This window comes from Vidua macroura, chromosome Z, assembly GCF_024509145.1.
Source record: "Vidua macroura isolate BioBank_ID:100142 chromosome Z, ASM2450914v1, whole genome shotgun sequence".
Classification (NCBI taxonomy): domain Eukaryota; kingdom Metazoa; phylum Chordata; class Aves; order Passeriformes; family Viduidae; genus Vidua; species Vidua macroura.
Genome location: NC_071611.1, coordinates 78581828 through 78840641, shown reverse-complemented (window position 1 = coordinate 78840641; position 258814 = coordinate 78581828). Strand labels below are relative to the sequence as shown.

General features: G+C 47.5%; 7 protein-coding genes and 4 long non-coding RNA genes across 11 annotated transcripts; 5 read left to right on the top strand and 6 right to left on the bottom strand.

Moving 5' to 3' along the window:
* The first annotated feature begins 8100 nt into the window (after positions 1-8100).
* Positions 8101-9226, top strand: LOC128822411 (3'-5' RNA helicase YTHDC2-like). The gene is made up of 2 exons (XM_054004111.1): positions 8101-8483; positions 9132-9226. Exons 1-2 carry the CDS (start codon positions 8309-8311, stop codon positions 9224-9226), a joined length of 270 nt encoding a protein of 89 aa, XP_053860086.1. The 5' UTR covers positions 8101-8308.
* Positions 9227-44975: 35749 nt separating this feature from the next.
* LOC128822410 (serine/threonine-protein kinase PAK 2-like) lies at positions 44976-55636 on the bottom strand (the record flags this gene model as incomplete). Its single annotated transcript, XM_054004109.1, has 9 exons — positions 55590-55636; positions 53911-53915; positions 53573-53658; positions 52867-52941; positions 51397-51480; positions 47115-47224; positions 46571-46688; positions 45646-45745; positions 44976-45217 (listed from the first exon to the last, which is right to left on the bottom strand). Coding segments are annotated over exons 1-9 (867 nt in total), but the record flags the coding sequence as incomplete, so codon positions are not given.
* A 5277-nt stretch (positions 55637-60913) lies between these two features.
* Positions 60914-62713, top strand: LOC128822503 (uncharacterized). The gene is made up of 3 exons (XR_008441460.1): positions 60914-60973; positions 61120-61313; positions 62672-62713. It is a non-coding gene; the product is annotated as an uncharacterized LOC128822503 (long non-coding RNA).
* Positions 62714-68725: 6012 nt separating this feature from the next.
* On the top strand, positions 68726-71397 carry LOC128822409 (serine/threonine-protein kinase PAK 3-like). Its single transcript, XM_054004108.1, has 5 exons — positions 68726-68761; positions 69100-69209; positions 69636-69753; positions 70582-70681; positions 71113-71397. Exons 1-5 carry the CDS (start codon positions 68726-68728, stop codon positions 71385-71387), a joined length of 639 nt encoding a protein of 212 aa, XP_053860083.1. The 3' UTR covers positions 71388-71397.
* A 10322-nt stretch (positions 71398-81719) lies between these two features.
* Positions 81720-106006, bottom strand: LOC128822408 (3'-5' RNA helicase YTHDC2-like). The gene is made up of 27 exons (XM_054004107.1): positions 105661-106006; positions 104926-105016; positions 104363-104556; positions 102547-102746; positions 101802-101968; positions 99956-100058; positions 98599-98755; positions 96312-96419; positions 95070-95218; positions 94553-94688; positions 94070-94196; positions 93042-93107; positions 92094-92272; positions 91846-91942; positions 91682-91769; positions 91501-91581; positions 90463-90545; positions 89473-89578; positions 89218-89337; positions 88591-88863; positions 87965-88091; positions 87312-87517; positions 86431-86626; positions 85215-85324; positions 83472-83761; positions 82895-83072; positions 81720-81758 (listed from the first exon to the last, which is right to left on the bottom strand). Exons 1-27 carry the CDS (start codon positions 105833-105835, stop codon positions 81720-81722), a joined length of 3846 nt encoding a protein of 1281 aa, XP_053860082.1. The 5' UTR covers positions 105836-106006.
* Positions 106007-114974: 8968 nt separating this feature from the next.
* On the bottom strand, positions 114975-158208 carry LOC128822406 (serine/threonine-protein kinase PAK 3-like). Its single transcript, XM_054004106.1, has 11 exons — positions 158193-158208; positions 156991-157028; positions 155513-155644; positions 124969-125100; positions 124357-124692; positions 121316-121428; positions 120569-120686; positions 119625-119724; positions 118982-119178; positions 116298-116435; positions 114975-115194 (listed from the first exon to the last, which is right to left on the bottom strand). The coding sequence occupies exons 1-11, from the start codon at positions 158206-158208 to the stop codon at positions 115087-115089; spliced, it is 1428 nt and encodes a 475-aa protein (XP_053860081.1). The 3' UTR covers positions 114975-115086.
* A 4697-nt stretch (positions 158209-162905) lies between these two features.
* On the bottom strand, positions 162906-167564 carry LOC128822498 (uncharacterized). The gene is made up of 5 exons (XR_008441456.1): positions 167418-167564; positions 167151-167243; positions 166847-166927; positions 165852-165934; positions 162906-163084 (listed from the first exon to the last, which is right to left on the bottom strand). It is a non-coding gene; the product is annotated as an uncharacterized LOC128822498 (long non-coding RNA).
* Positions 167565-179574: 12010 nt separating this feature from the next.
* LOC128822488 (serine/threonine-protein kinase PAK 3-like) lies at positions 179575-184279 on the bottom strand. Its single transcript, XM_054004214.1, has 4 exons — positions 184061-184279; positions 181918-181981; positions 181077-181125; positions 179575-179789 (listed from the first exon to the last, which is right to left on the bottom strand). Exons 1-4 carry the CDS (start codon positions 184200-184202, stop codon positions 179676-179678), a joined length of 369 nt encoding a protein of 122 aa, XP_053860189.1. The 5' UTR covers positions 184203-184279; the 3' UTR covers positions 179575-179675.
* Positions 184280-189813: 5534 nt separating this feature from the next.
* LOC128822491 (uncharacterized) lies at positions 189814-192410 on the bottom strand. The gene is made up of 3 exons (XR_008441450.1): positions 192062-192410; positions 191235-191272; positions 189814-189857 (listed from the first exon to the last, which is right to left on the bottom strand). It is a non-coding gene; the product is annotated as an uncharacterized LOC128822491 (long non-coding RNA).
* Positions 192411-214972: 22562 nt separating this feature from the next.
* Positions 214973-219267, top strand: LOC128822500 (uncharacterized). Its single transcript, XR_008441458.1, has 4 exons — positions 214973-215060; positions 215283-215363; positions 216272-216354; positions 219122-219267. It is a non-coding gene; the product is annotated as an uncharacterized LOC128822500 (long non-coding RNA).
* Positions 219268-227077: 7810 nt separating this feature from the next.
* LOC128822405 (uncharacterized) lies at positions 227078-255286 on the top strand. Its single transcript, XM_054004105.1, is given in 18 exon segments — positions 227078-227229; positions 227448-227649; positions 227914-228333; positions 228486-228893; positions 229418-230420; positions 232399-232446; positions 233750-233860; positions 233863-233976; positions 234894-234931; positions 236276-236407; positions 245972-246103; positions 246382-246717; positions 249668-249780; positions 250409-250526; positions 251371-251470; positions 251915-252111; positions 253735-253872; positions 255126-255286. Coding segments are annotated over 18 exon segments (3849 nt in total). The 3' UTR covers positions 255213-255286.
* Positions 255287-258814: the final 3528 nt, after the last annotated feature.

Here is a 258814-nt window from a genome sequence, read left to right as displayed (position 1 = left end):
CCAGTCTCAGCCATGTAGATGAGACTTAACCCAACAGTTAGTTATCTCTCTGCCCTGCTGTATTTACAGGATTGCAAACTGAGAGCAGAATTGAACCTGAGGAATCATTTTTCAGAATCATGGAGCTTTTTGTCTATAGGAAGGCAAGATGATGCTGTTAAGAGGCAAAAACTGTTAAGAGATCTGGGTTCATAATTAAAGATTTCTGATGTGACTCTTTCAAATTAGTTATGAGCTCTCATTTTTTACTCTTGATACCAAGGATGATAAGAGGAATGCTCATCTTATTCCGCTGAAGTGTTTAATTTTCCATAATAACTGTGATCTGCTTTGCGGTGGCAGTACTGAATGTCACAAAAACAGCTATGAGGACCTAGCATTATGTACTTTGATTGAAGATACATAGCCAGATAGCTGAACTGAAAACTGAAAAAAAATTTAAAAATAACCTTAGAACAGATCAATTGTTCCGCTCCAGTGTGATCTCTCAGTGCAGAATTATGCTGAAGTTAGTCTTGTAAAAGCTTTGGTAGAGGTCGCTTAAGAGCTGTTTTTCAGTCAGCTGCATCAGACAGTGAGTGTTTATCTTCTATTTATTTAATTGCTCACTTCAGTTTGTAATAAAAAGGTCTTTGTTCATCAAAACGAACATTGAAAGAAAATAAGAATTTAAACTGAATAGAGAATTTCAGACTGTGAGAAGAGAAAGAGGAGAAAAAAAAAAAGGGGGGGGTTTGATAAACAACAAGTATTCTGCTTAAGAATTGTGCAAATGCAGCTAACACAGAAGACTGTGTAACTAACTATATACAAGCTAACTTTTAGGCCAAGGACAACCGGCAAAGAAGATAAGGAGCCTTCATCCCTATGATCACCAAGGGCAGAGAGAAAAAAGACCCCCTAGCAACCAATTGCACCGGCGCAGAGTGCATCGAGAGAAAATACGTCAACCGAAAAAGAGGGGGGACTATAAAAACAAAAAGGTCAAAGGGGGAAGGTGCGCCGTGGCAGAGTGGAAACTCCCCGGCCGCCCAGCGCTGTTTTTTACTTAATACCGCTTGCTTAATAAATTCTTGTTAATTGATTTATCTATAATTAGCCTCCCCAATTGACTTTGTCCATAACAAATTTGGTGCCGTGACTCGGATAAGGGCAAACGAGCAGGAATTCCTAATCAGGGAGGCGCCCCACTGCCTTTTCAGCGGCCCTGGTGCAGGCTTTTCCTTCTCGGGCCCTTACCGACGAACCTAAATTCGGTATTAAGCAAAAGGGATACCGGTAACCCCGTAATCTTTGTGCACGAAGCCCGGGCGAAGACGCAGAACAGCGTGAGTATAAAAGTGGGATCCGCTCGGTTGGGGTTGGGATCCCAGGACATAACCTATGAGACGTCCTTTTAGGACAAGGCAAGTGTGGACCTCTAAGTAGTGCGGTTTCCAGACCCCGAGAGGGGCTGGGCCACGAACAGGGGGCCGCGAGTGTGTGTGTGTGTGAAGGTGTCCTGGAAGATGGGACAGAGGAAAAGCAAGCCCTCTGATTCCATGGGGACGGGGACCCCAGTAAAGTTTCCTCAGATACCACCTGACAGTCCGTTAAGTTTAATAATAAAATCTTGGGATAAATACCCTTCAAGAAAAGGGAAGGATAGGGCAAAAATGATACATTATTGTATAGAAGTATGGGGAGGGAAACAAATCTGTGGTGATAATTTATTTTGGCCAGTGTTTAGAAGATTCGAGGACTGGATTTGCCAGTCATTAAACATTTATGTAAATTCTAAAGAACCTTTTGATATGGAAGAGCGCAAGTACGCTGCTCTCTAGATAGTGGGGGAAACAAGAGCAAAACTTTTTGCCTTAAGCACCCAGGGAGAAAAAAAAAAAAAAAAGAAGAAAAATAAAAAGCCTGAAGAGGTTCCAACTGCACCCCCTCTACCATACATACCTCCCCCTCCTCCACCTCCACCAGCACCACCAGTAGTCTACCCCAATTTAGATCAAGGCGGGGATCTTGAAAACCAGGAAGTAGAAGTCCTGGAACCGGTCCCTGAGGAAAATCGTCGTGTTACTCGTAGCCTAACAAGGGGGAAAAGCGAGAGGGAAAGGCAAGCTCTATATCCATTAAGGGAAGTAACTTTGGGAATGATCCCTAATCCTAATGCTGGTCAGCAGGGACAACCAGCCCAAATTCCGGGAATAGGTTATGTGGAGGTACCTCTTAATTCAGGAGATGTGAGGGAGCTCAAGAAAGAAATGGGACATCTATTAGAAGACCCCCTCAGAGTTGCAGAGCGGGTAGATCAGTTTCTGGGGCCCAATGTGTATACGTAGGATGAAATGCAGTCAATACTAAGGATTTTATTCACATCTGAGAAGCGAAGGATGATCAGGACAGCCGGTCTGAAGATTTGGGATAGAGACCATCAGGCAGGACCCCAAGCAGATACTAAATAGCCTTTACAGCGTCCTAATTGGGATAAACAGGATCCCCTGCATAGGACACATATGGCAGACTTAAGAACAATTCTTATCCAGGGGATCAAAGAATCAGTCCCTAAAGGGCAGAATGTGAATAAAGCTTTTTGTGAGAGTCAAAAGAAAGATGAAGACCCCACGGAATGGTTAAGATGGCTCCGGAGATCTTTTCAGCTGTACTCCGGAGCAAACCCTGACACTCCGGAAGGACAGATGTTGTTAAAGACCCAGTTCGTGGCCAGAGCCTGGCCTGATATTAGGAGAAAATTGGAAAAGATTGAGGATTGGCATGGTAGAGGCCTGGATGAATTGTTGCGGGAAGCTCAGAAAGTGTATGTATGGAGAGAGGAGGAAGGACATAAGAAACAAGCAAGAGTGATAATAGCTGTGGTACGTGAAAGGCAGAGGAGAACGTTTAGTCAGTTCCAGAGAAGTAAGCTGAAAGGCCAAAAAGTAGAAGAAGGGAAAAGAGAAAAGGAGAGTAGACAAAGAAGCTGCTTTTATTGTAGTAAGAGAGGGCATTTTCAGCGGGAATGCAGAAAAAGGTTGGCAAATGAAAAGCAATTCAAGGAAGATTGAGGGGGTCAGGGGCTCTATTTGCTGGGGACCCAAGAAAAAACAGAGCCCCTGGTAAAACTAAAAATTGGTCCCCAGCAGCAAGAATATGAGTTTCTTGTGGACTCAGGAGCTGAGAGATCAACGGTTCAAACCCTTCCCTCAAAGTGTAAATTATCAAGAGAAACAATACAGGTAGTTGAGGCAAAAGGGGAAGCCTTTAAAGTGCCTGTAATCAAAGACGTAATTTTTGAAACCAGCTCCAAAATAGGTATAGGGTCACTGTTGTTAGTTCCAGAGGCTGACTATAACTTACTGAGACGAGATTTGATGATTGAATTAGGAATTAGAATCGACATAAATGACAAGAAGCTAAATATTAAATTATGTCCTCTTCGGGTAGAGGACGAACAGAAAATTAACCCTGAAGTGTGGTATACCCCAGAAAAAGCTAGCCGATTAGACATAAAACCTTTTGAGATAATATTAAAAAATCCTGAAGTCCCAGTTAGAGTTAAGCAGTACCCAATTCCAAATGAAGGAAAGAAAGGGGTCAAACCTGAAATTGAAAGATTAAAAGCACAAGGGTTATTAGAACCCTGCATGTCCCCTTTTAATACTCCTATCCTTCCTGTTAAAAAACCCGATAAGAAATACCGTTTGGTACATGACTTACAAAAAATTAACAAAAGGACTGTAGAAAGATTCCCTGTAGTAACTAACCCTCATACTTTATTAAGTCAGTTAGGCCCCGAAAATCAGTGGTATAGTGTTATAGATTTAAAAGATGCATTTTAGGCATGTCCCCTTAAAGAAAGTTGTAGGGACTATTTTGCCTTTGAATAAGAAGACCCAGACACCCACAGGAAACAACAACTCCGTTAGACGGTACTCCCACAAGGGTTTACAGAGTCCCCTAATTTATTTGGCCAAGCACTGGAGCAGCTGCTTACAGATTTTCAGTTGAGAGAAGGGGCTGTCCTGATTCAGTATGTAGATGACTTGTTAGTAGCTAGGAAAAAAGAAGAAATTGTCAGGGAAAAGAGTAAAAGATTACTCAATTTTCTAAGCCTGAAAAGACTCAAAGTGTCAAAATCCAAATTACAATTTGTGGAAAAAAAGGTGAAGTATCTCAGACATAGACTGAATCAAAGAACGAAGAAACTAGACCCAGAAAGAGTTAAGAGAATCTTAGCTATGCCAAGGCCAAGGACAAAGCGGAAGGTTAGACAGCTGTTAAGACTGCTTAGGTACTGTAGACAATAGATAGAGAGATTTAGCGAGAAAGTAAAATTCCTATATAAAAAACTAACAAAAGAAGGCTTACTTAAGTAGACTTAGAAAGATGAGGAAAAACTACAAGACCTCAAGGCAGAATTAGTAAATACACCAGTTCTCAGTCTTCCTGATTTAAAAAAGCCCTTTTATAATATAAAACCAGGTGATAAGGTGTTAATAAAAAAACCTAGAAAGAAACCTCACTAATCCCAAACTAGGAAGGCCCCTATGTTGTTTTACTTACTACAAAAACTGCAGTCAGAACCGCCGAGAAGAGATAGACACATGCGAGCCAAATAAAGGGACCGATTACTACTGCTGCTGCCGAAGACCCCTAGAGAATAACCAGCCAACCCAGAGATCTTAAAGTCACATTTAAACAGACTTAATGGACTCAGTAAAAATTGTACAAACCAGCTGGTATAGTGAGATATTAGATTATGGATATCCTGTAACTGATGATTTTAGAGTCTATTGTACAAATAAGGATTGTGATTGTTACCCTTTTGTATGCTATATTTGTAAAATCTGCCAGGAACAGTGGTGGGTCCATAGTTATAGAGGTACCCCTCCTAGGGGTATTTGTAAAGGGTGTTATCAATTAGAAAGAGAACTGACAAAGTCAGTCCTAAAGATTGGAGAAGAGAACGAGACCCTACCAAAGAAATCCCAAGAGTAGTGGGAAGTGTTTACTAAGAGGGCTAGGCCTGAAAATTGTTGTTACCACTCTAATAAACCAATTCCCCTAATTGTTCAAATTATAAAAGGGAATTGCCTGAAGACTTTACCTGGAATTCAGTGTAATTCACCGCAAGTGAAAAATAAGAATTGGGAATCATTCAAAAAGAGGCAGCAAAAAACAGAGTAAGGGTCCTCCTAAAGAATATCCTTGCTGCCGAGAAGATAGTACACCTCGCAGCTCGAAGCAACCGGGTCAGCGAGCGAAGCAGAGAGATAAGAAGCAGTAGAAGAAAAAGCCCTCAAACTGGGACAATTCAAAAGTATTTCAAGAACTGCCTCAAGGGTACTGATCTCCCAAGGGTAAAGGTAAGCCCAGCAATAACATGTCAAACCAAACAGCAAGAAGAGAGAAATAATGATAATCAAGTTCTGGGGCGGTTTAGACTCCACCCTTGCTAGCAAATTCTGTACATATTAGTTATATGTTGTACCTAGCCTGTACAAAGAGACTATACACACCAGCCATTTAATTAGACTCTGACCAAAATAAACCAAGGGAAAGTTGTTAAGCAAAATGCCACCACTGTAGCTCCTACTTTTTTAGTTACTAATGAAGACTTGGTGAACTCTGTGTAGGGATAGAGTAAACATGACTTCCACGCTATCTATTGGTGTCCTAGCTCCAATCCTAGGAGGGGATATTGTAATTACCCTGAGGAATATCTATGTAGATATTAGGGCTGTGAAACCATAGCAACTGCCTGGGCTGTCACCCATCCAGATAAATTTTTACAGGTCTCATGGTATCCTAAAGGATGCAAAGTTCCATAGTATAGCACTCAAAGAGAAATTCTATATATGAGGAATTGTAAGTCCTTGAAAAATACAAGTGCTCAACCCCCTAGACCCAAAATAGCTAGTAAGAAAAACTTGGGGAGTAAGGTGTTGGAAACCAGGTAAGGATCGTAAAAGGTACATTCAAATAAAAAAGGAAATCCTACCACATGATCCTCTACCCATAAGCCCTAACTCTGTAATTGCTGAAGAGAAGTTAACCGAGACAGCTATAAGGACCAGTGACACCACAATGCCCAAAAACAGGACCCTCATACTCCCAACCCCAGATCCCCAGCAAAGTACCCTTTAGAAACTTATGCAGACAGCATACCAAGTCCTCAATGTAACACGACCTAACATTACTGAACAATGCTAGCTGTGCTTTGATATTAAACCTCCTTTCTATGAAGCAGTAAGGCTCAATGAGAAACCCAAGCGAGTTAATGGGAGCAATCCGCCACAATGTAACTGGAAAAACCCCCAAACCCAAGGGATAACGTTAGCAGCAGTAACTAGAAAGGGACGATACATAGGGAGAGTCCCGTGACAAAAGAAACATTTGTGTAAAACAATCAGTAAAGCACAGCATAAAAGTAACCCAGCAAAATAGTTGATTCCAGCCAAAAATACTAAATGGATATGCTCCAGAGGGGGGCTTACACCCTGTATTGCTCTTGACCTATTCAACGAAGTCTCTGAGTTTTGCATACAAGTGGTAATAGTCCCTAAAATCATTTATCATCCTGAGGAATATGTGTTTAATGCTCAAGTCACTTCTGAACATCACTTATCAAAAAGGGAACCCTTCACAGCCTTGACAGTAGCTACCCTAATGATTGTAGGTAGAACAGGTGTTAGCACCGGAGTGGCATCATTAGTAAAACAGAATCAAGAATTTAATTCCTTGAAGATTGCTGTAGATGAAGACTTAGCCCGCATTAAACAGTCGATCTCAACCCTTAAAAAGTCTGTAAGATCCCTATCAGAAGTAGTATTATAAAATCGTAGAGGATTAGACTTAATATTCTTACAACAGGGAGGATTATGTGCTGCCCTTAAGGAAGAATGCTGTGTGTATGCAGACCACACGAGAATTGTAAGAGATACAATGACTAAACTAAAAGAAGGCCTCGAACAGAAAAAGAAAGAGAGAGAGTCACAGCAAAGCTGGTATGAGACTTGGTTCAACAGCTCCCCTTGGCTTACCACGCTACTATCAACACTTGCAGGTCCTGTAATATTATTGTTACTAAGTTTAACTTTCAAACCTTGCATTTTTAATAAAATCATAAACATTGTAAAAAGAAGACTAGAGGCAGCTCATCTAATGCTTATTAGGGAGAGGTACGAAGCATTGCCCAAGAACTCAGAAGTAGATAAAACCCTAGTCTTAAGCCACCAAGAGTTAAAGCATTTTAATGAACAAATTAGTAAAGAGAAAGAGGAGGGATTGTAATAAAAAGGTCTTTGTTCATCAAAACGAACATTGAAAGAAAATAAGAATTTAAACTGAATAGAGAATTTCAGACTGTGAGAAGAGAAAGAGGAGAAAAAAAAAAAGGGGGGGGTTTGATAAACAACAAGTATTCTGCTTAAGAATTGTGCAAATGCAGCTAACACAGAAGACTGTGTAACTAACTATATACAAGCTAACTTTTAGACCAAAGACAACCGGCAAAGAAGATAAAGAGCCTTCATCCCTATGATCACCAAAGGCAGAGAGAAAAAAGACCCCCTAGCAACCAATTGCACCAGCGCAGAGTGCATCGAGAGAAAATACGTCAACCGAAAAAGAGGGGGGACTATAAAAACAAAAAAGTCAAAGGGGGAAGGTGCGCCGTGGCAGAGTGGAAACTCCCCGGCCGCCCAGCGCTGTTTTTTACTTAATACCGCTTGCTTAATAAATTCTTGTTAATTGATTTATCTATAATTAACCTCCCCAATTGACTTTGTCCATAACAAGTTCACAACTGAGGATGTTTGTTCAAACGGAGGAGTAGTTTGTTCTTCTTCCAAGTACTCTCCTTCTGACCGATGATGTTTCCAAAGCAGCAGCCTTCAATCCCGAGCCCTGTGTCAAGCCCAAGAGGATTGGGTTTAGTTTCTACCTCGTGTCCTCAGCGTGGAGTCAAAGGACAGCAGGAAAAGACGATCCAAAACCAAGGGCAAGTAACACTTTACAGAGTGAGGAGGCTGAGGGCCGAGATGACCCTCGCCACAGCTACGTTTAATACCATGAATTAAAGCACGTAATTTATGACCGGACAGGGCACCAGTGCCACGTTTTGGCCACAGCCATACACATACCTCGGTACTAGGCAGGCTTGGCCCTACCGTCGGGAAAAGAGCCAATTTCCTTCCCTTCGGGCCGACGGGGCTGTGGGTGACTCCACGCAGGCCCCGCCCGCCGCCAGCGCCGCCCCTCGGGCCGAGCAGCTGCGGCCCCCGATCCGTGTGGGGCCGTGTGGGGCCGTGTCGGGGCCATGTCGCGACACAGGCGGGTTCTGCGGCGGCAGCCCGGCGGGGCTGCGGGGGACTGGGCTGCCGGCGCCGCGGGGCGCGCCCGGGCCGAGGCCCTCAGGGAGGTCGGCGTGGACGAGGTGGTGGAAATGGCGGTGCAGCTCGCCCTGGAGCGGTTCCGGAGCGGGGACGAGGCGGGTGCGCGGCACAGCCCGGCCCGGGGGCAGCCTGCGGCTGTTGGGAGGGCGCTGGCAGCGGGTCAGGGAGGGGATCCTGCCCCTCTGCCCGGCCCTAGTGAGGCACGGCTGGGGTGCTGTGTCCGGCTCTGGGCTCCCCAGCACAGAGACAGGGAGCCACTGCAGGGGTCCGGCAGAGACCACCGAGATGAGATGAGAGGTCTGGAGCATCTCTTATCAGGAGAGGTGTGGGAGTTGGTCCTGTTAAGCCTAGAGGAGACCGAGAGGGGATCTCACTAATGCATATGAAGATCTTCAAGATGAGTCCCAGGAAGGCGGTGCAGACTTTTTGGTGACAGGACAAGGAGCAGTGGCCATAACTTAAAACACAAGAAGTTCCACCTGAACATGAGGGAGAACTTCTTTCCTTTGCGAGTGGCAGAGCACTGAAACTGCTGCCCAGGGAAAGTGCTGAGTTTGCCCCTCTGGAGACATCCCAAACCCTAGATGTGTTCCTCTGTCAGCTGCTCCAGGTGACCCTGCAGGGGGTTGCACTGGCTGGTCTCCCTTCCAATCCTAGCAATTCTGTGGTTCTGTAAACGCTGAGTTGTCAAGATTAGTGCCTGTTGCATTGTTACTGTTTTCTCATTATTATTTATCATTCTTCTAGAGATGGAATTTCCTTCTAGTTTCACTAGTACTGAAAGAGCATTTGTTCACCGTCTCTGTCAGTCTCTTGGACTGGTATCTAAAAGCAAAGGGTGAGTCAGGGTACAATTTTCAGTTTTTTGATGCAGACCAATAGAATTTCAAGACTAATGATAACCTGATGATGTTTTCAACATACTCAACGGTGTTGCAAGGAATAGTATTAGAGAAAAAAGTGTAAAAGAGAAATGAGCATCTGTGTTCATTGCTGTATGCATGCTTGGAAAAGCTTGTGACATGCCTTTTGGGACAGCTTGCTTTTATACTTTGTGGATTTAATGGCTCCATTAAAAAAGCTTCTCACTGTGATTTCTGTTTTTTTTTTCCCAAAGATTTTGCATAGCATCTCCTACCTTGACAGATCAAAGTCAACCTAGAGTAGGTTCCTTTTTCCTAAAGTATGTTTTCTTCTCCCGCCGACAGAAAAGGAGCCAATCGCTACCTGACTGTAAGGAAGAAGGATGTATCAGAGGCACACGCAGGCATGACTTGTGGCTTGGCTCTCCGTACGAAACACGCTGTTCGGAGTCTGATTCAGCGCTTTCCCGTCACAAATAAGGAAGGCACGGAACTCCTGCCAAGGACAGAGCGAGGAAATGCCTGTGCTGTTGAATCTGGTACGTTGGGCGTGTGTTCTGCTTTGGGCTTGTCCATCGCCACCACTTGGAAAAACCACCTGCAGCCCAAAGACAAAAGAAACCTCTTTCTGTTCTGTCCCCTCTCGTGTCCTAACAGACACCTTCTTGCAAACGCATTAACTTTCCTTACTTTTAAGGTCTTTTGGAACTGGTGCTGTGAGGAACTTGGGAAGTCATATCATGCACATGGTGATGTCCACCTTGTGTTGTGTTACTTTAGAATCTTTGAGGCAGTTCCAGCCAAATCTTTTTGGAAGCACATTTTGAAATGTGGCTCCATAAAAGTTCTGTGAGGTGGGATTGAAGAGTCAGTGTTCCCCTGCTGCTGTAAGAGCACCCATATGAGAAAATGAAGTTGTCTGTTCTGCTTGTAGAAATTAATGTCCTTGATAAATGAAGAATTTTAATTTTTATTTCTTCATCTCTACAAAATAGATTTGGTCCTTAAGAGACTACTGTCCAGACTTCTTGATTTCTTGAATATGGAAGAGTTCACTGAAAGACAAACTTCTGATAAAATGTTGGGTTTTTTTTTTTAAAAAAAGCAAGGTTTTAATCTAGATTATTGCTTTAGCAGCTACAAGTGGAAGAGTTACAGTGTGTTTCTGTGTGCAGAGATGGGTGTAGTGAACAGAAAACACTTGTACCAATATGCCTTGTTTAATGGCATGGTTCTGATAGGTGGTGTCTGTTCCTGAAGTGTTTCCTTTGCTGTTATTTCCAATTGTTTCAGTTGTTTAATAGGATTGTTTAATGAACAGAGGGAAGCTATAATGCAAGGACTGAAATGCAATGTCTTAGGAATGTAAGGGAGAAGTTAATGAGCAGTCTAATATTTGCCTTTCTCCGCATCTCAAGAATGTATTTTTAGTTCTCCCGATCTCTTAGTCTGTGTTTGTCCTGGTACAACAGAGCTTGAAATTTAGTATATGAATCTGTTACTGACATTAAATATGTATCATTGACTTTACAGCAAGCTTTTCATTCTTCTGGAAGATAATTCTCAAGGAATTAGAGAGTAGCACTTGCAATGATGGATGTGAAGTAGCTGCCTCAGAAGATGTGCCCGTTTGTTGGCTACTTATGCACTGCTTTGTAACACATCACACTGCTGTGTGGGGGCCAGGACTCTTGATACAGCATGCTTGCATTAGTATGATTTCAGGCAAAGGCGTGGAATAGCTTCAAGGCTTACCCCTGGAAGTGTGTATTTCTAGGGAGAACTGCAGGTGTGAAATGTGGGCGCAGATACAAGGGCCACCAAAATCCACCGGGCTGTGTTCTCTGGTTTAGTTTCTGTTTCTCCTTTTGCTCTTTGTGGGCTTTTTTGACTTGGAGCAATGCTCTGGAAGAGTCTGGTTTTGTTCAAAATACCTATGAAAGTAATAACTGTTTTGAAAGATATTTATTTCAAGCACTGCAGGAGGACATGTTGCTATAAATATGACTTCTAAATGTGTGATGGGTTTGTCACTCTACCCACAGGGATGCATCAAAAGTCAGCAATGTTAATTTTTCAGTACAGTTTTTGAGCAGTGTTTTTCTGTGACCTTCCTCTGTACCTGCATAAATAAACTTTTACCTTGTCTTCACAGAAAACAAAGAAGTAAACAAGATAACTTTTCGACTTAATGATGGTATCCCCCAGGTCCCAGTGGAAAGAGGGGAATCAGAGTTTGATTCCTTCAGGCAGTCACTACCAGTTCTTGAAAAACAGGAAGAAATTGTCCAAATAATAAAGGACAATAAAATTGTTCTGATCATAGGAGAGACTGGATCAGGAAAAACTACGCAAGTATGTTTCTTTAATTAAATAAAAACTAGAACAGTATTTATGACAATTGTGTAATATTTGTGATATGGGATATTTTGATGCTATTTTAAGGCTTTTCTTTTCCTGTATGATTGAAAATCTTGTTCCAATTCACTTTCTTGCTTTTGAAACACTAAGCCAGTAGATAGGTACTAAAAGCAAAAATGATTCCTCACAATTTTCTGGTTGATACAATTTTTTCATTAAAACAATACAAAATATTGAAGGGAAAGTGATGTTTGTATAGGCCTTTTTCTTCTAAGGTAGTTCTGTTCTTAGTACCCAGAATATTTCTTGTGTTAAAATGAGAGATTATCTACAGGAGTTTTTTTTTAGATTTCTCTGAAGCAGGAGGGAGACACTGCAAGTTTTTTCTTTAAAAAAAGCCTAAAGAGTTTATACGTAGAAATTTATTTTCCACTACTTCAGGTATGCTTGCCATGATAATCCTAATGAAAAGTCTTTTGCAATGTGTAATACTGAGATGCAGTTAAATTGTTTCCCTGTGCTCACAAAGCTGTGACTGTCTCAAAAAGTAAATTTGAACCACTTCTTTACAGATTCCTCAATTTATCCTTGATGACTGCTACAAGAATGGAACTGCCTGTCGTGTGTTCTGTACTCAGCCCAGACGTTTAGCAGCTGTTGCTGTGGCTGAAAGAGTGGCAGCAGAAAGAAGAGAGAAGATTGGCCAGACAATTGGTTACCAGATCCGGTTAGAAAGCAGGTCCTAATGGTATTTCTGAGTGCCAGTTGATCTTGTGTTGGTCTTGTGCATCTTGTGCACAGGTAAACTGCAGTGTGTTTGGGTTGCAGCCTCCCAGGTGGGATATGTTACTGCAGGTAAGGAATACGTAAGAGGGAAAAGGATGGCTTTCTTGCTGTGTTTTGCAGTTTCATGTAGTAGGTTGTCTTATAGAACTGAATCTCAGGTATTTTCTGTTGACTTCTTCTGCGGAGTGTATGCAAGGAAATCTTTGTCTGATTTTCAGATCAAGTCTACACTTTCTTTTTTATTTTTTTTTCTTCCCCCCTCTCTACTTGTAACAAGTGTGGATCCAAAAGTTCCGCAAGCTTTGAAGGTAGGTGTGAAGACCAGCATGCTGTAAGAAATGTTATGTAGTGTGAGTTGATAGGAGTCATAAAAGGGAAAACAACAAAATTGGAAAGCAACTGATGAAGATGAGCATTATTGATCAGTCTAGTTTGGGCTAAATTTACTCTTCTTCAGCTTCTGTGTTTAAAACATGAAGTGAAGTAAAAGTAGAGATTTCAGTATCACTTGATGAATTTGTCTGTAAAGCAGAGCATGAATGGATTGTGTGGGGTTTTTACATCTTTGCACTGTGTAGCCAAATGACATTTCAGGGAAGGGCCAGCAGTTGGGATATGAGTGACCAGAAGATGGCAAAAGGTTGTGTTGCTTGAGTGAACAAAGATAACACACAGCTGATGAAAATGAATGCGCTTGAACAACAAAGCCGCAGTAAGAATTCAAATGTGTGTACGAAAGCTCACAAGGATATAAAGAGATTAGAAGAGCTGGTGAAGATGTATCACAAATAAGCTGGATAATTAATATATGGAAGTACTATGCTGGCAGAAGAAGAGCAAAGTCAGGTGAAAATGGAAGAATTGCTGGAAGCAGTGCAGGAAATCCAGCTTGAGAGGAATCAATACAATTGCTGCAGAGAAACACTAAAAGGGAGAAATAACAATATTTTGAGCTGTGGACAAAAAAAAAATCTGGAATGGAGATGTTTAGAGGTGTTTATAGTAAGACAGAAGTATAATTTTTAAGGTTTTCTTTTAGGATGGCAGTACCAGAGGGAGTAGTGACAATTGCTGTTTTTATTGGGACAGCTTCTCTCAGTATAGAATTGTAACATTTCAGTAGTTTGACCTTCTGAAGGAGCAGAGGATGAAGCAGATGACTTTGTGATTTAGTCAGCTGTACTGTATTGTGTCCTCAAGGCAAGGCTTTGGGAGCTGTGGGGAGGCTTCTGTGAGGAGGTGCCAGAAGCCTCTCCCGTGTGTGACAGAGCCAGTGCCAGCCAAGACAGACCTGCCTGTGGCCGAGGCTGAGCCCATCTGTGATGGTGGCAGTGCCTCTGGGACAGTGGGGAACAGGGGAGGAAAAGCTGCACAACAGAGGCAGCAGTTCAAGAAGAGCAGTGAGAGCAAGCAGAATTTCTTCACGCTTCTCTTTTACTTCCTTATTTATTAAAATCTGAATCTTATTTTTTCAATTAATCCGTTGTCCAAAGTTTTGGGGCGCAAGCACTACAAATTGTTAGGAAATGTGTGGGAAAAGGCACCGGTTAAAAACAAGTGGAGTGCAGGAGTCTTTTGGGGAGAGAACTGTAATTCCTCTTGTGGTCAGCAGCTGCTTTAATTTTTGATCCCTGGAAAGCTAGCTGCCTTTAAATGGTGCAAAGCCCCTGAGCTGTCTGTGTGATGTGTTCCATAGGGTTTCTCCAAAGACACTGGTAACATTCTGCACTAATGACATGCTCCTTGGCACGCTGATGGCAGGAGACAGCACCCTCTCCACCGTGACCCATGTTATTGTGGTGAGCATCCTGTGGTCTTTCATGTGGGGTGGGGCAATATGTATTGCCTTGGAAAATGAGGTCCTCATTTGTTTTATTTAGATTTGCTGAGCACTTCAGGTGTTTTTGTTTGGTAGAAGATGAATCAGCTTTAGAGACTTTCTGAGTCCTTAGAGTAGCATGATTGTTTTGTGGAGTTTGGTGTTTTTCTGCGTGTTTGTGTTTTTTCCTGTAAGCAATCCTGTAAGCAATAAAAGTATTTTATTTTCATGGCAATGATTAATTGTGGAATCAGGAGGAGTGGAGAAAGACAGAAGTGTAAATTTTTCGGAACTTCCCCTGTCAGCAGCAAATCCTTAGGGAGGCTTACATGGATGTGGTTCAATGTGATTGTCTCAGAATTTCTGTTATCATTTGTTTTAGCAATAGCAGGTTTTCAGTCCATTTGTTTGCCCAGAGTTTTCTAGATAATGTGGAGTCTAATGGCTAACAAATGATTCAGATGTGTTCATTTATGAGTATGCTAATATTCCTATTGTGGAACTTAATAAGGAAGGGGAACTAGAATGCTTATGGCAAGATTGAAGTCCTGAAGATTAAAAGGTAAGTTTAGGTGCCTGCCTGTTTATCAAAGTCAAAAAGGCATGAGAATGATCTATACATTCTTGATGTCAGCCTACAAACCTTGTATTTTGAGTCCTTGTTTCCTTCATTCATAATAGAAATCAAAACAGAAGAATGACAAAGATGATGAATCAGTTAGGTGCCTTAATTTATAGGCTTTGTGTGGCTTTGACTTGTCTAAGCAATCTGTCTGTTTTTCTGATTATGTGGTGTCATCCATTTCTTTAAATGCTCATCAGTGGTGAAGTGAGAATTTATGAAAATAAGATTTGTAGGATTTGTGGTTTGTGGCGTTTTCTTGAAATTTGGCTTCAAATACAAAATCAGAGAGGTCTCAGATATTCACTTTAGCCTCTAAAGTTAAGGTGCGTACAGCTTCAGCATGGCAACGCACTCAGCGCTGATAAAAACTTTTTGAAGTGGTTTTTTTTTTGCTTATGGATAGTTTTTAAATAAAACCCTATTACTTAAACTAGACTTACACATTTTAAAGCCTCTGTAATGTGCCACCAAATCATGTATTTAATTTTTTTAGAAAAGTTTGTTTTTGTCAGAAGTTGTGATCCTGAATCTATGATGGCTTTTTATCTCTTTTTTTTTCCTTTTGTTACAGGATGAAGTACATGAGAGGGATAGGTTCAGCGACTTCTTGCTAATAAAACTGAGAGATGTGCTGCAAAACCAGCATCATTTAAAACTAATTCTTTCTGGTGCTGCTGTAGATACAAATCTCTTTATTAGGTATTTTGGAATCTGCCCAGTAATACATAGTAAGTCTTGATCTTAACTCTTAAATCTGAGTATACCTGCCCTGAGACTCACAGATCTTACAAACTATTCTGAGTAAAGGCAGGTGCTGAATACACTGAGAGTTCCAGGAATCCTTGTTCTTTGTGTATTCAGGTTTCTTGTTTCTTGACTATTTGCACCTCGTTCAGAGTGAAGTGTTTTAGTCACTGGGAGTTCTGTACATGCAGGTACATCCTGCCCCCCTCCACTGTTAACTGAAGAAGTAGGAAGAGGTTATTGAAGTGCTGTCTTCATGCTGATACAGGACTTAGGAGCTACATGAGTGTGATACATATTAATACATTCCAGTAGAATCTCACTCTTCAGGCTTGGTGAAGGTTGTTACTGGTTACTGGATGAAACACAGCTAACTGTAGCTGTTCAGTTCAGAAATACAGGCTCAGGCAGATTGGGTTTCACATGAAAAAAGAATGACATGATTCTTTGATTTAAAGAAAATTAGTAGCCCTTCATCTAGGTGAATATTCAGAAAAGGCATCCAGTTTCTCTTCGTTTGTGTTCAGACTCAGTTACCTGCAGTTAGATTACATTCAAATGCAAAGAAAAGTTACCATTATTGCTGTTTTAACTTCATGCGACTGATCTTTAGTAGAGGCAAAATATAAATGTGTGGGAGATGGGGGTTTTTGTGGGTTTGCGTTTTTTTCCCCACGCTCCTGGCTTGAAGGTTGTTCTGCATGGGTGACCTTCTCTGGCACCTTGCAATCCTCTTACTTTTTCAACAATAATGTCCAAGTTTAATGTAAGCTGTTAAGCTTACATTACTTTACTTAATGTAAAGTAGCTTTTAAGAGAAATGCTTTATTTGACAATCAGGTAGACTCTCTGCATGTCAGCCTTTTTAAAAAAAATCTCAACAATTTTAGGAAGTGGGATTGCTTACTGGTTTATTTTATCAAATGTTTGTGAGAGGAAACCTCTTTTTCCTAATTTTTTTTTACAGATGGAAGTGTTTAGTTCCCAGTTTTGAATTTCTGCCTAGTAAAATAAGACTTGCAACTTGTTGGAGACAGGAATCTGGAAATTACACATGCTTTCATGTTTTCTGAATTTTTTTTGCAAGCGAGAGCCTCAGTTGTGATTGTTGTGTGGCTTTCCAGTTTACTCATTTTGCAGCTTCCTGTTCTTTCAGATCAGTCAATTTGTGTTGGAAATTCTGATGGCAATCTCTCCAGTTTGCCACAGTGCTTGTGCTGGTTATGTAACAGGCCAATAACAATTGAAAAGATGGTTTCCCCCCACTTTTTTTTTTTTTTCTTTTTTTGAGAATTTAAGAACTAAAAGAAGCATCTTTGTCTGTTCATGTAATGTAAAAGGTTTGATTCTCCTTCAGCATTATGGCTGACAAAATCCTGACCACAGAAACCAACATTTTGTAGCTGTGGATTGCTGTAGTACACAGAGCTTGTGCTCAGTGTTGGAAGGCTTCCTCTGTGACAGCTTCTAAAAGTGTGTGAATTGTGGATTGTTCCTTCTGAAGGAAAATCCGGAGTGATCCTGAGTCAGCTTAAGGGACAAGAAATCAAAATGCAGAGATTTGAATTCTTCATGCAAAAAAGCATCCTTTAATGTCCACAGATAAGGTCTAGAAAACAGTCTTGTTGAAAAAGAAATCAGGATAAATTATGAGAAGGGAGAGGCCACTGGGATGTCTCATGTGTCAAGAAGTATTCAGTAAAGAAAGCTCAGCTTTGCTGAATAAGTTGAGGACATGGAGATAAGAATCTCTTCTCACATACTTCTGATGAAAAGAAAGTAGTTCAGTACAAAGATGTACTGTCTCCGTGTGGAACCTTGCAAAAAGCTGTATTAATTGCTTATTAATTCATGAAATTTAAAATCCAGGTGGCAGGCTTACATGGCGAGTTCTTGTTTGTAACCCTAAACAAAAACGGCTGTTCTCTTTTTCTCAATAAAAACAAATGAATAACTGTCAGTCTTATGAACATCTCCTGCTGTAACACTTGATAAAATTGAAGAGGTTGAGGAGAAACAAGGTGGCATTTTACTTTGGAAATGTTTTGTTTTGTATAATTCTGAGAAAAATAAACTCCAGTGAAGATAGTTTTTGAAAAAATGAATGCTGTAAGTGAAGCTAGTGAATATATAACCTTTTATGGATTTTTTTCTATTTTAGTCCAAGGGAGGCCTTTTGAAGTTAAAGAGTTGTTTCTGGAGGACATTTTACGAAGCACTGGGTATACAAACAAAGAGATGGTGAAGTACAAAGAAGAGAAGCAGCAAGGTCGGTGGACTTGTTAATTGTAAGGGTTGGCCATGAGAATCATTGGTTGATTGAACAAACAATTAACAGGATTCTTTTCGGTTAAAATTCCAAAGTCAGGAGATTAAATGAGATGTGATTAGATGACAGCAAGTATTTTTAAGCTCTCAGTATTTACATTACTGAAATAGTTTATGCAATTAATGAAAAAAATCACTTTGATTTGGTGGTTGCATTCTTTTTTCTTTCAGTTGATAAATGTCATCTGTTTTGTAATTATTACACTGTAGAGTTATAGAGAACTGGGGGCTGTGCCCACATGAATACTAAAGAAGCATAGGATGCTCTGTACCTTTTGGTGCAAACTAAAGTGCAGCTATTAAAGCAGGCAGGATTTTGTACAATCTTGCACTAAATGGACAAGTTGTTGCCTTCAGTAACATTTTTCACTGCTTTCTTCAGGCATGGATGTATTTTTTGTGTTAACACTCTTGAGCTAAACATCATTGGTTTTCAGTTGATTAAGTAGATACTGCTTCAGAAGTTTTCCTGGCACCTGAAAGTAATGATCCCAGTGATTATTTAAAGAAATTAAAAAAAAAAAAAAAAAAATGCAAACCCCAAAGCTATAACATACAGTCCTAACTGGATATTTATCACAGTGCTCATCTCTGATCACTGGGGGCAGAAAAGTTCAGTTAGGAGACTGGTGTTTTCGAATGTTTCTTCCACTTGTGTAGAAAAATAAGTTGTTACGTGCAGGGACTGTCTCGCTTGTCTTCAGCATTCCATTTCTGGAAAAAGATCTGGGCTGAGATTGTGTGGAAGGTGATTACTTAAGGAAGACCCTTTGAATGCAGTAGTTTGAAATAATGGAGGCTTGGGGGGTTCAACACCAAAGTGGTGGGTTTTACCTCGTTCTTATAGCCCTTGTTTGCAGTGTGCACTTTGGGTACCCTTAAACATGTCATTTATGTTGGACTGGTAGTAGCATTCTAGATTAAATAAGAGAGGTTGAATAGGTAAAACTTGGACCTGCTGGAACTGTCTTTTTTAGTAGAAAACAATGGATAATAAAGATGACTCAAACTTTCTTGGGGAATATTTTGCATTCTAGAAGAGAAACAGAAGTACACTCTTGCTGAGTGGTGTTCAGCTCAAGACAACAGTAACAAAAGGACATCTCAGAGACAAAAATCGGTTCCAAGGGCAAATGAGGAGTACAAATGGTTGGGTGATGGTGGTGACACAGTATTTAATCAAGTGGTAAGTTTTTTCTTTAGTTGGAAGAGACATTTATATTTGTGTTGTATTACTAGCCATTTAAAATCTGTTTTCTACAGGTAGTTCTGTAGAGTCTTTGGGGATATTAACCTATTTTAAAGATTACTTGATTGGGGTGAACTGCTGTAGCTGAAGTGTGCTCTTCAGTTAGGGTGGTTGTACACAGCTTTTCCTCAGATCAAATGGCTCGACTGCCATTGTGTTAGTACTTGCATCTGACAAAATCAATGCATTGATACCTGAGTGCTGGATTTCTGGTTGCTGCTGGGAAAAATTACCATTCAAATTCTTTGTGGGTAATGTATGAGAATGAAGACAACTCTTGGAAGAGATTAATCTTTCAGTATTGTTTTTTATCTTCAGACTGAAAAAGATGTGAATTGCCTTGAACCGTGGATAGTAAAAGAAATGGATTCCTGTCTTTCTGACATCTGGTTGCATAAAGATACTGATTTGTTTGCTCAGGTGTTAAATCTTATTTTAACTGAAAATGTCAGTGGTAAGTTTCATGTGCTATTACATAAGAAAAAAGCAACCTCAACTTTACTTTGATTTTTATGGCTACTTTTCTCTCCAGTTTCAAATGTTGTTACCTTTACATTCTGATGCCTACTGAAAAAATGGATAGGGCTAGCAGAATTAATGAGTTGTTTAGTTAGTTGATGATGTTGTTTTCAAGTATTGACAGAAGTGTGTTTCTAAAAGAGTGTGGAATTGACATGAAGTGACTGCAGAGATAAAGTGAGGAAACAAATTCTCTTTGGGCTGGAATTTGAAAGCAATATTTGTACTATATTTAGATGAAGAAATAAGATTTCTATGGGGTTTGCTGGATTTTTTTGTTTTACTTCTCAGTTGATTATAGGCACAGTGAAACTGGTGCGACTGCTCTGATGATTTCTTCAGGGAGAGGCTTTTTGAGTCAAGTAGAAGAGTTGATCAGCATGGGAGCAAGTATCCACTGCAAATCATCTAATGGCTGGTAAAAACAGAGAAACCAAAAGATAGATTTATTTGTCAATACAGGAGAAAGAAAGAAAATTCTTTAACATCTAAATTAATTTGCTAACTTATCACACTGCTGTAAGAACTGTAGATTTTGACAGCCTAAACAGTTTCTAACTCCTGTTAATCACATTGTTTTCTGTAAATTCTAAATGGAATTCTTAATTACATGGTCTTGATTATGAGCTATAAACTTTGTTTCAGTAGGTCTTATTTAAGACACTGCTTAGCAGAACAACTGTAATCTACTGAATTGGACCAAAATGTTTGGCAGTTTGTATTTTCATGGAGTTACCTATATCAGAAGATCTTTCTGTTATGTTTCTAAATATGTTGTAGCATGTAAAAATATTTGTGAATCTGTAGAAGCTCAAGTTCTGTGGTCATGGAGTATGTCTTCATCTAAGCAGGGAAGTACAGTTTGTAACTGTAGTATGGAATGATAAGAATTAGGATTCCAGGGGTCTGATATCTGGTACTAACATTTGAAAAACTTGGGAAGAAATGCAGTTTAAAGGTGTAAAACAGTGAAGTGCATTGTGAGGAGGACAGCTTCTGAAAGACCTGAAATAGCCAAATGTTAAGCCTGGGGTGTGACTTTTGGAGATGACTTCAAGGGTACTGCAAACAGGCAGGTCTGATCTCTGCACGTTGTTGTGGGCTTTTTAAAGGAATGGCACCTCCTTCCTCCTCATTTCCTTGTGCATGTTTGCCGGTGCTCCTGTGTACAAGGACATTCTTTTGTGGTAAAGAACTGTAGTTACCTAAAAGTCAGATAGCTGTTAACACCTATTTCAAATGGGAAGTCGAAGATCCAGCAATAACTGAGAGATAACTGAGAGAAATGGGTACAAAAGTCTGGTGTCAATTGCCTCACCTGATGTGCTCTTCATCTTCATCTTTTGAAGTGAAAAATCTAATGAAACGACTTGTGCAACTCTTTCAGGATGGCTGTGGACTGGGCTAGGCACTTTGGACAGACAGAGGTTGTTGATCTGTTGGAATCCTACAGGTAAGCTGTAGCTATTTTGCAGAAGGAGTTGTATATGATAGTGGTGGGGAATTTGAGGTTTGTGTTCTTTTAATCAGAACAGGTTTTAGCTTTTCATGCTGTAAAATCTGGACTGAATAGCAATACCTATTTTTTTAAGAATAAGAATTTCAAAACCAAACAACTTTGTACTCAGTATCGTATTGTTTATGTTTGCACAACTTGCTAATTGTATGCTATGTGCCATTTTCTTTTCACATGCTTACTTTGCAAACAAATCTGACATGTGTTTTTATCTGTATATTTTTTATACGCAATAGGCATGTTAAAGAAAATTGACAGAAGTAATGTGTACACTAGGCCATTCAAGAATGCTTTTCTGATTAACTTACAGTTATCATAGTTGGGGTAGTGTTTTGTAAAGATTATATTTATTATAATTTCTCTTAGTGCAGTTTCTGCTAGTGGGAAATTTTTGGAGAATACGTATCTCTTAAATATTTTTCCTTGAACAGATAAATGAGAAGTATCTTTACACTTTCATTTGCTTATGGTTCTGTTTCAATGAAGTTGAAGAAACCTAAAGTTAGCACTAATAAATGAAGGGGCATCCTTTGTTGGGTTAACATTGAAATCAGTGAACAGCAATAGTATGGTGATTCCCTTCTGCTACACTTCAGCATTAGAATTCAAGACCAATAGTCGTGTTGGTCTTGATCTAAGTTTGAGCTGATGGCTCAATGCAAACCCGAAGGGGCAGCCTTGACTCTGGTGTATTTTTCTGTTACAGCGCTTCATTTGCATTTGGAAATCTGGATGAAAGTTCCCTGGTCCAAAATAGTGGTAGTGACCTTAGTGCAGAGGACAGAGAACTACTGGCAGCTTATCATCACAGTTTTGATGATGAAAAAGTGGATCTGGATCTGATAATGCACTTACTTCACAGCATCTGTCATAGTTGTGATGCAGGTAGGTAAATACCCAACCAGCTGTTGTGGCTTTGGCTTCTGATGAATCGTGCTCTTTTTTCAGCAATCCCCAAACGTTAAAACCTTCTGAGTGCTAGTCAACATGTATTTGAATTTTCTGTTTAACTTTGCAAACCCACTTCCTTTTTTAGGAGCAGTTTTAATATTTCTTCCTGGGTATGATGAGATAGTGAGCCTCAGGGACCGCATTCTTTTGGATGACAAGAGATTTGCTGCTAATGCTCACAGGTAAAACCTTTAGTTGCTGTGGCTTTTCATGGATTCTTTTAAGGAGCCTTAGAATGTTCCTTTTGTCTTGCATTAGATACCAAGTTTTCATGCTTCATTCAAGTGTGCAGACTTTGGATCAGAAGAAAGTGCTTGAAACTCCACCTTTTGGCATCCGCAAAATTGCAAGTATTAGAGGACTTTGTCCGATGCTACAATGATCTGTTTTGCCTTTGCTTTTACAGTGACTCTAGTTTTGGTGGTTTTGGTTTTTTTGCTTTGCAGATTCTTTCTACTAATATTGCAGAAACCAGCATAACAGTCAATGATGTGGTGTTTGTCATTGACTCAGGCAAGGTGAAAGAGGTAGGATTGCCTTAAATTTTCCTAGTGCAATTCTAAAACACACAGTGCATAAACTTTGGGGAACTTGGTTTTTTTTTCCTTTTTACTTTACATGAAAATGAAAAAAAGCTTTTACTAGCTGAGAGCTACTGCCTGTTAGTCAACAGTCCTCGCTGAAAAGTTTCAACATCCATTTGTTTGAAGACAAATACTGTAAATAGCTAGCTGTCTAAAAAAACCTTGTAAAAGCTAATCTAGGTTGATGTATTAATGGATCTTTCTCTTTTGCAATTTAGTATTTCTGCTGGATTTTTAAAACAAGTCCTCAGTTTAGACCACCACCTTCCTGAGACTTAGAGAGCACTGGGAGTTCCTTTTGTCCTACTATTGTATCAAGTCCAAAAATAATCCATGAAGTTTTTAAGCAGTTTTTTTTGCTGTGTTCAGTGCCCATTCCTAATTACTTGTTCAAGAAAAGTGAGAACACACAATGAGGCAATTTAAGACCTAGTGTACAGCTTTGAAAATGAAATTGGATTTCATAGGTGATATGCACACCAAATTTCTGAGGTTCTCATAAAGTGGTTTTTTTGGAATTGTACATCAGTCTTAAGAAAACAAGTAGGTAATTTCCAAGTGAGATAAAAAGGAAAACTTTATTTGGTATAATAATGTAGTTTTACCTGCTTTGTGATATCTCAGAACACAGATTTGACATAGCTTTTACTGACTTGCAATTACCTATTGACTAGAAAATGGTGACTTTCACAAACTGTGGAGCATTAAGGTACTACAAAGGAGATACCATCATAAATTCACTTGAAACTGAGAAGGTACCTTTGTTGCAGAAGCTACTGTATATCTATTAGTGCTTCATACTTTTTAGAAAACTTCTGTTGGTAATCTAAATAACTAGTAACTTTTATTTCATGTACCCTATTGAGTTTTCAGTTTATATTCCTTTCTTTGTTTTTCTAGAAGTCTTTTGATGTGCAGAGTCGTGTTCCAGTGCTAAAAATGGGGTGGATTTCAAAAGCCAGTGCTGTCCAGAGAAAAGGCAGGTAATAAATGCCTCATACTGGTTTCCATTTTGCAGATATCCACAATCTGTGTTTCGAATAAAGCACACAATGTAGTAACTGTTTCTAGCCTAGTCCAGTGTGTAGGGTCAGTATGTATTTCCTTGGAATAATTTCCCAAGTTGTAGAAGAGTGATGCTCAGGCATTTCCCAAAGGTCTGGGTTGTTTTCCCCCCATTAATTTGTTCTCCTTCCTCTTTCTCCCATGTAGCACCAGCAGTCACAGTGTCCAGTGGGGTGTTTTCACATCTTGTCTGTGGGCAGAGGACTGCCTGTTTCACTTTCTCCAAGCTATCCATGACTTAACAGGCCATGATTATATTCTTCCCAACACTGTGGGTGAGGGCTCAGAAGTTTATGTAGCAACAAATGCCTGTTTAATCAGTCATACTGGCATTAAGCTGCACATTTGCACATAGATGTATATCAATGAGAGAGCTGGCTGTCTCTCATTCACTCACAAGTTATTTAATCTTTATTCTGCCTTTTACTCCAAGCATCACTTCTGTTTGGGGGATGTGAGAGGAAACAATAAAGTTTGCAACTGATTCCTTACAACAAAGGATGATTGAGATTTGGACTGGTCTTAAGTTAGCAAAAACCCCACAGCACTTTACATTAGATAAGCCTTGTTTTTCTTTCTCCAGATTTCTCAGTGTTGGGTTAAAATTACCATAAAAAATTGCCACACTCTCAAAGATAACTCACGATTGGAACACTCTCACTTTGCGTGTGACTGACAACACTGTCTTCATAGAACTGCTTCTTCTTTTCCATTCTGAGTTTCTGTGTCTGTCTGTTGGCTTTAGGTTTTGTTTTTAGAAAGAAATCCTCATTTTCACCACTTCCCATATTTTATTTTCAAGGGCTGGGCGCTGTCAGCCTGGAGTCTGCTTTCGTCTCTTCAGCAGGCTGCGATTTCAGAATATGTTGGAATTTCAGTCTCCAGAACTTCTAAGAATGCCGCTTCAGGTGCATGTTCAGTTAGAAACTGTAACTTTAAAAAATACAATGTCCTCAAACCATACTATTAATTGCAACAAATCATGGGTTTGGGGTTGTTTCCAAATCTTGGTAATCTTTTTTGTTCTGCCTTTTACCTTGCAGGAGATTTGTTTGTACACAAAACTTCTGACTCCAATTAATTGTCCAGTTGTAGACTTTCTTATGAAAGCTCCTGATCCTCCGCCTGCTGTAACTGTGAGAAATGCTGTGCATATGCTTAAGGTCAGAGAAGGAATAGGTTTAGATGTTAATTGTGTTTGAGCCCAAATTTGTGGTGTAGCAGTCTGTCTTACGGACTTCAGTTTGTACTGAAGCCGTTTTTAATTACCTAAGGATGTTCTGAGTTTTTGTTTATTGTCTGTTTTCATTTTGTGTGTGGGGATGTGGTTTTCCATGTCAAGGGAAGAGAGTGTTTTGAAATCTTGTCTCTGTTAATAGTTTCACTTGCTTTTTTAGTGTTTGGAAACAAGTCTAGTTAATGTCCAGTATTCACATCCTTTCTGCTTTCTCTGTAAAGTGATTTTGTCCACCCTACCCGTCCCCCTCTCCTTTGTTTGTTCATTTGTTTATAAACAGACCATAGATGCCATGGACCCTTGGGAAGATCTCACTGAGCTTGGTTATCACCTCACTGAATTGCCTGTAGAGCCACACCTCGGTAAAATGGTGTTGTATGCTGTAGTTCTGAAGTGCCTGGACCCCGTTCTGACCATTGCCTGTGCTCTTGCCTGCCAAGACCCTTTTGTGCTGCCCACGCTGGCCTCCCAAAAGCGAGCAGCCGTGCTGTGCAGGAAGCGTTTTGCTGCCGGGACGTTCAGTGACCACATGGCCCTGCTCAGGGCTTTCCAGGTAGAATTTCATTTCAGAGAGTTCTGATCACAGCACACCAGCCAAGCAATGCAAATGTACCAAGCCACTTGGACGTAGAGTGGTGGACTGTGCTTAAGTCCTCGGAGAAGACTTTCTTTTTCCCTAGTGGCTTTCCTGGGTATTGGACTCATAAATTTGTGAGGGAACCCTTTTTGTAGTATGTTTTGTTGATATTTTCAAACCTTATAAAATTCTAAATGTTCTAACCATGTGCCTCTTTATATCCTACTACACTGAACTTCAAATCATGATCTTAATGTAATGATCTTTATTTCTTGTTTTAACTTGACATAATCATCATTCTAGGGAAAACATAAAGAGAATCTAATTCTTGAGCAGAAAAAGGTATCTCGTTTGATACATTAACTTTTGGAGTGGGTTTTGCATTTTATTGACATAAATGTAATCTTTTTGAAAAAATGCAGTTTTAGTTTAAGCCCTTCAAATTAATAGGCAAATGTAAAAACGTTGTCAGGCATGGCAGAAGGCCCGCAGTGACGGCTGGGAGAGAGCCTTCTGTGAAAAGAACTTCGTATCCCAAGCCACAATGGAAATCATTGCAGGAATGAGAACACAGTTGCTTGGCCAGCTTAGAGCCTCAGGTAAAGAAGTTGGAAACAATTTTAACCTTGTTTTAAAGTCAGGCATTTAGAAATTGTAACAAAAGTCATGTTCACTGGTGTAATTTTCCTTACTTAATTTGAAATGCACCTCCATGTACACATTCATGCAGGGTATGGAGTAGATGAGGAAGTGTGGCTGATCTAACTGAAAGCACCCTCATCTCCACATGCCACTGCATTTCATGTTTTAATAAATTATTCCCATCGGAAATGTCTTTAAATTGTAGAAAATAGCGATATTCTGTGTTAGTATGAAACCCCTTATCAGGAAGGATTTCAGTGTAATGGTTTCTTCTTGCTGCTGTTAAGGTTGGCAGTGGTGAAAAATGAAACAAATAAGTCGTTTATTTCACCTTTAGTTTCTAACTCCTTTTGAGAACCAAAGAGAAGCTAACGTGGTGCTGTTTTGTCTTTTTCATTTGTCAGGTTTTGTGAGAGCCAGAGGAGGAGCTGATATTAGAGATGTTAATGCTAACTCTGAGAACTGGGCTGTGATTAAAGCTGCCTTAGTGGCCGGGATGTATCCCAATCTGGTGCATGTAGACAGAGAAAGCCTGCTGTTGACTGAACCAAAGGAGAAGAAAGTGCGATTTCATCCTACCTCTGTTCTTGGCCAGTCTCAGTGTAAAAAGGTAAAATCACTTGGAATTCATAGTTCAAAAAACACAGCACTAAAATCTCTCCCATGTTTTAGAAATGTCTTTTCCTAGTTTTCAGTACGTTAAAAGCACTATGGGCATTTAACACTACAGCTTTAGAAAATAGTGTTCTACTCAGCTGAGAGAGAATTGAAATTGTTTCATTTTTCCATTGTTTCAATTAGTCCTTTCTCTAGATGGAACAAGGCAAAATGGCAAAAAAAAGGTCCCAATTATAAAATTGTTTTAAAGATATAATGATCCCTACTCTTAAAAGCAAGTTTTTCTCTGAAACTTTTTTTTTAACATTTCTTTTTAAAGCAAAATATTTTGTTTTTTGATGGTAGGATAATTTGTGAATCTGGTTGAATTCTCTCACGCTTTTTTATTTGCATGTATATTTTTATATGTATCTAATTATACATGTATTTATTTCTCAAAGTACAGAATCATAGAATGCTTTGGGTTGGAAGGGACCGTAAAGCTCATCTCATTCCAACCCCTGCCACGGGCAGGGACACCTTCCACTAGTCCAGGTTGCTCAGAGCCCCCCCAGCGTGGCCGTGAACACTGCCAGGTTGAGGCATGCACAATGTCTGTGGATAAAATGAGAGATACGTTCAAATTTACATTCATTACAGGTAGAGGGTATAATAGCCTGGTCTTACCTGCTCTTGCACAGATTGCCCCAGCAAATGGACAAGCTGCAGCCATCCAGGCCCTCCCTACAGACTGGCTTATATACGATGAAATGACGGCAGCTCACAGGACAGCAAACATCAGGTGCTGCTCTGTTGTGACACCTGTCACCGTGTCCCTCTTCTGTGGACCAGCCAGACTGCCAAGTAATGCCTTGCAGGCATCTTCATCCTTTCGAGGTACACCGGAGTCTGGATTTGGAATGTTTCCGTTGGTGTCCATCAGTGTGTGACATGGAAAGCTTACTTTTCAGTAATATTTAATACATATATTGGCTGATTCTGGAAACAGCGCTGTTATAATTCCTGTAGTTATTCAGGAAGAGTTTGTCGGTCCTGTAAGAAATCTCTCCGTTTTGGGATTCCTTACATATTCAAGTGCATAAATGACACAGTTCCAGGGTATCAGAAACTGCAGTATAGTTCATAAGGAAAGAATGCAGCCACAATGTCTAATGATCATACTGGTTTCATGCTGATTGAATTGCATTTTAGAAAAATCAGGAATCCTAATTAATAGCCATATCTGTATATATATATTTCCTTACTAGGTCTTTAAATCTGCTGCTTTACTAGGAAATAGAGCCACGTGTGGTTTTGCAAACAGCTTTAGGCAAAAGTTGGATAGTGGCCTGTGAATACTGGGGAAGGTACATGAGTTGAGTCACATCATATCAGTACAGGTTTTTACATAGCAGGACTTTCAGCAGGTCTGGCTACTTGATTGCTGCTATCTGGAGCAAAGACTTTCCAGTGTATTTGCAGAAAAGAAGAGGTAGTTTTACAAATGGTTACATTTAAAAGTCAATTTTAGAAGGAAAAATATTATTGCTGGTAACACAGTAGTATGCAGGTTTTTGTGTGTAAGCAGAAATAATATAGAGATGCTAATGCACCTTTTGTCTTTAATTCAGGGGGATGGGTATCTAATGATAGCAGTGACAGTGAGATGGAGGACAAAACAGCTGCTGATCTGCCACTGCTGAAGCTGGATGAATGGCTCCATCTCAAACTGGACCCTGAAGTAAGAAAGAAATTAGTCCTGGGCTTGCTTCATGTAGAAGAATTGTAAAAAGATGTGAAAAGGTGTTTGTAACATTTGAGTAGCCCAGAATTTTCTCCAAGAACGTCATGGTCCATTTGGGTCTCTCAAACCATGTACTCTGTGATTTAACCTTTGCTTGACGAGCTCGTCAGGAATTGAAGGGCTTCAATCCCCTTTGGCACAGAGTTGTCTGTCACGTGAATTCGTGTATTCAACATCCGGGCTGCAATGCTTCATCACCTATCACCCATACCTTTCTGTTCTTTTACCTGTGAGCAAAAAGAAAGAAAATAATTAGTCACCTAAGTCAACAGTGAGAGTGCTCACCCCTCTTCCTCCCTCTTGGTGTGGGTGTCCTGTCTCTCACACAAGGGAGCAGGAAAGCCTCTGCAGTCCAGATGCTGTTGGATCTGCTTCACAAACTTTCTGGGCAGTGCGCTGTTTTAAATGTCTGAGCTTGGCAGATTTGTCCCTTTCCACAGGTCAGCAGATTCTGAAGAGATTCTGCCAGACAAAAGATAATGGCTGCAAGGGACAGCAAGCTGCAGGTGGCAGTGGCTGCGTAAGGGCCCTTCTGCTCCTTCTGGCCTCCTGTCCTGCCTGCATGGTGCTCCATCAGGCCATAGCATGAGCTGGGATAGCCAAAATCTGAACAAGAGCTGAGAGAACAGCCACATTGGCATATTGTGCTCTTCTTTCTCTGAGAGAATAACCAAAATCAGATCAAAAAAGGAGCACTTGAAGCTGGAGTTGCTGAAAGAAAGTTGCTGTCAGATTTTGGAAGGAGAAATTTCAAAACCTCTTTGAAATAGAAGTCTTTATGTCATTGAGGAGCTGTGGCGATGGTAGGAGGTAGTTTATGGGTCATGAAACATACAGCTTTACCAGCTCTAATAATAACACTGTCTCTCCTAGACGTGTCCAAAAGAGTAATTTTTAAAAACTGATTTCAATGGAAGCATTTCGGATAACATGGGAATTAGACTACAGTCTTCTGAACTTAGTCATCACACTTGAGCAGGTGTCTCTTTAAGAAAAATGTCACTTAGAGCTCTTTTCCCTCAAGTATGACTGAAGAGTGCATGAGTAGAGACTGATTGGAGAGGAAGGGCATAAAGCATGAAAGGATTGGGTTTTCTCAGAAGATAAAAAGGAAAAAAAAAGTCTGTGGGTTTACAGTACAAAGCTAAGATTAATACAGAGCTAAATGAAATGTTTCAAAAATTACCTTGCACCCAAGGAAAAGAAAGTAAATCAGCATCTTAGTTTAAATATGGATTATTCCCCTTCCCCAAGACCTTAGTCTTGCCTTTCATTGTGGGCCCTGTTTATATTAGAATGCCAGGTGCTGCCTGCTGTGAAAAAGACAGGGTCCTCTTACCTGTGTGATCTAATTTTCATCAGTATTTAACAGAACTGGAATTCACTGCAGGCTGCTGGTATGCTGCTGCAACTCAGGCAGAAGTGGCACAGCTTGTTCCTGCGTCGTATGCGAGCTCCTTCTAAGCCATGGTCTCAGGTTGATGAAACAACTGTAAGAGCAATTACAGCTGTTCTGAGTGCTGAAGAACAGTCTGCAGGTCTGCAGCAGCCTTCAGGAATTGGCCAGAGACCAAGACCTGTGACTTGTGAAGAGCTTCCTTTGGCATCTACATGGAAGTCAACCAACAGCAGAAAAAGCTCAACAGAAACTGAATTGTCTGCCTCCTCTCATGCTGAAAAGTAAGATGTTGAGGTCTTCCGCTCACTGTAGGTTGCAATTGATGTATACAAGCTTCACTTAAATTTCTGCTAGTCATAGGAGGTGGAAACCATGGAAATACAGTTGAAAGGTGTTATACTGTTGTGTGCTGCTTTGTAATCCCATAAAGAAGTGTTTCATACCTGGGCCTGCTGTTTGAGAGAGCAGTCAGGAATATTGTCCGTGAATTGTGATGCTTGAGAAGTAGCAGAAGAGGTTTAACAGTAGCATTAAAAAGCAATGCATGATCAGTATGGGATTTTTAGTTAGGGTTTAATAGATTTTGTAGTTGCTGCAATACGTGTGGTCATGCAGTAGCTGACAGGTCGATGTAAAATGTTCAGTGACTGCTTGTGAAACTCAAGGTATGTCCTTTTTAGGGTTTCAGTGAAATCTGCTTCTCCTGCACTCCGCCAGCCAAAGAAGTACAAAGAAAAAGACATTTTGCTCTCCAGACGATCCTCAGCTGACAAACCAGCTCAGTCCTCAGTGAAGCCTGCAGAGAGCAGTAGCTGTTCCAGCCCCTGTGCTAGTCCTCCTTCTCCAGTGTCTGGAAAGGTAGAGTTCTCTAACATATCACCCTGCTCTTCCAAAGTAATAGAATTTCTTGCTGATCTCATTCTGCAATTAGGTATTTTACTGATAAATTAGGAACCTAACTTAACTTTCCATTTATAACAGCTGCATAATACTTCCTTCTGGAACTTAAAATCTAGACTAAATATCCTTGTTTCACTAGTTTAATACAGCAAAAATAATTTGTGGACTGCTGAGGTAAAGCTATGCAAAGTAGAAAAAATGAGATTTTAAAACAAAACTTGTTCTAATAAACGTGTATTAGTTTTTTCCAACTACATGAGTATATTATACGCACACCTGAAGTTTTTGGATTCTGCCTTTCTCGGCTTCTCTAATAGATATTCAGTATCAATACTGATTCTGTCTTATCTGCCTTACTATGACTGATTGGGGTTTTGGTGATGGTTATTTTAACAAAGCACGCATTTTTAATGAGAGTATTGTGGTAGTTGTCCCTGTATACTTGAATAGTAGACTGCAGTAGTACTAACGAGATCATTGAGAGGAAACTTCATGGACTCGTTGGAGGATTTAGTAATTCCTCTTGAATCTTTCAGCTTTTCAATAAAGACAGTGTAAAAGGAAGAAACTATGTTTCCTGAATGCAGAAATGCGGGTAGTGGGCTGTAGGCTGCACTCTAGGATGATTAATTTTGGTGTCATCTCAAGGTGTGTCAGACTTAAACCAAGTCTAATTAATCACCAGACTTTTTAATCCTATTCTGTTCTACTTGTTTTCTGCCCCTCATGGATGAATTACTGCGGAAGGGGCTAACGGCGGGCCTGTCAGCTAAAGGAGCGAGGAGAAGCTGAGAAGCAAGAAGCTGATAAGGAGCTCTCTCCAAGGCTGTTACCAAGGAGACCGAGAGAAGAGAGGAATTGAGGAAAGATAAGGAGAGAACTTCGTAGCTGGACAACGTAGTTTTAGAAAGTTAGCTGAAGTCACTGTTACTTTTCACCAGTGGTGTTATGTTGATTTATTGATGCCAATAGTTGGGGCAGAAGAAGTATAAACAATTAGAAAGTATATAAAAGGTCAGCCACTGTCGATAATAAAGAGTTGCCATCAGAGACTGCGTGTGGTCTCTGCTTTGTGTCGCGACCACCTCGACAGCGATGTGTGGTGATCAGCGAGTGGAACAGCCCAGTGTGAGTGCTCAGTCGAATCCATTTACAAGCAGTGCTTGAAATAATGTCAAATCAAACTCTGACCATGGATCTCTTAAACAGCAGCAACAGCAAACACGATCAGTAATTTACCAGATTCGATTGGCAGTAGACTACCTCCTCGCAGAGGAAGGAGGGATCTGTGGAAAATTTAATACTTCAGAATGCTGCCTAGAGATCGATGACCACAGTCATGTAATTAAAAACGTTACTCAAAATATTAGAAAACTAACCTGTGTTGGAACGCTTGTTTGGAGAATCTGATTAGTGGGACAACTCGTTCACCTGGAATGGCAAATTGTGGAAGAAATTGGTCTTCTTTGTGGTGTGTGCACTAGCAAGTGTAATATTTCTACCACGTGTAATTCCATGTCTAGTCCAGATAGTAACCAGCATTGTCCAAAGCAGCATCATGCTGCAAGGTAACGTGGAAGGGAAAAATGGTGAAAAAGTAACCGTAATAAAAGAACAGAGTGATCAGAATGCCAGAGATATGCTTGAACATCTCATTTTCCACAAGCAACTGAGAAAAGTCGAAGTGGAACTTTAAAAGGTTGATGCAGGCTAGAAGCCTGATCAAAGAGTTAGAGGAGGGAATTGTTAACAATAGGTTAGAAAGGGTTGTAAAATAGTTGATAATTGTTAAACAGGTGCTGTTAGTTTGGTTATGGTAAAAGGGGTTAAAAGGGTATTTATAAGAAACGCGGTACTCAACATACTGTATTACACCTGTGAAAAACGCCAGTCACTTGTGTTAAAATTTTAGAAGTTTAATAGTAAAGAATAGTAATAAAAACAGGACAATAAGAATTTGGAGAATCAAAGTTAGGACAACAAAAGACAATAAAAAGCAAAGAATAACAGACATCCGTATGCTCTTGGGCACTAAGCCACAAAAGCATACCTCGCTAACAAAGGATTAACCCTTCAAACCCAATATGCCTGTTGCATATTCAGCTATCTCATACATGATTCACAAATTCTTTCCAAACAAAGGGTATTTTCTGGTTATTGTCAACTTCCCCCCTCATCTTGTAAATCAGTGTTTTGGCTCCAAGAAGTCTGGAAGAAGTCTGGTTCTTCCTGATAAGGAGGCAATAATTCTTCTTTTGAAATTTTGGTGTCTTGTTGCTGTTATTTCTGTGCAAAGAATTTCTTGATGATCTTATCCATTCCTTGAGCTAGTTAAAAAAAGTATCTTACATCGCATAGTTTCTATTTTAATATTATCTTAGAGCCTAAAACTATATTTACCACACTACTTAAAAGGATTAATACAGCACTACAAAAATTAATACAAAATTAATAAGTTAATTAACATAACTTTCCAGCATAACATGTATAGTATTCATTTTGATATTTGTGAAAAGACAATCACATAATATGCATTTTTCACACACCTAAGTAAAGTGCACCACCCCCCAAGTGAAACCAGCCAGCCTGGACAGAACTGTAATGGGCCAATGAAGCCCCTTAAACTTTCATGCAAATGAAGGATCCAAAAAGAAACAAATCCAAAGGGACAAGAAACAGGATAAAAAGGGGCATCTGACCCACTGAATTCGTGCCGCTCCACCTGGAACATTGAGGACGTGGCTGTTCAAGAAGACCCAGTGCCAGCACCGCGGCATCCTCAACGGGAACGCTCCTGCCCGGCCTGCGGGCCCCCTTGCTTTAGGCCTTTTCATTATAATAAATGCTGAAATCACTTTTAGTACCGGGAGTGTGGTCCCATTTTTAACTGTACTATATCAGAAGAATTTACTAAAGCAAATAATAGTGGAAGTCAATAACTACATCAATTATTCATAACAATCAGTTAACAAATGTTTTCTGAATATGGGACTGGGAAGGCAGTGGACTTGGATGGGCGTCCTGGTTGGGAATGGGAGGAAATTCAGGGAAGTGATGCAAAGCTTTTTTGTAAGTGACAGTCTGTTGAACCACTGAGAAGCTGGACATGGCTCTGTGAAACACGCATGTTAAAGACAAAAAAACCCGGGAACTGTCTCTTGCGATGGGTGAGGAGGTGGAGGGCCCTGGCCCCCGTCTCGGCCAGGCCGGGCCGGGCGGTCCTGCCGCGAGCCAGGCCCCTTTCCCCCTCCCCGGCCACCCGCCGGTCGCCTCATCGGCTCCGCCCTGGCCAGGCCAGTTTTTGATTGTTTTATGGGACTTTTTCTATGTTTGTCCCCATTTATGAAGGGATTAAAGCAAAGCGTAAACATAAATGTTAAAAACAGGCAAAATGAGGCTAGGATCTTTTAAAAAGCTCCGGCCTGTTTATTAAAAATCAAAGCAACTGAAGACGGGAGCCCAGGGTAAGCCTGTGGCCTACGCAGCAAGTCAGAGATACAAGTGTCAGCCTGTAGGCAGCACAGGGTGCTTCCTTGGACACTGGCTGCGCAGAAAGACCCAGGCGCTCAGCACCCGGGGGTTTTAAAGTCTCTTAAAGCTGCCGGATTGGTGCGCTCTTGATCCTTTCATAGATTGGCCTTTTTCCGGTCACTGGTGTGTCCAATTTGCGGTGCGTTCCTGGCCACTCATTCTGGGATGCTTCGATGTCACTGGCTGGCTCGTTGTCCGATTACAGTCCGGGCTGCTGTCATCAGGCCGTGAGGTAACCTTCTGGAAAGTTCTTACCACCCTCCTCTAGCGGGCACATGCTCATGCTACAGTACATTTAACTTCAGAACTTACTGCATTAATTAGGCATAACAATTCATTACATTCATTAACAATTCATAACAACATGACATCATTAACAATTTATAACCCCACCTACGAAAGCCAATTTTATTTATAACAATAACGTTGAAAGAAATGGGGGAAAAAGGTTCTCTAGACCAGACTGCAGTCCTACAAGGGGATATTGTGAAAAACACCAATCACTTGTTTTTTAAAATCTTAGAAGTTTAATAGTAATAAAATATTTATAAATAAATATTAATAAAATTAGAGTAATAAAAATTTGGACAATGAGGATTAGGACACTACGAGAAAATAAAATGAAATGAAATATTAAAAATTAAATTAAATTAAAATTTAAAAATAAAAATAAAAATACAAATAAAAATAAATAAAAAATAAAAAGCAAAGAACTATGGACGTCTGGATCTTTTTGGACACTAAACTGCCAAAAACATGTCTTGCAAACAAAGGAATAGCCCTTAAAAGCAACAGCCTGTTGCATATTCATATATCTCATACATGATGCAGAAATTCCTTGCAGATTAAGAATTTTTCTGGGTTTTGTCAACTCCTTCCCCTTAATCCTGGTGGCTCCATAAAGATGGAGAGAAGGTGGAAGAATGTTTGTCTTTTCCCATAAGGAGGCAGTAACTCATTAGGTGTCCTGTTGCTGTTATCTCTGTGCGAAGAGCTTCTTGATTATCTTATCCCTTTCTTGAGCTAGTAAAAAATATCTTACATCGCAGAGTTTCTATTTTACCATTATGTTGTAACCTAAGACTATATTTAACACACTACTTAGAAAGGATTAATACAGTATTACAAAATAACCCTCCATAATACATATAGCATTCAATTCAATATTTGCCAAGAGCCAATTATAAAATACGCATTTTTCACAGATATTTACTCTGTGACCACTGAGCTCTGTATAATGGAAGTCTCTACGGCACTATATGGGATCTTGCACGTTTGCCTGATTATCAGCACAAGAGACAAATTGTGTAACTCAGCAGACAAACTCTTAAACAGAGGAAGACAGGCAAGGAAGTCCTACCAGTGTAGAAAACATACCAGACTCAAAAAAGTGTCATCCCTCATGCATAGGTGTCTAAGCTACTTTTTAAGAATGCTACAACCTCCACGTGTGCTCTGTCCTAGCACTTCACTGTTCTCTTCTGCAAGTTTCCTAATTTCAATTTTCCCAGATACAATTTGGATTGCTACTTCAAAAAGGAAGTTAACACACTGATTTCTGCCATTAGAGTGGGTAAGAAAAACAGTCTTTACATATTTAAAGCCCAGAATGAGATGTTCCACCTACTTTTGAGTAAAGAACCCCATGTTTTGTATCTCCAATCATCATAAGCTGCTCTTGTCTTTCTCTAAATGATCCACCAACTGAATGGATGACAGCACACAGAACTAGACACCAGCTTAAAGCATCACTGAAAAGAGACTGGAAGGCAAAAGCAGAAGTCCCGCTCTGCAACAGCACAATTCTGTTAATTCAAGTTTAACTTGAGAACCACGATAAATCTCATAAAGTTTTTCATCCAGCTCACATCCTGTATGTCTACCACCAAATGTGCTAATTGATTTTTTTCAAGCAATAGCTTCATCTGTCAGCACCAATTGTGACTCTTATCCCACAGCAAGCCTCCAATTTTCCCTAGCTTGATGTCATCTCAGATTTAAGAAAGTTTCCCCCTTATTATGTCATCCAGATCATGAATCCTTTGGTGGTTGCATTCTTTTTTCTTTCAGTTGATAAATGTCATCTGTTTTCTAATTATTACGCTGTAGAGTTATAGAGAACTGGGGGCTGTGCCCACATGAATACTAAAGAAGCATAGGATGCTCTGTACCTTTGGGTGCAAATTAAAGTGCAGCTATTAAAGCAGGCAGGATTTTGTACAATCTTGCACTAAATGGACAAGTTGTTGCCTTCAGTAACATTTTTCACTGCTTTCTTCAGGCATGGATGTATTTTTTGTGTTAACACTCTTGAGCTAAACATCATTGGTTTTCAGTTGATTAAGTAGAGAGGTGCCACTTGTGTCAAGGTTCAGTAACAACTAGAAGTCATGACTGGCCATGCCTCCACAGACGTGTCTCTGGGGTTTGCAGGATAGCAGTGACATCAGAAAATTATAAAAAGGGTCCACCAGAAACTGCTGCAGCCTGCAAATGCCTCAGGCATCTGTCTGGGACAAAGCTGTAGCATCCCATCAACTCTCCTCTCTCAGTCAATTCCCAAGTCTTCTGCCCTGGCCATGGCAGTGACTAGCTAGCATAGAGTAGTCCTCCTGGGAGTAAAAGACAGATTCCCCCATGGACTTCTGGCTCTTTGACCCCTGGTTTCTCCTTTCCCTCTTCCCTCATGGGTTGGATATATTGTTGCCCGTCTACTAATTGTAAAATATCAAAGATGATATTTTTACTAATTTCTTTACTTACATTCATACCAATACCTTACTTTGCCTGATCTCCTTTTCCCTTTTCTCCTAGTTTCACTCAGTTTTAGCCTTCCATATGTTTTCCCCTGACCCCTTCCTTGTTTTCTTAAACTAATAAAATGGGGAAAGCGGAGTGGAGGAAGGGGGAACAGGGGAACGTGGAATAGAGGCATGCACATAGAAAAGGGGAGAGAGAGGGATTCATGTAATTGTTACAATAAATAAGGTGCCTTATTTATTGTAACAATTTTTAGGTTACAGCCCAGTACCCAGACAAACATCAAGATGCTCTCCAGCATGATTGTGAGGCTGCCCTGGATCATTGTCGGCACCAGCACTGCCTGGATCATCCAACAGCCCAAGCAAAATATATGGGTCACTCTTGTGAAGTCTTTACAACAGGACAGTTTCTGCATGGCCATGGGCAGCGTGGAAGAGCCTTTATCCCCATGCCTGCTGGGAATCCCTTTGGCATCCAAAGATTATCCCTATACAGGTAAGAGGCCCAACCTTGTGGGCACCTGGGATGAGTGGACAAAGATTTTACCACATGCACCACAAGAAGCCCAAGAACTGGGGTCTTCCAAAGCAACATTGTGTGTTCACTTTTACTATAAGCAATCTAATCAGCTATGGTCTGAAGCCACGCAGGCCCAATTAATTCCTAGAAGAGATGTGACACCAATTTGAAAAGAACATAATTCGGCCAACTGGTGCAATTACACCATTCCCATATTGTCTACGTCCTCTCCATACCCCAGAGTGCTCCCCAGGGGAGTGTTTCTTATCTGTGGGGATGGAGTGTGGGCAGGGTTCCCCTCACGACTCCAAGGGCAGCAGTGCCCACCATCCACCTCCCCCATTTTTAGTGGTTCCCTTATGAAATCAGGTATTTATTGCCTTCGATGGGTTTGTATTTTTCCCAAAGCTGTTTGTATTTGTTTGGGAAGCAGGAGTGCCTGTATGTGATCCTGTTTACTCCATTGAGACAGCTTTGACTTTGCTTCCCAAAATGAAAAAGCAGGAGACTGTGGCAGGAACTAAGTATAGATAACTTTTAATATATTGCTGTTGGTCTTTGCTATACCCATGCCAAAATTGTGTGAAAATGTCAGTGTGTTCTCTTCTCTTCATTTTCACTTCCTGCTTTCCTGACCTATACAGTGTTTTTTCATCTTGTATACCACTTTTATGCTCCCTGAATATGTTCTTTCCACTCTAGTCTGAGAATCTTATCTTGATCTCTGACTGTACTGATACGGTGGTTTACATACTTTGTCCTCATGGCAATTGAGAAGCAGCTTTCTATTAGCTTAATCAAAGTTTCTAAGTCACTTGTATGTTCTAAAATTAGGAAGAATTGAATTTCTACTGCATGCTGTTGTAGCTGAAATTTATTTATAACCTGAATCCATTTATTCTGCCACTGATTTAAATCACTGTAAAGCAATGAGGCATGGCTTGTGGAGTTTGACTGATGGAGCTGTAGGCCTGTTTTGGCCAGCTATTTAATCGTATATAATCCATGCAAAACCAATTTTTAAACAAATTCAGAGTGTGTTGTGCTGCCCAGCCAACTGGACCGTTTTCTGTGTGCTGTGCAGTTGTGTGGGGGCACAGTTGGAATGCACCTCACAGTATTAACAAGGGAGAATGAATTGCATCCACTAAGAGCACGGAAATTTTTATCTGTGCCAGGTCACGGCTGTGGCCCCGACAGCACTGGGATTTATCCACATACTTTATAGACATACTGTGTCTAATTAGATAAATTTTGTGAAATCTCTTTTCTTACTCTGCTGTAAGATTATGCAATGTTATGGCTGCAATCATTAGAAATGAACTGAGGAATTTTGTAAAGCTGTGAGAATGAACTTTGAGGGCTTGTTTTCAGCTGCACGCAGCACCACTACTGCACATATAATGCATCTCTTTTGATTTTAACATTGCCCAGCTACAGCAATTAATTTTTCTTTGTGTTCCAGAGGGAGCTGTCCATCCTCCTAAACTTATACCAGAGCGTGGCAAACGCCCATGTGCCTGCCAAACATTCAGACGTCGCCCTGGAAGAGTTACCTTGGACAGGGCTTTGTGCACTCTTGCGTGAGAATGTTGAAGCCCTGATCTTGAACTTCCACAAGGCTAACGGGAGGCTGAGTGTCCCCAGGCATCAGCTGCCTCTGCTGAGCTCAGGGACATTTGTGCACACTGCAGTCTCGTTACAAAGGAGAAGAAGGAGTGGTATTCATCCCCCCAAGAGGATTTGGACATTAACAAATGAACACCATTAATTATGGCTGGTCCACTGCTCAGTTTGATGCTGTTGCTGTGAGCATTTAGATGGGACTGGAGTGTGCATCAAGTCTCTCAGCTCCACTTTCTGTGCAGGACATTCTGAAAGGACTGTCTGATACCCGCCACAGGCACCTAATTCAAGGATAATAAATTCATCTTACTGATGAAGAAACTCACAGAATGTAGTCATTTCCAGTCATAAAGCAAGTCTTTATTTTACCATAATCCATAGGCAAAATACACTTTCTCCAGGAATACCATCTTTAAATGATGTGTTTACGACTCAGATGCACTATTTGAAAGATTGCCAGTCTGGGGTTTTCTGTTTAATTGCAACTTTCGGATTATGGCATTTTTATTCAGAAACACAATAGAAATACCTATTCTAAAACATGTCAGTATTTGTGTGAAGGAGGAGCTGTACTTTTCTGAGTGATATTAATGCAAGTGAGCTTACGTGGCCTTTCTTCCCAGAAAACCTTGTATTTTTAGGAAAAAAAAGAAAAAAAAAACAACCCTTTCTAAATAGATCAGCTGGGTCCTGAGACTAAGCTAAGAGTGGCTAAGCCACTCTTCAGGGTTCCACTTTGTTTTCTGGTTTATTTCTCTTTTGAAGTAAAAGAGGAAAGGGAGAAGGAAAGACATGGGAAGGGAAGGAGATGGATATTGTTGGCAGTGTTTGTGGGGTTTGTGTCTTACTGTTCTTGTTTTTTGATTAAGCCTTGTTACTGAGACTGATTGTGAGGTCTCTAGGGATCTTCTCATGTACTTAGCAGCTTTTCTGGGATTTTAGACTGTGTTGCACCAAACGTTTTTCCTACAGCTCAGCGTGATCTATCTGGAAGTGTCTTGCTGATATTTTCTAGTAGCAAAGTGCAGGTGTGTGCATTTGGAGATCATTGTTGGCTTGGTTCATTCCTCCATTTAATTTGCATGGGAGGTGCAGTGTTAAACCACAAGAGTGAATCCCTTCATGCTTGTTGAAAACACATCGTAAACTTAGGAGCTACTTGTAAGGAAAACATTCTCTATGCTAGAATTCCCTGAAATTGTTTCAAAACTTAATAATAATCTGGAATGTCTTGACTTTTCAACAAAACAAACAAAACAAAAAACAAACAAAAAACAAACAAACAAAAACCAAACAAAGACAAACAAAAACCACAAATAAAACAAAAAATTAAATGCTGTTTTTTAATTATTGCTTGCAATCATCACAAATTTCTAAAGGATATACTTGATTATTAATTTACGAATATACTAAATTTTAATACAGTTGTTTAAAAAAATGTTCGAAGTGTCTGGCTTAGGTTTCCTACAAAGAAGGTGACAAATATCTGCAAGGTGGTAAAAGGATGGCAGAACCCAAACCAAATAAAATATTTTGTTTCAAAATATATTTCAGTTTTGTTTTGAGAACCAAGTAATTCATCTGCTGTGCAAGGGTTTTACTTAGTTTTAATGATAATCTTGAAGAAATTACAGTTTAGATTTTATGCTGGAATAGTCTGTGCTTGACTCAAAGTGAAAAATTTCTTCTTAAATTCTTGTCACACAGATATCCCACCCAGAATACATTTGCAAGCACAAGACTGACACTATGAACAACCTTCAGCAGAAGCAGGAGGAGGCTTTTGAGAAAATGTCTGAACAGTTAAAAGCACAGGAACATTGCAGGCAGAAAGAAAAGCAATATCTTGAAGAGCAGGACTCAAATATCCTTGTAGAAGTTCATGCAAGAGCACAGGTATGGTGCTGGGAACTTCTAATTTTTTTTCTTGTACCATTTAATGGATTCTTTCAGTAGTTTAACACCCTTAGCAGTTGAAGGTCATTTGGGAATGTTAGTATATTTTTAAAGTAAAAAAAAAACCCAAACAGCAAACCAAGCCATCACTGTGCTGATATTAACATCATTTAAAATAAGGCCTGAGGGTGTATAGGACTTTTATTGTGAGTCCAGCTCCAAGCTGCCTTTGAAGGAAGTAATCCTGAAGTGGTCCTGGTCATCTCTTCTGCTTCCTCGATTGCTTCGCTGCAAGTTTCCTTCCTTTTCATTTGAAAAGCCCTTAGAGTTGGGATTTAGATGGCAGGGGCCCATGTGATCTGGAGAAGGAATAATAGAAGTACAAACAGTCATAGAAACAACAGCAGTATGAAACCAGCCCTACAGCCAATCAATTTGTCTGAAGTATTTTGTCTCCAAAGACTGGTGACAAGTCTGGAGTCTAAAGGGAATCCAGGAAGCCAACTGTTCTGATCAGTGTGGCCAGACTAGCACACACACCTTCTCTGAGTCATTGGCTAGGTCACAGCCATCTGCTGCTCCCAAAACAATCCCTGCTTTTGTCTTTACTGTAGAGGGAAGCTCAGGCAAAGCCCACCCACTGCCAGCTGCCCTCAAAGGCAAAAGGAATGCCCCAAGTGCTCCCTGCCTGCATCCAAGTGCCACAGTGGCTTCTGTAGGGAGTCCAAAATGTCTCTCCCAACACCAAAGGAGGAGGAACGTGTGTTACAGCCCGTGCTGAGGCACACACACTATAATACACTGCTCGATTGGACAAGGAATGCACAGGACGTACTCAGCAGCTTCAGGCACCTCCTCAGCAGCCTGACAGCCAGCCCTCTCCCACAGCTCCAGCCTGGCTCTGCAGGGGCTTCCCGTGGCACCTCCCTCCTTCTGAGGGGAAGCTCTGGGCTTCCCTTTCTCTTTGGGCCTGCAGCGCCATTCCTGCCTTCCTCAAACCTGCGCTCTGGTAGCCTCTCACCAGACCGCTCCCTGAAGACACAAAAATCTCTCCAGCACTGTTTACCAAGGGCCAGCTAAGAGACAATGCCACCCAGACAGACAGTGTCCAGAGAAACAGTGCCCATAAGGGGCCCAGAGGAGTCCAAAACAACACACAAACTCTCTTTTCACACTCTGTGCCTCTTGACTCTCTCTGGTTCTTATCTTTTCTCGCCCAGGCTGCATGATGGCAATTTACTGCGTCATCTCAAGCAGCCTGTTCTCCTGCTCCTTCTGTACCTCTGCCAGGAAATTTTCCCCTTGTGCCAGCAGCTGCTGTGCCTCCAGACGCTGCCCTTCCGACTCCTGGTGAGGGGAGGAAGACACTTCCACATGAAGTGCCAGCCAAACTCCCCAAATAATCAGTGGAAGCTTCATGCCTCACACCACCCCCCACCTGAAAAGTGCACGTCAGTAGTGACTTTGTGCCCTCCAGCAATGCTGTCCCAAGCAGAAATTCAAAAGCAGGATCAGCAGGTGCGAGGAAAAGGAGATGCCACCTTCCTTTCCTGCTCTGATGGCTGCCTGTTTCCTGGCCCCTCTCCCCTCAGGATTTCTACCTGTTCTCACAGGTTCAGTTCTCCAAGTGCTGAAGTGCTCCTTGTCATCTCCTTTGCTTCCTGCATGACTTGGCTGCAGGGATGACAGCGATCAGGCTGTCAGAAGAGGCTTAAGAGAGGCTCCGCTGACTGGAGAAATGGATGCTGCCCAAAGGGGAAAAGGAACAAACCAAACCAAATTAAAAGAGACAAAGGAAAAAGGAACCATTCTTTTCCAAACTGACTTCCTAACAGGGTCAAGCTGGATTCCTCTAGCCCCCCAGAAATACACAAACATAGGCGGCCTGAGGTCACCATCAGCACATGAGCCTTCATGTCCAGGATGCTGCTAGCACAGGCAAACATGGCCCAGAACTGCACTAGTCCGTTCCTCAAGGTGTCATCACTTGCTGGCATTTTTGTCCTGACAGCACTGTGGGATTGCTGCTTGCTGTGCAAAGGTTTTGTTCCTTTCAGGAAACTCAACACACTTATTCCAGCTCCTCTTTTCTACAGACATGGGCTATTTGAGTGTCCAAAAGAGATGTGGGGCATTGGGCAGTCCTCAAGAGACTCCCAAGGGCTCTGAAATTATTGACCGCACATGTTGTTCTCAGGAGCGCTGGACACGCAGGTTTTCAGCAGCAAGCCAGGAGCAAGGACACAAGCAGCAGGGCACAGATGGGCTGAGCTCTGGCTTGCAGGAAGAGCAGTGTCTGCCTTGGCATGCCCCCCGCTCCTGTGCTGGCTGCCATCTTCCTTCTCAGCAGGAACAGCCAAGGAAATGGCCTGGTCACCTGCTCCTTGTCTGCCACAAAACCTGGCAGCAAAGCCGCAGCAATTCTCATCTACTTGAGCGGGCCAGGCAGCACATGGGGCTGGCACAACTCCTGCTCAGCTGTCCCCGTCTGGCTGGCAGAAACCTCTAAGGCTGGGGCAGGAGGGACAAGCTGAGTGGCCTCGGATGCTCACAGTGAGCTCCCCCACAGCCCCTGCCTTCCCACGGACCAATCTAGAACCGCTTGGTTCTAGACTGCTTTTGTTGTGCTCTTCAAGCCCCCGTCCCTGGCATTGCAATACTTCAGTTCCTTTGCTACCAGGTAAACATGAATACACCACCTGAGAACAAAAGAGGGTCACAGAAATGACCAGAAGCTGGGAGCTCTCCTCTGAGGAACGGCTGGGAGAGTTGTGCTTGTTTAGCCTGGAGAAGAGCAAGCCCCAAGGAGACCTTTCAATATTCGTAGGGCCTTCTAAGAAGAATGGGGACAAATCTTTTAGTAGGGCCAATTGTAAGAGGACAAGTGTAAATGATTTTAAGCTACAAGACACTCGATTGGCTCTAAGGAAGAAAGTGTTTACGAGGAGAGTGCTGAAACACTGGCACAGGCTGCCCAGAGAGCTGGGAGGAGCCCCAGACCTGGCAACATTCAAGGTCAGCTTGAATGGGACCCTGAGCAACCTGATCCACTTGAAGATGTCTTTGCCAGTGACTGGGGTTTTGGACTAGATGACCTTCACTGGTCCCTTCTAATCTCAATCAGTCTTGGATCCTACTTGGTTTTCATTGGAAAAGCACCCAGAGTGGATATTGCTATGTGGGGGGGCCCATCGGAAGCCCTGGAGTTTGGCCGAGGAACAAACCCTGACAGGGAACAGCTCTTTGGGCTGCAGCCGCTTTGCCTTGCACCTGCAGAAGTTCCTTGGCAGAGCCTCGCCTGTCCACATCCATCTGCAGGCAGCAGCCCAGAAATTCACACAAGCCAGAGGGCAGCCTGAGCTTGTGCAGGTCTGGTACCCCTTGCTTGCCTATCAGGTACTTAGCCTGAAGCCAAAGGAAACATGAGACTCTACGTGATTCTTCCATCTCCTTCAGTGCTCACCTAGACCCCATCTTTTAAGCTCCAGGCTGCAGTGGCAATTTCTTGCCTAGCAGATGGTTAGAGATGAGCCTTCCCTCCCAAAGGAAAAAAGGCTCCAGTGCAGCCCCAGCTCTTCCAAGCTGCAACAGGTCTTGCCTTGACAGCTGATGCGAGCCCCAAGGATGTTTTTACAAGTGGGCCTTGGTGGAAGCACTTTAAGCTGTGGGCATGGGATTTTGTCTAATGGACACAGAGGAGAAGGACACCGCTCTCTGAGCGTATTTGCACCTTACCCTCTCACTGGTTTCCCGAATATAAGGAGCCTCTCCTTTGGCCATTTCTATTCCCACGATGCCAAGGGACCAGATGTCCACTTTGGGGCCGTATGGCTCTCTTCTCACCACCTCGGGTGCCATCCAGCAAGTGGTCCCGGCCATCGACCTCCGTTTACTCTGCTCAGGGCTGAGCGGAGCACAGAGGCCAAAATCAGCTGAGGAGAAAAACAAACACTGCTTCAAGTAGGGAACCAAGGAAAAGGCTCCCTCACTCTACGTCTCAGAATGCAGTGCTGAATCGAGCTGGAAAAGCAGCTGGGCTCTCATTCCTCAGGGCTGCAGCCAAGGACATGGGCAATTGTCCACTTAGCAACCCCCCTCCAGGATTCCCACCCTGGCTTTTCCTCAGGCACCGGAACGTTTACACTGTAACTCTCTCCCTTTGGAAGGAACACACACACAAACCAAAGTTACTCTTGCTACCTTCTTGCTCTCTAGACCACTCAGCCCCTTACAGCTGCGCCCTGGGCTCGCAGATTGCTCCCTGCCCTCTCACCAGCACCGCTGCTGGGCACCCGGCAGCCGCTCAAAAGCAGCCCCACACCGCCTGCCCGGAGCGCTGCGCCTGACCCAGAACACCCACCCAGCTTGACGGAGCCATCCTGGCCCAGAAGGATGTTGTCACTTTTGATGTCTCTGTGGATCACCTGGTTGGCATGAAGGAAAGCCAGGCATTGCAGGCTCTGGGAGAGAAAAAAGAAACAGGAGGCCAAAAGTTAGCCTGATCTGATTTCATCACACCCAAAAGGACACTGCTCCTGAAGATTCACAGATCTCAAAGGAGCAGTGAGCGCTGGCAAGAGGAAGTGCTTGCTGCTGCAACACTAGGAGGAGAGCAGGATCTTTCCAAGGCAAGATATTAGCGCTTGAGAGGGAAACATCAGTCCTTGCTCAAGACTGTCCCCTGCAAAGCCAGTCAGAGTGATCCCTGCTGCACTGGATGCGCTCTCCCTGTCTGGAGGATAAGCAATGGTTTGCCAAAAGAGAAAAAGTTCCTGCCTTGGGTACCAAGGGGATCACTGTCGGGTGGGAGGCTGGAGGACAAGGGTTATAGGGCTTCGACAGCAGACTTGGAAGGAGCTCATTTGTCAGTTTTCAGGAGCAAGCAGCATGGTGGGTGCTGTGCCATCCTTTGAAGTTGGGACTGTGACAGATGAGTCTCTTTTTGGCTTTGCCGCTGGTTTAAAACTTGGACACCAGCACCTTTGCACTTACAGGCAAAGAAGGCAATGCAGAAAGGTTTTGGGCAAAGGCTTGCAGAGGCAAAGTGCAGAACAGAAAATACAAATGAAAACGAGACAGGGAGTTCAACAATGGTCTAGAAGAGTAAAGAACAGACTATAGTAAGGGCAGGGACACTGGCAGGCAGTTCACTCCCAATGCTCTTTCTTCTCCAAAGCATGAGAGGAACACAGAAAGAAAGCTCTAAACATGGAATCACTCGCTTTGCAGCGCTTTTGAGGGACGAGCCTGTCCAAGCCATCCCAAGCACAAGCAGGACCCCTTACCTCCCGACACACTGTTGCTATGTGTCCTACAGCCATCCTTTTCATGCTGACCACATCAGCTAAGGAGCCTCCATCCATATACTCCAACACCACCAGGACATCCTCATTGACAAGGTAGCTGCAAGATGAAAGCAACAGCGTGGAGCTGAATGTGCGCAGCAGAATTGCCGGATGAAGGAAAGACTGCAACTGAGTTTTGTTTCCAGGTCACTGGTAAATGAAGACAGAATCAAATGAAGACACACTCCACCCAGGCTATCCAGTGCTTGCCATCTGTGCCGTCTGAATGAGGAAGGCACATCCGTGGAAAAGCAGGCTGTGGGTATTCTCAGCTCAGTCAGAGAGAAAGAGAAAGGTTTTCTAATCAGGCAAGAGCCTGGGAAACATGCTGCTGGCTTAGTAAGAGAGCCAGGTTTCTGAGATCGATCTCCAAGCTATTTCTGCCAGGAAGCATTCATGGGGACAAAATGCAATCTCCTCCCATGTCTTGTGCAGGACTAGATTGATGTTAATTGAAAGATCCATTTTCTGCCAGAATATTTACCTTTCTAGGTAGGTGACAATATTGGGGTTCTTATATTCCTTCATGACCAGGATTTCCTTCAACACATCCTCGCAGCCCTGGTGCTGGAGATTAACTTGCTTTACGGCCACCTACAATGACATTGAAAAGCCATCAGGAGCGGACATTACGAGAGCCTCTTTCTCCATGCACTCACGGGCCTGGATGCCTTGTCACCTCGGTAGAAATGGACACTAAACCATCAACCACAAAGTGCTAACAGCACTCTCTGCACCTGCAGACTTCTCAAACAGACTTTGTTTATCACTACTATTATCATTCACACATGTTTTGCAAGCCAAAAGTAATCTCGCTCCTGTGAAGGTAAATTGAAACCACTGGAAATACGTTAGCATTTCTAGGGGCTTTTACCAGCCTTTTGGAGATGGCTGCCATTCTTGACTGGGTGCCAAAGGAAACACACACCTACATGACAGGGACCATGCTGTCCAAAAAAGAACTCCAAGGCGACTCAAAGTTACAATCCTAGCACATCCTAACTTCTTCAGTTTGGGTTTCACAACTCTGAAGAACAATCTTGAACATGGTTTACACTGTGGAATTATTGTCATTTGTAATTCTTTAGTGGCTTTAAGAATGAATAACCCTTTATGTGGTACCCTATGGATGCACGGCAGGTCATAAGCAGGGCTTCGGGCTTTCGGACGCCTCCTCCACCTCCCTCCAAGTGCAGTTCCTGAGCGCAGCACTGCAGGTGGATAATGAACTACCAGAAAGATGAAGTTGTATTTGCCGAGAGCCAAAAACAAGAATCAAGGACTATGAACTTATTGTCCCAAAGAGCAGCAGGACTCTCCAAGACACCATGTCTTCAACACAGGATCAACACAAGGTTGTATTATTTAAGGCTCTTCATCAATTTCTTCTCATTGATCTGTGCGTGCATATGTGTGTGTGTGTGTGTGTGTGTCTGTGTGTGTGTGAACTAGGTTCCCTAGGACTGAAAGGCAAAACTGTGCTCCAAACAAGATCTCTCCTTCTTTAGGACTTGCATTATATTTTTAAACTGAACCACGTGATGGAAAACAATGGGAAATCCTATCTGTGTCTGAACCTGGGCTTAAGAGGAATTGGGCTGGAATGATGGCTCTTGCCATCTGCTAATCTATGCATGTTTATCCAGGAAGTCCAAGCCAGCGTGTCCTTCTCTGAAAGGCACCACCGCCATCCTTGCATTCATTCATTCAGGTAGGGAGGGAGGACAAAGTCTGTCCCAAATGCATTTTGCAGCCTGCCTCTGGACAGGCTGCTTCTGTGGGACAGCCTTTGCAGCAAAGAGTCAGGCGGCCCAAAGCTTTGGCCACGGATCACATCACAAGGGAAAGCACTCAAGGGCTGCAAAATCTGAATGGGCTGTTGGCACTTACTGCTCGTCCTGTGGCAGCGTTGAAGGCCTTATAAACGGTTCCAAACCCCCTGGAAACAGAACAGTGGCAAGAACAGAGAAGTTGGTCAGTGCTGAGAAGCAAAAGGCAGCCCAGGCAGGAGCTCTCTGCTGCCTGCAGTGTCTCAAAACCACCAGGCTTTGTCTACTCTTCAGCCAAAGGCACAGCAGCCCAGCAGCCCTCTGCCACGCAGAGTGTCCAAGGGAAAAGCTGGGTGCAACCAGAAGGAAAAGAGCTGCTACAAATCGCAAATGTACACACTAGACTGTGCATGCGGGTGTTTTCTTCGCCTTTTCCTTCTGGCATCTGTGCCTGTGGCATGCCTTTCCAGGCAATGAAACATACAGTCCTGCTGGGCCTTCTCACCACTCTCTTTTCATCCTACCTGCCAAACTCAGGCAACACCACACAGCCTTCCTTATTTTCCTGACCACGGAATGTTGTTTTCAGCAAAATACTACTAAGAAATGCTACTGACAGCTGCTATCTGACAGCTATCAGGTGGGACATTGCTCTCTCAGGTTCTTCTTCCTTCATGAGTGTGGCCAAATTACTTGGAATCATTAAAAACCATGTCTCCTGGGAAAATAGGCAAACTGGCGCCACATGTTTGAGGGACAGGAAGGCTTCCAGGTCCTGCTCCTTGAGGCAGGCAAGATGTCGTCAGCATCCAGTGATCTTTCATGATGCCTTGTACTGCCTCAGCACTGAGACAGGGACAGACTAAAGCCAGGGGCTGAAGATGCTTGCAGCTTGCCTGACTTCCCATGTGATATTGCAGCACCAAAATACCTGGCCCATGGTTCTGTAGAAGTAAGCGTGGCTGCACTCACCCACTGCCAATAGGTTTCCATCCAGTGTACTTCTTCTCTGGATCTCCCACACTCACCACACGCCCTGAAAAAAAAAAATGCAAGAAGCACACTTCAAAACAGAGATCCTGACTTCTGGGAGATCTGAAACCCAGCTCCACTCACATCAACAAGAACAACAACAGCAGCCCCAGCAAGACAGGCAGCTCTGTAGCACACCTGGCCTGCACAGAGCCTGATTCTCCACACTCCATTGAAGGGTTGCCTTGAGAGGAAACTAAGCCTATGGAAAAAGCATCAGAGCAGACAGAGACCAGAAAAGAACAGGCACCAAGGCAGAAAGAATATTGCAAAGTGAATTCTGGCAGAGGAGGGCACCTTATCTACCTCTCAGCAGTTTGCCTAAAGAATGCCTTGACATTTTTAGAGAGCAGCAGCTCATGCTATAACCAAGAACAATGGCTCTAAGAATTAGGACCCTCTTCATTGATGAGCAGGCTAAGTTCTGAAGATGACTTTGCCCATTCCCCATGTAGTGAAGAACTACAAGTCCTTGTCTTCAGCCTGGCGTGCAGCAGTCACTGACACTGGACTCAGCCCCTTGAACACCACCCACGTGCCCCATCTTCCCAAATGGGCACAGCCCAGACGGGGAACAAGGACAGCGCTGCTCCTCAGGCGCTGCCGTGACACAGACACCTGCACAAATGAGATGCTGATCCTTTCATCAGTCCAGGCAAAGCTGCAGCAACGGGACGGCAGCTGCAACCTCACAGCTAAGGAAGGCTCCAGCCTCTGCAGTCACACCAGCTGTCAGTGGCAGGGCAGGTATGACAAAAAGCTCGGCAAAGCCCACAAATGGCCACTGACAGCCACTGTGAAGAAGACAGAGCCAGACTGAGCCCCGTTACAAGCTGCTGACCTCACTCAAGACAGAACATGATTGTCTTTGACTTCAGACCCACGGAGCAGTAGATCAATCCACCTTTTGTCCCAACAGCTGGTGGCAGACGCTGAGTAAACCGGGCTCTGTTCTGTACCTGACCGCTTATTCTCTGACAGCACTGCACTGGCAGCTATTACCAGTGGCAAGAAGCAACTCAGTTGTACTGCAGAATCAGCAAGGCCTTGGTGTGCTTTCCTAGAGTACGATCTGTGCAGGGATTGAGGCCAATGCTTAGTATTCCAGGAGTATTTACCAGCGGGCAGTAGCAGTACAGCGTGCCTGGTACCAGAGGAACATGCAGCAGAGGCTTCCTTCTTTGATGCATCTTCCTAAGCATACAACTAAGATATCAAAGAGGGACTGTAAAAAGAGTATCCTGTTTTGCTTCTTTTGGGGCACTTTGAAAAGAACTCTTCCTCTCTGATTCCTCAAGATTCTTCTAAGAATATCATTTTTTAACTTTTAGGGGGTACTGAAAAGACCTCTTCCTCTCTTAATTGTGCTGTCACCTGATGTTCATTTCAAGGAGGTCAGGCTAACCAAAATGGAGGATTCTTATCAAAACCAACTGTGGAAGGAATAGGAGACATACTAAGAGTCATAAAAACAACACCAGCACTAAACAAGCTGCACAGCCAATCAAATTCACTGATGTATTCTGTCTCCAATGACTGGTGACAAGTCAGGAGTCTAAAGGGAATCTAGGAAGCCAACTGTTCTGATCCGTTTGGCCAGACTAGCACACACATGTTCACTCGGTCACTGCATAGGTTGCAGGCTACTGCGGCTCAGGACACAATCCCTGCTTTTGTCTTTATTGCACAGGGAAGCTCAGGCAAAGCCCACCCACGCCCAGCTGCCCTCAAAGGCAAAAGGAACGCCCCAAATGCTCCCTGGCTGCCTCCGAGCACAACAATGGCTTCTGTAGGGAGTCCAAAAGGTCTGTCTGACACCAAAGCGAGGAAGAACATGTGCTACAGCTCATGCTGAGGCACACACTATAATGCGCTGCTCGATGGCACAAGAAATCCCCAGGACGTACTCAGCAGCCTCAGGAACTGCTTCTCTTTCTCCCGGCTTGAGAGGGCCGAACTGCTCACACTCGGGTTTTCGGGCTGCGGAGAGGAGGCTTCTTCGGAGGATGCTGCTGCAGCGGCAGCTTTGATGGCAGATCCTGCATCCATCTGAGACAAGAAATTTGTGTGTGTCAGAAAGGTGCCTGGCAGAGATGCCCCAGACAGAGCATTTCAAAGGCAAGCCCTTAGGAACAGCACTGGTGCTGTTAGGCTGCAAGCTGAGCTGCCAACTCTTCCACCTCCAGTCAAACCCAAACGAGCAGTCAGAGACCACAGCTTGTCACAGTCAGCCGTAGTAGAGATTGCAAAAGGGAAAGAACAACTTCACACTTCACCCCGTTCTGAGGACTGCATTCACCATGGACAGGGACAACTTGCTCAGAATCTGTGTGGGTCACCATGCTCGCCTGAGCAAACCCCTCAAAAAACAAAGCGAGCACTAAGAGGCCAGCAGAAATACATTCAGAGGATTGCTGGCCCACCGGCCAAAGCACTAGCCCTGCTGCCCAGGGCAGCAGCTGAGATTCAGCGGCCCAGTAAGTGTCCTTCTGACCAGCTGCCATGGAGACCACAGAGCATGGCGGTCAGAGACATTGCCCCCATCCACCTGCTGCTCTGCAGGGGAAAGGCAGCAAGGGCAGAGACCACTTGTTGCACCACTGCAGTGCCTCCTGCTCTTTCACTCACCTGCTTTTCTTCAGCTGGGCTGTACTGCAGCAGGACCTTATGCATCCTTTCCATTTCTTCTTTGTGCCTCTTCTCCATGGCCTTCATCTTCCTCTGAGCGTCCTGCAGCTCTGCCTGCAGCTTGATATTCTGTCAAGAGGAATCTTACTGGCATCTGCAATCTCGCTCAGGTTTCCTCTTTTGCACTCTCAAAAGCACTTGTGTTCAGCCACTTCCTTCTGCTTCTCTACCCAGCTCTAACCCTTCCATCCTAGCTCTTCTGCCTGCTGCTCAGCACTGGAGCCTGCCAGGCTCTGTGCTTCCAGTGCCTGCAGTAGTCCTTGCTTCCCCTTTCCTGACATCTCCAGTTCATGCCCCCATCCCTGTCCTTCCCTCTGCTACCTGGCTAGTCAGGCTCACCTGCCCTTTCTTCAGCTTGTTCAGCTCCTGCCTCAGCTGGCACATGTTATCACACAGAGCAGCATTCTGGCACTGGAGCTGCACAGAAACAAAGAGAAGACGGCTTTAAACGTCCCACACATCACTTGTGTGGCAACCAAGATTGACGTGCTGACGCTTTCCAAAAGCAGTTTGTTCTCTTTCTTCTATTTACCAAGGGCCAGCTAAGAGACAATGCCACCCAGACAGACAGTGTCCAGAGAAACAGTGCCCAGAAGGAGCCCAGAGGAGTCCAAAACAACACACAAACTCTCTTTTCACACTCTGTGCCTCTTGACTGTCTCTGGTTCTTATCTTTTCTCGCCCAGGCTGCATGATGGCAATTTACTGCTTCATCTCAAGCAGCCTGTTCTCCTGTCCCCTCTGTACCTCTGTCAGGGCTTTTGCCAGCTGCTCCATCTTCTTCTGCGCCTCCAACCTCTGTTGTTCCAGCTGTTGTCTCGCCTGATGAGGGGAAGACACACTTCCAGATGAAGTCCCAGCAATGCTCCCCAAAGAAAAAAAATAGAAGCTTCATCCCTCCAACAACCCCCGTACCTGAAGAGTGCACACTAGTGACTTTGTGCCCTCCAGCACTCCTGCCCTAACAAGAAACCTAGGAGGAGGCCCAACATGTGTAAGGAAAGGAGAGGTCACCTGCCTTCCCTGCTCTGATGGCTGCCTCTTTCCTGGCCCCCCTCTCTTCAGGATTTCTGTCTGTTCTCAGAGACTCTGGTCTCAAATTCCCCCTGCCCTTTAATCAAGGAAAAGCTGCAGATGGACTGCAGGACGAGGACGAGGCCAGCACCTCGATGACCCAGTCACAAGACAGGCCACCAGCTGAAATACCAGCAACACGGGGCCTGTTGCAACTGCTTCAGGCTCAAAGGGAAGACTTCTGTCCACTGTGGAAGGACAGAAAGCAAGGGAGCCAGTTGCTGGCACTGCACTTGGCAGCAAGGTCAGCAGCAGTCTGCTGCATGGCACGAGGCTGTGGGGAAGACACTGCCCCTTCGCTGCCATGCTTTGGGTGGCGACCACCCAGCCTCCTGGGGAACTTGGCTTATGCCCATGCTCAACCTGTGGCTGCATATACTGTCCCAGCATTGTCCTCTGGGTCTTCACAGGCCTTCAAGTAGGAGCCCTTGAAGCCCTCTGCTGCCCGGCCCAGCAACGTGTAGCCTACAGCAGATGCTTGCGACCATGTCACAGACTCAGGCTGCTCTTCTGCTAAGCCAGCCCTCCAAACTTGCCTGAAAACTTCAGGGATGTATTGTTTCTTACCAGTTCTTCCTTCGCTTCCTCAGCAGATTGCCAGAGTCTCAGAGCCTTGCTGCACTGCTCTTCTGCCCAGCGGAGCTGTTGAGCCATGTCTTCACATTGCTGCTTGCTGAGAGATCTTACAGCCAGCAGCTCACGACGAAGGCCCCTCACATGCTCTGCAAACATGACACACGGCAACAGTCAGAGACTACACAAGCAGAGGAATCTGCTGACCTTAAGCCCTTTCAGTTTCAGGCCAGGAGGAACCTGCCCTCAGCTCCTTCACTCCTCAGAAGCCCTGCAGACAGAGCTGGCTTCGCAGCAGCTGCACTAGGCAGGGCGATCCCCAGAAACAAAGCGCACGAGCCTCTCACCCAGTATCGCCTCCTTGGCCTGCGTGGCTGTGCGCACTTGGGCTTCCACACGGCTCCTGGCTATCTCCAGCTCTGATACGTGCTGCTGAGCCTCCAGCAGGCTGCTTTGCAGGCTCTCCTTCTCTGACCTACAAGTTGTGAAGATGAAGAGCAATTGTTCCTGGCACACAGGGGCAGTTTCTCCAGTATGATGTGCCTTAAGAACCCTACACCTTAGTATGGAAAACAGCTTGCATGGAAACTCAGCTACAGCAGGACAATTTTACCACTTCAAATAGCAAAGCAAGCCCCTCCAGGTGACTGGGCAGCCTTTCCTCATGATCTAGCCCAGCACAGAAAGCCCAGCTGCGTTTGAGCTCAGCGGACAAAGCTCAGATTGCCGTTGCCTGACTTATCACACACGGGTGGCTGTGCCCACAAAGTCTCTGCCAACGAGCAAAAGCCCAGCCTCTGCTCACAGCCCTCAGCTCATCAGCACTTCCAAGTCCCTCTGCAGGGGGACAGAACAGTGTTCTCCTGGCCGACCCGTCAATGTTTCATGCTATCCACGGTGTACCTATAGGTACTTTGTTTGCCAGGCACTCTCTAAGTAAAAGGGACTGAAGGAATTCACCAAACGATATTATTGGAGTGAAACCTCCAGCTTCTAGCAACATGAGTACGAAACCAGAACCAGGTTTTTATCTGAACAAGAACTGTGTAGGAAAGGGAGAGACAGACAGGTATCCTGCCATTTAAATCACTGGAAATTTGTGAACAAGAACACTTCGTACCTTGGCAAGCCTGGAGAGGAGGCACCGGTGCTCGGGGCGGCTTTGTGCCCAGCCAGCTCATGGCAGGGCTGTGGAATCAAAACGCCTAAATCCTGCAGTGCATGGGAAGATTGCCTTCCCGGTCAGCCTGCGCTTAAGCTGTGCTGTGCCCGGGCGCTGTCCATTGCCCTGGCGCTGTCCTTGCGGACGGTCAGTCCCGTTTGTGGCTCCGCGCTGCTTCGCAGCTGCCCGAGGCTCTCCCCCCTCACAGAGGGGCCCCGCCCCGCCCCAGGCGCCCCCTGGCGGCTGCCCCGCCCCGCCCGGCCCGCGCAGGGGCGCTCCCTTCCCATGGCGCCCCCCAGCGGCAGCCGCCCCTCACTGCAGGCACGGGGGCGGGATCGGGCCCTGCTGCTCGTCCTGGCGCTCGGCTCCCTTTTCCAAGAGCGAGCGCGGCTTGAAAGGAAGCCTTTTCCAACTGTGTCCCTCTGCTTTCCTTTGAGGGGGCCGAAAGTCTCCCCTGAAGGTGGGCCTAGTGCGTCCATAAGTGCTGACGCAGGAAAAGGCCCATTTGTTCTCCCACCAGCTGCCACTACTGGCTCAAAAGCAGCGCCCAGCTCTGGAAGGAGAAACAGCCCGCGGCACAGTGGTGCCATCCCTGCCCAGCCGGAGCTCTCTGGCAGAGCAGCAGCAGCAGCAGCAGCAGCAGGGCTTGCCTTGGCTTCACCTGGGAAGCCAGAAGCCTCCATAAATCAGCAGGTTCCCAGGCTGCATCGGCTCCTGATGCTGGGTGAATCCTGCTAGCTCTGACTGCTTCCAAAAGGTTATAAAGGCAGCAGTATAGACATACATGCAGAGCAACCAGCGTCCAATACATGTGTAAAACTATGGGGGTTTGTGTGCTATTATGAGGGCTGTCATGCTGATAGTGAGTGCCTCCTCCACAGCTTGTGTGCAGTACCATTGCTGGGCCACTTTCCTCCCCAAGCAGTCACCGCCAGCTTCGTTCTCTGGCTCTGTTGCATCTCAAAGCTCAGTTGCCCAAGCTCCTGTGTTCCAGCTCTCAGGCTGGAGCACCAACCCGTGCTGTTGCACATGAACAAATGGTCTGTCTCCAGTTCACTGTGCAGGCAGAAAGCACTTTTGCTAAGATGTAGGATGTAGAAAGTAGAGGAAAAAATTGGTTGGAAACTCTTGGGGTGGGGGCAGGCTGCCAGAGCTTTCTGTTGCTTTCATTTGAGGAAACAGCAGTGTTTTGTGACTGGGGGGCAGAAAACGGTATGCATAGCTCTGTGGACTGTTCTGTAAGAAGTGCATGCTTGAAACTACTCCCTGATCTCTAGCCCTGAGGAAATGAGGGTCACCCACCAACATTTTAAAGCTTTGGGATTAGGACACTAGGACGGTGCAAATGTGGTGTCTGTAGATGCAAAGGCATTCGTCATCTAATCAGTCATTTCTTGAGAATTGTCCTGACTTCCAGTCTGACACACAGAGGAAATTTGCATCAGGACAATATGCAGCCTGGAAGGAAGCTTCTGAACTTTGGAAGGCTTGTGGTTGCTCTGTTTTCCTGAGCCTGCCTTCCTAAGGTGTGCCCACCAGCTGAGCTATTTGGTCTCTGCCTCAGGGTCTCCTCCTTTTTCGGTGGGACTTGCCCATTTTGCCACATTGGTTTCCTCCCCCCACCAGCTTCTCCGGTGTCCCGCACTGGGATTTGATTTCCTGTTCCTTCTTTCTGTGTGTCCATTAGAGTCAGATCTCTGTGACTCCCAGATGTGTGCCCAAGAAAGCTGCCAGAAGTGAGTCACAGGCCCCAAAGGCTTCTTTGAGGTGCTGTGATTGTGCAGCAGCAGTGTGCTGTGTGTGCAGCAGGTTGGTTACTTGGCTTTTTCTCCCCACTTAGGTGTCATTCTTCCTTCAGCGAGCCCTACAATTTGCTGGTTGATGTCAGCCATGCAGTAAATGGGCAGGAATGGCAGGCATTCCAATGTAGGGAACTCTCTGGGATATTAGCAAAGCACGATTTCACTCACAGAATTTAAAAGCAAATTTAAAACTGGCTTTAGTCAGAAGCACTGCTGGCCAAAAGGGCACGTGGCCTTTGGTTTCCTCACATCCTGGTTGTCTCTCAGTGTTCAGCTTGGTGTACAGGGTGGGTGTATGGGCTTGGTGCCTGTTTTGTGTTACTCTTGGTTCCTTTGAGCTGTGGGTTTTGGACTGCAAGGGGGTTTTGTGCTGCTTTGGGGCAGAGGAGAACTTTCCGGGCTTTTCTTCTGTCTTAGCTGCTGAGAAGGTTGGGTTGCCATGCATGAATTCACAGACCAACCCAGAGCAGCTGCTATTGTGATGTCAGCAGAGGGCTGCCACGTCACAGCGCTGTCAGCAGGAGGTTTCCTGGTGCCCGCAAGGCCTCAGCGTCCAGAGCAGCCCTTGGCACGCTCGTGGCAGGAGGATCACCTCGACTGTGCTGTTCTCAGATTACAGCGGGTGTCCTTTTGCTTCTGTATTTTCTTGCACAGTCCGTAGAGTCGTGCAAGCGTCCTGTTGCTCCCCTTTATCCTTGCACAGTCTGGGGACTTGTGCAAGAGGGGGGTTTTTTCTATTTTTTTTCCTGGCCTACGGACTCGAGCAGCACTGCTCAAACGATGGAGCGAGTCCGTAGAGCAGTCAGCAGCGCCTTTTCATTGGCGGCTTCTCGGAAAGCTTTTCATCGTTTGACTGGTAAATAGAAGTTTTTCCTTGGGGCAGCACGTTGAAACAAAAAATGGCATAAAGATGCCATGTGTTTGGTAAAGCTCCTGTCAACAGCTTCACCTAAAAAGGGGGTGTCTCTTGCCCAGCAGGGTGTGGGAACCTCCCAAACGCAGACTGCGGGAGCTTTGCAGGTGTCCTTCTAGAAACTGTTTGGTTCTCTCCAGAGCTGAGGAAAAGCATCTTTTTTCTGCATACCATCCTTCAAGGACGTGCCTGTCTAAGTGGACCCCCTGTGTGTGCTACCAGAGCCACTGGCTTTGCGCTGAAGGGCAAAGTGCCGAGCAGTTTGTGTGTGCTCCTGAACCCCGGAGCTGGGCCTGTGCTGTGTCCCAACAGAAGTGCAAGCGCTAAGAGGGGCTTGGTGGGAGCTTTTGTGGGGAATTGTTTACAGCAAGCGTGTGGGACATGCTGCATGCAGTTTACAAAAAGAAAGAGCAAATCCAGAAAAGAGAGGAGAAAAAAGCTGCTTTAGCTGCAGGCTGCACAATGAGCTTCAATGTAGGCACTGACTGCTAAGGAACAATTTGCATCTTCTCAGCCAAGTTTCTAGGTCCTTAGTGGCAAAGCCGAGCAAAAGGTAGACACAGCCTTGGGTTTTGGCCTGCAGTCTCGCTTGCTGTGCTAAAGAAGTGTTGCTCCTGGAGGGATTGGTTGTGAAAGGAAAATGCTCTCTGCTTGGGTGGACTTGTTCTGTGGGATTCCTCAGCACAAACAGATTTCTAACAGCACCTGGTTCATTTTCCCTTGTCCCCGGCAGGTCGCCTCAGACGTGGAAGGAATCAAGGGCACGTTTCGGTGAGTGGGACGGGCACCCTTGACATTCCTGGTGTCTGAGGATTGTGGAGAAAGCTGTGGCCTTGGCCTGTTGCAGTAGAGTGCCAGCCTGGCAGGCCGAAAGAAAGTCCACTAAGTCGATGTGTGCATGAACACTACCAAAAGGATTCCATCCGTTTCCTCCTTTTCCACTGAAGAGGTTATAATTAATGAAAGTCAAGCTTTGCAGACAGGAGGCTGCATGCTGATTGTAGGCAGGCTGAAACATCTCCTTCAGAAGCATATGCAATCCCGTCCAAACATTAGTCTCATTAGTGCACTTGAATTGAGTTTGAATGACTGAGCATCCCACTTGTCTCCAAATTCATGACTTCTGCTGAAGAGAGCTGAGGATAGAGCTCAGGAGACATAAGGTTCTAAATGACAGGTTACTCCCTGTCCCTCACGCTGCTGCCTGTCTGCAGAGCACCTCCTCTGTCTCACTCTCTTCCTCTGGAGGCTAAAGGGGAGGTGTCCTGTCAAAGGACAACAAACCTCCACGTGTCGTCAGTGCAGGGCCTGAGCATCCTGCACCAAGGAGTGGCAGCTTTGGTTGGGTCAGTGCAAAGCTTTGGTGCAGTGCAGAGCTGCAAGGTTGTGAGCAGGCAGCACTTGCCCTTTGTGGCTGAAGATGCTGTGGGCTGGAGTCCTGCCATGACCTAGCTCTTCAGCCCAGCCACTGACCCGTGGGAAATGGGATCTGAACTTTCCCATGCAGGCACCATTTTCCTGGCATTCTCACAGGGACTGGGAACTTCCCTTGCTGTGAGATAAGCGCTAGCATGATGTCCCTTAGTGCTACTGGTGCAAAAGTCAGCCCCTTTGTGCACAGAGCCTGTGCAGGCTCCCTGTTGTCAGCAGAGGGAGAGGTCCCAAGGCGCAGTTCACCGCCTTGTGGGCTACGGAGGAGCCACTGCTGCCTGCAGGGACCTACCCCTCTCCATGCCCTGTCTAGGTAGCTACAGTCACTGCTTCGACTACACCCTTAACTGTGACATGAGCCAAGTTTGTTGAGAAGAATCCTGAGCTGCTCTGCATGGCAGAGACAAGGTCTGTCTGTGAAGGGCTGGAATGCAGTTCCTATTGGCTGCTCTCCAAGGCCTGAAATCCTGAGGGGAAGCCAGCTGACCAGAGCTGAGCAGGGAAGTATTCCCTGCTTCTACTCAGACACTTCCAGAGCAACTCAAGGGTTAGTTGGGACATAAACACCACCTAAACACCACCTCAACAGCCCCACACACAACAGATTTTGCCTTCACATGAGCTGTGTCTCTGCTTGCTGCTTCTGCCAGCTCTCAGGAGCCAACTTCCCTGCTCCTTATTGCTGCTTTGTGGTTTTTCCCTGCCCATTCCTTGCAGGTCCCTCAAGGAGAGGTCCTCGCCAGTCAGGACTCCTCGGTCCAGGCAGGAGAGGCGGAGCGGCAGGAGAGCACGGATAGAGTGCGCGGCGCTCAGGAGTTCAGGTATGTGTTAAGCTTTCTCGCTTCCTCTGAGCAGGGGTGGGCGTTGCTGGGCTTTCGGAGGCCCAGGGTCGAAGAACAAATTTGGCTTTCTCATAGTTTGACTTGCTCAGCACAGCCAGGAGAAGGCAGCCCAGGGCAGGTCTGGCTGCCGACTGACCTAGAGCATAGCTGCCTCCTGGGACTCACTTCTTGAACCTTGACTAAAAGCATTCTGAACTAGACAAGAGTAAAAACAAGGGAGGTTCAGGCTGAGCTTAAGGAAAGCAAAGCATTGACCTGGAAAGACAATCATGCAGCAGAACAAGTGCCTCAGAGAGCATGTACAGATTCCACCCCTTGAAATTTGGAAGCCCCAGGTGCATAGAGCCTTGAGCAGCCTGTCCAGATGCTGACCCAAATTGCTTGGAGCTGAAGACTAGGCTAGAGGCTTCCTGGGGTCTCTGCCAGCCTAAACCATCTTGGGATCCTGTGATTATTGAATTGGAAAATCGTACCCACCACCTCCCCAAGCTGCAACTTGCAGGCTCTTTCCTTGTTTCACTAGGGAAAGCAAGAGTAATTGTGGGACTACTCATTTGGACTTACCAAGAGGGTCTTAGCCAAAGAAAAGCTTTTGCAAGTCCGGTATCCACTGTATGGGAAAGGAGCGTTAGACCTAGCAAGCAGGAAGCTGTTACGCTGAGAGTACCTGAGCTTTCTGCAAATGTTCCGTGGCTTCTGGAAGCTTGTTTGACTTCCTCAGTGGCGACTCTTTCACCTGCACGAATGACAAAGAGAGATGCTGGTCTAGAGAGGGAATTGCAACATTCTCTTGAGGTGGAAGTAGAGGGCTGTTGGAAAGCCCCGAGACTGCCTTATGTGGGGCATGGTACGTAGTGCTGGTTTTGCAAGGAGACTGTGTTGCAATTAAAGGCTTGTTTGTCCGTCCCCTTGTTGTAGATGGAAGCAGTTGTCTGCATTTGAGGGAAAGCACCACTCCTCACTAGAGAGGGTGTTTGAAGTGGCGGCACAGACAACAGAGGAATCACAGCCTCAGAGGGATCTGCTGAAGGAAGCAGTTCCTCTGGCAGCGCCAAAGGTACACTCACCTTAATCCTAGGCAGCACCTGTGGGAGAGGGATTGGTCCTAGCCAGGCCCCCCTGAATGCTGCTTCTGGCAGCAAGCTAAGAGCGAGACTGTGTTGTTGTTGTTCCTCTTGAAAAATGGTGCCCCCCCACTTGCAGGTTTGCCGCCCGCAGCGGCCAGCCCACAGGGGTCTGGAGAAGCTGCTCCAGGAGTTCTCTCGCCAAGGGCACGCACTGTCCCAGGTGTGCAGAGAGAAGGCGGTGCTGGTGCAAGAGAACGCTGCCCTGGAAGCCCGACTGGCAGCCACGGAGCGGGACCTACGAGGCGTTTCAGAGCAGCTGGCAGAGGCCAGGTAAAGGCAGGGAGGGGACATGATTGAAGGTCTGGAATTACAAAGGTGGTGAGCATTATGTCAGGATTTACTGCCTCCTGTGTGCTCTCTTGATGTTTCTCAGACAGGGAGGCAAAGAGACATGAGAAAAAAGTAAAGGATACTGTGATCTGAATGTTATTTTTCTGCCAACTCAAGCTCTCCAAGCTCTTTTGGGTGCCTGCTTGGGACCTCTTGCACATTCCTGTGAAAAGTGCAAAGCAAACCAACTTGGCACTGAATTGAGTACCACGGAAACCGTGCAGATGTTTCCTGAAACCAGAAGTTTCCCTCTGGTTTTGCTTTCTCCTTCGGTGCATCTAAACATTATTTTTTCTTTGCCAAGTAGTTTGACATGGGATTTTCAGAATTCAAGGCTCTTACATGGGAATGTTGTGAGTAGGGTGCTGATGCTTCAGCTGAAGATGGAAGGAAAAAAATCTTGAGACTCTTCAGAGCTCACTCTTGTGGAGTATGATGCAGGACCTAGAGTAGCTTAATAGCAGCAGCAGCAGCAGCAGCAGGGAAAGGTCTTGTGACTTCTCAACAGTCTCTAGGGATTCTTGCTGAGCACTGAGCCCACTAGTCCACCCACCTCTGTAACCTCTGTCAAGGTCCCTTTGGCTGGTCCCTCTTCCTTTTTAAAGAGTGCCAAGTCATTTGGGCACTACTGGCTTAATTAGCCATAAATAAAGGTAGCAAGTGTTCTTGTTCACAAACTTCCAATGATTTAAATGGCAGGATACCTGTCCATCTCTCCCTTTCCTACACAGTTCTTGTTCAGATAAAAACCTGGTTCTGGTTTCCTACTCATGTTGCTAGAAGCTGGAGGTTTCACTCCAATAATATTGTTTGATGAATTCCTTCAGTCCCTTTTACTTAGAGAGTGCCTGGCAAACAAAGTACCTATACGTACACCGTGGATAGCATGAAACATTGACGGGTCAGCCAGGAGAACACTGTTCTGTCCCCCTGCAGAGGGACTTGGAAGTGCTGATGAGCTGAGGGCTGTGAGCAGAGGCTGGGCTTTTGCTCGTTGGCAGAGACTTTGTGGGCACAGCCACCCGTGTGTGATAAGTCAGGCAACGGCAATCTGAGCTTTGTCCGCTGAGCTCAAACTCAGCTGGGCTTTCTGTGCTGGGCTAGATCATGAGGAAAGGCTGCCCAGTCACCTGGAGGGGCTTGCTTTGCTATTTGAAGTGGTAAAATTGTCCTGCTGTACCTGAGTTTCCATGCAAGCTGTTTTCCATACTAAGGTGTAGGGTTCTTAAGGCACATCATACTGGAGAAACTGCCCCTGTGTGCCAGGAACAATTGCTCTTCGTCTTCACAACTTGTAGGTCAGAGAAGGAGAGCCTGCAAAGCAGCCTGCTGGAGGCTCAGCAGCACGTATCAGAGCTGGAGATAGCCAGGAGCCGTGTGGAAGCCCAAGTGCGCACAGCCACGCAGGCCAAGGAGGCGATACTGGGTGAGAGGCTGGTGCGCTTTGTTTCTGGGGATCGCCCTGCCTAGTGCAGCTGCTGCGAAGCCAGCTCTGTCTGCAGGGCTTCTGAGGAGTGAAGGAGCTGAGGGCAGGTTCCTCCTGGCCTGAAACTGAAAGGGCTTAAGGTCAGCAGATTCCTCTGCTTGTGTAGTCTCTGACTGTTGCCGTGTGTCATGTTTGCAGAGGATGTGAGGGGCCTTCGTCGTGAGCTGCTGGCTGTAAGATCTCTCAGCAAGCAGCAATGTGAAGACATGGCTCAACAGCTCCGCTGGGCAGAAGAGCAGTGCAGCAAGGCTCTGAGACTCTGGCAATCTGCTGAGAAAGCGAAGGAAGAACTGGTAAGAACAATACATCCCTGAAGTTTTCAGGCAAGTTTGGAGGGCTGGCTTAGCAGAAGAGCAGCCTGAGTCTGTGACATGGTCGGAAGCATCTGCTGTAGGCTACACGTTGCTGGGCCGGGCAGCAGAGGGCTTCAAGGGCTCCTACTTGAAGGCCTGTGAAGACCCAGAGGACAATGCTGGGACAGTATATGCAGCCACAGGTTGAGCATGGGCATAAGCCAAGTTCCCCAGGAGGCTGGGTGGTCGCCACCCAAAGCATGGCAGCGAAGGGGCAGCGTCTTCCCCACAGCCTCGTGCCATGCAGCAGACTGCTGCTGACCTTGCTGCCAAGTGCAGTGCCAGCAACTGGCTTCCTTGCTTTCTGTCCTTCCACAGTGGACAGAAGTCTTCCCTTTGAGCCTGAAGCAGTTGCAACAGGCCCCGTGTTGCTGGTATTTCAGCTGGTGGCCTGTCTTGTGACTGGGTCATCGAGGTGCTGGCCTCGTCCTCGTCCTGCAGTCCATCTGCAGCTTTTCCTTGATCAAAGGGCAGGGGGAATTTGAGAACAGAGTCTCTGAGAACAGACAGAAATCCTGAAGAGAGGGGGGCCAGGAAACAGGCAGCCATCAGAGCAGGGAAGGAAGGTGACCTCTCCTTTCCTTACACGTGTTGGGCCTCCTCCTAGGTTTCTTGTTAGGGCAGGAGTGCTGGAGGGCACAAAGTCACTAGTGTGCACTCTTCAGGTACGGGGGTTGTTGCAGGGATGAAGCTTCCATTTTTTTCTTTGGGGAGCATTGCTGGGACTTCATCTGGAAGTGTGTCTTCCCTCATCAGGCACTGGAAGCACAGAGCCTGGCAGGCTCCAGTGCTGAGCAGCAGGCAGAAGAGCTAGGATGGAAGGGTTAGAGCTGGGTAGAGAAGCAGAAGGAAGTGGCTGAACACAAGTGCTTTTGAGAGTGCAAAAGAGGAAACCTGAGCGAGATTGCAGATGCCAGTAAGATTCCTCTTGACAGAATATCAAGCTGCAGGCAGAGCTGCAGGAAGCTCAGGGGAAGATGAAGGCCATGGAGAAGAGGCACAAAGAAGAAATGGAAAGGATGCATAAGGTCCTGCTGCAGTACAGCCCAGCTGAAGAAAAGCAGGTGAGTGAAAGAGCAGGAGGCACTGCAGTGGTGCAACAAGTGGTCTCTGCCCTTGCTGCCTTTCCCCTGCAGAGCAGCAGGTGGATGGGGGCAATGTCTCTGACCGCCATGCTCTGTGGTCTCCATGGCAGCTGGTCAGAAGGACACTTACTGGGCCGCTGAATCTCAGCTGCTGCCCTGGGCAGCAGGGCTAGTGCTTTGGCCGGTGGGCCAGCAATCCTCTGAATGTATTTCTGCTGGCCTCTTAGTGCTCGCTTTGTTTTTTGAGGGGTTTGCTCAGGCGAGCATGGTGACCCACACAGATTCTGAGCAAGTTGTCCCTGTCCATGGTGAATGCAGTCCTCAGAACGGGGTGAAGTGTGAAGTTGTTCTTTCCCTTTTGCACTCTCTACTACGGCTGACTGTGACAAGCTGTGGTCTCTGACTGCTCGTTTGGGTTTGACTGGAGGTGGAAGAGTTGGCAGCTCAGCTTGCAGCCTAACAGCACCAGTGCTGTTCCTAAGGGCTTGCCTTTGAAATGCTCTGTCTGGGGCATCTCTGCCAGGCACCTTTCTGACACACACAAATTTCTTGTCCCAGATGGACGCAGGATCTGCCATCAAAGCTGCCGCTGCAGCAGCATCCTCCGAAGAAGCCTCCTCTCCGCAGCCCGAAAACCCGAGCGTGAGCAGTTCGGCCCTCTCAAGCCGGGAGAAAGAGAAGCAGTTCCTGAAGCTGCTGAGTACGTCCTGGGGATTTCTTGTGCCATCGAGCAGCGCATTATAGTGTGTGCCTCAGCATGAGCTGTAGCACATGTTCTTCCACGCTTTGGTGTCAGACAGACCTTTTGGACTCCCTACAGAAGCCATTGTTGTGCTCGGAGGCAGCCAGGGAGCATTTGGGGCGTTCCTTTTGCCTTTGAGGGCAGCTGGGCGTGGGTGGGCTTTGCCTGAGCTTCCCTGTGCAATAAAGACAAAAGCAGGGATTGTGTCCTGAGCCGCAGTAGCCTGCAACCTATGCAGTGACCGAGTGAACATGTGTGTGCTAGTCTGGCCAAACTGATCAGAACAGTTGGCTTCCTAGATTCCCTTTAGACTCCTGACTTGTCACCAGTCATTGGAGACAGAATACATCAGTGAATTTGATTGGCTGTGCGGCTTGTTTAATGCTGGTGTTGTTTTTATGACTCCTAGTACTTCTCCTATTCCTTCTACAGTTGTTTTTGATAAGAATCCTCCATTTTGGTTAGCCTGACCTCCTTGAAATGAACATCAGGCACAATTAAGTGGGGAAGAGGTCTTTTCCCTAAAAGTTAAAAAATGATATTCTTAGAAGAATCTTGAGGAATCAGAGAGGAAGAGTTCTTTTCAAAGTGCCCCAAAAGAAACAAAACAGGATACTCTTTTTACAGTCCCTCTTTGATATCTTAGTTGTATGCTTAGGAAGATGCATCAAAGAAGGAAGCCTCTGCTGCATGTTCCTCTGGTACCAGGCACGCTGTACTGCTACTGCCTGCTGGTAAATACTCCTGGAATACTAAGCATTGGCCTCAATCCCTGCACAGATCGTACTCTAGGAAAGCACACCAAGGCCTTGCTGATTCTGCAGTACAACTGAGTTGCTTCTTGCCACTGGTAATAGCTGCCAGTGCAGTGCTGTCAGAGAATAAGCGGTCAGGTACAGAACAGAGCCCGGTTTACTCAGCGTCTGCCACCAGCTGTTGGGACAAAAGGTGGATTGATCTACTGCTCCAGGGTCTGAAGTCAAAGACAATCATGTTCTGTCTTGAGTGAGGTCAGCAGCTTGTAACGGGGCTCAGTCTGGCTCTGTCTTCTTCACAGTGGCTGTCAGTGGCCATTTGTGGGCTTTGCCGAGCTTTTTGTCATACCTGCCCTGCCACTGACAGCTGGTGTGACTGCAGAGGCTGGAGCCTTCCTTAGCTGTGAGGTTGCAGCTGCCGTCCTGTTGCTGCAGCTTTGCCTGGACTGATGAAAGGATCAGCATCTCATTTGTGCAGGTGTCTGTGTCACGGCAGCGCCTGAGGAGCGGCGCTGTCCTTGTTCCCCGTCTGGGCTGTGCCCATTTGGGAAGATGGGGCACGTGGGTGGTGTTCAAGGGGCTGAGTCCAGTGCCAGTGACTGCTGCACGCCAGGCTGAAGACAAGGACTTGTAGTTCTTCACTAAAGGGGGAATGGGCAAAGTCATCTTCAGAACTTAGCCTGCTCATCAATGAAGAGGGTCCTAATTCTTAGAGCCACTGTTCTCGGTTATAGCATGAGCTGCTGCTCTCTAAAAATGTCAAGGCATTCTTTAGGCAAAATGCCGAGAGGTCGAGAAGGTGCCCTCCTCTCCCGGAATTCACTTTGCAATATTCTTTCTGCCTTGGTGCCTGTCCTTTTCTGGTCTCTGTCTGCTCTGATGCTTTTTCCATGGGCTTAGTTTCCTCTCAAGGCAACCCTTCAATGGAGTGTGGAGAATCAGGCTCTGTACAGGCCAGGTGTGCTACAGAGCTGCCTGTCTTGCTGGGGCTGCTGTTGTTGTTCTTGTTGATGTGAGTGGAGGTGGGTTTCAGATCTCCTGGAAGTCAGGATCTCTGTTTTGAAGTGTGCTTCTTGCATTTTGTTTTTCAGGGCGTGTGGTGAGTGTGGGAGATCCAGAGAAGAAGTACACTGGATGGAGACCTATTGGCAGTGGGTGAGTGCAGCCACGCTTACTTCTACAGAACCATGGGCCAGGTATTTTGGTGCTGCAATATCACATGGGAAGTCAGGCAAGCTGCAAGCATCTTCAGCCCCTGTCTTTAGTCTGTCCCTGTCTCAGTGCTGAGGCAGTTCAAGGCATCATGAAAGATCACTGGATGCTGACGACATCTTGCCTGCCTCAAGGAGCAGGACCTGGAAGCCTTCCTGTCCCTCAAACATGTGGCGCCAGTTTGCCTATTTTCCCAGGAGACATGGTTTTGTATGATTCAAAGTAATTTGGCCACACTCATGAAGGAAGAAGAACCTGAGAGAGCAATGTCCCACCTGATAGCTGTCAGATAGCAGCTGTCAGTAGCATTTCTTAGTAGTATTTGGCTGAAAACAAAATTCCGTGGTCAGGAAAATAAGAAAGGCTGTGTGGTGTTGCCTGAGTTTGGCAGGTAGGATGAAAAGAGAGTGGTGAGAAGGCCCAGCAGGACTGTATGTTTCATTGCCTGGAAAGGCATGCCACAGGCACAGATGCCAGAAGGAAAAGGCGAAGAAAACACCCGCATGCACAGTCTAGTGTGTACATTTGAGATTTGTAGCAGCCCTTTCTCTTCCGGTTGCACCCAGCTTTTCCCTTGGACACTCTGCGTGGCAGAGGGCTGCTGGGCTGCTGTGCCTTTGGCTGAAGAGTAGACAAAGCCCAGTGGTTTTGAGACACTGCAGGCAGCAGAGAGCTCCTGCCTGGGCTGCCTTTTGCTTCTCAGCACTGACCAACTTCTCTGTTCTTGCCACTGTTCTGTTTCCAGGGGGTTTGGAACCGTTTATAAGGCCTTCAACGCTGCCACAGGACGAGCAGTAAGTGCCAACAGCCCATTCAGATTTTGCAGCCCTTGAGTGCTTTCCCTTGTGATGTGATCCGTGGCCAAAGCTTTGGGCCACCTGACTCTTTGCTGCAAAGGCTGTCCCACAGAAGCAGCCTGTCCAGAGGCAGGCTGCAAAATGCATTTGGGACAGACTCTGTCCTCCCTCCCTACCTGAATGAATGCAAGGATGGCGGTGGTGCCTTTCAGAGAAGGACACGCTGGCTTGGACTTCCTGGATAAACATGCATAGATTAGCAGATGGCAAGAGCCGTCATTCCAGCCCAACTCCTCTTAAGCCCAGGTTCAGACACAGATAGGATTTCCCATTGTTTTCCATCACGTGGTTCAGTTTGAAAATATAATGCAAGTCGTAAAGAAGGAGAGATCTTGCCTGGAGCACAGTTTTGCCTTTCAGTCCTAGGGAACCTAGTTCACACACACACACACACACACACACACACACACACACACACAGAGGCACAGATCAATGAGAAGAAATTGATGAAGAGCCTTAAATAATACAACCTTGTGTTGATCCTGTGTTGAAGACATGGTGTCTTGGAGAGTGCCGCTGCTCTTTGGGACGATAAGTTCATAGTCCTTGATTCTTGTTTTTGGCTCTCGGCAAATACAACTGCATCTTTCTGGTAGTTCATTATCCACCTGCAGTGCTGCGCTCAGGAACTGCACTTGGAGGGAGGTGGAGGAGGCGTCCGAAAGCCCAAAGCCCTGCTTATGACCTGCCGTGCATCCATAGGGTACCACATAAAGGGTTATTCATTCTTAAAGCCACTAAAGAATTACAAATGACAATAATTCCACGGTGTAAACCATGTTCAAGATTGTTCTTCAGAGTTGCGAAACCCAAACTGAAGAAGTTAGGATGTGCTAGGATTGTAACTTTACTCTGAGTCGCCATGGAGTTCTTTTTTGGACAGCATGGTCCCCGTCATGTAGGTGTGTGTTTCCTTTGGCACCCAGTCAAGAATGGCAGCCATCTCCAAAAGGCTGGTGAAAGCCCCTAGAAATGCTAACGTATTTCCAGTGGTTTCAATTTACCTTCACAGGAGCAAAATTACTTTTGGCTTGCAAAACATGTGTGAATGATAATAGTAGTGATAAGCAAAGCCTGTTTGAGAAGTCTGCAGGTGCAGAGAGTGCTGTTAGCGCTTTGTGGTTGATGGTTTAGTGTCCATTTCTACCGAGGTGACAAGGCATCCAGGCCCGTGAGTGCATGGAGTAAGAGGCTGTCGTAATGTCCACTCCTGATGGCTTTTCAATGTCATTGTAGGTGGCCGTAAAGCAAGTTAATCTCCAGCACCAGGGCTGCGAGGATGTGTTGAAGGAAATCTTGGTCATGAAGGAATATAAGAACCCCAATATTGTCACCTACCTAGAAAGGTAAATATTCTGGCAGAAAATGGATCTTTCAATTAACATCAATCTAGTCCTGCACAAGGCATGGGAGGAGATTGCATTTTGTCCCCATGAATGCTTCCTGGCAGAAATAGCTTGGAGATCGATCTCAGAAACCTGGCTCTCTTACTAAGCCATCAGCATGTTTCCCAGGCTCTTGCCTGATTAGAAAACCTTTCTCTTTCTCTCTGACTGAGCTGAGAATACCCACAGCCTGCTTTTCCACGGATGTGCCTTCCTCATTCAGACGGCACAGATGGCATGCACTGGATAGCCTGGGTGGAGTGTGTCTTCATTTGATTCCGTCTTCATTTACCAGTGACCTGGAAACAAAACTCAGCTGCAGTCTTTCCTTCATCCGGCAATTCTGCTGCGCACATTCAGCTCCACGCTGTTGCTTTCATCTTGCAGCTACCTTGTCAATGAGGATGTCCTGGTGGTGTTGGAGTATATGGATGGAGGCTCCTTAGCTGATGTGGTCAGCATGAAAAGGATGGCTGTAGGACACATAGCAACAGTGTGTCGGGAGGTAAGGGGTCCTGCTTGTGCTTGGGATGGCTTGGACAGGCTCGTCCCTCAAAAGCGCTGCAAAGCGAGTGATTCCATGTTCAGAGCTTTCTTTCTGTGTTGCTCTCATGCTTTGGAGAAGAAAGAGCATTGGGAGTGAACTGCCTGCCAGTGTCCCTGCCCTTACTATAGTCTGTTCTTTACTCTTCTAGACCATTGTTGAACTCCCTGTCTCGATTTCATTTGTATTTTCTGTTCTGCACTTTGCCTCTCCAAGCCTTTGCCCAAACCCTTTCTGCATTGCCTTCTTTGCCTGTAAGTGCAAAGGTGCTGGTGTCCAAGTTTTAAACCAGCGGCAAAGCCAAAGAGAGACTCATCTGTCACAGTCCCAACTTCAAAGGATGGCACGGCACCCACCATGCTGCTTGCTACTGAAAACTGACAAATGAGCTCCTTCCAAGTCTGCTGTCGAGGAAGCCCTATAACCCTTGTCCTCCAGCCTCCCACCCGACAGTGATCCCCTTGTACCCAAGGCAGGAACTTTTTCTCCTTTGGCAAACCATTGCTTGTCCTCCAGACAGGGAGAGTGCATCCAGTGCAGCAGGGATCATTCTGACTGGCTTTGCAGGGGACAGTCTTGAGCAAGGACTGATGTTTCCCTCTCAAGCGCTAATATGCCTTCCCTTGGAAAGATCCTGCTCTCCTCCTCGTGTTGCAGCAGCAAGCACTTCCTCTTGCCAGCGCTCACTGCTCCTTTGAGATCTGTGAATCTTCAGGAGCAGTGTCCTTTTGTGTGTGATGAAATCAGATCAGGCTAACATTTGGCCTCCTGTTTCTTTTTCTCTCCCAGTGCCTGCAAGGCCTGGCTTTCCTTCATGCCAACCAGGTGATCCACAGAGACCTCAAAAGTGACAACATCCTTCTGGGCCAGGATGGCTCCGTCAAGCTGGGTGGGTGTTCTGGGTCAGGCGCAGCGCTCCGGGGAGGCGGTGTGGGGATGCTTTTGAGTGGCTGCCGGGTGCCCAGCAGTGGCGCTGGTGAGAGGGCAGGGAGCACTCTGGGAGCCCAGGGCGCAGCTGTAAGGGGCTGAGTGGTCTAGAGAGCAAGAAGGTAGCAAGAGTAACTTTGGTTTGTGTGTGTGTTCCTTCCAAAGGGAGACAGTTACAGTGTAAACGTTCCAGTGCCTGAGGAAAAGCCAGGGTGGGAATCCTGGGGTGGGGGGGTTGCTAAGTGGACAATTGCCCATGTCCTTGGCTGCAGCCCTGAGGAATGAGAGCCCAGCTGCTTTTCCAGCTCGATTCAGCACTTCATTCTGAGACGTAGAGTGAGGAAGCCTTTTCCTTGGTTCCCTACTTGAAGCAGTGTTTGTTTTTCTCCTCAGCCGATTTTGGCCTCTGTGCTCCGCTCAGCCCTGAGCAGAGTAAACGGAGGTCAATGGTCGGGACCACTTGCTGGATGGCACCCGAGGTGGTGAGAAGAGAGCCATACGGCCCCAAAGTGGACATCTGGTCCCTTGGCATCGTGGGAATAGAAATGGCCAAAGGAGAGGCTCCTTATATTCGGGAAACCAGTGAGAGGGTAAGGTGCAAATACGCTCAGAGAGCGGTGTCCTTCTCCTGTGTGTCCATTAGACAAAATCCCATGCCCACAGCTTAAAGTGCTTCCACCAAGGCCCACTTTTGAAAACGTCCTTGGGGCTCGCATCAGCTGTCAAGGCAAGACCTGTTGCAGCTTGGAAGAGCTGGGGCTGCACTGGAGCCTTTTTTCCTTTGGGAGGGAAGGCTCATCTCTAAGCATCTGCTAGGCAAGAAATTGCCACTGCAGGCTGGAGCTTAAAAGATGGGGTCTAGGTGAGCACTGAAGGATATGGAAGAATCACGTAGAGTCTCATGTTTCCTTTGGCTTCAGGCTAACTACCTGATAGGCAAGCAAGGCGTACCAGACCTGCACAAGCTCAGGCTGCCCTCTGGCTTGTGTGAATTTCTGGGCTGCTGCCTGCAGATGGATGTGGACAGGCGAGGCTCTGCCAAGGAACTTCTGCAGGTACAAGGCAAAGCGGCTGCCGCCCAAAGAGCTGTTCCCTGTCAGGGTTTGTTCCTCGGCCAAACTCCAGGGCTTCCGATGGGCCCCCCCACATAGCAATATCCACTCTGGGTGCTTTTCCAATGAAAACCAAGCAGGATCCAAGACTGGTTGAGATTAGAAGGGTCCGGTGAAGGTCATCTAGTCCAAAACCCCAGTCACTGGCAAAGACATCTTCAAGTGGATCAGGTTGCTCAGGGTCCCATCCAAGCTGACCTTGAATGTTGCCGGGCTTGGGGCTCCTCCCAACTCTCTGGGCAGCCTGTGCCAGTGTTTCAGCACTCTCCTCGTAAACGCTTTCTTCCTTAGAGCCAATCGAGTGTCTTGTAGCTTAAAACCATTTACACTTGTCCTCTTACAATTGGCCCTACGAAAAGATTTGTCCCCATTCTTCTTAGAAGGCCCTACAAATATTGAAAGGTCTCCTTGGGGCTTGCTCTTCTCCAGGCTAAACAAGCACAACTCTCCCAGCCGTTCCTCAGAGGAGAGCTCCCAGCTTCTGGTCATTTCTGTGACCCTCTTTTGTTCTCAGGTGGTGTATTCATGTTTACCTGGTAGCAAAGGAACTGAAGTATTGCAATGCCAGGGACGGGGGCTTGAAGAACACAACAAAAGCAGTCTAGAACCAAGCGGTTCTAGATTGGTCCGTGGGAAGGCAGGGGCTGTGGGGGAGCTCACTGTGAGCATCCGAGGGCACTCAGCTTGTCCCTCCTGCCCCAGCCTTAGAGGTTTCTGCCAGGCAGACGGGGACAGCTGAGCAGGAGTTGTGCCAGCCCCATGTGCTGCCTGGCCCGCTCAAGTAGATGAGAATTGCTGTGGCTTTGCTGCCAGGTTTTGTGGCAGACAAGGAGCTGGTGACCAGGCCATTTCCTTGGCTGTTCCTGCTGAGAAGGAAGATGGCAGCCAGCACAGGAGCGGGGGGCATGCCAAGGCAGACACTGCTCTTCCTGCAAGCCAGAGCTCAGCCCATCTGTGCCCTGCTGCTTGTGTCCTTGCTCCTGGCTTGCTGCTGAAAACCTGCGTGTCCAGCGCTCCTGAGAACAACACGTGCGGTCAATAATTTCAGAGCCCTTGGGAGTCTCTTGAGGACTGCCCAATGCCCCACATCTCTTTTGGACACTCAAATAGCCCATGTCTGTAGAAAAGAGGAGCTGGAATAAGTCTGTTGAGTTTCCTGAAAGGAACAAAACCTTTGGACAGCAAGCAGCAATCCCACAGTGCTGTCAGGACAAAAATGCCAGCAAGTGATGACACCTTGAGGAATGGACTAGTGCAGTTCTGGGCCATGTTTGCCTGTGCTAGCAGCATCCTGGACATGAAGGCTCATGTGCTGATGGTGACCTCAGGCCGCCTATGTTTGTGTATTTCTGGGGGCTAGAGGAATCCAGCTTGACCCTGTTAGGAAGTCAGTTTGGAAAAGAATGGTTCCTTTTTCCTTTCTCTCTTTTAATTTGGTTTGTTCCTTTTCCCCTTTGGGCAGCATCCATTTCTCCAGTCAGCGGAGCCTCTCTTAAGCCTCTTCTGACAGCCTGATCGCTGTCATCCCTGCAGCCAAGTCATGCAGGAAGCAAAGGAGATGACAAGGACCACTTCAGCACTTGGAGAACTGAACCTGTGAGAACAGGTAGAAATCCTGAGTGGAGAGGGGCCAGGAAACAGGCAGCCATCAGAGCAGGAAAGGAAGGTGGCATCTCCTTTTCCTCACACCTGCTGGTCCTGCTTTTGAATTTCTGCTTGGGACAGCATTGCTGGAGGGCACAAAGTCACTACTGACGTGCACTTTTCAGGTGGGGGGTGGTGTGAGGCATGAAGTGTCCACTGATTATTTGGGGAGCTTGGCTGGCACTTCATGTGGAAGTGTCTTCCTCACCAGGAGTCAGAAGGGCAGCGTCTGGAGGCACAGCAGCTGCTGGCACAAGGGGAAAATTTCCTGGCAGAGGTACAGAAGGAGCAAGAGAAAAGGCTGCTTGAGATGATGCAGTAAATTGCCATCATGCAGCCTGGGCAAGAAAAGATAAGAACCAGAGAGAGTCAAGAGGCACAGAGTGTGAAAAGAGAGTTTGTGTGTTGTTTTGGACTCCTCTGGGCTCCTTATGGGCACTGTTTCTCTGGACACTGTCTGTCTGGGTGGCATTGTCTCTTAGCTGGCCCTTGGCAAACAGTGCTGGAGAGATTTTTGTGTCTTCAGGGAGCGGTCTGGTGAGAGGCTACCAGAGCGCAGGTTTGAGGAAGGCAGGAATGGCGCTGCAGGCCCAAAGAGAAAGGGAAGCCCAGAGCTTCCCCTCAGAAGGAGGGAGGTGCCACGGGAAGCCCCTGCAGAGCCAGGCTGGAGCTGTGGGAGAGGGCTGGCTGTCAGGCTGCTGAGGAGGTGCCTGAAGCTGCTGAGTACGTCCTGTGCATTCCTTGTCCAGTTGAGCAGTGTATTATAGTGTGTGTGCCTCAGCATGGGCTGTAACACACGTTCCTCCTCGTTTGGTGTTGGGAGAGACATTTTGGACTCCCTACAGAAGCCACTGTGGCACTTGGATGCAGGCAGGGAGCACTTGGGGCATTCCTTTTGCCTTTGAGGGCAGCTGGCAGTGGGTGGGCTTTGCCTGAGCTTCCCTCTACAGTAAAGACAAAAGCAGGGATTGTTTTGGGAGCAGCAGATGGCTGTGACCTAGCCAATGACTCAGAGAAGGTGTGTGTGCTACTCTGGCCACACTGATCAGAACACTTGGCTTCCTGGATTCCCTTTAGACTCCAGACTTGTCACCAGTCTTTGGAGACAAAATACTTCAGAGAAATTGATTGGCTGTAGGGCTGGTTTCATACTGCTGTTGTTTCTATGACTGTTTGTACTTCTATTATTCCTTCTCCAGATCACATGGGCCCCTGCCATCTAAATCCCAACTCTAAGGGCTTTTCAAATGAAAAGGAAGGAAACTTGCAGCGAAGCAATCGAGGAAGCAGAAGAGATGACCAGGACCACTTCAGGATTACTTCCTCCAAAGGCAGCTCGGAGCTGGACTCACAATAAAAGTCCTATACACCCTCAGGCCTTATTTTAAATGATGTTAATATCAGCACAGTGATGGCTTGGTTTGCTGTTTGGGTTTTTTTTTTACTTTAAAAATATACTACCATTCCCAAATGACCTTAAACTGCTAAGGGTGTTAAACTACTGAAAGAATCCATTAAATGGTACAAGAAAAAAAATTAGAAGTTCCCAGCAGCATACCTGTGCTCTTGCATGAACTTCTACAAGGATATTTGAGTCCTGCTCTTCAAGATATTGCTTTTCTTTCTGCCTGCAATGTTCCTGTGCTTTTAACTGTTCAGGCATTTTCTCAAAAGCCTCCTCCTGCTTCTGCTGAAGGTTTTTTATAGTGTCAGTCTTGTGCTTGCAAATGTATTCTAGGTGAGATATCTGTGTGACAAGAATTTAAGAAGAAATTATTATTTACCTTTTCACTTTGAGTCAAGCACAGACTATTCCAGCATAAAATCTAAACTGTAATTTCTTCAAAATTTTCATTAAAACTAAGTAAAACCCTTGCACAGCAGATGAATTACTTGGTTCTCAAAACAAAACTGAAATATATTTTGAAACAAAATATTTTATTTGGTTTGGGTTCTGCCATCCTTTTACCACCTTGCAGATATTTGTCACCTTCTTTGTAGGAAACCTAAGCCAGACACTTCGAACATTTTTTTAAACAACTGTATTAAAATTTAGTATATTCGTAAATTAATAATCAAGTATATCCTTTAGAAATTTGTGATGATTGCAAGCAATAATTAAAAAACAGCGTTTAATTTTTTGTTTTATTTGTGGTTTTTGTTTGTCTTTGTTTGGTTTTTGTTTGTTTGTTTTTTCTTTTGTTTGTTTTGTTGAAAAGCCAAGACATTCCAGATTATTATTAAGTTTTGAAACAATTTCAGGGAATTCTAGCATAGAGAATGTTTTCCTTACAAGTAGCTCCTAAGTTTACGATGTGTTTTCAACAAGCATGAAGGGATTCACTCTTGTGGTTTAACACTGCACCTCCCATGCAAATTACATGGAGGAATGAACCAAGCCAACAATGATCTCCAAATGCACACACCTGCACTTTGTTACTAGAAAATATCAGCAAGACACTTCCAGATAGATCACGCTGAGCTGTAGGAAAAACGTTTGGTGCAACACAGTCTAAAATCCCAGAAAAGCTGCTAAGTACATGAGAAGATCCCTAGAGACCTCACAATCAGTCTCAGTAACAAGGCTTAATCAAAAAGCAAGAACAGTAAGACACAAACCCCACAAACACTGCCAACAATATCCATCTCCTTCCCTTCCCATGTCTTTCCTTCTCCCTTTCCTCTTTTACTTCAAAAGAGAAATAAACCAGAAAACAAAGTGGAACCCTGAAGAGTGGCTTAGCCACTCTTAGCTTAGTCTCAGGACCCAGCTGATCTATTTAGAAAGGGTTGTTTGTTTTTTTTTTTTTTTTTCCTAAAAATACAAGGTTTTCTGGGAAGAAAGGCCACGTAAGCTCACTTGCATTAATATCACTCAGAAAAGTACAGCTCCTCCTTCACACAAATACTGACATGTTTTAGATGTCAGGTATTTCTATTGTGTTTCTGAATAAAAATGCCATAATCCGAAAGTTGCAATTAAACAGAAAACCCCAGACTAGCAATCTTTCAAATAGTGCATCTGAGTCGTAAACACATAATTTAAAGATGGTATTCCTGGAGAAAGTGTATTTTGCCTATGGATTATGGTAAAATAAAGACTTGCTTTATGACTGGAAATGACTACATTCTGTGAGTTTCTTCATCAGTAAGATGAATTTATTATCCTTGAATTAGGTGCCTGTGGCGGGTATCAGACAGTCCTTTCAGAATGTCCTGCACAGAAAGTGGAGCTGAGAGACTTGATGCACACTCCAGTCCCATCTAAATGCTCACAGCAACAGCATCAAACTGAGCAGTGGACCAGCCATAATTAATGGTGTTCATTTGTTAATGTCCAAATCCTCTTGGGGGGATGAATACCACTCCTTCTTCTCCTTTGTAACGAGACTGCAGTGTGCACAAATGTCCCTGAGCTCAGCAGAGGCAGCTGATGCCTGGGGACACTCAGCCTCTCGTTAGCCTTGTGGAAGTTCAAGATCAGGGCTTCAACATTCTCACGCAAGAGTGCACAAAGCCCTGTCCAAGGTAACTCTTCCAGGGCGACGTCTGAATGTTTGGCAGGCACATGGGCGTTTGCCACGCTCTGGTATAAGTTTAGGAGGATGGACAGCACCCTCTGGAACACAAAGAAAAATTAATTGCTGTAGCTGGGCAATGCTAAAATCAAAAGAGATGCATCATATGTGCAGTAGCGGTGCTGCATGCAGCTGAAAACAAGCCCTCAAAGTTCATTCTCACAGCTTTACAAAATTCCTCAGTTCATTTCTAATGATTGCAGCCATAACATTGCATAATCTTACAGCAGAGTAAGAAAAGAGATTTCACAAAATTTATCTAATTAGACACAGTATGTCTATAAAGTATGTGGATAAATCCCAGTGCTGTCGGGGCCACAGCCGTGACCTGGCACAGATAAAAATTTCCGTGCTCTTAGTGGATGCAATTCATTCTCCCTTGTTAATACTGTGAGGTGCATTCCAACTGTGCCCCCACACAACTGCACAGCACACAGAAAACGGTCCAGTTGGCTGGGCAGCACAACACACTCTGAATTTGTTTAAAAATTGGTTTTGCATGGATTATATACGATTAAATAGCTGGCCAAAACAGGCCTACAGCTCCATCAGTCAAACTCCACAAGCCATGCCTCATTGCTTTACAGTGATTTTAATCAGTGGCAGAATAAATGGATTCAGGTTATAAATAAATTTCAGCTACAACAGCATGCAGTAGAAATTCAATTCTTCCTAATTTTAGAACATACAACTGACATAGAAACTTTGATTAAGCTAATAGAAAGCTGTTTCTCAAATGCCATGAGGACAAAGTATGTAAACCACCGTATCAGTACAGTCAGAGATCAAGATAAGATTCTCAGACTAGAGTGGAAAGAACATATTCAGGGAGCATAAAAGTGGTATACAAGATGAAAAAACACTGTATAGGTCAGGAAAGCAGGAAGTGAACATGAAGGGAAGAGAACACACTGACATTTTCACACAATTTTGGCACGGGTATAGCAAAGACCAACAGCAATATATTATATGTTATCTATACTTAGTTCCTGCTACAGTCTTCTGCTTTTTCATTTTGGGAAGCAAAGTCAAAGCTGTCTCAATGGAGTAAACAGGATCACATACAGGCACTCCTGCTTCCCAAACAAATACAAACAGCTTTGGGAAAAATACAAACCCATTGAAGGCAATAAATACCTGATTTCATAAGGGAACCACTAAAAATGGGGGAGGTGGATGGTGGGCACTGCTGCCCTTGGAGTCGTGAGGGGAACCCTGCCCACACTCCATCCCCACAGATAAGAAACACTCCCCTGGGGAGCACTCTGGGGTATGGAGAGGACGTAGACAATATGGGACTGGTGTAATTGCACCAGTTGGCCGAATTATGTTCTTTTCAAATTGGTGTCACATCTCTTCTAGGAATTAATTGGGCCTGCGTGGCTTTAGACCATAGCTGATTAGATTGCTTATAGTAAAACTGAACACACAATGTTGCTTTGGAAGACCCCAGTTCTTGGGCTTCTTGTGGTGCATGTGGTAAAATCTTTGTCCACTCATCCCAGGTGCCCACAGGGTTGGGCCTCTTACCTGTATAGGGATAATCTTTGGATGCCAAAGGGATTCCCAGCAGGCATGGGGATAAAGGCTCTTCCACGCTGCCCATGGCCATGCAGAAACTGTCCTGTTGTAAAGACTTCACAAGAGTGACCCATATATTTTGCTTGGGCTGTTGGATGATCCAGGCAGTGCTGGTGCCGACAATGATCCAGGGCAGCCTCACAATCATGCTGGAGAGCATCTTGATGTTTGTCTGGGTACTGGGCTGTAACCTAAAAATTGTTACAATAAATAAGGCACCTTATTTATTGTAACAATTACATGAATCCCTCTCTCTCCCCTTTTCTATGTGCATGCCTCTATTCCACGTTCCCCTGTTCCCCCTTCCTCCACTCTGCTTTCCCCATTTTATTAGTTTAACAAAACAAGGAAGGGGTCAGGGGAAAACATATGGAAGGCTAAAACTGAGTGAAACTAGGAGAAAAGGGAAAAGGAGATCAGGCAAAGTAAGGTATTGGTATGAATGTAAGTAAAGAAATTAGTAAAAATATCATCTTTGATATTTTACAATTAGTAGACGGGCAACAATATATCCAACCCATGAGGGAAGAGGGAAAGGAGAAACCAGGGGTCAAAGAGCCAGAAGTCCATGGGCGAATCTGTCTTTTACTCCCAGGAGGACTACTCTATGCTAGCTAGTCACTGCCATGGCCAGGGCAGAAGACTTGGGAATTGACTGAGAGAGGACACTCTCTCAGTGTCCAAGGAAGCACCCTGTGCTGCCTACAGGCTGACACTTGTATCTCTGACTTGCTGCGTAGGCCACAGGCTTACCCTGGGCTCTTGTCTTCAGTTGCTTTGATTTTTCATAAACAGGCCGGAGCTTTTTAAAAGATCCTAGCCTCATTTTGCCTGTTTTTAACATTTATGTTTACGCTTTGGTTTAATCCCTTCATAAATGGGGACAAACATAGAAAAAGTCCCATAAAACAATCCAAAACTGGCCTGGCCAGGGCGGAGCCGATGAGGCGACCGGCGGGTGGCCGGGGAGGGGGAAAGGGGCCTGGCTCGCGGCAGGACCGCCCGGCCCGGCCTGGCCGAGACGGGGGCCAGGGCCCTCCACCTCCTCACCCATCGCAAGAGACAGTTCCCGGGTTTTTTTGTCTTTAACATGCGTGTTTCACACAGCCGTGTCCAGCTTCTCAGTGGTTCAACAGACTGTCACTTACAAAAAAGCTTTGCATCACTTCCCTGAATTTCCTCCCATTCCCAACCAGGACGCCCATCCAAGTCCACTGCCTTCCCAGTCCCATATTCAGAAAACATTTGTTAACTGATTGTTATGAATAATTGATGTAGTTATTGACTTCCACTATTATTGGCTTTAGTAAATTCTTCTGATATAGTACAGTTAAAAATGGGACCACACTCCCGGTACTAAAAGTGATTTCAGCATTTATTATAATAAAAAGGCCTAAAGCAAGGGGGCCCGCAGGCCGAGCAGGAGCGTTCCCGTTGAGGATGCCGCGGTGCTGGCACTGGGTCTTCTTGAACAGCCATGTCCTCAATGTTCCAGGTGGAGCGGCACGAATTCAGTGGGTCAGATGCCCCTTTTTATCCTGTTTTTTGTCCCTTTGGATTTGTTTCTTTTTGGATCCTTCATTTGCATGAAAGTTTAAGGGGCTTCATTGGCCCATTACAGTTCTGTCCAGGCTGGCTGGTTTCACTTGGGGGGTGGTGCACTTTACTCAGGTGTGTGAAAAATGCATATTATGTGATTGTCTTTTCACAAATATCAAAATGAATACTATACGTGTTATGTTGGAAAGTTATGTTAATTAACTTATTAATTTTGTATTAATTTTTTTAGTGCTGTATTAATCCTTTTAAGTAGTGTGGTAAATATAGTTTTAGGCTCTAAGATAATATTAAAATAGAAACGATGCGATGTAAGATACTTTTTTTAACTAGCTCAAGGAATGGATAAGATCATCATGAAATTCTTTGCACAGAAATAACAGCAACAAGACACCAACATTTCAAAAGAAGAATTATTGCCTCCTTATCAGGAAGAACCAGACTTCTTCCAGACTTCTTGGAGCCAAAACACTGATTTACAAGATGAGGGGGGAAGTTGACAATAACCAGAAAATACCCTTTGTTTGGAAAGAATTTGTGAATCATGTATGAGATAGATAAATATGCAACAGGCATATTGGGTTTGAAGGGTTAATCCTTTGTTAGCGAGGTATGCTTTTGTGGCTTAGTGCCCAAGAGCATACGGATGTCTGTTATTCTTTGCTTTTTATTGTCTTTTGTTGTCCTAACTTTGATTCTCCAAATTCTTATTGTCCTGTTTTTATTACTATTCTTTACTATTAAACTTCTAAAATTTTAACACAAGTGATTGGCGTTTTTCACAGGTGTAATACAGTATGCTGAGTACCGAGTTTCTTATAAATACCCTTTTAACCCCTTTTACCATAACCAAACTAACAGCACCTGCTTAACAATTATCAACTATTTTACAACCCTTTCTAACCTATTGTTAACAATTCCCCCCTCTAACTATTTGATCAGGCTTCTAGCCTGCATCAACCTTTTAAAGTTCCACTTCTACTTTTCTCAGTTGCTTGTGGAAAATGAAATGTTCAAGCATATCTCTGGCATTCTGATCACTCTGTTCTTTTATTACGGTTACTTTTTCACCATTTTTCCCTTCCACGTTACCTTGCAGCATGATGCTGCTTTGGACAATGCTGGTTACTATCTGGACTAGACATGGAATTACACATGGTAGAAATATTACACTTGCTAGTGCACACACCACAAAGAAGACCAATTTCTTCCACAATTTGCCATTCCAGGTGAACGAGTTGTCCCACTAATCAGATTCTCCAAACAAGTGTTCCAACACAGGTTAGTTTTCTAATATTTTGAGTAACGTTTTTAATTACATGACTGTGGTCATCGATCTCTAGGCAGCATTCTGAAGTATTAAATTTTCCACAGATCCCTCCTTCCTCTGCGAGGAGGTAGTCTACTGCCAATCGAATCTGGTAAATTACTGATCGCGTTTGCTGTTGCTGCTGTTTAAGAGATCCATGGTCAGAGTTTGATTTGACATTATTTCAAGCACTGCTTGTAAATGGATTCGACTGAGCACTCACACTGGGCTGTTCCACTCGCTGATCACCACATGTCGCTGTCGAGGTGGTCGCGACACAAAGCAGAGACCACACGCAGTCTCTGATGGCAACTCTTTATTATCGACAGTGGCTGACCTTTTATATACTTTCTAATTGTTTATACTTCTTCTGCCCCAACTATTGGCATCAATAAATCAACATAACACCACTGGTGAAAAGTAACAGTGACTTCAGCTAACTTTCTAAAACTACGTTGTCCAGCTACGAAGTTCTCTCCTTATCTTTCTTCAATTCCTCTCTTCTCTCGGTCTCCTTGGTAACAGCCTTGGAGAGAGCTCCTTATCAGCTTCTTGCTTCTCAGCTTCTCCTCGCTCCTTTAGCTGACAGGCCTGCCGTTAGCCCCTTCCGCAGTAATTCATCCATGAGGGGCAGAAAACAAGTAGAACAGAATAGGATTTAAAAGTCTGGTGATTAATTAGACTTGGTTTAAGTCTGACACACCTTGAGATGACACCAAAATTAATCATCCTAGAGTGCAGCCTACAGCCCACTACCCGCATTTCTGCATTCAGGAAACATAGTTTCTTCCTTTTACACTGTCTTTATTGAAAAGCTGAAAGATTCAAGAGGAATTACTAAATCCTCCAATGAGTCCATGAAGTTTCCTCTCAATGATCTCTTTAGTGCTACTGCAGTCTACTATTCAATTATACAGGGACAACTACCACAATACTCTCATTAAAAATGTGTGCTTTGTTAAAATAACCATCAAAAAACCCTAATCAGTCATAGTAAGGCAGAATCCAAAAACTTCAAAGTGTGCGTATAATATACTCATGTAGTTGGAAAAAACGAATACACGTTTATTAGAACAAGTTTTGTTTTAAAATCTCATTTTTTCTACTTTGCATAGCTTTACCTCAGCAGTCCACAAATTATTTTTGCTGTATTAAACTAGTGAAACAAGGATATTTAGTCTAGATTTTAAGTTCCAGAAGGAAGTATTATGCAGCTGTTATAAATGGAAAGTTTTATCAGTAAAATACCGAATTGCAGAATGAGATCAGCAAGAAATTCTATTACTTTGTATCAGTAAAATTTAATTTATCAGTAAAATACCGAATTGCAGAATGAGATCAGCAAGAAATTCTATTACTTTGGAAGAGCAGGGTGATATGTTAGAGAACTCTACCTTTCCAGACACTGGAGAAGGAGGACCAGCACAGGGGCTGGAACAGCTACTGCTCTCTGCAGGCTTCACTGAGGACTGAGCTGGTTTGTCAGCTGAGGATCGTCTGGAGAGCAAAATGTCTTTTTCTTTGTACTTCTTTGGCTGGCGGAGTGCAGGAGAAGCAGATTTCACTGAAACCCTAAAAAGGACATACCTTGAGTTTCACAAGCAGTCACTGAATATTTTACATCGACCTGTCAGCTACTGCATGACCACACGTATTACAGCAACTACAAAATCTATTAAACCCTAACTAAAAATCCCATACTGATCATGCATTGCTTTTTAATGCTACTGGTAAACCTCTTCTGCTACTTCTCAAGCATCACAATTCATGGACAATATTCCTGACTGCTCTCTCAAACAGCAGGCCCAGGTATGAAACACTTCTTTATGGGATTACAAAGCAGCACACAACAGTATAACACCTTTCAACTGTATTTCCATGGTTTCCACCTCCTATGACTAGCAGAAATTTAAGTGAAGCTTGTATACATCAATTGCAACCTACAGTGAGCGGAAGACCTCAACATCTTACTTTTCAGCATGAGAGGAGGCAGACAATTCAGTTTCTGTTGAGCTTTTTCTGCTGTTGGTTGACTTCCATGTAGATGCCAAAGGAAGCTCTTCACAAGTCACAGGTCTTGGTCTCTGGCCAATTCCTGAAGGCTGCTGCAGACCTGCAGACTGTTCTTCAGCACTCAGAACAGCTGTAATTGCTCTTACAGTTGTTTCATCAGCCTGAGACCACGGCTTAGAAGGAGCTCGCATACGACGCAGGAACAAGCTGTGCCACTTCTGCCTGAGTTGCAGCAGCATACCAGCAGCCTGCAGTGAATTCCAGTTCTGTTAAATACTGATGAAAATTAGATCACACAGGTAAGAGGACCCTGTCTTTTTCACAGCAGGCAGCACCTGGCATTCTAATATAAACAGGGCCCACAATGAAAGGCAAGACTAAGGTCTTGGGGAAGGGGAATAATCCATATTTAAACTAAGATGCTGATTTACTTTCTTTGCCTTGGGTGCAAGGTAATTTTTGAAACATTTCATTTAGCTCTGTACTAAACTTAGCTTTGTACTGTAAACCCACAGACTTTTTTTTTCCTTTTTATCTTCTGAGAAAACCCAATCCTTTCATGCTTTATGCCCTTCCTCTCAAATCAGTCTCTACTCATGCACTCTTCAGTCATACTTGAGGGAAAAGAGCTCTAAGTGACATTTTTCTTAAAGAGACACCTGCTCAAGTGTGATGACTAAGTTCAGAAGACTGTAGTCTAATTCCCATGTTATCAGAAATGCTTCCATTGTAATCAGTTTTTAAAAATTACTCTTTTGGACACGTCTAGGAGAGACAGTGTTATTATTAGAGCTGGTAAAGCTGTATGTTTCATGACCCATAAACTACCTCCTACCATCGCCACAGCTCCTCAATGACATAAAGACTTCTATTTCAAAGAGGTTTTGAAATTTCTCCTTCCAAAATCTGACAGCAACTTTCTTTCAGCAACTCCAGCTTCAAGTGCTCCTTTTTTGATCTGATTTTGGTTATTCTCTCAGAGAAAGAAGAGCACAATATGCCAATGTGGCTGTTCTCTCAGCTCTTGTTCAGATTTTGGCTATCCCAGCTCATGCTATGGCCTGATGGAGCACCATGCAGGCAGGACAGGAGGCCAGAAGGAGCAGAAGGGCCCTTACGCAGCCACTGTCACCTGCAGCTTGCTGTCCCTTGCAGCCATTATCTTTTGTCTGGCAGAATCTCTTCAGAATCTGCTGACCTGTGGAAAGGGACAAATCTGCCAAGCTCAGACATTTAAAACAGCGCACTGCCCAGAAAGTTTGTGAAGCAGATCCAACAGCATCTGGACTGCAGAGGCTTTCCTGCTCCCTTGTGTGAGAGACAGGACACCCACACCAAGAGGGAGGAAGAGGGGTGAGCACTCTCACTGTTGACTTAGGTGACTAATTATTTTCTTTCTTTTTGCTCACAGGTAAAAGAACAGAAAGGTATGGGTGGTAGGTGATGAAGCATTGCAGCCCGGATGTTGAATACACGAATTCACGTGACAGACAACTCTGTGCCAAAGGGGATTGAAGCCCTTCAATTCCTGACGAGCTCGTCAAGTAAAGGTTAAATCACAGAGTACATGGTTTGAGAGACCCAAATGGACCATGACGTTCTTGGAGAAAATTCTGGGCTACTCAAATGTTACAAACACCTTTTCATATCTTTTTACAATTCTTCTACATGAAGCAAGCCCAGGACTAATTTCTTTCTTACTTCAGGGTCCAGTTTGAGATGGAGCCATTCATCCAGCTTCAGCAGTGGCAGATCAGCAGCTGTTTTGTCCTCCATCTCACTGTCACTGCTATCATTAGATACCCATCCCCCTGAATTAAAGACAAAAGGTGCATTAGCATCTCTATATTATTTCTGCTTACACACAAAAACCTGCATACTACTGTGTTACAAGCAATAATATTTTTCCTTCTAAAATTGACTTTTAAATGTAACCATTTGTAAAACTACCTCTTCTTTTCTGCAAATACACTGGAAAGTCTTTGCTCCAGATAGCAGCAATCAAGTAGCCAGACCTGCTGAAAGTCCTGCTATGTAAAAACCTGTACTGATATGATGTGACTCAACTCATGTACCTTCCCCAGTATTCAGAGGCCACTATCCAACTTTTGCCTAAAGCTGTTTGCAAAACCACACGTGGCTCTATTTCCTCGTAAAACAGCAGATTTAAAGACCTAGTAAGGAAATATATATATACAGACATGGCTATTAATTAGAATTCCTGATTTTTCTAAAATGCAATTCAATCAGCATAAACACTACTCTAAGGTTCACAGTTTAAAAGCAAGACAGGAAAGCTTCAGAAATAAGTTGGACTTTTAGTTTGATTCAAACTATGACAACTAGCTGCAGTTATTTTTGCTTCCATTCCAGCAGGACTCAATTGAAATGAGGAAAAAAAGGGAAATTTCTATATCTTCTCTATTACTTAGAGTTAATAGCGCAGTTACCTGACATTAAAAATTATCAATAGAACCTATCTTGAAAATGTATGTGTCAGCTAGAAGCAACATGACTTGTTTGCCATATTGATTGTTTCTAAATTATTCTTGCCGTTTCAATAATCTGGGTCAATGTATCAAATAAAGTAGTCTGTAGAAAAAGAACACACATACTACACTTCTCAGTGCCAGTATGATCATTAGACATTGTGGCTGCATTCTTTCCTTATGAACTATACTGCAGTTTCTGATACCCTGGAACTGTGTCATTTATGGACTTGAATATGTAAGGAATCCCAAAACGGAGAGATTTCTTACAGGACCGACAAACTCTTCCTGAATAACTACAGGAATTATAACAGTGCTGTTTCCAGAATCAGCCAATATATGTATTAAATATTACTGAAAAGTAAGCTTTCCTTGTCACACACTGATGGACAGCAACGGAAACATTCCAAATCCAGACTCCGGTGTACCTCGAAAGGATGAAGATGCCTGCAAGGCATTACTTGGCAGTCTGGCTGGTCCACAGAAGAGGGACACGGTGACAGGTGTCACAACAGAGCAGCACCTGATGTTTGCTGTCCTGTGAGCTGCCGTCATTTCATCGTATATAAGCCAGTCTGTAGGGAGGGCCTGGATGGCTGCAGCTTGTCCATTTGCTGGGGCAATCTGTGCAAGAGCAGGTAAGACCAGGCTATTATACCCTCTACCTGTAATGAATGTAAATTTGAACGTATCTCTCATTTTATCCACAGACATTGTGCATGCCTCAACCTGGCAGTGTTCACGGCCACGCTGGGGGGGCTCTGAGCAACCTGGACTAGTGGAAGGTGTCCCTGCCCGTGGCAGGGGTTGGAATGAGATGAGCTTTACGGTCCCTTCCAACCCAAACCATTCTATGATTCTGTATTTTGAGAAATAAATACATGTATAATTAGATACATATAAAAATATACATGCAATTAAAAAAGCGTGAGAGAATTCAACCAGATTCACAAATTATCCTACCATGATAAAACAAAATATTTTGCTTTAAAAAGAAATGTTAAAAAAAAGTTTCAGAGAAAAACTTGCTTTTAAGAGTAGGGATCATTATATCTTTAAAACAATTTTATAACTGGGGCGGTTTTTTTACCATTTTGCCTTGTTCCATCTAGAGAAAGGACTAATTGAAACAATGGAAAAATGAAACAACTCCAATTCTCTCAGCTGAGTAGAACAGTATTTTCTAAAGCTGTAGTGTTAAATGCCCATCGTGCTTTTAACGTACTGACAACTAGGAAAAGACATTTCTAAAACATGGGAGAGATTTTAGTGCCGTGTTTTTTGAACTATGAATTCCAAGTGATTTTACCTTTTTACACTGAGACTGGCCAAGAACAGAGGTAGGATGAAATCGCACTTTCTTCTCCTTTGGTTCAGTCAACAGCAGGCTTTCTCTGTCTACATGCACCAGATTGGGATACATCCCAGCCACTAAGGCAGCTTTAATCACAGCCCAGTTCTCAGAGTTAGCATTAACATCTCTAATATCAGCTCCTCCTCTGGCTCTCACAAAACCTGACAAATGAAAAAGACAAAACAGCGCCACGTTAGCTTCTCTTTGGTTCTCAAAAGGAGTTAGAAACTAAAGGTGAAATAAACGACTTAATTGTTTCATTTTTCACCACTGCCAACCTTAACAGCAGCAAGAAGAAACCATTACACTGAAATCCTTCCTGATAAGGGGTTTCATACTAACACAGAATATTGCTGTTTTCTACAATTTAAAGACATTTCCTGTGGGAATAATTTATTAAAACATGAAATGCAGTGGCATGTGGAGATGAGGGTGCTTTCAGTTAGATCAGCCACACTTCCTCATCTACACCATACCCTGCATGAATGTGTACATGGAGGTGTATTTCAAATTAAGTAAGGAAAATTACACCAGTGAACATGACTTTTGTTACAATTTCTAAATGCCTGACTTTAAAACAAGGTTAAAATTGTTTCCAACTTCTTTACCTGAGGCTCTAAGCTGGCCAAGCAACTGTGTTCTCATTCCTGCAATGATTTCCATTGTGGCTTGGGATACGAAGTTCTTTTCACAGAAGGCTCTCTCCCAGCCGTCACTGGGGGCCTTCTGCCATGCCTGACAACGTTTTTACATTTGCCTATTAATTTGAAGGGCTTAAACTAAAACTGCATTTTTTAAAAAAGATTACATTTATGTCAATAAAATGCAAAACCTACTCCAAAAGTTAATGTATCAAACCAGATACTTTTTTCTGTTCAAGAATTAGATTCTCTTTACGTGTTCACTAGAATGATGATTATGTCAAGTTAAAACAAGAAATAAAGATCATTACATTAAGATCATGATTTGAAGTTCAGTGTAGTAAGATATAAAGAGGCACATGGTTAGAACATTTAGAATTTTATAAGGTTTGAAAATATCAACAAAACATACTACAAAAAGGGTTCCCTCAATAAAATTTATTGAGTCCAATACCCAGGAAAGCCACTAGGCAAAAAGAAAGTCTTCTCCGAGTACTTAAGCACAGTCCACCACTCTACATCCAAGTGGCTTGGTACATTTGCATTGCTTGGCTGGTGTGCTGTGATCAGAACTCTCTGAAATGAAATTCTACCTGGAAAGCCCTGAGCAGGGCCATGTGGTCACTGAACGTCCCGGCAGCAAAACGCTTCCTGCACAGCACGGCTGCTCGCTTTTGGGAGGCCAGCGTGGGCAGCACAAAAGGGTCTTGGCAGGCAAGAGCACAGGCAATGGTCAGAACGGGGTCCAGGCACTTCAGAACTACAGCATACAACACCATTTTACCGAGGTGTGGCTCTACAGGCAATTCAGTGAGGTGATAACCAAGCTCAGTGAGATCTTCCCAAGGGTCCATGGCATCTATGGTCTGTTTATAAACAAACAAACAGACAAAGGAGAGGGGGACGGGTAGGGTGGACAAAATCACTTTACAGAGAAAGCAGAAAGGATGTGAATACTGGACATTAACTAGACTTGTTTCCAAACACTAAAAAAGCAAGTGAAACTATTAACAGAGACAAGACTTCAAAGCACTCTCTTCCCTTGACATGGAAAACCACATCCCCACACACAAAATGAAAACAGACAATAAACAAAAACTCAGAACATCCTTAGGTAATTAAAAACGGCTTCAGTACAAACTGAAGTCAGTAAGACAGACTGCTACACCACAAATTTGGGATCAAACACAATTACCATCTAAACCTATTCCTTCTCTGACCTTAAGCATATGCACAGCATTTCTCACAGTTACAGCAGGCGGAGGATCTGGAGCTTTCATAAGAAAGTCTACAACTGGACAATTAATTGGAGTCAGAAGTTTTGTGTACAAACAAATCTCCTGCAAGGTAAAAGGCAGAACAAAAAAGATTACCAAGATTTGGAAACAACCCCAAACCCATGATTTGTTGCAATTAATAGTATGGTTTGAGGACATTGTATTTTTTAAAGTTACAGTTTCTAACTGAACATGCACCTGAAGCGGCATTCTTAGAAGTTCTGGAGACTGAAATTCCAACATATTCTGAAATCGCAGCCTGCTGAAGAGACGAAAGCAGACTCCAGGCTGACAGCGCCCAGCCCTTGAAAATAAAATATGGGAAGTGGTGAAAATGAGGATTTCTTTCTAAAAACAAAACCTAAAGCCAACAAAGAGACACAGAAACTCAGAATGGAAAAGAAGAAGCAGTTCTATGAAGACAGTGTTGTCAGTCACATGCAAAGTGAGAGTGTTCCAATCGTGAGTTATCTTTGAGAGTGTGGCAATTTTTTATGGTAATTTTAACCCAACACTGAGAAATCTGGAGAAAGAAAAACAAGGCTTATCTAATGTAAAGTGCTGTGGGGTTTTTGCTAACTTAAGACCAGTCCAAATCTCAATCATCCTTTGTTGTAAGGAATCAGTTGCAAACTTTATTTCTTCCTCTCACATCCCCCAAACAGAAGTGATGCTTGGAGTAAAAGGCAGAATAAAGATTAAATAACTTGTGAGTGAATGAGAGACAGCCAGCTCTCTCATTGATATACATCTATGTGCAAATGTGCAGCTTAATGCCAGTATGACTGATTAAACAGGCATTTGTTGCTACACAAACTTCTGAGCCCTCACCCACAGTGTTGGGAAGAATATAATCATGGCCTGTTAAGTCATGGATAGCTTGGAGAAAGTGAAACAGGCAGTCCTCTGCCCACAGACAAGATGTGAAAACACCCCACTGGACACTGTGACTGCTGGTGCTACATGGGAGAAAGAGGAAGGAGAACAAATTAATGGGGGGAAAACAACCCAGACCTTTGGGAAATGCTTGAGCATCACTCTTCTACAACTTGGGAAATTATTCCAAGGAAATACATACTGACCCTACACACTGGACTAGGCTAGAAACAGTTACTACATTGTGTGCTTTATTCGAAACACAGATTGTGGATATCTGCAAAATGGAAACCAGTATGAGGCATTTATTACCTGCCTTTTCTCTGGACAGCACTGGCTTTTGAAATCCAGCCCATTTTTAGCACTGGAACACAACTCTGCACATCAAAAGACTTCTAGAAAAACAAAGAAAGGAATATAAACTGAAAACTCAATAGGGTACATGAAATAAAAGTTACTAGTTATTTAGATTACCAACAGAAGTTTCCTAAAAAGTATGAAACACTAAGAGATATACAGTAGCTTCTGCAACAAAGGTACCTTCTCAGTTTCAAGTGAATTTATGATGGTATCTCCTTTGTAGTATCTTAATGCTCCACAGTTTGTGAAAGTCACCATTTTCTAGTCAATAGGTAATTGCAAGTCAGTAAAAGCTATGTCAAATCTGTGTTCTGAGATATCACAAAGCAGGTAAAACTACATTATTATACCAAATAAAGTTTTCCTTTTTATCTCTCTTGGAAATTACCTACTTGTTTTCTTAAGACTGATGTACAATTACAAAAAAAACACTTTATGAGAACCTCAGAAATTTGGTGTGCATATCACCTATGAAATCCAATTTCATTTTCAAAGCTGTACACTAGGTCTTAAATTGCCTCATTGTGTGTTCTCACTTTTCTTGAACAAGTAATTAGGAATGGGCACTGAACACAGCAAAAAAAACTGCTTAAAAACTTCATGGATTATTTTTGGACTTGATACAATAGTAGGACAAAAGGAACTCCCAGTGCTCTCTAAGTCTCAGGAAGGTGGTGGTCTAAACTGAGGACTTGTTTTAAAAATCCAGCAGAAATACTAAATTGCAAAAGAGAGAGATCCATTAATACATCAACCTAGATTAGCTTTTACAAGGTTTTTTAGACAGCTAGCTATTTACAGTATTTGTCTTCAAACAAATGGATGTTGAAACTTTTCAGCGAGGACTGTTGCCTGACAGGCAGTAGATCTCAGCATGTAAAAGCTTTTTTTCATTTTCATGTAAAGTAAAAAGAAAAAAAAACCAAGTTCCCCAAAGTTTATGCACTGTGTGTTTTAGAATTGCACTAGGAAAATTTAAGGCAATCCTACCTCTTTCACCTTGCCTGAGTCAATGACAAACACCACATCATTGACTGTTATGCTGGTTTCTGCAATATTAGTAGAAAGAATCTGCAAAGCAAAAAAACCAAAACCACCAAAACTAGAGTCACTGTAAAAGCAAAGGCAAAACAGATCATTGTAGCATCGGACAAAGTCCTCTAATACTTGCAATTTTGCGGATGCCAAAAGGTGGAGTTTCAAGCACTTTCTTCTGATCCAAAGTCTGCACACTTGAATGAAGCATGAAAACTTGGTATCTAATGCAAGACAAAAGGAACATTTTAAGGCTCCTTAAAAGAAGCAATGAAAAGCCACAGCAACTAAAGGTTTTACCTGTGAGCATTAGCAGCAAATCTCTTGTCATCCAAAAGAATGCGGTCCCTGAGGCTCACTATCTCATCATACCCAGGAAGAAATATTAAAATTGCTCCTAAAAAAGGAAGTGGGTTTGCAAAGTTAAACAGAAAATTCAAATACATGTCGACTAGCACTCAGAAGGTTTTAATGTTTGGGGATTGCTGAAAAAAGAGCACGATTCATCAGAAGCCAAAGCCACAACAGCTGGTTAGGTATTTACCTACCTGCATCACAACTATGACAGATGCTGTGAAGTAAGTGCATTATCAGATCCAGATCCACTTTTTCATCATCAAAACTGTGATGATAAGCTGCCAGTAGTTCTCTGTCCTCTGCACTAAGGTCACTACCACTATTTTGGACCAGGGAACTTTCATCCAGATTTCCAAATGCAAATGAAGCGCTGTAACAGAAAAATACACCAGAGTCAAGGCTGCCCCTTCGGGTTTGCATTGAGCCATCAGCTCAAACTTAGATCAGGACCAACACGACTATTGGTCTTGAATTCTAATGCTGAAGTGTAGCAGAAGGGAACCACCATACTATTGCTGTTCACTGATTTCAATGTTAACCCAACAAAGGATGCCCCTTCATTTATTAGTGCTAACTTTAGGTTTCTTCAACTTCATTGAAACAGAACCATAAGCAAATGAAAGTGTAAAGATACTTCTCGTTCATCTGTTCAAGGAAAAATATTTAAGAGATACGTATTCTCCAAAAATTTCCCACTAGCAGAAACTGCACTAAGAGAAATTATAATAAATATAATCTTTACAAAACACTACCTCAACTATGATAACTGTCAGTTAATCAGAAAAGCATTCTTGAATGGCCTAGTGTACACATTACTTCTGTCAATTTTCTTTAACATGCCTATTGCATATAAAAAATATACAGATAAAAACACATGACAGATTTGTTTGCAAAGTAAGCATGTGAAAAGAAAATGGCACATAGCATACAATTAGCAAGTTGTGCAAACATAAACAATACAATACTGAGTACAAACTTGTTTGGTTTTGAAATTCTTATTCTTAAAAAAAAAGGTATTGCTATTCAGTCCAGATTTTACAGCATGAAAAGCTAAAACCTGTTCTGATTAAAAGAACACAAACCTCAGATTCCCCATCACTATCATATACAACTCCTTCTGCAAAATAGCTACAGCTTACCTGTAGGATTCCAACAGATCAACAACCTCTGTCTGTCCAAAGTGCCTAGCCCAGTCCACAGCCATCCTGAAAGAGTTGCACAAGTCGTTTCATTAGATTTTTCACTTCAAAAGATGAAGAGCACATCAGGTGAGGCAATTGACACCAGACTTTTGTACCCATTTCTCTCAGTTATCTCTCAGTTATTGCTGGATCTTCAACTTCCCATTTGAAATAGGTGTTAACAGCTATCTGACTTTTAGGTAACTACAGTTCTTTACCACAAAAGAATGTCCTTGTACACAGGAGCACCGGCAAACATGCACAAGGAAATGAGGAGGAAGGAGGTGCCATTCCTTTAAAAAGCCCACAACAACGTGCAGAGATCAGACCTGCCTGTTTGCAGTACCCTTGAAGTCATCTCCAAAAGTCACACCCCAGGCTTAACATTTGGCTATTTCAGGTCTTTCAGAAGCTGTCCTCCTCACAATGCACTTCACTGTTTTACACCTTTAAACTGCATTTCTTCCCAAGTTTTTCAAATGTTAGTACCAGATATCGGACCCCTGGAATCCTAATTCTTATCATTCCATACTACAGTTACAAACTGTACTTCCCTGCTTAGATGAAGACATACTCCATGACCACAGAACTTGAGCTTCTACAGATTCACAAATATTTTTACATGCTACAACATATTTAGAAACGTAACAGAAAGATCTTCTGATATAGATACTCCATGAAAATACAAACTGCCAAACATTTTGGTCCAATTCAGTAGATTACAGTTGTTCTGCTAAGCAGTGTCTTAAATAAGACCTACTGAAACAAAGTTTATAGCTCATAATCAAGACCATGTAATTAAGAATTCAATTCAGAATTTACAGAAAACAATGTGATTAACAGGAGTTAGAAACTGTTTAGGCTGTCAAAATCTACAGTTCTTACAGCAGTGTCATAAGTTAGTAAATTAATTTAGATGTTAAAGAATTTTCTTTCTTTCTCCTGTATTGACAAGTAAATCTATCTTTTGGTTTCTCTGTTTTTACCAGCCATTAGATGATTTGCAGTGGATACTTGCTCCCATGCTGATCAACTGTTCTACTTGACTCAAAAAGCCTCTCCCTGAAGAAATCATCAGAGCAGTCGCACCAGTTTCACTGTGCCTATAATCAACTGAGAAGTAAAACAAAAAAATCCAGCAAACCCCGTAGAAATGTTATTTCTTCATCTAAATATAGTACAAATATTGCTTTCAAATTCCAGCCCAAAGAGAATTTGTTTCCTCACTTTATCTCTGCAGTCACTTCATGTGAATTCCACACTCTTTTAGAAACACACTTCTGTCAATACTTGAAAACAACATCATCAACTAACTAAACAACTCATTAATTCTGCTAGCCCTATCCATTTTTTCAGTAGGCATCAGAATGTAAAGGTAACAACATTTGAAACTGGAGATAAAAGCAGCCATAAAAATCAAAGTAAATTTGAGGTTGCTTTTTTCTTATGTAATAGCACATGAAACTTACCACTGACATTTTCAGTTAAAATAAGATTTAACACCTGAGCAAACAAATCAGTATCTTTATGCAACCAGATGTCAGAAAGACAGGAATCCATTTCTTTTACTATCCACGGTTCAAGGCAATTCACATCTTTTTCAGTCTGAAGATAAAAAACAATACTGAAAGATTAGTCTCTTCCAAGAGTTGTCTTCATTCTCATACATTACCCACAAAGAATTTGAATGGTAATTTTTCCCAGCAGCAACCAGAAATCCAGCACTCAGGTATCAATGCATTGATTTTGTCAGATGCAAGTACTAACACAATGGCAGTCGAGCCATTTGATCTGAGGAAAAGCTGTGTACAACCACCCTAACTGAAGAGCACACTTCAGCTACAGCAGTTCACCCCAATCAAGTAATCTTTAAAATAGGTTAATATCCCCAAAGACTCTACAGAACTACCTGTAGAAAACAGATTTTAAATGGCTAGTAATACAACACAAATATAAATGTCTCTTCCAACTAAAGAAAAAACTTACCAGTTGATTAAATACTGTGTCACCACCATCATCCAACCATTTGTACTCCTCATTTGCCCTTGGAACCGATTTTTGTCTCCGAGATGTCCTTTTGTTACTGTTGCCTTGAGCTGAACACCACTCAGCAAGAGTGTACTTCTGTTTCTCTTCTAGAATGCAAAATATTCCCCAAGAAAGTTTGAGTCATCTTTATTATCCATTGTTTTCTACTAAAAAAGACAGTTCCAGCAGGTCCAAGTTTTACCTATTCAACCTCTCTTATTTAATCTAGAATGCTACTACCAGTCCAACATAAATGACATGTTTAAGGGTACCCAAAGTGCACACTGCAAACAAGGGCTATAAGAACGAGGTAAAACCCACCACTTTGGTGTTGAACCCCCCCAAGCCTCCATTATTTCAAACTACTGCATTCAAAGGGTCTTCCTTAAGTAATCACCTTCCACACAATCTCAGCCCAGATCTTTTTCCAGAAATGGAATGCTGAAGACAAGCGAGACAGTCCCTGCACATAACAACTTATTTTTCTACACAAGTGGAAGAAACATTAGAAAACACCAGTGTCTTAACTGAACTTTTCTGCCCCCAGTGATCAGAGATGAGCACTGTGATAAATATCCAGTTAGGACTGTATGTTATAGCTTTGGGGTTTGCATTTTTTTTTTTTTTTTATTTCTTTAAATAATCACTGGGATCATTACTTTCAGGTGCCAGGAAAACTTCTGAAGCAGTATCTACTTAATCAACTGAAAACCAATGATGTTTAGCTCAAGAGTGTTAACACAAAAAATACATCCATGCCTGAAGAAAGCAGTGAAAAATGTTACTGAAGGGAACAACTTGTCCATTTAGTGCAAGATTGTACAAAATCCTGCCTGCTTTAATAGCTGCACTTTAATTTGCACCCAAAGGTACAGAGCATCCTATGCTTCTTTAGTATTCATGTGGGCACAGCCCCCAGTTCTCTATAACTCTACAGCGTAATAATTAGAAAACAGATGACATTTATCAACTGAAAGAAAAAAGAATGCAACCACCAAATCAAAGTGATTTTTTTCATTAATTGCATAAACTATTTCAGTAATGTAAATACTGAGAGCTTAAAAATACTTGCTGTCATCTAATCACATCTCATTTAATCTCCTGACTTTGGAATTTTAACCGAAAAGAATCCTGTTAATTGTTTGTTCAATCAACCAATGATTCTCATGGCCAACCCTTACAATTAACAAGTCCACCGACCTTGCTGCTTCTCTTCTTTGTACTTCACCATCTCTTTGTTTGTATACCCAGTGCTTCGTAAAATGTCCTCCAGAAACAACTCTTTAACTTCAAAAGGCCTCCCTTGGACTAAAATAGAAAAAAATCCATAAAAGGTTATATATTCACTAGCTTCACTTACAGCATTCATTTTTTCAAAAACTATCTTCACTGGAGTTTATTTTTCTCAGAATTATACAAAACAAAACATTTCCAAAGTAAAATGCCACCTTGTTTCTCCTCAACCTCTTCAATTTTATCAAGTGTTACAGCAGGAGATGTTCATAAGACTGACAGTTATTAATTTGTTTTTAATGAGAAAAAGAGAACAGCCGTTTTTGTTTAGGGTTACAAACAAGAACTCGCCATGTAAGTCTGCCACCTGGATTTAAAATTTCATGAATTAATAAGCAATTAATACAGCTTTTTGCAAGGTTCCACACGGAGACAGTACATCTTTGTACTGAACTACTTTCTTTTCATCAGAAGTATGTGAGAAGAGATTCTTATCTCCATGTCCTCAACTTATTCAGCAAAGCTGAGCTTTCTTTACTGAATACTTCTTGACAGATGAGACATCCCAGTGGCCTCTCCCTTCTCATAATTTATCCTGATTTCTTTTTCAACAAGACTGTTTTCTAGACCTTATCTGTGGACATTAAAGGATGCTTTTTTGCATGAAGAATTCAAATCTCTGCATTTTGATTTCTTGTCCCTTAAGCTGACTCAGGATCACTCCGGATTTTCCTTCAGAAGGAACAATCCACAATTCACACACTTTTAGAAGCTGTCACAGAGGAAGCCTTCCAACACTGAGCACAAGCTCTGTGTACTACAGCAATCCACAGCTACAAAATGTTGGTTTCTGTGGTCAGGATTTTGTCAGCCATAATGCTGAAGGAGAATCAAACCTTTTACATTACATGAACAGACAAAGATGCTTCTTTTAGTTCTTAAATTCTCAAAAAAAGAAAAAAAAAAAAAAGTGGGGGGAAACCATCTTTTCAATTGTTATTGGCCTGTTACATAACCAGCACAAGCACTGTGGCAAACTGGAGAGATTGCCATCAGAATTTCCAACACAAATTGACTGATCTGAAAGAACAGGAAGCTGCAAAATGAGTAAACTGGAAAGCCACACAACAATCACAACTGAGGCTCTCGCTTGCAAAAAAAATTCAGAAAACATGAAAGCATGTGTAATTTCCAGATTCCTGTCTCCAACAAGTTGCAAGTCTTATTTTACTAGGCAGAAATTCAAAACTGGGAACTAAACACTTCCATCTGTAAAAAAAAAATTAGGAAAAAGAGGTTTCCTCTCACAAACATTTGATAAAATAAACCAGTAAGCAATCCCACTTCCTAAAATTGTTGAGATTTTTTTTAAAAAGGCTGACATGCAGAGAGTCTACCTGATTGTCAAATAAAGCATTTCTCTTAAAAGCTACTTTACATTAAGTAAAGTAATGTAAGCTTAACAGCTTACATTAAACTTGGACATTATTGTTGAAAAAGTAAGAGGATTGCAAGGTGCCAGAGCAGGTCGCCCATGCAGAACAACCTTCAAGCCAAGAGCGTGGGGAAAAAAACGCAAACCCACAAAAACCCCCCATCTCCCACACATTTATATTTTGCCTCTACTAAAGATCAGTCACATGAAGTTAAAACAGCAATAATGGTAACTTTTCTTTGCATTTGAATGTAATCTAACTGCAGGTAACTGAGTCTGAACACAAACGAAGAGAAACTGGATGCCTTTTCGGAATATTCACCTAGATGAAGGGCTACTAATTTTCTTTAAATCAAAGAATCATGTCATTCTTTTTTCATGTGAAACCCAATCTGCCTGAGCCTGTATTTCTGAACTGAACAGCTACAGTTAGCTGTGTTTCATCCAGCAACCAGTAACAACCTTCACCAAGCCTGAAGAGTGAGATTCTACGGGAATGTATTAATATGTATCACACTCATGTAGCTCCTAAGTCCTGTATCAGCATGAAGACAGCACTTCAATAACCTCTTCCTACTTCTTCAATTAACAGTGGAGGGGGGCAGGATGTACCTGCATGTACAGAACTCCCAGTGACTAAAACACTTCACTCTGAACGAGGTGCAAATAGTCAAGAAACAAGAAACCTGAATACACAAAGAACAAGGATTCCTGGAACTCTCAGTGTATTCACCATGTGCTTTTACTCAGAATAGTTTGTAAGATCTGTGAGTCTCAGGGCAGGTATACTCAGATTTAAGAGTTAAGATCAAGACTTACTATGTATTACTGGGCAGCTTCCAAAATACCTAATAAAGAGATTTGTATCTACAGCAGCACCAGAAAGAATTAGTTTTAAATTATGCTGGTTTTGCAGCACATCTCTCAGTTTTATTAGCAAGAAGTCGCTGAACCTATCCCTCTCATGTACTTCATCCTGTAACAAAAGGAAAAAAAAAGAGATAAAAAACCATCATAGATTCAGGATCACAACTTCTGACAAAAACAAACTTTTCTAAAAAAATAAAATACATGATTTGGTGGCACATTACAGAGGCCTTAAAATGTGTAAGTCTAGTTTAAGTAATAGGGTTTTATTTAAAAACTATCCATAAGCAAAAAAAAAAAAACACTTCAAAAAGTTTTTATCAGCGCTGAGTGCCTTGCCATGCTGAAGCTGTACACACCTTAACTTTAGAGGCTAAAGTGAATATCTGAGACCTCTCTGATTTTGTATTTAAAGCCAAATTTCAAGAAAACGCCACAAACCACAAATCCTACAAATCTTATTTTCATAAATTCTCACTTCACCACTGATGAGCATTTAAAGAAATGGATGACACCACATAATCAGAAAAAACAGACAGATTGCTTAGACAAGTCAAAGCCACACAAAGCCTATAAATTAAGGCACCTAACTGATTCATCATCTTTGTCATTCTTCTGTTTTGATTTCTATTATGAATGAAGGAAACAAGGACTCAAAATACAAGGCTTGTAGGCTGACATCAAGAATGTATAGATCATTCTCATGCCTTTTTAACTTTGATAAACAGGCAGGCACCTAAACTTATCTTTTAATCTTCAGGACTTCAATCTTGCCATAAGCATTCTAGTTCCCCTTCCTTATTAAATTCCACAATAGGAATATTAGCATACTCATAAATGAACACATCTGAATAATTTGTTAGCCATTAGACTCCACATTATCTAGAAAACTCTGGGCAAACAAATGGACTGAAAACCTGGTAATGCTAAAACAAATGATAACAGAAATTCTGAGACAATCACATTGAACCACATCCATGTAAGCCTCCCTAAGGATTTGCTGCTGACAGGGGAAGTTCAGAAAAATTTACACTTCTGTCTTTCTCCACTCCTCCTGATTCCACAATTAATCATTGCCATGAAAATAAACTATTTTTACAGGAAAAAACACAAACACGCAGAAAAACACCAAACTCCACAAAACAATCATGCTACTCTAAGGACTCAGAAAGTCTCTGAAGCTGATTCATCTTCTACCAAACAAAAACACCTAAAGTGCTCAGCAAATCTAAATAAAACAAATGAGGACCTCATTTTCCAAGGCTATACATATTGCCCCACCCCACATGAAAGACCACAGGATGCTCACCACAATAACATGGGTCACGGTGGAGAGGGTGCTGTCTCCTGCCATCAGCGTGCCAAGGAGCATGTCATTAGTGCAGAATGTTACCAGTGTCTTTGGAGAAACCCTATGGAACACATCACACAGACAGCTCAGGGGCTTTGCACCATTTAAAGGCAGCTAGCTTTCCAGGGATCAAAAATTAAAGCAGCTGCTGACCACAAGAGGAATTACAGTTCTCTCCCCAAAAGACTCCTGCACACCACTTGTTTTTAACCGGTGCCTTTTCCCACACATTTCCTAACAATTTGTAGTGCTTGCGCCCCAAAACTTTGGACAACGGATTAATTGAAAAAATAAGATTCAGATTTTAATAAATAAGGAAGTAAAAGAGAAGCATGAAGAAATTCTGCATGCTCTCACTGCTCTTCTTGAACTGCTGCCTCTGTTGTGCAGGTTTTCCTCCCCTGTTCCCCACTGTCCCAGAGGCACTGCCACCATCACAGATGGGCTCAGCCTCGGCCACAGGCAGGTCTGTCTTGGCTGGCACCGGCTCTGTCACACACGGGAGAGGCTTCTGGCACCTCCTCACAGAAGCCTCCCCACAGCTCCCAAAGCCTTGCCTTGAGGACACAATACAGTACAGCTGACTAAATCACAAAGTCATCTGCTTCATCCTCTGCTCCTTCAGAAGCTCAAACTACTGAAATGTTACAATTCTATACCTGGGGAAGCTGTCCCAATAAAAACAGCAATTGTCACTACTCCCTCTGGTACTGCCATCCTAAAAGAAAACCTTAAAAATTATACTTCTGTCTTACTATAAACACCTCTAAACATCTCCATTCCAGATTTTTTTTTTGTCCACAGCTCAAAATATTGTTATTTCTCCCTTTTAGTGTTTCTCTGCAGCAATTGTATTGATTCCTCTCAAGCTGGATTTCCTGCACTGCTTCCAGCAATTCTTCCATTTTCACCTGACTTTGCTCTTCTTCTGCCAGCATAGTACTTCCATATATTAATTATCCAGCTTATTTGTGATACATCTTCACCAGCTCTTCTAATCTCTTTATATCCTTGTGAGCTTTCGTACACACATTTGAATTCTTACTGCGGCTTTGTTGTTCAAGCGCATTCATTTTCATCAGCTGTGTGTTATCTTTGTTCACTCAAGCAACACAACCTTTTGCCATCTTCTGGTCACTCATATCCCAACTGCTGGCCCTTCCCTGAAATGTCATTTGGCTACACAGTGCAAAGATGTAAAAACCCCACACAATCCATTCATGCTCTGCTTTACAGACAAATTCATCAAGTGATACTGAAATCTCTACTTTTACTTCACTTCATGTTTTAAACACAGAAGCTGAAGAAGAGTAAATTTAGCCCAAACTAGACTGATCAATAATGCTCATCTTCATCAGTTGCTTTCCAATTTTGTTGTTTTCCCTTTTATGACTCCTATCAACTCACACTACATAACATTTCTTACAGCATGCTGGTCTTCACACCTACCTTCAAAGCTTGCGGAACTTTTGGATCCACACTTGTTACAAGTAGAGAGGGGGGAAGAAAAAAAAATAAAAAAGAAAGTGTAGACTTGATCTGAAAATCAGACAAAGATTTCCTTGCATACACTCCGCAGAAGAAGTCAACAGAAAATACCTGAGATTCAGTTCTATAAGACAACCTACTACATGAAACTGCAAAACACAGCAAGAAAGCCATCCTTTTCCCTCTTACGTATTCCTTACCTGCAGTAACATATCCCACCTGGGAGGCTGCAACCCAAACACACTGCAGTTTACCTGTGCACAAGATGCACAAGACCAACACAAGATCAACTGGCACTCAGAAATACCATTAGTACCTGCTTTCTAACCGGATCTGGTAACCAATTGTCTGGCCAATCTTCTCTCTTCTTTCTGCTGCCACTCTTTCAGCCACAGCAACAGCTGCTAAACGTCTGGGCTGAGTACAGAACACACGACAGGCAGTTCCATTCTTGTAGCAGTCATCAAGGATAAATTGAGGAATCTGTAAAGAAGTGGTTCAAATTTACTTTTTGAGACAGTCACAGCTTTGTTAGCACAGGGAAACAATTTAACTGCATCTCAGTATTACACATTGCAAAAGACTTTTCATTAGGATTATCATGGCAAGCATACCTGAAGTAGTGGAAAATAAATTTCTACGTATAAACTCTTTAGGCTTTTTTTAAAGAAAAAACTTGCAGTGTCTCCCTCCTGCTTCAGAGAAATCTAAAAAAAAACTCCTATAGATAATCTCTCATTTTAACACAAGAAATATTCTGGGTACTAAGAACAGAACTACCTTAGAAGAAAAAGGCCTATACAAACATCACTTTCCCTTCAATATTTTGTATTGTTTTAATGAAAAAATTGTATCAACCAGAAAATTGTGAGGAATCATTTTTGCTTTTAGTACCTATCTACTGGCTTAGTGTTTTAAAAGCAAGAAAGTGAATTGGAACAAGATTTTCAATCATACAGGAAAAGAAAAGCCTTAAAATAGCATCAAAATATCCCATATCACAAATATTACACAATTGTCATAAATACTGTTCTAGTTTTTATTTAATTAAAGAAACATACTTGCGTAGTTTTTCCTGATCCAGTCTCTCCTATGATCAGAACAATTTTATTGTCCTTTATTATTTGGACAATTTCTTCCTGTTTTTCAAGAACTGGTAGTGACTGCCTGAAGGAATCAAACTCTGATTCCCCTCTTTCCACTGGGACCTGGGGGATACCATCATTAAGTCGAAAAGTTATCTTGTTTACTTCTTTGTTTTCTGTGAAGACAAGGTAAAAGTTTATTTATGCAGGTACAGAGGAAGGTCACAGAAAAACACTGCTCAAAAACTGTACTGAAAAATTAACATTGCTGACTTTTGATGCATCCCTGTGGGTAGAGTGACAAACCCATCACACATTTAGAAGTCATATTTATAGCAACATGTCCTCCTGCAGTGCTTGAAATAAATATCTTTCAAAACAGTTATTACTTTCATAGGTATTTTGAACAAAACCAGACTCTTCCAGAGCATTGCTCCAAGTCAAAAAAGCCCACAAAGAGCAAAAGGAGAAACAGAAACTAAACCAGAGAACACAGCCCGGTGTATTTTGGTGGCCCTTGTATCTGCGCCCACATTTCACACCTGCAGTTCTCCCTAGAAATACACACTTCCAGGGGTAAGCCTTGAAGCTATTCCACGCCTTTGCCTGAAATCATACTAATGCAAGCATGCTGTATCAAGAGTCCTGGCCCCCACACAGCAGTGTGATGTGTTACAAAGCAGTGCATAAGTAGCCAACAAACGGGCACATCTTCTGAGGCAGCTACTTCACATCCATCATTGCAAGTGCTACTCTCTAATTCCTTGAGAATTATCTTCCAGAAGAATGAAAAGCTTGCTGTAAAGTCAATGATACATATTTAATGTCAGTAACAGATTCATATACTAAATTTCAAGCTCTGTTGTACCAAGACAAACACAGACTAAGAGATCGGGAGAACTAAAAATACATTCTTGAGATGCGGAGAAAGGCAAATATTAGACTGCTCATTAACTTCTCCCTTACATTCCTAAGACATTGCATTTCAGTCCTTGCATTATAGCTTCCCTCTGTTCATTAAACAATCCTATTAAACAACTGAAACAATTGGAAATAACAGCAAAGGAAACACTTCAGGAACAGACACCACCTATCAGAACCATGCCATTAAACAAGGCATATTGGTACAAGTGTTTTCTGTTCACTACACCCATCTCTGCACACAGAAACACACTGTAACTCTTCCACTTGTAGCTGCTAAAGCAATAATCTAGATTAAAACCTTGCTTTTTTTAAAAAAAAAAACCCAACATTTTATCAGAAGTTTGTCTTTCAGTGAACTCTTCCATATTCAAGAAATCAAGAAGTCTGGACAGTAGTCTCTTAAGGACCAAATCTATTTTGTAGAGATGAAGAAATAAAAATTAAAATTCTTCATTTATCAAGGACATTAATTTCTACAAGCAGAACAGACAACTTCATTTTCTCATATGGGTGCTCTTACAGCAGCAGGGGAACACTGACTCTTCAATCCCACCTCACAGAACTTTTATGGAGCCACATTTCAAAATGTGCTTCCAAAAAGGTTTGGCTGGAACTGCCTCAAAGATTCTAAAGTAACACAACACAAGGTGGACATCACCATGTGCATGATATGACTTCCCAAGTTCCTCACAGCACCAGTTCCAAAAGACCTTAAAAGTAAGGAAAATTAATGCGTTTGCAAGAAGGTGTCTGTTAGGACACGAGAGGGGACAGAACAGAAAGAGGTTTCTTTTGTCTTTGGGCTGCAGGTGGTTTTTCCAAGTGGTGGCGATGGACAAGTCCAAAGCAGAACACACGCCCAACGTACCAGATTCAACAGCACAGGCATTTCCTCGCTCTGTCCTTGGCAGGAGTTCCGTGCCTTCCTTATTTGTGACGGGAAAGCGCTGAATCAGACTCCGAACAGCGTGTTTCGTACGGAGAGCCAAGCCACAAGTCATGCCTGCGTGTGCCTCTGATACATCCTTCTTCCTTACAGTCAGGTAGCGATTGGCTCCTTTTCTGTCGGCGGGAGAAGAAAACATACTTTAGGAAAAAGGAACCTACTCTAGGTTGACTTTGATCTGTCAAGGTAGGAGATGCTATGCAAAATCTTTGGGAAAAAAAACAGAAATCACAGTGAGAAGCTTTTTTAATGGAGCCATTAAATCCACAAAGTATAAAAGCAAGCTGTCCCAAAAGGCATGTCACAAGCTTTTCCAAGCATGCATACAGCAACGAACACAGATGCTCATTTCTCTTTTACACTTTTTTCTCTAATACTATTCCTTGCAACACAGTTGAGTATGTTGAAAACATCAGTCAGGTTATCATTAGTCTTGAAATTCTATTGGTCTGCACCAAAAAACTGAAAATTGTACCCTGACTCACCCTTTGCTTTTAGATACCAGTCCAAGAGACTGACAGAGACGGTGAACAAATGCTCTTTCAGTACTAGTGAAACTAGAAGGAAATTCCATCTCTAGAATGATAAATAATAATGAGAAAACAGTAACAATGCAACAGGCACTAATCTTGACAACTCAGTGTTACAGAACCACAGAATTGCTAGGATTGGAAGGGAGACCAGCCAGTGCAACCCCCTGCAGGGTCACCTGGAGCAGCTGACAGAGGAACACATCTAGGGTTTGGGATGTCTCCAGAGGGGCAAACTCAGCGCTTTCCCTGGGCAGCAGTTTCAGTGCTCTGCCACTCTCAAAGGAAAGAAGTTCTCCCTCATGTTCAGGTGGAACTTCTTGTGTTTTAAGTTATGGCCACTGCTCCTTGTCCTGTCACCAAAAAGTCTGCACCGCCTTCCTGGGACTCATCTTGAAGATCTTCATATGCATTAGTGAGATCCCCTCTCGGTCTCCTCTAGGCTTAACAGGACCAACTCCCACACCTCTCCTGATAAGAGATGCTCCAGACCTCTCATCTCATCTCGGTGGTCTCTGCCGGACCCCTGCAGTGGCTCCCTGTCTCTGTGCTGGGGAGCCCAGAGCCGGACACAGCACCCCAGCCGTGCCTCACTAGGGCCGGGCAGAGGGGCAGGATCCCCTCCCTGACCCGCTGCCAGCGCCCTCCCAACAGCCGCAGGCTGCCCCCGGGCCGGGCTGTGCCGCGCACCCGCCTCGTCCCCGCTCCGGAACCGCTCCAGGGCGAGCTGCACCGCCATTTCCACCACCTCGTCCACGCCGACCTCCCTGAGGGCCTCGGCCCGGGCGCGCCCCGCGGCGCCGGCAGCCCAGTCCCCCGCAGCCCCGCCGGGCTGCCGCCGCAGAACCCGCCTGTGTCGCGACATGGCCCCGACACGGCCCCACACGGCCCCACACGGATCGGGGGCCGCAGCTGCTCGGCCCGAGGGGCGGCGCTGGCGGCGGGCGGGGCCTGCGTGGAGTCACCCACAGCCCCGTCGGCCCGAAGGGAAGGAAATTGGCTCTTTTCCCGACGGTAGGGCCAAGCCTGCCTAGTACCGAGGTATGTGTATGGCTGTGCCCAAAACGTGGCACTGGTGCCCTGTCCGGTCATAAATTACGTGCTTTAATTCATGGTATTAAACGTAGCTGTGGCGAGGGTCATCTCGGCCCTCAGCCTCCTCACTCTGTAAAGTGTTACTTGCCCTTGGTTTTGGATCGTCTTTTCCTGCTGTCCTTTGACTCCACGCTGAGGACACGAGGTAGAAACTAAACCCAATCCTCTTGGGCTTGACACAGGGCTCGGGATTGAAGGCTGCTGCTTTGGAAACATCATCGGTCAGAAGGAGAGTACTTGGAAGAAGAACAAACTACTCCTCCGTTTGAACAAACATCCTCAGTTGTGAACTGAAGTGAGCAATTAAATAAATAGAAGATAAACACTCACTGTCTGATGCAGCTGACTGAAAAACAGCTCTTAAGCCACCTCTACCAAAGCTTTTACAAGACTAACTTCAGCATAATTCTGCGCTGAGAGATCACACTGGAGTGGAACAATTGATCTGTTCTAAGGTTATTTTTAAATTTTTTTCAGTTTTCAGTTCAGCTATCTGACTATGTATCTTCAATCAAAGTACATAATGCTAGGTCCTCATAGCTGTTTCTGTGACATTCAGTACTGCCACCACAAAGCACATCACAGTTATTATGGAAAATTAAACACTTCAGCTGAATAAGATGAGCATTCATCTTATCATCCTTGGTATCAAGAGTAAAAAATGAGAGCTCATAACTATTTTGAAAGAGTCACATCAGAAATCTTTAATTATGAACCCAGATCTCTTAACAGTTTTTGCCTCTTAACAGCATCATCTTGCCTTTCTATAGACAAAAAGCCCCATGATTCTGAAAAATGATTCCTCAGGTTCAATTCTGCTCTCAGTTTGCAATCCTGTAAATACAGCAGGGCACAGAGATAACTAACTGTTGGGTTAAGTCTCATCTACATGGCTGAGACTGGCGTCAAGCCTGAGTGCATCCTGCATAACAAATTCCTTAATACATGCCTTTCTTCTTTCGCTGCTTTTTTGACTGTCCAATGCTATTAGAAGGGTGAAAAAAGAGGAGAGTGTGGTCAGGCATGCACTGCCTGCTGCAGCTCTGCTAAATACTGAGTTGCAGTCTGCACTCAGAATATGAATAAGCAAAGAATTGTGCTTACCCAGGCTCTTAGACATGGAGGTTTTATTCTTTATACGTATTCTCTTAATAAAAATCACTAGCTGTGGTTTTTCATATTAAAAATAACAATCTGTAAGGATTTAAAAATTCCGTTTTCATGATTGGCCTCAGAAATACCTTCTGGCTAATGTTGACTCGAAACAAATAACCCCTGGAATAAGAATGATTTCCTTGTATTAACATATGTCCAAATACCCATGTATTTTTTATAAGAAGAATTAAGAAGCAGCACAGTTTTATGCAAAAATACATCTGCATGTTTAAATACAATTAGGTATTCTTATTTTACCTTCCCTAGAGGCACTTTTGCTGACTTCTTTTCAGTTTGCAGAACATTTTCTCTCTTGTAAACACTCTTATGTTCCACAAAAGATGCCAGTTCTATGAGAAAAAGAACTGCAAAGGAAGTGAGTGAAACAGTATTATCAATTCTGTACTGTGTTCAATTGTGTCAGGTTTGGCTGCAAAATAATTAGTCTTTCTGGTTTTTGTTTGTTTGGGATTTTTTAAAGATTTTAAGTGCTGTAAGACTTCGTAGCTGTTGAAATATGATGCAAGGATCACTGGTGAGCCAATTCTTCAAGACCATGTTAATGAAAGAGCACAAGATTTAGTTCTCTTTTCAGTTCCTTGATTATTAAAAAAAGAAAAAAAAAAAAAAAGGAATTCCAGTATGTAGGGGTTTAAGCATTATAGTAAATTTGTAAGCAATCAGCTGTTGGCTGCTGTGATCATTAATGTTGCCATGAAGTAAGTTATGTATTTATACACATTTAGGGAAGTAAGACTGATGTCAAATTCTATTGAGAGATATTTGTTTAATAAATTAACTGCAGTGAAAATGGGCATTTCTTGCTCTACTGCACACTCCTGGATACACTGATCCATTGATAGTTCCCCAGACCTTTGGCTGCTGATGCGGGTGATTGCCTCTGCCCCATTTCTGGAACCTCTCCTATCATCTACTGACACATCATTCCTTACTTCTTTGTCTTTTCCACTTCCCTTACTTCAGTTCTTATTGATTTTTGAGACATCAAGGAAAAAGCCTTTTGATCAGTTCTGTCCTTGTAAAACAACCTCTCTCAGGTGCTCACTTGCCACAGTGCAGAACTTGGTCTTTGTCTCTACAAATCCATTTCCCACATCACTGCTGAACTGAACTGAGCCGCAACCCTTCAGTGCCCTCAAGGCATCCAGAGAGTTCAGCAACGACTCCAGGACGAAGGCTGGGAAGAGCGTGATTCCCAACAGGGTCAGATATGCCCCAGGTCTTCCCACAGCTTTCTCCACTACTCCTCACTCCTAAATTGAGAAACTCTAGTTTCCAGGGTGAGCAAATGACAGAGGACAGGAGGGAGAGTTGAATGATCCTGTGCTAGCAGATCTTTCTGTGTCTACAACATGTTATCAAGGCAGCATGAAAACTGCAGGGATCCCATGTCTTGTGAGCTTAGGAGTAGACTGAAGGCAGAAGGATTTCATCCCCATCATTCATGTGCTTGTGTCTTTGCTGAAACGGGAACTGATGTGCTCCCTAGGGAGATTAATTTATCCAGAATGTAATTTCCTACTAGAATACTGTTTCACTGAAATATTTTGATGAAAATAAAACCTATGTTGCAGAAATTTTCTGGAGCACAGAACAGATTTACCTATCGCAGTCATCAGTAGCTTGCAGCAAAAGGTTTTGAGGTTACCTCCTAGTCACAGTCTACAAAAAGACCATTTATCTTGACATGTGCCCCCACTTTTTTTGACCAAAGTGGTATTTTGTTAACAGAAATACAGCTTCAAATAACATACTTTGGCAAAAAAAATAGTGGGACTATTCAATATCTTTGTTTACATGTATATACAAGAAATGAGGAAATGAACTTCTAACTTTCTGTATCCAAAATGTGGATCCTTATGTAAGATCCAGGAATAGGAACCTGTCTGATTAGGAGAGCAGTTTAGGATATTTTTGGAAAAAGGGGCAAATCTGTTCTCATTTCTATTAATCATCATCATCACAAAAAAGTACACTTTTCAGAACAGTTTTACAAGGTGGTTGAGCATTTATAAAGGTGAAAAATTATTAGGAAGCTTCTCAAAAGAGGCATTAATATTCTATCTAAACATTAATATTCTCTCTAAAGTATTTTTAATCCTAGATTGAAAAAAAAATATTTTGAATATACTGTTGTAAGAGTTTTCAAACAGCTCTACTTGCTAAGAATTCCACAGCAAAGGCTGCACAAGACTTATATTTCTAGATGGAGCTTTAAATCATAGATCTGTGATGAGAAGTGGATCTAAACAAACTAATGTGAAGAGGGTAATACACTGACTTCAGACACAAGATTTTGATGAGAATTTAACTTAGCAATTTCCTAGCTAAACCATTACTCTGTTGGCAGCAGATGCAGTTTGCTGTACACAGTGATGTTTTCTATAACATTAATTTGAACTCACATTATATGTCTGTTACTTAAAATCTTTTTACAGTGAAGGTCAGCTTTATCTGAAGCAGCAGTGGCAGCAATTAGAATACCTAACTCTCCCATCTATCTTACAGCAACATCAACAATATGTGTTTTGTAAGTTGCATTATAGACAATAAATTATGTTTTTAATTTCAATTCCCTAAAAAAAAATAAAAAAAAAAAAAAGAAAGGAAAAGTATGTTTACATAGGAAATTACTTCTATTTAGCCCTTATATTACCTGGGCATGCTTTATATAGGCTAGGCACAGATTCAGATCTGAGCATACCTGCATCTTAGTAGCTTGGTATACGTGTGCAGAGTCACGTTATGTGAGTGCCTGGTGGCCAAGCCAGCTCCACCCTGGTCCCGTGTCCCAGCCTGCCCTTTGTTGTCCCAGGGAAGTGTCTGATACCCTGGGCTGATCTGGCTGCCATGGCTGGGTGGTCCTGGCTGCCAGGCCCTGCTCTGACTTCCCAGGCAGCCCCTGCAAGTTCTGGCTCCCCAGCCCCTCGAGATTGTCATTGTAATACTGATACAAAAACCATGGATTGGGATTTGACCTGAGCTGCAGAGATTCAGGTGATGAGAAATTATAAGTTAAATTGTATTATAAATTCCCTACCGTGCTAGTTACAGATTGTACTATGTTGACTCTGCTTGTAGAAATCCTGTGCCATTCTAATAATAAATTCTCTTCTGTATCAATCATAACATCCTGTTAAGAAAACAAAGTTTGAATTGTACCTATGGTTTAGTGCTATCCTCACTCTGCCAATATCCCCAAGAGAACCCATCTGTGCTGGGTGACAGTGTCACTCGGATAACCCTGACATGTCTATTAACCGAGAACCTCTTGGAGCAACAGGGAACTTTTTAGCAAGTGTGTGAAAAGGGCTGGATGTAGTATTTAGGAAATTGAAAGAGATGGTATTCTGGACAGTTGGGCTCTGGATGCTGAGAAAGTTCTGCATTGCACACCCTGGCTACCTTGCTCAAAGGAATATTACTAAATTAAAACTTCTGCTTGCAAATTAACTTACTGTTTTGTTAGTGGGTTTTGAAAGAGATTAATTGAAAATGCTCGGGCTGAATGTTATCTAGAAGGAAGTTCTTCCATTTTTTTGGTCAGTTGATTTTGGTCATTTGGCATCTTTTTATGCAGTGACTTAAGCAGTTTTCTACTGCAAAACCACTTCTAGGTAAATTTGGAGAGGTTTACAGTGCTTTTCTTTTTCTATTGTTCAACATCTGATTTGAGGTAGACTTGACTTTCAGAGATCACAAGAACTTAGGTGTCCTGTTGATTTGGTGAAAACTCTGAAAAGTGCGGCATCTCTGGAAATCAGGTGTCTCCTGCTCATCTTTCAGAGATGTCTGATTTTGGGTATATCAATGTTGGAGATTAAGTGCAGCTAGTAGTGCTACAGCATTGTTATTAACGTTGGCATTGACTGTCTTGTATATGCTTATTTGAATTTAGAAATCAGGGCATTATGGAAAAATTTATATTGTGCATTATAAATTATATTGAAAAACGAAAGATTTATTTAACTTGCATAAGAAGAGAAATACCCAACGGATTGACAGTTAAAACCCCCAGTCTTAAACAGAAAATATACAAACTTTTTTAAAATTTCTTTTGAGAAATATCAAATCTATTTTGGTACTCACAGCAGTACAGAACTCTCACTCCTTGCCCTCCTTCCTTGTTCTCTTCACAACTTTCTAGGCACCACATACCCCTCACACCAGGGATGCTTCAAGTGGAATTGTACTTTCTGCTGCACAGCATAGTTTGTCTTTTAAATGTGGGGGTTTTGCCATCTGCAATTCACATTCTTTGCTTTGTTATCAGGGAAAGTCAGAAACCACTGCACCAGGTTTTCTTGGGACTGGTACAAATACAAAAAAGTTAACTACAGCTGATGCCCAGAAGGAAAAGATAGCAGGAAAAATTCAATTCAACCAAACCAAAAATTGTTCACAATGAGCAGGGAGAAGATAAGGAATGGGTGAATTTCTGATCCAGAAAGAAAGCTAGTGTGTGAAGCATGCATCTAAGATGAGAACAAAAGATAAAGTGTTATCTAGATTAGACGAGAAGTGGGAGATTAGTTTAAAAATTGTGAGAACTGGCCAACTGTGAGGCTTAGTTTAAAAATTGTGAGAACTGGCCAACTGTGAGGCTTAGTTTAAGAATTGTGAGAACTGGCCAACTGTGAGGCTTAGCAGACAGCATCTGAAAGGATAGGTGCAATATTTTCTGCTTTAAATGCCTTGGAAGAGTATGGAAGTGTGTTGGCTCCATACTACAGTGCCCTGGTCATCCAGCAAGAACTAATGTGAGCGATGTAATTTGGAAATCTGCAGAGACTGAGACCATATGAGACCAGTGAGTGTATGCATGCTTAACTTGCAAGCAGTTTCAGTTAATAAAATGCCAGAGGAACTCTTTACCTTGTAATGACTTACGTAATCAAGGTACAATAAATATTAACAATTAGAACTGTTGCCATCAGTTAATGTACTTTAAAGGCACTGTGCAACAAGTGTGATAACTTTGCTGGATTTATATATTCATTAATCCCTGACAGCAACAAGGAAGATCAAGATGTTTTGTGGCATGAACTGGATATCTTCAAAGACTTCATTAATAGGAAAGGAGTAATACCTGATGCTATGAGGGAAACTCATATGTCCTTAATATCAAGGTCTTTTTTTTTCAAACACAGAAATAGGTTAGGAAAAAACTTAGTTCACCCAAATTAATCATGTGACATGATGGAGTAAGAAACATAATGTGTTATGTAAACTGAAATGCTGTTGTAGACTGTTTCAGAATAGCTGTTTCCAGTTAGAGATAACACAGATTGGTGCTGGTGCTGTATCACTTCTTTTCACAGGGGACATGAGGCCATAATGAGCCAAGCAAGATCCTGCACAGCATGGCAGCAAAGACATTTCCTCACCGTGGCCTTGGCACTCCAGGGCAGCCCAAAAAGGGCCGAGGAGTCCTGTGTGTAACCAGGAGGGATGGCTGACATCACTGTGGGTCCCAGCATTCCCCAGTCCCTTGCTGGCCATTCAGTGCACACTGGGGATGCTGGGCATGGGTGGAACATGGGGATGGGGTGCACACAATTAAAGGGGGGCCCCAAAGTGGAAGGAGTGGAAGCCAAAGTCGCTGGGTGGAGACCCCCAAAACGGAGGTGCGATATCCCAAAATGGAGGGAGGAACCCACAAAATTGGAGCAACGCCCCAAAAAACCACATGAAGCTGTTCTCTCCCTCCATTGTTTACCAACAAGAACTATCTACCAACTCTAATTTCAGCAAATAATTTCAAGTGTTTTAGCTGAAAGTCATTCTGAGCAAACTTTGTAGAAGTGATCACAGAATCACAGAGTGTTCTGTGTTGGAAGGGATCCACCGAGTCCAATTCTGAAGGGAATGGCTTGCTGGCAGGGTCAGCACCAAAGACACCCACACCAACTTAAGGAAGAAGTGTCATTTCCTGTAGGGCAAAGCAGCAAAGAAGTACAGAAGGATAAGCTAAGCAATGCACCCGATTATTGCTACAAAAGATTGCCTGTAGGGATGAAGAAAGACACATCACCAGTTACCCTAATACTTGACCATTGTCCTGACACACACGTCAGCTGGGGATGCCCTGTCACACCAAAGGATTGGAGAAGCACTCCCAGTAACGGGGAATTCCTATGTGGTTCGCCCACCCTCAGGCCAGGCTGCCAACTTTGCTGTGAGAGGGCCCAGATTTTATACTGTTGAATAAACAAGCTACCATAACTTCTAGTGCAGGCACATCTGGTTTCATCCTCCTCTTGGGCAGGGCTCAGGGAGGAACCAAGGGAGTTTGCTTTGACCCTCTACCTTCAAACACAGCCAGATGGAGATGTGATAAATGAAGATGATTTGTGCTAATAATTGTAACTATATTGATATTTTAGAAAATATTTGTTAAAAAGTAATAGGGGAAAGTGATATGTCATTAGCATCACAAAACAGATGTTCGCAGATGTTCATAAGATCCAGGATGGAGTATTGAGATATTTTAGCACAAACGGCCTTGGGAAGGACAAAGTTGGGAAAACCTCCAAGAGTGGAATCGACATTGAGACAAATAATAGTCCAGGCAACTTCTTCTTAGGCAAGAACAGCCTTGAAGACAAAGAAGCTGATATAATTCCAGATAGAGAACCCAAAACAGGAACATAATGCTTACTTATGTAACACCAAGCTCCATGTGCATGCGCAACCTGCCAGGTTATTCAGAGGACAGCCAGGAAGACCATCGGCCTTCATCCAAGAAGACCCCTGAAGAGTCCAGAAGACCCCCAGCAACCACAGGAACATGCGCTGTGTAATATGGTGACGTAGACTTCAAGAATCAAAACTGGGAGGAGATTTACAGGAACTATTGATGAATATGTATTAGCATACAGTATAAAAGTTGTCCTTGGATTCTTTTGCCTTTTGTACGTGCGGCAGGGTGAGAGGTCCTCCCCCGTCCCCCGGTTGGTTTTGTTTATGCTTTATCAGAACCACTGCCAAATTTCTCTTAGTAACTACTTCATTATATTTGACGTTATTATTATTTTATATTTTTTTATACCTCCATTAAAATTGCTGCTAAAGTTTAAATCTTGCAGTTTATTGAACTTGACATATGGCACCTCATTCATGACGCCAGGAAGAGGCACGCAGGGCCGGGCTGCTGCCTCCTGCAGCTACAAGGGCCTCCTGGCAGCCTGCCTCTGCCGAGGCTCAGGCTGCTCCGGGCTCTGCCGGGGCTCTGCTGCGGCTCCAGCCCGGGCAAGGCCGGGCCCGCTCTCACCTCACAGTCGCTGACAGCTCTGCACCGCTGGAGACCTTTCAGAGCACCCTCTCTGATCTTGCTGCTTTCTCAGCTGAGCAAGGCTCTCCTCCAGCCAAAGACATTGCACTTAGGGATACAAATCCAAGTGGCAGGTGCCCAAATGCTCTGGAGTCACAGCTGAAGGCCTGCATCAGCACAGGATGGTTTGGCTTCCCCTCTTCCCCTTTGGTTTTTCCTGCTAATGCCATTGCCATTTCTGCCTCAACTAGAAGTGCCCCAGATGTGCCAAAAGGGACCAGTGGGCTGTATTCCAAAGGCAGTGTGGTCTGGGGAGAATGAATGAAGAAGAGCCTTCTCCACTTACAAACCATACCAAAGAAGCCATAAGCGTGTCTTAGCACCAATAAAAAACACCTGGCAATTCAGAAGGAAATGTTGAGTTTTCTGAAGGGGTCAGGAGGGGAATCTTCCAAATGAGTTGATGCTTCAGAAACTTTATTTAATTCCAATCCTACTCTATAAACCTATACTACAAAACTACTCAACAATCCTACTCTAGAGTCCTACTCTACAATCCTACTCTAACTTGGTTATGGAGATAATATCTTGACTCTTCTTGTCTTCTTCTTCTCCTTCTTCACTGAGTTGATGAGTGGTACCAGGGTGGACGCTGGCTTGGCTGATGTTACAAATGGATGCTGTCCACAGGATAAAAAAAAAAAAACAAAGAGCAGTGAACCATGACTTTCCAAGCTCAGTGCTTCAGGATTCCTTTGGTACTTAGAAAGACCCAGAAAGAGGAGTGACGGGGACATCTGCTCCCCTGTCATCCTTTGCTGGACCTTGCCATCACAGGCAAACCTGGCCCAGAATCCCATTCATCTCTGTATTGTGTTGTCTTCATCTAGCTGGGATTTTTGCCCTGCCAGTGCTCTAGAAATGGTGCTTTCTGTCCCTGGGGTTTCTTCCTTTCAGGAAACTCCAATGACTCACATAGGTCCCTGTCTTTGAGAGACAGGCACCGTGCTAATTTCCACAGGGAGACAGAGCAGTGTCTACCTTTCCATGCCCTGCCCCTCCTGTGCTGGATGGCACCTTCCTTCCCAGCAGGGCCAGCCGAGTGGCGCTGGCTGCTGCAGTTCCATGGCACTGTACCCTCCATTGCTCTACTTCAGTTCTTTTGCCATTAGATAAAATGGAACACACCACCAAATTACAAAACAGGGTGACAGAAACAGCCAGAAAACAGTGCACCTGTCCTCTCAGGAAATGCGGAGAGAGGTGGAGTTATTCAGCTTTGTGAAGAACAGGCCCCAGGGAGACTTTATTGCCACTTTCCAAGACTTCAGAGTGGCTTTGAAGAAAATGGGGGACATCTTTTTTATCAGGGCCAGTTAACAATTGAATGCAGGCAAATATTTTTAATAACAAAATGGGGATCAAGTTAGAGTAAGTCTGAGGAAGAACTTGTTTACTCGGAGCATGGTGCAACACCGGCACAGGTTGTCCCAAGAGCTTGTAGGTGCCCCATTCCTGCAGGTATTCCAGGTCAGGTGGGAAAGGGCTCTGAGCAACCTGATCTCTTTGAAGATGTCCCTGCTCATTGCAGGACACTTGGACCAGATGACCTTCACAGGGCCCTGCCAGCCCAGCCCAGTCTAGGATTCTTCACCGTTTTCATTTGAACAGCACCAAGAGTGGAGGTGAGGAGGAACGGGGGCTCATCTGATGCCTTGGACCTCACTGGAGGAGGAGCCCATCCCTCAGACACTCTTTCACCTGCAGCCCCTTTGCATTTTACCTGCAGGAGCTTCTTGGCAGACCAGCGCCGTGCCTCGTCTGTCTGCAGGCAGCAGCTCAAGAAGTCACGCAGGCAAGGCGAGAATCGGTTGGGCTGCCGCAGCTTTGGTCTCCCTCCTCTGGCTATCAGGAGTTGAGCCTGCAGGAAAAGGAAACATAAGGCTCCAGCTGCTTCTTTCCCATCTGTAAGTGCTCTCTCAGATCCCATTGTTTAAGCTCCACTCTGCAGGGCAGTTTCTGCCCTGGCAGAGACCCAGAGATGACTTTCCTTAACCAACCAAAAACCCAAACCCCAGTGCAGCCACAGCTTTTCCAGCATTCAGCAGATCTTGCCTTGGCAGCTGATTTCATTGACTGACCTAGTTAGTGGGAACTACATCAGCAAAGCATGTTTCCTTTTCAGAGGATTTGCACCAGCTTGACAGGCTTTTGAGAAGACAGACTCTGCTACACTAACTAACTCTACTATTTCCAAGGATTAGTACATGAAAGGCATCTCTGCAGTGCTTGTTGGTCCCTTAAGCACAGTGGTCATAAACCAAAACTCATCGAGCTTCTTGTCCTCTTCTAGAAAACAGCGGTACGTGGAAGGCAAAAAAGGAAATCCGCCAGGTAAGGAAACAAACATTTGGAATCTCATATTCAACACAGACAGTTTAAGATGCCTGCACAAATGTATTGGGATGAAAATGCCTGCTTGGGCACACAGGAGCCACCTGCAGCTCTGTCTCTCAGCTGCAAGTTTCAGCTTCTTTAAGTGGCAAAAGGAAAACTTTTCAAGGTCAAATCAGAAGAAGTGCCATCCCTATGGTCACCCTCTGCTCATTTGGATACTCAATCAATGCATTAATGGTGTCCCCATCGCAGAAAGTGTTGGGTAAGAAATGGGAGGTTTTGGCTAGCTCTCCATGGCACCAGGCTGTGGCCTGGTCTCCATAAAAATGCCCATCACAATACTAACAGCTCTGTGCTGGTGGCACTGAAATAGATGGTGACCAAAAAGACTTTGTTATTATCCTCTTCAAGCCAGAGGAAAATTTCCAAGCCTAAAACAGCAAACACACTCCCCTTGAGTATAAATAATTATGGCAGCTTTCTTTCCTTTTCCCACAGCCCCAGATGTCACAAAGAGGGTTTTATCCTGTCTCTCTGCAACTGGGCTCAGCCACTGGACATGGTGGGGAGCTGGAGTCCTCACTGTCCTTAGAGCTGTGCAAGCCAGGGATGGCCCTGCTCCTGTGGTAAAGGAACACAGCACCGGCGTCAACCGCCCACGTTGGATCCCAGCCCCAGGCACCTGGCTGCAAGCTCATCAACTTGTTAAAGTACCCAGAAACAGCCAAGAGTTTAGTGTACAATTCTAACTGCAGTCGGAGAAAAACACATCCTAAACTTATCCAGGCCACCCACACGCAAGACTGAACAATGTACAGATGATTTGAAAGCCTGAAAGTTTTGAAGGCCAACAGGGTTGGGAAAAGATGCTACAGTTTGGAGGAAAATTGATGTGCTGTGGTTAAAAAAAGAACAAGAAAGCAAAACTGTTGGGGAAGATGAAACAGGGAAACCTTCTAAATATGATTGCCTGTCAAAAGATTTTTAGAATATGGAAACTATAAGCGAGATTGAAATGAAAGTAAGCTTTGAGATAGTTACTAGCCTTAGTTACTGAGCAACTGGAAAACAATGGTATGGCTGGCTGAAGGTAATCCCCTTTTGATTAAACAATACCCTCTGGTTGCAGACAGGTCCAAGGGTCAGAGCAGACCCTACTAGCTTGGCAGAAGGGGTGCAAAGAGTAGTTTTTAGGGTTTAAAATGTAACACAGTATGGTAATGTAATGATTCCTATAGGCTGTAGCTAAATGCTATAGGATCTGTATCTTGTACTAGATTGGTTAGTGACAATTAGAATATTCAGCACAGAAGAAGATTTAGTGGGCTGTAACCAGAACTTCCTCGCTCTTTCAGGTCTCTCTTTTGGGCTCCTCTTTTGGGCCTGCTCCGAGCTGTGGCTGGCAGCTCCAAACAGGGCCCCTGCAGCCACGCCCTTTGCAATAAACCGAAAGTTCCAAGACCTGGCTTCAAAGTGCTCTCGTCTCTGTCCACCCTGACTGTCCTACCCACCATCGCTCCTACACAAAACTACTTGGGCATAGCTTTGGTGGTTGTTTCGTTTTTTCTTTTTCTTTTTCTTTTTCTTTTTCTTTTTCTTTTTCTTTTTCTTTTTCTTTTTCTTTTTCTTTTTCTTTTTCTTTTTCTTTTTCTTTTTTTCTTTTTCTATTTCTTTTTTGCTTTTTGTTTTTCTATAAAATTGAAACTGGGAAGGTCTAACCTCCATTTCTCAGGCTATTTACCACATGTCTAATCTCTCCACTGAAAAAATTCTTGTCCTTCAGAGACCGAGCTCCAGCAGGGTTCAAAAAGCAAATGAGAAATGTCAGGCATGGCTGGAGGCCAAAATGGCAGGTTTCTGAACTGGTTAGGTTTCTGAACTGGTTACCTTCCTCTTCCCTTCTGATGCAACCAAATCGACAGCAGATGCTGATGTGCTGCAGGGACATTTTCAGAAGGGGACCTTGGTGGAAGTGGTGCCAGCAGATGGCAATGGGATTTTGTCCAATGGCACACTGACCATGGGACAGGTGAGAAAGACAAGCAGGATCAGTGAGTATTTGCACCTTACCGAAACAGGAGTTTCATACTGGTAAGGAACTTCTCGTTCCACCATTTCGATGCCCACGATTCCAAGAGACCATATGTCCACTTTGGGGCCACATGGTTGACCTGTCACCACTTCAGGCGCCATCCACCCAGAAGTGCTGGCCACTGAGCTCCGTCGACTCTGCTCAGGGGTGAGCTGAGCAAAGAGGCCAGAGTCAGCTGGGGAGAAAAAAACATACCATGAAAGCCAGCTCAAGTTAGGAAATCAAGCAAAAGAATTCCCCACTCTCAGTCTAAGAATGTGCTGTTGAGTCTCCTGGAGAACTGTCCACGCTTGGTTTCCTTGGGGCTTTAGCCAAGGAAGTATGGTATTGACCACTTCCAAAAAACCCCAGGTGTTTTAAGGCTGCTCACAGCAGTGGCCTTCATTCCCCTGAAGCTTTACATTGTAGCTCCCTCCCTCTGGAAGAGACACACACAGAGCAACGCCACTCTTGAATTCTCGTGGTTCCTTATATCTCTGTGCACATTGCAACTGTGTCATCAGCTCCCAGTGGGGGGCCCTGCACTGCCACCAGCACCATTTTTGGGGAGCTGGCAGTCACTCAAAGCAGCCCCACAGCCCACGTCCCTGGAATGCTGCACCTGACCAAGAATACACTGACCCAGCTTGACAGAGCCGTTGGTTCTGAGAAGGATGTTGCTGCTCTTCACATATCGGTGGATCACATGGTTCGAGTGAAGAAAATCCAGGCCTTGCAGGCACTGAGAGAGAAAACAGAAACAGGAGGGCAAAAATTAGTGATGTCATTTCATTACACAAGAAAGGAAAGAGCTCTAAAAGATTCCCTCTGCAGGGGAATGGTGAGTAATGGCAGAACAGAGTGCCATTGCGAGGAAGAGCTTGCTGCTCCACCACTTGCAGAGCAGGATCTTTCTGAGGAAAGGCATGTCAGCTTTTGAAAGAGCAACAGCACCTGCTGTTGTTGTAGACTGTCCCCTGCAAACCAGCCAGCATGGCTGCTGCTGCTGTGGATGTGCTTTCTCCATGCAGAGGACAAGTGAGGGGTTTTGCCAAGGAAGAAAAAGTCCCTCCCTTTGGTGTGAAGTGGATCACTTTGGGGTGGGAGGCTGCATGACAAAGGTTTTGTTGCTGGCCTCAGCACAGACTTGGAAGTATCACAACAGTCACCTTCCTGAAGCAAAGAGCATTTTGGCTGCACTAGTGTCCTTTTCAGTTGAGGACTGTGAGAAATGAGTCTTTTTTCTTTGCTGATCATTTCAAATGCTGCCACCAGCACCTTTGCTTTTACAGGCAAGGAATGCAGTGCAGACAGGCTGGAGATAAAAGTTTAGGGAGGGAAGGTGGAGAGCAGCAAATACAGATACAAGGGACAGTGAGAATACAACAGTAGGAGATATGAGTACAAGAACTGAGTACTGTGAGTGCAGGGGCACTGGCAGGCATTTCACTTGAGATGCTTTTGCTTGCCCATAGCATACCAGCAACATAGAAACAAAGCTTGGCACATGAAATCACTCCAGGTCGGAGCCCTGTTTCCCAGACAATCCTGCCCAAGCCCTGGGCAGCACAGGTGGGATTGCTGACCTCCCGACTGATGGCTGCCATCTCGTCTTCAGACAGGTGGGTCTCGCTGATGACATTGCTCAGAGTGCCTCCGTCCATGTACTCCATGACCAGCCAGAGCTGCCCATCCACAAGGTAGCTGAAAGAAGGAAACAAGAGCATGGAGATAAACATGCATGGCTAGGTTGTTTTCTTGATTGATTCTTGTTTCCAAGTCCCTTTGTGACAAGGACAGAATGAAAGGAATAGACATTCCCTCTAGGCTGTGCATTGTTTACAATCTGTCTCAAGAAGAAAGGCACAGCTGTGAAAAAAGGAGATGTCTTCAATTGCCAGCAAGTAAAAACTGCAGGTTAGGAACAGATCAAAAACCTGTCAAACTGCGTGTTTCTGGAAATAAGCAACTAGTCTTCCTGGCATGCAAAGTAATGGAAAAGAGGGGACACAATCCAAGGGAAATCCATGTCAGTTTATCTGGATGTAAGAGGACCCTTGAAAAAAAATCAATCCCCAAAACAATGTGGTGGCTGTGAACTTACAGGCTATTGATTTAGTAAGATATGAGTGATGCAGGTTTTTGAATAATTTTCAAACTCTGTGTACCAGGGAAGACTCATGCAGACAAGATGCACTCTCTTCCCATCCACTGGAGATGAGCAGAGCAATAATAATTAACCAATAATTACAGCTCTATTTTCTGCCAGTGAACAAAGTGGAATTTTACCATGCATGTTTGCAATATGTAAACAAACATTCACAACAACTCACCTGTCTAAATAGTTGACCAAGTTGGGATTCTTATTTGTCTTCATGAGCATGAATTCATTGACTTTTAGTTCCTTCTTCCTCGGTCCTTGGAGATTTATTTTCTTTATGGCCACCTAAAATGACATTGAAAATCAGTAACTTGAGAAGTTGGCGGCACAAGACCACAAGGCACATGGAGCGAGTGCTTTTGCAATGCCACAGCCGAGCTGTGCCAAACTGCCTTGTGATTGGGCATTGCAGTAATTAGGAACTGACATTGCAACAGCCCATTTCTCTGCTCCCTTGAAGGCCACTTACAGGACACGTGGCCACTGAGGTTTTGCCTTGTCCACTTGGTAACTGTGGTGTCTCAACTATCACCCACAAAGCTCTGAGCACACTCCCTGCTGCTTTGTATGGGATTCAGAAGAAGTAATCCCTGCCTTAATACTCTGTGGATACATCTCGGGCTATGGGCAGGGCTTAGGGCTTTTAGGGACACCGTGCAGATCTCTCCCTACGTGCAGTTCCCCAGTGCAGCACTGCAGGTGGCTAAGGAACTACCAGTAACTTTCAGATGCATTTCCTGGCAGCCAGAAGTGAGAATTCAGGACTCTGAAGCCGTAGCCCCAAAGAGCAGTGAGATGCTCAAAGGCACCACCTTTGTTTTAGCAATGGAGAGCGAATGAGCACATCCTTCTCTGAAAGGAACTGCTGCCCTCCTTGCCTTCCTTCTGGCAGCTGAGAAGGACAAAGACTGTCCCAAATGTATTTTGCAGGCTGGTAGCAGTCTGTGCTTCTTGTGCCTTTTCAGCACAGCTCTACTCAAAGCTCCAGCCACAGCTGCTCACACCAGAGGACCTGCGGGAGATGTTGACATTTACCTGCCCTCCTGTGGCATTGTCAAGTGCTCTGCAAACATCTCCAAAAGTCCTAGAAACAAAAAAGCAGCAAAGAAAGGAGAAGACATTCAGATCTTGCAGTGAAAGCCAGCCCACAGAGGAGATCTCTGCTGCAAATGCCTAAAACCTGCCGGATGCAGGCGGCTCTGCCCGAAGGCAGATGATGCATTTTCCTCTCAAGTGCATGGGCACTGGGCCTGTCCCTGAAGCGTTGCTGTTTACTGCCTCAGCTCCTAAGGAGAGCTCCTTCTTTCATCTTGGGTTTCAGGTTCTAAACTGTGCAGTTTTTATCCTGACCATGGAGTATTTCCTTCAGCAATCTTTTGGAAAGAAATGTTCCTGAGAACTGTTATCTGACAGCTATCAGGGAGTAGGTTGCTCTTTCAGGCAAGCACGTTTCTTCCCCTTTTATTAGTGTGGCTGTATGATTTGGAGATATACAAAAATGCTCAGGAAATTAACACAGAACTGTCCCACACTTGTGAGACAAGGAGATCTTCCAGGTCCTGTTCCTTGCTGCAGGCAAGAACTTGGCAGCATGGAGGTGTCTCTGCCAATGCCTTCTGGGCACACTCACGAATTCGGAGCAGCACTGAGAGATGGGACAATCTATCCCCAGTGTCTGAACATGGGGAGAGATGTCTGTTTGCAGCTGTTCTGACTTCACACTGCATAGATATTCCACCAGAAAAACACCTGGCCCGTGGTTATGTAGAAGTAACTGTGGTTGGACTCACCCTCTGCCAATATATTCCAGTTCCGTGTATTTCATCACAGGATTTTCCATGTTCACTATTTTCCCTGAGGGAAACAAAATGCAAGATGCTCACTTTAAAGCAGAGATCCCAGCTTCCAGGAGATTCAAAAGGCAGACCCAGAGCCTGGAGTTTTGAACCCTTTGTGGTTGGCTGGGTAACAACAACAACCAGGCAGACAGCTCTGCGGCACAGGTGGCCAGCACAGAGACTGCTTTTCTACAGCAGTTCCTGTGGGGAAATGTCTCTAAATGTCCCTGGGACACCAAACTCAGGAAAAACATTTGGTACAGCTATGCTGGCACCTGCACACAATAGACTGTCCCTCAGACAAGAAATACAGCAGACGTACTCAGTAGCTCCAGGGAGTCATCCTTGATCTCCTGTTGCTGAGCAGCAGCTGGGTCAGCACTGGAGATGAACAAACCGCCCCGGCTCCGCTTCTCAGGTTGGAGAGCAAAGGCTGCAGCAGGTTTGGTGACAAAGCCCTTGTAGATCTGAGACAAGAAATGAGTTTATGTCAGAAAGGTGGCTGGCAGAGATTAGCCTGAGATTCCATTTCAAATGCAAGCCCTTAGGAAGGTGCTGTCAGCAACATGCAGGGCTCTTAAGTGGGTTTTTTCTGATGTCCACTTCTCAGACTGGATGGGTCAAAACCAAAGGCTAGTTCTACTCGAGTGGATGGCCAGATTCATGGTCCATTTTCATGGATTTTCTGAAGGATCACTGCCACAATGACCATTCTACTTCCTCTCAAGGATTCCTTTCCCCCTCCAAGGGCTTCAGATACACTTGCAGCTCCTTGTTCAAGTGTTTGGCCTCCCCCCAATGTGTCCTCTTTTCCTGCACCATCTTCAGGTCATGCCCAACCTGTAGCACCTTTGGTGGGGACACTTCCTGTGCCTCACGCCCGCCTCGGGGCTCTTCAGTGCCACTCATTTGCCGGAAGTCTTTGCCGGCTGCCCGGTGAGATGTCAACACTTGCACCTCGAGTCAAACAGAACAAAGCAGTCAGAGACTACAGCTTGTCCCTGTCAGTCAAGAGTCACTGACTGTGAGGAAAGAACAGATTTACAAGGGATACAGACAGCTTGTTTCAATCCTCCATCTGGGTCACCATATTCCCCTGTAAAAACACCTCAAGAAACAAGGAGAGCAGGAACAGGCCAGCAGGAATCAATTTGGATGACTGCTGGCCAAAAGGCCAAAGGACAAGTCCCACTGTCCAGGGCAGCAGCTGAGATTCAGCACACCAGGAAATGTCCTTCTGAGTGACTGTGATACACACTAGAGCAGGATGGCACTCAGAGGCATCACCCCGCTCCCTGCTGCTCTGCACTGGGAAGGCCAGAAGGGCAGAAACCACCAGTTTGGTGACTGCCGTGGCTATCCCTCTTTCACTCACTTGCTTTTGTAGAGCCTGAGGGAGGGGATTAAGTTTTTCTCTGATGATTTTCATTTCTTCCTCCTGCCTCTTCTCCCTTGCCTTGATCTTAGCGTGAGCTTTCTGAAAGTCTGTGTCCAGCTGTTCCTTCAAGTTCTGTAAAATACGAGAGAGAGGATCTTTCATGAGTGGAGTGGCTGCCACTCTTTCACTCACCTGGTTTTGTTGATCGCCCCTCTGCTGATGGAGATTCATCTCCTCTTGAATTCTTCTTGTCTCTTCCTGGTTTCTCTTCTTTACTTCCATGATGGCACTCTGAGCTTCGGGCAGCTCTGCTTGTGGCTCTGCCTTGATGCTCTGTACACACAAATGCAGAGCAAGTGACTGGGAGCTGCCATAAGGCTCAGCTTTTTCCTCTTGCAGCCTCAAAATCACATTTATTCAGCCACTTCTTTCTGCTTCCCTACCCACACCTGCTTCCAATGGAACCCTCTTGTCCCAGTGCTGATCTCTGCAGATTCCAAGGCTCTGTGCTTTCAGTGCCTCTGGGACTCCTGGCCTCCTCACTCCCAAGAGCTCTGTTTTATGCCCTTCTTCCTGCCCTTTCCCTGACACCTGGCGAGTCAGGCTTACCTGGCCATTCTCCTGTGGCTCTTCCACCTGCTGCCTGAGCTGCTCTTCCTGCTCTCGGGCTCTCAGCTCTCCCTGAGTCTGGCATGGCATCTCTGAGAATGCAATCTGCTCCTGCTCTTTCTCTGGAAGGATCTGCACAGAAAGCAAGAGAAGATGGGTTTCAACTTTCCATAGGACATTTGTGGGCCAAGACTCAAGGACTGATGGGCTCACACGTTCCCAGAGCACTGTGCTGCTGCTCTCCTGGGTCATTCTCTGCCCGTGGGGAGGCACAGATTCCAAAGTGACCCTGGCACTACAATCAGGGGCCATCTGGGGCTGAAGCTCCAACAGCCTCTCAGGCAGCTGACAGGGAAGGTGTGGCATTTCTCAGGGATCTGGTGAGGGCCTCCCTCTGCTCCTGCCATGTCCTGTTTGTCTTTCAGTAGTGACTGACACCCAGCCCAGTCCCACAGCTCCATCCTGCCTCTGCAGGTGGCTTCCTGGGTGAGCTCACCCTTTATGAGAGACACTTCTGGAGTTCATGTTCTCTTCACCACCTAAAACATGGAATTCTTCCACCTCTCTGGGACAGGCAGAAAATTAAAGAATTAACTGGGGGCCTCAGGACGAAGAGGCTGGAGGAGGAAAACAGCTCTGAGGGGAAAAAAACCACCATATCTGGAGGGGGAAACAGCTCTGCCTGCTCAGAATCAGTCAACAGAACGTGTCTCTAATCCTCTCCTGAAAGGGATGCTTTAGGTGAACTTTGCACCTCCAACTGCTTTGGACCAGAGACAAGAAGATTCAATTATGCAAATGACAGATAGATAGATAGATAGATAGATAGATAGATAGATAGATAGATAGATAGAAATATAGTACTCACTCTTATAATCTCTCTTTCCTATCGTTTCTGTTGCTACACACACTTGGTAGCCATTGCCCTGATCAGCAGCAATCCTGAGATTGCTCTCCTGTTGCTTCAATAAACCACACTCCCAGGGAATCTGGAGCACTTAGGTCCTTATGGAATGCAATCAGATGCAGAGCATTGCACTGGGAATGGCATTCTTGCAGCATCTGTGCTCGGCCAAGTGCTTCTCTTGGACTTGACTACACTGAGAGTGCTAAAGGGGCTGTAATCAGAAATAAAGCCCAGCCCCTCCCAGCTCCTCTGATCTCTGAGGACAAGCTGGAATGCAAGACCACTGATTTCCTGCTCAATTCCCAAACACCACATTTACTGATTCCCTGGGCTGCAAAAAGACAGAGGTACTGTCAATATGAATGTGAAGTGCAAGGCCCTGTTGACTGGCCTGGCACCAGAACAGCTCCTTCTGCACCAAGCTCGCTGCCCCAAAAAATGTGTTCCCATGCAAAAATACTGCATCCTCCAAAAACATCACCTTACAAAAGAAAATGCAAGCAGAATCTCAACAAGTGCTGGAAAAGGGCAGAAAAGTTTGAGGAAAATAGCCCTGCCTTGCTGAGAAATGAGAAACTGAACAGGAATTCTCCTCCTAACAAACGAAGAAAGCAAAAGATGAAAGAGTCACCAAATGAAGTGTGAAAAACACCTGGATGCAGTGAGATGGTATTTGTAGAAGAAATAGCATTTGTAGTGAGCACTATCTTGCAGGGATTTATGGAACTCTGCCTGGAGGTCACTGACGAGCCTCCCGTTGTCCAGGCTAAAGCTCCCTCAGCACCTCCTCCTTGGCCTTGCGCTCCACAGCCTTCCCCAGCTCCCGTGTCCTCCTCTGCACACGCTCCAGCCCCTCAAGGACTTTCTGCTTCACAGGGGCCCACAACTGGGCACAGCACTCCCAGCTGTGGCCGCAGCGCTGCCCAGCCCAGGGGGACGCTCCCTGCCCTGCTCCTGCTGCCCCACTCTTGCTGACACAGGCCAGGACACCCTTGGCCTTCCTGGCTCCCTGGCCACGCGCTGGCCCACCTTCAGCTGCTCTTGACCGGCACCCCTGGGTCCTTTGGGCCCACGCAGCTCCCCCACCACAAACTTGCCCCTTTGACTTCAAAGACAGCAGCCACAATTCCAAGATGTCCTTCCTCTTCTCAGCAACACAAGACAGCAGTCAAGGACTTGCAGCTTCACCCCCACCCGAGGCACTAATGCCATTTCCAAAGCTGCAGGCTTCATCCCAAAACGCAACCAAAGAAACTTGCCCCTTCTGCTTTTTGCCTAGCAAGGAGCCTTCCCTACGAGGCACTTGCTTCCTTTGGCCTCACCCCACAAGAATGGCCTACCTCAGCTTCATGGACAACGCAATCATCTCCTTGCTGCTTATCAAAAGCCAAAAGACAGTGTACAAGTGAAGAACTGCTCCAGAAAACTGCAGAACACTTCCACAAGCCAAACACACCTTTGCAGAAAGGGAAAACAACTAAAGAAAGCCCTGTGACCTCCAGCACGAGCACCTGTGCCCTTGGCCACGGCCCTGCAGAAGCCCAGAGACAGAGCTTCACTGAGCCAAGCAGGCAGAAGCTGAGCCGCAGCCCCCAGCTCTTGGGTGCCTCAAGGTGACAGGCCAAAGGCCAATTTCTAGCTGTCCCTGCCTGCAGGAAATGGCCGCGTCCTGCGGGATTCCAGCACTCAGCATCCTCAGCCAGCAACAGCAAGTGCTGGCTGCTCAGAAACTTGCAGCTCTGCCTTGCACTAAAGACAGCACCACCCACAACTGGCACTTACTCTCTTGGAAGCATCAGGCTCTGCTGTGACCACAGCTGCAGGCTTGTGGTCGTCTTGCTCCTTTTGCTCCTCTTTGGCTTCTTCTCCAGGAGCAGAGGGAGCTGGGGCAGAGACTGCTGCTGCTTCTGTCATCTGTGGCAAGAGAGAAACATGAGGGACAGGCCGTTACCTATGGTTTAGAACCTCCTTTCTCCTCGCATCTACAACCACCTCTTTGAAGGAGAAATCATCAGCATTCTTAGCAACGGCATTCTAAGTCACTCTGGCCACATTAAAATGGGCTAATTCAAGAGAACTCTGTTTGCCTAGGAATTTGATAGTCCTCCCTGGCTGCTATCTGCAAGGCACAGTGCCTCTGCACAAGGGAGCTTTTAGCTCTTGAAAGCTGTGAAATGGAAAAGTAGGAAATAGCCAGCAAGGCCTTTGCTATTGCTGCGGCAGACATGGAAAACTAAAAGTGGATCAGAATCCCATTCGGTGCAGGAAAAGGGCAGGAAAGCTTGTGCAGAAGCATCTTTGCTTGCTGGGAAAAGAGAAAATGAGCAGGGCTTCTCCTCCAAGCAAGCCAAGAAACCACAAATTGGAAGTGTCACCTGCTCAGGTGGCTAAAGCACATGGATGCAGAGCGGGGATGTTTGGCAGGGAAGCAGGCCTTGGGGTGAGCGCTGTCCTCTATGGATCTATGGAAGTGTGCCTGAAGGGCCCTGACGAGCCTCCCGTTGTCCAGGCTAAAGCTCCCTCAACACCTCCTCCTTGGCCTTGCGCTCCACAGCCTTCCCCAGCTCCCGTGTCCTCCTCTGCACACGCTCCAGCCCCTCAAGGACTTTCTGCTTCACAGGGGCCCACAACTGGGCACAGCACTCCCAGCTGTGGCCGCAGCGCTGCCCAGCCCAGGGGGACGCTCCCTGCCCTGCTCCTGCTGCCCCACTCTTGCTGACACAGGCCAGGATGCCCTTGGCCTTCTTGGCTCCCTGGCCACGCGCTGGCCCACCTTCAGCTGCTCTTGACCGGCACCCCTGGGTCCTTTGGGCCCACGCAGCTCCCCCACCACAAACTTGCCCCTTTGACGTCAAATACAGCACCCACAATTCCAAGATGTCCTTCCTCTTCTCAGCAACACAAGACAGCAGTCAAGGACTTGCAGCTTCACCCCCACCCGAGCCACTAATGCCATTTCCAAAGCTGCAGGCTTCATCCCAAAACGCAACCAAAGAAACTTGCCCCTTCTGCTTTTTGCGTAGCAAGAAGCCTTCCCTACAAGGCACTTGCTTCCTTTGGCCTCACCCCACAAGAATGGCCTACCCCAGCTTCATGGACAACGCAATCATCTCCTTGCTGCTTATCAAAAGCCAAAAGAGAGTGTACAAGTGAAGAACTGCTCCAGAAAACTGCAGAACACTTCCACAAGCCAAACACACCTTTGCAGAAAGGGAAAACAACTAAAGAAAGCCCTGTGACCTCCAGCAAGAGCACCTGTGCCCTTGGCCACGGCCCTGCAGAAGCCCAGAGACAGAGCTTCACTGAGCCAAGCAGGCAGAAGCTGAGCCGCAGCCCCCAGCTCTTGGGTGCCTCAAGGTGACAGGCCAAAGGCCAATTTCTAGCTGTCCCTGCCTGCAGGAAATGGCCGCGTCCTGCGGGATTCCAGCACTCAGCATCCGCAGCCAGCAACAGCAAGTGCTGGCTGCTCAGAAACTTGCAGCTCTGCCTTGCACTAAAGACAGCACCACCCACAACTGGCACTTACTCTCTTGGAAGCATCAGGCTCTGCTGTGACCACAGCTGCAGGCTTGTGGTCGTCTTGCTCCTTTTGCTCCTCTTTGGCTTCTTCTCCAGGAGCAGAGGGAGCTGGGGCAGAGACTGCTGCTGCTTCTGTCATCTGTGGCAAGAGAGAAACATGAGGGACAGGCCGTTACCTATGGTTTAGAACCTCCTTTCTCCTCGCATCTACAACCACCTCTTTGAAGGAGAAATCATCAGCATTCTTAGCAATGGCATTCTAAGTCACTCTGGCCACATTAAAATGGGCTAATTCAAGAGAACTCTGTTTGCCTAGGAATTTGATAGTCCTCCCTGGCTGCTATCTGCAAGGCACAGTGCCTCTGCACAAGGGAGCTTTTAGCTCTTGAAAGCTGTGAAATGGAAAAGTAGGAAATAGCCAGCAAGGCCTTTGCTATTGCTGCGGCAGACATGGAAAACTAAAAGTGGATCAGAATCCCATTCGGTGCAGGAAAAGGGCAGGAAAGCTTGTGCAGAAGCATCTTTGCTTGCTGGGAAGAGAGAAAATCAACAGGGCTTCTCCTCCTAGCAAGCCAAGAAACCACAAATTGGAAGTGTCACTTCCTCAGGTGGCTAAAGCACATGGATGCAGAGCGGGGAGGTTTGGCAGGGAAGCAGGCCTTGGGGTGAGCGCTGTCCTCTATGGATCTATGGAAGTGTGCCTGAAGGGCCCTGACGAGCCTCCCGTTGTCCAGGCTAAAGCTCCCTCAGCACCTCCTCCTTGGCCTTGTGCTCCACAGCCTTCCCCAGCTCCCGTGTCCTCCTCTGCACACGCTCCAGCCCCTCAAGGACTTTCTGCTTCACAGGGGCCCACAACTGGGCACAGCACTCCCAGCTGTGGCCGCAGCGCTGCCCAGCCCAGGGGGACGCTCCCTGCCCTGCTCCTGCTGCCCCACTCTTGCTGACACAGGCCAGGACGCCCTTGGCCTTCTTGGCTCCCTGGCCACGCGCTGGCCCACCTTCAGCTGCTCTTGACCGGCACCCCTGGGTCCTTTGGGCCCACGCAGCTCCCCCACCACAAACTTGCCCCTTTGACTTCAAAGGCAGCAGCCACAATTCCAAGATGTCCTTCCTCTGCTCAGCAACACAAGACAGCAGTCAAGGACTTGCAGCTTCACCCCCACCCGAGGCACTAATGCCATTTCCAAAGCTGCAGGCTTCATCCCAAAACGCAACCAAAGAAACTTGCCCCTTCTGCTTTTTGCGTAGCAAGAAGCCTTCCCTACAAGGCACTTGCTTCCTTTGGCCTCACCCCACAAGAATGGCCTGCCCCAGCTTCATGGACAACGCAATCATCTCCTTGCCGCTTATCAAAAGCCAAAAGAGAGTGTACAAGTGAAGAACTGCTCCAGAAAACTGCAGAACACTTCCACAAGCCAAACACACCTTTGCACAAAGGGAAAACAACTAAAGAAAGCCCTGTGACCTCCAGCACGAGCACCTGTGCCCTTGCAGAAGCCCAGAGACAGAGCTTCACTGAGCCAAGCAGGCAGAAGCTGAGCCGCAGCCCCCAGCTCTTGGGTGCCTCAAGGTGACAGGCCAAAGGCCAATTTCTAGCTGTCCCTGCCTGCAGGAAATGGCCGCGTCCTGCGGGAGTCCAGCACTCAGCATCCTCAGCCAGCAACAGCAAGTGCTGGCTGCTCAGAAACTTGCAGCTCTGCCTTGCACTAAAGACAGCACCACCCACAACTGGCACTTACTCTCTTGGAAGCATCAGGCTCTGCTGTGACCACAGCTGCAGGCTCGTGGTCGTCTTGCTCCTTTTGCTCCTCTTTGGCTTCTTCTCCAGGAGCAGAGGGAGCCGGGGCAGAGACTGCTGCTGCTTCTGTCATCTGTGGCAAGAGAGAAACATGAGGGACAGGCCGTTACCTATCGTTTAGCACCTCCTTTCTCCTGGCATCTACAACCACCTCTTTGAAGGAGAAATCATCAGCATTCTTAGCAACGGCATTCTAAGTCACTCCGGCCAGATTAAAATGGGCTAATTCAAGAGAACTCTGTTTGCCTAGGAATTTGATAGTCCTCCCTGGCTGCTATCTGCAAGGCACAGTGCCTCTGCACAAGGGAGCTTTTAGCTCTTGAAAGCTGTGAAATGGAAAAGTAGGAAATAGCCAGCAAGGCCTTTGCTATTGCTGCGGCAGACATGGAAAACTAAAAGTGGATCAGAATCCCATTCGGTGCAGGAAAAGGGCAGGAAAGCTTGTGCAGAAGCATCTTTGCTTGCTGGGAAGAGAGAAAATCAGCAGGGCTTCTCCTCCTAGCAAGCCAAGAAACCACAAATTGGAAGTGTCACTTCCTCAGGTGGCTAAAGCACATGGATGCAGAGCGGGGATGTTTGGCAGGGAAGCAGGCCATGGGGTGAGCGCTGTCCTCTATGGATCTATGGAAGTGTGCCTGAAGGGCCCTGACGAGCCTCCCGTTGTCCAGGCTAAAGCTCCCTCAGCACCTCCTCCTTGGCCTTGCGCTCCACAGCCTTCCCCAGCTCCCGTGTCCTCCTCTGCACACGCTCCAGCCCCTCAAGGACTTTCTGCTTCACAGGGGCCCACAACTGGGCACAGCACTCCCAGCTGTGGCCGCAGCGCTGCCCAGCCCAGGGGGACGCTCACTGCCCTGCTCCTGCTGCCCCACTCTTGCTGACACAGGCCAGGATGCCCTTGGCCTTCTTGGCTCCCTGGCCACGCGCTGGCCCACCTTCAGCTGCTCTTGACCGGCACCCCTGGGTCCTTTGGGCCCACGCAGCTCCCCCACCACAAACTTGCCCCTTTGACTTCAAAGACAGCAGCCACAATTCCAAGATGTCCTTCCTCTGCTCAGCAACACAAGACAGCAGTCAAGGACTTGCAGCTTCACCCCCACCCGAGGCACTAATGCCATTTCCAAAGCTGCAGGCTTCATCCCAAAACGCATCCACAGAAACTCGCCCCTTCTGCTTTTTGCCTGGCAAGAAGCCTTCCCTACAAGGCACTTGCTTCCTTTGGCCTCACCCCACAAGAATGGCCTGCCCCAGCTTCATGGACAACGCAATCATCTCCTTGCAGCTTATCAAAAGCCAAAAGAGACTGTACAAGTGAAGAACTGCTGCAGAAAACTGCAGAACACTTCCACAAGCCAAACACACCTTTGCACAAAGGGAAAACAACTAAAGAAAGCCCTGTGACCTCCAGCAAGAGCACCTGTGCCCTTGGCCACGGCCCTGCAGAAGCCCAGAGACAGAGCTTCACTGAGCCAAGCAGGCAGAAGCTGAGCCGCAGCCCCCAGCTCTTGGGTGCCTCAAGGTGACAGGCCAAAGGCCAATTTCTAGCTGTCCCTGCCTGCAGGAAATGGCCGCGTCCTGCGGGATTCCAGCACTCAGCATCCTCAGCCAGCAACAGCAAGTGCTGGCTGCTCAGAAACTTGCAGCTCTGCCTTGCACTAAAGACAGCACCACCCACAACTGGCACTTACTCTCTTGGAAGCATCAGGCTCTGCTGTGACCACAGCTGCAGGCTCGTGGTCGTCTTGCTCCTTTTCCTCCTCTTTGGCTTCTTCTCCAGGAGTAGAGGGAGCCGGGGCAGAGACTGCTGCTGCTTCTGTCATCTGTGGCAAGAGAGAAACATGAGGGACAGGCCGTTACCTATCGTTTAGCACCTCCTTTCTCCTGGCATCTACAACCACCTCTTTGAAGGAGAAATCATCAGCATTCTTAGCAATGGCATTCTAAGTCACTCCGGCCAGATTAAAATGGGCTAATTCAAGAGAACTCTGTTTGCCTAGGAATTTGATAGTCCTCCCTGGCTGCTATCTGCAAGGCACAGTGCCTCTGCACAAGGGAGCTTTTAGCTCTTGAAAGCTGTGAAATGGAAAAGTAGGAAATAGCCAGCAAGGCCTTTGCTATTGCTGCGGCAGACATGGAAAAGTAAAAGTGGATCAGAATCCCATTCGGTGCAGGAAAAGGGCAGGAAAGCTTGTGCAGAAGCATCTTTGCTTGCTGGGAAGAGAGAAAATCAGCAGGGCTTCTCCTCCAAGCAAGCCAAGAAACCACAAATTGGAAGTGTCACCTGCTCAGGTGGCTAAAGCACATGGATGCAGAGCGGGGATGTTTGGCAGGGAAGCAGGCCTTGGGGTGAGCGCTGTCCTCTATGGATCTATGGAAGTGTGCCTGAAGGGCCCTGACGAGCCTCCCGTTGTCCAGGCTAAAGCTCCCTCAACACCTCCTCCTTGGCCTTGCGCTCCACAGCCTTCCCCAGCTCCCGTGTCCTCCTCTGCACACGCTCCAGCCCCTCAAGGACTTTCTGCTTCACAGGGGCCCACAACTGGGCACAGCACTCCCAGCTGTGGCCGCAGCGCTGCCCAGCCCAGGGGGACGCTCCCTGCCCTGCTCCTGCTGCCCCACTCTTGCTGACACAGGCCAGGATGCCCTTGGCCTTCTTGGCTCCCTGGCCACGCGCTGGCCCACCTTCAGCTGCTCTTGACCGGCACCCCTGGGTCCTTTGGGCCCACGCAGCTCCCCCACCACAAACTTGCCCCTTTGACGTCAAATACAGCACCCACAATTCCAAGATGTCCTTCCTCTTCTCAGCAACACAAGACAGCAGTCAAGGACTTGCAGCTTCACCCCCACCCGAGCCACTAATGCCATTTCCAAAGCTGCAGGCTTCATCCCAAAACGCAACCAAAGAAACTTGCCCCTTCTGCTTTTTGCCTAGCAAGGAGCCTTCCCTACGAGGCACTTGCTTCCTTTGGCCTCACCCCACAAGAATGGCCTACCCCAGCTTCATGGACAACGCAATCATCTCCTTGCAGCTTATCAAAAGCCAAAAGAGAGTGTACAAGTGAAGAACTGCTGCAGAAAACTGCAGAACACTTCCACAAGCCAAACACACCTTTGCACAAAGGGAAAACAACTAAAGAAAGCCCCGTGACCTCCAGCACGAGCACCTCTGCCCTTGCAGAAGCCCAGAGACAGAACTTCACTGAGCCAAGCAGGCAGAAGCTGAGCCGCAGCCCCCAGCTCTTGGGTGCCTCAAGGTGACAGGCCAAAGGCCAATTTCTAGCTGTCCCTGCCTGCAGGAAATGGCCGCGTCCTGCGGGAGTCCAGCACTCAGCATCCTCAGCCAGCAACAGCAAGTGCTGGCTGCTCAGAAACTTGCAGCTCTGCCTTGCACTAAAGACAGCACCACCCACAACTGGCACTTACTCTCTTGGAAGCATCAGGCTCTGCTGTGACCACAGCTGCAGGCTCGTGGTCGTCTTGCTCCTTTTGCTCCTCTTTGGCTTCTTCTCCAGGAGCAGAGGGAGCCGGGGCAGAGACTGCTGCTGCTTCTGTCATCTGTGGCAAGAGAGAAACATGAGGGACAGGCCGTTACCTATCGTTTAGCACCTCCTTTCTCCTGGCATCTACAACCACCTCTTTGAAGGAGAAATCATCAGCATTCTTAGCAACGGCATTCTAAGTCACTCCGGCCAGATTAAAATGGGCTAATTCAAGAGAACTCTGTTTGCCTAGGAATTTGATAGTCCTCCCTGGCTGCTATCTGCAAGGCACAGTGCCTCTGCACAAGGGAGCTTTTAGCTCTTGAAAGCTGTGAAATGGAAAAGTAGGAAATAGCCAGCAAGGCCTTTGCTATTGCTGCGGCAGACATGGAAAACTAAAAGTGGATCAGAATCCCATTCGGTGCAGGAAAAGGGCAGGAAAGCTTGTGCAGAAGCATCTTTGCTTGCTGGGAAGAGAGAAAATGAGCAGGGCTTCTCCTCCTAGCAAGCCAAGAAACCACAAATTGGAAGTGTCACTTCCTCAGGTGGCTAAAGCACATGGATGCAGAGCGGGGATGTTTGGCAGGGAAGCAGGCCATGGGGTGAGCGCTGTCCTCTATGGATCTATGGAAGTGTGCCTGAAGGGCCCTGACGAGCCTCCCGTTGTCCAGGCTAAAGCTCCCTCAGCACCTCCTCCTTGGCCTTGCGCTCCACAGCCTTCCCCAGCTCCCGTGTCCTCCTCTGCACACGCTCCAGCCCCTCAAGGACTTTCTGCTTCACAGGGGCCCACAACTGGGCACAGCACTCCCAGCTGTGGCCGCAGCGCTGCCCAGCCCAGGGGGACGCTCACTGCCCTGCTCCTGCTGCCCCACTCTTGCTGACACAGGCCAGGATGCCCTTGGCCTTCTTGGCTCCCTGGCCACGCGCTGGCCCACCTTCAGCTGCTCTTGACCGGCACCCCTGGGTCCTTTGGGCCCACGCAGCTCCCCCACCACAAACTTGCCCCTTTGACTTCAAAGACAGCAGCCACAATTCCAAGATGTCCTTCCTCTGCTCAGCAACACAAGACAGCAGTCAAGGACTTGCAGCTTCACCCCCACCCGAGGCACTAATGCCATTTCCAAAGCTGCAGGCTTCATCCCAAAACGCATCCACAGAAACTCGCCCCTTCTGCTTTTTGCCTGGCAAGAAGCCTTCCCTACAAGGCACTTGCTTCCTTTGGCCTCACCCCACAAGAATGGCCTGCCCCAGCTTCATGGACAACGCAATCATCTCCTTGCAGCTTATCAAAAGCCAAAAGAGACTGTACAAGTGAAGAACTGCTGCAGAAAACTGCAGAACACTTCCACAAGCCAAACACACCTTTGCACAAAGGGAAAACAACTAAAGAAAGCCCCGTGACCTCCAGCAAGAGCACCTGTGCCCTTGGCCACGGCCCTGCAGAAGCCCAGAGACAGAGCTTCACTGAGCCAAGCAGGCAGAAGCTGAGCTGCAGCCCCCAGCTCTTGGGTGCCTCAAGGTGACAGGCCAAAGGCCAATTTCTAGCTGTCCCTGCCTGCAGGAAATGGCCGCGTCCTGCGGGATTCCAGCACTCAGCATCCTCAGCCAGCAACAGCAAGTGCTGGCTGCTCAGAAACTTGCAGCTCTGCCTTGCACTAAAGACAGCACCACCCACAACTGGCACTTACTCTCTTGGAAGCATCAGGCTCTGCTGTGACCACAGCTGCAGGCTCGTGGTCGTCTTGCTCCTTTTCCTCCTCTTTGGCTTCTTCTCCAGGAGTAGAGGGAGCCGGGGCAGAGACTGCTGCTGCTTCTGTCATCTGTGGCAAGAGAGAAACATGAGGGACAGGCCGTTACCTATCGTTTAGCACCTCCTTTCTCCTGGCATCTACAACCACCTCTTTGAAGGAGAAATCATCAGCATTCTTAGCAATGGCATTCTAAGTCACTCCGGCCAGATTAAAATGGGCTAATTCAAGAGAACTCTGTTTGCCTAGGAATTTGATAGTCCTCCCTGGCTGCTATCTGCAAGGCACAGTGCCTCTGCACAAGGGAGCTTTTAGCTCTTGAAAGCTGTGAAATGGAAAAGTAGGAAATAGCCAGCAAGGCCTTTGCTATTGCTGCGGCAGACATGGAAAACTAAAAGTGGATCAGAATCCCATTCGGTGCAGGAAAAGGGCAGGAAAGCTTGTGCAGAAGCATCTTTGCTTGCTGGGAAGAGAGAAAATGAGCAGGGCTTCTCCTCCTAGCAAGCCAAGAAACCACAAATTGGAAGTGTCACCTGCTCAGGTGGCTAAAGCACATGGATGCAGAGCGGGGATGTTTGGCAGGGAAGCAGGCCTTGGGGTGAGCGCTGTCCTCTATGGATCTATGGAAGTGTGCCTGAAGGGCCCTGACGAGCCTCCCGTTGTCCAGGCTAAAGCTCCCTCAGCACCTCCTCCTTGGCCTTGCACTCCACAGCCTTCCCCAGCTCCCGTGTCCTCCTCTGCACACGCTCCAGCCCCTCAAGGACTTTCTGCTTCACAGGGGCCCACAACTGGGCACAGCACTCCCAGCTGTGGCCGCAGTGCTGCCCAGCCCAGGGGGACGCTCCCTGCCCTGCTCCTGCTGCCCCACTCTTGCTGACACAGGCCAGGATGCCCTTGGCCTTCTTGGCTCCCTGGCCACGCGCTGGCCCACCTTCAGCTGCTCTTGACCGGCACCCCTGGGTCCTTTGGGCCCACGCAGCTCCCCCACCACAAACTTGCCCCTTTGACGTCAAATACAGCAGCCACAATTCCAAGATGTCCTTCCTCTTCTCAGCAACACAAGACAGCAGTCAAGGACTTGCAGCTTCACCCCCACCCGAGGCACTAATGCCATTTCCAAAGCTGCAGGCTTCATCCCAAAACGCACCCACAGCAACTTGCCCCTTCTGCTTTTTGCCTGACAAGAAGCCTTCCCTACAAGGCACTTGCTTCCTTTGGCCTCACCCCACAAGAATGGCCTGCCCCAGCTTCATGGACAACGCAATCATCTCCTTGCAGCTTATCAAAAGCCAAAAGAGACTGTACAAGTGAAGAACTGCTGCAGAAAACTGCAGAACACTTCCACAAGCCAAACACACCTTTGCAGAAAGGGAAAACAACTAAAGAAAGCCCTGTGACCTCCAGCAAGAGCACCTGTGCCCTTGGCCACGGCCCTGCAGAAGCCCAGAGACAGAGCTTCACTGAGCCAAGCAGGCAGAAGCTGAGCCGCAGCCCCCAGCTCTTGGGTGCCTCAAGGTGACAGGCCAAAGGCCAATTTCTAGCTGTCCCTGCCTGCAGGAAATGGCCGCGTCCTGCGGGATTCCAGCACTCAGCATCCTCAGCCAGCAACAGCAAGTGCTGGCTGCTCAGAAACTTGCAGCTCTGCCTTGCACTAAAGACAGCACCACCCACAACTGGCACTTACTCTCTTGGAAGCATCAGGCTCTGCTGTGACCACAGCTGCAGGCTTGTGGTCGTCTTGCTCCTTTTGCTCCTCTTTGGCTTCTTCTCCAGGAGCAGAGGGAGCTGGGGCAGAGACTGCTGCTGCTTCTGTCATCTGTGGCAAGAGAGAAACATGAGGGACAGGCCGTTACCTATGGTTTAGAACCTCCTTTCTCCTCGCATCTACAACCACCTCTTTGAAGGAGAAATCATCAGCATTCTTAGCAATGGCATTCTAAGTCACTCTGGCCACATTAAAATGGGCTAATTCAAGAGAACTCTGTTTGCCTAGGAATTTGATAGTCCTCCCTGGCTGCTATCTGCAAGGCACAGTGCCTCTGCACAAGGGAGCTTTTAGCTCTTGAAAGCTGTGAAATGGAAAAGTAGGAAATAGCCAGCAAGGCCTTTGCTATTGCTGCGGCAGACATGGAAAACTAAAAGTGGATCAGAATCCCATTCGGTGCAGGAAAAGGGCAGGAAAGCTTGTGCAGAAGCATCTTTGCTTGCTGGGAAGAGAGAAAATCAACAGGGCTTCTCCTCCTAGCAAGCCAAGAAACCACAAATTGGAAGTGTCACTTCCTCAGGTGGCTAAAGCACATGGATGCAGAGCGGGGAGGTTTGGCAGGGAAGCAGGCCTTGGGGTGAGCGCTGTCCTCTATGGATCTATGGAAGTGTGCCTGAAGGGCCCTGACGAGCCTCCCGTTGTCCAGGCTAAAGCTCCCTCAGCACCTCCTCCTTGGCCTTGTGCTCCACAGCCTTCCCCAGCTCCCGTGTCCTCCTCTGCACACGCTCCAGCCCCTCAAGGACTTTCTGCTTCACAGGGGCCCACAACTGGGCACAGCACTCCCAGCTGTGGCCGCAGCGCTGCCCAGCCCAGGGGGACGCTCCCTGCCCTGCTCCTGCTGCCCCACTCTTGCTGACACAGGCCAGGACGCCCTTGGCCTTCTTGGCTCCCTGGCCACGCGCTGGCCCACCTTCAGCTGCTCTTGACCGGCACCCCTGGGTCCTTTGGGCCCACGCAGCTCCCCCACCACAAACTTGCCCCTTTGACTTCAAAGGCAGCAGCCACAATTCCAAGATGTCCTTCCTCTGCTCAGCAACACAAGACAGCAGTCAAGGACTTGCAGCTTCACCCCCACCCGAGCCACTAATGCCATTTCCAAAGCTGCAGGCTTCATCCCAAAACGCAACCAAAGAAACTTGCCCCTTCTGCTTTTTGCGTAGCAAGAAGCCTTCCCTACAAGGCACTTGCTTCCTTTGGCCTCACCCCACAAGAATGGCCTACCCCAGCTTCATGGACAACGCAATCATCTCCTTGCCGCTTATCAAAAGCCAAAAGAGAGTGTACAAGTGAAGAACTGCTCCAGAAAACTGCAGAACACTTCCACAAGCCAAACACACCTTTGCACAAAGGGAAAACAACTAAAGAAAGCCCTGTGACCTCCAGCACGAGCACCTGTGCCCTTGCAGAAGCCCAGAGACAGAACTTCACTGAGCCAAGCAGGCAGAAGCTGAGCCGCAGCCCCCAGCTCTTGGGTGCCTCAAGGTGACAGGCCAAAGGCCAATTTCTAGCTGTCCCTGCCTGCAGGAAATGGCCGCGTCCTGCGGGAGTCCAGCACTCAGCATCCTCAGCCAGCAACAGCAAGTGCTGGCTGCTCAGAAACTTGCAGCTCTGCCTTGCACTAAAGACAGCACCACCCACAACTGGCACTTACTCTCTTGGAAGCATCAGGCTCTGCTGTGACCACAGCTGCAGGCTCGTGGTCGTCTTGCTCCTTTTGCTCCTCTTTGGCTTCTTCTCCAGGAGCAGAGGGAGCCGGGGCAGAGACTGCTGCTGCTTCTGTCATCTGTGGCAAGAGAGAAACATGAGGGACAGGCCGTTACCTATCGTTTAGCACCTCCTTTCTCCTGGCATCTACAACCACCTCTTTGAAGGAGAAATCATCAGCATTCTTAGCAACGGCATTCTAAGTCACTCCGGCCAGATTAAAATGGGCTAATTCAAGAGAACTCTGTTTGCCTAGGAATTTGATAGTCCTCCCTGGCTGCTATCTGCAAGGCACAGTGCCTCTGCACAAGGGAGCTTTTAGCTCTTGAAAGCTGTGAAATGGAAAAGTAGGAAATAGCCAGCAAGGCCTTTGCTATTGCTGCGGCAGACATGGAAAACTAAAAGTGGATCAGAATCCCATTCGGTGCAGGAAAAGGGCAGGAAAGCTTGTGCAGAAGCATCTTTGCTTGCTGGGAAGAGAGAAAATGAGCAGGGCTTCTCCTCCTAGCAAGCCAAGAAACCACAAATTGGAAGTGTCACTTCCTCAGGTGGCTAAAGCACATGGATGCAGAGCGGGGATGTTTGGCAGGGAAGCAGGCCTTGGGGTGAGCGCTGTCCTCTATGGATCTATGGAAGTGTGCCTGAAGGGCCCTGACGAGCCTCCCGTTGTCCAGGCTAAAGCTCCCTCAGCACCTCCTCCTTGGCCTTGCGCTCCACAGCCTTCCCCAGCTCCCGTGTCCTCCTCTGCACACGCTCCAGCCCCTCAAGGACTTTCTGCTTCACAGGGGCCCACAACTGGGCACAGCACTCCCAGCTGTGGCCGCAGCGCTGCCCAGCCCAGGGGGACGCTCACTGCCCTGCTCCTGCTGCCCCACTCTTGCTGACACAGGCCAGGATGCCCTTGGCCTTCTTGGCTCCCTGGCCACGCGCTGGCCCACCTTCAGCTGCTCTTGACCGGCACCCCTGGGTCCTTTGGGCCCACGCAGCTCCCCCACCACAAACTTGCCCCTTTGACTTCAAAGACAGCAGCCACAATTCCAAGATGTCCTTCCTCTGCTCAGCAACACAAGACAGCAGTCAAGGACTTGCAGCTTCACCCCCACCCGAGGCACTAATGCCATTTCCAAAGCTGCAGGCTTCATCCCAAAACGCATCCACAGAAACTCGCCCCTTCTGCTTTTTGCCTGGCAAGAAGCCTTCCCTACAAGGCACTTGCTTCCTTTGGCCTCACCCCACAAGAATGGCCTGCCCCAGCTTCATGGACAACGCAATCATCTCCTTGCAGCTTATCAAAAGCCAAAAGAGACTGTACAAGTGAAGAACTGCTGCAGAAAACTGCAGAACACTTCCACAAGCCAAACACACCTTTGCACAAAGGGAAAACAACTAAAGAAAGCCCTGTGACCTCCAGCAAGAGCACCTGTGCCCTTGGCCACGGCCCTGCAGAAGCCCAGAGACAGAGCTTCACTGAGCCAAGCAGGCAGAAGCTGAGCCGCAGCCCCCAGCTCTTGGGTGCCTCAAGGTGACAGGCCAAAGGCCAATTTCTAGCTGTCCCTGCCTGCAGGAAATGGCCGCGTCCTGCGGGATTCCAGCACTCAGCATCCTCAGCCAGCAACAGCAAGTGCTGGCTGCTCAGAAACTTGCAGCTCTGCCTTGCACTAAAGACAGCACCACCCACAACTGGCACTTACTCTCTTGGAAGCATCAGGCTCTGCTGTGACCACAGCTGCAGGCTCGTGGTCGTCTTGCTCCTTTTCCTCCTCTTTGGCTTCTTCTCCAGGAGTAGAGGGAGCCGGGGCAGAGACTGCTGCTGCTTCTGTCATCTGTGGCAAGAGAGAAACATGAGGGACAGGCCGTTACCTATCGTTTAGCACCTCCTTTCTCCTGGCATCTACAACCACCTCTTTGAAGGAGAAATCATCAGCATTCTTAGCAATGGCATTCTAAGTCACTCCGGCCAGATTAAAATGGGCTAATTCAAGAGAACTCTGTTTGCCTAGGAATTTGATAGTCCTCCCTGGCTGCTATCTGCAAGGCACAGTGCCTCTGCACAAGGGAGCTTTTAGCTCTTGAAAGCTGTGAAATGGAAAAGTAGGAAATAGCCAGCAAGGCCTTTGCTATTGCTGCGGCAGACATGGAAAAGTAAAAGTGGATCAGAATCCCATTCGGTGCAGGAAAAGGGCAGGAAAGCTTGTGCAGAAGCATCTTTGCTTGCTGGGAAGAGAGAAAATGAGCAGGGCTTCTCCTCCAAGCAAGCCAAGAAACCACAAATTGGAAGTGTCACCTGCTCAGGTGGCTAAAGCACATGGATGCAGAGCGGGGATGTTTGGCAGGGAAGCAGGCCTTGGGGTGAGCGCTGTCCTCTATGGATCTATGGAAGTGTGCCTGAAGGGCCCTGACGAGCCTCCCGTTGTCCAGGCTAAAGCTCCCTCAACACCTCCTCCTTGGCCTTGCGCTCCACAGCCTTCCCCAGCTCCCGTGTCCTCCTCTGCACACGCTCCAGCCCCTCAAGGACTTTCTGCTTCACAGGGGCCCACAACTGGGCACAGCACTCCCAGCTGTGGCCGCAGCGCTGCCCAGCCCAGGGGGACGCTCCCTGCCCTGCTCCTGCTGCCCCACTCTTGCTGACACAGGCCAGGATGCCCTTGGCCTTCTTGGCTCCCTGGCCACGCGCTGGCCCACCTTCAGCTGCTCTTGACCGGCACCCCTGGGTCCTTTGGGCCCACGCAGCTCCCCCACCACAAACTTGCCCCTTTGACGTCAAATACAGCACCCACAATTCCAAGATGTCCTTCCTCTTCTCAGCAACACAAGACAGCAGTCAAGGACTTGCAGCTTCACCCCCACCCGAGCCACTAATGCCATTTCCAAAGCTGCAGGCTTCATCCCAAAACGCAACCAAAGAAACTTGCCCCTTCTGCTTTTTGCCTAGCAAGGAGCCTTCCCTACGAGGCACTTGCTTCCTTTGGCCTCACCCCACAAGAATGGCCTGCCCCAGCTTCATGGACAACGCAATCATCTCCTTGCAGCTTATCAAAAGCCAAAAGAGAGTGTACAAGTGAAGAACTGCTGCAGAAAACTGCAGAACACTTCCACAAGCCAAACACACCTTTGCACAAAGGGAAAACAACTAAAGAAAGCCCCGTGACCTCCAGCACGAGCACCTCTGCCCTTGCAGAAGCCCAGAGACAGAACTTCACTGAGCCAAGCAGGCAGAAGCTGAGCCGCAGCCCCCAGCTCTTGGGTGCCTCAAGGTGACAGGCCAAAGGCCAATTTCTAGCTGTCCCTGCCTGCAGGAAATGGCCGCGTCCTGCGGGAGTCCAGCACTCAGCATCCTCAGCCAGCAACAGCAAGTGCTGGCTGCTCAGAAACTTGCAGCTCTGCCTTGCACTAAAGACAGCACCACCCACAACTGGCACTTACTCTCTTGGAAGCATCAGGCTCTGCTGTGACCACAGCTGCAGGCTCGTGGTCGTCTTGCTCCTTTTGCTCCTCTTTGGCTTCTTCTCCAGGAGCAGAGGGAGCCGGGGCAGAGACTGCTGCTGCTTCTGTCATCTGTGGCAAGAGAGAAACATGAGGGACAGGCCGTTACCTATCGTTTAGCACCTCCTTTCTCCTGGCATCTACAACCACCTCTTTGAAGGAGAAATCATCAGCATTCTTAGCAACGGCATTCTAAGTCACTCCGGCCAGATTAAAATGGGCTAATTCAAGAGAACTCTGTTTGCCTAGGAATTTGATAGTCCTCCATGGCTGCTATCTGCAAGGCACAGTGCCTCTGCACAAGGGAGCTTTTAGCTCTTGAAAGCTGTGAAATGGAAAAGTAGGAAATAGCCAGCAAGGCCTTTGCTATTGCTGCGGCAGACATGGAAAACTAAAAGTGGATCAGAATCCCATTCGGTGCAGGAAAAGGGCAGGAAAGCTTGTGCAGAAGCATCTTTGCTTGCTGGGAAGAGAGAAAATGAGCAGGGCTTCTCCTCCTAGCAAGCCAAGAAACCACAAATTGGAAGTGTCACTTCCTCAGGTGGCTAAAGCACATGGATGCAGAGCGGGGATGTTTGGCAGGGAAGCAGGCCATGGGGTGAGCGCTGTCCTCTATGGATCTATGGAAGTGTGCCTGAAGGGCCCTGACGAGCCTCCCGTTGTCCAGGCTAAAGCTCCCTCAGCACCTCCTCCTTGGCCTTGCGCTCCACAGCCTTCCCCAGCTCCCGTGTCCTCCTCTGCACACGCTCCAGCCCCTCAAGGACTTTCTGCTTCACAGGGGCCCACAACTGGGCACAGCACTCCCAGCTGTGGCCGCAGCGCTGCCCAGCCCAGGGGGACGCTCACTGCCCTGCTCCTGCTGCCCCACTCTTGCTGACACAGGCCAGGATGCCCTTGGCCTTCTTGGCTCCCTGGCCACGCGCTGGCCCACCTTCAGCTGCTCTTGACCGGCACCCCTGGGTCCTTTGGGCCCACGCAGCTCCCCCACCACAAACTTGCCCCTTTGACTTCAAAGACAGCAGCCACAATTCCAAGATGTCCTTCCTCTGCTCAGCAACACAAGACAGCAGTCAAGGACTTGCAGCTTCACCCCCACCCGAGGCACTAATGCCATTTCCAAAGCTGCAGGCTTCATCCCAAAACGCATCCACAGAAACTCGCCCCTTCTGCTTTTTGCCTGGCAAGAAGCCTTCCCTACAAGGCACTTGCTTCCTTTGGCCTCACCCCACAAGAATGGCCTGCCCCAGCTTCATGGACAACGCAATCATCTCCTTGCAGCTTATCAAAAGCCAAAAGAGACTGTACAAGTGAAGAACTGCTGCAGAAAACTGCAGAACACTTCCACAAGCCAAACACACCTTTGCACAAAGGGAAAACAACTAAAGAAAGCCCCGTGACCTCCAGCAAGAGCACCTGTGCCCTTGGCCACGGCCCTGCAGAAGCCCAGAGACAGAGCTTCACTGAGCCAAGCAGGCAGAAGCTGAGCTGCAGCCCCCAGCTCTTGGGTGCCTCAAGGTGACAGGCCAAAGGCCAATTTCTAGCTGTCCCTGCCTGCAGGAAATGGCCGCGTCCTGCGGGATTCCAGCACTCAGCATCCTCAGCCAGCAACAGCAAGTGCTGGCTGCTCAGAAACTTGCAGCTCTGCCTTGCACTAAAGACAGCACCACCCACAACTGGCACTTACTCTCTTGGAAGCATCAGGCTCTGCTGTGACCACAGCTGCAGGCTCGTGGTCGTCTTGCTCCTTTTCCTCCTCTTTGGCTTCTTCTCCAGGAGTAGAGGGAGCCGGGGCAGAGACTGCTGCTGCTTCTGTCATCTGTGGCAAGAGAGAAACATGAGGGACAGGCCGTTACCTATCGTTTAGCACCTCCTTTCTCCTGGCATCTACAACCACCTCTTTGAAGGAGAAATCATCAGCATTCTTAGCAATGGCATTCTAAGTCACTCCGGCCAGATTAAAATGGGCTAATTCAAGAGAACTCTGTTTGCCTAGGAATTTGATAGTCCTCCCTGGCTGCTATCTGCAAGGCACAGTGCCTCTGCACAAGGGAGCTTTTAGCTCTTGAAAGCTGTGAAATGGAAAAGTAGGAAATAGCCAGCAAGGCCTTTGCTATTGCTGCGGCAGACATGGAAAACTAAAAGTGGATCAGAATCCCATTCGGTGCAGGAAAAGGGCAGGAAAGCTTGTGCAGAAGCATCTTTGCTTGCTGGGAAGAGAGAAAATGAGCAGGGCTTCTCCTCCTAGCAAGCCAAGAAACCACAAATTGGAAGTGTCACCTGCTCAGGTGGCTAAAGCACATGGATGCAGAGCGGGGATGTTTGGCAGGGAAGCAGGCCTTGGGGTGAGCGCTGTCCTCTATGGATCTATGGAAGTGTGCCTGAAGGGCCCTGACGAGCCTCCCGTTGTCCAGGCTAAAGCTCCCTCAGCACCTCCTCCTTGGCCTTGCACTCCACAGCCTTCCCCAGCTCCCGTGTCCTCCTCTGCACACGCTCCAGCCCCTCAAGGACTTTCTGCTTCACAGGGGCCCACAACTGGGCACAGCACTCCCAGCTGTGGCCGCAGTGCTGCCCAGCCCAGGGGGACGCTCCCTGCCCTGCTCCTGCTGCCCCACTCTTGCTGACACAGGCCAGGATGCCCTTGGCCTTCTTGGCTCCCTGGCCACGCGCTGGCCCACCTTCAGCTGCTCTTGACCGGCACCCCTGGGTCCTTTGGGCCCACGCAGCTCCCCCACCACAAACTTGCCCCTTTGACGTCAAATACAGCAGCCACAATTCCAAGATGTCCTTCCTCTTCTCAGCAACACAAGACAGCAGTCAAGGACTTGCAGCTTCACCCCCACCCGAGGCACTAATGCCATTTCCAAAGCTGCAGGCTTCATCCCAAAACGCACCCACAGCAACTTGCCCCTTCTGCTTTTTGCCTGACAAGAAGCCTTCCCTACAAGGCACTTGCTTCCTTTGGCCTCACCCCACAAGAATGGCCTGCCCCAGCTTCATGGACAACGCAATCATCTCCTTGCAGCTTATCAAAAGCCAAAAGAGACTGTACAAGTGAAGAACTGCTGCAGAAAACTGCAGAACACTTCCACAAGCCAAACACACCTTTGCACAAAGGGAAAACAACTAAGAAAGCCCCGTGACCTCCAGCACGAGCACCTGTGCCCTTGGCCACGGCCCTGCAGAAGCCCAGAGACAGAGCTTCACTGAGCCAAGCAGGCAGAAGCTGAGCCGCAGCCCCCAGCTCTTGGGTGCCTCAAGGTGACAGGCCAAAGGCCAATTTCTAGCTGTCCCTGCCTGCAGGAAATGGCCGCGTCCTGCGGGATTCCAGCACTCAGCATCCTCAGCCAGCAACAGCAAGTGCTGGCTGCTCAGAAACTTGCAGCTCTGCCTTGCACTAAAGACAGCACCACCCACAACTGGCACTTACTCTCTTGGAAGCATCAGGCTCTGCTGTGACCACAGCTGCAGGCTCGTGGTCGTCTTGCTCCTTTTGCTCCTCTTTGGCTTCTTCTCCAGGAGCAGAGGGAGCCGGGGCAGAGACTGCTGCTGCTTCTGTCATCTGTGGCAAGAGAGAAACATGAGGGACAGGCCGTTACCTATCGTTTAGCACCTCCTTTCTCCTGGCATCTACAACCACCTCTTTGAAGGAGAAATCATCAGCATTCTTAGCAACGGCATTCTAAGTCACTCCGGCCAGATTAAAATGGGCTAATTCAAGAGAACTCTGTTTGCCTAGGAATTTGATAGTCCTCCCTGGCTGCTATCTGCAAGGCACAGTGCCTCTGCACAAGGGAGCTTTTAGCTCTTGAAAGCTGTGAAATGGAAAAGTAGGAAATAGCCAGCAAGGCCTTTGCTATTGCTGCGGCAGACATGGAAAACTAAAAGTGGATCAGAATCCCATTCGGTGCAGGAAAAGGGCAGGAAAGCTTGTGCAGAAGCATCTTTGCTTGCTGGGAAGAGAGAAAATGAGCAGGGCTTCTCCTCCTAGCAAGCCAAGAAACCACAAATTGGAAGTGTCACTTCCTCAGGTGGCTAAAGCACATGGATGCAGAGCGGGGATGTTTGGCAGGGAAGCAGGCCATGGGGTGAGCGCTGTCCTCTATGGATCTATGGAAGTGTGCCTGAAGGGCCCTGACGAGCCTCCCGTTGTCCAGGCTAAAGCTCCCTCAGCACCTCCTCCTTGGCCTTGCGCTCCACAGCCTTCCCCAGCTCCCGTGTCCTCCTCTGCACACGCTCCAGCCCCTCAAGGACTTTCTGCTTCACAGGGGCCCACAACTGGGCACAGCACTCCCAGCTGTGGCCGCAGCGCTGCCCAGCCCAGGGGGACGCTCACTGCCCTGCTCCTGCTGCCCCACTCTTGCTGACACAGGCCAGGATGCCCTTGGCCTTCTTGGCTCCCTGGCCACGCGCTGGCCCACCTTCAGCTGCTCTTGACCGGCACCCCTGGGTCCTTTGGGCCCACGCAGCTCCCCCACCACAAACTTGCCCCTTTGACTTCAAAGACAGCAGCCACAATTCCAAGATGTCCTTCCTCTGCTCAGCAACACAAGACAGCAGTCAAGGACTTGCAGCTTCACCCCCACCCGAGGCACTAATGCCATTTCCAAAGCTGCAGGCTTCATCCCAAAACGCATCCACAGAAACTCGCCCCTTCTGCTTTTTGCCTGACAAGAAGCCTTCCCTACAAGGCACTTGCTTCCTTTGGCCTCACCCCACAAGAATGGCCTGCCCCAGCTTCATGGACAACGCAATCATCTCCTTGCAGCTTATCAAAAGCCAAAAGAGACTGTACAAGTGAAGAACTGCTGCAGAAAACTGCAGAACACTTCCACAAGCCAAACACACCTTTGCACAAAGGGAAAACAACTAAAGAAAGCCCCGTGACCTCCAGCAAGAGCACCTGTGCCCTTGGCCACGGCCCTGCAGAAGCCCAGAGACAGAGCTTCACTGAGCCAAGCAGGCAGAAGCTGAGCCGCAGCCCCCAGCTCTTGGGTGCCTCAAGGTGACAGGCCAAAGGCCAATTTCTAGCTGTCCCTGCCTGCAGGAAATGGCCGCGTCCTGCGGGATTCCAGCACTCAGCATCCTCAGCCAGCAACAGCAAGTGCTGGCTGCTCAGAAACTTGCAGCTCTGCCTTGCACTAAAGACAGCACCACCCACAACTGGCACTTACTCTCTTGGAAGCATCAGGCTCTGCTGTGACCACAGCTGCAGGCTCGTGGTCGTCTTGCTCCTTTTCCTCCTCTTTGGCTTCTTCTCCAGGAGTAGAGGGAGCCGGGGCAGAGACTGCTGCTGCTTCTGTCATCTGTGGCAAGAGAGAAACATGAGGGACAGGCCGTTACCTATCGTTTAGCACCTCCTTTCTCCTGGCATCTACAACCACCTCTTTGAAGGAGAAATCATCAGCATTCTTAGCAATGGCATTCTAAGTCACTCCGGCCAGATTAAAATGGGCTAATTCAAGAGAACTCTGTTTGCCTAGGAATTTGATAGTCCTCCCTGGCTGCTATCTGCAAGGCACAGTGCCTCTGCACAAGGGAGCTTTTAGCTCTTGAAAGCTGTGAAATGGAAAAGTAGGAAATAGCCAGCAAGGCCTTTGCTATTGCTGCGGCAGACATGGAAAAGTAAAAGTGGATCAGAATCCCATTCGGTGCAGGAAAAGGGCAGGAAAGCTTGTGCAGAAGCATCTTTGCTTGCTGGGAAGAGAGAAAATGAGCAGGGCTTCTCCTCCTAGCAAGCCAAGAAACCACAAATTGGAAGTGTCACTTCCTCAGGTGGCTAAAGCACATGGATGCAGAGCGGGGATGTTTGGCAGGGAAGCAGGCCTTGGGGTGAGCGCTGTCCTCTATGGATCTATGGAAGTGTGCCTGAAGGGCCCTGACGAGCCTCCCGTTGTCCAGGCTAAAGCTCCCTCAACACCTCCTCCTTGGCCTTGCGCTCCACAGCCTTCCCCAGCTCCCGTGTCCTCCTCTGCACACGCTCCAGCCCCTCAAGGACTTTCTGCTTCACAGGGGCCCACAACTGGGCACAGCACTCCCAGCTGTGGCCGCAGCGCTGCCCAGCCCAGGGGGACGCTCCCTGCCCTGCTCCTGCTGCCCCACTCTTGCTGACACAGGCCAGGATGCCCTTGGCCTTCTTGGCTCCCTGGCCACGCGCTGGCCCACCTTCAGCTGCTCTTGACCGGCACCCCTGGGTCCTTTGGGCCCACGCAGCTCCCCCACCACAAACTTGCCCCTTTGACTTCAAAGACAGCAGCCACAATTCCAAGATGTCCTTCCTCTGCTCAGCAACACAAGACAGCAGTCAAGGACTTGCAGCTTCACCCCCACCCGAGGCACTAATGCCATTTCCAAAGCTGCAGGCTTCATCCCAAAACGCATCCACAGAAACTCGCCCCTTCTGCTTTTTGCCTGGCAAGAAGCCTTCCCTACAAGGCACTTGCTTCCTTTGGCCTCACCCCACAAGAATGGCCTGCCCCAGCTTCATGGACAACGCAATCATCTCCTTGCAGCTTATCAAAAGCCAAAAGAGACTGTACAAGTGAAGAACTGCTGCAGAAAACTGCAGAACACTTCCACAAGCCAAACACACCTTTGCACAAAGGGAAAACAACTAAAGAAAGCCCCGTGACCTCCAGCAAGAGCACCTGTGCCCTTGGCCACGGCCCTGCAGAAGCCCAGAGACAGAGCTTCACTGAGCCAAGCAGGCAGAAGCTGAGCTGCAGCCCCCAGCTCTTGGGTGCCTCAAGGTGACAGGCCAAAGGCCAATTTCTAGCTGTCCCTGCCTGCAGGAAATGGCCGCGTCCTGCGGGATTCCAGCACTCAGCATCCTCAGCCAGCAACAGCAAGTGCTGGCTGCTCAGAAACTTGCAGCTCTGCCTTGCACTAAAGACAGCACCACCCACAACTGGCACTTACTCTCTTGGAAGCATCAGGCTCTGCTGTGACCACAGCTGCAGGCTCGTGGTCGTCTTGCTCCTTTTGCTCCTCTTTGGCTTCTTCTCCAGGAGCAGAGGGAGCCGGGGCAGAGACTGCTGCTGCTTCTGTCATCTGTGGCAAGAGAGAAACATGAGGGACAGGCCGTTACCTATCGTTTAGCACCTCCTTTCTCCTGGCATCTACAACCACCTCTTTGAAGGAGAAATCATCAGCATTCTTAGCAATGGCATTCTAAGTCACTCCGGCCAGATTAAAATGGGCTAATTCAAGAGAACTCTGTTTGCCTAGGAATTTGATAGTCCTCCCTGGCTGCTATCTGCAAGGCACAGTGCCTCTGCACAAGGGAGCTTTTAGCTCTTGAAAGCTGTGAAATGGAAAAGTAGGAAATAGCCAGCAAGGCCTTTGCTATTGCTGCGGCAGACATGGAAAAGTAAAAGTGGATCAGAATCCCATTCGGTGCAGGAAAAGGGCAGGAAAGCTTGTGCAGAAGCATCTTTGCTTGCTGGGAAGAGAGAAAATCAGCAGGGCTTCTCCTCCTAGCAAGCCAAGAAACCACAAATTGGAAGTGTCACCTGCTCAGGTGGCTAAAGCACATGGATGCAGAGCGGGGATGTTTGGCAGGGAAGCAGGCCTTGGGGTGAGCGCTGTCCTCTATGGATCTATGGAAGTGTGCCTGAAGGGCCCTGACGAGCCTCCCGTTGTCCAGGCTAAAGCTCCCTCAGCACCTCCTCCTTGGCCTTGCGCTCCACAGCCTTCCCCAGCTCCTGTGTCCTCCTCTGCACATGCTCCAGCCCCTCAAGGACTTTCTGCTTCACAGGGGCCCACAACTGGGCACAGCACTCCCAGCTGTGGCCGCAGCGCTGCCCAGCCCAGGGGGACGCTCCCTGCCCTGCTCCTGCTGCCCCACTCTTGCTGACACAGGCCAGGACGCCCTTGGCCTTCTTGGCTCCCTGGCCACGCGCTGGCCCACCTTCAGCTGCTCTTGACCGGCACCCCTGGGTCCTTTGGGCCCACGCAGCTCCCCCACCACAAACTTGCCCCTTTGACGTCAAATACAGCACCCACAATTCCAAGATGTCCTTCCTCTTCTCAGCAACACAAGACAGCAGTCAAGGACTTGCAGCTTCACCCCCACCCGAGGCACTAATGCCATTTCCAAAGCTGCAGGCTTCATCCCAAAACGCATCCACAGCAACTTGCCCCTTCTGCTTTTTGCCAGGCAAGAAGCCTTCCCTACAAGGCACTTGCTTCCTTTGGCCTCACCCCACAAGAATGGCCTGCCCCAGCTTCATGGACAACGCAATCATCTTCTTGCAGCTTATCAAAAGCCAAAAGAGATTGTACAAGTCAAGAAGTGCTGCAGAAAAGTGCAGAACACTTCCACAAGCCAAACACACCTTTGCAGAAAGGGAAAACAACTAAAGAAAGCCCTGTGACCTCCAGCACGAGCACCTGTGCCCTTGGCCACGGCCCTGCAGAAGCCCAGAGACAGAGCTTCACTGAGCCAAGCAGGCAGAAGCTGAGCCGCAGCCCCCAGCTCTTGGGTGTCTCAAGGTGACAGGCCAAGGGCCAATTTCTAGCTGTCCCTGCCTGCAGGAAATGGCCGCGTCCTGCGGGAGTCCAGCACTCAGCATCCTCAGCCAGCAACAGCAAGTGCTGGCTGCTCAGAAACTTGCAGCTCTGCCTTGCACTAAAGACAGCACCACCCACAACTGGCACTTACTCTCTTGGAAGCATCAGGCTCTGCTGTGACCACAGCTGCAGGCTTGTGGTCGTCTTGCTCCTTTTGCTCCTCTTTGGCTTCTTCTCCAGGAGCAGAGGGAGCCGGGGCAGAGACTGCTGCTGCTTCTGTCATCTGTGGCAAGAGAGAAACATGAGGGACAGGCCGTTACCTATCGTTTAGCACCTCCTTTCTCCTGGCATCTACAACCACCTCTTTGAAGGAGAAATCATCAGCATTCTTAGCAATGGCATTCTAAGTCACTCCGGCCAGATTAAAATGGGCTAATTCAAGAGAACTCTGTTTGCCTAGGAATTTGATAGTCCTCCCTGGCTGCTATCTGCAAGGCACAGTGCCTCTGCACAAGGGAGCTTTTAGCTCTTGAAAGCTGTGAAATGGAAAAGTAGGAAATAGCCAGCAAGGCCTTTGCTATTGCTGCGGCAGACATGGAAAACTAAAAGTGGATCAGAATCCCATTCGGTGCAGGAAAAGGGCAGGAAAGCTTGTGCAGAAGCATCTTTGCTTGCTGGGAAGAGAGAAAATCAGCAGGGCTTCTCCTCCTAGCAAGCCAAGAAACCACAAATTGGAAGTGTCACCTGCTCAGGTGGCTAAAGCACATGGATGCAGAGCGGGGATGTTTGGCAGGGAAGCAGGCCTTGGGGTGAGCGCTGTCCTCTATGGATCTATGGAAGTGTGCCTGAAGGGCCCTGACGAGCCTCCCGTTGTCCAGGCTAAAGCTCCCTCAGCACCTCCTCCTTGGCCTTGCGCTCCACAGCCTTCCCCAGCTCCTGTGTCCTCCTCTGCACACGCTCCAGCCCCTCAAGGACTTTCTGCTTCACAGGGGCCCACAACTGGGCACAGCACTCCCAGCTGTGGCCGCAGCGCTGCCCAGCCCAGGGGGACGCTCCCTGCCCTGCTCCTGCTGCCCCACTCTTGCTGACACAGGCCAGGACACCCTTGGCCTTCCTGGCTCCCTGGCCACGCGCTGGCCCACCTTCAGCTGCTCTTGACCGGCACCCCTGGGTCCTTTGGGCCCACGCAGCTCCCCCGCCACAAACTTGCCCCTTTGACGTCAAATACAGCAGCCACAATTCCAAGATGTCCTTCCTCTTCTCAGCAACACAAGACAGCAGTCAAGGACTTGCAGCTTCACCCCCACCCGAGGCACTAATGCCATTTCCAAAGCTGCAGGCTTCATCCCAAAACGCATCCACAGCAACTTGCCCCTTCTGCTTTTTGCCAGGCAAGAAGCCTTCCCTACAAGGCACTTGCTTCCTTTGGCCTCACCCCACAAGAATGGCCTGCCCCAGCTTCATGGACATAGCAATCATCTCCTTGCAGCTTATCAAAAGCCAAAAGAGACTGTACAAGCGAAGAACTGCTGCAGAAAACTGCAGAACACTTCCACAAGCCAAACACACCTTTGCACAAAGGGAAAACAACTAAAGAAAGCCCCGTGACCTCCAGCACGAGCACCTGTGCCCTTGGCCACGGCCCTGCAGAAGCCCAGAGACAGAGCTTCACTGAGCCAAGCAGGCAGAAGCTGAGCCACAGGCGCCAGCTCTTGGGTGCCTCAAGGTGACAGGCCAAAGGCCAATTTCTAGCTGTCCCTGCCTGCAGGAAATGGCCGCGTCCTGCGGGATTCCAGCACTCAGCATCCTCAGCCAGCAACAGCAAGTGCTGGCTGCTCAGAAACTTGCAGCTCTGCCTTGCACTAAAGACAGCACCACCCACAACTGGCACTTACTCTCTTGGAAGCATCAGGCTCTGCTGTGACCACAGCTGCAGGCTCGTGGTCGTCTTGCTCCTTTTGCTCCTCTTTGGCTTCTTCTCCAGGAGCAGAGGGAGCCGGGGCAGAGACTGCTGCTGCTTCTGTCATCTGTGGCAAGAGAGAAACATGAGGGACAGGCCGTTACCTATCGTTTAGCACCTCCTTTCTCCTGGCATCTACAACCACCTCTTTGAAGGAGAAATCATCAGCATTCTTAGCAACGGCATTCTAAGTCACTCCGGCCAGAATAAAATGGGCTAATTAAAGAGAACTCTGTTTGCCTAGGAATTTGATAGTCCTCCCTGGCTGCTATCTGCAAGGCACAGTGCCTCTGCACAAGGGAGCTTTTAGCTCTTGAAAGCTGTGAAATGGAAAAGTAGGAAATAGCCAGCAAGGCCTTTGCTATTGCTGCGGCAGACATGGAAAACTAAAAGTGGATCAGAATCCCATTCGGTGCAGGAAAAGGGCAGGAAAGCTTGTGCAGAAGCATCTTTGCTTGCTGGGAAGAGAGAAAATCAACAGGGCTTCTCCTCCTAGCAAGCCAAGAAACCACAAATTGGAAGTGTCACTTCCTCAGGTGGCTAAAGCACATGGATGCAGAGCGGGGATGTTTGGCAGGGAAGCAGGCCTTGGGGTGAGCGCTGTCCTCTATGGATCTATGGAAGTGTGCCTGAAGGGCCCTGACGAGCCTCCCGTTGTCCAGGCTAAAGCTCCCTCAGCACCTCCTCCTTGGCCTTGCACTCCACAGCCTTCCCCAGCTCCTGTGTCCTCCTCTGCACACGCTCCAGCCCCTCAAGGACTTTCTGCTTCACAGGGGCCCACAACTGGGCACAGCACTCCCAGCTGTGGCCGCAGCGCTGCCCAGCCCAGGGGGACGCTCCCTGCCCTGCTCCTGCTGCCCCACTCTTGCTGACACAGGCCAGGACGCCCTTGGCCTTCTTGGCTCCCTGGCCATGCGCTGGCCCACCTTCAGCTGCTCTTGACCGGCACCCCTGGGTCCTTTGGGCCCACGCAGCTCCCCCACCACAAACTTGCCCCTTTGACTTCAAAGACAGCAGCCACAATTCCAAGATGTCCTTCCTCTTCTCAGCAACACAAGACAGCAGTCAAGGACTTGCAGCTTCACCCCCACGCGAGGCACTAATGCCATTTCCAAAGCTGCAGGCTTCATCCCAACACGCAACCACAGAAACTCGCCCCTTCTGCTTTTTGCCAGGCAAGAAGCCTTCCCTACAAGGCACTTGCTTCCTTTGGCCTCACCCCACAAGAATAGCCTACCCCAGCTTCATGGACAACGCAATCATCTCCTTGCCGCTTATCAAAAGCCAAAAGAGAGTGTACAAGTGAAGAACTGCTGCAGAAAACTGCAGAACACTTCCACAAGCCAAACACACCTTTGCACAAAGGGAAAACAACTAAAGAAAGCCCTGTGACCTCCAGCACGAGCACCTGTGCCCTTGGCCACGGCCCTGCAGAAGCCCAGAGACAGAGCTTCACTGAGCCAAGCAGGCAGAAGCTGAGCCACAGCCCCCAGCTCTTGGGTGCCTCAAGGTGACAGGCCAAAGGCCAATTTCTAGCTGTCCCTGCCTGCAGGAAATGGCCGCGTCCTGCAGGATTCCAGCACTCAGCATCCTCAGCCAGCAACAGCAAGTGCTGGCTGCTCAGAAACTTGCAGCTCTGCCTTGCACTAAAGACAGCACCACCCACAACTGGCACTTACTCTCTTGGAAGCATCAGGCTCTGCTGTGACCACAGCTGCAGGCTTGTGGTCATCTTGCACATTTTGCTCTTCTTTGGCTTCTTCCTCAGGAGCAGAGGGAGCCAGGGCAGAGACTGCTGCTGCTTCTGTTATCTGTGACAAGAGAGAAACATGAGGGACAGGCCGTTACCTATCGTTTAGAACCTCCTTTCTCCTGGCATCTACAACCACCTCTTTGAAGGAGAATCATCAGCTTTCTTAGCAATGGCATTCTAAGTCACTCCGGCCAGATTGAAATGGGCTAATTCAAGAGAACTCTAGGAATTTGCCTAGGAATTTGATAGTCCTCCATGGCTGCTATCTGCAAGGCACAGTGCCTCTGCACAAGGGAGCTTTTAGCTCTTGAAAGCTGTGAAATGGAAAAGTAGGAAATAGCCAGCAAGGCCTTTGCTCTTGCTGCGGCAGACATGGAAAAGTAAAAGTGGATCAGAATCCCATTCGGTGCAGGAAAAGGGCAGGAAAGCTTGTGCAGAAGCATCTTTGCTTGCTGGGAAGAGAGAAAATCAACAGGGCTTCTCCTCCTAGCAAGCCAAGAAACCACAAATTGGAAGTGTCACTTCCTCAGGTGGCTAAAGCACATGGATGCAGAGCGGGGAGGTTTGGCAGGGAAGCAGGCCTTGGGGTGAGCGCTGTCCTCTATGGATCTATGGAAGTGTGCCTGAAGGGCCCTGACGAGCCTCCCGTTGTCCAGGCTAAAGCTCCCTCAGCACCTCCTCCTTGGCCTTGCGCTCCACAGCCTTCCCCAGCTCCCGTGTCCTCCTCTGCACACGCTCCAGCCCCTCAAGGTCTTTCTGCTCACAGGGGCCCACAACTGGGCACAGCACTCCCAGCTGTGCCTGCAGCGCTGCCCAGCCCAGGGGGACGCTCACTGCCCTGCTCCTGCTGCCCCACTCTTGCTGACACAGGCCAGGACGCCCTTGGCCTTCTTGGCTCCCTGGCCACGCGCTGGCCCACCTTCAGCTGCTCTTGACCGGCACCCCTGGGTCCTTTGGGCCCACGCAGCTCCCCCACCACAAACTTGCCCCTTTGACTTTAAATACAATATCCACAATTTTAATTTGTCCTTCTTGTTGTACAACCACATCTTTTTAGGAAGTTTCCTGATATTTGATTGGAATAAAAGTCTAAGTCACTGTGGCTTTATGAAAATGGGCTAATTGAACTCTATAGGAAATTGCTGTTTATTAAGTATTCATCCGTGTTTGGTGTTAGGAAATAATATTCTCTCTGCAAATCTTAGTTTGTAAGACTTAAAGGCTCTGAGATGGAAATTAGGAAATATCCAGATTTGCCTTGTTGTTTGTTGTTGAAGGAATGAAAATGGTTTTTCTTTTGGCCTGCATGGCTGGCCCTGAACAGTCTACTTGTTCTGGCTAAGCTCACAGCGTACTCTACAATACCTAAACACCACCAAGATGAAATTTTCCTTGCTCACTTACCTTAGCATCAGCACCGCTGAATACATGCTTCAGGTGACCTGTAGTGGGCAAGGGAAAATGAAGCAGATGCTGTCAGAAAACTGCCTGGTCTGGTGAATCCCACAGAACAAGAATCGCAAACAGAGAGTATTTTCCGCTTCACAACATCCCTCCAGGAGACACAGTTCATTCACGCAACCAGCAAGAGATCAGGACCATATTCTTGGTCGTGCCTACACTTTGGCCTGTTTAGCTGGTAAATTAATATAAACGTGATCAAGAAAATGCAAATTGTTCTTTCACACTCAATGCTCCTGTTCTACCGAACAGATAACACATCTTTAAAAATTCTCTCCTTCCAGTGCCCTTTTTTTTTTTTATTAATCAGTTGTATGCACTAATTCTCATTAACTTGCTGGAAACAGTTGCCCAGAAAAGCTTCCCCAAAATTCCACTGAGCTGTGGCAGCTCTGTTGTGACGCAGCACAGCAGCAGCTCCAGGGTTCAGGAGCAGATACTCACTGCTTTGGAGTTAGCATTTCATTGCAAAGGGAATCACTATTTTAGCACTTAGACAAGGGTCAAGTTAGGCACTCAAATCCTTTCATGACAAAATGTAGAAAGAAAGAAGCTTTCTCTGAATTCTGGGAACAACTGCAGAGTTTTTAGAAGGCCTTCCAAGGAGTTCTCCAGTTTATATTTTCAAAGCTGTCTTGCTTGTCCCAGCAATCTGAGGAAATGACAGACTCTGCTGCCTCAGATTCTCCTGTGGAGGGACCAGAACCCCTGCAGGTTCCCTTGCAAATGCTGCCCCTGTGCCTACAGACACCCCCTTTTTAGCTGAATCTCTTGACAGGAGCTTTCCCAAACCAGTGGCACCCTAATGCTCCTTCTGTTTCAAAATAACTCGGTCACTAAGAGCAGGAAGACATACAAAAGCCAGGTTCGGTTACACCCAGGGAAAACCTCTACTTACGTGCCAGGTTAGTCAGGTAATAGGCGGAATAAGAAACGCCGTAAACAGTGACAAATGCAGCAGCAAATTGCTCAATCATTGTAGCACTGCTGCGCAGATTCACTCCAACACGAGAAAAAACAAGGCTCTTGTCAGTGTGCAGCTGCCCACTGACACGTGCCTCAACCAAGAGGATGCACTGAGCATCCTGCACTGAGCAAGGCCTAGGGCTGCTCTGACGCTGAGGCCTTTTGTGCACCACAGCAACCTTCTGATGTCACCATGACCGCATGGCAACCATGCCCTGACATCACAATGCAAACCCTCTATATTGGCCTGTGAATTGATGCAAAGCAATAACCAACCATCTGTACAGCAAACGCTAAATAGCCTGGGAAGTTCTCCTCTGTCACAAAGTAGCACAAATTCCCTTTGTGGGCCAAACCCTGCTGTTCAAGGGATCCAAGAGTAACTCCAAGAGCGCACCAAGCACCTACAGCCTGTACCCCAACAAAGCACTCAGATGGGACCCAAGCAAAGGAAAGCTGACCAAGAGAATAGCCCAAAGCACTGCACATCTGAGAAATGACCCTCACTTTTAAAATGTTAAAGGTTTAATAAACCTTAACAAAGGACTGAATAAGGAAAAATTGCAGCACTGGGAGTCTCTATGACCATTACGAGCAGCTCATCTACAAAACAGATTCTCTGCCTTTTATACCCTTAGCCCCTCCAAAGTTTTATCAGTCAACTCTTTCTCTGCTGTCCACTGGTGGAGATTACTTTCTTACATCTTGATTGGAGGTCAGGTGTTGTTACACCGCGCCTCCTGGTCACAAGCCGGCCCTCCCCAAAAGCCCTGACTACCAAGGCTGTTACAAGGGGGAGGGCAAATAAGGCTATGGGAGGATATATTACAATAACATCACTATACATTGTAACATCCACATACTATCTACCTCTTAATTGGGAGAGCCAACTGTTACATTACTCATCTAGAACACACAGAACCAGGAGAGAAGGCACTGTTGGCATAACAGCTGAAATAATTCCTCACAAATCTCCCACATATTTACACGTTTCTTGGATATGCCCAGGGCTCCTGAGCATGTACATCTCTGCCTTTATTCCCCTTTGGAAGCAGTCAAACTGGCAGCATCTGCCTGCCCACAGGAGCTGCTCCAAGCTGCATTGCGACTGGCAATGCTGATTTCCAGAGGCTTCTGTGTCCCAGGAGAAGCCAAGGCAGGAGTGGGTTGAAAGGCACTGGAGCTGCTGCTGCTGCTCTGTGCCAGAGAGCCCTGGCTGGGCAGGGCACGGTGCCCACTGCGCTGCGGGCTCTTTCTCCTGGCAGAGCTGGGCACACCTGGGAACAAGGCATGGCAGCTTGTGGGGAAATCAAGGGGTTTGTGGGGGCTGCATTGCTCTGCACACAGCCAGGCCACCTGTGGCACAGAGTTCTGGCGCCTAAAAAGATGAAGCAGAGGGGAATAGCTGGAAAAGGTTTCATTTTGACCTTTCTTACCTGCTCACAGAAGTTGCCAAAATGAAAGTTACCAAGCAGGGCCTGATCCCTGCTGCCAGCTCAGGCTTAGAAAGGAGGCATTTGTTTATTTCAGTACTCGGTGCATAGGGAATCACTTCCCTAACACCTGCACACCCAGCAATCTCACTTACTAGTTTGTATCCATGGAACTAAGACAGAGTCAATACTTTGCTGAAACTCACAGGCTAAACATTACTCCCAATTCTTTGACATATTTAAATCATTTCTCAGAATTGATTGACAGCAGAGTAGGAGTATCCTGTAGGTCCCTGGTGGTCATTGCCACCGGTTCAGGAGGAGACTCATGCACAAAATAATCTAAGACACAACTGGGCTTGCAAAGCAAATTTATTCCATTAGTTCCAGTGGCAAATAATACATACCAACCCCTGGTTTCCCAAAAATCCGCTGAGCAGGAGAAGGAGATAGAGCGTGGTGCTTGGTGTGGGGGGGGGCAGGTAGGCCATGCACTTCCAGGACCTCCCCCACAACCCCTAGCAACCAATTGCACAGGCGCAGAGTGCATTGAGAGAAAATACGTCACCTGGAAAGAAGAAAAAAAAAAAAAGATTATAAAAACAAAAAGGGCAAGGGGTGGGGGGGCATGCCGTGGTAGAGCAGAGTCTCTGCTCCGGACGCCCAGCGCTGTCTTTTGCTCAGTACCGCTTGCTTAATAAATTCTTGTTAATTGATTTTTCTGTAATTGGCCTCCCCAACTGAATTTGTCCATAACAAATTTGGTGCCGTGACTCGGATGAGGGCGACCGGGTGGGAATTCCTCATCAGGGAGGCGCCCCGCTGCCTCTGCAGCGGCCCTGGTGCAGGCTTTGCCTTCCCGGACCCTTACCAATGAACCTAAATTTGGTATTAAGCAAAAGGGATACCGGTAACCCCATAATCTTTGTGCACAAAGCCTGGGTGAAGACGCAGAACAGCGTGAGTATAAAAGTGGGAATCCGCTCGGTTGGGGTTGGGATCCCAGGACATAACCTATGAGACGTCCTTTTAGGACGAGGCAAGTGTGGACCTCTAAGTAGTGCGGTTTCCAGACCCCGAGAGGGGCTGGGCCACAAACGGGGCCGCGAGTGTGTGTGTGCATGAAGGTGTCCTGGAAGATGGGACGGAGGAAAAGCAAGCCCTCTGATTCCATGGGGACGGGGACCCCAGTAAAGTTTCCCCAGATACCACCTGACAGTCCGTTAGGTCTAATGATAAAATCTTGGGGTGAATATCCTTCAAGAAAAGGGAAGGATAGGGCAAAAATGGTACATTATTGTATGGAAGTATGGGGAGGGAAACAGATCCGTGGTGATAATTCATTTTGGCCAGTGTCTGGAAGCTTTGAGGACTGGATTTGCCAGACATTAAACATTTACGGAAACTCTAAAGAACCTTTTGATATGGAAGAGAGCAAGTATGCTGCTCTCTGGATAGTGGGGGAAACAAGAGCAAAACTTCTTGCCTTAAGCACCCAGGGAGGGAAAAAGAAAAAGAAAAAGCCTGAGGAAGTTCCAACTGCACCCCCTCTACCATACATACCTCCCCCTCCTCCACCCCCACCAGTACCACCCGTAGTCTACCCCGATTTGGATCAAGGGGGAGATTTTGATAACCAAGAGGTAGAAATCCCGGAGCCGGTCTCTGAGGAAAATCGCCGCGTTACTCGTAGCCTAACATGGGGGGAAAGAGAAAGGGAAGGGCAAGCTCTATATTCATTAAGGGAAGTAGCTTTGGGAATGATCCCTAACCCCAATGCTGGTCAGCAGGGACAACCAGCCCAAATTCCAGGAATAGGTTATGTGGAGGTACCTCTCAACTCAGGAGATGGGAGGGAGTTCAAGAAAGAAATGGGACACCTATTGGAAGACCCCCTCGGAGTTGCAGAGCGGGTGGATCAGTTTCTGGGGCCCAACGTGTGTACGTGGGACGAAATGCAGTCAATACTGGGGATTCTATTCACATCTGAGAAGCGAGGGATGATCAGGACGGCCAGTATGAGGATTTGGGAGAGAGACCATCAGGCAGGACCCCAAGCAGATGCTAAGTGGCCTTTACAGCGTCCTAATTGGGATAAACAGGATCCCCTGCATAGGACACATATGGCAGACTGAAGAACAATTCCTATCCAAGGCATCAGAGACTCAGTCCCTAAGGGGCAGAACATGAATAAAGCTTTTTGTGAGAGTCAAAAGAAAGATGAGGATCCCACGGAATGGTTAGGACGGCTCCGGAGATCTTTTCAGCTGTACTCCGGAGTAAACCCTGACACTCCGGAAGGACAGATGTTGTTAAAGACCCAATTCGTGGCCAGAGCCTGGCCTGACATTAGGAGAAAGTTGGAAAAGATTGAGGATTGGCACGGTAGAGGCCTGGAAGAGTTGTTGCGGGAAGGTCAGAAAGTGTATGTCCGGAGAGAGGAAGAAGGACAGAGGAAAGGAGCGAGAGTAACGATGGCTGTGGTACGTGAAGGGCAGAAGGGAACGCCTCATCGGTTCCAGGGAAGTAAGCCGAGCGGCCAGAGGGTGGAAGGAGGGAGAAGAGAAAAGGAGGGTGGACAGGGAAGCTGCTTTTATTGTGGTAAGAGAGGGCATTTTCGGCGGGAATGCAGAAAAAGGTTGGCAGATGAAAAGCAATTCAAGGAAGACTGAGGAAGTCAGGGGCTCTATTTGCTGGGGACCCAGGAAAGAACAGAGCCCCTGGTAAAACTGAGAATTGGTCCCCAGCAGCAAGAATAGGAGTTTCTTGTGGACTCAGGAGCTGAGAGATCAACGGTTCAAACCCTTCCCTCAGGGTGTAAATTATCAAGAGAAACAATACAGGTCGTTGGGGCAAAAGGGGAAGCCTTTAAAGTGCCTGTAATTAAAGACGTGATTTTTGAAACCAGCTCCAAAATAGGTATAGGGTCACTGCTATTCGTTCCAGAGGCTGACTATAACTTACTGGGACGAGATTTGATGATTGAATTAGGAATTGGAATCGACATAAATGACAAAAAGCTACTATTAAATTATGTTCTCTTTGGGTAGAGGACGAACAGAAAATTAACCCTGAAGTATGGTATACCCCAGAAACGGCAGGCCGACTGGACATAAAGCCCTTTGAAGTAATGTTAAGGAATCCTGAAGTCCCAGTTTGAGTTAAGCAATACCCAATTCCAAATGAAGGAAGGAAAGGGGTCAAACCTGAAACCGAATGATTAAAAGCACAAGGGTTATTAGAACCCTGCATGTCCCCTTTTAATACTCCTATCCTTCCTGTTAAAAAACCCAATGGGAAATACCGTTTGGTACATGATTTAGGAGAAATGAACAAAAGGACTGTAGAAAGATTCCCGGTAGTAGCTAACCCTTATACTTTATTAAGTCAGTTAGGCCCCGAATATCAGTGGTATAGTGTTATAGATTTAAAGGATGCATTCTGGGCATGTCCCCTCAAAGAGAGTTGTAGGGACTATTTTGCCTTTGAATGGGAAGACCCAGACACCCACAGGGTACTCCCACAAGGGTTTACAGAGTCCCCTAATTTATTTGGCCAGGCACTGGAGCAGTTACTTACAGGTTTTCAATTGAGAGAAGGGGCTGTCCTGATTCAGAATGTAGATGACTTGTTAATAGCTGGAAAAGAAGAGGAAGTTGCCAGGGAAGAGACTATGAGATTACTCAATTTTCTAAGCCTGAAAGGACTCAAAGTGTCAAAATCCAAACTACAATTTGTGGAAAAAGAGGTGAAGTATCTCGGACATAGACTGAGTCAAGGAATGAAGAAATTAGACCCCGAAAGGGTTAAGGGAATCTTGGCTATGCCAAGGCCAAGGACGAAGCGGGAGGTTAGACAGCTGCTAGGATCATTTGGGTACTGTAGACAATGGATAGAGGGATTTAGCAGGAAAGTAAAATTCCTATATGAGAAACTAACAAAAGAAGGCTTGCTTAGGTGGACTCAGGAAGATGAGGAAAAACTACAGGACCTTAAGGCAGAATTAGTAAATGCACCGGTTCTCAGTCTTCCTGATATAAAAAGGCCCTTTTATCTTTCTGTAAACATTGAGGATGGTACAGCATACGGAGTATTAGCTCAAGATTGGGCAGGGAGGAAAAAAACCAGTGCCTTCTTTATCAAAACTGCTAGACCCAGTATCTAGGGGTTGGCCCACTTGTTTACAAACAATAGCTGCAGCAGCACTGTTAGTAGAGGAAACAGTAAAAATAACCTTTGGAGGGGAATTACATGTACTATCTCCCCACAACATTCGAGGAGTGTTACAGCAAAAAGCAGAGAAATGGATCACAGATGCTAGGCTCCTAAAATATGAGGGAATCCTGATTTCTTCACCAAAATTAAGCTTAGAAACCACTTCCCTCCAAAACCCTACTCAATTTCTGTACGGAGAACCTAGCAAAAACTTGACACACGATTGCCTAAAAGTTCTTGAAGAACAGACAAAGATAAGGCCTGATTTGGAGGAAGAAGAACTAGAAGATGGTGAGAAATTATTTGTGGATGGATCGTCTCGAGTAATAGATGGAAAAAGAAAATCAGGTTACGCTGTAATTGATGGAAAAACCTTGAAGGTAATAGAATCAGGGCCATTAAGCTCAGGGTGGTCGGCACAGGCTTGTGAGTTATATGCAGTATTACGGGCCTTAGAGCTGTTAAAAGGAAAGGTTGGAACCATTTATACAGACTCAAAATATGCTTATAATACAGACATTTGGAAAGGGTAATACATACATTTGGAAAGATAAGGGAAGAAAGGGGCTTGATTAATTCACAGGGAAAGGGATTAATTCGTGAGGCTTTAATTAGGAGAGTACTGAGAGCTTTAAGGTTGCCTGAAGGAATCGCTGTAGTTCATGTAAAAGGCCACCCGAGGGGGATATGTAACCAAATAAGGGGAAACAATGTCGCTGATCAAGAGGCCAAAAATGCGGCTCTTAGAGCGTTAAAAGAAACTGTAATTACCAAAAGGGTTAGGGAAGACTGCCCCGATTGTGCAGCTGATTTAGAGGGCAAACGTTGTCACGACTGTTGGAAAGATTTTGGGATGTGTGGAATAAATTGTGCTTGCGAGAATCCCAACAAGAAGTATTGTATACTACACGGACCAATCCAGATATTGGTGTTCACCGAAAAGGAGCAGGAAAAACTAAGAGAAATGGGGATCATAGAGAAGGGAAATAGAAAAGAATTACCAGATGGCCGTGAGGTACTCCCAAAGTCAGTGGCTTGAAAAATCCTGGAAGCAATTCACACAAAAACACATTGGGGTACCCAGGCATTAATAGACCAAATTGCAATTAAACGCACTTGTATGAAGATGCACACCTTAGCTAAACAAATAACACAACAATGCCTAACCTGTCAAGGGGTCAACAAGAGGCAATGGAGACAAAGGGAAATGGGGGGACGGGAATTGGCACACAGAGCGTTTTCCCACATTCAAATTGATTTTACTGATTTGCCTAAAGTAGGAAGGTATAAACACTTATTGGTGATAATAGATCACTTGACTCACTTTGTAGAGGCATTCCCTACCTCCAACTACACAAACAGTAGTAAAAATACTACTAGAAGAGATAATCCCCCACTACGGACTAGCAGAAGTAATAGACTCAGACAGAGGCCCACACTTTGCCTCCAAAATAATTAAAGAAGTAGGAACAAAGCGGCAATATCATACTCCCTGGCATCCACAAAGCTCGGGTAAAGTGGAAAGGGTAAATGGAAGTCTAGATGTAAATGGTAGAATGAAGACCCTAACATGTGTGAACGAAGGAACAGAGACAGCAAATGCTCACAGTTCATGCTCAGAAACCTGGAGGATAATGACAACATTACAGGCAGTTGCTGCTATCTACACACGTAACTTCTCAGCCCTCACAGCGCTGACAGGAGTATGATCCTGAGCATCCTGATGAATATGCAAAGTCTGAATATCTATGAGTACTTTGGAGATGGTCAATAAGGAATCACTGCTCAGTGTCACTTCTAAAGAAGGGACGCCAGGGTATCAATTAAAAACTAGCAGCAGGCAGTCCTTTACCCACGGACAAACAACTTTGCATGCTGGTGCTACGTGGCAGAAAGAGCAATTCAGTTCATGGGGGAACAACAACCTGGACCTAATGTAAGTTCTGGGACATTCTTGAGGGCCGCTTTTCTGTATCTTGGGAAATTACTCCAAGAAAATACATGCTGACTCTTTATTTACTGCAGAGAAGAAGTATTAGCCATTGTTCAAGATGATACTGGACTAGCCTAGAAATATTACCCAGTTGTTTTGGCTGGGGAATAGTTGGCTGCTATAGGTTTGCACTTCACTCTTAACATACAGGACTGCTGAAATCTGCAAAATAAAAACAAATCTCAAGCATTTATCACCTGCCTTTTCTCTAGATAGCACTGGCTTTTGAAATCCACACCATTTTCAGCATTGTAACACAACTCAGTGCATCAAAAGACTTCTATAAAAGCAGAGCAAGGAACATAAAACCATGATTAACCATGATACATGAAATAAAGAAGTTATTAATAAGCTTTTAACAGAAATTCTTTAAAAAATAGAAAAAATAATTTTAACAAACACCAGCAGCTTCTGGCACAGAGGTATGCCCTGAAGTACCTCCTTTCAATTGAATTTATAATACACGTTTTGCATTATCTTTGTGCTACGGTTTCCTAACTTGAAGTTTTCTTTGTAGTCTCAGTAGGTAATTTTGAGTCAATAAAATAGATGGACTGTATTTTGAATTATCACAAACCAGGAAAAAACATGTTCTTGTGTTGATTAAGGTCTTCTTTCTTTGTCTCACTTAGAAAACACATCCTTATTTTCTTACATTTGATGCAAAGTCACAGAAAAAGACAGGAACTTTAGAAATTTGGCATGTATCTGCCCTATGAAATCCAACTTCATTTTCAAAGACATAGGTCTTAAACTGCCTCATCATACTATCTCTCCTTTCCTTCACATGTCATTTGGGAATGGGCATTCAACACAACATAAGCAATACTTAAAAACTTAATGGATTTGATTTTGACTTGACACAACAGTAGGACAAAGGGAATTCCCAGTGCTCTCTTAAGTCTCAGGAATATGGCAGTCTAAACAGATGGACTCATTTTAAAACACCTAACAGAAACTGTAAAATGCATCAACATTTCAATCTACAATAGCTTTTACAAGGTTTATTAACAGCTAATTTTTTACAGTATTTGTCATAAAAAGAATGTCAAAACTTCTGTGATCTTTGTTACTTGACATGCACTAGCTGTCAGCCTACTATAAGAAAATAGTACTCTAAAATTTACCTATTACATATGTTAGAATAACACTAGGAAGTTTACTTGTCACAGAAGCTTTTAACCACTCATACCTCTTTCACCTTGCCTGAGCCAATAACAAATACCACATCATTGACTGTTATGCTGGTTTCTGCTGTATTTGTAGAAAGAATCTGCAATTAAAACAACCAGAACTATAGTTAAAAGCAAAGACAAAAGAGATTAATACAATATCTGACAAAGTCCTCTAAAACGTACTATCTTGCGCACAGCAGGAGGTGACTTTCTTCTGATCCAAAGTCGGAGTATTTGAATGAAGCATGAAAACCTGATATCTAATGCACATTTAAGAGTTTTTGAAAGACACAGTGAAAACCTCAACCATAGAGGCTTTACCTGTGCGCATGGTCAGCAAATCTCCTGTCATCAAAAAGAATGCGGTCCCTCAAGCTATCTCATCATATCCAGGAAGAAATATTAAAATCGCTCCTGAAAGAGAAGCAGGTTTGCAGAGTTAAGCAGCAAATTCGCTTAAAATATCCATCAGTACTGTGCAGAGTAGCATTTGGAAGGTTTTACCTATGTAGTGTTTCCAAAAGAAGGGCAGGATTCATCAAAGGCTCAAAGTACAATCATTGGCTGGGAGTGTGTGTTTATACTTACCGGTCTCACAACTATGACAGATGTTATGAAGTGAGTGCATAATGAGGTCCAGATCCACCTTTTCATCAAAACTGTGATGATAAGCTGTCAGTAGTTCTCTGTCCTCTGCGCTAAGCTCACTAGCACTTGCTCAGACCAGGGAGCTTTCATCCAGATGTCCAAAACCTGCTGAAGCAAATAGAAAAATGCACAGACCAGACCAGAATCAAGGCTGTTTGTTTCAGGTTTGCATTCAGCCACCAACTAAGCTTAGATCAACACCAACAAGACTACTCCTTTCCAATTTTAATTTTCAAGTGTAGCAGAACAGCACCTCCAAAATACTCTTACTGTTCACTGGTTTAAGTGCAATCCAACAAAGCATGAAACTTCAATTTTTAGCATAACTTTCAGTTCTTACTCTTTATTGAAACACAGCCTTAAGCAAAGTGTCAGAACTCAAAGTATAAAGACACTACTTGTTTACCTGTTAAATAAAAAGTATTTCAAAGCAATGTTTTCCCAAATGTTTTCCTCCCATAAGCAGGTACTATGCAAGTGGAAACTACACTAAAAAGTGTTCTAAAAATACTAGTCTCTGCAAAATGACAACTGAACTGTAACTGTACGTTAATCAGAAACCAATTCTTGAATGACCTAGTACAAATGTCACTTCTACTGAATTTCTTTCATATGGCTACTATGTATAGACAACAATGTATAGACAAAAACACAACAGGTTTGTTTCCTAAATAAGCATCTGAAATTAAAATGGTACATAGTAGAATCATTATCTCTATTTATCTAAGTCACTATACTCATTTCCTGCCTAGACATATAATCATGATAGCAATGCCCGCATCAAAATGATAAAAAATAATAACATGAAAGAAGTCTATACCACTGTAACTATACTTATCCTAGGATTTGCATATAATCAAGTGCAAATCAATAATCAAACATAATCAAAGAAATACACTGACTACAAAACACCATTTTTTTAAAAAGCATGGTTTTGAAACATTCCTGGTCTCAAATAAATCCTGCTATTTAGGTCAGACTTAAAGGCACAAAAAGCTAAAAATTGTTCTGATTAGAAGCCAAAATGCAAATTTCCCTTCAACATTTCCCTTCAGCTGTTTCTACAAAGTTGTTTTAGCTTACCTGTAGGATTCCCACAAGTCAACCACCTCTGTCTCCCCCAAGTGCTTAGCCCAGTCCACAGCCATCCTGAAAGAATACACAGAAATCTTTTTTAAACTTCTTGCTTCAAAAGACACACAGCCTAAGACTCTGAATTCAATTTAGAATTTCAGGAATACAATGTGATAAACAGAAGTTCAAATATGTTTCGAATGTCAAAATTTACTATTGCTTACAGTAGCCTGTTAAGTTAGCAATTAGTTTACATGTTAAAGAAAATTCTTTCTCATTTGTATACTGACAAATCTATGCTTTGGTTTGCCTGTTTGTTTTTTACCAGCCATTAGAGGATTTGCAGTGGATACTTGCTCCCATACTGATCAGCTGCTCTACTTGACTCAAAAAGCCTCTCCCTGAAGCAATCATTCGTGCAGTTGCACTGGTTTCACTGTGCCTATTATCAGCTGAGAATTACAAATGAATAAGTAAATGAACAAATAAACCAGCAAACCAAAGAAAAACATTCTTTCTTTTTCACCTAAAGGTGCTGTGAATGTGGCTTACATGATTTTTAAAATCCAGGCCAGACAGAATTTGTTTTCTGACTTCATCCCACCACTCAGCTCATATGAATTTAACACTACTTTAGACACACCGCAGCATCTGCTAATACTTCAAAACAAGCACAAACCAAAAAATAACTAAACAATGCATTAATTCTGCTAATTCTATTCACTTTTCCAACAGGCATCAGAATTCAAACCTAACAACGTTTGAACCTAGAGACAAAGCAGCCACAGAAGTTAAAGTCATTTTGTTATTGTTTTTTTTTCTAATGTAATAAGATGATAGACTTACCACTGACATTTTCAGCTAAATTGATATGGAACACCTGAGCAAAGGCATCAATGACACTATTTGCCCCTTACCTTCATGTCCCAGACCTTGCTATTGTATGCCAACGTAGCTCACATTTGTATTCACCCCTTTATCCAGGTGTCATCAGCTTGCTGGGATTTTCCCCCTGAGAGCAACCTGGGAATGCTGCTTGCTGTCACAGGGCTTTGTTCCTCCCAGGAAACTCCACAGACTCACTTAGCTTCGTCCTTTCTAACACATGGCCTGGGTTAACTGCCAAGAGGATGAGCAGCGTACGCCGTTCCTCAGCAAATGCCAATCCCTCTAAGAAATGCTGATTCCAGTGGGATTTAGGCCCAAGTGCTGTTCTCAGGAGCACTGAAGTTCAGGGTTTCAGCAGCAAGACAAGAGCAGGCAGCTTGGCAGGCCTCCATCAGCTCCAGCACTCACCTGCCTTGCAAATTCCTCTGCTTCCTGTAGCCATTGGCTGAACTCCTGTTCTTGACCTGCGGCCTTCTCCTGTTACCCGTGAGACTGGAAACCTGAGGTACTGAGGCACGTTATGAGGAAGTCTAGAATGAAATGACGGAGGAGAATTCTTCAGAAGCTGCACTTTGGATCGTTTGCCCTGCTTGGTGCTTGCAACTGTCCGCAGTAGATGTGAAGTTTGTGGTTCAGTGAGCTATATGGCCCCGAAAAGAAAAGACTAAGTTAGCTCAGGAAAACCAGGATCAATTTACTCAGCTCCTGCAGGTCGGAAATGAGAGAGCAGCAAATGACTGAAAAATGCAGTACTATGCAGCACGTACCCATCGTGGGCATGACAGAGATTTCAAACCCACATCCATGGAGAATCTGACCTTGCAGGTTTCCCACAAGCCAACGGGAGTGGGTTTTGGCAAAGGCACAAGGAGCTCAGTGTTGGACGGAGAAGTTTGTCAAGAGAAGGGCTGACTTGGGAGCTGGTGGAAGTGGAGAGAATGGGCAAATGCCGCCATGGGTGCACCCTCACTGTGTGAGGGTTGCTCCAAGGGCACCCCCTGCCATGCACAGGACGTGGGCACTGCCCCGTGCAGAGGACGTGTCCCTGCCATATTGCCAACATAAACGCTGCTCCTGTGTCATGCAAACACATATGGGTGATTTGTTAATCGGCATCTTTTCCCCGCTAAAAAATCGTTCTTCCTTCAGTGAGCCCTACAATTTGCTGGTTGATGTTAGCCACGCAGTGAACGGGCAGGAATGACAGGCATTCCAATTTAGGGAACTGGTTTTAGTCAGAAGCATTGGTGGCCAAAGGACAGGGTATGTGGGCTTGGTGCCTGTTCTGCGTTCCTCTTGGATCCTTTGAGCTATGGGTTATGCACTTCAAGCGGGTTTTGTGCTGCTTTGGGACAGTGTGTGCCTTGTCAAAGGAGTCCTTTTTGTCGCCTGATGCCATAAAGCCTGTGGACAAATGCAGGCATCCTTTTATTTTCAGCTGCAATTCTAGGGTCTGCAGACATGTGCAGGTATCCTTTTTTCTTCCTTTTTCTTCTACACTCTGTGGATTTGTGCAAGTGTCCTTTTCTTTTTTTCCCCTGTTTTGCTGTGCAGTCCGAGAATTCATGCAAGTGTCCTTTTATCCTCCTTTTTTGGCACAGTCTGCAAACTCATGTAAGTGTCCTTATTTTACCATTTTAGTTGCATGATCTGGGGACTTTTGCAAGAGTTCTTTTTTTTAATCTTTTCACGGCACGCTCTGGGCATTCTTGCAAGTGGGTGATTTTTCCCTTTCTGTTTCATGGTCTGTGGACTGGAGCAGCATTGCTCAAATGATGGAGCGAGTCCATAGAGCAGTCGGCAGCGCTTTCTCCTTGGTGGCCCTCGCCGTACTGCCCGTGGTGCTGCCGGGCAGGCCTCAGTAGCTGCGTCTTGGGCAGCATCGCCACCCCTCAGCTCCGTCTGTCACTACTCCGGCCCCGACTCCGCTTGTGGCTCCTCTCGGGGCCCGCGGAGGACACGCGCGGCAGGGCCTCACTCCCGCCTCCGCTGCAGGTTCCCCGGACTGAGCTCCGCCACTCGGCAGCGTGGCCGCCCAGCCCGATGCCAGTGCCCTGTTCAGATGGGGATGCCCAGCCCGAGGTGCCTGGGGGGCCGTAGCGGGGAGGTCGGGGACCGTTCCCAGCCCTGGCCCGAACGCCAACAGCCACACCTCGCCTGCAGGGAAGGCCCTGCAAGAGCGATTCCGCTGGGTTACCTGCAGGGCCGCAGTGCCTTGGGCACCGTCTGCTTGGGGACGTGCCTGGCGGACAACGCCCCGGTGGGTGGTGGGGCTGGCAAGGGGCGGAGTAGGGGGAGGGCAGAGGAGAGGGAAGGCGGGGTTGGGCAGGGTGGGATCTGAGCTCAGCCCGCTGCTCCCATTGGCTCGCAGGTGGCCATCAAATGTGTGTCGCGGGATTGCATCCGTCATTAGGGCGAGCTGGTGAATGACTTGGGCCAGAGGCAGAAAACAGCACATGACGGGCGGGGTAAGCTGAGGCCCGGGAGAGTGGAAGCTGCCAGGACGCCTCAGGAGAGAGCTGGCGTGAGCTCAGTGGAGGGCTCAGAGCATCCTGGGCTGGGTGAGGGCTTCCAGACCCCTGGCACGGCATCAGCCCCACTGACGGCATTGTGGTCTTCTTGCAGCCCAATGGAATCCGCGTGCCCGTGGAGATCGAGCTGCTGGACAAGGTGTCCACTGGGTTCCATGGTGTTGTTCAGCTCTTGGATTGGTGTCAGCTCCCTAACAACTTCGTGTTGGTGATGGAGCGCCCTGAGCAGTCTTAGAACCTCTTTGATTTCCTTCTGCCATGGGGGCTCCATGTCGGAGGAGGTGGTGCAGGGGCTGTTCCTCCAGGTGCTGAAGGCCATGCAATACTGCAGCAGCTGTGGGGTCCTGCACCGGGACATCAAACCAGAGAACATCCTCCTCGACCTGGCCACCGGACAGGCAAAACTGATGGACTTTGCCTGTGGCACCGACCTCCAAGACACAGTCTGCCCACACTTTGCAGGTGAGCCTACCCAGGGCTGTGCTCCCAGTTGGAGCCGGCATCTCATGGCCCAACCTGGCTATGGCTCCGGGGATTCCCCCGTTTACTGCCAGTCAGGGGCACACCTATGAGCCACAGAGATCTGCCTGTACGAGGCAGAAGGAAAGATCAGAAGAACCATTCCACCTTCTCTCGCTGCTAAGCCAGTTTTTCTCTTCCTCATAAAGACAAAATGCAGTTTTTCTGCACATCAATGGCAGCTTATCGCTCCTGCAGAGCTGAGAGGCTTTTCCCCCTCCTGCTGTGCTACAGGCAGATTTAGCAGCATTACCTAACATGGATACCCACAGAGGGACCACAAGCAATTGACTTTGTGCCACTTAATCTCAAAGATCACCACTCTCAGCAGACACAGATGGAAGAGACTTGCGCACTCCCTGTTTGCCCTGTAGACGCACACCTGGCCGGCACAGCTTTCCCTGATGGAGAAAAACAACAAGGAACAGCTCCCTCACAGCCGTGCAGCCCAGAGATCTGCAGGGCGCCATCAGCAGCCGGCTTCATAAGTGACCAGTTCTGCTGGGATGGAAACCAACCACCAAATCCTCGCTGACTTCAGTGGCAGCAGCAGCAGCGCCTGCGTCTGATCCCTAGGTCTGGGGCTGGGCTGGACAAAGGACACACATGGCACACTGCCCCTGAAGGATGTGACTTTGGAAACAACCACCTGCCACTGTCTCCTGTTGTTCTGCGGTAGGGTCACAGCAGCCTGAGGCACTGGGCAGCCCTCAATGCCACCTGAGACTACAGATGACAGGCCCTGGCCTCCGAGACCAAACACAGGGGGAAAGTCACTCTCCAGATGGAGCTTGCAGATTGAAAAGGCTGCCGTGAGCAGCCATATCAAAGGGCAGACAAATGAGGCCCTCCTGCTCTTTAGCTGTGCCATGCAGCTACACAGCCCTGGGTAGACACCGCAGAGCACAGGGACAACAGAAAGCACAGAAAGAGGAACAAACCCAGCCAAGCACAGAGACTTGTCATGATTGCTGAACCCCAGACAACCCCAAGCGTGCCATCACCCACCAGTCCTTTTCTGTTGACAAAGAGCAGGTCCAGCGGGTGCCTTGCCTTGCTGGCCAGGGTCCTGCCAGGCTGTTTCCTCTCTGCTCTCCTGTACTGCCAGCAGATGTGCCCACCTTCTTCGATCCACTTGCAGAGCCTTGTACCTATTAGCCATGGCCACGTGGGAGGCAGGAGCAGTCCACAGAGGAGACGTGCCGGCTACACCAAGCAGGAACCAAAAGCCTCTATGTGCCCAGTTGAAAGCCTGTATCTCCACAGGATGTTTTGGCTGCCCTGCTCTTCACTGGGTTTTGGCTGGAAATGCAATTGCCCTTTCTTCCTCATCCAGAAATCCATGGTTGGGGAAAAAGCTAGCCAATGGACAGCATTCCAAAGGCAGTGTAGGTTGGAGCTGATAAATGGAGGAGATTGTTGCCAAATCCAAAACACACCAGAATGCCCTTTAGAGGGACTTTCCATTTTTAAGAAAGAATGGCCAATTCAGAAGGGAACGTAGAGCCTTATTCCATGGCTGACAAGGAAGGCAATCGTCCAGCAGGCTTGGGGGTGTATAGGACTTTTATTGTGAGTCCAGCTCCAAGCTGCCTTTGGAGGAAGTAATCCTGAAGTGGTCCTGGTCATCTCTTCTGCTTCCTCGATTGCTTCGCTGCAAGTTTCCTTCCTTTTCATTTGAAAAGCCCTTAGAGTTGGGATTTAGATGGCAGGGGCCTATGTGATCTGGAGAAGGAATAATAGAAGTACAAACAGTCATAGAAACAACAGCAGTATGAAACCAGCCCTACAGCCAATCAATTTCTCTGAAGTATTTTGTCTCCAAAGACTGGTGACAAGTCTGGAGTCTAAAGGGAATCCAGGAAGCCAACTGTTCTGATCAGTGTGGCCAGACTAGCACACACACCTTCTCTGAGTCATTGGCTAGGTCACAGCCATCTGCTGCTCCCAAAACAATCCCTGCTTTTGTCTTTACTGTAGAGGGAAGCTCAGGCAAAGCCCACCCACTGCCAGCTGCCCTCAAAGGCAAAAGGAATGCCCCAAGTGCTCCCTGCCTGCATCCAAGCACCACAGTGGCTTCTGTAGGGAGTCCAAAATGTCTCTCCCAACACCAAACGAGGAGGAACATGTGTTACAGCCCATGCTGAGGCACACACACTATAATACACTGCTCAACTGGACAAGGAATGCACAGGACGTACTCAGCAGCTTCAGGCACCTCCTCAGCAGCCTGACAGCCAGCCCTCTCCCACAGCTCCAGCCTGGCTCTTCAGGGGCTTCCCGTGGGACCTCCCTCCTTCTGAGGGGAAGCTCTGGGCTTCCCTTTCTCTTTGGGCCTGCAGTGCCATTCCTGCCTTCTTCAAACCTGCGCTCTGGTAGCCTCTCACCAGACCGCTCCCTGAAGACACAAAAATCTCTCCAGCACTGTTTACCAAGGGCCAGCTAAGAGACAATGCCACCCAGACAGACAGTGTCCAGAGAAACAGTGCCCATAAGGAGCCCAGAGGAGTCCAAAACAACACACAAACTCTCTTTTCACACTCTGTGCCTCTTGACTCTCTCTGGTTCTTATCTTTTCTCGCCCAGGCTGCATGATGGCAATTTACTGCATCATCTCAAGCAGCCTGTTCTCCTGCTCCTTCTGTACCTCTGCCAGGAAATTTTCCCCTTGTGCCAGCAGCTGCTGTGCCTCCAGACGCTGCCCTTCTGACTCCTGGTGAGGGGAGGAAGACACTTCCACATGAAGTGCCAGCCAAGCTTCCCAAATAATTAGTGGAAGCTTCATGCCTCACACCACCCCCCACCTGAAAAGTGCACGTCAGTAGTGACTTTGTGCCCTCCAGCAATGCTGTCCCAAGCAGAAATTCAAAAGCAGGATCAGCAGGTGCGAGGAAAAGGAGATGCCACCTTCCTTTCCTGCTCTGATGGCTGCCTGTTTCCTGGCCCCTCTCCACTCAGGATTTCTACCTGTTCTCACAGGTTCAGTTCTCCAAGTGCTCAAGTGGTCCTTGTCATCTCCTTTGCTTCCTGCATGACTTGGCTACAGGGATGACAGCGATCAGGCTGTCAGAAGAGGCTTAAGAGAGGCTCCGCTGACTGGAGAAATGGATGCTGCCCAAAGGGGAAAAGGAACAAACCAAATTAAAAGAGACAAAGGAAAAAGGAACCATTCTTTTCCAAACTGACTTCCTAACAGGGTCAAGCTGGATTCCTCTAGCCCCCAGAAATACACAAACATAGGCGGCCTGAGGTCACCATCAGCACATGAGCCTTCATGTCCAGGATGCTGCTAGCACAGGCAAACATGGCCCAGAACTGCACTAGTCCGTTCCTCAAGGCGTCATCACTTGCTGGCATTTTTGTCCTGACAGCACTGTGGGATTGCTGCTTGCTGTCCAAAGGTTTTGTTCCTTTCAGGAAACTCAACACACTTATTCCAGCTCCTTTTTTCTACAGACATGGGCTATTTGAGTGCCCAAAGGATATGTGGGGCATTGGGCAGTCCTCAAGAGACTCCCAAGGGCTCTGAAATTATTGACCGCACGTGTTGTTCTCAGGAGCGCTGGACACGCAGGTTTTCAGCAGCAAGCCAGGAGCAAGGACACAAGCAGCAGGGCACAGATGGGCTGAGCTCTGGCTTGCAGGAAGAGCAGTGTCTGCCTTGGCATGCCCCCCGCTCCTGTGCTGGCTGGCATCTTCCTTCTCAGCAGGAACAGCCAAGGAAATGGCCTGGTCACCAGCTCCTTGTCTGCCACAAAACCTGGCAGCAAAGCCGCAGCAATTCTCATCTACTTGAGCGGGCCAGGCAGCACATGGGGCTGGCACAACTCCTGCTCAGCTGTCCCCGTCTGGCTGGCAGAAACCTCTAAGGCTGGGGCAGGAGGGACAAGCTGAGTGCCCTCGGATGCTCACAGTGAGCTCCCCCACAGCCCCTGCCTTCCCACGGACCAATCTAGAACCGCTTGGTTCTAGACTGCTTTTGTTGTGTTCTTCAAGCCCCCGTCCCTGGCATTGCAATACTTCAGTTCCTTTGCTACCAGGTAAACATGAATACACCACCTGAGAACAAAAGAGGGTCACAGAAATGACCAGAAGCTGGGAGCTCTCCTCTGAGGAATGGCTGGGAGAGTTGTGCTTGTTTAGCCTGGAGAAGAGCAAGCCCCAAGGAGACCTTTCAATATTTGTAGGGCCTTCTAAGAAAGATGGGGACAAATCTTTTAGTAAGGCCAATTGTAAGAGGACAAGGGTGAATGGTTTTAAGCTACAAGACACTCAATTGGCTCTAAGGAAGAAAGCGTTTACGAGGAGAGTGCTGAAACACTGGCACAGGCTGCCCAGAGAGCTGGGAGGAGCCCCAAGCCCAGCAACATTCAAGGTGAGCTTGAATGGGACCCTGAGCAACCTGATCCACTTGAAGATGTCTTTGCCAGTGACTGGGGTTTTGGACTAGATGACCTTCACTGGTCCCTTCTAATCTCAACCAGTCTTGGATCCTGCTTGGTTTTCATTGGAAAAGCACCCAGAGTGGATATTGCTATGTGGGGGGGCCCATCGGAAGCCCTGGAGTTTGGCCGAGGAACAAACCCTGACAGGGAACAGCTCTTTGGGCTGCAGCCGCTTTGCCTTGTACCTGCAGAAGTTCCTTGGCAGAACCTCGCCTGTCCACATCCATCTGCAGGCAGCAGCCCAGAAATTCACACAAGCCAGAGGGCAGCCTGAGCTTGTGCAGGTCTGGTACGCCTTGCTTGCCTATCAGGTACTTAGCCTGAAGCCAAAGGAAACATGAGACTCTACGTGATTCTTCCATATCCTTCAGTGCTCACCTAGACCCCATCTTTTAAGCTCCAGCCTGCAGTGGCAATTTCTTGCCTAGCAGATGCTTAGAGATGAGCTTTCCCTCCCAAAGGAAAAAAGGCTCCAGTGCAGCCCCAGCTCTTCCAAGCTGCAACAGGTCTTGCCTTGACAGCTGATGCCAGCCCCAAGGACGTTTTCAGAAGTGGGCCTTGGTGGAAGCACTTTAAGCTGTGGGCATGGGATTTTGTCTAATGGACACACAGGAGAAGGACACCGCTCTCTGAGCGTATTTGCACCTTACCCTCTCACTGGTTTCCCGAATATAAGGAGCCTCTCCTTTGGCCATTTCTATTCCCACGATGCCAAGGGACCAGATGTCCACTTTGGGGCCGTATGGCTCTCTTCTCACCACCTCGGGTGCCATCCAGCGAGTGGTCCCGGCCATCGACCTCCGTTTACTCTGCTCAGGGCTGAACGGAGCACAGAGGCCAAAATCGGCTGAGGAGAAAAACAAACACTGCTTCAAGTAGGGAACCAAGGAAAAGGTTTCCTCACTCTACGTCTCAGAATGCAGTGCTGAATCGAGCTGGAAAAGCAGCTGGGCTCTCATTCCTCAGGGCTGCAGCCAAGGACATGGGCAATTGTCCACTTAGCAACCTCCCCCCAGGATTCCCACCCTGGCTTTTCCTCAGGCACCGGAACGTTTACACTGTAACTCTCTCCCTTTGGAAGTAACACACAAACCAAAGTTACTCTTGCTACCTTCTTGCTCTCTAGACCACTCAGCCCCTTACAGCTGCGCCCTGGGCTCCCAGAGTGCTCCCTGCCCTCTCACCAGCGCCACTGCTGGGCACCCGGCAGCCGCTCAAACGCAGCCCCACACCACCTGCCCGGAGCGCTGCGCCTGACCCAGAACACCCACCCAGCTTGACGGAGCCATCCCGGCCCAGAAGGATGTTGTCACTTTTGATGTCTCTGTGGATCACCTGGTTGGCATGAAGGAAAGCCAGGCCTTGCAGGCACTGGGAGAGAAAAAAGAAACAGGAGGCCAAAAGTTAGCCTGATCTGATTTCATCACACACAAAAGGACACTGCTCCTGAAGATTCACAGATCTCAAAGGAGCAGTGAGCGCTGGCAAGAGGAAGTGCTTGCTGCTGCAACACTAGGAGGAGAGCAGGGTCTTTCCAAGGGAAGGCATATTAGCGCTTGAGAGGGAAACATCAGTCCTTGCTCAAGACTGTCCCCTGCAAAGCCAATTAGAATGATCCCTGCTGCACTGGATGCACTCTCCCTGTCTGGAGGACAAGCAATGGTTTGCCAAAAAAGAAAAAGTTCCTGCTTTGGGTACCAAGGGGATCACTGTCGGGTGGGAGGCTGGAGGACAAGGGTTATAGGGCTTCCTTGACAGCAGACTTGGAAGGAGCTCATTTGTCAGTTTTCAGTAGCAAGCAGCATGGTGGGTGCCATGCCATCCTTTGAAGTTGGGACTGTGACAGATGAGTCTCTCTTTGGCTTTGCCGCTGGTTTAAAACTTGGACACCAGCACCTTTGCACTTACAGGCAAAGAAGGCAATGCAGAAAGGGTTTGGGCAAAGGCTTGGAGAGGCAAAGTGCAGAACAGAAAATAGAAATGAAAACGAGACAGGGAGTTCAACAATGGTCTAGAAGAGTAAAGAACAGACTATAGTAAGGGCAGGGACACTGGCAGGCAGTTCACTCCCAATGCTCTTTCTTCTCCAAAGCATAAGAGCAACACAGAAAGAAAGCTCTGAACATGGAATCACTCGCTTTGCAGCGCTTTTGAGGGACGAGCCTGTCCAAGCCATCCCAAGCACAAGCAGGACCCCTTACCTCCCGACACACTGTTGCTATGTGTCCTACAGCCATCCTTTTCATGCTGACCACATCAGCTAAGGAGCCTCCATCCATATACTCCAACACCACCAGGACATCCTCACTGACAAGTTAGCTGCAAGATGAAAGCAACAGAGTGGAGCTGAATGTGAGCAGCTGAATTGCCGGATGAAGGAAAGACTGCAGCTGAGTTTTGTTTCCAGGTCACTGGTAAATGAAGACGGAATCAAATGAAGACACACTCCACCCAGGCTATCCAGTGCTTGCCATCTGTGCCGTCTGAACGAGGAAGGCACATCCGTGGAAAAGGAGGCTGTGGGTATGCTCAGCTCAGTCAGAGAGAAAGGGAAAGGTTTTCTAATCAGGCAAGAGCCTGGGAAACATGCTGATGGCTTAGTAAGAGAGCCAGGTTTCTGAGATTGATCTCCAAGCTATTTCTGCCAGGAAGCATTCATGGGGACAAAATGCAATCTCCTCCCATGCCTTGTGCAGGACTAGATTGATGTTAATTGAAAGATCCATTTTCTGCCAGAATATTTACCTTTCTAGGTAGGTGACAATATTGGGGTTCTTATATTCTTTCATGACCAGGATTTCCTTCAACACATCCTCGCAGCCCTGGCACTGGAGATTAACTTGCTTTATGGCCACCTACAATGACATTGAAAAGCCCTCAGGAGCGGACATTACGAGAGCCTCTTTCTCCGTGCACTCACAGGCCTGGATGCCTTGTCACCTCGGTAGAAATGGACACTAAACCATCAACCACAAAGCGCTAACAGCACTCTCTGCACCTGCAGACTTCTCAAACAGACTTTGTTTATCACTACTATTATCATTTACACATGTTTTGCAAGCCAAAAGTAATTTTGCTCCTGTGAAGGTAAACTGAAACCACTGGAAATACGTTAGCATTTCTAGGGGCTTTCACCAGCCTTTTAGAGATGGCTGCCATTCTTGACTGGGTGCCAAAGGAAACACACACCTACATGACGGGGAACATGCTGTCCAAAAAAGAACTCCAAGGCGACTCAAAGTAAAGTTACAATCCTAGCACATCCTAACTTCTTCAGTTTGGGTTTCGCAACTCTGAAGAACAATCTTGAACATGGTTTACACCGTGGAATTATTGTCATTCGTAATTCTTTAGTGGGTTAAAGAATGAATAACCCTTTATGTGGTACCCTATGGATGCACGGCAGGTCATAAGCAGGGCTTCGGGCTTTCGGACGCCTCCTCCACCTCCCTCCAAGTGCAGTTCCTGAGCGCAGCACTGCAGGTGGATAATGAACTACCAGAAAGATGCAGTTGTATTTGCCGAGAGCCAAAAACAAGAATCAAGGACTATGAACTTATCGTCCCAAAGAGCAGCGGCACTCTCCAAGACACCATGTCTTCAACACAGGATCAACACAAGGTTGTATTATTTAATGCTCTTCATCAATTTCTTCTCATTGATCTGTGCGTGTGTGTGTGTGTGTGTGTGTGTGTGTGTGTGAACTAGGTTCCCTAGGACTGAAAGGCAAAACTCTGCTCCAGGCAAGATCTCTCCTTCTTTAGGACTTGCATTATATTTTCAAACTGAACCACGTGATGGAAAACAATGGGAAATCCTATCTGTGTCTGAACCTGGGCTTAAGAGGAATTGGGCTGGAATGATGGCTCTTGCCATCTGCTAATCTATGCATGTTTATCCAGGAAGTCCAAGCCAGCGTGTCCTTCTCTGAAAGGCACCACCGCCATCCTTGCATTCATTCAGGTAGGGAGGGAGGACAAAGTCTGTCCCAAATGCATTTTGCAGCCTGCCTCTGGACAGGCTGCTTCTGTGGGACAGCCTTTGCAGCAAAGAGTTAGGCGGCCCAAAGCTTTGGCCACGGATCACATCACAAGGGAAAGCACTCAAGGGCTGCAAAATCTGAATGGGCTGTTGGCACTTACCGCTCGTCCTGTGGCAGCGTTGAAGGCCTTATAAACGGTTCCAAACCCCCTGGAAACAGAACAGTGGCAAGAACAGAGAAGTTGGTCAGTGCTGAGAAGCAAAAGGCAGCCCAGGCAGGAGCTCTCTGCTGCCTGCAGTGTCTCAAAACCACCAGGCTTTGTCTACTCTTCAGCCAAAGGCACAGCAGCCCAGCAGCCCTCTGCCACGCAGAGTGTCCAAGGGAAAAGCTGGGTGCAACCAGAAGAGAAAGGGCTGCTACAAATCTCAAATGTACACACTAGACTGTGCATGCGGGTGTTTTCTTCGCCTTTTCCTTCTGGCATCTGTGCCTGTGGCCTGCCTTTCCAGGCAATGAAACATACAGTCCTGCTGGGCCTTCTCACCACTCTCTTTTCATCCTACCTGCCAAACTCAGGCAACACCACACAGCCTTCCTTATTTTCCTGACCACGGAATGTTGTTTTCAGCAAAATACTACTAAGAAATGCTACTGACAGCTGCTATCTGACAGCTATCAGGTGGGACGCTGCTCTCTCAGGTTCTTCTTCCTTCATGAGTGTGGCCAAATTACTTTGAATCATACAAAACTATGTCTCCTGGGAAAATAGGCAAACTGGCGCCACATGTTTGAGGGACAGGAAGGCTTCCAGGTCCTGCTCCTTGAGGCAGGCAAGCATCCAGTGATCTTTCATGATGCCTTGTACTGCCTCAGCACTGAGACAGGGACAGACTAAAGCCAGGGGCTGAAGATGCTTGCAGCTTGCCTGACTTCCCATGTGATATTGCAGCACCAAAATACCTGGCCCATGGTTCTGTAGAAGTAAGCGTGGCTGCACTCACCCACTGCCAATAGGTCTCCATCCAGTGTACTTCTTCTCTGGATCTCCCACACTCACCTCACACCCTGAAAAACAAAATGCAAGAAGCACACTTCAAAACAGAGATCCTGACTTCCAGGAGATCTGAAACCCAGCTCCACTCACATCAACAAGAACAACAACAGCAGCCCCAGCAAGACAGGCAGCTCTGTAGCACACCTGGCCTGCACAGAGCCTGATTCTCCACACTCCATTGAAGGGTTGCCTTGAGAGGAAACTAAGCCCATGGGAAAAGCATCAGAGCAGACAGAGACCAGAAAAGAACAGGCACCAAGGCAAGTGGTTGTCATCCAGAAACAGGAAGGAGGGCTGGAAAATCAGGACACTTCATTTTCTTGGGAAGAAACACTCTCTTGTGAGATTCAACAAAAGCTTTCATACTTCCAAAGTTTCAATGCACCCTCAGATCTGGGATGAATTTTTATCAATTTTTTTCTGCTGTTTTTTCCAGAGCAGAAAGAATATTGCAAAGTGAATTCTGGCAGAGGAGGGCACCTTATCTACCTCTCAGCAGTTTGCCTAAAGAATGCCTTGACATTTTTAGAGAGCAGCAGCTCATGCTATAACCGAGAACAATGACTCTAAGAATTAGGACCCTCTTCATTGATGTGCAGGCTAAGTTCTGAAGATGACTTTGCCCATTCCCCATTTAGTGAAGAACTACAAGTCCTTGTCTTCAGCCTGGCGTGAAGCAGTCACTGGCACTGGACTCAGCCCCTTGAACACCACCCATGTGCCCCATCTTCCCAAATGGGCACAGCCCAGACGGGGAACAAGGACAGCGCCGCTCCTCAGGCCCTGCCGTGACACAGACACCTGCACAAATGAGATGCTGATCCTTTCATCAGTCCAGGCAAAGCTGCAGCAACGGGACGGCAGCTGCAACCTCACAGCTAAGGAAGGCTCTAGCCTCTGCAGTCACACCAGCTGTCAGTGGCAGGGCAGGTATGACAAAAAGCTCGGCAAAGCCCACAAATGGCCACTGACAGCCACTGTGAAGAAGGCAGAGCCAGACTGAGCCCCGTTACAAGCTGCTGACCTCACTCAAGACAGAACATGATTGTCTTTGACTTCAGACCCACGGAGCAGTAGATCAATCCACCTTTTGTCCCAACAGCTGGTGGCAGACACTGAGTAAACCGGGCTCTGTTCTGTACCTGACCGCTTATTCTCTGACAGCACTGCACTGGCAGCTATTACCAGTGGCAAGAAGCAACTCAGTTGTACTGCAGAATCAGCAAGGCCTTGGTGTGCTTTCCTAGAGTACGATCTGTGCAGGGATTGAGGCCAATGCTTAGTATTCCAGGAGTATTTACCAGCGGGCAGTAGCAGTACAGCGTGCCTGGTACCAGAGGAACATGCAGCAGAGGCTTCCTTCTTTGATGCATCTTCCTAAGCATACAACTAAGATATCAAAGAGGGACTGTAAAAAGAGTATCCTGTTTTGCTTCTTTTGGGGCACTTTGAAAAGAACTCTTCCTCTCTGATTCCTCAAGATTCTTCTAAGAATATCATTTTTTAACTTCTAGGGCGTACTGAAAAGACCTCTTCCTCTCTTAATTGTGCTGTCACCTGATGTTCATTTCAAGGAGGTCAGGCTAACCAAAATGGAGGATTCTTATCAAAACCAACTGTGGAAGGAATAGGAGAAGTGCTAAGAGTCATAAAAACAACACCAGCATTAAACAAGCTGCACAGCCAATCAAATTCACTGATGTATTCTGTCTCCAATGACTGGTGACAAGTCAGGAGTCTAAAGGGAATCTAGGAAGCCAACTGCTCTGATCCGTTTGGCCAGACTAGCACACACATGTTCACTCGGTCACTGCATAGGTTGCAGGCTACTGCGGCTCAGGACACAATCCCTGCTTTTGTCTTTATTGCACAGGGAAGCTCAGGCAAAGCCCACCCACGCCCAGCTGCCCTCAAAGGCAAAAGGAACGCCCCAAATGCTCCCTGGCTGCCTCCGAGCACAACAATGGCTTCTGTAGGGAGTCCAAAAGGTCTGTCTGACACCAAAGCGAGGAAGAACATGTGCTACAGCTCATGCTGAGGCACACACTATAATGCGCTGCTCGATGGCACAAGAAATCCCCAGGACGTACTCAGCAGCCTCAGGAACTGCTTCTCTTTCTCCCGGCTTGAGAGGGCCGAACTGCTCACGCTCGGGTTTTCGGGCTGCGGAGAGGAGGCTTCTTCGGAGGATGCTGCTGCAGCGGCAGCTTTGATGGCAGATCCTGCGTCCATCTGGGACAAGAAATTTGTGTGTGTCAGAAAGGTGCCTGGCAGAGATGCCCCAGACAGAGCATTTCAAAGGCAAGCCCTTAGGAACAGCACTGGTGCTGTTAGGCTGCAAGCTGAGCTGCCAACTCTTCCACCTCCAGTCAAACCCAAACCAGCAGTCAGAGACCACAGCTTGTCACAGTCAGCCGTAGTAGAGACTGCAAAAGGGAAAGAACAACTTCACACTTCACCCCGTTCTGAGGACTGCATTCACCATGGACAGGGACAACTTGCTCAGAATCTGTGTGGGTCACCATGCTCGCCTGAGCAAACCCCTCAAAAAACAAAGCGAGCACTAAGAGGCCAGCAGAAATACATTCAGAGGATTGCTGGCCCACCGGCCAAAGCACTAGCCCTGCTGCCCAGGGCAGCAGCTGAGATTCAGCGGCCCAGTAAGTGTCCTTCTGACCAGCTGCCATGGAGACCACAGAGCATGGCGGTCAGAGACATTGCCCCCATCCACCTGCTGCTCTGCAGGGGAAAGGCAGCAAGGGCAGAGACCACTTGTTGCACGACTGCAGTGCCTCCTGCTCTTTCACTCACCTGCTTTTCTTCAGCTGGGCTGTACTGCAGCAGGACCTTATGCATCCTTTCCATTTCTTCTTTGTGCCTCTTCTCCATGGCCTTCATCTTCCTCTGAGCGTCCTGCAGCTCTGCCTGCAGCTTGATATTCTGTCAAGAGGAATCTTACTGGCATCTGCAATCTCGCTCAGGTTTCCTCTTTTGCACTCTCAAAAGCACTTGTGTTCAGCCACTTCCTTCTGCTTCTCTACCCAGCTCTAACCCTTCCATCCTAGCTCTTCTGCCTGCTGCTCAGCACTGGAGCCTGCCAGGCTCTGTGCTTCCAGTGCCTGCAGTAGTCCTTGCTTCCCCTTTCCTGACATCTCCAGTTCATGCCCCCATCCCTGTCCTTCCCTCTGCTACCTGGCTAGTCAGGCTCACCTGCCCTTTCTTCAGCTTGTTCAGCTCCTGCCTCAGCTGGCACATGTTATCACACAGAGCAGCATTCTGGCACTGGAGCTGCACAGAAACAAAGAGAAGACGGCTTTAAACGTCCCACACATCACTTGTGTGGCAACCAAGATTGACGTGCTGACGTTTCCAAAAGCAGTTTGTTCTCTTTCTTCTATTTACCAAGGGCCAGCTAAGAGACAATGCCACCCAGACAGACAGTGTCCAGAGAAACAGTGCCCAGAAGGAGCCCAGAGGAGTCCAAAACAACACACAAACTCTCTTTTCACACTCTGTGCCTCTTGACTGTCTCTGGTTCTTATCTTTTCTCGCCCAGGCTGCATGATGGCAATTTACTGCTTCATCTCAAGCAGCCTGTTCTCCTGTCCCCTCTGTACCTCTGTCAGGGCTTTTGCCAGCTGCTCCATCTTCTTCTGCGCCTCCAACCTCTGTTGTTCCAGCTGTTGTCTCGCCTGATGAGGGGAAGACACACTTCCAGATGAAGTCCCAGCAATGCTCCCCAAAGAAAAAAAATAGAAGCTTCATCCCTCCAACAACCCCCGTACCTGAAGAGTGCACACTAGTGACTTTGTGCCCTCCAGCACTCCTGCCCTAACAAGAAACCTAGGAGGAGGCCCAACATGTGTAAGGAAAGGAGAGGTCACCTGCCTTCCCTGCTCTGATGGCTGCCTCTTTCCTGGCCCCCCTCTCTTCAGGATTTCTGTCTGTTCTCAGAGACTCTGGTCTCAAATTCCCCCTGCCCTTTGATCAAGGAAAAGCTGCAGATGGACTGCAGGACGAGGACGAGGCCAGCACCTTGATGACCCAGTCACAAGACAGGCCACCAGCTGAAATACCAGCAACACGGGGCCTGTTGCAACTGCTTCAGGCTCAAAGGGAAGACTTCTGTCCACTGTGGAAGGACAGAAAGCAAGGAAGCCAGTTGCTGGCACTACACTTGGCAGCAAGGTCAGCAGCAGTCTGCTGCATGGCACGAGGCTGTGGGGAAGACACTGCCCCTTCGCTGCCATGCTTTGGGTGGCGACCACCCAGCCTCCTGGGGAACTTGGCTTATGCCCATGCTCAACCTGTGGCTGCATATACTGTCCCAGCATTGTCCTCTGGGTCTTCACAGGCCTTCAAGTAGGAGCCCTTGAAGCCCTCTGCTGCCCGGCCCAGCAACGTGTAGCCTACAGCAGATGCTTGCGACCATGTCACTGACTCAGGCTGCTCTTCTGCTAAGCCAACCCTCCAAACTTGCCTGAAAACTTCAGGGATGTATTGTTTCTTACCAGTTTTTGCATGATCTTTCTTTCCTTCACTTTCTCAGCAGATTGCCAGAGTCTCACAGCCTTGCTGCACTGCTCTTCTGCCCAGCGGAGCTGTTGAGCCATGTCTTCACATTGCTGCTTGCTGAGAGATCTTACAGCCAGCAGCTCACGACGAAGGCCCCTCACATCCTCTGCAAACATGACACACGGCAACAGTCAGAGACTACACAAGCAGAGGAATCTGCTGACCTTAAGCCCTTTCAGTTTCAGGCCAGGAGGAACCTGCCCTCAGCTCCTTCACTCCTCAGAAGCCCTGCAGACAGAGCTGGCTTCGCAGCAGCTGCACTAGGCAGGGCGATCCCCAGAAACAAAGCGCACCAGCCTCTCACCCAGTATCGCCTCCTTGGCCTGCGTGGCTGTGCGCACTTGGGCTTCCACACGGCTCCTGGCTATCTCCAGCTCTGATACGTGCTGCTGAGCCTCCAGCAGGCTGCTTTGCAGGCTCTCCTTCTCTGACCTACAAGTTGTGAAGACAAAGAGCAATTGTTCCTGGCACACAGGGGCAGTTTCTCCAGTATGATGTGCCTTAAGAACCCTACACCTTAGTATGGAAAACAGCTTGCATGGAAACTCAGGTACAGCAGGACAATTTTACCACTTCAAATAGCAAAGCAAGCCCCTCCAGGTGACTGGGCAGCCTTTCCTCATGATCTAGCCCAGCACAGAAAGCCCAGCTGAGTTTGAGCTCAGCGGACAAAGCTCAGATTGCCGTTGCCTGACTTATCACACACGGGTGGCTGTGCCCACAAAGTCTCTGCCAACGAGCAAAAGCCCAGCCCCTGCTCACAGCCCTCAGCTCATCAGCACTTCCAAGTCCCTCTGCAGGGGGACAGAACAGTGTTCTCCTGGCTGACCCGTCAATGTTTCATGCTATCCACGGTGTACGTATAGGTACTTTGTTTGCCAGGCACTCTCTAAGTAAAAGGGACTGAAGGAATTCACCAAACGATATTATTGGGGTGAAATCTCCAGCTTCTAGCAACATGAGTAGGAAACCAGAACTGTGTAGGAAAAGGAGAGATGGACAAGTATCCTGCCATTTAAATCACTGGAAATTTGTGAACAAGAACACTTGCTACCTTTATTTATGGCTAATTAAGCCAGTAGTGCCCAAATGACTTGGCACTCTTTAAAAAGGAAGAGGGACCAGCCAAAGGGACCTTGACAGAGGTTACAGAGGTGGGTGGACAAGTGGGCAAGTATCAGTGCGCAGCAAGAATCCCTAGAGACTGTTGAGAAGTCACAAGACCTTTCCCTGCTGCTGCTGCTGCTGCTGCTAATAAGCTACTCTAGGTCCTGCATCATACTCCACAAGAGTGAGCTCTGAAGAGTCTCAAGATTTTTTTTCAGCATGACCTTCCATCTTCAGCTGAAGCATCAGCACCCTACTCACAACATTCCCATGTAAGAGCCTTGAATTCTGAAAATCCCATGTCAAACTACTTGGCAAGGAAAAATTGATGTTCAGATGCACCGAAGGAGAAAGCAAAACCAGAGGGAAACCTCTGGTTTCAGAAAACATCTGCACAGTTTCCTTGGTACTCAATTCAGTGCCAAGTTGGTTTTCTTTGCACTTTTCACAGGAATGTGCAAGAGGTCCCAAGCAGGCACCCAGAAGAGCTTGGAGAGCTTGAGTTGGCAGAAAAATAACATTCAGATCACAGTATCCTTTACTTTTTTCTCATGTCTCTTTGCCTCCCTGTCTGAGAAACATCAGGAGAGCACACAGGAGGCAGTAAATCCTGACATAATGCTCACCACCTTTGTAATTCCAGACCTTCAATCATGTCCCCTCCCTGCCTTTACCTGGCCTCTGCCAGCTGCTCTGAAACGCCTCGTAGGTCCCGCTCCGTGGCTGCCAGTCGGGCTTCCAGGGCAGCGTTCTCTTGCGCCAGCACCGCCTTCTCTCTGCACACCTGGGACAGTGCGTGCCCTTGGCGAGAGAACTCCTGGAGCAGCTTCTCCAGACCCCTGTGGGCTGGCCGCTGCGGGCGGCAAACCTGCAAGTGGGGGGGCACCATTTTCCAAGAGGAACAACAACAACAACAACAACACAGTCTCGCTCTTAGCTTGCTGCCAGAAGCAGCATTCAGGGGGGTCTGGCTAGGACCAATCCCTCTCCCACAGGTGCTGCCTAGGATTAAGGTGAGCGTACCTTTGGCGCTGCCAGAGGAACTGCTTCCTTCAGCAGATCCCTCTGAGGCTGTGATTCCTCTGCTGTCTGTGCCGCCACTTCAAACACCCTCTCTAGTGAGGAATGGTGCTTTCCCTCAAATGCAGACAACTGCTTCCATCTACAACAAGGGGACGGACAAACAAGCCTTTAATTGCAACACAGTCTCCTTGCAAAACCAGCACTACGTACCATGCCCCACATAAGGCAGTCTCGGGGCCTTCCAACAGCCCTCTACTTCCACCTCAAGAGAATGTTGCAATTCCCTCTCTAGACCAGCATCTCTCTTTGTCATTCGTGCAGGTGAAAGAGTTGCCACTGAGGAAGTCAAACAAGCTTCCAGAAGCCACAGAACATTTGCAGAAAGCTCTGGTACTCTCAGTGTAACAGCTTCCTGCCTGCTAGGTCTAACGCTCCTTTCCCATACAGTGGATACCAGACTTGCAAAAGCTTTTCTTTGGCTAAGACCCTCTTGGTAAGTCCAAATGAGTAGTCCCACAATTACTCTTGCTTTCACTAGTGAAACAAGGAAAGAGCCTGCAAGTTGCAGCTTGGGGAGGTGGTGGGTACGATTTTCCAATTCAATAATCACAGGATCCCAAGATGGTTTAGGCTGGCAGAGACCCCAGGAAGCCTCTAGCCTAGTCTTCAGCTCCAAGCAATTGGGGTCAGCATCTGGACAGGCTGCTCAAGGCTCTATGCACCTGGGGCTTCCAAATTTCAAGGGGTGGAATCTGTACATGTTCTCTGAGGCACTTGTTCTGCTGCATGATTGTCTTTCCAGGTCAATGCTTTGCTTTCCTTAAGCTCAGCCTGAACCTCCCTTGTTTTAACTCTCGTCTAGTTCAGAATGCTTTTAGTCAAGGTTCAAGAAGTGAGTCCCAGGAGGCAGCTATGCTCTAGGTCAGTCGGCAGCCAGACCTGCCCTGGGCTGCCTTCTCCTGGCTCTGCTGAGCAAGTCAAACTATGAGAAAGCCAAATTTGTTCTTCGACCCTGGGCCTCCGAAAGCCCAGCAACGCCCACCCCTGCTCAGAGGAAGCGAGAAAGCTTAACACATACCTGAACTCCTGAGCGCTGCGCACTCTATCCGTGCTCTCCTGCCGCTCCGCCTCTCCTGCCTGGACCGAGGAGTCCTGACTGGCGAGGACCTCTCCTTGAGGGACCTGCAAGGAATGGGCAGGGAAAAACCACAAAGCAGCAATAAGGAGCAGGGAAGTTGGCTCCTGAGAGCTGGCAGAAGCAGCAAGCAGAGACACAGCTCATGTGAAGGCAAAATCTGTTGTGTGTGGGGCTGTTGAGGTGGTGTTTAGGTGGTGTTTATGTCCCAACTAACCCTTGAGTTGCTCTGGAAGTGTCTGAGTAGAAGCAGGGAATACTTCCCTGCTCAGCTCTGGTCAGCTGGCTTCCCCTCAGGATTTCAGGCCTTGGAGAGCAGCCAATAGGAACTGCATTCCAGCCCTTCACAGACAGACCTTGTCTCTGCCATGCAGAGCAGCTCAGGATTCTTCTCAACAAACTTGGCTCATGTCACAGTTAAGGGTGTAGTCGAAGCAGTGACTGTAGCTACCTAGACAGGGCATGGAGAGGGGTAGGTCCCTGCAGGCAACAGTGGCTCCTCCGTAGCCCACAAGGCGGTGAACTGCGCCTTGGGACCTCTCCCTCTGCTGACAACAGGGAGCCTGCACAGGCTCTGTGCACAAAGGGGCTGACTTTTGCACCAGTAGCACTAAGGGACATCATGCTACCGCTTATCTCACAGCAAAGGAAGTTCCCAGTCCCTGTGAGAATGCCAGGAAAATGGTGCCTGCATGGGAAAGTTCAGATCCCATTTCCCACGGGTCAGTGGCTGGGCTGAAGAGCTAGGTCATGGCAGGACTCCAGCCCACAGCATCTTCAGCCACAAAGGGCAAGTGCTGCCTGCTCACAACCTTGCAGCTCTGCACTGCACCAAAGCTTTGCACTGACCCAACCAAAGCTGCCACTCCTTGGTGCAGGATGCTCAGGCCCTGCACTGACGACACGTGGAGGTTTGTTGTCCTTTGACAGGACACCTCCCCTTTAGCCTCCAGAGGAAGAGAGAGAGCCAGAGGAGGTGCTCTGCAGACAGGCAGCAGCGTGAGGGACAGGGAGTAACCTGTCATTTAGAACCTTATTTCTCCTGAGCTCTATCCTCAGCTCTCTTCAGCAGAAGTCATGAATTTGGAGACAAGTGGGATGCTCAGTCATTCAAACTCAATTCAAGTGCACTAATGAGACTAATGTTTGGACGGGATTGCATATGCTTCTGAAGGAGATGTTTCAGCCTGCCTACAATCAGCATGCAGCCTCCTGTCTGCAAAGCTTGACTTTCATTAGTTATAACCTCTTCCGTGGAAAAGGAGGAAACGGATGGAATCCTTTTGGTAGTGTTCATGCACACATCGACTTAGTGGACTTTCTTTCGGCCTGCCAGGCTGGCACTCTACTGCAACAGGCCAAGGCCACAGCTTTCTCCACAATCCTCAGACACCAGGAATGTCAAGGGTGCCCATCCCACTCACCAAAACGTGCACTCGATTCCTTCCACGTCTGAGGCGACCTGCCGGGGACAAGGGAAAATGAACCAGGTGCTGTTAGAAATCTGTTTGTGCTGAGGAATCCCACAGAACAAGTCCACCCAAGCAGAGAGCATTTTCCTTTCGCAACCAATCCCTCCAGGAGCAACACTTCTTTAGCACAGCAAGCGAGACTGCAGGCCAATACCCTAGGCTGTGTCTACCTTTTGCTCGGCTTTGCCACTAAGGACCTAGAAACTTGGCTGAGAAGATGCAAATTGTTCCTTAGCAGTCAGTGCCTACATTGAAGCTCATTGTGCAGCCTGCAGCTAAAGCAGCTTTTTTCTCCTCTCTTTCCTGGACTTGCTCTTTCTTTTTGTAAACTGCATGCAGCATGTCCCACACGCTTGCTGTAAACAATTCCCCACAAAAGCTCCCACCAAGCCCCTCTTAGCGCTTGCACTTCTGTTGGGACACAGCACAGGCCCAGCTCCGGGGTTCAGGAGCACACACAAACTGCTCGGCACTTTGCCCTTCAGCGCAAAGCCAGTCGCTCTGGTAGCACACACAGGGGGCCCACTTAGACAGGCACATCCTTGAAGGATGGTATGCAGAAAAAAGATGCTTTTCCTCAGCTCTGGAGAGAACCAAATGGTTTTTAGAAGGACACCTGCAAAGCTCCCCCAGTCTGCATTTGGGAGGTTCCCACACCCTGCTGGGCAAGAGACACCCCCTTTTTAGGTGAAGCTGTTGACAGGAGCTTTACCAAACACACGGCATCTTTATGCCATTTTTGTTTCAACGTGCTGCCCCAAGGAAAAACTTCTATTTACCAGTCAAACGATGAAAAGCTTTCCGAGAAGCCGCCAATGAAAAGGCGCTGCTGACTGCTCTACGGACTCGCTCCATCGTTTGAGCAGTGCTGCTCGAGTCCGTAGGCCAGGAAAAAAATAGAAAAAACCCCCCTCTTGCACAAGTCCCCAGACTGTGCAAGGAAAAAGGGGAGCAACAGGACACTTGCACGACTCTACGGACTGTGCAAGAAAATACAGAAGCAAAAGGACACCCGCTGTAATCTGAGAACAGCACAGTCGAGGTGATCCTCCTGCCACGAGCGTGCCAAGGGCTGCTCTGGACGCTGAGGCCTTGCGGGCACCAGGAAACCTCCTGCTGACAGCGCTGTGACGTGGCAGCCCTCTGCTGACATCACAATAGCAGCTGCTCTGGGTTGGTCTGTGAATTCATGCATGGCAACCCAACCTTCTCAGCAGCTAAGACAGAAGAAAAGCCCGGAAAATTCTCCTCTGCCCCAAAGCAGCACAAAACCCCCTTGCAGTCCAAAACCCACAGCTCAAAGGAACCAAGAGTAACACAAAACAGGCACCAAGCCCATACACCCACCCTGTACACCAAGCTGAACACTGAGAGACAACCAGGATGTGAGGAAACCAAAGGCCCCGTGCCCTTTTGGCCAGCAGTGCTTCTGACTAAAGCCAGTTTTAAATTTGCTTTTAAATTCTGTGAGTGAAATTGTGCTTTGCTAATATCCCAGAGAGTTCCCTACATTGGAATGCCTGCCATTCCTGCCCATTTCTGCATGGCTGACATCAACCAGCAAATTGTAGGGCTCGCTGAAGGAAGAATGACACCTAAGTGGGGAGAAAAAGCCAAGTAACCAACCTGCTGCACACACAGCACACTGCTGCTGCACAATCACAGCACCTCAAAGAAGCCTTTGGGGCCTGTGACTCACTTCTGGCAGCTTTCTTGGGCACACATCTGGGAGTCACAGAGATCTGACTCTAATGGACACACAGAAAGAAGGAACAGGAAATCAAATCCCCGTGCGGGACACCGGAGAAGCTGGTGGGGGGAGGAAACCAATGTGGCAAAATGGGCAAGTCCCACCGAAAAAGGAGGAGACCCTGAGGCAGAGACCAAATAGCTCAGCTGGTGGGCACACCTTAGGAAGGCAGGCTCAGGAAAACAGAGCAACCACAAGCCTTCCAAAGTTCAGAAGCTTCCTTCCAGGCTGCATATTGTCCTGATGCAAATTCCCTCTGTGTGTCAGACTGGAAGTCAGGACAATTCTCAAGAAATGACTGATTAGATGACGAATGCCTTTGCATCTACAGACACCACATTTGCACCGTCCTAGTGTCCTAATCCCAAAGCTTTAAAATGTTGGTGGGTGACCCTCATTTCCTCAGGGCTAGAGATCAGGGAGTAGTTTCAAGCATGCACTTCTTACAGAACAGTCCACAGAGCTATGCATACCGTTTTCTGCCCACCATTCACAAAACACTGCTGTTTCCTCAAATGAAAGCAACAGAAAGCTCTGGCAGCCTGCCCCCACCCCAAGAGTTTCCAGCCAATTTTTTCCTCTACTTTCTACGTCCTACGTCTTAGCAAAAGTGCTTTCTGCCAGCACAGTGAACTGGAGACAGACCATTTGTTCACGTGCAACAGCACGGGTTGGTGCTCCAGCCTGAGAGCTGGAACACAGGAGCTTGGGCAACTGAGCTTTGAGATGCAACAGAGCCAGAGAACGAAGCTGGCGGTGACTGCTTGGGGAGGAAAGTGGCCCAGCAATGGTACTGCACACAAGCTGTGGAGGAGGCACTCACTATCAGCATGACAGCCCTCATAATAGCACACAAACCCCCATAGTTTTACACATGTATTGGACGCTGGTTGCTCTGCATGTATGTCTATATTGCTGCCTTTATAACCTTTTGGAAGCAGTCAGAGCTAGCAGGATTCACCCAGCATCAGGAGCCGATGCAGCCTGGGAACCTGCTGATTTATGGAGGCTTCTGGCTTCCCAGGTGAAGCCAAGGCAAGCCCTGCTGCTGCTGCTGCTGCTGCTGCTCTGCCAGAGAGCTCCGGCTGGGCAGGGATGGCACCACTGTGCCGCGGGCTGTTTCTCCTTCCAGAGCTGGGCGCTGCTTTTGAGCCAGTAGTGGCAGCTGGTGGGAGAACAAATGGGCCTTTTCCTGCGTCAGCACTTATGGACGCACTAGGCCCACCTTCAGGGGAGACTTTCGGCCCCCTCAAAGGAAAGCAGAGGGACACAGTTGGAAAAGGCTTCCTTTCAAGCCGCGCTCGCTCTTGGAAAAGGGAGCCGAGCGCCAGGACGAGCAGCAGGGCCCGATCCCGCCCCCGTGCCTGCAGTGAGGGGCGGCTGCCGCTGGGGGGCGCCATGGGAAGGGAGCGCCCCTGCGCGGGCCGGGCGGGGCGGGGCAGCCGCCAGGGGGCGCCTGGGGCGGGGCGGGGCCCCTCTGTGAGGGGGGAGAGCCTCGGGCAGCTGCGAAGCAGCGCGGAGCCACAAACGGGACTGACCGTCCGCAAGGACAGCGCCAGGGCAATGGACAGCGCCCGGGCACAGCACAGCTTAAGCGCAGGCTGACCGGGAAGGCAATCTTCCCATGCACTGCAGGATTTAGGCGTTTTGATTCCACAGCCCTGCCACGAGCTGGCTGGGCACAAAGCCGCCCCGAGCACCGGTGCCTCCTCTCCAGGCTTGCCAAGGTACGAAGTGTTCTTGTTCACAAATTTCCAGTGATTTAAATGGCAGGATACCTGTCTGTCTCTCCCTTTCCTACACAGTTCTTGTTCAGATAAAAACCTGGTTCTGGTTTCGTACTCATGTTGCTAGAAGCTGGAGGTTTCACTCCAATAATATCGTTTGGTGAATTCCTTCAGTCCCTTTTACTTAGAGAGTGCCTGGCAAACAAAGTACCTATACGTACACCGTGGATAGCATGAAACATTGACGGGTCGGCCAGGAGAACACTGTTCTGTCCCCCTGCAGAGAGACTTGGAAGTGCTGATGAGCTGAGGGCTGTGAGCAGAGGCTGGGCTTTTGCTCGTTGGCAGAGACTTTGTGGGCACAGCCACCCGTGTGTGATAAGTCAGGCAACGGCAATCTGAGCTTTGTCCGCTGAGCTCAAACGCAGCTGGGCATTCTGTGCTGGGCTAGATCATGAGGAAAGGCTGCCCAGTCACCTGGAGGGGTTTGCTTTGCTATTTGAAGTGGTAAAATTGTCCTGCTGTACCTGAGTTTCCATGCAAGCTGTTTTCCATACTAAGGTGTAGGGTTCTTAAGGCACATCATACTGGAGAAACTGCCCCTGTGTGCCAGGAACAATTGCTCTTCATCTTCACAACTTGTAGGTCAGAGAAGGAGAGCCTGCAAAGCAGCCTGCTGGAGGCTCAGCAGCACGTATCAGAGCTGGAGATAGCCAGGAGCCGTGTGGAAGCCCAAGTGCGCACAGCCACGCAGGCCAAGGAGGCGATACTGGGTGAGAGGCTGGTGCGCTTTGTTTCTGGGGATCGCCCTGCCTAGTGCAGCTGCTGCGAAGCCAGCTCTGTCTGCAGGGCTTCTGAGGAGTGAAGGAGCTGAGGGCAGGTTCCTCCTGGCCTGAAACTGAAAGGGCTTAAGGTCAGCAGATTCCTCTGCTTGTGTAGTCTCTGACTGTTGCCGTGTGTCATGTTTGCAGAGGATGTGAGGGGCCTTCGTCGTGAGCTGCTGGCTGTAAGATCTCTCAGCAAGCAGCAATGTGAAGACATGGCTCAACAGCTCCGCTGGGCAGAAGAGCAGTGCAGCAAGGCTCTGAGACTCTGGCAATCTGCTGAGGAAGCGAAGGAAGAACTGGTAAGAAACAATACATCCCTGAAGTTTTCAGGCAAGTTTGGAGGGCTGGCTTAGCAGAAGAGCAGCCTGAGTATGTGACATGGTCGCAAGCATCTGCTGTAGGCTACACATTGCTGGGCCGGGCAGCAGAGGGCTTCAAGGGCTCCTACTTGAAGGCCTGTGAAGACCCAGAGGACAATGCTGGGACAGTATATGCAGCCACAGGTTGAGCATGGGCATAAGCCAAGTTCCCCAGGAGGCTGGGTGGTCGCCACCCAAAGCATGGCAGCGAAGGGGCAGCGTCTTCCCCACAGCCTCGTGCCATGCAGCAGACTGCTGCTGACCTTGCTGCCAAGTGCAGTGCCAGCAACTGGCTTCCTTGCTTTCTGTCCTTCCACAGTGGACAGAAGTCTTCCCTTTGAGCCTGAAGCAGTTGCAACAGGCCCCGTGTTGCTGGTATTTCAGCTGGTGGCCTGTCTTGTGACTGGGTCATCAAGGTGCTGGCCTCGTCCTCGTCCTGCAGTCCATCTGCAGCTTTTCCTTGATCAAAGGGCAGGGGGAATTTGAGACCAGAGTCTCTGAGAACAGACAGAAATCCTGAAGAGAGGGGGGCCAGGAAAGAGGCAGCCATCAGAGCAGGGAAGGCAGGTGACCTCTCCTTTCCTTACACATGTTGGGCCTCCTCCTAGGTTTCTTGTTAGGGCAGGAGTGCTGGAGGGCACAAAGTCACTAGTGTGCACTCTTCAGGTACGGGGGTTGTTGGAGGGATGAAGCTTCTATTTTTTTTCTTTGGGGAGCATTGCTGGGACTTCATCTGGAAGTGTGTCTTCCCCTCATCAGGCGAGACAACAGCTGGAACAACAGAGGTTGGAGGCGCAGAAGAAGATGGAGCAGCTGGCAAAAGCCCTGACAGAGGTACAGAGGGGACAGGAGAACAGGCTGCTAGAGATGAAGCAGTAAATTGCCATCATGCAGCCTGGATGAGGAAAGATAAGAACCAGAGACAGTCAAGAGGCACAGAGTGTGAAAAGAGAGTTTGTGTGTTGTTTTGGACTCCTCTGGGCTCCTTCTGGGCACTGTTTCTCTGGACACTGTCTGTCTGGGTGGCATTGTCTCTTAGCTGGCCCTTGGTAAATAGAAGAAAGAGAACAAACTGCTTTTGGAAAGCGTCAGCACGTCAATCTTGGTTGCCACACAAGTGATGTGTGGGACGTTTAAAGCCGTCTTCTCTTTGTTTCTGTGCAGCTCCAGTGCCAGAATGCTGCTCTGTGTGATAACATGTGCCAGCTGAGGCAGGAGCTGAACAAGCTGAAGAAAGGGCAGGTGAGCCTGACTAGCCAGGTAGCAGAGGGAAGGACAGGGATGGGGGCATGAACTGGAGATGTCAGGAAAGGGGAAGCAAGGACTACTGCAGGCACTGGAAGCACAGAGCCTGGCAGGCTCCAGTGCTGAGCAGCAGGCAGAAGAGCTAGGATGGAAGGGTTAGAGCTGGGTAGAGAAGCAGAAGGAAGTGGCTGAACACAAGTGCTTTTGAGAGTGCAAAAGAGGAAACCTGAGTGAGATTGCAGATGCCAGTAAGATTCCTCTTGACAGAATATCAAGCTGCAGGCAGAGCTGCAGGACGCTCAGAGGAAGATGAAGGCCATGGAGAAGAGGCACAAAGAAGAAATGGAAAGGATGCATAAGGTCCTGCTGCAGTACAGCCCAGCTGAAGAAAAGCAGGTGAGTGAAAGAGCAGGAGGCACTGCAGTCGTGCAACAAGTGGTGTCTGCCCTTGCTGCCTTTCCCTTGCGGAGCAGCAGGTGGATGGGGGCAATGTCTCTGACCGCCATGCTCTGTGGTCTCCATGGCAGCTGGTCAGAAGGACACTTACTGGGCCTCTGAATCTCAGCTGCTGCCCTGGGCAGCAGGGCTAGTGCTTTGGCCGGTGGGCCAGCAATCCTCTGAATGTATTTCTGCTGGCCTCTTAGTGCTCGCTTTGTTTTTTGAGGGGTTTGCTCAGGCGAGCATGGTGACCCACACAGATTCTGAGCAAGTTGTCCCTGTCCATGGTGAATGCAGTCCTCAGAACGGGGTGAAGTGTGAAGTTGTTCTTTCCCTTTTGCACTCTCTACTACGGCTGACTGTGACAAGCTGTGGTCTCTGACTGCTCGTTTGGGTTTGACTGGAGGTGGAAGAGTTGGCAGCTCAGCTTGCAGCCTAACAGCACCAGTGCTGTTCCTAAGGGCTTGCCTTTGAAATGCTCTGTCTGGGGCATCTCTGCCAGGCACCTTTCTGACACACACAAATTTCTTGTCCCAGATGGACGCAGGATCTGCCATCAAAGCTGCCGCTGCAGCAGCATCCTCCGAAGAAGCCTCCTCTCCGCAGCCCGAAAACCCGAGCGTGAGCAGTTCGGCCCTCTCAAGCCGGGAGAAAGAGAAGCAGTTCCTGAGGCTGCTGAGTACGTCCTGGGGATTTCTTGTGCCATCGAGCAGCGCATTATAGTGTGTGCCTCAGCATGAGCTGTAGCACATGTTCTTCCTCGCTTTGGTGTCAGACAGACCTTTTGGACTCCCTACAGAAGCCATTGTTGTGCTCGGAGGCAGCCAGGGAGCATTTGGGGCGTTCCTTTTGCCTTTGAGGGCAGCTGGGCGTGGGTGGGCTTTGCCTGAGCTTCCCTGTGCAATAAAGACAAAAGCAGGGATTGTGTCCTGAGCCGCAGTAGCCTGCAACCTATGCAGTGACCGAGTGAACATGTGTGTGCTAGTCTGGCCAAACGGATCAGAGCAGTTGGCTTCCTAGATTCCCTTTAGACTCCTGACTTGTCACCAGTCATTGGAGACAGAATACATCAGTGAATTTGATTGGCTGTGCAGCTTGTTTAATGCTGGTGTTGTTTTTATGACTCTTAGTACTTCTCCTATTCCTTCCACAGTTGGTTTTGATAAGAATCCTCCATTTTGGTTAGCCTGACCTCCTTGAAATGAACATCAGGTGACAGCACAATTAAGGGAGGAAGAGGTCTTTTCAGTACGCCCTAAAAGTTAAAAAATGATATTCTTAGAAGAATCTTGAGGAATCAGAGAGGAAGAGTTCTTTTCAAAGTGCCCCAAAAGAAGCAAAACAGGATACTCTTTTTACAATCCCTCTTTGATATCTTAGTTGTATGCTTAGGAAGATGCATCAAAGAAGGAAGCCTCTGCTGCATGTTCCTCTGGTACCAGGCACGCTGTACTGCTACTGCCCGCTGGTAAATACTCCTGGAATACTAAGCATTGGCCTCAATCCCTGCACAGATCGTACTCTAGGAAAGCACACCAAGGCCTTGCTGATTCTGCAGTACAACTGAGTTGCTTCTTGCCACTGGTAATAGCTGCCAGTGCAGTGCTGTCAGAGAATAAGCGGTCAGGTACAGAACAGAGCCCGGTTTACTCAGCGTCTGCCACCAGCTGTTGGGACAAAAGGTGGATTGATCTACTGCTCCAGGGTCTGAAGTCAAAGACAATCATGTTCTGTCTTGAGTGAGGTCAGCAGCTTGTAACGGGGCTCAGTCTGGCTCTGTCTTCTTCACAGTGGCTGTCAGTGGCCATTTGTGGGCTTTGCCGAGCTTTTTGTCATACCTGCCCTGCGACTGACAGCTGGTGTGACTGCAGAGGCTGGAGCCTTCCTTAGCTGTGAGGTTGCAGCTGCCATCCCGTTGCTGCAGCTTTGCCTGGACTGATGAAAGGATCAGCATCTCATTTGTGCAGGTGTCTGTGTCACGGCAGCGCCTGAGGAGCGGCGCTGTCCTTGTTCCCCGTCTGGGCTGTGCCCATTTGGGAAGATGGGGCACGTGGGTGGTGTTCAAGGGGCTGAGTCCAGTGCCAGTGACTGCTGCACGCCAGGCTGAAGACAAGGACTTGTAGTTCTTCACTAGATGGGGGAATGGGCAAAGTCATCTTCAGAACTTAGCCTGCTCATCAATGAAGAGGGTCCTAATTCTTAGAGCCACTGTTCTTGGTTATAGCATGAGCTGCTGCTCTCTAAAAATGTCAAGGCATTCTTTAGGCAAACTGCTGAGAGGTAGAGAAGGTGCCTTCCTCTCCCGGAATTCACTTTGCAATATTCTTTCTGCCTTGGTGCCTGTTCTTTTCTGGTCTCTGTCTGCTCTGATGCTTTTCCCATGGGCTTAGTTTCCTCTCAAGGTAACCCTTCAATGGAGTGTGGAGAATCAGGCTCTGTGCAGGCCAGGTGTGCTGCAGAGCTGCCTGTCTTGCTGGGGCTGCTGTTGTTGTTCTTGTTGATGTGAGTGGAGCTGGGTTTCAGATCTCCTGGAAGTCAGGATCTCTGTTTTGAAGTGTGCTTCTTGCATTTTTTTTTTCAGGGCGTGTGGTGAGTGTGGGAGATCCAGAGAAGAAGTACACTGGATGGAGACCTATTGGCAGTGGGTGAGTGCAGCCACGCTTACTTCTACAGAACCATGGGCCAGGTATTTTGGTGCTGCAATATCACATGGGAAGTCAGGCAAGCTGCAAGCATCTTCAGGCCCTGGCTTTAGTCTGTCCCTGTCTCAGTGCTGAGGCAGTTAAAGGCATCATGAAAGATCACTGGATGCTGACGACATCTTGCCTGCCTCAAGGAGCAGGACCTGGAAGCCTTCCTGTCCCTCAAACATGTGGCGCCAGTTTGCCTATTTTCCCAGGAGACATGGTTTTGTATGATTCAAAGTAATTTGGCCACACTCATGAAGGAAGAAAACCTGAGAGAGCAATGTCCCACCTGATAGCTGTCAGATAGCAGCTGTCAGTAGCATTTCTTAGTAGTATTTTGCTGAAAACAAAATTCCGTGGTTAGGAAAATAAGGAAGGCTGTGTGGTGTTGCCTGAGTTTGGCAGGTAGGATGAAAAGAGAGTGGTGAGAAGGCCCAGCAGGACTGTATGTTTCAGTGCCTGGAAAGGCACGCCACAGGCACAGATGCCAGAAGGAAAAGGCGAAGAAAACACCCGCATGCACAGTCTAGTGTGTACATTTGAGATTTGTAGCAGCCCTTTCTCTTCCAGTTGCACCCAGCTTTTCCCTTGGACACTCTGCGTGGCAGAGGGCTGCTGGGCTGCTGTGCCTTTGGCTGAAGAGTAGACAAAGCCTGGTGGTTTTGAGACACTGCAGGCAGCAGAGAGCTCCTGCCTGGGCTGCCTTTTGCTTCTCAGCACTGACCAACTTCTCTGTTCTTGCCACTGTTCTGTTTCCAGGGGGTTTGGAACCGTTTATAAGGCCTTCAACGCTGCCACAGGACGAGCAGTAAGTGCCAACAGCCCATTCAGATTTTGCAGCCCTTGAGTGCTTTCCCTTGTGATGTGATCCGTGGCCAAAGCTTTGGGCCGCCTGACTCTTTGCTGCAAAGGCTGTCCCACAGAAGCAGCCTGTCCAGAGGCAGGCTGCAAAATGCATTTGGGACAGACTTTGTCCTCCCTCCCTACCTGAATGAATGCAAGGATGGCGGTGGTGCCTTTCAGAGAAGGACACGCTGGCTTGGACTTCCTGGATAAACATGCATAGATTAGCAGATGGCAAGAGCTGTCATTCCAGCCCAACTCCTCTTAAGCCCAGGTTCAGACACAGATAGGATTTCCCATTGTTTTCCATCACGTGGTTCAGTTTGAAAATATAATGCAAGTCCTAAAGAAGGAGAGATCTTGCCTGGAGCAGAGTTTTGCCTTTCAGTCCTAGGGAACCTAGTTCACACACACACACACACACACACACACACACACACACACACAGAGGCACAGATCAATGAGAAGAAATTGATGAAGAGCCTTAAATAATACAACCTTGTGTTGATCCTGTGTTGAAGACATGGTGTCTTGGAGAGTGCCGCTGCTCTTTGGGACGATAAGTTCATAGTCCTTGATTCTTGTTTTTGGCTCTCGGCAAATACAACTGCATCTTTCTGGTAGTTCATTATCCACCTGCAGTGCTGCGCTCAGGAACTGCACTTGTAGGGAGGTGGAGGAGGCGTCCGAAAGCCCGAAGCCCTGCTTATGACCTGCCGTGCATCCATAGGGTACCACATAAAGGGTTATTCATTCTTAAAGCCACTAAAGAATTACAAATGACAATAATTCCACGGTGTAAACCGTGTTCAAGATTGTTCTTCAGAGTTGCGAAGCCCAAACTGAAGAAGTTAGGATGTGCTAGGATTGTAACTTTACTCTGAGTCGCCTTGGAGTTCTTTTTTGGACAGCATGTTCCCCGTCATGTAGGTGTGTGTTTCCTTTGGCACCCAGTCAAGAATGGCAGCCATCTCCAAAAGGCTGGTGAAAGCCCCTAGAAATGCTAACGTATTTCCAGTGGTTTCAATTTACCTTCACAGGAGCAAAATTACTTTTGGCTTGCAAAACATGTGTAAATGATAATAGTAGTGATAAACAAAGTCTGTTTGAGAAGTCTGCAGGTGCAGAGAGTGCTGTTAGCGCTTTGTGGTTGATGGTTTAGTGTCCATTTCTACCGAGGTGACAAGGCATCCAGGCCCGTGAGTGCACGGAGTAAGAGGCTCTCGTAATGTCCGCTCCTGATGGCTTTTCAATGTCATTGTAGGTGGCCGTAAAGCAAGTTAATCTCCAGCAGCAGGGCTGCGAGGATGTGTTGAAGGAAATCCTGGTCATGAAGGAATATAAGAACCCCAATATTGTCACCTACCTAGAAAGGTAAATATTCTGGCAGAAAATGGATCTTTCAATTAACATCAATCTAGTCCTGCACAAGGCATGGGAGGAGATTGCATTTTGTCCCCATGAATGCTTCCTGGCAGAAATAGCTTGGAGATCGATCTCAGAAACCTGGCTCTCTTACTAAGCCAGCAGCATGTTTCCCAGGCTCTTGCCTGATTAGAAAACCTTTCTCTTTCTCTCTGACTGAGCTGAGAATACCCACAGCCTCCTTTTCCACGGATGTGCCTTCCTCATTCAGACGGCACAGATGGCAAGCAGTGGATAGCCTGGGTGGAGTGTGTCTTCATTTGATTCCGTCTTCATTTACCAGTGACCTGGAAACAAAACTCAGCTGCAGTCTTTCCTTCATCCGGCAATTCAGCTGTGCACATTCAGCTCAATTCTGTTGCGTTCATCTTGCAGCTACCTTGTCAGTGAGGATGTCCTGGTGGTGTTGGAGTATATGGATGGAGGCTCCTTAGCTGATGTGGTCAGCATGAAAAGGATGGCTGTAGGACACATAGCAACAGTGTGTCGGGAGGTAAGGGGCCCTGCTTGTGCTTGGGATGGCTTGGACAGGCTCGTCCCTCAAAAGCGCTGCAAAGCGAGTGATTCCATGTTCAGAGCTTTCTTTCTGTGTTGCTCTTATGCTTTGGAGAAGAAAGAGCATTGGGAGTGAACTGCCTGCCAGTGTCCCTGCCCTTACTATAGTCTGTTCTTTACTCTTCTAGACCATTGTTGAACTCCCTGTCTCGATTTCATTTGTATTTTCTGTTCTGCACTTTGCCTCTCCAAGCCTTTGCCCAAACCCTTTCTGCATTGCCTTCTTTGCCTGTAAGTGCAAAGGTGCTGGTGTCCAAGTTTTAAACCAGCGGCAAAGCCAAAGAGAGACTCATCTGTCACATTCCCAACTTCAAAGGATGGCACGGCACCCACCATGCTGCTTGCTCCTGAAAACTGACAAATGAGCTCCTTCCAAGTCTGCTGTCAAGGAGGCCCTATAACCCTTGTCCTCCAGCCTCCCACTCGACAGTGATCCCCTTGGTACCCAAGGCAGGAACTTTTTCTCTTTTGGCAAACCATTGCTTGTCCTCCAGACAGGGAGAGCGCATCCAGTGCAGCAGGGATCACTCTGACTGGCTTTGCAGGGGACAGTCTTGAGCAAGGACTGATGTTTCCCTCTCAAGCGCTAATATGCCTTGCCTTGGAAAGATCCTGCTCTCCTCCTCGTGTTGCAGCAGCATGCACTTCCTCTTGCCAGCGCTCACTGCTCCTTTGAGATCTGTGAATCTTCAGGAGCAGTGTCCTTTTGGATGTGATGAAATCAGATCAGGCTAACTTTTGGCCTCCTGTTTCTTTTTTCTCTCCCAGTGCCTGCAAGGCCTGGCTTTCCTTCATGCCAACCAGGTGATCCACAGAGACATCAAAAGTGACAACATCCTTCTGGGCCGGGATGGCTCCGTCAAGCTGGGTGGGTGTTCTGGGTCAGGCGCAGCGCTCCGGGGAGGCGGTGTGGGGCTGCTTTTGAGCGGCTGCCGGGTGCCCAGCAGTGGCGCTGGTGAGAGGGCAGGGAGCACTCTGGGAGCCCAGGGCGCAGCTGTAAGGGGCTGAGTGGTCTAGAGAGCAAGAAGGTAGCAAGAGTAACTTTGGTTTGTGTGTGTGTTCCTTCCAAAGGGAGAGAGTTACAGTGTAAACGTTCCAGTGCCTGAGGAAAAGCCAGGGTGGGAATCCTGGGGGGGGGTTGCTAAGTGGACAATTGCCCATGTCCTTGGCTGCAGCCCTGAGGAATGAGAGCCCAGCTGCTTTTCCAGCTCGATTCAGCACTGCATTCTGAGACGTAGAGTGAGGAAGCCTTTTCCTTGGTTCCCTACTTGAAGCAGTGTTTGTTTTTCTCCTCAGCCGATTTTGGCCTCTGTGCTCCACTCAGCCCTGAGCAGAGTAAACGGAGGTCGATGGCCGGGACCACTTGCTGGATGGCACCCGAGGTGGTGAGAAGAGAGCCATACGGCCCCAAAGTGGACATCTGGTCCCTTGGCATTGTGGGAATAGAAATGGCCAAAGGAGAGGCTCCTTATATTCGGGAAACCCGTGAGAGGGTAAGGTGCAAATACGCTCAGAGAGCGGTGTCCTTCTCCTGTGTGTCCATTAGACAAAATCCCATGCCCACAGCTTAAAGTGCTTCCACCAAGGCCCACTTGTAAAACCGTCCTTGGGGCTGGCATCAGCTGTCAAGGCAAGACCTGTTGCAGCTTGGAAGAGCTGGGGCTGCACTGGAGCCTTTTTTCCTTTGGGAGGGAAGGCTCATCTCTAAGCATCTGCTAGGCAAGAAATTGCCACTGCAGCCTGGAGCTTAAAAGATGGGGTCTAGGTGAGCACTGAAGGATATGGAAGAATCACGTAGAGTCTCATGTTTCCTTTGGCTTCAGGCTAACTACCTGATAGGCAAGCAAGGCGTACCAGACCTGCACAAGCTCAGGCTGCCCTCTGGCTTGTGTGAATTTCTGGGCTGCTGCCTGCAGATGGATGTGGACAGGCGAGGCTCTGCCAAGGAACTTCTGCAGGTACAAGGCAAAGCGGCTGCAGCCCAAAGAGCTGTTCCCTGTCAGGGTTTGTTCCTCGGCCAAACTCCAGGGCTTCCGATGGGCCCCCCCACATAGCAATATCCACTCTGGGTGCTTTTCCAATGAAAACCAAGCAGGATCCAAGATTGGTTGAGATTAGAAGGGACCAGTGAAGGTCATCTAGTCCAAAACCCCAGTCACTGGCAAAGACATCTTCAAGTGGATCAGGTTGCTCAGGGTCCCATCCAAGCTGACCTTGAATGTTGCCAGGCTTGGGGCTCCTCCCAGCTCTCTGGGCAGCCTGTGCCAGTGTTTCAGCACTCTCCTCGTAAACACTTTCTTCCTTAGAGCCAATCTAGTGTCTTGTAGCTTAAAACCATTTACACTTGTCCTCTTACAATTGGCCCTACGAAAAGATTTGTCCCCATTCTTCTTAGAAGGCCCTACAAATATTGAAAGGTCTCCTTGGGGCTTGCTCTTCTCCAGGCTAAACAAGCACAACTCTCCCAGCCGTTCCTCAGAGGAGAGCTCCCAGCTTCTGGTCATTTCTGTGACCCTCTTTTGTTCTCAGGTGGTGTATTCATGTTTACCTGGTAGCAAAGGAACTGAAGTATTGCAATGCCAGGGACGGGGGCTTGAAGAACACAACAAAAGCAGTCTAGAACCAAGCGGTTCTAGATTGGTCCGTGGGAAGGCAGGGGCTGTGGGGGAGCTCACTGTGAGCATCCGAGGGCACTCAGCTTGTCCCTCCTGCCCCACTCTTAGAGGTTTCTGCCAGCCAGACGGGGACAGCTGAGCAGGAGTTGTGCCAGCCCCATGTGCTGCCTGGCCCGCTCAAGTAGATGAGAATTGCTGCGGCTTTGCTGCCAGGTTTTGTGGCAGACAAGGAGCTGGTGACCAGGCCATTTCCTTGGCTGTTCCTGCTGAGAAGGAAGATGGCAGCCAGCACAGGAGCGGGGGGCATGCCAAGGCAGACACTGCTCTTCCTGCAAGCCAGAGCTCAGCCCATCTGTGCCCTGCTGCTTGTGTCCTTGCTCCTGGCTTGCTGCTGAAAACCTGCGTGTCCAGCGCTCCTGAGAACAACACGTGCGGTCAATAATTTCAGAGCCCTTGGGAGTCTCTTGAGGACTGCCCAATGCCCCACATCTCTTTTGGGCACTCAAATAGCCCATGTCTGTAGAAAAGAGGAGCTGGAATAAGTGTGTTGAGTTCTTGAAAGGAACAAAACCTTTGGACAGCAAGCAGCAATCCCACAGTGCTGTCAGGACAAAAATGCCAGCAAGTGATGACACCTTGAGGAACGGACTAGTGCAGTTCTGGGCCATGTTTGCCTGTGCTAGCAGCATCCTGGACATGAGGGCTCATGTGCTGATGGTGACCTCAGGCCACCTATGTTTGTGTATTTCTGGGGGCTAGAGGAATCCAGCTTGACCCTGTTAGGAAGTCAGTTTGGAAAAGAATGGTTCCTTTTTCCTTTGTCTCTTTTAATTTGGTTTGTTCCTTTTCCCCTTTGGGCAGCATCCATTTCTCCAGTCAGCGGAGCCTCTCTTAAGCCTCTTCTGACAGCCTGATCGCTGTCATCCCTGCAGCCAAGTCATGCAGGAAGCAAAGGAGATGACAAGGACCACTTGAGCACTTGGAGAACTGAACCTGTGAGAACAGGTAGAAATCCTGAGGGGAGAGGGGCCAGGAAACAGGCAGCCATCAGAGCAGGAAAGGAAGGTGGCATCTCCTTTTCCTCGTACCTGCTGATCCTGCTTTTGAATTTCTGCTTGGGACAGCATTGCTGGAGGGCACAAAGTCACTACTGACGTGCACTTTTCAGGTGGGGGGTGGTGTGAGGCATGAACCTTCCACTGATTATTTGGGGAGCTTGGCTGGCACTTCATGTGGAAGTGTCTTCCTCCCCTCACCAGGAGTCGGAAGGGCAGCGTCTGGAGGCACAGCAGCTGCTGGCACAAGGGGAAAATTTCCTGGCAGAGGTACAGAAGGAGCAAGAGAAAAGGCTGCTTGAGATGAAGCAGTAAATTGCCATCATGCAGCCTGGGCGAGAAAAGATAAGAACCAGAGAGAGTCAAGAGGCACAGAGTGTGAAAAGAGAGTTTGTGTGTTGTTTTGGACTCCTCTGGGCTCCTTCTGGGCACTGTTTCTCTGGACACTGTCTGTCTGGGTGGCATTGTCTCTTAGCTGGCCCTTGGTAAACAGTGCTGGAGAGATTTTTGTGTCTTCAGGGAGCGGTCTGGTGAGAGGCTACCAGAGCGCAGGTTTGAGGAAGGCAGGAATGGTGCTGCAGGCCCAAAGAGAAAGGGAAGCCCAGAACTTCCCCTCAGAAGGAGGGAGGTGCCACGGGAAGCCCCTGCAGAGCCAGGCTGGAGCTGTGGGAGAGGGCTGGCTGTCAGGCTGCTGAGGAGGTGCCTGAAGCTGCTGAGTACGTCCTGTGCATTCTTTGTCCAGTCGAGCAGTGTATTATAGTGTGTGTGCCTCAGCATGGGCTGTAACACACGTTCCTCCTCCTTTGGTGTTGGGAGAGACATTTTGGACTCCCTACAGAAGCCACTGTGGCGCTTGGATGCAGGCAGGGAGCACTTGGGGCATTCCTTTTGCCTTTGAGGGCAGCTGGCAGTGGGTGGGCTTTGCCTGAGCTTCCCTCTACAGTAAAGACAAAAGCAGGGATTGTTTTGGGAGCAGCAGATGGCTGTGACCTAGCCAATGACTCAGAGAAGGTGTGTGTGCTAGATTGGCCACACTGATCAGAACAGTTGGCTTCCTAGATTCCCTTTAGACTCCAGACTTGTCACCAGTCTTTGGAGACAAAATACTTCAGAGAAATTGATTGGCTGTAGGGCTGGTTTCATACTGCTGTTGTTTCTATGACTGTTTGTACTTCTATTATTCCTTCTCCAGATCACATGGGCCCCTGCCATCTAAATCCCAACTCTAAGGGCTTTTCAAATGAAAAGGAAGGAAACTTGCAGCGAAGCAATCAAGGAAGCAGAAGAGATGACCAGGACCACTTCAGGATTACTTCCTCCAAAGGCAGCTTGGAGCTGGACTCACAATAAAAGTCCTATACACTCCCAAGCCTGCTGGACGATTGCCTTCCTTGTCAGCCATGGAATAAGGCTCTACGTTCCCTTCTGAATTGGCCATTCTTTCTTAAAAATGGAAAGTCCCTCTAAAGGGCATCCTGGTGTGGTTTGGATTTGGCAACAATCTCCTCCATTTATCAGCTCCAACCCACACTGCCTTTGGAATGCTGTCCATTGGCTAGCTTTTTCCCCAACCATGGATTTCTGGATGAGGAAGAAAGGGCAATTGCATTTCCAGCCAAAACCCAGTGAAGAGCAGGGCAGCCAAAACATCCTGTGGAGATACAGGCTTTCAGCCGGGCACACAGAGGCTTTTGGTTCCTGCTCGGTGTAGCCGGCACGTCTCCTCTGTGGACTGCTCCTGCCTCCCACGTGGCCATGGCTAATAGGTACAAGGCTCTGCAAGTGGATCGAAGAAGATGGGCACATATGCTGGCAGTACAGGAGAGCAGAGAGGAAACAGCCTGGCAGGACCCTGGCCAGCAAGGCAAGGCACCCGCTGGACCTGCTCTTTGTCAACAGAAAAGGACTGGTGGGTGATGGCACGCTTGGGGTTGTCTGGGGTTCAGCAATCATGACAAGTCTCTGTGCTTGGCTGGGTTTGTTCCTCTTTCTGTGCTTTCTGTTGTCCCTGTGCTCTGCGGTGTCTACCCAGGGCTGTGTAGCTGCACGGCACAGCTAAAGAGCAGGAGGGCCTCATTTGTCTGCCCTTTGATATGGCTGCTCACGGCAGCCTTTTCAATCTGCAAGCTCCATCTGGAGAGTGACTTTCCCCCTGTGTTTGGTCTCAGAGGCCAGGGCCTGTCATCTGTAGTCTCAGGTGGCATTGAGGGCTGCCCAGTGCCTCAGGCTGCTGTGACCCTACCGCAGAACAACAGGAGACAGTGGCAGGTGGTTGTTTCCAAAGTCACATCCTTCAGGGGCGGTGTGCCATGTGTGTCCTTTGTCCAGCCCAGCCCCAGACCTAGGGATCAGACGCAGGCGCTGCTGCTGCTGCCACTGAAGTCAGCGAGGATTTGGTGGTTGGTTTCCATCCCAGCAGAACTGGTCACTTATGAAGCCGGCTGCTGATGGCGCCCTGCAGATCTCTGGGCTGCACGGCTGTGAGGGAGCTGTTCCTTGTTGTTTTTCTCCATCAGGGAAAGCTGTGCCGGCCAGGTGTGCGTCTACAGGGCAAACAGGGAGCGCGCAAGTCTCTTCCATCTGTGTCTGCTGAGAGTGGTGATCTTTGAGATCAAGTGGCACAAAGTCAATTGCTTGTGGTCCCTCTGTGGGTATCCATGTTAGGTAATGCTGCTAAATCTGCCTGTAGCACAGCAGCAGGGGGAAAAGCCTCTCAGCTCTGCAGGTGCGGTAAGCTGCCATTGGTGCGCAGAAAAACTGCATTTTGTCTTTATGAGGAAGAGAACTGGCTTAGCAGCGAGAGAAGGTGGAATGGTTCTTCTGATCTTTCCTTCTGCCTCGTACAGGCAGATCTCTGTGGCTCATAGGTGTGCCCCTGACTGGCAGTAAACGGGGGAATCCCTGGAGCCATAGCCAGGTTGGGCCATGAGATGCCGGCTCCAACTGGGAGCACAGCCCTGGGTGGGCTCACCTGCAAAGTGTGGGCAGACTGTGTCTTGGAGGTCGGTGCCACAGGCAAAGTCCATCAGTTTTGCCTGTCCGGTGGCCAGGTCGAGGAGGATGTTCTCTGGTTTGATGTCCCGGTGCAGGACCCCACAGCTGCTGCAGTATTGCATGGGCTCCAGCACCTGGAGGAACAGCCCCTGCACCACCTCCTCCGACATGGAGCCCCCATGGCAGAAGGAAATCAAAGAGGTTCTAAGACTGCTCAGGGCGCTCCATCACCAACACGAAGTTGTTAGGGAGCTGACACCAATCCAAGAGCTGAACAACACCATGGAACCCAGTGGACACCTTGTCCAGCAGCTCGATCTCCACGGGCACGCGGATTCCATTGGGCTGCAAGAAGACCACAATGCCGTCAGTGGGGCTGATGCCGTGCCGGGGTCTAGAAGCCCTCACCCAGCCCAGGATGCTCTGAGCCCTCCACTGAGCTCACGCCAGCTCTCTTCTGAGGCGTCCTGGCAGCTTCCACTCTCCCGGGGCCTCAGCTTACCCCGCCCGTCATGTGCTGTTTTCTGCTGCTGGCCCAAGTCATTCACCAGCTCGCCCTAATGACGGATGCAATCCCGCGACACACATTTGATGGCCACCTGCGAGCCAATGGGAGCAGCGGGCTGAGCTCAGATCCCACCCTGCCCAGCCCCGCCTTCCCTCTCCTCTGCCCTCCCCCTACTCCGCCCCTTGCCAGCCCCACCACCCACCGGGGCGTTGTCCGCCAGGCACGTCCCCAAGCAGACGGTGCCCAAGGCGCCGCGGCCCTGCAGGTAACCCAGCGGAATCGCTCCTGCAGGGCCTTCCCTGCAGGCGAGGTGTGGCTGTTGGCGTTCGGGCCAGGGCTGGGAACGGTTCCCGACCTCCCGGCTACGGCCCCCCAGGCACCTCGGGCTGGGCATCCCCATCTGAACAGGGTACTGGCATCGGGCTGGGCGGCCACGCTGCCGAGTGGCAGAGCTCAGTCCGGGGAACCTGCAGCGGAGGCGGGAGTGAGGCCCTGCCGCGCGTGTCCTCCGCGGGCCCGAGAGGAGCCACAAGCGGAGTCGGGGCCGGAGTCGTGACAGACGGAGCTGAGGGGTGGCGATGCTGCCCAAGACGCAGCTACTGAGGCCTGCCCGGCAGCACCACGGGCAGTATGGCGAGGGCCATCAAGGAGAAAGCGCTGCCGACTGCTCTATGGACTCGCTCCATCATTTGAGCAATGCTGCTCCAGTCCACAGACCATGAAACAGAAAGGGAAAAATCACCCACTTGCAAGAATGCCCAGAGCGTGCCGTGAAAAGACTAAAAAAAAGAACTCTTGCAAAAGTCCCCAGATCATGCAACTAAATTGGTAAAATAAGGACACTTACATGAGTTTGCAGACTGTGCCAAAAAAGGAGGATAAAAGGACACTTGCATGAATTCTCGGACTGCACAGCAAAACAGGGGAAAAAAAGAAAAGGACACTTGCACAAATCCACAGAGTGTAGAAGAAAAAGGAAGAAAAAAGGATACCTGCACATGTCTGCAGACCCTAGAATTGCAGCTGAAAATAAAAGGATGCCTGCATTTGTCCACAGACTTTACGGCATCAGGCGACAAAAAGGACTCCTTTGACAAGGCACACACTGTCCCAAAGCAGCACAAAACCCGCTTGAAGTGCATAACCCATAGCTCAAAGGATCCAAGAGGAACACAGAACAGGCACCAAGCCCACACACCCTGTCCTTTGGCCACCAATGCTTCTGACTAAAACCAGTTCCCTAAATTGGAATGCCTGTCATTCCTGCCCGTTCACTGCGTGGCTAACATCAACCAGCAAATTGTAGGGCTCACTGAAGGAAGAATGATTTTTTAGCGGGGAAAAGATGCCGACTAACAAATCACCCATATGTGTTTGCATGACACAGGAGCAGCGTTTATGTTGGCAATATGGCAGGGACACGTCCTCTGCACGGGGCAGTGCCCACGTCCTGTGCATGGCAGGGGGTGCCCTTGGAGCAACCCTCACACAGTGAGGGTGCACCCATGGAGGCATTTGCCCATTCTCTCCACTTCCACCAGCTCCCAAGTCAGCCCTTCTCTTGACAAACTTCTCCGTCCAACACTGAGCTCCTTGTGCCTTTGCCAAAACCCACTCCCGTTGGCTTGTGGGAAACCTACAAGGTCAGATTCCCCATGGATGTGGGTTTGAAATCTCTGTCATGCCCACGATGGGTACGTGCTGCATAGTACTGCATTTTTCAGTCATTTGCTGCTCTCTCATTTCCGGCCTGCAGGAGCTGAGTAAATTGATCCTGGTTTTCCTGAGCTAACTTAGTCTTTTCTTTTTGGGGCCATATAGCTCACTGAACCACAAACTTCACATCTACTGCGGACAGTTGCAAGCACCAAGCAGGGCAAACGATCCAAAGTGCAGTTTCTGAAGAATTCTCCTCCGTCATTTCATTCTAGACTTCCTCATAACGTGCCTCAGTACCTCAGGTTTCCAGTCTCACGGGTAACAGGAGAAGGCCGCAGGTCAAGAACAGGAGTTCAGCCAATGGCTACAGGAAGCAGAGGAATTTGCAAGGCAGGTGAGTGCTGGAGCTGATGGAGGCCTGCCAAGCTGCCTGCTCTTGTCTTGCTGCTGAAACCCTGAACTTCAGTGCTCCTGAGAACAGCACTTGGGCCTAAATCCCACTGGAATCAGCATTTCTTAGAGGGATTGGCATTTGCTGAGGAACGGCGTACGCTGCTCATCCTCTTGGCAGTTAACCCAGGCCATGTGTTAGAAAGGACGAAGCTAAGTGAGTCTGTGGAGTTTCCTGGGAGGAACAAAGCCCTGTGACAGCAAGCAGCATTCCCAGGCTGCTCTCAGGGGGAAAATCCCAGCAAGCTGATGACACCTGGATAAAGGGGTGAATACAAATGTGAGCTACGTTGGCATACAATAGCAAGGTCTGGGACATGAAGGTAAGGGGCAAATAGTGTCATTGATGCCTTTGCTCAGGTGTTCCATATCAATTTAGCTGAAAATGTCAGTGGTAAGTCTATCATCTTATTACATTAGAAAAAAAAACAATAACAAAATGACTTTAATTTCTGTGGCTGCTTTGTCTCTAGGTTCCAACCTTGTTAGGTTTGAATTCTGATGCCTATTGGAAAAGTGAATGGAATTAGCAGAATTAATGCATTGTTTAGTTATTTTTTGGTTTGTGCTTGTTTTGAAGTATTAGCAGATGCTGCGGTGTGTCTAAAGTAGTGTTAAATTCATATGAACTGAGTGGTGGGATGAAGTCAGAAAACAAATTCTGTCTGGCCTGGATTTTAAAAATCATGTAAGCCACATTCACAGCACCTTTAGGTGAAAAAGAAAGAATGTTTTTCTTTGGTTTGCTGGTTTATTTGTTCATTTATTTATTCATTTGTAATTCTCAGCTGATAATAGGCACAGTGAAACCAGTGCAACTGCACGAATGATTGCTTCAGGGAGAGGCTTTTTGAGTCAAGTAGAGCAGCTGATCAGTATGGGAGCAAGTATCCACTGCAAATCCTCTAATGGCTGGTAAAAAACAAACAGGCAAACCAAAGCATAGATTTGTCAGTATACAAATGAGAAAGAATTTTCTTTAACATGTAAACTAATTGCTAACTTAACAGGCTACTGTAAGCAATAATAAATTTTGACATTCGAAACATATTTGAACTTCTGTTTATCACATTGTATTCCTGAAATTATAAATTGAATTCAGAGTCTTAGGCTGTGTGTCTTTTGAAGCAAGAAGTTTAAAAAAGATTTCTGTGTATTCTTTCAGGATGGCTGTGGACTGGGCTAAGCACTTGGGAGAGACAGAGGTGGTTGACTTGTGGGAATCCTACAGGTAAGCTAAAACAACTTTGTAGAAACAGCTGAAGGGAAATGTTGAAGGGAAATTTGCATTTTGGCTTCTAATCAGAACAATTTTTAGCTTTTTGTGCCTTTTAAGTCTGACCTAAATAGCAGGATTTATTTGAGACCAGGAATGTTTCAAAACCATGCTTTTTAAAAAACTGGTGTTTGTAGTCAGTGTATTTCTTTGATTATGTTTGATTATTGATTTGCACTTGATTATATGCAAATCCTAGGATAAGTATAGTTACAGTGGTATAGACTTCTTTCATGTTATTATTTTTTATCATTTTGATGTGGGCATTGCTATCATGATTATATGTCTAGGCAGGAAATGAGTATAGTGACTTAGATAAATAGAGATAATGATTCTACTATGTACCATTTTAATTTCAGATGCTTATTTAGGAAACAAACCTGTTGTGTTTTTGTCTATACATTGTTGTCTATACATAGTAGCCATATGAAAGAAATTCAGTAGAAGTGACATTTATACTAGGTCATTCAAGAATTGGTTTCTGATTAACGTACAGTTACAGTTCAGTTGTCATTTTGCAGAGACTAGTATTTTTAGAACACTTTTTAGTGTAGTTTCCACTTGCATAGTACCTACTTATGGGAGGAAAACATTTGGGAAAACATTGCTTTGAAATACTTTTTATTTAACAGGTAAACAAGTAGTGTCTTTATACTTTGAGTTCTGACACTTTGCTTATGGCTGTGTTTCAATAAAGAGTAAGAACTGAAAGTTATGCTAAAAATTGAAGTTTCATGCTTTGTTGGATTGCACTTAAACCAGTGAACAGTAAGAGTATTTTGGAGGTGCTGTTCTGCTACACTTGAAAATTAAAATTGGAAAGGAGTAGTCTTGTTGGTGTTGATCTAAGCTTAGTTGGTGGCTGAATGCAAACCTGAAACAAACAGCCTTGATTCTGGTCTGGTCTGTGCATTTTTCTATTTGCTTCAGCAGGTTTTGGAAATCTGGATGAAAGCTCCCTGGTCTGAGCAAGTGCTAGTGAGCTTAGCGCAGAGGACAGAGAACTACTGACAGCTTATCATCACAGTTTTGATGAAAAGGTGGATCTGGACCTCATTATGCACTCACTTCATAACATCTGTCATAGTTGTGAGACCGGTAAGTATAAACACACACTCCCAGCCAATGATTGTACTTTGAGCCTTTGATGAATCCTGCCCTTCTTTTGGAAACACTACATAGGTAAAACCTTCCAAATGCTACTCTGCACAGTACTGATGGATATTTTAAGCGAATTTGCTGCTTAACTCTGCAAACCTGCTTCTCTTTCAGGAGCAATTTTAATATTTCTTCCTGGATATGATGAGATAGCTTGAGGGACCGCATTCTTTTTGATGACAGGAGATTTGCTGACCATGCACACAGGTAAAGCCTCTATGGTTGAGGTTTTCACTGTGTCTTCCAAAAACACTTAAATGTGCATTAGATATCAGGTTTTCATGCTTCATTCAAATACTCCGACTTTGGATCAGAAGAAAGTCACCTCCTGCTGTGCGCAAGATAGTACGTTTTAGAGGACTTTGTCAGATATTGTATTAATCTCTTTTGTCTTGCTTTTAACTATAGTTCTGGTTGTTTTAATTGCAGATTCTTTCTACAAATACAGCAGAAACCAGCATAACAGTCAATGATGTGGTATTTGTTATTGGCTCAGGCAAGGTGAAAGAGGTATGACTGGTTAAAACCTTCTGTGACAAGTAAACTTCCTAGTGTTATTCTAACATATGTAATAGGTAAATTTTAGAGTACTATTTTCTTATAGTAGGCTGACAGCTAGTGCATGTCAAGTAACAAAGATCACAGAAGTTTTGACATTCTTTTTATGACAAATACTGTAAAAAATTAGCTGTTAATAAACCTTGTAAAAGCTATTGTAGATTGAAATGTTGATGCATTTTACAGTTTCTGTTAGGTGTTTTAAAATGAGTCCATCTGTTTAGACTGCCATATTCCTGAGACTTAAGAGAGCACTGGGAATTCCCTTTGTCCTACTGTTGTGTCAAGTCAAAATCAAATCCATTAAGTTTTGAGTATTGCTTATGTTGTGTTGAATGCCCATTCCCAAATGACGTGTGAAGGAAAGGAGAGATAGTATGATGAGGCAGTTTTAGACCTATGTCTTTGAAAATGAAGTTAGATTTCATAGGGCAGATACATGCCAAATTTCTAAAGTTCCTGTCTTTTTCTGTGACTTTGCATCAAATGTAAGAAAATAAGGATGTGCTTTCTAAGTGAGACAAAGAAAGAAGACCTTAATCAACACAAGAACATGTTTTTTCCTGGTTTCTGATAATTCAAAATACAGTCCATCTATTTTATTGACTCAAAATTACCTACTGAGACTACAAAGAAAACTTCAAGTTAGGAAACCGTAGCACAAAGATAATGCAAAACGTGTATTATAAATTCAATTGAAAGGAGGTACTTCAGGTACCTCTGTGCCAGAAGCTGCTGGTGTTTGTTAAAATTATTTTTTCTATTTTTTAAAGAATTTCTCTTAAAAGCTTATTAATAACTTCTTTATTTCATGTATCATGGTTAATCATGGTTTTATGTTCCTTGCTCTGCTTTTATAGAAGTCTTTTGATGCACTGAGTTGTGTTACAATGCTGAAAATGGTGTGGATTTCAAAAGCCAGTGCTATCTAGAGAAAAGGCAGGTGATAAATGCTTGAGATTTGTTTTTATTTTGCAGATTTCAGCCGTCCTGTATGTTAAGAGTGAAGTGCAAACCTATAGCAGCCAACTATTCCCCAGCCAAAACAACTGGGTAATATTTCTAGGCTAGTCCAGTATCATCTTGAACAATGGCTAATACTTCTTCTCTGCAGTAAATAAAGAGTCAGCATGTATTTTCTTGGAGTAATTTCCCAAGATACAGAAAAGCGGCCCTCAAGAATGTCCCAGAACTTACATTAGGTCCAGGTTGTTGTTCCCCCATGAACTGAATTGCTCTTTCTGCCACGTAGCACCAGCATGCAAAGTTGTTTGTCCGTGGGTAAAGGACTGCCTGCTGCTAGTTTTTAATTGATACCCTGGTGTCCCTTCTTTAGAAGTGACACTGAGCAGTGATTCCTTATTGACCATCTCCAAAGTACTCATAGATATTCAGACTTTGCATATTCATCAGGATGCTCAGGATCATACTCCTGTCAGCGCTGTGAGGGCTGAGAAGTTACGTGTGTAGATAGCAGCAACTGCCTGTAATGTTGTCATTATCCTCCAGGTTTCTGAGCATGAATTGTGAGCATTTGCTGTCTCTGTTCCTTCGTTCACACATGTTAGGGTCTTCATTCTACCATTTACATCTAGACTTCCATTTACCCTTTCCACTTTACCCGAGCTTTGTGGATGCCAGGGAGTATGATATTGCCGCTTTGTTCCTACTTCTTTAATTATTTTGGAGGCAAAGTGTGGGCCTCTGTCTGAGTCTATTACTTCTGCTAGTCCGTAGCGGGGGATTATCTCTTCTAATAGTATTTTTACTACTGTTTGTGTAGTTGGAGGTAGGGAATGCCTCTACAAAGTGAGTCAAGTGATCTATTATCACCAATAAGTGTTTATATCTTCCTACTTTAGGCAAATCAGTAAAATCAATTTGAATGTGGGAAAACGCTCTATGTGCCAATTCCCGTCCCCCCATTTCCCTTTGTCTCCATTGCCTCTTGTTGACCCCTTGACAGGTTAGGCATTGTTGTGTTATTTGTTTAGCTAAGGTGTGCATCCCCATACAAGTGCATTTAATTGCAATTTGGTCTATTAATGCCTGGGTACCCCAATGTGTTTTTGTGTGAATTGCTTCCAGGATTTTTCAAGCCACTGACTTTGGGAGTACCTCACGGCCATCTGGTAATTCTTTTCTATTTCCCTTCTCTATGATCCCCATTTCTCTTAGTTTTTCCTGCTCCTTTTCGGTGAACACCAATATCTGGATTGGTCCGTGTAGTATACAATACTTCTTGTGGGGATTCTCGCAAGCACAATTTATTCCACACATCCCAAAATCTTTCCAACAGTCGTGACAACGTTTGCCCTCTAAATCAGCTGCACAATCGGGGCAGTCTTCCCTAACCCTTTTGGTAATTACAGTTTCTTTTAACACTCTAAGAGCCGCATTTTTGGCCTCTTGATCAGCGACATTGTTTCCCCTTATTTGGTTACGTATCCCCCTCGGGTGGCCTTTTACATGAACTACAGCGATTCCTTCAGGCAACCTTAAAGCTCTCAGTACTCTCCTAATTAAAGCCTCACGAATTAATCCCTTTCCCTGTGAATTAATCAAGCCCCTTTCTTCCCATATCTTTCCAAATGTATGTATTACCCTTTCCAAATGTCTGTATTATAAGCATATTTTGAGTCTGTATAAATGGTTCCAACCTTTCCTTTTAACAGCTCTAAGGCCCGTAATACTGCATATAACTCACAAGCCTGTGCCGACCACCCTGAGCTTAATGGCCCTGATTCTATTACCTTCAAGGTTTTTCCATCAATTACAGTGCAACCTGATTTTCTTTTTCCATCTATTACTCGAGACGATCCATCCACAATTAATTTCTCGCAATCTTCTAGTTCTTCTTCCTCCAAATCAGGCCTTTTCTTTGTCTGTTCTTCAAGAACTTTTAGGCAATCGTGTGTCAAGTTTTTGCTAGGTTCTCCGTACAGGAATTGAGTAGGGTTTTGGAGGGAAGTGGTTTCTAAGCTTAATTTTGGTGAAGAAATCAGGATTCCCTCATATTTTAGGAGCCTAGCATCTGTGATCCATTTCTCTGCTTTTTGCAGTAACACTCCTCGAATGTTGTGGGGAGATAGTACATGTAATTCCCCTCCAAAGGTTATTTTTACTGTTTCCTCTACTAACAGTGCTGCTGCAACTGTTGTTTGTAAACAAGTGGGCCAACCCCCAGATACTGGGTCTAGCAGTTTTGATAAAGAAGCCACTGTTTTTTTTCCTCCCTGCCCAATCTTGAGCTAATACTCCGTATGCTGTTCCATCCTCAATGTTTACAGAAAGATAAAAGGGCCTTTTTATATCAGGAAGACTGAGAACCGGTGCATTTACTAATTCTGCCTTAAGGTCCTGTAGTTTTTCCTCATCTTCCTGAGTCCACCTAAGCAAGCCTTCTTTTGTTAGTTTCTCATATAGGAATTTTACTTTCCCGCTAAATCCCTCTATCCATTGTCTACAGTACCCAGATGATCCTAGCAGCTGTCTAACCTCCCGCTTCGTCCTTGGCCTTGGCATAGCCAAGATTCCCTTAACCCTTTCTGGGTCTAATTTCTTCATTCCTTGACTCAGTCTATGTCCGAGATACTTCACCTCTTTTTCCACAAATTGTAGTTTGGATTTTGACACTTTGAGTCCTTTCAGGCTTAGAAAATTGAGTAATCTCATACTCTCTTCCCTGGCAACTTCCTCTTCTTTTCCAGCTATTAACAAGTCATCTACATTCTGAATCAGGACAGCCCCTTCTCTCAATTGAAAACCTGTAAGTAACTGCTCCAGTGCCTGGCCAAATAAATTAGGGGACTCTGTAAACCCTTGTGGGAGTACCCTGTGGGTGTCTGGGTCTTCCCATTCAAAGGCAAAATAGTCCCTACAACTCTCTTGGAGGGGACATGCCCAGAATGCATCCTTTAAATCTATAACACTATACCACTGATATTTGGGGCCTAACTGACTTAATAAAGTATAAGGGTTAGCTACTACCGGGAATCTTTCTACAGTCCTTTTGTTCCTTTCTCCTAATCATGTACCAAACGGTATTTCCCATTAGGTTTTTTAACAGGAAGGATAGGAGTATTAAAAGGGGACATGCAGGGTTCTAATAACCCTTGTGCTTTTAACCATTCGGTTTCAGGTTTGACCCCTTTCCTTCCTTCATTTGGAATTGGGTATTGCTTAACTCAAACTGGGACTTCAGGATTCCTTAACATTACTTCAAAGGGCTTTATGTCCAGTTGGCCCGCCGTTTCTGGGGTATACCATACTTCAGGGTTAATTTTCTGTTCGTCCTCTACCCAAAGAGAACATAATTTAATAGTAGCTTTTTGTCATTTATGTCGATTTCAATTCCTAATTCAATCATCAAATCTCGTCCCAGTAAGTTATAGTCAGCCTCTGGAACGAATAGCAGTGACCCTATACCTATTTTGGAGCTGGTTTCAAAAATCACGTCTTTAATTACAGGCACTTTAAAGGCTTCCCCTTTTGCCCCAACTACCTGTATTGTTTCTCTTGATAATTTACACCCTGTGGGAAGGGTTTGAACCGTTGATCTCTTGGCTCCTGAGTCCACAAGGAACTCCTATTCTTGCTGCTGGGGACCAATTCTCAGTTTTACCAGGGGCTCTGTTCTTTCCTGGGTCCCCAGCAAATAGAGCCCCTGACTTCCTCAATCTTCCTTGAATTGCTTTTCATCTGCCAACCTTTTTCTGCATTCCCGCCGAAAATGCCCTCTCTTACCACAATAAAAGCAGCTTCCCTGTCCACCCTCCTTTTCTCTTCTCCCTCCTTCCACCCTCTGGCCGCTCAGCTTACTTCCCTGGAACCGATGAGGCGTTCCCTTCTGCCCTTCACGTACCACAGCCATCGTTACTCTCGCTCCTTTCCTCTGTCCTTCTTCCTCTCTCCGGACATACACTTTCTGACCTTCCCGCAACAACTCTTCCAGGCCTCTACCGTGCCAATCCTCAATCTTTTCCAACTTTCTCCTAATGTCAGGCCAGGCTCTGGCCACGAATTGGGCCTTTAACAACATCTGTCCTTCCGGAGTGTCAGGGTTTACTCCGGAGTACAGCTGAAAAGATCTCCGGAGCCGTCCTAACCATTCCGTGGGATCCTCATCTTTCTTTTGACTCTCACAAAAAGCTTTATTCACGTTCTGCCCCTTAGGAACTGTCATGGTTGGACACTGGCGCAATGCCAGCGCCCCCATGAAAATACACCTTCCCAAATAAATGCTGTGAGATGTTATCAGGAACAGAGCAGAGCAGGCCCAAGCTTAGTAACAAAGGGAAAAAAAACTTTATTAAACTACTTCTACACAAGACACACAGACTAAATCCAGGATGAAGACCTTTTAAAACACACACCCCTCCTCCTCCCAATTTCCAAAACACCCCCTATGAAACATCACCCGGGATTCCTGATCAAATTACCACCCTTCAGATAATCAATACTCAAACTATCAAGGGAGAGAGAAGTCTCTCTTGCACCACAGACCCCCCAGGAAACACAGTTGCCACCTCCTGTGTTTCCCTGTCACACATGGCAACCGCCCGGAGAAAATCTGCCAGTGTGACACTCTCCATTCCATGTCACAGTGCTCTCACCACCGTGCATGGACAGACTGCTCATAGGGCTCCTTTAAGGATGCTTTGCCACGGACCCAAAGACAAAACAGTTCAGCTTCTCATCCTGGGACTACAGTCCCCCCCCATTTTCCCCTGGGGCCAAGGGTCCAAGAACTGAGATCATCTTCCTGAAGACAGAGGGCATCACCATTCCCTCCTCAGCTTTCTTCTGTTCTTGCCATTCCTGTGCTGGTGGTTGCTGAAGCAGGTTTCCTTGGGTCACCACTGCATCCCCCTAAAATGCAGTCTCTATTGCAGGAGATTTTGGTTCAGTCCATGGCTAACAAGAAAAGTCCAGGCAAAAGCTACTTCATCATCTCCTCCCACCTAAATATTTCTTCTTCTAACATCTCAGGTCCCGGACTGTCTCTCTTCCACTACAAATCAAGGAGGAGTAATATTTTACAAAGCCCTCATTTCCTGGAAAGGGTTAAAAGTTCAGACTCTCTGGACGGCTGAAATCTCGGTCCAGTGTTCCGTCTCCCACGCTGGGCATCATCCCCCCCCTTTCTCCTTCTCCTCTGCCGGCAAATTTCCAGGTGCCGCCAGGCTCTCTGTCACTTTCCCTCTGTGGGGGGGGGGGGGGGGGGGGAACAAAGGCATCTCCACTTCTCTCCACCCTTCCGTCCACAGGAGCTGGCTGGGTTCCAGACCCTCAGCCCCTCGGCCCACCTGGACAAGGCCGCGTGGCTTCCCCTCCCCCACCCAGCCCATGGCTGGGCAGGGGAGAGCCTGCACTCTCTGACCACCGGAACCAAAGAGACAGTTCCCCTGGGAGTTCTTGCTTTTAACCCCCTGTGTTCTCAGAGGCGTGTCCATACTTTCAGTGGTCACTCCAGGTGCCAATATCCAAACCTGACCACTGATTGGTTTGACCCAACTTCCTGGAAAAAAAAATTCACTTCCATGTCAAACCACGACAGGGACTGAGTCTCTGATGCCTTGGATAAGAATTGTTCTTCAGTCTGCCATATGTGTCCTATGCAGGGGATCCTGTTTATCCCAATTAGGACGCTGTAAAGGCCACTTAGCATCTGCTTGGGGTCCTGCCTGATGGTCTCTATCCCAAATCCTCATACCGGCCATCCTGATCATCCCTCGCTTCTCAGATGTGAATAGAATCCCCAGTATTGACTGCATTTCGTCCCACGTACACACGTTGGGCCCCAGAAACTGATCCACCCGCTCTGCAACTCCGAGGGGGTCTTCCAATAGGTGTCCCATTTCTTTCTTGAACTCCCTCCCATCTCCTGAGTTGAGAGGTACCTCCACATAACCTATTCCTGGAATTTGGGCTGGTTGTCCCTGCTGACCAGCATTGGGGTTAGGGATCATTCCCAAAGCTACTTCCCTTAGTGGATATAGAGCTTGCCCTTCCCCTTCTCTTTCCCCCCGTGTTAGGCTACGAGTAACGCGGCGATTTTCCTCAGAGACCGGCTCCGGGATTTCTACCTCTTGGTTATCAAAATCTCCCCCTTGATCCAAATCGGGGTAGACTATGGGTGGTACTGGTGGGGGTGGAGGAGGGGGAGGTATGTATGGTAGAGGGGGGTGCAGTTGGAACTTCCTCAGGCTTTTTATTTTTCTTTTTCCCTCCCTGGGTGCTTAAGGCAAAAAGTTTTGCTCTTGTTTCCTCCACTATCCAGAGAGCCGCAAACTAGCTCTCTTCCATATCAAAAGGTTCTTTAGAGTTTCCATAAATGTTTAATGTCTGGCAAATCCAGTCCTCAAAGCTTCCAGACACTGGCCAAAATGAATTATCACCACGGATCTGTTTCCCTCCCCATACTTCCATACAATAATGTACCATTTCTGCCCTATCCTTCCCTTTTCTTGAAGGATATTCATCCCAAGATTTTATCATTAGACCTAACGGACTGTCAGGTGGTATCTGGGGAAGCTTTACCGGGGTCCCCATCCCCATGGAATCAGAGGGCTTGCTTTTCCTCTGTCCCATCTTCCAGGACACCTTCATGCACACACACACTCGCGGCCCCGTTTGTGGCCCAGCCCCTCTCGGGGTCTGGAAACCGCACTACTTAGAGGTCCACACTTGCCTCGTCCTAAAGGGACGTCTCATAGGTTATGTCCTGGGATCCCAACCCCAACCGAGAGGATTCCCACTTTTATACTCAGCTGTTCTGCGTCTTCACCTGGGCTTTGTGCACAAAGATTATGGGGTTACCGGTATCCCTTTTGCTTAATACCAAATTTAGGTTCATTGGTAAGGGTCTGGGAAGGCAAAGCCTGCACCAGGCCCGCTGCAGAGGCAGCGGGGCGCCTCCCTGATGAGGAATTCCCACCCGGTCGCCCTCATCCGAGTCACTGCACCAAATTTGTTATGGACAAATTCAATTGGGGAGCCCAATTATAGATAAATCGATTAACAAGAATTTATTAAGGAAGTGGTAATGAGCAAAAGACAGCGCTGGGCGTCCGGAGAGTCTCTGCTCTACCACGGCGCGCCCTCTCCCTTTGCCCTTTTTGTTTTTATAATTTTTTTTTTTTTTTTTTTTTTTTTCCGGTTGATGTATTTTCTCTCAATGCACTCTGCGCCTCTGGAATTGGTTGCTAGGGGGTCTTTTTTTTTCTGCCCTTGGTGGTCGTAGGGATGAAGGCTCCTCATCTTCCTTGCAGATTGTCCTTGGCCTAAAAGTTAACTTGTGTATAATTAGTTACACAGTCTTCTATGCTAGTTGCATCTGCACAATTCTTAAGCAGGATACTTGCTGTTCCCTCGGCCCCCCCCCTCCTTCTCCTCCCACACCTTGAAATTCCCTACTCAGTTCAAATTCTTATCTCCTTCAATGCTCGTTTTGATGAAGACCTTTTTATTTATTACAGGTGGGAACATGATCCTTGAAGGATAAGCAATGTATTGGTCAATGGGTGGGCAGTTAAGGTTTGAAAGGGGAACAATGCATAAGGGAGCTGTTGTTGGCATGGGGTCGGTATCGGGAGCCACCGCGGCTTCATCTCACGCGCCGGCCATGTGTGAGCTGATGCTGTAACTGGGAAAATTCCGCTCCTGCGCTGGAGATACAAGGCCTGGTTCTGGGCTGGAGGGGTGAGAAGGACGAGATGCACACCCTTTTGATCCAGGGGAGATCCTGGAAGTGCACTGCCTACCTGCCCCCCCCACACCAAGCACCACGCTCCATCTCCCTCTCCTGCTCAGCGGATTTTTGGGAATCCAGGGGTTGGTATGTATTATTTGCCACTGGAACTAATGGAATAAATTTGCTTTGCAAGCCCAGTTGTGTCTTAGATTATTTTGTGCATGAGTCTCCTCCTGAACCTGTGGCAATGACCACCAGGGACCTACAGGATATTCCTACCCTCCTGTCAATCAATTCTGAGAAATGATTTAAATACGTCAAAGAATTTGGAGTAATGTTTAGCCTGTGAGTTTCAGCAAAGTATTGACTCTGTCTTAGTTGCATGGATACAAACTAGTAAGTGAGATTGCTGGGTGTGCAGGTGTTAGGGAAGTGATTCCCTATGCACTGAGTACTGAAATAAACAAATGCCTCCTTTCTAAGCCTGAGCTGGCAGCAGGGATCAGGCCCTGCTTGGTAACTTTCATTTTGGCAACTTCTGTGAGCAGGTAAGAAAGGTCAAAATGAAACCTTTTCCAGCTATTCCCCTCTGCTTCATCTTTTTAGGCGCCAGAACTCTGTGCCACAGGTGGCCTGGCTGTGTGCAGAGCAATGCAGCCCCCACAAACCCCTTGATTTCCCCACAAGCTGCCATGCCTTGTTCCCAGGTGTGCCCAGCTCTGCCAGCAGAAAGAGCCCGCAGCGCAGTGGGCACCGTGCCCTGCCCAGCCAGGGCTCTCTGGCACAGAGCAGCAGCAGCAGCTCCAGCGCCTTTCAACCCACTCCTGCCTTGGCTTCTCCTGGGACACAGAAGCCTCTGGAAATCAGCATCGCCAGTCGCATTCCAGCTTGGAGCAGCTCCTGCGGGCAGGCAGATGCTGCCAGTTTGACTGCTTCCAAAGGGGAATAAAGGCAGAGATGTACATGCTCAGGAGCCCTGGGCATATCCAGGAAACGTGTAAATATGTGGGAGATTTGTGAGGAATTATTTCAGCTGTTATGCCAACAGTGCCTTCTCTCCTGGTTCTGTGTGTTCTAGATGAGTAATGTAACAGTTGGCTCTCCCAATTAAGAGGTAGATAGTATGTGGATGTTACAATGTATAGTGATGTTATTGTAATATATCCTCCCATAGCCTTATTTGCCCTCCCCCTTGTAACAGCCTTGGTAGTCAGGGCTTTTGGGGAGGGCCGGCTTGTGACCAGGAGGCGCGGTGTAACAACACCTGACCTCCAATCAAGATGTAAGAAAGTAATCTCCACCAGTGGACAGCAGAGAAAGAGCTGACTGATAAAACTTTGGAGGGGCTAAGGGTATAAAAGGCAGAGCATCTGTTTTGTAGATGAGCTGCTCGTAATGGTCATAGAGACTCCCAGTGCTGCAATTTTTCCTTATTCAGTCCTCTGTTAAGGTTTATTAAACCTTTAACATTTTAAAAGTGAGGGTCATTGTGGGAGGGGTCCCCGCCCTCCCTTGGGAGGCAACTTCAATATAGCCAGAAGTTGTCAATCACATGCTGTTTCCCTCCCCAGTTGAGGCTGTCTGTCAAAGCTTAACACACTCCCCGGTTCTAGAAAGTTCTTCTGTTCTGTTAATCCCATTGGACCCTGTTAGAATGCCACTCCTCTCCTGTATCCCGATTGGTTCATTACATGTCACCCCATCCCGTCTCCTCCCCTCTACCCGTTACCCATTGGTTGGTTTGTGCCCTAGCCACTCCTATCCCTCTGCCCTTATATTCTCGGTCCCGCCCTTGCACTAGGCTCCCTGAGTCAATTTTCCCTCCGAGAGTGTTGCTGCTCCTTGCCTTCTCCTCGTGCTCCTTGCCTTCTCCTCGTGCTCCTTCTCTCTCCTACAATAAACCTCTCGGATCCTGCTGCTCGGGAGACGTCTCGTCTTTATTTGGTGGAGCTTTCCGGGTTTCATCTACCCCTCCCTGCGGACCGGCCAGCCGAGGATCACTCTCCGGACTGGCTGGGAACCCAGGGAACCCCCGGAGGACCTAAATTTTATACAATTGGCGCCTCGAACACGGTGATCGCTGCCCCGGTCTCCGACGAGCGTCTCCTGCCGTGTGAGGATCTGTGACCCTGCGCTGTGGGATTACAAGCGCCGTTCGCCGCCAATCCCAGGAGTAGCTGTTCTTCTGTTTTAAGAAGACTCCTATCTCCTGGATCTGCTGACAAGTCGTGGATATCCGACCCTGCAGCTTCAAGGGAAGCCCCGGATTTCACGACACCAGCAGAGCTCCACTACCCCGCCTCAGCTTTTCTTTTCGCCGCGTCGTAGTTGGGTGAGTGCAGCTGCTCGAGGAGAGCAGCCGACGCAGGCTCTTATCCTTTCCTTTTTTCCTTTGCTCGGGTGGGGATTCTCTTCTGCAGCGAGGAGATGGGTAACCGCCTCTCCCCTGCAAGACGAGACTTTTATTGCCAAGTTAAAGCTACCCTTCAGTTGGGGAATGTTTCTTTTAATAAGCGGGTCCTTAAATCTTTTGTTATTTTCATTTTTGATCATTTTCCAGATGCCTCTACTGAGGATGTTCTTTCTATTTCATTCTGGGGAAAAATTGGGCGTTATATTTATGATTTACAAGTTTCTGGGAATTTTAGGGTCGGGAGATTTTTTCCTATTTATGATATTATTTTTAATTTAGTTAAACAAAAAGGGGAAAGTTCGGGTCCCAGTTTTCCTACCCCTTATTCCGCCCCCCTCGCTCCTAACCCCATTTCCCCTAAGGGTGGATCGGGAGATAGATCCTGCCAAAATAAGGCACAGGGTTGCCACCGTCTCCCTGCTGCCTCCCGTTCCACTCTGTCCTTCTCTTGTGCTGGGACTGGCCACCCCAGCACGAGCCCTATCCATTCCCTCGATCCTCATGCCCCCAACCCCAGTTTTACTCTCAGTTCCAGTTCTGTTTTAATAACACCTCAAAATGGCGGCGGCCTCGTGGCCGATTGCCCTGAGACACAAAATGGCGCCTCCTCCTCCTCAACCCCTCCGGTTCCCGCCACTTTACCATCTCCGCCCCCTTCGTCGGTTGCCGCCCCTGCGTCGGGTCCCGCCCCCCATCATGCGTCGATCTCGGTGACGTCGGGACCCTCCCACCCTGCCTCCCTAGCCACACCCCTGGGCGGGCCCCTGGTGGGTGGGACAGGCCTACCAGAAGGCCACGCCCCAGTGGGTGGGTCAGGCCATGCCCCAGTGGGTGGGTCAGGCCACGCCCCCTCTCCTGCCACTTCCGGTTCCCACGCTACCGGAACCGGAAGTAGGCTTTGCCGGAAGCAGGCCATCTTGGCCTGCAGGGTCTCTCATAACCAGGACCCACCGGCAAGGGAGAGGCTTCGAGCCCTAGCCTGTCCTGCCTCATCCTCGGAAGAGGATGAGGACAGTGACGACCCCCGGCCAACAACCAAGCCAGGGGAGGGCTGGGCCCGGATAAGGGCCAAGGCCATTAGGGATGGGGACCTAGATCTCGCCAGGGATCTAGGCCCAATCGCGGCACCGGTTAGACTCAAGAGGGGGAAGGAACCGCGGTGGGAACAGCTGCCATATACGGAGGTGAAGGAATTGAGGAAGGCAGCCAAGGACTATGGGAGAAATTCCCCATTTTTTAAAAACATATTGGACCTTACTTTTACTGGACATACTTTGGTGCAGCATGACATTCGATATATAGCGAAGGCTCTGCTGTCCCCCACAGAATTTCTTCTGTGGGAAATACATTGGAAAAAGCTATTAAAACCTATTCTAACCAAATATGACCTTAAGGAGGTGCTGGGAGATGGCGCCGAGGGCCTGGAGGCGCTGGCAGGGGAAGGGGAATTTAGTAAACCAGAAGATCAGATCCTCCTTCCCGACAATCTGCTAACTGACATCCGAGATGCTGGGAAGGAGGCCCTACTAAAAATACCTGATGGAACCACCCCTCTCCAGAACTTCACATCCATCCTCCAGGGCCCTGATGAGACTTTTATGAAGTATATTGACAGGTTAAAGGAGGCTATAGACCGGCAGATTGAGAACGTCGAGGCTCGAGAAGAACTGCTGCGTAAGATGGCCTTGACCAACGCCAACCCGGAGACAAAGAAGATCCTGCGAGCTCTCCCCCAGGATCCGGAGCCGACCATCGCCAAGATGGTCGAGGCGTGCACAAAAGCGGCATCGATGGAGCAGACTGTGGCGTTTGCGGTGAGCAGAGGTGTGGGGGAGGCAATGGTGGACCTCATGAACACGCGCTGCTTCGGCTGCGGCCAACTGGGCCATATACAAGCCAATTGCCCACACTGGCCACCAGAGAGGTCCTACCCTCATTATAACCCCTCCCCGAGACCACCTTACAGGAATCCTCGTTATCATCGGCCGGGAAACGGGAGGCGGAGCGCGCTGAGGGGCCGCGCTACGACAACAAATGGCCCGTCCCAACGCCCTGCGCTGCCATCGCTCCCGGAGAACCACTGCCCCAACGGCACGTTTCTCCGGACATCCGCAGCCAGGAGGACGGGCTCCGGCTCCTCAGACGGACTCAACAACTGAACAGTGCCCGCCGCCAAGTCCTCCGGAGTTCCATCCACATTATGTTTCCGGATGAGGACTTGGTCCGTGTCCCGGTAGGATTCCTGCCGCCACCATACTGCGACCACCCCGTCACAGTGCTGTTCATCGGGGACTCCATCAGCACGCCGGACGACCTCACCATCATCCCGGAGGTCGTCTGCTTCGAGCCAGGGGCAGAGCTCAACGTCTCCGTGGTGTGCCATCATCCTCCGTTCTCTCTGCCGAGAGGGTCTCCTTTAGCTCTGTGCTACATCTTACACATGCACTTCAGGGACACTGGTTGCAACATTCTATCGGACTTTCCTACCGATCATATGCACTTCAATGACACTGGCTGCAACATTCTATCAGACTTTCCTACGGATCAAGACCCTTCTGCTTTCTTCATTCAGAACGTTAGCAGACAAAGACCAATTATTAAAACTACCTTTGTTTTTCAGGGGAAAAACATTTCGTTGGACCTGATGGCAGACACCGGTGCAGACGTTACCATCGTCCCTCAGGCAGAGTGGCCGCGCGACTGGGAGTTAGTGTCCCCTTGTGGCACAATCTCCGGCGTCGGAGGAGCCGTCAATTCCCGACGCAGTAAGCACCTCGTGTGTGTAGAGGGGCCGGAGGGCCAGGTTGCCACAATTCGGCCTTTCGTAGTTGCATCTAACATCAAATTATTAGGCAGGGACGTATTGTCCCAATGGGGTGCCCGTCTCGACATCCCTAGCCCTGCGTGGGATTTTTAGTCTGGGCCACTGCGGAGCGCACCTCCCCACCGCTTAATTGGAAAACTGATACACCGGTGTGGGTGGACCAGTGGCCCTTGCCAATCGAAAAACTTACTGCGCTCAACGAACTAGTAGAGGAGCAGGTGCGCCTGGGGCATTTAATACCTTCCACCAGCCCCTGGAACACACCTGTCTTTGTTATTAAAAAGCCCGGCAGAGACAGGTGGCGCCTGCTCCAAGACCTACGCAGGGTTAATGATGTTATTGAGGATATGGGGCCCTTGCAACCAGGCCTTCCCTCTCCCTCTATGCTGCCCCGGGATTGGCAGCTCGCAATCCTTGATATCAAGGATTGTTTCTTCAACATCCCGTTATACCCCGGGGATGCTCCCAGGTTCGCGTTTTCGGTTCCTTCTCTCAACCGAGGTGAGCCGTACAAACGGTATCAATGGACTACTCTGCCACAGGGAATGAAGAATTCTCCGGTGCTCTGCCAAACCTTTGTGGCACAGGTCCTTTCCCCAGTTCGTCGCCTTTTCCCAGAGGCCATCATCCTTCACTATATGGATGATATTTTGATTTGTGCTGCTAGCTCAACATACCTACAAGCAGCCTTGGACAGGACCATTAAAGCCATTAAAGATGCGGGGTTTCAAATCGCAGAAGACAAGATCCAGCTGTCGTCCCCCTGGAAATACCTGGGCTTCCTAATTACGGGAAGGACCGTCGCGCCCCAGTCTCTTGTTATCAAGGACGACCCACAGACCCTGCGGGATTTGCAGCAGCTTTGCGGTACCATCACCTGGATTCGACCTCTCCTGGGACTCACCACAGAGGAGCTGTCGCCACTTTTCCACCTGCTGAAAGGCGACGGCGACCTGGCATCCCCACGACATCTCACACCGGATGCCCGTGAGGCCTTGGAGAGAGTCGCAGCTGCTATCAAGTCCCGCCAGGCGCATCGGGTCGCGCGGTCCCTCCCAATCCAGTGTGCCATCCTGGGTAAGTCCCCCAACTTACACGCCCTGCTATTCCAGTGGGACGACAGCCAGAGAGACCCACTCCTTATCATTGAGTGGCTGTTCCTCCCCCACCAACCCGCCAAGACAGTAACAACATTTCCTGAACTTATGTCTAAACTAATCATTAAGGCCCGCCAGCGCCTCCGGACCCTCGCAGGGTGTGACCCAGCATGCATCTATTTACCATTAAATTTGGACCAATTGGATTTCCTTTTACAAACAAATGAAAATTTGCAGATTTCAGTAGATAGCTATCCTGGTCAAATTCGGATACACTATCCCAAGCACAAATTATTTAAAGACACTTTATACCTGGCTCCAAAAATTTTTAAAAGCAAAATACCACTAAAAAATGCTCTCACAGTGTTCACTGATGGGTCGGGAAGATCCCACAAATCAGTGATCACTTGGAAGGACCCGGACAGTCAGAAGTGGGAATCTGACGTCCAAATAGTTCAGGGATCCCCCCAAATCGCTGAACTTGCAGCGGTTGTGAGAGCCTTCAGAAAATTCCAACAACCTTTCAATTTGGTAACTGATTCGGCATATGTAGCCGGGATAGCAGAGCGGGCCGAACATGCCCTGCTCAAAGAAATTCAAAACAAAACGCTCTACAGCTTGCTCTCAGAACTAATTTGGCTGATCTCCCACCGAGAGCAACCTTATCATATTCTGCATGTTAGGTCACACACCGACCTGCCAGGTGACATCACTGAGGGTAACCGGAGAGCAGATACCCTGGCGATGCTGGCCACCTCCACTTCTGTAAACCAGACAGTTCTAAGACCCGCCCTGCCAGATGTTCATATGCAGGCTAAGATGAGCCACGCCTTTTACCATCAGAATGCTCCAGCTCTATGCCGCCAATTTAAGATCTCTAAGGAGCAGGCGCGAGCCATCTTAGCCACCTGCCCCAACTGCCAGTCCCACGCATTACCATCAGTAGCGACGGGGGTTAACCCCCGGGGACTGGGAGCATTGGACATCTGGCAGACAGACATTACTCATTTTCCTTCCTTTGGGCGGCTCAAATATCTCCACGTGTCGGTGGACACATTCTCGGGGGCAGTGTTTGCCTCCACACATACGGGGGAAAAAACCAAAGACATTATAAAACATCTATATATGGCTTTCTCCACTCTGGGTGTCCCAAAAACTATAAAGACTGATAACGGACCAGGGTTTGTGTCCAAACAGTTCATGGAATTTGTGCAACTATGGGGCATTGACCACGTTACAGGAATTCCACACAACCCTACAGGGCAGTCAATCGTGGAACGGAAACACCAAGAGATTAAGAAATTATTAGAACAACAAAACGATTCGGCCATCACCACGAGCCCTGTAGAGAGGTTGTGCAAGGCCCTGTATGTTCTCAATTTCATGAACTGTTCAGACCGTGAGCCAAACCCCCCGATCCTGCGCCATTTCCACAATAACACCAGGGCGCAGTTGAAGGAGAGACCTCCTGTGCTCATAAAAGACCCTGAGTCTAAAGTTATCAAAGGTCCATACCCTCTAATAACGTGGGGGAGAGGGTATGGATGTGTTTCAACAGAACAGGGCCCCAGGTGGATCCCCGGGAAATTCATCAAACCGTACCGGGAGGACATCTCTACAGAAAGCCAACCCCCGGAACACTCCCCCGAGACGCCAGCTCCATCAGAAACCACCGTCGCGTGGAGTCGAAGGAAAAGGAAGAAGACTAGACCAGCCAGTATCACCGTCAGGACTTTAATAACTAACCGGCATTTCCCGCCGGCTTGGACTGCTTATCCTCTGACCCCATCCCCTACCATCCCTCACCCTTTTCCGTCCTACCACTTTCCTCACCCCTTCTTCCCTCATACCTGACCTGATTTTGTTTTCCTGTTTTGTTACTATTTCGATTTACACGGGGGAGGATGGGGATTCAAAGGGGTCACTATTCTTATTTCCGTTATATGTCTATTTATTAGACTTTGGTCCACCCAGAATGGCAGTCGCAGCAGCCAGAACACCCTGCAGTGACCAGCTTCCTGCAGCAGCACTTTTCATCATAGTGTGGCTTCACCTGGCAGGAAGCTGGATCGTACCACAGCCCAAAGAGAACGTCTGGGTCACGCTGGCAAAGTCCATCGGACAGGCTTCAATTTGTCATCAAAGAGCACATCCATCCAAGCCAGCATCCAGCGGATCCAGGCGTTGGTAAAGGACTTAAAGACTGAAACTGGGGCTGTGGACGCTGTGAACAAGATCTTTTCTCAATGGGGTGTTCCTGGGTGGGCCATTCCAATTGTTAAAGGTTTAGTTTGGGTTTTAATCATAATTTTCTTAATTTCTGTTGCATTAACCATCTTTAAGAAATTGTTAACTAGGACAATGGGAAATGTTTTTTTAATAAACCAAAAAGGGGGAGTTGTGGGAGGGGTCCCCGCCCTCCCTTGGGAGGCAACTTCAATATAGCCAGAAGTTGTCAATCACATGCTGTTTCCCTCCCCAGTTGAGGCTGTCTGTCAAAGCTTAACACACTCCCCGGTTCTAGAAAGTTCTTCTGTTCTGTTAATCCCATTGGACCCTGTTAGAATGCCACTCCTCTCCTGTATCCCGATTGGTTCATTACATGTCACCCCATCCCGTCTCCTCCCCTCTACCCGTTACCCATTGGTTGGTTTGTGCCCTAGCCACTCCTATCCCTCTGCCCTTATATTCTCGGTCCCGCCCTTGCACTAGGCTCCCTGAGTCAATTTTCCCTCCGAGAGTGTTGCTGCTCCTTGCCTTCTCCTCGTGCTCCTTGCCTTCTCCTCGTGCTCCTTCTCTCTCCTACAATAAACCTCTCGGATCCTGCTGCTCGGGAGACGTCTCGTCTTTATTTGGTGGAGCTTTCCGGGTTTCATCTACCCCTCCCTGCGGACCGGCCAGCCGAGGATCACTCTCCGGACTGGCTGGGAACCCAGGGAACCCCCGGAGGACCTAAATTTTATACAGGTCATTTCTCAGATGTGCAGTGCTTTGGGCTATTCTCTTGGTCAGCTTTCCTTTGCTTGGGTCCCATCTCGGTGCTTCGTTGGGGTACAGGGTGTAGGTACTTGGTGCGCTCTTGGAGTTACTCTTGGATCCCTTGAACAGCAGGGTTTGGCCCACAAAGGGAATTTGTGCTACTTTGTGACAGAGGAGAACTCCCCAGGCTATTTAGCCTTTGCTGTACAGATGGTTGGTTATTGCTTGGCATCAATTCACAGGCCAATATAGAGGGTTTGCATTGTGATGTCAGGGTATGGTTGCCATGCGGTCATGGTGACATCAGAAGGTTGCTGTGGTGCACAAAAGGCCTCAGCGTCAGAGCAGCCCTAGGCCTTGCTCAGTGCAGGATGCTCAGTGCATCCTCTTGGTTAAGGCACGTGTCAGTGGGCAGCTGCACACTGACAAGAGCCTTGTTTTTTCTTGTGTTGGAGTGAATCTGCGCAGCAGTGCTACAATGATTGAGCAATTTGCTGCTGCATTTGTCACTGTTTACGGCGTTTCTTATTCTGCCTATTACCTGACTAACCTGGCACGTAAGTAGAGGTTTTCCCTGGGTGTAACCAAACCTGGCTTTTGTATGTCTTCCTGCTCTTAGTGACTGAGTTATTTTGAAACAGAAGGAGCATTAGGGTGCCACTGGTTTGGGAAAGCTCCTGTCAAGAGATTCAGCTAAAAAGGGGGTGTCTGTAGGCACAGGGGCAGCATTTGCAAGGGAACCTGCAGGGGTTCTGGTCCCTCCACAGGAGAATCTGAGGAAGCAGAGTCTGTCATTTCCTCAGATTGCTGGGACAAGCAAGACAGCTTTGAAAATATAAACTGGAGAACTCCTTGGAAGGCCTTCTAAAAACTCTGCAGTTGTTCCCAGAATTCAGGGAAAGCTTCTTTCTTTCTACATTTTGTCATGAAAGGATTTGAGTGCCTAACTTGACCCTTGTCTAAGTGCTAAAATAGTGATTCCCTTTGCAATGAAATGCTAACTCCAAAGCAGTGACTATCTGCTCCTGAATCCTGGAGCTGCTGCTGTGCTGCGTCACAATAAAGCTGCCACAGCTCAGTGGAATTTTGGGGAAGCTTTTCTGGGCAACTGTTTCCAGCAAGTTAATGAGAATTAGTGCATACAACTGATTAATAAAAAAAAAAAAGGGTACTGGAAGGAGAGAATTTTTAAAGATGTGTTATCTGTTCGGTAGAACAGGAGCACTGAGTGTGAAAGAACAATTTACATTTTCTTGATCATGTTTATATTAATTTACTGGCTAAACAGGCAAAAGTGTAAGCACGACCAAGAATATGGTCCTGATCTCTTGCTGGTTGCGTGAATGAACTGTGTCTCCTGGAGGGATGTTGTGAAGCGGAAAATACTCTCTGTTTGCAATTGTTGTTCTGTGGGATTCACCAGCCCAGGCAGTTTTCTGACAGCATCTGCTTCATTTTCCCTTGCCCACTACAGGTCACGTGAAGCATGTATTCAGTGGTGCTGATGCTAAGGTGAGTGAGCAAGGAACATTTCATGTTGGTGGTGTTTAGGTATTGTAGAGTACGCTGTGAGCTTAGCCAGAACAAGTAGACTGTACAGGGCCAGCCATGCAGGCCAAAAGAAAAACCATTTTCATTCCTTCAACAACAAACAACAAGGCAAATCTGGATATTTCCTAATTTCCATCTCAGAGCCTTGAAGTCTTACAAACTAAGATTTGCAGAGAGAATATTATTTGCTAACACCAAACACGGATGAATACTTAATAAACAGCAATTTCCTATAGAGTTCAATTAGCCCATTTTCATAAAGCCACAGTGACTTAGACTTTTATTCCTATCAAACATCAGGAAACTCCCTAAAAAGACGTGGTTGTACAACAAGAAGGACAATTTAAAATAGTGGATATTGTATTTAAAGTCAAAGGGGCAAGTTTGTGGTGGGGGAGCTGCGTGGGCCCAAAGGACCCAGGGGTGCCGGTCAAGAGCAGCTGAAGGTGGGCCAGCGCGTGGCCAGGGAGCCAAGAAGGCCAAGGGCGTCCTGGCCTGTGTCAGCAAGAGTGGGGCAGCAGGAGTAGGGCAGTGAGCGTCCCCCTGGGCTGGGCAGCGCTGCAGGCACAGCTGGGAGTGCTGTGCCCAGTTGTGGGCCCCTGTGAAGCAGAAAGTCCTTGAGGGGCTGGAGCGTGTGCAGAGGAGGACACGGGAGCTGGGGAAGGCTGTGGAGCGCAAGGCCAAGGAGGAGGTGCTGAGGGAGCTTTAGCCTGGACAACGGGAGGCTCGTCAGGGCCCTTCAGGCACACTTCCATAGATCCATAGAGGACAGCGCTCACCCCAAGGCCTGCTTCCCTGCCAAACCTCCCCGCTCTGCATCCAAGTGCTTTAGCCATCTGAGGAGGTGACACTTCCAATTTGTGGTTTCTTGGCTTGCTAGGAGGAGAAGCCCTGCTGATTTTCTCTCTTCCCAGCAAGCAAAGATGCTTCTGCACAAGCTTTCCTGCCCTTTTCCTGCACCGAATGGGATTCTGATCCACTTTTACTTTTCCATGTCTGCCGCAGCAGTAGCAAAGGCCTTGCTGGCTATTTCCTACTTTTCCATTTCACAGCTTTCAAGAGCTAAAAGCTCCCTTGTGCAGAGGCACTGTGCCTTGCAGATAGCAGCCATGGAGGACTATCAAATTCCTAGGCAAACAGAGTTCTCTTGAATTAGCCCATTTTAATCTGGCCGGAGTGACTTAGAATGCCATTGCTAAGAATGCTGATGATTTCTCCTTCAAAGAGGTGGTTGTAGATGCCAGGAGAAAGGAGGTTCTAAACGATAGGTAACGGTCTGTCCCTCATGTTTCTCTCTTGCCACAGACGACAGAAGCAGCAGCAGTCTCCGCCCCGGCTCCCTCTGCTCCTGGAGAAGAAGCCAAAGAGGAGCAAAAGGAGCAAGACGACCACGAGCCTGCAGCTGTGGTCACAGCAGAGCCTGATGCTTCCAAGGGAGTAAGTGCCAGTTGTGGGTGGTGCTGTCTTTAGTGCAAGGCAGAGCTGCAAGTTTCTGAGCAGCCAGCACTTGCTGTTGCTGGCTGAGGATGCTGAGTGCTGGAATCCCGCAGGACGCGGCCATTTCCTGCAGGCAGGGACAGCTAGAAATTGGCCTTTGGCCTGTCACCTTCAGGCACCCAAGAGCTGGGGGCTGCGGCTCAGCTTCTGCCTGCTTGGCTCAGTGAAGCTCTGTCTCTGGGCTTCTGCAGGGCCATGGCCAAGGGCACAGGTGCTCGTGCTGGAGGTCACAGGGCTTTCTTTGGTTGTTTTCCCTTTGTGCAAAGGTGTGTTTGGCTTGTGGAAGTGTTCTGCAGTTTTCTGGAGCAGTTCTTCACTTGTACAGTCTCTTTTGGCTTTTGATAAGCTGCAAGGAGACGATTGCGTTGTCCATGAAGCTGGGGCAGGCCATTCTTGTGGGGTGAGGCCAAAGGAAGCAAGTGCCTTGTAGGGAAGGCTTCTTGCCTGGCAAAAAGCAGAAGGGGCGAGTTTCTGTGGTTGCGTTTTGGGATGAAGCCTGCAGCTTTGGAAATGGCATTAGTGGCTCGGGTGGGGGTGAAGCTGCAAGTCCTTGACTGCTGTCTTGTGTTGCTGAGAAGAGGAAGGACATCTTGGAATTGTGGCTGCTGTATTTGACGTCAAAGGGGCAAGTTTGTGGTGGGGGAGCTGCGTGGGCCCAAAGGACCCAGGGGTGCCAGTCAAGAGCAGCTGAAGGTGGGCCAGCGCGTGGCCAGGGAGCCAAGAAAGCCAAGGGTGTCCTGGCCTGTGTCAGCAAGAGTGGGGCAGCAGGAGCAGGGCAGTGAGCGTCCCCCTGGGCTGGGCAGCGCTGCAGGCACAGCTGGGAGTGCTGTGCCCAGTTGTGGGCCCCTGTGAAGCAGAAAGTCCTTGAGGGGCTGGAGCGTGTGCAGAGGAGGACACGGGAGCTGGGGAAGGCTGTGGAGTGCAAGGCCAAGGAGGAGGTGCTGAGGGAGCTTTAGCCTGGACAACGGGAGGCTCGTCAGGGCCCTTCAGGCACACTTCCATAGATCCATAGAGGACAGCGCTCACCCCAAGGCCTGCTTCCCTGCCAAACCTCCCCGCTCTGCATCCAAGTGCTTTAGCCATCTGAGGAGGTGACACTTCCAATTTGTGGTTTCTTGGCTTGCTAGGAGGAGAAGCCCTGCTGATTTTTTCTCTTCCCAGCAAGCAAAGATGCTTCTGCACAAGCTTTCCTGCCCTTTTCCTGCACCGAATGGGATTCTGATCCACTTTTAGTTTTCCATGTGTGCCGCAGCAATAGCAAAGGCCTTGCTGGTTATTTCCTACTTTTCCATTTCACAGCTTTCAAGAGCTAAAAGCTCCCTTGTGCAGAGGCACTGTGCCTTGCAGATAGCAGCCATGGAGGACTATCAAATTCCTAGGCAAACAGAGTTCTCTTGAATTAGCCCATTTTAATCTGGCCGGAGTGACTTAGAATGCCATTGCTAAGAATGCTGATGATTTCTCCTTCAAAGAGGTGGTTGTAGATGCCAGGAGAAAGGAGGTTCTAAACGATAGGTAACGGCCTGTCCCTCATGTTTCTCTCTTGCCACAGACGACAGAAGCAGCAGCAGTCTCCGCCCCGGCTCCCTCTGCTCCTGGAGAAGAAGCCAAAGAGGAGCAAAAGGAGCAAGACGACCACGAGCCTGCAGCTGTGGTCACAGCAGAGCCTGATGCTTCCAAGGGAGTAAGTGCCAGTTGTGGGTGGTGCTGTCTTTAGTGCAAGGCAGAGCTGCAAGTTTCTGAGCAGCCAGCACTTGCTGTTGCTGGCTGAGGATGCTGAGTGCTGGAATCCCGCAGGACGCGGCCATTTCCTGCAGGCAGGGACAGCTAGAAATTGGCCTTTGGCCTGTCACCTTGAGGCACCCAAGAGCTGGGGGCTGCGGCTCAGCTTCTGCCTGCTTGGCTCAGTGAAGCTCTGTCTCTGGGCTTCTGCAGGGCCGTGGCCAAGGGCACAGGTGCTCGTGCTGGAGGTCACGGGGCTTTCTTTAGTTGTTTTCCCTTTGTGCAAAGGTGTGTTTGGCTTGTGGAAGTGTTCTGCAGTTTTCTGGAGCAGTTCTTCGCTTGTACAGTCTCTTTTGATTTTTGATAAGCGGCAAGGAGATGATTGCGTTGTCCATGAAGCTGGGGCAGGCCATTCTTGTGGGGTGAGGCCAAAGGAAGCAAGTGCCTTGTAGGGAAGGCTTCTTGCCAGGCAAAAAGCAGAAGGGGCAAGTTGCTGTGGATGCGTTTTGGGATGAAGCCTGCAGCTTTGGAAATGGCATTAGTGGCTCGGGTGGGGGTGAAGCTGCAAGTCCTTGACTGCTGTCTTGTGTTGCTGAGAAGAGGAAGGACATCTTGGAATTGTGGCTGCTGTATTTGACATCAAAGGGGCAAGTTTGTGGTGGGGGAGCTGCGTGGGCCCAAAGGACCCAGGGGTGCCGGTCAAGAGCAGCTGAAGGTGGGCCAGCGCGTGGCCAGGGAGCCAAGAAGGCCAAGGGCGTCCTGGCCTGTGTCAGCAAGAGTGGGGCAGCAGGAGCAGGGCAGTGAGCGTCCCCCTGGGCTGGGCAGCGCTGCAGGCACAGCTGGGAGTGCTGTGCCCAGTTGTGGGCCCCTGTGAAGCAGAAAGTCCTTGAGGGGCTGGAGCGTGTGCAGAGGAGGACACGGGAGCTGGGGAAGGCTGTGGAGTGCAAGGCCAAGGAGGAGGTGCTGAGGGAGCTTTAGCCTGGACAACGGGAGGCTCGTCAGGGCCCTTCAGGCACACTTCCATAGATCCATAGAGGACAGCGCTCACCCCAAGGCCTGCTTCCCTGCCAAACATCCCCGCTCTGCATCCAAGTGCTTTAGCCATCTGAGGAGGTGACACTTCCAATTTGTGGTTTCTTGGCTTGCTAGGAGGAGAAGCCCTGCTCATTTTCTCTCTTCCCAGCAAGCAAAGATGCTTCTGCACAAGCTTTCCTGCCCTTTTCCTGCACCGAATGGGATTCTGATCCACTTTTAGTTTTCCATGTGTGCCGCAGCAATAGCAAAGGCCTTGCTGGCTATTTCCTACTTTTCCATTTCACAGCTTTCAAGAGCTAAAAGCTCCCTTGTGCAGAGGCACTGTGCCTTGCAGATAGCAGCCATGGAGGACTATCAAATTCCTAGGCAAACAGAGTTCTCTTGAATTAGCCCATTTTAATCTGGACGGAGTGACTTAGAATGCCGTTGCTAAGAATGCTGATGATTTCTCCTTCAAAGAGGTGGTTGTAGATGCCAGGAGAAAGGAGGTGCTAAACGATAGGTAACGGTCTGTCCCTCATGTTTCTCTCTTGCCACAGATGACAGAAGCAGCAGCAGTCTCCGCCCCGGCTCCCTCTGCTCCTGGAGAAGAAGCCAAAGAGGAGCAAAAGGAGCAAGATAACCACGAGCCTGCAGCTGTGGTCACAGCAGAGCCTGATGCTTCCAAGGGAGTAAGTGCCAGTTGTGGGTGGTGCTGTCTTTAGTGCAAGGCAGAGCTGCAAGTTTCTGAGCAGCCAGCACTTGCTGTTGCTGGCTGAGGATGCTGAGTGCTGGAATCCCGCAGGACGCGGCCATTTCCTGCAGGCAGGGACAGCTAGAAATTGGCCTTTGGCCTGTCACCTTGAGGCACCCAAGAGCTGGGGGCTGTAGCTCAGCTTCTGCCTGCTTGGCTCAGTGAAGCTCTGTCTCTGGGCTTCTGCAGGGCCGTGGCCAAGGGCACAGGTGCTAGTGCTGGAGGTCACGGGGCTTTCTTTAGTTGTTTTCCCTTTGTGCAAAGGTGTGTTTGGCTTGTGGAAGTGTTCTGCAGTTTTCTGGAGCAGTTCTTCACTTGTACAGTCTCTTTTGGCTTTTGATAAGCTGCAAGGAGATGATTGCGTTGTCCATGAAGCTGGGGCAGGCCATTCTTGTGGGGTGAGGCCAAAGGAAGCAAGTGCCTTGTAGGGAAGGCTTCTTGCCTGGCAAAAAGCAGAAGGGGCAAGTTGCTGTGGATGCGTTTTGGGATGAAGCCTGCAGCTTTGGAAATGGCATTAGTGGCTCGGGTGGGGGTGAAGCTGCAAGTCCTTGACTGCTGTCTTGTGTTGCTGAGAAGAGGAAGGACATCTTGGAATTGTGGCTGCTGTATTTGACATCAAAGGGGCAAGTTTGTGGTGGGGGAGCTGCGTGGGCCCAAAGGACCCAGGGGTGCCGGTCAAGAGCAGCTGAAGGTGGGCCAGCGCGTGGCCAGGGAGCCAAGAAGGCCAAGGGCATCCTGGCCTGTGTCAGCAAGAGTGGGGCAGCAGGAGCAGGGCAGTGAGCGTCCCCCTGGGCTGGGCAGCGCTGCGGCCACAGCTGGGAGTGCTGTGCCCAGTTGTGGGCCCCTGTGAAGCAGAAAGTCCTTGAGGGGCTGGAGCGTGTGCAGAGGAGGACACGGGAGCTGGGGAAGGCTGTGGAGTGCAAGGCCAAGGAGGAGGTGCTGAGGGAGCTTTAGCCTGGACAACGGGAGGCTCGTCAGGGCCCTTCAGGCACACTTCCATAGATCCATAGAGGACAGCGCTCACCCCAAGGCCTGCTTCCCTGCCAAACCTCCCCGCTCTGCATCCAAGTGCTTTAGCCATCTGAGGAGGTGACACTTCCAATTTGTGGTTTCTTGGCTTGCTAGGAGGAGAAGCCCTGCTGATTTTCTCTCTTCCCAGCAAGCAAAGATGCTTCTGCACAAGCTTTCCTGCCCTTTTCCTGCACCGAATGGGATTCTGATCCACTTTTACTTTTCCATGTCTGCCGCAGCAGTAGCAAAGGCCTTGCTGGCTATTTCCTACTTTTCCATTTCACAGCTTTCAAGAGCTAAAAGCTCCCTTGTGCAGAGGCACTGTGCCTTGCAGATAGCAGCCATGGAGGACTATCAAATTCCTAGGCAAACAGAGTTCTCTTGAATTAGCCCATTTTAATCTGGCCGGAGTGACTTAGAATGCCATTGCTAAGAATGCTGATGATTTCTCCTTCAAAGAGGTGGTTGTAGATGCCAGGAGAAAGGAGGTTCTAAACGATAGGTAACGGTCTGTCCCTCATGTTTCTCTCTTGCCACAGACGACAGAAGCAGCAGCAGTCTCCGCCCCGGCTCCCTCTGCTCCTGGAGAAGAAGCCAAAGAGGAGCAAAAGGAGCAAGACGACCACAAGCCTGCAGCTGTGGTCACAGCAGAGCCTGATGCTTCCAAGGGAGTAAGTGCCAGTTGTGGGTGGTGCTGTCTTTAGTGCAAGGCAGAGCTGCAAGTTTCTGAGCAGCCAGCACTTGCTGTTGCTGGCTGAGGATGCTGAGTGCTGGAATCCCGCAGGACGCGGCCATTTCCTGCAGGCAGGGACAGCTAGAAATTGGCCTTTGGCCTGTCACCTTGAGGCACCCAAGAGCTGGGGGCTGCGGCTCAGCTTCTGCCTGCTTGGCTCAGTGAAGCTCTGTCTCTGGGCTTCTGCAGGGCCATGGCCAAGGGCACAGGTGCTCGTGCTGGAGGTCACAGGGCTTTCTTTGGTTGTTTTCCCTTTGTGCAAAGGTGTGTTTGGCTTGTGGAAGTGTTCTGCAGTTTTCTGGAGCAGTTCTTCACTTGTACAGTCTCTTTTGGCTTTTGATAAGCTGCAAGGAGATGATTGCGTTGTCCATGAAGCTGGGGTAGGCCATTCTTGTGGGGTGAGGCCAAAGGAAGCAAGTGCCTTGTAGGGAAGGCTTCTTGCCTGGCAAAAAGCAGAAGGGGCGAGTTTCTGTGGTTGCGTTTTGGGATGAAGCCTGCAGCTTTGGAAATGGCATTAGTGGCTCGGGTGGGGGTGAAGCTGCAAGTCCTTGACTGCTGTCTTGTGTTGCTGAGAAGAGGAAGGACATCTTGGAATTGTGGCTGCTGTATTTGACGTCAAAGGGGCAAGTTTGTGGTGGGGGAGCTGCGTGGGCCCAAAGGACCCAGGGGTGCCGGTCAAGAGCAGCTGAAGGTGGGCCAGCGCGTGGCCAGGGAGCCAAGAAAGCCAAGGGCGTCCTGGCCTGTGTCAGCAAGAGTGGGGCAGCAGGAGCAGGGCAGTGAGCGTCCCCCTGGGCTGGGCAGCGCTGCGGCCACAGCTGGGAGTGCTGTGCCCAGTTGTGGGCCCCTTGTGAAGCAGAAAGTCCTTGAGGGGCTGGAGCGTGTGCAGAGGAGGACACGGGAGCTGGGGAAGGCTGTGGAGCGCAAGGCCAAGGAGGAGGTGCTGAGGGAGCTTTAGCCTGGACAACGGGAGGCTCGTCAGGGCCCTTCAGGCACACTTCCATAGATCCATAGAGGACAGCGCTCACCCCAAGGCCTGCTTCCCTGCCAAACATCCCCGCTCTGCATGCAAGGGCTTTAGCCACCTGAGGAAGTGACACTTCCAATTTGTGGTTTCTTGGCTTGCTAGGAGGAGAAGCCCTGCTGATTTTCTCTCTTCCCAGCAAGCAAAGATGCTTCTGCACAAGCTTTCCTGCCCTTTTCCTGCACCGAATGGGATTCTGATCCACTTTTACTTTTCCATGTCTGCCGCAGCAGTAGCAAAGGCCTTGCTGGCTATTTCCTACTTTTCCATTTCACAGCTTTCAAGAGCTAAAAGCTCCCTTGTGCAGAGGCACTGTGCCTTGCAGATAGCAGCCATGGAGGACTATCAAATTCCTAGGCAAACAGAGTTCTGTTGAATTAGCCCATTTTAATCTGGCCGGAGTGACTTAGAATGCCATTGCTAAGAATGCTGATGATTTCTCCTTCAAAGAGGTGGTTGTAGATGCCAGGAGAAAGGAGGTTCTAAACGATAGGTAACGGCCTGTCCCTCATGTTTCTCTCTTGCCACAGACGACAGAAGCAGCAGCAGTCTCCGCCCCGGCTCCCTCTGCTCCTGGAGAAGAAGCCAAAGAGGAGCAAAAGGAGCAAGACGACCACAAGCCTGCAGCTGTGGTCACAGCAGAGCCTGATGCTTCCAAGGGAGTAAGTGCCAGTTGTGGGTGGTGCTGTCTTTAGTGCAAGGCAGAGCTGCAAGTTTCTGAGCAGCCAGCACTTGCTGTTGCTGGCTGAGGATGCTGAGTGCTGGAATCCCGCAGGACGCGGCCATTTCCTGCAGGCAGGGACAGCTAGAAATTGGCCCTTGGCCTGTCACCTTGAGGCACCCAAGAGCTGGGGGCTGTAGCTCAGCTTCTGCCTGCTTGGCTCAGTGAAGCTCTGTCTCTGGGCTTCTGCAGGGCCATGGCCAAGGGCACAGGTGCTCGTGCTGGAGGTCACAGGGCTTTCTTTGGTTGTTTTCCCTTTGTGCAAAGGTGTGTTTGGCTTATGGAAGTGTTCTGCAGTTTTCTGGAGCAGTTCTTCACTTGTACAGTCTCTTTTGGCTTTTGATAAGCTGCAAGGAGATGATTGCGTTGTCCATGAAGCTGGGGTAGGCCATTCTTGTGGGGTGAGGCCAAAGGAAGCAAGTGCCTTGTAGGGAAGGCTTCTTGCCTGGCAAAAAGCAGAAGGGGCGAGTTTCTGTGGTTGCGTTTTGGGATGAAGCCTGCAGCTTTGGAAATGGCATTAGTGCCTCGGGTGGGGGTGAAGCTGCAAGTCCTTGACTGCTGTCTTGTGTTGCTGAGAAGAGGAAGGACATCTTGGAATTGTGGCTGCTGTATTTGACATCAAAGGGGCAAGTTTGTGGTGGGGGAGCTGCGTGGGCCCAAAGGACCCAGGGGTGCCGGTCAAGAGCAGCTGAAGGTGGGCCAGCGCGTGGCCAGGGAGCCAAGAAGGCCAAGGGTGTCCTGGCCTGTGTCAGCAAGAGTGGGGCAGCAGGAGCAGGGCAGTGAGCGTCCCCCTGGGCTGGGCAGCGCTGCGGCCACAGCTGGGAGTGCTGTGCCCAGTTGTGGGCCCCTTGTGAAGCAGAAAGTCCTTGAGGGGCTGGAGCGTGTGCAGAGGAGGACACGGGAGCTGGGGAAGGCTGTGGAGCGCAAGGCCAAGGAGGAGGTGCTGAGGGAGCTTTAGGCTGGACAACGGGAGCCTCGTCAGGGCCCTTCAGGCACACTTCCATAAATCCCTGCACGATAGTGCTCAATACAAATGCTTTTTTTTCTGGAAATATCTTCTCAGCATTCAAGTGCTTTTGACACTTGATTTGGTCACTCTTTCATCTTTTGGTTTCTTCCTTTGTTAGGAGGACATGTCCTGTTTAGTTTCTCATTTTTTAGGAAGGGAAAGCTATTTTCCTCCATGTTTCCCTTCCTTTTCCAGCTCTTGTCGATATTCTGCTAGCTTTTTCTTTTGTAAGTTGACATTTCTGGAGGATGCAGTATTTTTGCATGAGATCACTTTGTTTGGGACAGCGAGCTTGGTGCAGAAGGAGCTATTCTGGTGCCAGGCCAGTCAATAGGGCCTTGCACTTCGCGTTCATATTGACAGTACCTCTGCTTTTTTGCAGCCCAGGGAATCAGTAAATGTGGTGTTTGGGAATTGAGCAGGAAATCATTGCTCTTGCATTCCAGTTGGTCCTCAGAGATCAGAGGAGCTGGAAGGAGCTGGGCTTTATTTCTGATTACAGCCCCTTTAGCACTCTCAGTGTTGTCAAGTCCAAGAGAAGCAGTTGGCCGAGCACAAATGCTGCAAGAGTGCCATTCCCAGTGCAATGCTCTGGATCTGATTGCATTCCATAAGGACCTAAATGCTCCAGATTCCCCGGGAGTGTGGTTTATTGAAGCAACAGGAGAGCAATCTCAGGATTGCTGCTGATCAGGGCAATGGCTACCAAGTGTGTGTAGCAACAGAAATGATAGGAAAGAGAGATTATAAGAGTGAGTTCTATCTATCTATCTATCTATCTATCTATCTATCTATCTATCTATCTATCTATCTACCTATCTATCTATCTATCTGTCTATCTATCTGTCATTTGTATAATTGAATCTTCTTGGCTCTGGTCCAATGCAGTTGGAGTTGCAAAGTTCACTTAAAGCATCCCTTTCAGGAGAGGATTAGAGACACGTTCTGTTGACCGATTCTGAGCAGGCAGAGCTGTTTTCCCCTCCAGATATGGTGGGGTTTTTTTTCCCCTCAGAGCTGTTTTCCACCTCCAGCCTCTTCTTCCTGAGGCCCCCAGTTAATTTTTTAATTTTCTGCCTGTCCCAGAGAGGTGGAAGTATTCCATGTTTTAGGTGGTGAAGAGAACATGAACTCCAGAAGTGTCTCTCATAAAGGGTGAGCTCACCCAGGAAGCCACCTGCAGAGGCAGGATGGAGCTGTGGGACTGGGCTGGATGTCAGTCACTACTGAAAGACAAACAGGACATGGCAGGAGCAGAGGGAGGCCCTCACCAGACCCCTGAGAAATGCCACACCTTCCCTGTCAGCTGCCTGAGAGGCTGTTGGAGCTTCAGCCCCAGATGGCCCCTGATTGTAGTGCCAGGGTCACTTTGGAATCTGTGCCTCCCCACAGGCAGAGAATGACCCAGGAGAGCAGCAGCACAGTGCTCTGGGAACGTGTGAGCCCATCAGTCCTTGAGTCTTAGCCCACAAATGTCCTATGGAAAGTTGAAACCCATCTTCTCTTGCTTTCTGTGCAGATCCTTCCAGAGAAAGAGCAGGAACAGATTGTGTTATCAGAGATGCCATGCCAGACTCAGGGAGAGCTGAGAGCCCGAGAGCAGGAAGAGCAGCTCAGGCAGCAGGTGGAAGAGCCACAGGAGAATGGCCAGGTAAGCCTGACTCGCCAGGTGTCAGAGGGAAAGGGCAGGAAGAGGGGCATAAAACAGAGCTCTTGGGACTGAGGAGGCCAGGAGTCCCAGAGGCACTGAAAGCACAGAGCCTTGGAATCTGCAGGGATCAGCACTGGGACAAGAGAGCTCCATTGGAAGCAGGTGTGGGTAGGGAAGGAGAAAGAAGTGGCTGAATAAATGTGATTTTGAGGCTGCAAGAGGAAAAAGCTGAGCCTTATGGCAGCTCCCAGTCACTTGCTCTGCATTTGTGTGTACAGAATATCAAGGCAGAGCCACAAGCAGAGCTGCCCGAAGCTCAGAGTGCCATCACAGAAGTGAAGAAGAGGAACCAGGAAGAGACGAGAAGAATTCAAGAGGAGATGAATCTCCATCAGCAGAGGGGCGATCAACAAAACCAGGTGAGTGAAAGAGTGGCAGCCACTCCACTCATGAAACATCCTCTCTCTTGTATTTTAGAGAACTTGAAGGAACAGCTGGACACAGACTTTCAGAAAGCTCACGCTAAGATCAAGGCAAGGGAGAAGAGGCAGGAGGAAGAAATGAAAATCATCAGAGAAAAATTTAATCCCCTCCCTCAGGCTCTACAAAAGCAAGTGAGTGAAAGAGGGATAGCCACGGCAGTCACCAAACTGGTGGTTTCTGCCCTTCTGGCCTTCCCAGTGCAGAGCAGCAGGGAGCGGGGTGATGCCTCTGAGTGCCATCCTGCTCTAGTGTGTATCACAGTCACTCGGAAGGACATTTCCTGGTGTGCTGAATCTCAGCTGCTGCCCTGGACAGTGGGACTTGTCCTTTGGCCTTTTGGCCAGCAGTCATCCAAATTGATTCCTGCTGGCCTGTTCCTGCTCTCCTTGTTTCTTGAGGTGTTTTTACAGGGGAATATGGTGACCCAGATGGAGGATTGAAACAAGCTGTCTGTATCCCTTGTAAATCTGTTCTTTCCTCACAGTCAGTGACTCTTGACTGACAGGGACAAGCTGTAGTCTCTGACTGCTTTGTTCTGTTTGACTCGAGGTGCAAGTGTTGACATCTCACCGGGCAGCCGGCAAAGACTTCCGGCAAATGAGTGGCACTGAAGAGCCCCGAGGCTGGCGTGAGGCACAGGAACTGTCCCCACCAAAGGTGCTACAGGTTGGGCATGACCTGAAGATGGTGCAGGAAAAGAAGACACAGTGGGGGGAGGACGAACACTTGAACAAGGAGCTGCACGTGTGTCTGAAGCCCTTGGAGGGGGAAAGGAATCCTTGAGTGGAAGTAGAATGGTCATTGTGGCAGTGATCCTTCAGAAAATCCATGAAAATGGACCATGAATCTGGCCATCCACTCAAGTAGAACTAGCCTTTGGTTTTGACCCATCCAGTCTGAGAAGTGGACATCAGAAAAAACCCACTTAAGAGCCCTGCATGTTGCTGACAGCACCTTCCTAAGGGCTTGCATTTGAAATGGAATCTCAGGCTAATCTCTGCCAGCCACCTTTGTGACATAAACTCATTTCTTGTCCCAGATCTACAAGGGCTTTGTCACCAAACCTGCTGCTGCAGCAGCATGGTCTAAAGGAGCCTTTGCTCTCCACCCTGAGAAGCGGAGCCGGGGCGGTTTGTTCATCTCCAGTGCTGACCCAGCTGCTGCTCAGCAACAGGAGATCAAGGATGACTCCCTGGAGCTACGGAGTACGTCTGCTGTATTTCTTGTCTGAGGGACAGTCTATTGTGTGCAGGTGTCAGCATAGCTGTACCAAATGTTTTTCCTGAGTTTGGTGTCCCAGGGACATTTAGAGACATTTCCCCACAGGAACTGCTGTAGAAAAGCAGTCTCTGTGCTGGCCACCTGTGCTGCAGAGCTGTCTGCCTGGTTGTTGTTGTTACCCAGCCGAACACAAAGGGTTCACAGCTCCAGGCTCTGGGTCTGTCTTTTGAATCTCCTGGAAGCTGGGATCTCTGCTTTAAAGTGAGCATCTTGCATTTTGTTTCCCTCAGGGACAATAGTGAACATGGAAAATCCCGTGATGAAATACACGGAACTGGAATATATTGGCAGAGGGTGAGTCCAACCACAGTCACTTCTACATAACCATGGGCCAGGTGTTTTTCTGGTGGAATATCTATCCAGTGTGAAGTCAGAGCAGCTGCAAACAGACATCTATCCCCATGTTCAGACACTGGGGATAGATTGTCCCATCTCTCAGTGCTGCTCCGAATTTGTGAGTGTGCCCAAGAAGGCATTGTCAGACACACCTCCATGCTGCCAAGTTCTTGCCTGCAGCAAGGAACAGGACCTGGAAGATCTCCTTGTCTCTCAAGTGTGGGACAGTTCTGTGTTAATTTCCTGAGCATTTTTGTATATCTCCAAATCATACAGCCACACTAATAAAAGGGGAAGAAACGTGCTTGCCTGAAAGAGCAACCTACTCCCTGATAGCTGTCAGATAACAGTTCTCAGGAACATTTCTTTCCAAGAGATTGCAGAAGGAAATACTCCATGGTCAGGATAAAAACTGCACAGTTTAGAACCTGAAACCCAAGGTGAAAGAAGGAGATCTCCTTAGGAGCTGAGGCAGTAAACAGCAACGCTTCAGGGACAGGCCCAGTGCCCATGCACTTGAGAGGAAAATGCATCATCTGCCTTTGGGCAGAGCCCGCCTGCTTCCGGCAGGTTTTAGGCATTTGCAGCAGAGATCTCCTCTGTGGACTGGCTTTCACTGCAAGATCTAAATGTCTTCTCCTTTCTTTGCTGCTTTTTTGTTTCTAGGACTTTTGGAGATGTTTGCAGAGCACTTGACAATGCCACAGGAGAAGAGGTAAATGTCAACATCTCCCGCAGGTCCTCTGGTGTGAGCAGCTGTGGCTGGAGTTTGAGTAGAGCTGTGCTGAAAAGGCGCAAGAAGCACAGACTGCTACCAGCCTGCAAAATACATTTGGGACAGTCTTTGTCCTTCTCAGCTGCCAGAAGGAAGGCAAGGAGGGCAGCAGTTCCTTTCAGAGAAGGATGTGCTCATTTGCTCTCCATTGCTAAAACAAAGGTGGTGCCTTTGAGCATCTCACTGCTCTTTGGGGCTACGGCTTCAGAGTCCTGAATTCTCACTTCTGCTTGCCAGCAAATGCATCTGAAAGTTACTGGTAGTTCCTTAGCCACCTGCAGTGCTGCACTGGAGAACTGCACGTAGGGAGAGACCTGCACGGCGTCCCTAAAAGCCCTAAGTCCTGCCCATAGCCCGAGATGTATCCACAGAGTATTAAGGCATGGATTACTTCTTCTGAATCCCAGACAAAGCAGCAGGGAGTGTGCTCAGAGCTTTGTGGGTGATAGTTGAGACACCACAGTTACCAAGTGGACAAGGCAAAACCTCAGTGGCCACGTGTCCTGTAAGTGGCCTCCAAGGGAGCAGAGAAATGGGCTGTTGCAATGTCAGTTCCTAATTACTGCAATGCCCAATCACAAGGCAGTTTGGCACAGCTCGGCTGTGGCATTGCAAAAGCACTCGCTCCATGTGCCTTGCGGTCTTGTGCCGCCAACTTCTCAAGTTACTGATTTTCAATGTCATTTTAGGTGGCCATAAAGAAAATAAATCTCCAAGAACTGAGGAAGAAGGAACTAAGAGTCTATGAACTCATGGTCATGAAGACAAATATGAATCCCAATCTGGTCAACTATTTAGACAGGTGAGTTGTTGTGAATGTTTGTTTACATATTGCAAACATGCAAGGTAAAATTCCACTTTGTTCACTGGCAGAAAATAGAGCTGTAATTATTGGTTAATTATTATTGCTCTGCTCATCTCCAGTGGATGGGAAGAGAGTGCATCTTGTCTGCATGAGTCTTCCCCGGTACACAGAGTTCTAAAATTATTCAAAAACCTGCATCACTCATATCTTACTAAATCAATAGCCTGTAAGTTCACAGCCACCACATTGTTTTGGGGCTTGGTTTTTTTCAAGAGTCCTCTTACGTCCAGATAAACTAACATGGATTTCCCTTGGATTGTGTCCCCTCTTTTCCATTGCTTTGCATGCCAGGAAGACTAGTTGCTTATTTCCAGAAACACGCAGTTTGACAGGTTTTTGATCTGTTCCTAACCTGCAGTTTTTACTTGCTGGCTATTGAAGACATCTCCTTTTTTCACAGCTGTGCCTTTCTTCTTGAGACAGATTGCAAACAATGCACAGCCTAGAGGGAATGTCTATTCCTTTTATTCTGTCCTAGTCACAAAGGGACTTGGAAACAAGAATCAATCAAGAAAACAACCTAGCCATGCATGTTTATCTCCATGCTCTTGTTTCCTTCTTTCAGCTACCGTGTGGATGGGCAGCTCTGGCTGGTCATGGAGTACATGGATGGAGGCACTCTGAGCGATGTCATCAGCGAGACCTACCTGTCTGAAGACGAGATGGCAGCCATCAGTTGGGAGGTCAGCAATCCCACCTGTGCTGCCCAGGGCTTGGGCAGGATTGTCTGGGAAACAGGGCTCCGACCTGGAGTGATTTCATGTGCCAAGTTTTGTTTCTGTGTTGCTGGTATGCTATGGGCAAGTAAAAGCCTCTCAAGTGAAATGCCTGCCAGTGCCCCTGCACTCACAGCAGTTAGTTCTTGTACTCATATCTCCTACTGTTGTATTCTCGCTCTGTCTCTTGTATTTGTATTTGCTGTTCTCCACCTTGCCTCCCTAAACTTTTATCTCCAGCCTGTCTGCACTGCATTCCTTGTCTGTAAAAGCAATGGTGCTGGTGGCAGCATTTGAAATGATCAGCAAAGAAAAAAAGACTCATTTCTCTCAGTCCTCAACTGAAAAGGACAGTAGTGCAGCCAAAATGCTCTTTGCTTCAGGAAGGTGACTGTTATGATACTTCCAAGTCTGTGCTGAGGCCAGCAACAAAACCTTTGTCATGCAGCCTCCCACCCCAAAGTGATCCACTTCACACCAAAGGGAGGGACTTTCTCTTCCTTGGCAAAACCCCTCACTTGTCCTCTGCATGGAGAAAGCACATCCACAGCAGCAGTCATGCTGGCTGGTTTGCAGGGGACAGTCTACAACAACAGCAGGTGCTGTTGCTCTTTCAAAAGCTGACATGCCTTTCCTTAGAAAGGTCCTGCTCTGCAAGTGGTGGAGCAGCAAGCTCTTCCTCACAATGGCACTGTGTTCCTCCATTACTCGCCATTCCCCTGCAGAGGCAATCTTTTAGAGCTCTTTCCTTTCTTGTGTAATGAAATGACATCACTAATTTTTGCCCTCCTGTTTCTGTTTTCTCTCTCAGTGCCTGCAAGGCCTGGATTTTCTTCACTCGAACCATGTGATCCACCGAGATGTGAAGAGCAGCAACATCCTTCTCAGAACCGACGGCTCTGTCAAGCTGGGTCAGTGTATTCTTGGTCAGGTGCAGCATTCCAGGGACGTGGGCTGTGGGGCTGCTTTGAGTGACTGCCAGCTTCCCAAAATTGGTGTTGGTGGCAGTGCAGGGAACCCTGCCACAAACTGTGGGCACAGTTGCAACATGCACAGAAGTATGACAAGGAACAAGGAGTCAAGAGTGGCGTTGCTCTGTGTGTGTCCCTTCCAGAGGGAGGGAGCTGTAAATCTAAAGCTTCAGAAAAATAAAAGGCTGGAGGTAGTCTAAACAATGAGGCTTTTTTTTTTTGAAGTGGCCAATTCCATATTTCCTTGTCTAAAGCCCTGAGGAAACAGAGCATGGACAGTTCTCCAGGAGACTCAACAGCACATTCTTAGACTGAGAGTGGGGAATTCTTTGGCTTGATTTCCTAACTTGAGCTGGCTTTCATGGTTTGTTTTTTTCTCCACAGCTGATTCTGGCCTCTTTGCTCAGCTCACCCCTGAGCAGAGTCGACGGAGCTCAGTGGCCAGCACTTCTGGGTGGATGGCGCCTGAAGTGGTGACAGGTCAACCATGTGGCCCCAAAGTGGACATATGGTCTTTTGGAATCATGGGCATCGAAATGGTGGAACGAGAAGTTCCTTACTGGAATGAAACTCCTGTTTCGGTAAGGTGCAAATACTCACTGATCCTGCTTGTCTTTCTCACCTGTCCCATGGTCAGTGTGCCATTGGACAAAATCCCATTGCCATCTGCTGGCACCACTTCCACCAAGGTCCCCTTCTGAAAATGTCCCTGCAGCACATCAGCATCTGCTGTCGATTTGGTTGCATCAGAAGGGAAGTGGCAGTTCAGAAACCTAACCAGTTCAGAAACCTGCCATTTTGGCCTCCAGCCATGCCTGACATTTTTCACTTGCTTTTTGAACAATGTTGGAGCTCTGTCTCTGAAGAAAAGGAATTTTTCCGTGGAATGGTTGGATGTGTGATAAATATCCTTCAAAATAGAGATTGAATCTTCCTAGTTTCAATTTTGAGAAAAAGAGAAAAGAAAAAAAGAAAATGGAAAAGGAAGAGGAAGAGAAAAGGGAAAAGAAAAAAAGAAAAAGTAAGAGAAAAATGGAAAGGAAGAGGAAAAGGAAGAGAAAATAAGAAAAAAAGGAAAAGGGAAAAAAAGAAAGAAAAAAAGAAAAAGAATAAAAAGAAAAAGGAGGAAAAACCACCAAAGCAATGCCCAAGCAAGTTCTGCTTGCTTTTCCCTTCATTTACCACAGCACATCAATTTTCCTCCAAACTGTAGCATCTTTTCCCAATCCTGTGGGTCTTCAAAACTTTCAGGCTTTCAAATCATCTGTACATTGTTCAGTCTTGCGTGTGGGTGGCCTGGATAAGTTTAGGATGTGTTTTTCTCCGACTGCAGTTAGAATTGTACACTAAACTCTTGGCTGTTTCTGGGTACTTTAACAAGTTGATGAGCTTGCAGCCAGGTGCCCGGGGCTGGGATCCAACGTGGGCGGTTGACGCCGGTGCTGTGTTCCTTTACCACAGGAGCAGGGCCACCCCTGGCTTGCACAGCTCTAAGGACAGTGAGGACTCCAGCTCCCCACCATGTCCAGTGGCTGAGCACAGCTGCAGAGAGACAGGATAAAACCCTCTTTGTAACCTTCGGGGGTGGGGGAAAAGTGAAGGAATTTTTCCTCTGGGTTGAAGAAGAAAGTAACAAAGTCTCTTTGGTCACCATCTATTTCAGTGCCACCAGCACAGAGCTGTCACTATTGTGGTGGGCATTTTCATGGAGACTCCCAGGCCTCCTTCCATTGTTATTTCTGTCTATTTTAGATGGATTCTGCATCTGCATTTTTTTCAAGAGGAGAAAAAAAAAAAAAAACTTGATGATTTTTGTTTCATGGAAGCTGTGCTAAAGGGACCAACAAGCACTGCAAAGATTCCTTTCATGTAATAATCCTTGGAAATAGTATGGATAGAATAAACTCCCCCTTCCAAATAGCCTGTCAGGCTGGTGCAAATCCTCAGAGAAGCAAAACATGCTTTTGCTGATGTAGTTCCCACTAACTAGGTCAGTCAATGAAATCAGCTGCCAAGGCAAGATCTGCTGAATGCTGGAAAAGCTGTGGCTGCATCGGGGTTTGGGTTTTTGGTTGGTAAAGGAAAGTCATCTCTGGGTCTCTCCAGGGCAGTTTCTGCAGAGTGGAGCTTAAACAATGGGATCTGAGAGAGCAGTTACAGATGGGAAAGAAGCAGCTGGAGCCTTATGTTTCCTTTTTCCCCAGCCTCAACTCCTGATAGACATACGAGGGACACCAAAGCTGCAGCAGCCCAACCGATTCTCGCCTTGCCTGCGTGACTTCCTGAGCTGCTGCCTGCTGAGAAACGAGGCACAGCGCTGGTCAGCCAAGGAGCTCCTGCAGGTAAAATGCAAAGGGGCTGCAGGTGAAAGAGTGTCTGAGGGATGGGCTCCTCCTCCAGTGAGGTCCAAGGCATCAGATGAGCCCCCGTTCCTCCTCACCTCCACTCTTGGTGCTGTTCAAATGAAAACAGTGAAGAATCCTAGACTGGGCTGGCAGGGCCCTGTGAAGGTCATCTGGTCCAAGTGTCCTGCAATGAGCAGGGACATCTTCAAAGAGATCAGATTGCTCAGAGCCCTTTCCCACCTGACCTGGAATACCTGCAGGCATGGGGCACCTACAAGCTCTTGGGACAACCTGTGCCGGTGTTGCACCATGCTCTGAGTAAACAAGTTCTTCCTTAGACCTACTCTTGATCCCCATTTTGTTATTAAAAATATTTGCCCATATTCTATTGTTAAATGGCCATGTTAAAAAAGATGTCCCCCATTTTCTTCAAAGCCACTCTGAAGTCTTGGAAAGTGGCAATAAAGTCTCCCTGGGGCCTGTTCTTCACAAAGCTGAATAACTCCACCTCTCTCCGCATTTCCTGAGAGGACAGGTGCTCTGTTTTCTGGCTGTTTCTGGAACCCAAGGAAGCCCGTCCTGGCAGAGCAGTCTGGAGAGATTTGGCTGTGGGCAGGAGGGGCTGTGGGGGGCTCACTGTGAGCCTCTGAGGGGCCCTGGTTTCTGCCCCCCACCCCACCCTTAGAGGTTTCTGGCACGCAGACAGGGGCAGCTGAGAGGGACTTGTCCCAGCCCCATCTGCTGCCTGGCACGCTCAGGCAGAGGGGAACTGGCCCAGGCTTACTGCCAGGCTGTGTGGCAGAGAGGGAACTGCAGCAGCCAGCGCCACTCGGCTGGCCCTGCTGGGAAGGAAGGTGCCATCCAGCACAGGAGGGGCAGGGCATGGAAAGGTAGACACTGCTCTGTCTCCCTGTGGAAATTAGCACGGTGCCTGTCTCTCAAAGACAGGGACCTATGTGGGTCATTGGAGTTTCCTGAAAGGAAGAAACCCCAGGGACAGAAAGCACCATTTCTAGAGCACTGGCAGGGCAAAAATCCCAGCTAGATGGAGAAACCAGAATAAAGGGATAAGTGGGATTCTGGGCCAGGTTTGCCTGTGATGGCAAGGTCCTGCACATAAAAGATGGAGGTGCAGATGGTCCCATTGGTCCTCTTTCTGCATCTTTCTAGGAGCCAGAGGAATCCTCTGAAATACTGAGCTTGGAAAGTCACGGTTCATTGGTTTTTGTTGTTTTTTTTTCTTTGGGCAGCATCCATTTGTAACACTTGCTGAGCCTGCGTCCTGCCTGGTGCCACTGATTGTTTCAGTGAAGAAGAGGAAGGAGACAAGAATGTGATAATCACATCAGGACCATTACCATTGACTTAGAGTAGGATTGTAGGTTAGGGTTAGGGTTAGGGTTAGGGTTAGGGTTAGGGTTATGATTAGGGTTAGGGTTAGGGTTAGGGTTAGGGATAGGGTTAGGGTTAGGGTTATGATTAGGGTTAGGGTTAGGGTTATGATTAGGGTTAGGTTTAGGGTTAGGATTAGGGTTAGGGTTAGGGTTAGGGTTAGGGTTAGGGTTAGGATTAGGGTTATGATTAGGGTTATGATTAGGGTTAGGGTTATGATTAGGGTTAGGTTTAGGGTTACGATTAGAGTTAGGGTTAGGGTTAGGGTTAGGGTTAGGGTTAGGGTTAGGGTTATGATTAGGATTAGGTTTAGGGTTACGATTAGAGTTAGGGTTAGGGTTAGGGTTAGGGTTAGGGTTAGGGTTAGGTTTAGGGTTAGGGTTATGATTAGGGTTATGATTAGGGTTATGATTAGGGTTAGGGTTAGGGTTTTGATTAGGGTTAGGTTTAGGGTTACGATTAGAGTTAGGGTTAGGGTTAGGGTTAGGGTTATGGTTAGGGTTATGATTAGGGTTTTGATTAGGGTTAGTGTTAGCGTTATGATTAGGCTTAGGTTTAGGGTTACGATTAGGGTTAGGGTTAGGGTTAGGGTTAGGGTTAGGTTTAGGGTTAGGGTTAGGGTTAGGGTTAGGGTTAGGGTTAGGGTTATGATTAGGGTTATGATTAGGGTTATGATTAGGGTTAGGGTTAGGGTTTTGATTAGGGTTAGGTTTAGGGTTAGGATTAGGGTTAGGGTTAGGTTTAGGGTTGGGTTAGGGTTAGGGTTAGGGTTAGGGTTAGGGTTAGGGTTAGGGTTATGATTAGGGGTATGATTAGGGTTAGGGTTATGATTAGGGTTAGGTTTAGGGTTACGATTAGGGTTAGGGTTAGGGTTAGGGTTAGGGTTATGATTAGGGTTATTATTAGGGTTAGGGTTAGGGTTATGATTAGGGTTATGTTTAGGGTTACGATTAGGGTTAGGGTTAGGGTCAGGGTTAGGGTAAAGTTAGGGTAGGATTTTCTTATCGGATTTGGAACAATAGGATTGCTAATGAATAAAGTTTCTGAAACCACACCTCTCCTTGAAGATTCCCTTCTTTCTCACTCTGTGAATAACCTCGTGATTTTCTTATGAATTGTCAGTTGTTTCCAAAAGGTGGAAAGTGACACTTATGGAGTCTTTGGCACAGTGTGGAAGTGGGGAAAGCTTTTCTTCATTCATCTTCTCCAGACCACGCTGCCTTTGGAATACGGCCCACTGGTCTGTTTTTGCCCAGCTGTGGTACTTCTAGTTGAGGCAGAAAGGGCAATGGCATTTGCAGGAAAAACCAAAGGGGGAGTGGGGAAGCCAAAACATCCTGTGCAGATGCAGGCCTTCAACTGTGACTCCAGAGCACATGGGCGCTTGCCACTTGGATTTGTATCCCTAAGTGCAATGTCTTTGGCTGGAGGAGAGCCTTGCTCAGCTGAGAAAGCAGCAAGATCAGAGCGGGTGCTCTGAAAGGTCTCCTGCGGTGCAGAGCTGTCAGCGACTGTGAGGTGAGAGCGGGCCCGGCCTTGCCCGGGCTGGAGCCGCAGCAGAGCCCCGGCAGAGCCCGGAGCAGCCTGAGCCTCGGCAGAGGCAGGCTGCCAGGAGGCCCTTGTAGCTGCAGGAGGCAGCAGCCCGGCCCTGCGTGCCTCTTCCTGGCCCCGGGTGCATCCTCCGCTCTCAGAGGCCAAGCGGCAGCTGGCTGCTGCCGAGGGGAAGCGGAGCCCTGCTGGGCACAGCCCAGCCTGGAGGCATTGGCCGTCTGGAGTCTGCCCCGGGCGAGAGAAAGGGGAAGGGCAGCCGAGGGCCGGTGGCCTGGCTGAGCATTCCTACTCTTCTGCCGGCTGCCCTGTGACTCCTAGGAAAGGTTAGCAGTGTGTGCAGCACTCTGGGCACCGGCGGAGGGAGCCGGGCTGCTGGGCAGGCTGGAGCCCAGGGCAGCGTCCTTCAGGCACGGCACTTCTGCCAGGGGAGCCGAGGCCAGTGGTGTTACAAATAAACTTGTTTTAATAGGTGGGAGTGGTGATGGGTAAATTGTGTCGGGTGGGTTGTAGGTAATTGTTAATTAATGTAACCAATTGTCAATGTAATGAATTGTTAAATTGTTAATGTAGTAAGTGGTTGTGAGTTACTGTTAGTTACGAAGTTTAATATGTACCATTAGTTAAGTGTTTGTGCACAGTTGCCAATCGGGGGGGGGGGGAGGCCAGGTGCATCGGAGAACGACATCATCAGTCCAACCTGCTATTGGAGAAACAGATCAACCAATGGTGCCTCGAAGTTCAGGAATGATTGGCCAGAAATGCACCATCTTATAAACCAATCAAGGACCAGAAAAGGAGCCAATCAACGATAGGATCAAGAACGCACCAATCGACAGCCTCCAGAGACTTTAACAACCCCGGGTGCTGGCCACCCCGGGTCTTTCCGCGGACTTTGTTGCCAAGGAAATACCCTGTGCCTGTGCACAGTTACTGTTGCACGTTTTTACTTTCTGGCTTGCTGCTGAGGTCCTGGGCTTATCCTGGGACCTCGTCCCCAGCTGTCTGTGATTTTAATAAACAGGCCCAAATTTTTTTAACATATTCTGGCTTTGAATTTTCCTGTTCGTAACAGATTGGGGGCTCGTCCGGGATAGCCACGCCCCAGAGGCGGTCCCAGAGAAGGACAGGTCCGGGAAGACCGGTCCAGCGTTTTTTTTTTATCGCTGCCCGAACTTGGATTTCTCTGAGACCGAAGACGGTTGCTGGCTACACCCGAGAGACGACTGAAGACCCGGCAACCCAGACTGAGAAGGTCCTTCGAGAGGGAGCGGGGCTTGCAGCGCACAGGTAGGCATTGCGAGTGGGGCAGGCATAAGAGGGTACGCTCATGCATGGTGAGTGAGTGAGACGGGAGCTGGCACCTCAGACTCCCGAAGTGACAGTGGTCCTCCTAGTACCGTGTTTTCGGACTCCCGCGAGGGGGCCGGCCAGGAACGGAGGGAAGCGATTGGAATAAATCATTGGAGTGAGTGTGGAACCCCGAGGGACCCTCCTTGGCGTGGGTGAAGGGGGAGTACCTCCTTTTCTCCTGCCCTTACCCGCGTAGGCTCCCGTTCCCCCAGGGTGGTGGGGGCTCCTAGGGGTTGCTTGAGCCAAAAAGGCGAAGGAACCGAAGGTGGTGGTTGGTTGGGATAACTTTCTGGCTTGCCAGAAAGACCTTTGGAACCGGGCCTCCCAGTACAGTGACAGGCATTGGGGCGGCTGGCTGGGAGGGGGGTGGACGGTCCCTGGACCCTTGATCCAAAAACGAAGGAACCGAAGGTGGTGGTTGGTAGGGATAACTTTCTGGCTTGCCAGAAACTTTCTGGCTTGCCAGAAAGACCTTCAGAACCGGGCCTCCTAGTACAGTGACAGGCATTGGGGCGGCTGGCTGGGAGGGGAGTGGACAAGGGGGGCGCAGGGGAGTTCCACCGGCTCAAGCAATCTGAAGGGCAGTTCCTCAAGGTGAGCGCGGGAAGTGTCCCGGGCATCTTGAGGAACTAGGACCTCTGGGGTG

Coding starts and splice junctions, on each gene's coding strand:
- LOC128822411 (XM_054004111.1), top strand. CDS start 8,309: ATGTCGCGACACAGGCGGGTTCTGCGGCGGCAGCCCGGCGGGGCTGCG. Junction 8,484..9,131: donor CCGGAGCGGGGACGAGGCGG/GTGCGCGGCACA, acceptor TCATTCTTCTAG/AGATGGAATTTCCTTCTAGT.
- LOC128822488 (XM_054004214.1), bottom strand. CDS start 184,202: ATGGACGCAGGATCTGCCATCAAAGCTGCCGCTGCAGCAGCATCCTCC. Junction 181,126..181,917: donor TGGAGACCTATTGGCAGTGG/GTGAGTGCAGCC, acceptor TTCTGTTTCCAG/GGGGTTTGGAACCGTTTATA. Junction 179,790..181,076: donor ACGCTGCCACAGGACGAGCG/GTAAGTGCCAAC, acceptor ATGTCATTGTAG/GTGGCCATAAAGCAAGTTAA.
- LOC128822408 (XM_054004107.1), bottom strand. CDS start 105,835: ATGTCGCGACACAGGCGGGTTCTGCGGCGGCAGCCCGGCGGGGCTGCG. Junction 96,420..98,598: donor AAGCTGCCCAGTAATACATA/GTAAGTCTTGAT, acceptor TTTCTATTTTAG/TCCAAGGGAGGCCTTTTGAA. Junction 91,770..91,845: donor TTTGCTGCTAATGCTCACAG/GTAAAACCTTTA, acceptor GTCTTGCATTAG/ATACCAAGTTTTCATGCTTC.
- LOC128822409 (XM_054004108.1), top strand. CDS start 68,726: ATGGAGTTCTTTTTTGGACAGCATGGTCCCCGTCAT. Junction 69,210..69,635: donor ATTGTCACCTACCTAGAAAG/GTAAATATTCTG, acceptor TTCATCTTGCAG/CTACCTTGTCAATGAGGATG. Junction 70,682..71,112: donor GGATGGCTCCGTCAAGCTGG/GTGGGTGTTCTG, acceptor TTTTCTCCTCAG/CCGATTTTGGCCTCTGTGCT.
- LOC128822406 (XM_054004106.1), bottom strand. Junction 155,645..156,990: donor TCAGCGGTGCTGATGCTAAG/GTAAGTGAGCAA, acceptor CTCTTGTCACAG/ATAACAGAAGCAGCAGCAGT. Junction 116,436..118,981: donor AGTATGAAACTCCTGTTTCG/GTAAGGTGCAAA, acceptor CTTTTCCTGCAG/GCTCAACTCCTGATAGCCAG.